This window comes from Stegodyphus dumicola, chromosome 7 (assembly GCF_044657685.1).
Source record: "Stegodyphus dumicola isolate Sdum_Otavi_A_Nest chromosome 7, ASM4465768v1".
Lineage (NCBI taxonomy): Eukaryota > Metazoa > Arthropoda > Arachnida > Araneae > Eresidae > Stegodyphus > Stegodyphus dumicola.
In genome coordinates, this window is record NC_140774.1 from 56,615,410 (window position 1) to 56,903,767 (window position 288,358).

At 33.3% G+C, this 288,358-nt stretch overlaps 2 protein-coding genes and 1 pseudogene across 6 annotated transcripts; 2 read left to right on the forward strand and 1 right to left on the reverse strand.

Annotated features, from left to right (window-relative positions):
- Positions 1-11,353: 11,353 nt before the first annotated feature.
- On the forward strand, positions 11,354-12,653 carry LOC146996186 (uncharacterized). Its single transcript, XM_085821385.1, has 3 exons — positions 11,354-11,885; positions 11,961-12,320; positions 12,443-12,653. The coding sequence occupies exons 1-3, from the start codon at positions 11,354-11,356 to the stop codon at positions 12,445-12,447; spliced, it is 897 nt and encodes a 298-aa protein (XP_085677511.1). The 3' UTR covers positions 12,448-12,653.
- Positions 12,654-16,965: 4,312 nt separating this feature from the next.
- On the forward strand, positions 16,966-18,531 carry LOC118202740 (bifunctional FAD diphosphatase/FAD synthase pseudogene; annotated as a pseudogene).
- Positions 18,532-40,713: 22,182 nt separating this feature from the next.
- LOC118202739 (tropomyosin-like) lies at positions 40,714-232,582 on the reverse strand. Of its 5 annotated transcripts, none has more exons than XM_085820244.1 (10): positions 232,145-232,582; positions 143,556-143,681; positions 76,140-76,273; positions 75,531-75,648; positions 69,549-69,619; positions 60,413-60,488; positions 55,028-55,090; positions 52,157-52,226; positions 42,289-42,416; positions 40,714-41,396 (listed from the first exon to the last, which is right to left on the reverse strand). In XM_085820244.1, exons 1-9 carry the CDS (start codon positions 232,256-232,258, stop codon positions 42,334-42,336), a joined length of 855 nt encoding a protein of 284 aa, XP_085676370.1. In that variant the 5' UTR covers positions 232,259-232,582; the 3' UTR covers positions 40,714-41,396; positions 42,289-42,333. The 5 variants fall into 5 exon arrangements, with proteins under 5 accessions (XP_085676370.1, XP_085676368.1, XP_085676367.1 ...); XM_085820242.1 differs by having other exon boundaries at positions 42,296-42,416; positions 232,145-232,581; XM_085820241.1 differs by having other exon boundaries at positions 42,338-42,416; positions 232,145-232,580.
- Positions 232,583-288,358: the final 55,776 nt, after the last annotated feature.

The following is a 288,358-nucleotide window of genomic DNA, read 5'->3' on the forward strand; positions in this document are numbered from 1 at the left end:
GCTTTTTTAAAAAAAATGTTATGCATATGTTATTTTTTACTGGAAAAAATCCCCTATTTTTTTATTTTCATTTATTGAACTGATTATTTACTAATAGTGTCTAATTACATTTGTTGCAAAACTACCAGTTTAATATCAGAATACCTAATGTGTGCTTGCTGTGGTATTTAAAAAATATCATTACCTATGTAAAACTAAAGTCTGTTTTCTCTTGCAGTAATTATTTACTTTTTTTATTCTCAATTTAACATCTCTTTTTCAAAGATTAAAGACTCGCAGTGAAAGAAACAAGTTCAATTAAATAACAAAAATTTAATAAAAGTGTAACAGTAATTATATAAATAATCCTGAAACAATCTTAACAGCATTGTTTCATATTGTTACACACTGAGATACAGGAGGCTAGAGTGATTCGTTAAATTTGTGTTCAATTTACAAGCACCTTGTTCTTTCCCACCAGCAGTTGAGCAGCAAAAGTCACCAAACACTGCCAGTTTCGTCCTGTATTCAAATCCCGGCAAGAAATTAGCTGTATGGGCATTTTCCTGGTTTTTCCAGGTAAAATATACATACAAGCCAGTTTCCCTTAGAAATGAAGGTATCCTTACCCTTAGGCAGATAGCCCGCAAGTTCTTTGGTGTAATTACATAGAGCAAACCAAACCTTTTCTTTTTGTTAGTGGCTTAGAAAATACTGCTGCTGAATGTGTACATGTCTATATAATTTTATAATAATTTTAATTCATATCGAAAACTATTTAAAAAACCCATTTAATTGCAATTTACTCTATATTGAACTGTTGGGAAGGAAATAATTTCAATTTTTCAAGATTCATATCAGCATGCTGAAAACAATAGACATTTAAATAATGTGTCTTTAAGATCTTTAATTAACATTTTATTGGAAGTAAAATGTGGAGTATTAGTCAGATGCCGTATTCACCAGTAAAATATTGTCACCAGATGATATCCCTTATCTGTTTTTAGAGGACTGTAATAATTCCAAGGACATAAATTTAATGGGACCTCATCATATATTCACCCCTTTTTGAGGGGAGGAGGAAAAATTAATTATGTGCATAATAAAAATTCTGGTATCATGGTGCTAGCCTCATATAAAATCAAGACAATTACTATGGAGCTAAGTCTGAAATACAAATTACATTTTAAATTGGAAAATTTATCATTTAGGTATCACCCAAACCATGCTATCTACACAAAAACAAAATTTCTAACATTAGAACATAAAACCACTTATTTAAATATTCCTTAATTCAATACAAAAATATATTTATATAAACTCAGTCTTCACATAAGCAACTTTTTATGCAAAGTACATGTAAGTGCATGATATAAATATGGTAGATAATATTTTCTAATATACCGTATTGCAAGTACACAGAACAGAATTGTAAATGAAGTATTTTTATGATAAAGCAAAATGCAATTTTTGTACAGCCCCAGTTACACTTAATTAGATAAATCACATACAGGATGAAGAAACAATACAAACCATTATAATCACATTATACCAGGAAATGTTGAAATCAAACATTATGCACTTGTATATGTTAGGCACAATGTTGTTGAATCTCGAAATGATATTTAAGGGTGATCAAGCCTTAAACTATTGATTATGCTCACACAATCGAGAAATCAACAAAAGACACATAACAATAAATTTCAAACAATATTAATTAAACATATTGCATAATTTGTAATAATGTTCTATGATAGTACAAAATATGAGTGAAAGAAAGAGGAATAAGTCTAATGTCTATTTTTACGATGATATTGATGTATAACTTGGGAAGTGGGAGAATCTTTTAGGAGCCAAACGAAGGCAATTGATGGTGTAAATACGCATATACATTCTTTGTCGCTAAAACTCAATTCAAATCAAATATAAACAAATCTCACTCATCACAAATTTGACGTGATCCTTTTGTTTTTTTCTCATCCAACTAAGATGCATGAGTGAGACTATTGTGTTCTTTCTCTCTTCACGAGCCAAGATGGGGCGTAGCGACCGTTTGTTTTTTTCCTCTGCTCTTAAACCTTGTTCACTTGAGCAGTAATTTTGTTTCCCAGCTCACTCAGATAGGTCATGTTGTATTTTTTCCTACACCTAGACAAATTTGACGTAAGCCATCCTTTATTTTAGTTTTTCCCCATCCAACTATGATGGATGAGTGAGACGATTCTGTTCTGTTTTTCTCTGCGCGAACCAAAACGGGGGTGTAGCGACCGTTTGTGGTTTTTATTTTTTTCCTCTGCACGCAAACCTCGATCCCTTGAACAGTCATTTTGTTTCCCAGCTCACTCCGATAGGTCGTATTGTATTTTTCCGACACCTAGCCGAATTTGACATGAACCATCCTTTTGTTTTTCCCATCCACCTGAGATAGACTCTTGAGATTCTTTTGCTTTTTCGTTTTACGCCAACCAAGTCGGGCCGCAGCCACCGTTTGCGTTTTTCCTCTGCTCGCAAACCTCGATCGCTTGAGCAGTTATGTTGTTTTCCCAGCTCACCCAGATAGCTCGTTGCTTTCTCTCTCTCTCTCTCTCTCGACACCTAGCCAGGATGGACGTCAACCATCCTTTGGTATTCTGATCGAACCAAGATTGACACGAGCCACCAGTTTGTTTCTCAACGGAAAAGTAAATTTTCTGAATGGGTACTGGTGTTCAAATTCTTTTGTGACCAACTGTACATTGAATTAGTTTCAATATTTTTTACTCTTTATATTTAATTATAAATAATATACAGTTCAGCATAACCAAGTGTTCAGAATACTTAACAGAATTCAAATCCGAATTCTATTTTAAAATCTTTTTAAATCAATTTGAAACATACTTCTCAAATAAGAAAGATATGGAAATTTTTAACAGAAAACGATAAAAATATCAAAATCAAAACTGACATCTGATTTATGAAAAAGAATAACTCATTATGATATGATAGTAAGGAAAATTTACTGACTGAAGCAAAAAATTCTATAAGCTTCATTAAAATTTAGCCACAGTTTATATCAAGCTGACACTCGGAAATAAAATACGATCTGCGTGTGTGTGTATCTAAGCATTTTACAAAATGAGAGACGCGAAGAACCTATTCTAATTTAATTTAACATACACACAGCAAGTACTATTACTTGTAATATGATTATTTTTCTAAGGGGAAGGGACTGAAAAATATCTTCAAATTAACCATTCTTACAAAGTACTACAATCCTTGCAGCATGAAAGCTCTAAATTAATTTTATAATTTGAGGAATAAAATACAATCATTAGTGAGCAGAATATTATAACGTTGATAATAACGCAATCCACCACATTAAAAACATAAAAATGTTTTCATCCGCTAGTAATCTTAGCCGTCTAGCTACTCCATAAATGTTTACATTTGGAACTACTAAGATGGAACAACAGCGCCATTTAGTGAACGCGACATTTTAGGACCGTTTTTCTACTAGGCAGTTTCACCTCCTTCATTATACTCCGTGGCTAGGGTTTCCAGCGCCCAGGGACAACTGAAGATTTCGCGCCCCCTACTGCTTGCCAAGGATGGAAAATATTTAATTCTAAAATTTCGTAACATCAGTTTGGCGCCCCTTGGATTCTGCGCCAGGGGACAGATGCCCCGCTCTAGCTACGCCCCTGATCGTATTGTAGGAAATTTTCTACTTCCTTTCCTTTCTATAAGACCCCCTTTTTTTTCCCTCTATTATATTTGCCATTTATTTTTATTTTATTTTGTCCCATCTTTTCGTCCTCGCCTTCCGAGCTCGTATAAAATGTACGAAGTTCTTTTCTTACTTTCCTCTGAAATACGAAATTGCGTTTTTTATATATACCTTTTCTTCCAACCTAAACTTGATTTTTCGGCCATCGGAGCAGAAAGACTTAGTGGGTGCAAGACCAGACATCTGTCTACTTTGTCTGTCTGTCAGTAAACAAACAGCAGATGTACTAAAAACAGTATGATGACATGTGATCTGTTCTCATAATCAACTGAAAATATTGCTTGGGAACTGTATGAAAATTTTCTCTTCTTGTGAAGGAATAAGAAAATGTGGCAGTTTTCGGATAACCGGCTCTTGGCGACCTCGCTACGGCGGCCGGTGGTGGCGATTTCCGCCAAACCCGGCTACCCACCCCGACAACTTTCTGCTGACGTTTAGGTTACTGTAGAATCCGGAGTATCGGGAGGGATTTAGGGAAAACTTCTGTGTGCTCATATTGAAGGTCACGTGACCATTTTTCTTCGCTTCTGCTGCGTGGTTAGAAGTTGAGAAGTTTGTCTCCTACTTGATCGGAGCGTAGGTAAATAAATAATAGTGTTAAATGCGAATTAAAACCGATAATTATAAATAAATAATAATGGTAAATGCGAATTAAAACCGATAATTATAAATAAATAATAATGGTAAATGCGAATTAAAACCGATAATTATAAATAAATAATAATGTTAAATGGGAATTAAAACCGATAATTATAAATAAATAATAATGTAATTAATTATTATTTTTATATGTTTTTTTCCCTTTTGCTTTTCATTTCTTACATATATACGGATAATTAAATATAATAAGAAGATTAATTATTATTTTTATGTTTTTCCCTTTTGCTTTTCATTTTTTACATATATTGTTCGTAATTGGAGTTTCAATCAAAAAAATTTTAATTCCCTTTTGCTTTTCATTTTTATTTTTAGAATTAAAACGGATAATTAAATAAATGATAAATTATTAATGTAAATAATAAATTAATGTATGTAAATTCGGTGTCTCCTACTTGATCGGAGCGTACGCAAATAAAAAGGCGACCCACCCTTTAAGGAAATGTTCCTCTTTTTGCAATCACAACTCGAAAATTATAAATCAGAGAAGTAACTAGGCAGGATTCTGATACTTAATTTGGAATGAACTTTGCAAGTCATTCCGTAGCGTTTAATTTTTTTCATATCTTGAATCTCTTACTATCATTAAATAAGGAAGAAATTGCAGGTTTAAATGTATAGTTCTCACAATGTAATAAACGACAGTACTTGCAACCTGTGCAGTCGCACGAAGAGGCATGGTTAGGGACAGAAAAAGTTTGGATTTAGAAGTACGATTGACATTACCAAATGGCAAAGTTAAAGGCAGATAGATTTTTTCTCTGTTATTTACACTAATAAGCGGGAGGGCAAGAACGCCTTTCTAATTGTTATTTGAAATTAAATTTTACAATTTACTTTACTTTTGCTTTTAATTTACTTTCTACAGCACTGTCAATACAGTACGTGAAACCGTCAATAATAATATAATAATGATAATAAAAATGGTATCACACAACTAAAAGTATATACTACTTCGTAAATTTCGATAAATTAATTACTGAAAATATTAAGCATATCAATGGCAGCGTTGGACCTAATAGTTTTATGTTGCATTTCAACATTTGAAAGAACGCGAATTACATTGCTATTTTCACCACACAAACGAATGGAATATTTCAGAAAAGAATTCTCTCCCGTTATTACAATATTTCAATAATTTTCGCAAATTAAAAAATTTATTTAATACGTTTTAATAATAAATGAAGCGATTTTCACTCATATAATCCCTTTGTACATTACTATCTTTCATTTCAGAACCACTGCATAACTTTTCTAAGACACAAATAGCTTCCGTTAATATATGTTCCCATACATTATATTTATTTTTTTATATTTTTGTCTTTAATAAATTAATGATAGATAGATAAAAAAAATTGATACTGCTTAATTTATAAGCAGCGTAAAAACTGGAAATCTGAGGTCATTAATTTCCGAGACATTAATAGTTTTCCAAGATGCAAATAAAGCAGATAACAATAATCATAAATATTAATGCTCCTAAAATATATCCGCATAACCTAATTGATTTTTGCTTTTTGATCCACCACAAACCTATTTTCATTAAATGAAGTTTTGCGCATTTCTCTGCAAAGTACGCAAAACTTGTTTCATACAACTTTATTTTAACTAAACGTTATACTTGTTTAGGGAAGTATAAAACAAGTATTTATGTGTACTACTTTTAAAATCCATGTGACAGAGTGTGAGTTCTCATCTTGAAATATACGTTGTGTCGATGAGCTTAACTACAAATTATTAAACATTTCTGGCAAAATGCCAAAAATTAAAAACAAAATTTTTTAAACACGTCCTGCGCTGTATCTGCAGGATCTATCAATCAATCAATCGACTCGACAATCGAAAATCAATCGACTTGAATGGAGCTCACCAACATGTAAAAAGCGTTTCTATTAATATGCAAGATATGAGAAAGAAGTTTGAAGACATTATGAAAGAAGCAGAGTTTTGAATATACAATTCTTGTATATTCACAAAAATACAAATATACAAATTTTATATACAAATTTTTGTATATAAAATAAATGGGACATAGAAACTAAATTTGAAAAATAGAAGAAAATAAAAACAAGAAAATATTGATGAGTTATGTGAGGATAACAGGCCTTGAAAATTCCGAAATGTCTTTTAAAGTAACAGTTTTTTATGCTGCTCTCGACATTTTAAATACTCAGTTAAAATACAGAATGACTGGAATAACAAAAATCGCAATGATGTTTTCATTTTTGGAACTTAAATTTCCGTATTTGTCATTGTTAACAAATACGGAAATTATTAATAACTAGCGGGCTGAAGCCCGCTTTTAATTGTTGACGTGTATAAGAGTTCCTATGTTAAATATCACCGTTATGCCATAGTTGGACCGAACTACCAGGGTTCAGCGGTTTTGCGCGGGTTCCCCCTGCTTTATTCCCGTGCGCATCCAGAAGATACTGCATACACGTCACACATGCGTAAAATCACGAAAACACCTAAGCAGGCAGCCCGCTCGCCGGGATTCGAACTTTGGACCGAACTACCTGTGTTCAGCGGATTTGCGCGGTCTGCGCCCGCTTTATTCACTTGTGCATCCAGAAGATACTGCATTCCCAATACACATGTGGAAAATCACTGAAACACATATAGAGTCAGCCTGTTGGCCGGGATTCAAAAGTTGGACCGAACTACCAGCGTTTAACGGTTTTGACCGGGTTACGCCTGCTTTATTCACGTATTCATCCAGAAGATACTCCGCACACAATACACATGCGTAAAATCACGAAAACACCCATGCAGCCAACCCGCTAGCCGGTATTCGTAAGTTGGACCGAATAACCAGCGTTCAACGGTTTTTCGCGGGATTCATCCGCTTTATTCACCTATGCATCCAGAAGATACTGCATACACGGTACACATACGTAAAATCACCCAAACACCCATGGACCCAGCCTGTTTTCCGGGATTCGAAAGTTGGACCGAACTACCAGCGTTAAACGGTTTTGCGCGAGCTGCACCCGCTTTATTCACGTATGCATCCAGAAGATACTGCAAACATCATACACATGCGGAAAATCAAGAAAACACGCATTCAGCCAGCCCGTTAGCCGGGATTTGAACGTTGGACCGAATTACCAGTGTTCAGCGGTCTAAGCGGGCTGCGCCCGCTTTATTCACATATGCATCCACAACATACTTCATAAACGTTACACATGCGGAAAATCACGAATATTTGTCATTGTTAACAAATACGGAAATTATTAATAATGTTTCAAAAATACAGAAAAAAATATAAAGAAGACTTTGCTAATGTACTGGAAGTACAACTTTTATTATTTATAAATACTTTCAGAACAGATATCCAAAATTTGAAATCCGTTAAGGATTTAGCTAAATTAGCAATGGTAAAATACTATGACATGACAAGCAGTTAATCGGGAGTGCAATTAACTTATATTGTATTTATCATTCATTATCTGTAACCAAAGCCACGAGCGAGAGGTCATTTTCAATAATAAAAACATATTTAAGAAACACTATGATACAAGATCGGTTGTTAAACCTATCACTATTGAGCGTTGAAGTTGACTTGGCTGTGAAAATGGACGTCCAGGTATTGATAAATAATTTTGCGGAAATGAAGGTTAGGAGACGCAAATTTTAATAAAAAAGATTTTTGTCTTTATGATGAATTTCGGTCACCAGTGTTATAATTACACTTATTGAGGGGGGGGATTAGAGAAGAACAGCAGTACGGGCTGAGGGAAAATTAAAAAGAAACAGGAAAAATCTTTAGCATTCATGTTTTTTTATAAAAATGATGTATTCAAGTAGTTTAGTGTACCAAAAGGATTTTTAAAAGGACAGCAAAAATATTACATATTTTCTACTAAAATTGTATATTCAAATAGTTTTCTTTATGAAGTTTATGATAAATATGTTTTATATTTAACAAATGTACTTGTATATTATTGCATAAATTATGTTCGTAAGTTGAGTAAAATCACAGAGTACTATCTATTGATGTAATATTTTTTCTGTACGTTTATCAATTATCTTGTCTGTCAATATCAATTATCTATCACTCACACGCACGCACACAAAAAGTCTTAAATTACAGAATTAAAATCATCTGACGTCAAATACCCAGACTAAAGCAAATTTGCATTTCACCAGTTAGCAAAGGGGAAATATTTTCCTTTTTATTCTTTCTTCATATTACATAACTTTCAAATGGTTCCCTGAGAACGTGCTTTTATTTTTTAACAATTAATCCAGATGTGATAAAAATCATGAAAACATTGGCTCCAGGAATCCTTGATTTTTTTTTTTTTTTTTTTTTTTTTACTTTTCACGTTTTTTTCTTTAGTTTAATTTTTATTTTTAAGCACATTAAATTTATTGGTTTAGGGACCCAGGAAATTATTTTGCATACGGGACCAAGAATTCTAGTTACACCACTGTCTATAATGTATATATGCGTAGCTAGTATATGTGTAATGAGATGAACTACCAGTGCTTACATACTTTACCGCCAGGCCGCTGCTGAACCCTTCATTAATTAATGACATAATCACACAAAGCCACGCATTTACACACAACTCCTGAACATAACAAGCAACCAGCGCATTAGCGGGATTCGAACTTCGGACAGAACTACCAGTGCTCACACACTTTACCGCCAGGCCGCTGCTGAAATCTTCATTAATTAATTACATAATCACACAAAGCCACGCATTTACACACAACTCGTGAACATAACAAGCAACCGGCGCATTAGCGGGATTCGAACTTCGGACAGAACTACCAGTGCTCACACACTTTACCGCCAGGCCGCTGCTGAAATCTTCATTAATTAATGACATAATCACACAAAGCCACGCATTTACACACAACTCCTGAACATAACAAGCAACCAGCGCATTAGCGGGATTCGAACTTCGGACAGAACTACCAGTGCTCACACACTTTACCGCCAGGCCGCTGCTGAAATCTTCATTAATTAATTACATAATCACACAAAGCCACGCATTTACACACAACTCGTGAACATAACAAGCAACCGGCGCATTAGCGGGATTCGAACTTCGGACAGAACTACCAGTGCTCACACACTTTACCGCCAGGCCGCTGCTGAAATCTTCATTAATTAATTACATAATCACACAAAGCCACGCATTTACACACAGCTCGTGAACATAACAACCAACCCAATTATTCTACACTTATATAATAATTCTATAATTATTCACATTATTTAAGTGATATGATTCATTAGTGTAATTGTACTGGCTCGTATACACACGAGGAAAACCACGAAATTTCCAATGCAGCCAGGGCAATATGAAAGACAAAAAAATGTAACAAATAACCAACAATTAAAGGTTACCAATAATAGTGTACAACAGAGATGTATACCTCTCGCCAACTGAAAACAATTGTTAAATTCAATGGAAATGAATTTTCAAAATCAACAGACATGCGGTCTTTAAATTTTGTACATCCGAACTGTCTTCTCTCTTAAGCAGCAATATGACAAAACATTTAAAAGAAGAGTATATCTTTAGAATTTCCGATAGACAGTCTTGCGCCGAACAGTGTTGCCATTGCTCGCTTAGAAATCGTCGAGTTTCTTAATCAAAAACACATAAATGCTTTACAAAATGTTAAATAGTTAATAAAACAAATTACAAATTTGAGCTTTCAGATGCCCATATTCGGGTGGTGACGTACATATTCAAAATTTCATAGCTGTAGGTACCGTTGTTTTATCACAGTATCTGCATAAATGTTATGTACGTTAAACATACGTATATTTATGCTGATTCTTTATTATTAAATATCTTTAAATATAACACACAGCGATAATATTCGGTAGAAACAGTTCAACGCAAAATGCGAAAACGAAATTAATAGCCCTTCTGGGCTAACGCGCTTTGGGATAAAAACGCAAAAATAGAACATAACAGCTTTCATTGTCAGTGCTTAAAAAAAAAAAAAAAAAAAAAAAAAAAAACGATAGGCCTTATTTAATTTAATAAAATCGAAAAGTTGAGCAAGTTGCATATTTTTGAGAGGATAAATATGCCACGAAACCTTCAAAATCATTTTTTAGTTCATCACGCACGCATATCTGCACACAAAAATAACAATACCTATTATTCTTCTGCATCTCTGTTTAAAAATGTTTTATAAAAACATATGTACCGAAAAACATTTATTTGTAAAGTAAAATATTTTTTTTTTTCGAAAATATTTTAAATAAATTTAAAAAAGAAGATTTTTCGCGATCATATTTTGCCGCGGTTAAGCCCGTGCAGCTGTCTGTCTGTCTGTCAGGTACTGAAAAAAATCAGTACCTCGGTACTTACGTGAAAACGTGGTTTGGACTTTGCCAAAGCTAAGTTTACTTTTAATCTATTTTCATCCATTACATTTTTTAATATTATTTTTCACTTAAAATTTGTTTTAATACTTTGTTTTCATAGATACATATCATTACTATTATTTTTATTTTCCTTTTTTTTTTTTTTGTAACAGTACTTTCTAGTTTGAACTTTTCACTTCTCTATCTTCCTATAATGAACTAATATTGTTTAATTAAATTTATAATTACTTTTCATCTTTATTAAACTTTTTTATTTCTGATAGTTTTGACTTTTGCATAATTACCAAGTTTCTGAAATTTCTAACAATAAATTTCATTAAACTATTTCTGTCACTGTACTGACTTTTTTGAATATGGCTTCTTTGCATGAAAAACTGAAATATTTCTGTTTAATTACTGACATGCATTTAATTAATACAGAGGCAGCTGCACTCGAGTTTGCCACCGATGCTGGACTTCTTCCCAGAGAGGATGAGGCACCACCTTGCCCCAAGTGCCAGGCACCGATGAGAAGCAACAAGAGAAAGGAATCAAAGCTCGGATGATGTTGGGTCTGCAGCCTGAGAAATCGCAACAACTGCTCTGGCATGATTAATCCCATTGAAAATACATTTTTTGAGGGTACAAAAATCCCAATAAGGGAAGCTTTAGTCATAACTGTGTACTTTGTTCTAGATCACAGTTTCAGTTACATAAATCAGCAGCTAAAGCTATGGAGGGAAAAGCAAAAATTACCAGTAATTGCAAATGAGACTATTGTTGACTTTTTATCATATTGTCGTGAGGTATGTGAAATTTTTGCCTCTCATCATAGCAGAATGTTAGGTGGTAAAGGAAAATCTATATTAATTGATGAAACATTTTTGACCCGCCGCAAGTACAACCGCGGCAGGGTAACCAAAAATATGACCATCGTAGTTTTAGGCATCTACTGTCGAGAAGACAAAGAAGTACTATTTTTCAAGGTTAAAGGAAAAAGCAAAAGGCATTTGTGGCCTTACATTAAACGTCATGTTCACCCAGAAACCACCTTCATATACACTGACTCTGCTCCACAATATAAAAGGATAGAAAATTTATTTCCGGCAGCAACACATAAAACTACCAATCACAAGAAAGGTAAATATGTGTCTTTTTTTTTAATGAGTGACATTTTTTTTCCATCCTTAACATTCATTAATCCTTTATTTACAGGCGTATTCGTAGATCCCGATGATAAACAGAACACTATAAATGATCTTGAGGGTGAAAACAAACTTTTTAAGAGGTCTATAAAGAGCAAGAGAACAGATGATATTTGCACGCAGTACATGGCTGTACATTATTACAGGCGGTTCCACTTGAAGCCCTTTACTTATGATGGAGAAAGACTTGCTCAGTTTCTACAGGACATTAAAGCTGTGTATCCAGGCCATGGAAAAGTCGGCCTTGAACTTAAAATGTTGGACGAACCAACATCAGAAAGCGAAGGAATTGAGGACCTGATGCCTCCAAAGAAATCAGCCCGACAAGATGATGATATACCATTCATTCAGGAAGATGATGATAAATGGGGTAAAAGCAACAAATATAACTTTATTTTTGACATAATTTATTTATTTACATATATATACATACAAAAATTGCATTTAAATATTAAATTACATACCATTATAATCTATGTGCTTATTTTTCAGAGTAAGGGAACACAGACCAAGTTTTAAAACTGGAATAAATGATAAGAAAAGCATACAAGTAAATTGTTTACTATAATTTGTGTAAATGTTCAGATGGTCCACAAATTTTGATTTAATACCTTTTTGTTTTTCACTACATGAAATTGTTATTTTTTATTTCCTTTTAGAATTCAACCAAAAAACAGAGCCCAGAAAACAAAAGGATGGAAATGTTGCGAAAATGTAGCATATCTTTTACAGAAAGAGGTAAATGTGTATTTCAGTTATTCTCAACTTTTATTTTGACGTGAGAGCTATTCTTTATATATTTTGTTATTCCTTCATTAAAATAAACTTCCTTTCACAGCTGCAGATCCAAAATGTCATGAAATACTATGACAGAGGTAAGACAAAATTTTAACCATTCACAGCTTATGTTTCAAATTAGTGCTTCACTTTATTTTAATACTACTCCTTCAGTAAAAGCAACTGTAAAATTTATTTAGTTATTATTAGTATAAGTTTACCTACTTATTTTTCAGTAAAAAAAACTTTATTGCAAATTAGGTAATCCAAAAAAATAAATAAAAGAAAGAAGAAAACTAATTTTGACAGATAAATTGACAAACATAGAGGTGAGTTGATTAATTTAAAGGTTTCCAGCCTACTTCTTACCAGAAAACATTTTATTGTTAAGGATAATTTATCACCCCTTTCAGGTAAAGAATATTGCAGAAATGAGAAATGAATCATGGAAAGAAATGAATCTTCAGTCAGAAAATATACAGGTGAATTCATTACTTTTAATGTTTCCAGCCTGTTTATTTTAATTATGTATTTTCATACTACGTTTAGTATTTTAATTTTACCGTTTATTTATTATTTTAAATATAAGGATTTAATCTTACATTATTAACTTCTTAAACTTGCCACCCTTTTGTGGTAATTGTGTATTTTTGTACTATGTTCAATTATTATTTTCTAGTTAAAAAGAGTATGTAGTTAACAAAAGATTAAAACTAAACAACAGAAAGAACACTTTTAGAAAAAATATTAAAACATTTAATAAAAGTGTTTATATATACGCTAACTTATGTTTTCATTATCGTAACCTTGTTTAGTTATCTTGTATTATGAATATGCATAATATGGATATTTTGTTTAGGGACTTCAAAAATAACATTTTGCTGCCACTCAGACGAGGGAAGAAGCAGATGGAGAAATCAACTCGGATGACAAACCCAGTACCTGGGGGTATAGCCAGGTTTTTCTTTCAAGAAACACATCCGAGTTGAAACGACTGATGCGGGCCACACCTGAAAGCGAAGGAACTGAGCAACTGCTGCCACCGCAGGAAATCTCGACGATCGTGAAATTTAAAATCTTGTTTACTTATCTTGTATTTTGAATATGCATAATATGGATATTTTGTTTAGGGACTTCAAAAATAACATTTTGCTGCCACTTAGACGAGGGAAGAAGCAGATGGAGAAATCAACTCGGATGACAAACCCAGTACCTGGGGGTATAGCCAGGTTTTTCTTTCAAGAAACACATCCGAGTTGAAACGACTGATGCGGGCCACACCTGAAAGCGAAGGAACTGAGCAACTGCTGCCACCGCAGGAAATCTCGACGATCATGAAATTTAAAATCTTGTTTACTTATCTTGTATTTTGAATATGCATAATATGGATATTTTGTTTAGGGACTTCAAAAATAACATTTTGCTGCCACTTAGACGAGGGAAGAAGCAGATGGAGAAATCAACTCGGATGACAAACCCAGTACCTGGGGGTATAGCCAGGTTTTTCTTTCAAGAAACACATCGGAGTTGAAACGACTGATGCGGGCCATACCTGAAAGCGAAGGAACTGAGCAACTGCTGCCACCGCAGGAAATCTCGACGATCATGAAATTTAAAATCTTGTTTACTTATCTTGTATTTTGAATATGCATAATATGGATATTTTGTTTAGGGACTTCAAAAATAACATTTTGCTGCCACTTAGACGAGGGAAGAAGCAGATGAAGAAATCAACTCGGATGACAAACCCAGTACCTGGGGGTATAGCCAGGTTTTTCTTTCAAGAAACACATCCGAGTTGAAACGACTGATGCGGGCCACACCTGAAAGCGAAGGAACTGAGCAACTGCTGCCACCACAGGAAATCTCGACGATCGTGAAATTTAAAATCTTGTTTACTTATCTTGTATTTTGAATATGCATAATATGGATATTTTGTTTAGGGACTTCAAAAATAACATTTTGCTGCCACTTAGACGAGGGAAGAAGCAGATGGAGAAATCAACTCTGATGACAAACCCAGTACCTGGGGGTATAGCCAGGTTTTTCTTTCAAGAAACACATCCGAGTTGAAACGACTGATGCGGGCCACACCTGAAAGCGAAGGAACTGAGCAACTGCTGCCACCACAGGAAATCTCGACGATCATGAAATTTAAAATCTTGTTTATTTATCTTGTATTCTGCATATATAACATGGATATTTTCTCTACAAAAAACTCCAAATAGTGAACTGCCAAGTAATACTGCTGAAAACTGCAAAATGTGGTGCTGAATGGTAAGTAATATAAAATATATGTGTACACATTAAAATTAGAGGATTATGGCTCCTGGCGAAACCTCGTAAAAAAAAACGCATCAGGATTCCTACCTCCTAGTCTTACACGTACTAGCTTAAAAATTGGGATTATTTGTAACTATTTTGTTTCACTAATATCATTAATCACATTTCTTACTGTTTCTATTTTTTTTATCAAATTTAGATTTAATTAAAAATCACTTTAACCTGCATGTAACGTCATGTAATGTGAAAATAGTGCCTATTTTTTAAATGAAATTATATGATAATACCCGCATAAATATTTTTTATAAATAATTGATTTAAATATAATTATAAAAACTAATTTACAAAATTTGGTAATGCTTCAATTAAAATGAATAGTCAAAAAGCAGAAGAAAAGATTTTTCTTTTTTTAAGTACGTGTAAGTCTTAAGGTGATGTGGAAATGGAATCATTTCTAATTTCAAAATGCAAAATGCTTGTAAAAATTGTTCTTTTTCAGATCTGATGAACAGGCCTCGATCTATAAGAGTGGAGTTCAGTGAAACGAAGTATTGGATTTTAACAAGGAAGGAATCTATAACAGTTTTTCTTGTGAAAAAATGAAATTTTATAAGTTATCAGCAGAGTCATAGTTACTGTTTTCAGCGCCCAGGGAAAACTGAAGATTTTGTGCCCCTCCCGACTACTGGTCAAAAATGGAAAACATTTAACTCTAAAAATTCGTAACATCATTTTGGCTTCCCTTGGATGATGTGCCCACGGACATATGCCCCCTTTCTAGCCCTGGTTATCATATACACAGTTTCTTGTGAACTTGTTGACTGTGAGAACCTGGATACATATTTTCTTGCAAAACTGTGAGAAACTAGATAAAAATTTTCTTGTGAAAAGATGAAACTGTGAGAACCTGGATAAAAATATTCTTGTGAAAAGGTGAAACTGTGAGAACCTGGATAAAAATTTTCTTGTGAAAAAGTGAAATTTTTATATAAATATAAATAACATAATTTAAGAAGACAAAGATTGTACAAGCAATGTCATCTAGGGGTAAGTACCTTCATTTTGCAATATATGTTTACATTGATAAATTAAAAAATATGAAATTCTAGCATATTGAAACATAAGTTAAGAAATATTTGTTTAAATTTATTAATTAAAAAAGGTGAAATTCTTACATATTGAAACAAAAGTTAAGAAATATATGTTTAAATTGATTAATTAAAAGAGTTGAAATTCTTGCATATTGAAAAATAAGTTAAGAAATGTATGTTTAAATTGATTAATTAAAAAAAAGTTGAAATTCTAACACAGGGAAAAATAGAAAATATATGTTCAAATTGATTAATTAATAAAAAAAAATGAGTGCTATATACTGAAAAATAAGTTTCTTAAAAAGAACTTACCATATATTACAAATACCTTAATAAATGTTCTAATTTTTCATTTCTCATCCATATATATCACGTTTAACTATCATACACTTACCTGCATAACATAATTAATTTAAATATAAATTCATTATTAATTTAAATGCCAAATAATATAATGCCGAAATTACATGCAAGTCAAATTTTTAGGTTGGAAGCTTTCTTTTAAATCGATTGTTTACAGTTTGAGCGTAAGTACTTCTTCGCCCTATAGCGTTTCATGCAAAACATTTCACTCGTTAAAGTACACGTTAATTAAAATTTCTTGTTCTATTACTTTAGACTGAATTACAATTAGTAAGTTATCATATCAGGCTTAGTAATATAACATTAACTATGTTGTACAACATTGAAGAAATAGGGAATGTCAGGCGTCATCATGTCAACATGAACAAGGGTAAGTTCAATTTTTCCTTTTGGCAGTTCACAATTGTTTTCCCTGTCCACTTCCCTCGGATAGGGAAAACAATATTTGGCCGCCATCTTGGATTTCGAAATGCGCTTTTTGGCGCATTTCTGAAATCCAAGATGGCGGCCAAAAACTCGCCAAATTCAGCCAAGAGCCGGGTATCCGAAATGAGCCGAAAATGTATTTATTTGAGAGACATTACACACAGTATTACATTAAATCGTTGCAGTAATGCTTTGACAAAGGTAACGGCTGGCGTTTTGATTATTGGTGATGAAATATTAAAAGGACAAATTGATGACCTGAATTCGTCTTTTCTTATTAAAAATCTTAATCTCTCAGGGATAAAGATTCAAAAATTGGCGATTGTACCTGATGACGTTCGTATTATTTCAAAAGAAGTATCCGACTTGTCGAAAAATTGTACTGTTGTTCTTACAAGTGGTGGAATTGGACCGACTCACGATGATGTGGCTTTTGAAGCTGTTTCCATAGCTTGTAATGAGGAACTACAAGTAAACAAATATTTGTCAAATTTGTTTATGAACTATTTTGGAGTTCAAGATAATGATAATCCTGCAGTGTTGAAATTTGCATCTATTCCGAAATCAGCCTCCTTAAATTTCGGCAGCAGTAATTTTGCTGGTAGGAAAATTATGTTTCCATTAATATCTGTTAAGAATATATATATGTTTCCTGGAGTTCCTATACTACTACAGAAAGGTTTTGAAATTTTCAAAAGTAGTTTTCTGCTGCAAAACTCACCTCATTTTGATAAGACAATTCATATAATACTGGATGAGTTTTCTGTCACTCCTCTTTTAAATGAAGCAGTGCAAGAATTCAAAGGTAAAGTTAAGTTTGGGTCATATCCTGTATTTAGTAATAATTATTACAAAGTAAAACTTACCCTTGAGAGTTTAAACGCAACCTCTATTCAAGAAGCATATAACTATTTTAAAAGTAAATTACCACCTGGAAGCATAGTGGATTTAAAAGATGATGTGTTAAAAGCAGCAAAAGATGATGTATATGCCCTGAGTGAACATTTTCCTGCAGTATCATCAGCACTGGCTGTGATTGAAGAAATGCTGAAGTCATATTCTTTATCAAATATATGTATATGTTTCAATGGTGGAAAAGACTGCACTGCATTATTGCATTTACTGTATTCTTCTGTACAGAAATTATGTCCAAATGAGTGGAATCATGTTCGGGGTTTATATGTTCGAAATGGTGAAACTTTCCGAGAACTTGAAAATTTTGTACAGGAAATAATCACAAAGTATCAGTTGAATTTAACTATAATAGAAGGTGATATGAAGGAGACTATTTCACAATATTTAAAATCACATCCTCACATAAAAGCTGTAATTATGGGTACAAGGAGATGTGATCCAGATGCAACAGAATTAAAATATTTTTCCCAAACTGATTCAAAATGGCCACCTGTGTTGAAAATTTTACCTCTTCTAGATTGGTCATACAATGATGTTTGGTCTTTTATTCGTAATTTACAGTTGCCATATTGTGTTCTATACGATCGTGGTTATACTTCTCTTGGAATCAAATCAACAAGTTGGCCAAATCCAGCCTTGCTAATAGATAAATGGGAAGGCTATGAAAAGTATAAACCTGCTTATACTTTAACAGATATAAAGGAAGGAAGAAGTGAAAAGTCTTAAGTATAATATAAAAAACTATTTCTTTGTTTTTTTCCACAACTAATCAGATAACTGGAAAAGATTTCATACAAGTTTGATTGGGTAAAGACCAGAATCGCCCACTTATTTGTTTGGTGCTTTTTACAAGAGTAAGAAGAATTGGATTTTTGTCAAGTTTCTTTGACTTTTTAAGTGAAAATAGGTCAATGTGTACATGGATAAAGTCAAGGGAGTGCGCAATGCCATTTTTGTGCAATTCTGGGATTTTTTTTTAAGTGAAAACAGGTTGATGTGTACATGAATACCGACTATGTGCAATTCTTAAAAACGTGCCAAGCAGTGGGTGATTCTACACTTTCCCTGTTTGATTTTTAATCTAAAATTAGAAGAAAAATTAGCTATGTTGTAATGAAAATTGAGAGAAATCTTCATATTCTTTTAAATATGCAGTAAAAAGATTACAAGTATATACTAAATTTCTCTACATAGTTTTAAATGGAGAGAACTCTTAAAATTCTCAAGTCTCATCATATGAATTTATCGAAATTCACAACTGATGAAAACTCTGTAATCTCCACAACTGAAATTCTTTTTCACTTTTGAATGCATATTTAGCACTTTTGTGTTGACATTAATACCAGTACATGCTTTAGTTTTATATATTGCAATTTTTACTGAAGAAAAGTCTTATGTGATCTTCCATCTCAATCAGTCATAACAACTGCAAGGAAGTCTTTGTCAGAATGATGAATAGTCGGGTCTCGGGAAGCGTAATGGCAGACCGCACATTGAGTTGAACAATGTTAAGCAAATTTCGCTTACTGCGCATGCTTGATGGTGTACCTTTGGCGCGGGGAGAAATATTGGTGACTAAGCAACCCTACGCTAGCTTATTCGTGATCATCATGGCTGAGTGTGTTCGAATGATGTTTACAATTGTAATGTTGTGGAACTTTGCTTATTAGTTATTTTAACCTCCATACCGATTGCACTTGCTTATTTTTCTAATATATATTTCATTGTAATTTGTCAATAACAGTGCATTTAATATTTGTTAACATATGTTCGTAATAATTCGTTATTTAAATGTAATTTGTTTACATGTTATATAATTCAGTAATTGTAAACTGGAGTAGCTCGCATAGTTTGTTAGCGTATATTTGGGCTTTTATTTTCTCATTTCAAAGAATTTAATAACTAGCATTAAGGAATTGCAAAATTTCTTCAGTGTTATTTGCAAGCACTTGTTATATTCCTCAGTGTTTCTTTATGTATGTACGAATGGAACGTATGGTAAATCCTGAATTGTTTTTATTGCTTATAAGTATAATGAATAAATTTTCAACTAATATATCCTAAATTTCAGTCTTTTTCTGAACGAAAATTTGTACAGTTCCAAAGGAATGTGCAGAATTTCATAGGTATTATATTTTACATTTTGAATGCAAACACTGCTTCACATTACTTTGCAATAATTTCAGCTTTCTAGTTGTTTGAGCAGTACAGCAAAAAATAGTATTTTAACACAGTAATTAATTTACATTTACATTATACTCTACGAAGATTTAAATGCCAGATTTGTTTACAATCAGATGGCGGTACATCTACCATAAATACGGTAGTATTTATGGTAGATGGTTCTTCTTTTCAAATCGCGCCAACATAGTAATTACGGCAAATTGTTTTCTGGGCATGCGCAGTATGCAACATTCGTTTAACACTGTTCAACTCAATGTGCAGTCTGCCATTACGCTCTCGGGAACAGCTTTAGTAGTGGTCCTTTTGGCGATTTTTTGATTTGGCAACAAATTTTGGTCGCCAAGGTAGACCCGGCTTTGAAGATCGGAAAAAAATGGCGGATTGTCAACAAAACCCAATCTAGACTAAATAACATTTCTAAAAGATAAACTCTTAATCAGAATAAACAGTTTTTCCCTAATTTTCAACATTTCTAGTACTGCTATGATAAATTCTTTAAACAATACCGTTAATGAATTTAAGGCAGTGATTATGTTATGAGAAATCAAATTTAAAAAAGATTAATATTTTAAATTACAAAATATAATATTAATGTATTAAACATTAATATTTTAAGTAGTTAGTTAATATTTATATTATATTAGTATTTAGCTAATATTTTAAATTTACAAAAGGTTAATTTTTATGTTATGAATAAAGAAATTTACAAAAGGTTAATAAATGCATTTCAAACTAGTATATACTAATTCAGAAGTCAAACAACAAAAATCAGCGTTAATTTACAAAATTTTCACAGGACTAGTTTCGATGGTTTTACCGAACCATCATCTTCAGCTGCAAAACCGCAAATGAACAAGACAGGAAACAATGTTCAGATAAGACAAGAAAGCCTGGACAAGAATAAGCAAGTGGCGCCATCTGTTGGCGAAACCAGAACTAAAACATAATTTCTCTAAAAGCCGAAGGCAAATTTGGATTGGAATTAGGATCGTTAACTAGAACAGAAAGATTTTTATGAATGTGAAATGCCTCTAGAAAATCCAGTTCTCCAATGGAAGATGTTTTTTGAATAATTTTGGCAGCAGAAAAATTGAAAGTGTGATTTTCGGACCAACAATGTTGAGCAACAGAAGACTTCTGTGTTTCCTTTTTTCTAACATATGCCTCATGTTCTTTTCCGCGAAATTTTAAGGCTCTCTTAGTTTGGCCAATGTAAATTAAACCGCACTGGCAAGGAATCCTATAAATACCCCAGGAATTCATATCCGGAATGGGGTCCTTGAGTATAGAAGTTGGAATTTTATTGATGGGAGAGTAAACCACCCGAAAGTTAAATTTCTGCAAAATATGTGCAACTTTATAGCTAATTGATGGAAAGAAGGGAATGACAACAGAATTTTTATAATCTCCTAAAATAAGAGTGTGGCTTTTAGTGTGTTGAGATGAGAATTTTTTAACTGCTTGATTAATAATGTTGGGTGAAAAGCCCCTGTCAATAGCTATTGCTTTTAAATAATTTAGTTCTTCATCAAGGGCTAGTTTGGAGGAGCAAACTTGAAGAGCACGGAAAACATAGGAATAAAATGAAGCTAACTTTTGTTTAGTCGGATGACATGATTTAAAGTGTGGTGGAAGGCAAACCGATGAAGGTTTACGGTAAACTGTAGTACTGAAGTTGGATATGTTACGTGTGACCAGAATGTCGAGAAACGGAAGAGAATTGCAAGTCTCAAGTTCAAAAGTGAACTGAATAGCAGGATCAATAGAATTCATTGTTGAAAGAACTCTATTTAAATCATCTTTATTACCTTCAAACAGGGTAAAAGTATCGTCTACGTAGCGGAACCATGCCGGGAAGTTTAAAGTTTCAAACAATTTTGATTCATAATAATGCATGTAGATATCAGCCAGGATGGGACTGAGGGGGCTTCCCATGGCTAATCCCTCAGTTTGCTTGTAATATTTATTTTGGAAAACAAAATGTGTTTGTTTCAAACAGAGTTGAGTGAGAGAAATTAGCTCATCAATTTCGATGCAAGAGAAATGAAATTCGCGAAGTCTGGTTTCTAGACATCTTAATGCACCCTCCACTGGGACATTGGTGAATAATGATTTTACATCAAAAGAAACCATGAGTAAATTACGAGGAGAAATGTTTTTAACCTTTTTTACAAACTCTATTGAATTTTTATGGTGTAAATGTTATTGTCTAATAGAGTGGAAAATCTAGAAACTAAATATTTAGCTAATGGATACGAGGCAGTACCTAAATTTGATACAATAGGGCGGAAAGGAATACCACTTTTATGAATTTTGGGAAGAGCATATAATCTGGCACAGTTCGCAACAGATGGGATAAGCGAATGTTTTAAGTTGCTTGAAATGATTTGCGAAGATTTGATCGCAGTTTTTATTTTGGATAAGTCCGAAGGTGAAGGATCTTTAGGGATCGGATTATATGGTCCTTCGTTTAAGAGTTTAGTGACACCATCGATGTAAGTGTTCTTATCCATGACGACTATCTGGCCACCTTTGTCGGCCTTTGAAATGGCAATATCCGGGTTAGAATGAATCTCGCGCATTGTAGCTTTTTCTCTCGCATGTAGATTTGGTTTCAAAGGTTTATTATTGAATTTCACATTATGAGCGATAAGATGCCTAATCATTTCTTTCTGTGAATCTGAAACTTTACTGAACTTGAAAGCTTTTTCGATAGGAGCCAAAATCTTTGGAATCGAGGGTTTACAGGTATGTGAGAAGTTAAAATTATATTTTAGAATTCTCTCTTGTTCTTCTGAAAGACTAACATTAGAAATATTAACTATTGGCTGGATGTTTACAATGGGAAGATTTTTTGAACTACTTGAACTGGAAGACTGTAAAAGAAGTTTTTCGAATTTAACTGCAAGGGTGTTTTTATGACGGTTAACTGCATTCTCCGTTCTAGACCAAGACTTTTGTTCAAGGGCAGTGCATTTCGGATATGTTTTAGCGAGTTCCAGATGAAGCCTATAGAGTTCATGTTCAATTTTGGACAATTGTTGACGTGTATCCCTTATCACGGACCAAAGTAAGGCAAGTTTGCAATTTAACAGAATTCTTGAAACGCGACTCGAAGGTTTTTGATTAGATTTGATTTGAATAAAATTGGGGATCAATTTTTTACATTTACATTTAAGTAAAAAGTCAAGATGATTCAGGAATTTTTGCCGTTTCAGGCGTAATTTAGTGAAACGATTAACGGATGAAGGCATGATAAACAATGCAGAAAATCAAACTAAATTAACTGAGCAATAATAAAGTACACACAAAATAGCAGAAAAATCCCTCACTGAAATGAATAGAAAACAAAACGTTTGTAAGCAAAATGCATGAAATCAGACAAGCAAAGCACAATATCCAAATGTACAAAACATAAACATAACTTGAAAATTGCAAAAATGTACTCACCGAAACTCCTACAATCACAAAATGGCGGCCACACCACGTGCAAAAAAGAAAGCAAAATGTAAGCCTGTTTGGGGCTTCTATAATTAAGACACAATAACACGCCGAACAAATACTAATTCAGAAGTCAAACAACAAAAATCAGCGTTAATTTACAAAATTTTCACAGGACTAGTTTCGATGGTTTTACCGAACCATCATCTTCAGCTGCAAAACCGCAAATGAACAAGACAGGAAACAATGTTCAGATAAGACAAGAAAGCCTGGACAAGAATAAGCAAGTGGCGCCATCTGTTGGCGAAACCAGAACTAAAACATAATTTCTCTAAAAGCCGAAGGCAAATTTGGATTGGAATTAGGATCGTTAACTAGAACAGAAAGATTTTTATGAATGTGAAATGCCTCTAGAAAATCCAGTTCTCCAATGGAAGATGTTTTTTGAATAATTTTGGCAGCAGAAAAATTGAAAGTGTGATTTTCGGACCAACAATGTTGAGCAACAGAAGACTTCTGTGTTTCCTTTTTTCTAACATATGCCTCATGTTCTTTGCCGCGAAATTTTAAGGCTCTCTTAGTTTGGCCAATGTAAATTAAACCGCACTGGCAAGGAATCCTATAAATACCCCAGGAATTCATATCCGGAATGGGGTCCTTGAGTATAGAAGTTGGAATTTTATTGATGGGAGAGTAAACCACCCGAAAGTTAAATTTCTGCAAAATATGTGCAACTTTATAGCTAATTGATGGAAAGAAGGGAATGACAACAGAATTTTTATAATCTCCTAAAATAAGAGTGTGGCTTTTAGTGTGTTGAGATGAGAATTTTTTAATCGCTTGATTAATAATGTTGGGTGAAAAGCCCCTGTCAATAGCTATTGCTTTTAAATAATTTAGTTCTTCATCAAGGGATACACGTCAACAATTGTCCAAAATTGAACATGAACTCTATAGGCTTCATCTGGAACTCGCTAAAACATATCCGAAATGCACTGCCCTTGAACAAAAGTCTTGGTCTAGAACGGAGAATGCAGTTAACCGTCATAAAAACACCCTTGCAGTTAAATTCGAAAAACTTCTTTTACAGTCTTCCAGTTCAAGTAGTTCAAAAAATCTTCCCATTGTAAACATCAAGCCAATAGTTAATATTTCTAATGTTAGTCTTTCAGAAGAACAAGAGAGAATTCTAAAATATAATTTTAACTTCTCACAAACCTGTAAATCCTCGATTCCAAAGATTTTGGCTCCTATCGAAAAAGCTTTCAAGTTCAGTAAAGTTTCAGATTCACAGAAAGAAATGATTAGGCATCTTATCGCTCATAATGTGAAATTCAATAATAAACCTTTGAAACCAAATCTAACTGCGAGAGAAAGAGCTACAATGCGCGAGATTCATTCTAACCCGGATATTGTCATTTCAAAGGCCGACAAAGGTGGCCAGATAGTCGTCATGGATAAGAACACTTACATCGATGGTGTCACTAAACTCTTAAACGAAGAACCATATAATCCGATCCCTAAAGATCCTTCACCTTCGGACTTATCCAAAATAAAAACTGCGATCAAATCTTCGCAAATCATTTCAAGCAACTTAAAACATTCGCTTATCCCATCTGTTGCGAATTGTGCCAGATTATATGCTCTTCCCAAAATTCATAAAAGTGGTATTCCTTTCCGCCCTATTGTATCAAATTTAGGTACTGCCTCGTATCCATTAGCTAAATATTTAGTTTCTAGATTTTCCACTCTATTAGACAATAACATTTACACCATAAAAATTCAATAGAGTTTGTAAAAAAGGTTAAAAACATTTCTCCTCGTAATTTACTCATGGTTTCTTTTGATGTAAAATCATTATTCACCAATGTCCCAGTGGAGGGTGCATTAAGATGTCTAGAAACCAGACTTCGCGAATTTCATTTCTCTTGCATCGAAATTGATGAGCTAATTTCTCTCACTCAACTCTGTTTGAAACAAACACATTTTGTTTTCCAAAATAAATATTACAAGCAAACTGAGGGATTAGCCATGGGAAGCCCCCTCAGTCCCATCCTGGCTGATATCTACATGCATTATTATGAATCAAAATTGTTTGAAACTTTAAACTTCCCGGCATGGTTCCGCTACGTAGACGATACTTTTACCCTGTTTGAAGGTAATAAAGATGATTTAAATAGAGTTCTTTCAACAATGAATTCTATTGATCCTGCTATTCAGTTCACTTTTGAACTTGAGACTTGCAATTCTCTTCCGTTTCTCGACATTCTGGTCACACGTAACATATCCAACTTCAGTACTACAGTTTACCGTAAACCTTCATCGGTTTGCCTTCCACCACACTTTAAATCATGTCATCCGACTAAACAAAAGTTAGCTTCATTTTATTCCTATGTTTTCCGTGCTCTTCAAGTTTGCTCCTCCAAACTAGCCCTTGATGAAGAACTAAATTATTTAAAAGCAATAGCTATTGACAGGGGCTTTTCACCCAACATTATTAATCAAGCAGTTAAAAAATTCTCATCTCAACACACTAAAAGCCACACTCTTATTTTAGGAGATTATAAAAATTCTGTTGTCATTCCCTTCTTTCCATCAATTAGCTATAAAGTTGCACATATTTTGCAGAAATTTAACTTTCGGGTGGTTTACTCTCCCATCAATAAAATTCCAACTTCTATACTCAAGGACCCCATTCCGGATATGAATTCCTGGGGTATTTATAGGATTCCTTGCCAGTGCGGTTTAATTTACATTGGCCAAACTAAGAGAGCCTTAAAATTTCGCGGAAAAGAACATGAGGCATATGTTAGAAAAAAGGAAACACAGAAGTCTTCTGTTGCTCAACATTGTTGGTCCGAAAATCACACTTTCAATTTTTCTGCTGCCAAAATTATTCAAAAAACATCTTCCATTGGAGAACTGGATTTTCTAGAGGCATTTCACATTCATAAAAATCTTTCTGTTCTAGTTAACGATCCTAATTCCAATCCAAATTTGCCTTCGGCTTTTAGAGAAATTATGTTTTAGTTCTGGTTTCGCCAACAGATGGCGCCACTTGCTTATTCTTGTCCAGGCTTTCTTGTCTTATCTGAACATTGTTTCCTGTCTTGTTCATTTGCGGTTTTGCAGCTGAAGATGATGGTTCGGTAAAACCATCGAAACTAGTCCTGTGAAAATTTTGTAAATTAACGCTGATTTTTGTTGTTTGACTTCTGAATTAGTATTTGTTCGGCGTGTTATTGTGTCTTAAAATTAGTATATGTTGCTTTAGCTTCTTAGATTCTGTTATTAAAAGAAAATTTAAAAAAATATTTCAAAATGAAGGAAATTAAATTATAACGAGCAAATTTTGTACCAGTGTTAAAAATACTTTTTATGATTAAATTTTGTAAATGGTAAAAATATGAAGAAGTGTGTATTTTTTAATCACTCAATTTATTACAAGTAATTTATGATTATAATTTAAAAGCTAAAATTATCATAATGAGTAAATTCTGTACCAATGGTAATAATGCACAACAACAATCATCATAACTGATGATTTCTGTGAAAGATTCGAACAGTCATTGGAATCCAGTAGTGGTGAAGTGAACAGTGGTGGTTCAGGTTGGCTATGTGGGAGTTTTTGTGGTTTCCCTTGCATGTAATATGAATCTGAGCCAGTTTCTCTTAAAAAGTCCTTTATGAAGGCATCTGTCTTCTGCTAGCCAGCGTATATATTTATTTTCTATTCATAAATACTGTTCTCTCTTCTTATTTCTTAATTCTAAATCTGATTTCTGAAGTGAAGAAGTGTTGCATCTATAGGTCGAAAAATATGGTCAATATGTTTGCAAAATCCTGTTCAGTTTTGGACAGCATTTAAATAAAATAAATAATTTGTATATGATGCAAACAAAAATGCATTACACTATTTCATGTAGTGAATAATTAATCAGGAAACAAAGTATAATGTAATGTTCCTTTATTTTGTAACCAGGGTTATTATTTTATGTTTGGGATCTTTACTGTCAATTTCCCCATCCGTTTTCCCACCAGAATCCAAATGAAGTTTTAACCTGCGGGAAGGCGCGTTGGGTGTATCATACCCCAACCCTACATAAAAGTGGAATATTCCTAACTTGTGAAACTGAAATTCTGTGCTGCTTTCAGTAGCTGAGTTTCTAGTTGTGGTTGACTTTCAGAACCGCTTTTTCTTTGCCTGTGTGTTTCAGAAAAATATTTATAGGTATTTTGTTGGAACTGGGCTATGACACACCCCACGCGGCTGTCCGTGTAAGTGTTTTTCTGACTGAATATTTAGTTCAGAAATTTATTTCTAGAATGTGACAGTAAATATTTCTACTCGCAAGTGATTTTAAAGTACATGACATTAAATTCTTAAAAATTTCTAACTGCATTATGGTAAAAAGAAGTAGTCCCTATGAACTGGAGATGCAACGCATGCGAGATTTATTAGAAATATTTGAAAGCGATGAAGATTGCATTTCGGAAACTGAAGATGAAACTAAGAATATTTTCTACAATGTTTTGGTTTCAAAAAAGATAAAACATTAATTCCTGATGTTCCTAAAAAAGGAAAAACTGTTCTTATGCTTTATATAACGATCATACTATAGATGATACTATTGGAGAAAATAAAACGTTAGGAATTATATGTTTTAATAATATGACTAAAGGAGCAGTGGATATGGGGAATGAAATGTCAGTCAATTATTCAATTGCCAGAATAACGAGAAGGTGGCCAATGGTAATTTTCTTTCCTGCACTGAATGTTGCTGTAATAAATGCTTGAATTATATTACATTGAACTGCTAATCCACCAACAAGAAACATAAGTTTGTTTTTGAAGGACTTAGCATTACAATTAATGAAAAAGAAGTATTGAACAAAAATCAGAGATTAATACTTTTTCAAGAAATTGACGTACTGCATGCAAAACAAATCAGAAGTTTCGATGAAGAATTAAAACGAATACATGAAATTAGAAACAACTAAGTATGAAAGATGTGTTAAATTTTTTGCCCTCGCGCCAAGGACAGAAGAACGTGAATGCAATGTTTAAAATGTGAAAACATTCTGTGCCAAGAACACATGAATGTATTTCTTTCAAAGTGGGAAGAAATAAAAAAAGCATGGTGTATTAGAGATGCAATGAAACTTAGAGGCATGATGTTTATTATTTTCATTTATCTTAATTTTAACTCTAAGATTATTTCGGAAATTAATTTTTTGAAACCCAATTATTATTCACTTATTTATAATACATAAGAACAAAAAAAAAAAAAAGTTTTAAAACTAAATAATACTATTTTTATTGTATTTTAAATATTGGGGTATGTGATACCCCACGCGCCCGTTCTAGTAACTTTTCTTGGTGCGCCTTCCGCCGGGTTAAGTTTGTAAAACAAACTGTGTTTTGCCTTTCGAGGCCACATTACTAGGTTGATAGATAAGATTAGTAGTCTTCAGTCTTGCATTATAATTGCTGATAGTTGAATTCCATGCCGGTTAAGTTTTGAACCAACTTTGCATTAAATTGATTTATGTAGCCTTTGGCTACAAATTTATTTGAATTAAAATTTTACATTTGAACTTAATTGTTATCATAAGTTATTCTGCCACAAGTGGTTGACTGAGTCGTAAGCACAAAGTGTGCCTTCTGTTCTGTACATTTAAACTTTATAATAGAATAAGAGTAGATCTTACCTTAATAAGAATGTATCTAAACTTTATAATAATTATATTTAAAGACATTGAAATCAGTATCTAAGTGTTTGCCATGTAGTCAAATTTTTATATATAAATTGTACTCTTACTTTTATTATAGAGTTTTTATTACAAAACATTCAGATTTCTGTTAGATTAAATGTTTAAGCAACATAGAAAATTTGCATAAAATTTAAAATAAAAAGTCAACTGTTATGTCAACATACTATTAATAAAAGTAATAATACTCAGTGACGGTTATTCATATACAGCTATTAGATTGTGAAATTTACAAAATTTGAGAATTGTAAATTGTAAGCAATATATTCCATAATCTAAGCAACATTATATTTTTTATAGTCGGACCAATTATAAAAATGTTATAAAAGCAATAATGAAACTTCATTTTGGTCTATGAATTCATGCAATAACACATCCATGTAGTTCTAATTTAAGAAATGAGGCAAAAAAAGTATTTTTAGGCCATGGTAATTTTGATCACTGCCCATTTTATGAAACATCTAAGAAGTCTAAATTTGTATGGAAAGGAAACACCAAGAGTTTATCTCATGCTACTAAAAATGTTTTTTTCCCCTTGGGGGGGAGTTTATAATATGCAGAGTTGACATATGAAAAAATGTCATTTATCCCTCCTGCCATCAAAGCTCTGATACCTACCAAATTCGTTAAAGTTACGTGGACAGAAATGGCGGCATGATTTTCAGCTCAGTATTTAGGGTTACCATAAATAACAAGGTTATCAGAATTTTTCATTTATCGTGCCAAAATGTCGCCAAACAAATTTCTCGCCAAAAAGAACTAATACTAAAGCTGTGCCCAGGTCTCGATCATTTCTGCAGGCTAAAATCAGAGATTCACATAAATATAATTTTTCTTCTGGTTGATTTAATAAACTGTTAGTTTCCACCTTTTTGAGTAATCAAATAATCAATTTCAATTTTTGAGTAATCAAATAATCAAATAATCAATTTGAGTAATCAATTTCCACCTTTTTGAGTAATTTGAGTAATCATATTATACATGTATTATTCAAAATTGTATATATACCTTTGATTTTCTGTTTTTTACTGTAAGCATTTTGAAGCAAAGTATTTAGTACTTTAATCAATCTTTAATTTTGAAAGGCAGATAAGCGTTCATGAATTTTTTAGTATATTTCTGAATGACAAAAATGCCTTGCTATACTTGTGTTTATTATGACCTTATTTATATGTGCCAACACAACCAATAGAACAAAGGCTGTATATCATTATATTCAGAATACTGAAAACTTATTGTGTTTTCAAAATTATTTCTGTAGCTTATAGAACAAATATAAAAAAAGTATTACACAAGAAAAAATTTTAAATGGTCATTTGTTTCAAAAATACAGTTAAGAAGTGTTTGTACTTTTGTAACAAAAAAAAAAAAAAAAAAAAAAGTTTAAAATTTTTGTAAGTATAAAAAGTTTTTACATCTAATAAACTAAACCTAATTACTGCACTGTACGTTAATGGGAATCAGAACTCAATCTCTTACTGAATCACGTACCTATTAAAAGCATACACAGGGTGTATCAGTACAGCGGTGACAAACTTTCAGTAGAGATAGAGTAGACCTAGACGTTGGGGAATCACATAGCAATGCATGCTTGGAAATGCTTTCCTGGTAGTGATGACACGAAAATCAAGAAAGAAAGGACACAAACTGGGTGAGAAAATGTGTTTTTTATTCAGTGTAAAGCAAAAACAAAGAAAAAGCAACATAAAGAGACAAAATTCATCATCAAAGAAGGTGTTCAAAATTACAACCTGGATAGTGATGCCGTGAGTCATGCATCTTCCATGCGCCGGAGAAGTGAAGCTTGCATCTCAGTCCAGGGACATAATTTCAAACACCTTCTTTAATGACGATCATTGTTTGTTCTTGTCGATTTCTGCTGTACTAAACATAATAAAACATGTTTTGTCCTTCCTTTTTTACGTTTTGTGTCATCACTACTGCGCCAGGAAAGCATTTCTGACAATGCATTGCTATGTGATTTCCCATCATCTAGGTGTACTCTACCTCTCCTGCAAGTTTGTCACCGCTGTACTGATATACCCTGTATAGTAGATTATAATACTGCGTCTCGCATTACAAAATGGAATAATGTAAATCTATTGAAGATAGTACCATCTGTAATATTTTGAAGTAAATTTGTAATATTTTGAAGATTTAGAATTAATTCACTTCAATAACTCACAAGAAGATGAAGAAAATAATGAAGAAACATCTCTTGGCGATGATTTTACAAAAGATTCAAAAAGTTCCGAAGAGTTAATTAAATGTGAAGAAAATGTAGAAAGAAGGGTTTCTAGCAGATCAACCAAAGGGGTCCCACCGGAAAGATTCTCTTATAAAGCAGAAGACGAAAAATCAATCTTACTTAAAATTAAAGATCCAGAAAGCTTTGAAGAAATTCTAAACTTACCAAAACGTGAACAAGAAGCTTGGATCAAGGCTATGCAAGAAGAATTACATTCTCTAAAAGAAAATGAAACCTATAAACTTACAGAATTACCACCAGGAAAACATGCAGTAGGCAGCAAATGGGTGTTTAAGACAAAATATGATGAAACCGGTAAAAATATAAAATACAAAGCACGCTTAATAGCCAAAGGATTTACTCAAAAATACGGCAGTGATTATGATGAAACTTTTTTACCAGTAGTGAAACACACTACGATAAGAGTTTTCTTAGCATGGGCAGCGTATAATAATGCCAAGGTACATCAACTAGATGTTAAAATAGCTTTTTTGTACGGCAACTTAAATGAAGAAATATATATGGAACAACCAGAAGGATTCGTGGTTCCGGAAGAAAGACATAAAGTTTGTAAATTACAGAAGTCGATTTATGGTCTCAAACAAGCAGCTAGGTGCTGGAATGCAGAAATTGAAAATACACTGAAGAATCTGGGGTTCAGTCAAAGCAAAGCAGATCCGTGTCTTTTCACAAAAGTGGTTCGTGATAAAAGAATTAATTTAATAGTGTATGTTGATGACATCCTAATAAGTTCTACGGAAGAAGGACTAATTCTTCAAACAATTAATGATTTAAAGAAACGTTACCAAATAACGCATCTTGGTGAAGCTAAATATTTCTTAGGCATGGAAATAAATCGCAAGGAAGATGGAAGTTATCTCTTATCACAGAAAAATAAAATAAATCAACTTGTCAAGCAATTTCAACTTGAAGAAGCGAAACACGCTAGCACACCAATGGAAACGAACTATTATACCCTAAACAAAGAAGAAAATCTCCTAACTTCAAATGATAAATTTCGCCAAGCTATTGGAAGTCTTTTGTATATATCGTCTATCACAAGACCAGATATCACAGCTTCAACTCACATACTCAGCAGAAGGTGTAATAATCCACGTCAAAAGGACTGGAATGCTGTTAAAAGAATCATTAGATACTTAAACACGACAAAGAACCTATCCTTACAAATTTCGTCGAGTGAAGAACCTAATATTACAGTTTATTCAGATGCTGATTGGGGACAAGATATTGAAGATAGAAAATCTACATCAGGAAGTGTTATTTTATTAGGAAGGAACTGTATTTCATGGTTTTCAAGAAAACAAACTTGTGTTTCTTTATCCTCAGCAGAAGCTGAATATGTTGCACTATCGCAAGCTACGCAAGAACTATTATGGCTATTAAAATTAACAGAAGATTTCAATCTACCCCAAACTCTACCGATAAAGGTATTTGAAGATAATCAGTCTACTATAAGACTCCTAGAATCTGAAAAATTCAGTTCACGCACTAAACATATTGATACAAAAGTTCATCATATACGCGACTTGAATAACAAAGGAATAGTAAAACTTGCTTATCTTTCAACAGAGGAAATGGTTGCTGATATTATGACTAAACCAATTCCTAAAGCTAAATTTCAGTTTTGCAGGAATGAACTACAATTGGTATGAGTTTCATTAGCAAAACAGGGGCAGTGTTAGCATAAATTTAGGTATTTTGCATAATGAAACTCGAAAGGCATACGAAACGAACGGTGCACCAAGGTATATATTGACGAGAGAAAGTAAAGCTCGTGTGCAATGCAGTATATTTGATTTTCACCCTAGCTACTTGTACCTGGCCAAAGGTCTAATCGAGTAGTACTTTCTTCTCTTTCAGTTACGATGGCAAAGTATATTCCTGTTTATTTTTCTTATTGCCTAATATAGGTAAGCCTGATGATATTTAGTACTGATGATGATTCTATGTAAGTTATTCCTTTGAATACTTCAATTTTAATGTCCTTGAACATTATTATTTTTTGTTATGCTTAAGTTAAGCAAAATTATCCTATTAAATAAAGATTTCGTAGTTAAAATTTTTGACTTATGATTCTTTAATTCTGTGCTTGAGGAAACGTACTCATTACGCCTTCAGTGCTAATGCACAACCAACAATACTCCTTAAAGTTATGATTCCATAAAACATTATATAAAATTTTATTACACTTTGTTGTACTGCATTTGGCTTTGTTGTTTATATTTGTTTTCATATTACAAAATGTTATCCGAGATCTTACACAAATTTGTACATTTCTTAGCTTTTCAATTCATGCATAAAATATAGTCGTGTGGATGTACATCAACATCTTACTTACTTTTAAAATGTGTTTTCATTATTAGATGTTTAATTTGCAACATATAGATTCAAATGACGACTACCGTAAGTACTTTTGTAAACTTGGTGTACAATGTTGAATTTAATAAGCAATTCTCTGATTTTTTTTTTTTTCAAGTGAAACTAGAACACTTTTTACATGGGGAGAATGAAACTGCTCATGTTCCCATACAGACAGTGATCTGTTTTAGTTTTAAAAGAACACAAATTGAGAATTATGCTTATTAATCATCATAATTTATATTATCATTGCACAGCTGTTCTTGATGCAATATAAACAAGCTATCTCATTTGCTGTACATTGGTGGCTGGCATCCTGTTAACAGAAAAGTATAAAAAGATCACATTGAATTTATTTCTGCTTTAGTGTTAATTGTATAGTTTTTCACAATTTTTAAAAATGTTCCATCAAATTATGAATAGCCTTGTATTTTATTCTTCATTATATGGTTTAACAGAATTATAAACTACTTTATAGTTATTGTGTACATGCATGTTTATAATTTCATACTGCCTTTGCATATAAGATATGTCTAACGGCATGAAATAAACCTGTATATTTATATACAGGTTTAATATATATACCTGAATAGAAATTTTGTTCCAACTGCAAAATTTCACCCAAGTTTGGCTTTGGTATGGAAATAAATTAAATTTCATAAAATCTAGACAACTTGAGCTATTTAAATTCTTAAACCATATTTTTAGATAAAAATGTAAAAGTACTACAGTACAAAGTCCGTAATCCGGACATCCATTATCCGGAATGATCTATAATCTGGACCTCAAAGCCACAAACTTTTTTTTTGTATGCTTTACGCACGAGCGTTTGGAGGATGTTAGATGACTCCAGATATGTTAAAAAATGCTTGGCATAATTTATGGCCAGCTACCATATTTCATGTTGAGGACGATGAAGATGATAGCCGCGAATTTGAAGGTTTTCGGACTGAAGCAACTAAAGGTGAAATTTTCCAGTTATTTGATTTTGCAAAAAAAAATCTGGAGAAACCGTAATAAATGAAGATGATATAACAAAAGTTTTTCATTACGAAGACAATGCCACAATCATCAATCAATTAATGGATGGCAAAATCTGTAGTATGGTTCTAAATCCAGAAAATACCGCTTCCGATAGGTGGAACTTTGTAACAAAACAAGAAATTATGATGTCTGTTTATAGAATTAAAGAGAAAGTATTAGCACAAAAAACGAAGCCTGGGCTACAGTTCAGAATAAGGAGTTAAATAAGCTGCAGATTATCCAAAATAAAGTACTTAGGATGATAACCAATGCTCATTATTATGTCTCGAATCACACCCTGCACCGTGACCTGAAAATGGAATCTGTCGAAACATATCTACACAAAGCAAATAACAAATTCTTCAACAAGGCACAAGAATGCCACCATATGACCGATCTCAATGTTTTAGATTACGTTATTCTTGAAGAAGATGCTTCGCTAAGACCTCTCGCGGCCCACCTCGCCAGGGACTTAAATTTCCCCACGTAAAAATACTCATGAAGGGGATGCACAGTGCTTGTATATATTGTATATAATTTTATTTCTCAATTTTAATTTGTATGTTCTTTTCACTTTGTATTTATGTAATAATGTATGCGTATGTTTAATTGTTATGATATATTTTAATTCAGATGTCATGATTGAAACTATTGGATTCTGTCTGTGTCTTCTTTGATGATACAACACAAACATATCATACAGATCCTCACGGCTCCTGCTTTACGAATTTCTTGATGCGCACGCCACTCTTTGGCCTTGCGACTCTTGGTCGCCCCCTGTAACTACCTTTGACCTCCTAAAAACTTGTCATGAAAAATTCAATGTCATGCACCCTTTGGGCTCAATTTTCAAGAGCCGGATAAGTTGCGCAGCTGCGTGACACTTCGGCAATATCCGTACAGACTAGACTAGACTAGACTAAAAAATGAAGCAACTTAAACAACTAACATTGAAAGAAATGTTTAATAAAGTAAACAAATAATTTTGATATCCTTTAGATCATAATTGCTCTTTATTTCATAAATTACGATTTCATATTTTTGATTGTATAATTTCTGCATGCCATCTAAACAGATTTAAATTGATCTATAATCCAGAAAAACTCCTAATCGCTGAAGTCCCGATGTTTCCGGATTACAAACTTTCTACTGTATATAATATAAGCAACTATTCTTTTTTCAGTTTATTTACATTTAACTGGATTACAGTACAATTCAGTTTTTCAAAATAAAACTCGTGTGCAACTCTTTCAGGTAAACTATAACAAATATTTTTACCATTTAACAATAGAAATAAATATGTAATACAACCATTATGCCAAAGTATATATTGTAGTGCATGCACATATCTTTATACATGATCTTTTTCATAATGCTTATGAGAAAATGCAATGTTCCTATATGATAGACACTATAAAACCTGATATATCTTTTTCATAATGCTTATGAGAGAATGAAATGTTCTCCATAAGTACTATATGTAATTGATTTTCAAAGTGTCAGACCAGATCCAATAAGTGTGTGGCCCGATTAGATTTTTCCAATAAGCCACTAAAGCACCAGAGCTGTTTTGTATTAATACAAGTCTCGCTAGATGCAAAAAATTAAGTTTCAGGTTAATTTTTACATTTTTGTGCTTATCTTGTGACCACAGTAAAGATTAATGAAAGGCATGTATTCACTTTAATATGCACAGATAACTTTTAAGGGCAAACAGTTACAAATAATTAAATTAGCTAGTTAGATATACCCTTATTCATTATAGATTTACATAGCCACTATTAAATTTATTTTTAAAAAATATTTGTTAAGAAAGCACTATTAAAATTACAATTGGTTAACATGTCAGAGTCAAAAATACATGCATACTTGCCAACCTTTGATTGACATTCAAAAATCAGGAGATTTTTCACAATGTTAAAAAGACTTTTTAAATGATAAAAATATAGTTTTTAATAATGAATTAACTTTAAATAGTAAATAATTCTTAAATGCAAGCAACACAAAAGTACTTTACACATAAAAAAAACATTTTTATTACTTGCATCGTTTAAGAAAACAAAACAACAACCACAAAAAAAAAAAAAAAAAAAAAAGACACTTTATTTAGTTTTTGTACAAATGTTATAAACAGTGGCAGATTTTCTTTCTTTAAGAAAGAAACTTCATAATTTTGTTCAAAGCAATTGCCATGTAGGCCTGCTTTCGCTAATAAAAGTTTTTCTAATGTGTCATCGCTAATATTAGATCTAAATTTAGTCCTCGTTTTCACAACAACACTGAAAATCCTCTCACACTCTCCATTACTATGGGGAACTGTCAAGATGGCCAACATAATTCTATACAGTTCAGTATGTTTTAAAATTCCATTAGCACCTTTCAGTTTTCCAATTAAACTCCGCTGGGTGTCAGTCCTAGCTGATTTTATAACTTCATCCAAGTTTTCTAATTGTAAACTGCTGTTATGCAGCTGTTGAAACTTTCAATTTCCCCTTCTTTTTAGAACTCCTTTCAAGATAATAATAAATATCAACAATGTGTTCATCCACATTTATTGGTCAAGAAGCTGTCCATTTTTCAGCTGCTAAATCTAAGAGGTGACAAGTGCACCTCATCTGCAAATCTGAATTTTCCTTTCTTAAGATGCCTGCAACACCAGTCTTCCCCAAGCCTACCAATACTGGTGCATTATCGGCACCAAGTGCTAAGCAATTATCCAGAGATACTGCATTTTCTTTTAAAGTTTTAATAATTAGCTGTGCTATATTAAGGCCTGTCAAATGTCCTTCTAAAGTGGGGACAGAAAATAAACTGCACTCAATTTCTGAAGACTCTGGATTAAAAAAAGAAACAACAATTGGATACAGTTTTAAATCGGTATTATTGCTTCCATCCGTAGAGAGGCAGAACTGAGCAGTTTCAATGCAATCAATAACTGAAGATTTATTTTTCAAACCCATTTCTTTAACCTTTTCCCGTGGGCTATAGGGTCCAATTTCGAATGTATTTTGGCTATTTAGTCACTTATTTTAACTGAAAGGAACAGGAAAACAAATCGACAGGGTATTGCACTTCCTAATCCATATTATAATGGAGTAAATTTTAAATTTCCATAGTTTACTGAAATTTCTTGAGACACATTTAAAGTAGTGAACGTGCGGGACATATATGTCTCAGCCCCCGAGAAAAGGTTAACAATTGCACCTGTTTTGGTTCTTGCACTTGAGTATTTCTTAGCGATTTCACTATCGGGAAACATTTTTCTAAATAAAGCTACAGCGTGATCTGATGCATTCAGTGGCAGGTTGTGCTCCAGTAAAAAGGCAGAGAACAGACATTCTGCATTAGCTTTTTGGTCCTCTGTTTCCAAAGAAAAATTTAATTTTCCATTTTTTTCAAAACAACTCATGTTGTCCTTGTGTTTTTGTGTACGCACATGGTTGAGAACATCCGCCCTTCTACCATGCGAAATCGAAAAATCGCAAAGACAGGCGGTACACATCGCAAATGTATTACATTTCCTTGAGGAAATAATGGAAGGAAAGTCAACTGTGTGCCATTTTTGAAATGTATACGAGTATTTCACCTTTCTTGCAGACATAACAAAAGATGATAATTTCTAAAACTATTTCCCGAAGGCACGTGTACTCGCACAAATCGGGGCAAAATGAACGAAATAACTAAAGAACATCCAAATAACAGCTTTCTTTGTCCTCATTGGCTAATATATGCCAGATGACACGCAGTGGACCTCAATACCCACTGGAAAACTGAAGAACGATGTTTCTGGATACGGATGCTCTCACTCACAAAGCAGAAGTTATCTGCTTCGCAAGGTTTTGTTTTCGATATAATCTAGAGAAAATTCAATTGCTTTCAGACTTCCAAAATCACTTTTTTTTTTTTTTTTCCATATAACAAAGTATTAAGCCAAGTTCCATAAAAATCATGAGAAATTTTAAAAATAAGAAAAAGTCCGGAGAAATATATTGTAAATCGAGTTGGCGGGACAGCGGTCGAAAATCGGGAGAGTTGGCAACTCTGTACATGTTACTAGTCTGAAGGAGCTTTGTTCCCTGAGGGACTATGGTTTATGTTTTAGGATTTTGCGTCGAATCACTGTGAATGTCCGTTTCACTTTTCAAACTGTTGCCACCAAATATTATCACCTTGTATTATATTTGAAGAAATTAAAATAATGGAGAATCTGCATAATGTATGTATGTTTCTTGCATTGTGATAAAAAAAGGGGTACCTAGAGCCATCAAATTTTGAATGATGTAATCCTACTGCAAATATGGGCTTCCTTTGAAATTTTATTATTGATTTCATATTTTATAAAAAATTTTTGATTAACAAACTTATCTTCAGCACATGAGACTGTGTATTGGAAATTCTAAAGATATGCTCAATATAAAATTATTTTGCGATATTGCTCTTGAAGACTCAGGTGCTAAGCACATGTTTTATCAGGTACCTGAGCAAAAATCCACATCCTGTATAGAACGATGTAAGAATATGCATAACATTTTTAACATAACGTATGATAGTTCATATGTGAGAAACTAATTCCCTTGCATTGCATGTCAAGTCTTTGTATTTCAGTTACTTGGTAAACGATGTCTTGGACTAATGGCAATTTGCTGCTGCAATTTTTATGCCATAACGATGATAAGCTGCTGGCCTCAGAATGGAGAAGTTTCTACTGATTAAGAAGGCATAGGAAAAGGTGGAGGTTGGTCGATGGGTGGAGCTACCTGGTTCAAAAACATCTTGTGGCTAATGGCGATATTACAGAATAAGCGAATCTACTTGCAATTCAGGCATTGATTGGTGGGAGGGGTCAAATTAAAAATTGTGAATTTAAGTTAGAAATAATAATTATTTTACAATTTATGGGAAGCAAAGGGATCAGGGAATGAAATAATGGTGGCTTAAACAACTATGGATATGAAATAATAAATTAAGTTACATAGTATATGTAAAGAAAGGCAGGGATAATGGCTAACAAGTGAACTGTAAAAAGTTTGATCTGTCGTGTTGCTGATTCCACTCATGATTTCAAAAAATCCGAGTTTTGGCATGTATGATTTGGAAATATTGTGCATGACTTTAATTTTACTTAACATTTCTCATGAAACTTAAAAATTCCAAACATTGTGTTTTTTCAATTGGGCCTATGGAAGAATTGCTGGTATTAGCTTTGTTTGGTTTTTTTCCCAATAGAATTTGTTTCTTCAATATTATTAGTACTGGAAATGCTATTAGGTTTATTGTGTGCAGCAGAAGCCCAGTTAGGGTCTTGTGCATTTGGTTTAGCTGAGGGGTTGAAATTCTGATTTTTGGCCATATCGGCGAAGGAAATTCCTTGTTTTATAGAAAAGTCTTTTTTTTTTGGTTGATTTGATCTATTTTTTGGGAACTTAATGCACCCACGATAGGACGAAACATGACCTCCGAGACAGTTACAGCACTTGCGTTTATCAGTTTTACCTTTATCAGGGCAATCCATCATCTTATGTTCTAATGAACATTTCACATGTCTGGGTGTGAAAAAGCAGTTTTCTAACGAATGGTGCCACTTTTGGCAATTATAGCACTGTGGCACCTGACTCTTTGACATTCAAATTGTTTAAATTTTTGAGAAAGCATTCCATTTTATACAGCTCTTGCTTATGCAAAATTTAGAATGAAAGAAATTTAAGCATAATCTGTAAAGTCAGATTTTACATCAGTTTTCCTTTCTAATTCTAAACTGTAAAATATTATGTTATTTTATTTGGAAAAGAAAACTGAATACAAAATTTTATTCATAAAAAACCATTATGAGACATATTAAAATAACTGCACAAGACAATAAATAATAATCTACATTGATTTTATTGGCAGCCAATTGAAATACATGATTTCAGCAACTTTTCTGATTTAGCATGTTTTGCTGAATAAAAAATAACATACAATGCACAACCTTCTGATTGTACCATCAAAATGCAGATACAAATTCTTTTAAGGTGATGTCAAAAGTTCAAACTTGAATGATGTGCACAAAGCTAACAGCTCTTCATTAAGTTTTGTTTTCCTTCTTCTCATATGAATTAATTCCAGCAAGCCTGAACCATACAATTAATAGAAAGAGAGAGAAAAATTCCTCCCAGCATGTGCTCCACCACCAACATTTATTACATGAAGTTCAGACCTCGTGGCATGAGTTTTAACAGTTATAATTTTTCTAGAGTCTTTTTAAAAAATCTTGGAAAACAGGCAGCTATAAAACAATGTCAAATCTTGTAAATATAAAAATTGTTAATAGCGCTTAAAAGTATTGATGTTAAAAAACATACAGAAAAATATCACAAAACTAAGCATGATTTTTTGGTAGGTTTTTTTTTTTTTTTTTTTTTCTTTTTCTTTTTCATTCTAACAGAAAGAAATAGGAAATTTTATATAAAGGCAAAAACATATGTTGGCAATAACATCCTGTAAGTGCCATACAATTTTCCACTGGAGGCAGCTTACTAGATTTTATATTTGATGAGTAGATCATCTGGAAATAAATAAGAAAGAGTCAGACAAAAAATTAAAACACACCATTAATATAATAATAATACATGTGAAAAAGTACAACTGAATCCCAATTTAAAGAATATTGTTTAATAGTTTCCTCCCATTTAATGAATTTCTTTGCATAAATTAAACTGCCTACAAATTCCCCCACTTCTTTATTTTTTAAATCATAAAGTAAAGACAGATATCAGATGAGTTTTTAAAAATATTTGCAGAGAAAAAATGCCATTAGACACTAACCAATAACCCTTTAAAAATATTTTTTCATCAGATTGTTTATCAAATACCGAAAAAATAATAACAGGATATTGTTTTAAACACATAAAAACTGCTTCTCATTGTCTAGAAAATAACATCTTTTTTTAAATCTCAGTGTGCTTTATCTTACATGATATGTCAACTCTATAATAGTTCCAACACATTCAATATATTTTCTAATCTCACACTGCAGTATTAATGAAAACTTATAAATGATTGTTCATAGAGATTCAATGGAATAAACATATTTCTTTTTCCTCCTTCTTGTACTAAAATAAGAGAACTTTGGTAACAGCAGACTGACAAAACAAATACATGCAGAAAATGCTAAAACAAAATCCACAAGCAAAAATACGATTCTTTGTAAAAATCACTGCAAATTAATTGCTTATTAAGCTTTTTAATATTAGTTGCTTTACACTAAACAACTTCAGAAATCTGGAATATGATATATAATTTCCCATCCTTAATAATAATGCTAGAAAAATATTAACTATAATATGAATACAGCAGTAATATATTGAAAATATTTAAAGAAGTTACATGACATTTTAACTAGACTCTGATGACTGCACAGAAACCCGACTTATAAATTCCATCACCAGAGTACATACATCTAACCTTCAAAATGAAAGAGAGTTGGCCAGGCAAAATGGATCTCACATAGATTGGATATCTTTCAATGTACTCTCGACTTCCTCCTGCAGCAGGTGGTTTTTTTCTCGCTCAGCAAGGATTTCATCTGCATTGAAGGAAAAATAATAATGTCAAGCTGTTATATTTCAGAAAATAAATCAACAATCTCAAGCAATTAATGTAAACCTAACACTTCTACATAATTTGTGTTTATTTATTTTTAATTACAAATTACAAATAATTCCCAAATCCCTAAAAAATACATTTAAAAAAAAAATCTTTCTTATACGACCTATTAAATATTTTTTAGAGCAACAATTAACTGTTATTAAATATTGTTAAACTAACTATGTATATAAGCTGTTATTATATATGTAGAGCGATTTCATTATTTGTTCAAAATGATTTTTTTTTTTTTTTTTTTTTTTTTTACATTATCAAAACATGAAAATTTTCACTACAACGCTTTTGGGAAGCGACTGCAACCAATGACTTTGAAAATAAAGGCTGGGTATGTATATATATTTACATTTTTTATTGGGGTATTTCCGCATAGCACTGGTTTTAAATTTCATTTCTTTTATGTCTTTTGTAGAGTTGGTTCAGAATTTATTACTACTTTTTTAGTCTTTATATATGCATGTGATAAAAATTTGGAGTAAGCTGCAATGGATTGACGATGGTTCTCAGCATTATAACTTGGACATTAGAAAGATTCGAAGGAGAGACTTGTAGACAGACACAGCTGAACTGAACATAATCTTTATTGCTGGACACAAACTAATTCTCGAAACTACGTTTTTCATTACACATGATCAATACATACCCTACAATTTTATATAGAGCATCACATTTTAATAGCATACTTAGCAGCACAACAATGCACAGCACCCAAGCGGCAACAGAGCTGTAAGCTGCGCATTTATCCAATATGTCTGTCTGATAAGAGAGAGGTTTTAGTTTACATTCTTAGAGTTTAGGTTCCAAAATAACTACACCATCAGTGTTATGCAAGATGGCTTGATCTAGAATCGACACAATCCAGAGGCATTATTACAATTTTTAGAACAGAGAAGGATAATTAAGGGGTTGCTGTTGGAGGGGTATGTAAAATATAAAACATCTATCTTTCAAATAATAAATTAATAAAAGCCCTTTATCTCCATCTTCATTCTAAAAATAACAAAGCAATTTTTCTACCTCCCTGCATTTCTGAAAAAGATCCATCATCTAACCTCTATTGTGCATTTATCAATGAAATTTTAACCCAACATCTGAATATTAATCCATCATGTGATCTGAAATGTAATCTGGTATAAAAGGTAATTGCTGTGCAATCTCTCTCTCTCTCTTCTGCTTTGGCCTTTTCTTTCCACTGCTTCATCTTGCCGCTAGGTATGCAGAGTTTATTTTTCCATTTTCGTCCATAGCTTAAGAAGATACAAGCTGTACAAAATTGTGGGGTGCACGTCCACCCGTAAATTATGCTTGGGAATCTGTTTATGAATATTAAGGCTTACACTGTTATGAAAATAAAAAAAATGTTTCCAAATCAGCAACCATGTCTGAAAGTTTATGGCTTTATGCATCCACCTATCACGCTCAGTATATTACAACAAGCATCTATCAAATCTTCTCAATATTATTACATACATATATTTGGCATTGATGAGAGCAATATGATAGAAATTGGAACCAGATATTGCAGTCTCATACATAAAATTTCAATGTTCTACGACTAATCTTTTTTGAGTTTATGCGAGAGTGCATACATATAAACGTCGCAAAAAAAAAAAAAAAAAAAAAAAAAAAAAAACTCTTTTGAATCCACTTCAGAATTCTTTATTCAGCTATAAATACGGATGCCATAACAAATTGTCCAAGCAGATTCCGGAAGGCAGAGCCAATTCTACATACAGGGTTCGTACACATTTCCTTACATGAAAATTAAGGACTTTTAAGGACCATCAAAGAAAAAATTAAGGACCTATCAGCAAACAAAAAAATGAATAGAATAAAGCAATTATCCATACAACCGACTTCATGCTTGTAATTTCACTTTAAGAAACTAACAGAAGTGTCTATTATGCACTATTATTAAATTCAATTTAATACTTACCATAAAACAATTCTGAAAATTAAACTAACTCCCTACAAGTTATGAAGTAGATAACATTAAATTAGGAACATAATTTCTTGAAAAACATGTATAAGTGTATTTTACACTAATAACAGTCACTATTTTAGAGTGGTTTTGCCTATGTGTAACGTGTATACGAGCCAGTTTCCCTTAGAAAGTCCTCCACGAAGGCATCCCTCCTCTTAGGCAGATAGCCCACGAGGCTTTGCCATAATCACACACATACACACACACACACCATATTTTAGAGATTTACATGATTATTATTTAACTTATTATTTAAACACATATTTATTTAAACACAGTCAACTACTATTATAATCACAATGTAAGAATATTTTGCAGATTAAAATAACTGATTTGTAAACATACAATTTATTTCCTTGGTTTTTTGAAAGATACTACAATAATAAACTGTACAATAAAACATACAAAACATTTGTGCTTTTTAAAATCTGAAATCTTTTCAGCTATTTTAACATCTAATTTATTTATGTCTTCTATTTCCTTTTCTTTAACTATTCTTCTAAGTTCATTTGGTTTGATAAACAAATCAATGTTCCTGCTGGTCTCAGCTTCATCTGCTAAAGCATCTTCTTCTTCATTAAATATCTTTAATGTCCCTTTGAAGAAATTTTTTCTCCTGCTTCATATAATCAATTTCTTCCTCAATAATATTTCTTTTCCTCTTTGAATTTTCAGATTTAGTTAAAGATTTTTGTTCTTCTAAATGCTGAACGTTCCTTTAAATACTGAACTTCTAAATAACGAACTCCACTTCTTGCAGAAGCTGCTGCTGATCTCATTTCGATATTAAGAACACCTCCAGAAAATTTTATGTAATCAAATACAGTGCGTTGAAAATATGTATGATGAGTCACTTAAATTTTCAATTTCAATTGCTTTATTTACAGAGAAGCCCCTTTCCACAGAGGCCTGTTCATGTGACAAGATAAGAATACTTGTCACAGTGAATACTTGAATAGTGAAAATATACATTTTTTACTATATATATATATATATATATATATATATATATATATATAATTTATTTCCTAAACAATATTGATTAATTGATTATATTATCTCCTAAGTTTAATTAAAGTAGAATTATTTTAAAAGAGTGAATCCATACTGGTAAGTTATATTTTGAAAGATGTATACATATATATACAGTACAAATTCCGAGATCCGAACATCCAATATCTGGAATGATCTAAAATCCGGACCTCAAAGCCACCACCAACCAATTTCTTAGGGCTTTTTTGAAGGGAAGGGGTATGCTTTACGCATGCACATTAGATTTTTTTCCTCATCATACAAAAACATGCTGGAAATCCCGATTCTTAATCTCAGTTTGGTGCTAAATAAAATATCTCATTATTGAAGAAATAATTATTTTAGCATAAATTTGTGTGATTAGTAACTTGACTCCATAGCTTGGCATAATCTCAAACCGAAACATTTGTTAATTTTACACCAACCAATATTTTATATCCTTGATGCCGAAATCGCGAATCATTATTTATTGCATTTTGCTTTCATCACCGCATATTTATCAACGGATGACAACTTGAGTGATGAATCATGCAGCGACGCCAATTAGAGTATTTTCCGATTACAGATTTAAGTTTAATGCGCTAAAATGTTGACAAGGGGAGATTTAGCATAAATTTCTTTCCTTATGCTAAAAATAGATTTTGTTAATGATACTCATAGGACAAACGATTATATTTAGTGCTATTTGAATTAAGAATAACTGATTTGTTATTCAGATAAAGCCAGAACCAGCGCCAGAGCTCGTATGGCCACACCAGGCGGCAGAATTTAGCGAAGTTAAACAGAAGTTTTTCATTGCGATGACAATGCCCAATCATCAATCAATTAACGGAGGGCGAAATCTGTAGTATGGTTCTAAATCCAGAAAATACAGCTACCGATAGTGAAGAAAGTAACAGAGAGGTTACTGAACGAAAAATTTTTGATTGACAAGTTATTCGGAATTCTCGACACAGCAATTACAGGACTTGAACAATGGAACTTAATAACTGAACAAGAAATTATATGTCTATAGTATTAGTCTAAAGTATTAGCAGAGAAAACAAATCAAACAACTCACACTAATGAAAGAAATGTTTAATAAAGTAAACATATAAATATTAAACTCTTTTCTTTTGTAAATTTTGATACCCTTTAAATCATAAATGCTTCATTATTTCATAAATCACGATTTCATATTTTCAATTTTATAATTTCTATGTGCCATCTTAGTAGATTTAAAATGATCTAATATTCGGAAAAATCTCAAATCTGGGATCGCCGAAGTCCCGACGAGTCCAGACCTCGGACTTTGTACTGTATAAATATATATATATATATAATACGGAATGTATATTTCAGTTAAACTTCTACCCAATAACTTTAGTAATTCATGAAAGTTAATTTTGTGTCTAGTTAATTCAGGAAAATTAGTTTCAATTAGTTGTTTTCAGCTTTAAAAATATTAAAAATTTTTTAATTAGTTAGCTATTTTCAACTAATAATTGTATCGCCATTAGCAAAAATTATGCATTACTATCAACAACATAAGTTTAAACCTAATACTTAATTGTCTATTGAAGCTTCAAAACGTATTTCTGAACTTCACTTTTTCTCGGCTAGAGTTACTGAATTTGCCCTTGGCGACCTAAAATCGAAATGGAGCCAACAGATTGCCCGCGAAATCGATAACAGACCCTCTGCAGAAATAAACTCATAATCCCGATATCTCATACATATAGTACGTGCAAAAGAGAATAAACTCCGTAGAAGGTGATAAAAAATTAATTTATGGCTTTATTGAAACAAACACAGAAATTAAGCTAAGCAAAACCGTGTAAAAACAAACTGAAATGATAAAACAAAACTTAATTTTCATGTGAATTTTCAGCACTGACTCTCCCATTCTAGAAATTTCAATTTGTTTCAGGCAAAGATCACATTTAAGGATTGCCATCCATCAATATCCAGTCTTTGTAGTCAGCTTGATGAAGCCACAGTTTATTGAAAATGCACTTTCCAGGCATCTCGTTCCTATTGGCGTCGGAAGGGTTGTGGCCTTCCAGGTTGAAATTGCTCTAATTTTGGCAAATATTTTCAGAATCCCCCCTTTTTTTTCTCGAGCACCTTCATCATCACGTTCGCCTCTTAAAGAACTTCCGGCTTCACGCTTTCGTAACAATCTGCCTAAATTTATGGATAACACCTGTTTCGAAAGATTGGGTGAATAGCGAATCAGACACCGATACTTTCGTTCGGGTAGTTTTTTTTTTTTTTTTTTAATCGTTTGCAACGCAAATCCGCCAACAGATTAGTTAAGAGCCGTGTAATTTTAATTCCATATTCATGAGAAATCGTAATTCCCACTTAGAATGGCAATCATTAGAAATGATAAGAAATGTCAAATGAGCAAAATTAAGGACCGTTTATTTATTTTGGCCAAAATTAAGGACTTTTAAGGACCAAAAATCATTTTTGAAAAAATTAAGGACTTTTAAGGATCGTACGAACCCTGTATACACAGTCAAAAGTCCTTAATCCGGACCTCAAAGCTACAAACTTTCTGCGCATGCGCATAATATGTTTATGCATGCACGTTTAATGTATAATAGACGGTATAAGCCAAGCTAAGATTATCTAATTATCTATTTCAGTTAATGTTGCAGATTGTGTTGTTCCTTAACCTTCGAAATGGATCCAGATTATTATTTTTTGCAGAGTGTTAGAGCAATTTTATAAAAGTAATCTTGAACTTTCGATTATGTCAAATAGAATTTCCAATGCTGGAGCTACCATAGGATCTACAAAGCGAAAGCATATTTCGATGCCAATCAAACAAAAAGTGGAATTGCTGCAAAAAAATGGATAAAGGCATATCCTTTGATTCTCTAACCATTCCAAAATATGTTTATCAATTTCATGCTGCTCTGCCGGGGAGGGGGATGTCACGTAAATTTCCTTACTAAATGTAGTATTTTATCTCGATGTACTCTATCTTTGATATGATTTAAATCAAATTCCTCATCATTATAATTCGCTTCCGATAGTGAAGAAATTGACACAGAGGTTATTGAAAACGAAAAAATTTCGATTGACAAATTAGTCGGTATTCTCGACAAACCAATTATAGGACTTGAACAGCGGAACTTTGTAACTGAACAAGAAATTATGTTTGTTTACAGAATTAAAGAGAAAGTATTATCACATAAAACGAAGCAACTTAAACAACTTACATTGAAAGAAATGTTTAATAAAGTAAACAATAAATATTAAGTTTTTTTTTTTTTTTTTTTTGGTAAATTTTGATACCCTTTAGATCATAATTGTTCTTTATTTCATAAATTACGGTTTCATATTTTTAATTTTATAATTTCTGCATGCCATTTTACCAGATTTAAATTGATGGTCCATAATCCGGAAAAAAAACTAATTCAGAATCGCTGAAGTCCTGATGAGTCCGGATTAAAGACTTTTGACTGTATAGCTTTCTATTTCACCAATCAATGAAATTCATTATGTTTTTCATGTTTTCAATGAATGGTTTTATGACATATATTAGATTTATATAACTTAGCTTCAGCTTACATATTCTCACACAAAATGGACTTTTCTGAAATGATATGCCATTTTTTTTTTTTTTTTTAATTAGCACTAAAATTTCTGCTTGGTAACATTAATTGAATATGGCATATATGATTATATACCACAGCTTATTTAATTAACTTCCTTGCTTGCTTTTTTTAAATAAGTTTGAAACTAGGTTTAATCCATAGAAAATTTATATTTCTTTTACTTTGCTGTAAAAATTTTTATTTATCAACTTTTCTTTTTTTAATTTTTCAAAAAAATTCTGGATTTTAACCTATAAAAATTTTCACACCGTCTTAAACGAAAATATTTTTTAGGCATAGATCAAAAAATTAAAAATTTTGATTAAACAATATCAGAGAAAAAAAACTGGTGTAGCATTAAAAGCAATAACAATGCCAAAAATCAGCATCATTCTGTTTTACACTGTTTAGATTTCTGTTTCATTTATTTTTAGTATTCCTTTATTTTACACAATATTTAACAAATTTATTTTTATGAGCATAATATATTAAATATTTATTGCAAATTTGTAACTGTATTACAATTTTTAAGAATATTACTTAAAAATTAATAATGGATTAAATCTAAAAGCCAAATGTTTGGTTACTTCCATTAATAAACAACTGTTGATGTTACATAAAATCGGTAATGATTTGCATCATGCAAGTTTTGCAAAATATTTACATTGAGTAAATAAAATTATAAATTATTTTTCCAAAATGCAGTCCTTTTATACACAAAAAAGATAAATAATTGTACTGATAATAACAATAAAATGTGGTGAATATCTTAATTGAACATAATGAATACATTGAGAAAATATGTTAATTTCCTCTCACATTATATAAAAGACTATGTTAAATGAGATGCTCAAATTCCCAGGACTTGCAGTTAAAGAATAAATACTCGCTAACTTTTGCTTCACACAAAACAAAAAGAAACTATGCAAAATTTTTAAGGCTTAAAATTATTCTTCTAATTAAAATTTTATACAGGATCTTCAGATAAAGAAGAACACAATGGAGTTCCATGCAGCTTCAATCTTCTAAGCATGCAATTAGAGAACTTGATTACATTAATATTCAATACAAATCTTAAATGCAACTACTTTAGAAATGGCCTGCACGATTAATTCAAAATTCATTATTTATAACATAATTTGATGCACAAAATAGAACTATTGAAAAAATTAGCATTTCGTTTCAGAAATTTTTGACTTTGTAACACATATACACAATTCTAATATATATCATCATAAGATATTCATTCAGTATATGAAAGAAGCAATTTAAAGTTATCTGATTGAAAAATAAAAACAGAAGATGTAAATCTATAATCCTTTTTTTAGGGGTAGGGGACCTAATTTACCAAAAATTCTTATTAATACCAAATTTAGCCCAAATTACAAATGTGATTTCTTTTCAGAGGGGACCGCAAAGGATCCTTGCATAATTTTCAAATTACATGGACCCAAATAATATATTCAATATTAATTCAGGCTACATTAATATGATTACTAGCCAGCAAGTATTAAAAAAAAATAGAGAAAGGGAAAAAAATTAAATACCAACAGTGTTTTGAGTAAATATTTTTCCTGGATCAGAGCTATTTTTATAAGATTCTGCCCCTTCAAAGAACTGGATATCAATTATAACCAGGTTTAGAATAAATTTCAAGATCAAACAAAATATGGCAATACTTAAGCTCATAAATTTTCAAAGAAACGTGATAATTTCAGCTTACAGCAGTAATTGCATCAAGGAAAAAAAGGTAAAATTTAAGGGTTAAGGGCAATTACTGCATAATTTGTGGCACAGGATTTACACTAATGACTTCTTGAATTTTTGTGGTCTGTAATTTATCTTAATACTTTCATGAAAAATTTGCAGCTTATTATTATACTACTAACATATTACACTAACTATCTTATTGAAATTTCAAACCTGAACCAGCATTTTCAAAAAAAGTATCCATTAAATACAAAGCAGTAACTTCTATAATTAAATAATGAAGAATTTGTAAGTACATACATTCCTCATTTTGTTGAAATATGGGGCACAGCAACTTAATTTTACATACACTTAGTCTTCCACCTGAACATGTGCACCTCCAAGCCCAAATTTCAAATTTATTTATTTATTTTTTTTATATTTTGAGGAAATTTAATGACATTTTGATACAAAAATCAACTATTTAAAGCAATGAGTTGTCACTTGGCAAAGGGTAAAATACTTATGTTTCAAACTAAATCAGAAAATTCAACAATTTAAAGGACACGCATTTCATATTTCTCTCTTAAATTTAAAACAAATGCATTGCTACTACACAAAATAAAATATTTTTACATTCCATACACCAATGTACTGCCATTCACCAAAGCATATGTGTAATATTTAATGTTTCTTTCTAATTTAATCAATCTGTTACTGATTAAGGGATTTAAAAGCAGTTAAATACAATTTTTCATTTTCTATTAATAATTTGCTGGACACATAAAAATCATTACATGAGTGTACATTGAATTCTGTGAATGTTGTTTACTGCCCAAGATTTCCATTTAAGTGAAACGTTTTTATATATGATGACATATACACATACATTTTTATTTTTATAACATACACATACATATTGTTTTCTTTATATGGTAATGTAATACACATATCTTCTTTAACTGAAATCTGTTCACTAATAACATTTACATCATGAAAGAGGACTTCAATAGTATTATTCAATCATGAAGAGTGACTGAACAGCTATAAAAGAAACTGAAAAACAGGAAAAATCTAAAATTTGTGATGTATTTGATGATTGTGAACTTGATGTTTATTAAGTCTCAGAAAAATCGCCTTAAATTTGCATTGTGAAAAAGTTTCTGCCTGATTCCAGACAATTTTGTAGATGGAAAGTACCATTTTTCTGTAGAAAATTAACACATTTTTACTGGCTTACAAAACTGAGTAAATAAAGCAGACAGAATTAACAAAGATAATTAAAAACAAAGATAAAAAACATTAAACTACTTCATATATTATTAATAATAAACCCCTTCTTTGAAGTTTGCTAATTTTAATAAATACCTTCCAATCGATCAACTTCTTTCTGAAGCTTTTGTACAGATCTTTCAGCAAACTCTGCCCGAGCTTCAGCCTACAAAAGAAAACTCAAACATTTAAAAGGGTGTGGGGAGAAAGAAAAAAATAGCTAAATTAGATTCTATCATCATATAATGTATCCTCTTATATACTAGGCTTATTACCTTCTTTTATTAAAAAGTCTTAATTATGCAATTCAGCATATATAACTGCTTACATATACTGTTAACCTTTCAAAGGTCATCACCAAACAGAGTTCATATTTCAGTTATGTACTGTATTGGGCACAACACAGCTCGTATCACAAATTTATGGCTGACAGATATATTATAAATTTGAGACGAATACTTTAATATTGCAATAGGATTAAGCAATAGAATAGCATATCCCAAAATAATCAATGTCCCTCTGCAAACCAGAAATAAAGTATTTAACAAAACACATTTTAATTACAAACAGTAATTAATGAAATCATATTTCCTACACATTTCTGCACAAAATTTTAAGGACCAATAATGAAAAAAAAAATTAAGCACCTGTCAGCTAAACAAATTTAATAAACAAAAGCCAGTATTGGCACTCAAACTTCACTTTTGTAATATCATTCTAAGAACAAAATAAATCTCTAAGAAGGATACATTATTATTAAACGCAGTCAAACATTTAATATAATTAAGCATGTTTTAATATTGATTGTAAAATATTATTAAGGTAATTATGCATAAAAAGCTACGAAACATATATATTTCTATACAACTGAAAACAAAATAGTTGTGTGTCTTTTCAATTTGAAAATTTTCTGAATATTTTATTTAATTTACATCATTCTTTTCTAAGTTTATTTGTTCAATACACAAATCAGTGCTCCAACGAGTTTCTGCTTCATCTCCTAATGTTGTTAATGCTTTAACAATATGAAGAACAGTATTTTTCTTTATGTAATCAAATCCTTTCTCAGTAAGTTTTCTCTTCACTTTAGGATTTCAGATTTAATTGAAGATTTCTGCTATTCTAAAGTGCATGTATTGAAAATACATCAAAGAAACTGCTGATTTTATTTCTTTAATAATATGAGCATTGATAATAAATATAAAATGATATAAGGTCTGTCATAATGGTGCAAGAGCCATTATGGCAGAATTTTAAAAGTTAGTGAACCACTGAGCAAAATTTTTAGAATTCAGGACTGACACTGGGCTAAATCAGGACCTATAGAGATTGCACCAGGTGGCAAAATGCTTACCCTTGTATACCATGCAGTGAGACATGAGTGAGGCATAAGAGGAATCTCTTAAATTGTCAGTTTTTTATTTCTTTAATTTATAGAAAAATTCCTCTCTACAGATGCCTGTCCATCTTACAAGATTAGAACCACTTTTGCAATCTTCCAACTTGTGTCTAGTGAAAAGATGAGAAAATAAAGTGAAGATAAACTTGTTAAGTGAAAGACTTTTTACGGATCAAAAGCAGAAAATTCAAATAACTTTGTTTTTACTATTTTTACAAAAATTCTTCCAAAATAAAACATTCATTACACATTTCTTATAAAACCCATTAATTACGTGTTAATGCCATGAAGACATTTTTCATTTTGTCACATTTTTCTACAAATCTTAAATTTCAAATCCTTCTAAACCTTCCAAGGCGCCAGCCAGGTCTACAAATTACACAATTCTGCAAGAGCAAAAAGCCAGAAGATTTTTAAATAAAAAAATTCAGAAATGTAAAGTAAATTTTTAAAAGAGAACTGACACACATTTTAATATTCTGAAACAACTACACAAGGAAAAAAAAAACTCTTATGAAAAACACAAAAGAAGACAGATGAATTTAATTTTTAAATAACTAAGTAGTTTTTGCTTTTGTTAAGACATACCTGGGAACTGTTTTATATAGCATTTGTTATCTTATTTATTTTTCAGAATCAAAATATTTTTAAGATGGCAAAATGGAGAGTAGTGTTATTTTAAAATCTGGCATGGAAAAATAAAAATGTTTTGCTTTAATGTTATTTCTTACTTAAAATTTTAATCAATTATCATTATTTTAATTATACTTACCAATTTTATTATATCTGTAAAAATAAAATAGTCACAAATTTCTGGATAAAAAATTTTGTATACAAATTAATTTTGAAATCGCCAAAATGATGATGAGTTGTTAAATTTAGCATAGTATAATAAAGTATCTCAAAAAGAAAGTTGTTTTCACGAAATATTTTATGAACTCTTCATTACCAAAAAAGAAATAACTTTCAAATGTTAATGTTCCAATAGAAGCAGGGTCTTGTGCCTAGAAATTAAGGAATTGCATCCATTCTTATTAAAAAATAGGAAAAAATTCAAATGATAGCCCATAAAATACATATTTCTCAACAAATAAAAAAACATGTCTAAAAATGTTAACACTCAAATGGCAGTCATATAAAAACAGAAGTGTCAGATAAATTAAGGAACTTTTGCAGATTTTGACCAAAACTAAGTACTTTCATAGACCAAAAATTGTTTAAAAAAAAAAAAAAAAAAAAAAAACTACAGACTTTACAAACTCTGGAAATGCAAAATCGGAAAACAAAACTCAAATTTTTAATTATTTCTTTAATTAAATAATGCTTATAAAAATGCAAATGTATTTCTAGATACTACAATTAAGTAAATGATTGTGTATTTGTTTTTATTTATTCATTTAAAGCATTATTTTACTGTATGTACAGATTCACTAAAATAATAACAACAATAAAGCCTTTTGAAGATAAGAGAACAGAAATTCTGTAGCAAAGGTTTTGCCCCTCATTACAGTACAAAAAATTAAAACATACTTATGTCTAATATCAATGATATTATGTAAAAAATTTACCTCCTGAAGCCTTTGTGACAACTGGCGAATTGTAATGTCATATGCCTCTTCTTTTTGCATTGCCTTTAAGAAATATAATGTAAAATATTTCAATAAATTTAACATATAAACATTCAATAAATGCATATAATATTTCAGATTTACAGGCAGCCCTCAACTTTTGCATGTAACTAGTTCCTGAAAAAGTGTGTGAATTGATCAAAAGTAAAGGGATATAAAAAACACTTGTTTAAAAGTATTTATTTATGAATATATATATATATATATATATATATATAATGAAGTTAACATGGGTGTTTAAGTGCTTTTGGGAATTTCTTTACAAACTTACCAAGAAAAAGTTGAATACCATTCTTTGTTTTCTTGATAAAGATTTCTATAACATGATGCATCTTTCTCAAGTGCCCTACATACTTGAAATACACATTCTCCTTTGGGATCAAATTCTTCCTTGATAGTAAAAAATTTGTCAAGATTCATGAAGGCTTTATTCATATTTTTTAATTGTCAAAGTCTGGAAGTTTTTATCAACTTCTTCTTTACTTTTATTGTGTATTTCATTGTTGCTCAATTAAGCATTCATTTGATACTGAGTGAAATTCAATCAACTCATTAACATCTTCATTGTTGACGTTTAAGTTTAGTTTATTCATTGGGTTAATCATTTTATCTGCTATAGCTTCTGGCGTTTCTTCAAAATTTATGAAGTCGCTCATCATTCGTAAGCGTAACTATTTCCAGGAACCTTTCAATATCGATCCATAGAACCTTTCATATAGAGACTCATAACCAGCCCATGAGTCTCCAATATTGTTTACTGTGTCCCATATATTGTAGTTCTTCCAAAAATCTGTTAATCTCATCTTACCTGTCAGTTGCCTTGATGGATTGATTCATTATTGTCCTCATAATAAATACCATTTAAAAGTAGTATTACTGTTTGGTCAACAGGCTGTATGAACCAGGTAGTATTGAGAAGAAACACAACATTGATTTCCAGGTATAAATTCTATGGAGATTTTCAGTGCTCTAAAGCATTGTCTAAGATAAAATTGCTTTAATCATAAATTATTATTTTTACAATGTTGTTTAACTGTCAGACCAAAATGAAAGCTGAACCAATCTTTAAATATTTAGTAACCCATGGATTTTTATTTGATTTGCAAATGACCGTAAGCAATTCTTTATCTTTCCCTTTCAATGTTCAGGGATTTTCCTAACTAAAAATATCTTCAATTTTAAATCACTAGCTAAGTTTTCACCAAGAAGCAATGTCAGTTAGTTTTTGGAAGTTTTATGTCTAGGGGCAACTCATTCTTACTTTGAGACAAATTGCATGATTAGGCATTTTTTTTCCCAAAATATATCCGTCTCATCTACACTGAATATTTGACTAGTAGAGAGTAGTTTCCATTTACAACAATTTTGGACAACAAGAAAATAAATTCTTTTGCAGCATCTTTATCTGCATCAGCCGATTCTCCACTTAATTTAATATTATGTAAAGAATATATCATTTTAAATTTGTTGAACCAGCCATTACTTGCTTGAAAGAAAATGCTTGAATCTGCATTTTATCTAGTCTTCAAACTAAGAACCTTAGCTTGAATAATTGAAAAACTTGAACATTATTTTGATGTTAATCTTCAATCCCTGGTGACAAAGATATTTCCATTTCACCCATCACTATACCGTGTCTTTTGAAAACAGTGTAAGGAAGATGTATTTCCATAGTTTTGAATGTATTCCGTAATTTTATTTTATTTAATTTTTTTTTTTCAAAACTGAACATGCTGTATATGTATTTACATCATACAAACGTCCAATTGAAGCAAAATATTCACGATGTTCAGAACATTTAATTATTTCCACCTTTGTCTCAATGTATGAAGTTAACAAGTCCTTAATTTCTTTTTGTTCGTGTCACCACTGAACTTTCTCTGTTTCTCACTTATGTTCATAACATACAGGAACAAAATATTTAAACATAAAACAAATGAAGTGGCAAAACACTCAACAGGTTGACACATGCCTTAATGCAAGATGGAAACTGTTCTGATATCTTGTTGCTCGGAACAAAACAGTACAAATTATGACTCCAGAAAGCTGCTATAGGAAGTATGTTTGTGACATATGATACCTACCCCTACTCTCACCACAGCTTTGAAAGCCTTCTGTTGACAAGAGTAAGGGGAAGTAAACTTTGTCATTAAAAAATCTTTAAAATATTGAAATTTTTTAAAATGCAAAAGAGCAAATTGTGTGAAGGTTGAGAGCCGCACATACTAACAAATTAGGATGAGAAAAATATACAATTAATTATAGAAAGAGTTTCATAATAAAATATTTTAAAAGCCTAATGTAAAAAGCTTAAAATCCAAGAATTTTATAAAAATTCTTAATACATAGAACTTGTTTATTCACAATATTTATGCATTAGTAATTACAGCTGTTAGGCAATACTTTCTACTTTTGCTGGAATATTTTGCTTACTTGGAATTAGGAATGTAATAACAACGGTGCCAATCCTAAGAATACTGATGGTGTATGCCTAACATTTCTATGTATTATACATGTAAATAAATTTTATGTGTGTGTTAACACCGAATGTAACATTTATGACTATATACATAAATAATAAAAATAATAATCAATAAAACAAATTAATAATATTAACTTTAATGCAATAGGTGCAATATTTGTTTCTCTTAGTTTTGTCATGTCAACAAGTGTATTTGCACATTGTAATTGATGTTACAGGTTTTCCTCAGTTAAAACCCTGCAGATGTAGGTTAATCTAAAAGCAGTCATAACTTTTTTTTTGTGTGCTTATTTCTCAAATTAATTCCTCCCCCCCTTTACTATATAAGTATTATAAAAATAAAAGTTTTTGATTATAATATTTAAAATTTCATTGCAAATCAGCTAGTTCCATCTGGAGATTTTTCTGGAGTTAATTCGATATCACCGTGGAAGGGCGCTGAATGTATTTCAAATATTTTATCACGTATTCTTAAATTGCTGAATTGATTTTTATATTCTATATCCATAATCTGTATCTCTTCATTATCTAACTACACAAAGAAAAATTCTCCTTTAAACTAATCAGGTTTGACATTTCTTTGGTTACTTAAAATGATTAATTTACTAAATGAATGAATAGTACAAGTGAATGAATACTCTGCCCAAATATCTGTACTTCTGCCAAATGCCAAAGAGAAATACTTGAGATCTTGAATTAAATCATGCAGATTTTGACAATTTCATTTGAAATGCTAGGTTAATTCGAGGCATACCGTTTGCCTCGCCAAAATAAACTTAATATTTAAAAATCATTTAATTTTATCAGGTACAAAATCTTTTGCAACGTTTTCTAAACATTCTTTTACAAACGCACATCCTAAAATAGCTTATTTTTTTAGCAGTTAGAAATGAAATGGAATAACTTGCCTTTACAACATTAAATGGTTGTTTTAAGGCTATACTAAACATTTTTTGTTGAATTTTTAATTGTGATTTAAATCCTGTCAGCTTTGATTATTTTACTTCTTTGTCCAATATTACATAATCACTATGTTTTGTCTTGTAATGTCTTTTCATTTTGTATTCTTCAAATCCAGTGACAGTCTTGAATAATAAATGTCTAACAATAAATAACAAACTGTCTGTTTATACCAATAATTTTTCTTTGTACTTGTAATGAAAATCTGATATACTAAAGACATCAAATAATCCATCTATACCCATGTGTATTAGGTTCAAATATGTTAAAACATGATTGCTCCAGCCTAGTAATTATTGCTTTTTTGATAAATAAGAAGTGTTGACACAACAGCTGCACAGTGCTTCTGTTGACAGTTATTATGACCACCCATGCTGTTTTTACTAATATTTTTTGCTATATTAACAGAAGATATCAAATTAGAAATTTCATGAATTCCACTACAGGTCACAAAATTTTACTGGGTGGGACATACGTGACCCGCAGGTTACCCACCCCTGACGTAGAAGATATAAGGTTCATCTTGCAATGTAAGATACAGATCTCCTTCCAGCAGATAGTGTTCAAAAATCTTCATTCGATGTGATTGGCAACAAATTTGCTGGGCCCTTGTTTATAAGATAGAACAAAGAACAGCACTATGTTTTAAATGCATATGTATGTATGTATGTTAAAAAAACATGTGAAGATCACTTACTTATGGATTAATAATTTATACAAATTGAAACAGTATTGTACTTAGAACAAGCAACTCTATTTTTACAATCAATTATACAGTACAAAGTCCGAAATCCGGACTCGTCGGGATTTCGACGATTCTGGATTAGGGTTTTTTCCGGATTATAGACCATCAATTTAAATATGGTAAGATGACATGCAGAAATTAAACAATTAAAAACATGAAACCATAATTTATGAAATAAAGAGCAATTATGATCTCAAGGGTATCAAAATTTACAAAAAAAAGTTTAATATTTTATTTGTTTACTTTATTAAACATTTCTTTCAATGCAAGTTGTTTAAGTTGCTTTGTTTTTTGTGCTAATACTTTCTCTTTAATTCTATAAACAGACATAATTTCTTGTTCAGTTACAAAGTTCCACTGTTCAAGTCCTGTAATTGCTGTGTCGAGAATACCGACTTACTTGTCGATCGAAATTTTTTCATTTTCAATAACCTCTCTGTCACTTCACTATCGGAAGCGGTATTTTCTGGATCTAGAACCCTACTACAGATTTTGCAGTCCGTTAATTGATCGATGATTGGGGCATTATCATCACAATCAAAAACTTCTGTTATATCATCTTCATTTATTACTACTTCTCTACATTTCTTTAAAAAATCCAATAACTGGAAAATTTCACCTTGAGTTTGCAATGTCCGAAAACCTTCAAATTCGCGGTTATCACCTTCATCGTCCTCACCATGAAATATGGTGGTAGCAGGCCATAAATTATGCCAAGCATTTTTTAACATATAACATCCTTCCAACGCGCATGCATAAAGCATACAAAAAATAAATAAATAAATAAATAAATAAATAAAAAAGAGAGAGAGAGAGAGAGAGAGTTTGTGGCTTTGAGGTCCAGATTATAAATCATTCTGGATAATGGACATCCGGATTATGGACTTTGTACTGTATCACTTTATTTTTAAATTCTGAATACTGATGAAAACATTCTCAATATCGGTACATTAAATTTCTTACTAAAGAAACACTTATACATAGTTTTACATAAATAAGTAATTTTCAACATTTAATCCAAAAAATTAGCAAACTTGTTCGAAATTTAGCGAAAATTGTTTATTTTTAATTCTGGAACTTTGGAATGTTTCTACAAACATAAAATTAAGAGTGATTCACAAATGGATATTAAACTTACTTTTTCTTCACTAACTTCAAGGGACTTCATATTATTGCCAACGACTCTTAATTCTTCTTCTAATTCAACAATTTTACTGCAGAATAAAATAAGACATTAATGCACAAATTATGTTAAATTTTTCATAAAGAATTCATAAAGTCACTCCCCAGTACAGCAGTCGAAAATCAGCTTCTGTTTATCTTAGGATAACAGATCTAATAAAATAAACACTCATTGATTTTCCTTCTACCAATAGGTTTTTAATAAGACTGACACTTATTTTAAATGAAATTAATTACTTATCTCTTTCCAGGAAGAATTCGATCTTTTTTATCACTTATTTTCATGTTAAAAGACGATATCAATCATTAAAATAGTAAGACAAATTTTATGTAATTTTTATTATATTCACAAACAGGAAGATTCTGATTAAACTTCCTATGCTTGAATTACAGTAAGAAATTTTGAAGACTGTTTTTGAACACAGATAAAAAATCATTAAATAATTATCAAAACTTTATAACTGATAAAGCAATTCATATATAGGCTACTTCCCAACTCATTACAGTCTAATCTTGTATTTACTCCATGCTGTGCATATGAACATTTAATTACTTTTATGAGGTAACGACTGCGACTCTTCGGTTTCAATAAATGGCAGTGAACTTTTTCCTTTCTTGCCGCAGTTCTTATAAAACGAATGAATGCTAAATTTCAAAAGAACTCCATATGAGTGAGCTGGTTAATTTTTCAGAGTTGCTGCATACGAAAGCTATCCAGTAACCACAGTAATGTTTAACACATTTTTAAGTAAATCCCCTACGCTATCATTACTTGTCGCAAAATAAAAGATGGCAGCAGCTCAATATTCTACCCTGTTGAGTAGAATATTAACTGTTAAGTAGAATACTGAGCTGCAAATCCTCCCATCACAGAACTATATTTATGAATGAAATTTGGTTACTATACATTCATGTTTTGTACTTTCCTTTTTGATGTGAATATTTGTTAATGGATTGGAAGTTGGTACCTGCTATAATTTGCAACAATTTGAAGAAATTGAGCATAGAATTAAAATTATCATTCCAGTAACACATGAATATGAATCCTTATATACTCTTACATTTATCTTTCTTCATGTATGTTAAGGGTTCGTGGATTTGGAGTGAATAATGACGACACTTGATGAAGTATCAAAACGAAATTTATTAGCCAGTATCATTCAAGACAGCTTCAATAACATGTTTACAGTCATTGAAGAACAACTATAAACACACTGTAACAATCTGCGACACAGCCTTCAGGCTATCACAGTGAAGACAGCTTCACAGCAAGGCACTAGAGTACAGTTCTCGACTCTGCTTGGTCATTCTCGAAACTCTACATACTCTCGAGATACTCCGAGCTACAACTTGCGATGCACTCGATGACACACAAGAGTATAGCTCCCGATTCGGTTCAGTCATTCCTGGAGCTCTACACACTCTAAAACGAAGCTCGACAATGCACTAACTGACGATACTCTTAAGAGAGTCTGTCGACGCACTCGACGACCAATTCGGCTCTAGACTTCGAGACATTCTCTGACTATCAATTCACTAGAAAAGACATTAACTTCACACGGACCAGCAGCATTTGCTTTTGGCTTGCGTTAAAGAACATTCTGGGCTAAACCAGTGAGAATTCGTTCCAGAACGTTCTCTACCGTTTATGGCATATCAACAATTTTGTCGCCAAATATGGCAACGTTGCCTTTCCTTGCCGTTTTGTAACACTGTCCACTCCCAAGAATGCATGTCCTGGGCAGTACAACCCTTGGTAGCACAAATTATAAAAATTTTGAATGCAAAGGGAACTAGTTTTCCATGAAAGAACATTTTAGAAGAATGGTTATGATACTATGGACTGATTCATCTATATTAAGTTCACTGTGAAATAATTCAAACCGAATGAGCTTTTCGCTTAAATCACAAAAACTGGTTGAATTTTACTCACTTTATCACTAGGTTACAATACAGATAAATAAAATTTTTAATGAATTAAACAAATAATAAAATCAAAGGCTAACTGTTCTTTTTCATTTTAAAAATTTAATTTAAAATTCTATTTAGAAAAGTAAATCTTTTTTAACTATGTTTACTGACTTTTAGAAATATTGGATTGTTTTCCAAATTTAAAAGAATTTTTGAGTTGCACACTATGAAAAATGTCCATCCATCCCCTCCCTCCAAAAATATTTTTATAAGTTTCTATACACTGAGCATTTCTTGTCTGAATGAGTGTGTAAAATGATCGTCCCAACTTTCATTTCTAAATGGCAATTTCTTCCTGTCAATATAAATAAAATTTTATTCTTAAATGAATTTACAATCTGATGTCCCCAAATGCAACAACAGTTTATAAAAAGAGTAACTAGAAATAATGATGAATTTCTATTTTATATATTATACACTCTAATGGCTACAACATTAACTCTCTGAGCACCATGACTGACTTTATCCGGTCATGAGACTGTTTGTCACTTGGCATATTATTAGCTCATAATTTTGTGATATTTTGCTTGCCTACTTTCTTCTGTAATATCAATGTCATCTTAATAAATGCAAGTTTGTGAAAATTATAGACTAAAATAAGTAAATATACAAATTTAGCTAATACAGGCTGTTTAAATACAGGTCTTCATGATGGATTCAAAAACCCCCCACTGCTCAAAGGATTAATATAACGGAACTTAATCAACATAACATTGACTACTTTCTTGTAAGAATGCAGTAATTATAATATAGTTAAGTATAGCTAAATTTAATTTTTAACTGATGATGAAAATATGAAAATTACTTGATATCAACACGCAAACCCAAGTCATGTTAAAGCACATGCACAGACATGAAAGCAAAATAAGCATTTAGAAATACAACTAGAAGTATAAAATTACATAGAAATGCATATGAAAAAGTATTTAAATTTATCTGCAACTGAAACATTTGGTATTTTGTTCATATTTAAATATATAAAATAATTTTCATGGAAGAGCTTCAACTTATTTTTCCCACCTTAAATAACAATGTCAATAAATCTCCTCAGCAGTTATTATTTAACTAATTCTTTCAGTTTAGTATTTTTCCATCATGGAACATGAGCAAAAATAATCATCAGCAGCTGTTATTTAACTAATTCTATAATTTAATGCTCTGAGCGGCACAGGTTTTTGGATTTTGTCATGAAGACCTGCATTTATGCAGCGTTTATTAGCTAAATTTACATAATTACTTATTTTAGCCTTTATTTTCATAAACTTATTCATTAAGATTACATTTACATTATTTAAGAAAGCAAAATATATTAAGTTATAAGCTATTATGTATCAAGTAACAAAAAAATCTCAAGACTGGATAAAGCCGCTCATGCTGCTCAGAGGGTTAAGGAAATCTGCTATAACATGAACTGATGCCAGAAAGATATCCTTTTACAGCAGATAAAAGTAATTACAATTACAGTACTTACCTATGTACTTACCGTTAAACTGTGCACAACCATGTTGGCACAGTTTAACGATTTTAAACAAGTTAACAAATTACAAATGTGAAGAATTATCTATTACATACCTACATTTTAAGATTCAATTAAGTACTTTACTTGAAAATCAATCAATAAACCTACTTGCAAGCAGATGTTTCTTTCTTTTGTTTTAGCAGATAATTATGTAGTATAGTTACAGAACATATTCAAAGCACCAATCTCTTTAAACATTTTCTTGCAAAATAACATATTCTGGGAAAGTTTTCCTCAATTTCTTCTACTGCAAACAAACTCCACAAGCCATAAGAGGGAAAAAAAAAAAAAAAATCACTATTTGCCTATAAAAACCATTGAAGCTTGTCATGACGTGATGACCACGCATGCGCAGTTTTAGCCCAATGGCCTGCAGACTTACTAGAGAAGAGCAGGCAGTTAGTAACGAAGTAACGAAGGTAACATGCTGTATGCCAGCATGAATGAAAATACACAGTTATACTTTTGTGTTAATCGTTTGTTCTTATTTTGTTCATGTGTTAATAAAGTCTTTGTGCCATTAAATGTTTGGTTTTATGCAATGCCCACATTACGATATGCCTATGGTAGAAATTAAATAAATAAATATATCCAGAACCTACACGCCCAAGAAGCAGGATATGACCGTGGTGTCAGAAAAGGAGGATATGTCATTCTTCAAAATTCATGGGTAAACGCGTAAAAGAATCTTCTGAAAGGTAGGAAGTACTTTGTTCAATTTATTTTGTGGTAAAGTAAAATTCAAGGTTACAAAAATGGCTGAAGAGCTAACGAAATCTAAGAAAGAACGGAAAGTTATTCGTTTAGCCATTACTAAAGAAACAAATTCTATTGAATCATTAATTGCAGCCTGTAACCTTGAAGACCTCGAAGAATCACTGGCATTGTTAAAGTAAAAGCTATTTCTTTGAGAGCGTTAAATGAAAAAATTAAAACTTTAACTGATGTTAATGACATTGAAACCAAAATCGGAGTGCCTTGGAAATACGAAGAAAAGATTGCGAAATAGAGCTTTAGAGGAACAAAATTATAGAGGGAAAAAAAAAAAAAAAAAAAGCAAAAATTCGCTAGTTTCAAATGGTTCTTCTAATGATAGTAACAATTTATCCATTTCTGGTGTCGGTAAAAGTTCTGATTATAATGTTAAACTGCCAAAGATTATGATTGATAAATTTTATGGAAACGAAGTGTGGCAAACATTTTACAATTCTTTTGACGCGGCAATAAATCAAAACGAAAAACTATCTAAAGTGGATAAGTTTAATTACTTGCTTAGCCTGTTAGGCGGTGCAGCTTTAAAATAAAAGGTTTTTCTTTATCTCCAGAAAACTACGACGAAGCTTTTAAAATTCTTAAAGACAGATTGGGTTGAAAAGATCTCCTTATTAATTCTTACATGCATAAACTCTTAAATTTTCGGCCTGTTCGAAGTTCTAATGACATTAATTCTTTGAGGGAATTATATCACACCTGCAACGTACAAGTAAGGTCACTAAATTCAATAGGGGTCAAAACCAAATCGTATGGAAATTTACTACACCCTTTGATAATGAAATGCATACCTCAGGATATAACGCTCGATTTTGCTCGTCAAAACGCAGATGAGGAAAATTTTAATGTTGGCGACCTCATGAAATTTCTAAAATGGGAAATTGAAAGTCGCGAACGAACTTCATTAAATTTATTTTATTCTAAGAGTTACGCTAATTCTCTTGAAAGGCATTCTCAACCCAATGAAAAGCAAAACAACTTCCACACTTGGAATTCATTCAATGCCAACAAATTTGGCACCAACTATTCCCCAAATGTAAGCAAAATTGCAGAAATTTTCCTTGCTTATTTTGTGAAAGCGGAAAAACATGTTTTGGAAAAATGCGTTATGTTTCTGGAAGAAAGGAAAAAGAATTTAAAGGCTTCTAATCGGTGCTTTCTTTGTTTCGAAAGGAACTGTAGAACAAAAAATTGTCTTTCTCAATTAAAATGTTCAAAATGTAATTCTAAGTATCATAATATATTGTTGCATAAAGTAAGGAAAGGGTTGCTTACTTTATGCTTTATATTATTAAAGAAAAGAAGAATAATTCTAACGGTGTAACAGCAGAGATTTCTTCTAAATACTTTTCTGTGAATCAAGAAGTTAAGGAATTAATAGATGACTTGCCAATTGTTAAACCTATATGCGATGGTAAATTAATGAATGCAGTAGCAGATACAGGCACACAATTAACCAAGTCTGACATCGTACCAGAAAAATACTGTATGCCACATGGAAGTGTTATCCTCACGTCAGCTTTCGGACAATCTTTCAAAGCTCCTCCCATTAACCTACCTTTGATAATGTATTCTGAAAATGATAAATTTATGTCACCTATTTTTTATAACATGTGCAATGGTGGATAAGTTATGTAATGATTTACTCTTGTCGTTACGTGCTTTTAATGAGTTAAGGGGGGATGATAAACGAAAGTTTAATTTTGAATGCAAAAATGCAACCATTACTAATGATAGGTTCGTTGAAATGCCTTTTCATGAAACTGAAAATTTTGTCGAAATACTTAACCATGATAGGGAAAACCTAATTAATGAAAAATGTAATGAAACTGTTAAAAAAATAATAGAATGTTGTGCTCTTGTATATGAAGATACAGGTAAGGATGATTCTAAAGGTAGCACGAGACACGATCAATTTGTTTTGGATTCAGAACTGTTTCGAGTGCAACAAATGAATGACCCATCTTTAAAAACATGCTGGCAAAATGCTAAGAACGGAAGTAATAACTTTATTGTTATTGACAACTTTTTGTATCATTAAGTTTTAGGAGAAAGAGTTCAGTTAGTCATTCCTAGAGAAAGAAGAAAACTAATTTTGGACTTGGCTCATTCTAGCTTATGGGAAAGTCACCTGCGAACCAAGAAGACAGCCGAACGTTTGAGATATTCCTTCTATTGGCCTGAAATCAAAAAAGATGTAAATGAATATTGCAATACTTGTACTTTTTGTCAACTTCAAGCAAAAAAAGCGTCCCTTAGATGAAGTTCCGATTACGCCAGTAACACGTCCTAAAGAACCATTCCAGGTAATTAATGTGGATATCCTCGGACCTGTAGAGCCAAGTTGTAGAGGTTATAAATATGTTCTGTGTGCTGTTGATCAATGTACAAGATGGCCCAAAGCGGTGCCATTGAAGAATTTGAATACCAAAGCAACATGCGATGTGTTGTTGCGAATCTTTTCACGCACAGGAATCCCTCAGATTGTTGCTTTGGATCAAGGAACTAATTTTACTGCTTCGTTGACTCGAGAGTTTTTGAAAAGGATCGGATCGTCCCCAAGGTTCTCGACTCCTTATCATCCAAATTCAAATGGCCTTGTAGAAAGATTTAATGCTGTTTTAAAGGGAATGATACATCATACCATTAGGGAACATTCCAAAGATTGGGAGAAATATCTACCATACTTACTTTAGGCTTATCGAGAAGTTCCTAATGCTACGACTAGTGTTAGTCCTTTCCAAATGCTTTATGGAAGATGTCCTAATGGCCCTTTGTCTATCTTGAAAACGTCATGGACTGATGAAACTCCTGTTCCTTATGAACAGCTAAATTCAGTTACCGATTATCTGAATGATTAGAAGATGAAATTGGAAAAAGCTGCTGAATATGCTGGACTTACAGATATTGGAAAGCAACAAGCTTATGCATTCTACCATAACCGAAAGACTCGTCATAAAGAATTAAAAGAAGGTGACAGGGTTTTAGTTTTAATCCCTGATAGTCAAAACAAAGTTTATGCCAGATGGACGGGACCTGCTACGATCATCAAAAAGCATACTGATTATAGTTACATAGTACAAATGTCTGACAATTCCTCGAAGCACATTCATGCAAACAAGACATGAAAGTTCAATACCGCTGTGAATAATGTCGGTGTGATACATGATACAGATATTGACTTAAGCGAAGTTGAAAATGTTCCAAGAATTGTTCCATGGAAAGCAAAAGAACACTATTCTAATGAAGAATGTGATTTTACGCACCTTGAACAGCATAAGAGAAAAGAATTTATGGAAATTTTAAGAAGGCATAAGAACCTAAGAGCTGGTATTCCAAAAATCGCCAATGTTAGAGAACACCGCATCAAACTGAAACCTGGAAGTATGCCAAAAAAGCAGAAACCATATCGAAAATCTGAAGTTCTAAAACACGAAGCTGATCGACAAATAGATAAGCTTTCACAGCTAAAGCTAACTGTTGAATCAGAAAGTAAATATGTGCAAACAGTAGTTTGTGTGTCAACAAAAGGGAACGGTAACATGTGTAGAGTAAAAGATTATGCTGAGTTTATTGATGACGTGACTTAATGACATGATTATATTTTTCAGTGAGTGAAGAAAGACTGACGTTATGAACTAATGACATTTTCACTATTTTTGTTTGAACATCTTTTTTACCTGAAATGCTAAGCTTTTGATTTTTTTTTCTAATGTTATGTAATATGTTTAAAGATTTAGTCAGGGTTTGCTAAAGTATTATGTTTAATTTTAAATGATTGATTTGTATTGTCTTTTTTATATGATTATGTGAAAGATTTAAATTTGAAAAGTTAATTGAATGTTACATCTTTTAAATAAGATTACTGAATTTATGTTGAAGTAACTTTAATTTAAAATGGTAAGAATTGGTTAATTAAGTTAAAAAATTTCATGAATGTAATTTTGTTTTGTTTCAAAAAATATTTATATGTGTGGATTTGACAGGTCATTGAAAGACGCAATCAAATCTTTTAGAGGGGAGGTGTCATGACGTGATGACCATGCATGCGCAGTTTTAGCCCCACGGCCTGCAGCACCTCTCTCTCTCTTTCACGTGACTTACTAAAGAAGAGTAGTTAGTTAGTAGTTAGTAGTTAGTAGTGAAGTAAACATGCTGTATGCCAGCGTGAATGAAAATACGTAGTTATACTTTTGTGTTAATCGTTTCTTCTTATTTTATTCATGTGTTAATAAAGTCTTTGTGCCGTTAAATGTTTGGTTTTATGCAATGCCCACATTATGATACACCTACGGTAGAAATTAAATATATATCCAGAACCTACACGCCCAAGAAGCAGGATATGACAGAGCTGTAACTTAAAAGAAAAAAAAACCCACGTTTCTTGTTGCTAAAAAAATTTTATATTAATGGTTGCCAGGATTTTGCAACTTCTACTAAGGTAGTTGTACTTAAAAAAAAAAAAAAAAAAAAAAAAAAACCTAGTAGCTCTCAGCAATAAATATCTCAAATTCCAACCTCACCCCCATCCTTTTTTTATGTTACAATAGTTGATACTTAGCATATAAAAATTCTACTTACTAAAAATTAAATATTCCATAAGGAATTTTTAATGCTGCTGTTAAGAGCTATATTAATGATTAACTGAACGAAACAAAATATTGATTCTATAACAATAAATAAAAATTTTCATTAAAAGCTTCATTTCAGTGCATTTTTAGAAAAATTCTTCTGAAGGAATTTTGAAACAGAGGGCCAGGGAGGGATACAGCCAGTAAATCAAGCTCTCTAAAAAGTTTTGTGAAAAAAACTAACAAAAGAGTTCACACACCTTTCACCTATTGATGCTCTTTCTTCTGCGCGTTCCAAATCTGCTTCCAACATAGCAATACGACGTGCCATCTAAATATGATAAATGTAATAAAAATATGAAGTTATATGTGGTCATATACATGTAAAAAATTGCAAAATATTTGAGACAAAAACTGCCATGGGAAGTGCTAACATACCAAATATATGCCTCTCTGAGGAAACTCAATCTTTTCATTAAAATCATATAAAAAGTTATTACAAGAAATGTTCTTAGACATTTAAATAAAATTATATAAAAAACAAAATAAATCTAAAATCACAGAAGACAAAATCAGATTAGTTAGGAAAAATAAACAGAATAAGAGGCATGCATTTTGTTTTTGGATATGTACTTTACCATTCAAATTCCAAGTTATTACATTACCAGTCATAAACATATGTTTGCATTCTTTGATTGCAAATAAAAATATTCTTGATAAATCACAATGTGGGGTCACCTAAATTAGATTCATTTTTTCATAAAAAATCTTATGATGATATTTACAGCATAAGCATTGGTTTTATTGTAAAAGATATGAAAGCACCTTCAAGTGCAAAAATTTGCCATAATTCTCTTCCAAAGAACTCTTCAGCAATTTTAAAACACATATTTTAAATTTTGAGATGCAAGTTATTCTTTATTTGTAAAGATACAGAAAATATGAAGAAATTATATTATGATGAAAACAACGCTGTGCAATAAATATGAGAAGTAAATGAGAAGAAAAAAATACGATTTTTTGCCCTTGTGTGTGTGTACAGGTGCAATATGATAATGTAAATGCACCTTCAAGATCATTTTAGATGGCTTCCTGAACCACTCATCAAGAAAAGTGTATAAGCATACACTTGTAACCATTCCTCTCAAACTGTATTTTATGTTTTCAACAATCACAGATGGTAACTTTTAGAAACAAATGGTAGGGAGAAAGGTGGCAAGCATTTTTGTTTTCCTAACAGCAGAGATTTTATTATGTAAAAGGCAAATCATCATCTGCTGCTTTATCAAATACCCAACTTTCACCATCTGCACGGATTGGTAAAATACTTCACTTTTTCTTTTTTTTTTTTTTTTTTCCAGTATAAATTTGCATCAGTTTATACATGACTCTCTCACAGCTTATCAATAAAGAGATGCAGCACCCATAAGGAATATCATTTAAACTATACATTAAACTATACAATCTACACTGACCTTCAGTCCAGTTTTCTTACATTTTCTGCTCTGACTGAAGTGGACTGATGCCCTCCATTTGAGTCATTTTGCAGGAAATTTTTTCATTATACACCTAAACATTAATGTGGCTGCTTAAGTAACTCTCTCTTAACCCATTAACCGCCAAAACTACAAGGAATGTTTCTTTTCTCATGAAAATAATAACAAAGATTAAATTAAGCATTTATAACATAAATTTACACTGAAAATTTAAAAAAATGCTCTTACCTGTGGAAAACACGAGTGTTGCGTTCGCGCAATGTCAGCGGAATAATACTACGGATAAGGATTGTACTCGTGTGATGTTTCTTTTGAGTGGAGCGCAGGATTACTTTTTAGCTGTATAACATTTTATAAATCTACAAATCACTTTACTTGTAATTAATTTAATATTAAAATATACATTGTATTTCTTTTACAAATACAGATTATTTCATCTGAAAAATTCAAGCATGACAAGCTTGATTACAATCATGATGTAAAGGTACATTACATACTTTGCATCTATAAACAGTCTGGCTATGGTACTCTTTATAACAAAGTCTTTTGTTATCAACGGACTTTACGATAAAATGTCTACCATCTCCATGCAATGGTTTTTGAATGCTGAATTTACTAGGTCTTCCTGTTGCTGATCTATTTCTGGCTAATTCTACACTCTCAATAGGAGTTTGCAAAAGTAATAATGCATTCTCGCGTCTGAAATCTAAAAGAGACTATATTTCCAGTAGTAAAAAGTGGTGATATTTAGTAAATTTAGATTCGGTCTCACCTCATATAATTTATCAGTATTGTCAATTTGACTACTGTCAAATGCAAATTCTGCTTCATACTCCTGTACTGCAAACATGATATAGATTCTCGTACAACAGGAACAGAAATGTCCTTATCAAAAGACCAATACATTTTTTCTTGATGTAAAGAATGATATCCTGTAAGCAATAATATTCCAATAAATCTTCTCATATAGGCTGCAGATGCAATAAATTATGGGTGGTTTTTTTTTTTTTTTTTTTTTTGCTGAGCGTATATATTTGTCTGTTCAACTAGAAGAGGGTAAATGTCTAAACCAAAAAGAAAATCGAAAATCTGTGCATTAGTTTTACCTTGTGTTTTGCCTTTTATAATTTTTCTTCTATCTCTTTCTTCATGTTCTTCCTGAGACATAACCGGCAGTTCCTTTTTTATCCACTTCAAGATTTCAGTCTTCTGCTTTTTAAACTTTTTAGTATGACTATAAGTGCTTTTAGAAGGCTGAAACTTACTTCTTACGTGAATTTCAACTTCCCCAGCAGTATCATTTGGTAAAATATCATTATCATTATTTAAAACATTATTCTTCGTCACTAGTCTCTGCAATTTCTGGGAGAACAACAATATCAGTTTCATTCTCGTCATTATTAACATTATCATCACCTGTTTCTTCATCAAAAAATCTTTGAAGGGCTTTTTCTAATGTAAGATACCTCGATCTAGGCATATTTAAACAACCAGAGCATGAACCAGAACATCGAAAGGAATGAGTGAAAAAGGAGATTGACTACCCGTTTCCTGCTGACGTTAAACATCTGACTGATGTAATGTTCTGATAAACAGTGATCTTGACTAAAAATAGATCATTCATAACGACCGCGATTTCTTAAATATTTTCAGCAAAAATACCCCTTCGAAAATTTTGCTTAAAGTACGAGATTAATTATTATAAACAATAATTATTATAAACAAAATGATTGTTGAAGGCAAATATTTTTTTACAGAAATAATCTTCATAATATTCCCTACACAAAATCATCTGCTGGTATAAAATATCTTAGGTAGTTATATTTATATACGCATTTATTTTGATCATTGCGTCAACAAGGCATTCCTCTAACTTCCTCTAACTTTAATCCTTTTTTAGAAGGCAAACTGCTAGAGAGTATAACGGCTAAATGCTCTTGATAACTTTAATGACTCTGAAAGCAAGACACATTTAATAGACTTAACTTACCACAAGTTAACAGAAAAAATATGGTGACATCAAATGATTAATCATCATGAATGATAAAGACTTTACAATTTTTAGAATGTCCAATTGTTCAGTACTTATATAAAATATTTCTCAGAAGTTAATTAACAAATTTCATTAATATTTTGGGGTATCAATGCTTGTAAGCATGAAATTAATGGAGGAAAGTATTAAAACAACTTTAATTCAAGGCAAATACTCAAAAGTATATGTTAGTAAGAAACACACAGGGTTTCCATGGATTCTTCACAATTCATATTCATATTCTCTTTACAATTCTGCTTATGTCAGAACATGCAAGGATACACCATTATTTACTTATTAAGTCTTAATTTCATGCAGAATTCTCCAACAGTTAGTAGTGCAAACAAGATATTATGAATCCTTCTAATATTCTCAAGAAAGTATTACTGGAAGAAATTTTCACTTTCAAAAGAGTAACATATTTCTAAATACCACACCCTTAAGAAATTAAATAGGGGGTAAATTACCAAACAAGCCCCTCCCCCCCAAAAAAAGGGAGCTCTGAGTTACTGAAATAAAAAAATTTATAAATTTTAAAAATGCTAGTCACTTTTTTTTTTTTTTTTTTAAATGCAGTTCTTGAGTAGATTTTTAAAGCACTTTATAAGTTGGGTAAAAAATAATTGTATTTCAAGAGTAGACTTTTAAAATATAAAGCAAAGAGCATGGTTTTCACAAAGTGAAATTTCCTAAAGAAAAACTGTCAGTGCATTGTGTTTCTATTGCATTTCTAAGAGAGGCTTTTCTATGGTGTCTTGCACAAAATAATTATGAATATAAGCAAATGAAATGCTAACAAAATACAGTAACTTCAACACTTCATCCATTATAGTTAAATGTGAAAGCCTTTAATATTAAAATGGAAACAACTTTTTAATGTCCTATTCGGGTACAATTTAGGGGTTTCATTGCACAGGCACTTCAAGTTCCAAACAGTTAGGGAAACACATAACCATGCTGTAAGTTTAATGCTAAATCTAGATGTTAGTTACTGATGCATGCTTACAAAAGCATGTACATCAACCTCACTTGTAGAAAGTAGCTAGAGTTCCACATGTTGAAATCAAATGAAAGGACCCAGTCCCATCAACTCTTAACCATACTTGAAGTATACTTGAAGACTTCAGAAAAACACCTCACTTAAATCAACCTATTGCATAAGGAATAAAGTTTACCAAAAGAACTTCTAGATATTTATAAATAAAATCATTAAATATGATACACTACTTAAATTTAGTCTTCCTTCCTAACATATAAGAAAATAACTAACACTATTTCAATCAGTTTACTGCTATGATACAAACTAATGATGCAAAAAACATAAGTTCTCTTGATTACTTAATTAAAAGGAAGAACTTTTTTTAAATTTCATAATGCATGCCACACAAATGTAAAATTTTGATACCTATTTCTTTAAATACTTTAAATAATTGTTTTAATACTTTAAATAATAGGAGAAATTTAAAATTTATTACAGTAAGTAATAATTAAGTCCTTAAAATTCTTGTAAGGTTAAAGCCTCAGAATCTGAAATAAGCAGATTATCACATTTCGAAATGGCACATTACACATATTACAGTATTATCTCCAAACAATACAACATACAGTACCATTTATATACATTAAAGCATTATCTCTTATAATGTATATCATCAAAACATTCTTTCATAATAGTTAAGTGTTTAAAATACAACATGACCAGAATCTTTTTATTTTATAACAACACATGACCACCATAATTTTTTATTAATTAAAATTCTTAACCATTTAATAAGTTCTTAACATAATCTTGTTATAATGTTATAAATACATGTAATAAAAACAGAGTCAGAAGTGAAGACTAGCAGGATTTTGATGGAGTAGAAGTGTTAATCCATAATGAATAGGAAACTGGAGGCAAAGGCAGATTAAATCTTCATTTTTTATTTCAGCAAACATGTTGTGGCCACAATCAAGTTGGCACATTAATCGTGCCTATACCAAGAATTTTTACATTTTAGATGATTTGCAGATGTGTATAAGATAAAAAATATGAAATCAAACTTCTAAATTTAATTCATTATAACCTCTTATTTTTATTTCATTAGGGAACTTCATCTCTTTGCCTTAGAAATAGCACTACAAGTCTAAACTGTGTCATTCAAATTAATCGTGTGATCTTACGCAATGCTTACTGCAGATATCTCTTGTCCAAGCAATTAATTGTAAACCAAAACTTATCTTTTGCCTCTCCCCTTCTTCCTCCATGTTACTACTGCGGCACTCGCTCTCTTTTCGCTTAGACTTCCATAATGTTAAAGACGTTTTGCTGCAATCATCTATGTATTGCTATGATAGCTTCTACCGGTACAGTATCAAAATTGTGAATATTTATGGAAGTGGGCACGATTGGAGTACCAAGTGAACTGTGGCCACCAAAATGTGAATTTAAATAAATATAGAATTTAATTCGGCTCGAATGTTTATTCTTCAAAATGGATGGACACTCTAAGCATCAAGTATTTATTCCATCAGCATTTCTGCGTATCTACATCGTAGTGTTCTTACATTCAATGCTTCCAAAATTGTATTAATATTACACACATATATTTTTATCATCTTATATTAGTTACAAAAACAGCTTAAAAATTACATTATCCTTATACAACTTTTAAAAGTAAGTTAGAAATGAAATATGAACAAATAATTAAAAGAAAAGAACCCATTTAAATTACCTCTTCATATTTTTTATCAGATTCTTCAGCAATCAATCTTGCCTGACCTAACTGAGTTTCAAGAAGAGATATTCTATCATCTTCCATATTTGTGCGATTTTCCAGTGCTTTACGAATGCTGCAATAATTCCAAATGGAAGAAAACATTAACAAAATTGTGATTCTAATATTTAATAAAATTTTTAATTTTATAAGCAAAAACATAGCAACATATTTTGTATTCAAATAAAATATAGGCATACATATTTTGTATTCAAATAAATACAGGTTATAAAACATAACAAACTACATCAAATAAATATGCAGAATAAATTTATCATAAACATACATTAAAAACAAACTTGCTCAGTTTTTTTAAATATTCTACTACTAAACTTCTTACAGAACATAATTTTCAGCTAGGCAGCTTAACTAAAAAACAGTGATGTATATAGTTAAGTTTCAAGATAAAATATACTGTGCATAAATTATACAAAGCATAAAACTTAATGCTTTTGTTTTTCAAGTGATATAAACAGGTTCTACAGCTGAATAGAAATGTTTCAGCATTTAAAAGCATTAATTTTTACATTAAAAATTTGAAGATAAATCACGTAATAAATGGCCTACCGTTCACTTTCATCTGCAGCCTGAGATGCTTCCTCTAATTTTTGTGTTGCAATTTTCAATCTTTCCTCAGAGCGTTCTAGGTCTTCCTCTAGCAACTGAATTCTCCTATTTAAAGCTGCTACTTCACTTTCAGCCTGAAAAAGAATTAAAAATAACAGTTAGGTAATATCGACATTTGACCACACTAATATAATTTGTTTATAAACATAACTTCAAATTAAATAAAAGATAACAATTTTTTTAAATTCGTTTTAGATCTTTTTTTTTAATACTGAAATTAGGGGGGGGGAACTCCCGGAATTCCAAGAGAATTGCTACTATTAATATAAGGAAAGATGATGTAAGTGCTTCAAAACTGCAACACGGGTTATTATGACTGAACTATTTCTGCCTACTTTGCAAATTCAGGAATGGTAAAAACATGTAAAATTCTTAAAATTATAATAACATCTGTCAAAAATTCCAGAAAAGTTGTGTTAACCTTTTCCTAGGGGCTGGGACATGTGTCCCGAACTAAGTATACAGCAACTGGGGATTGTTTGTTGTTGGTAGCAGGGGTAGGAATTCTAGCACTTGAGGCTTGATGACTATTTTATGACACCCCGTAGACTGCGTTCTTTTGTAGGATTCCGCTAATGGATTAGGGAAAATTGTCTGTGTTTTGAATTCACATGTCTTGTTGACAAATTTGGTATCTTCTAGGAAATATTTTGTTGAGAGGAGAAAATAAAAGAATAATTTGTTACCTCGATTCACACGTGTTTATGTTTTCAGGTTTTTTCCTCTGCAAATACGGCTTAGAAGTCAAATATCAAAGAAATTTTATTTTCGGAAGTTCAGCTGCTAAAATTATTCGGAAATTATTTTAAAAGCTTGAATGTATTTATAAAAATGCATAATTTTTTCAGTTATTTATGATCAAATTCTTTTTAATTTGGTTTCAATTCGAATTTGAAATTGCCTTTCTTTCATTCTTTTCATAAGTGTTTTTATCACTTTATTCCAATTTTTAATGAGCATGTTAATAAATATAAATGTTTCAGATGATGAAAATTAATTTTAATATTATTTCTAAATGACATACATTTAGGGTTTCCACTTCTCCCGGATTTGAGTAAAATCTCCCGACTCCCGGAAGGAATTTAAAATAAATATTACTCTCCCGGAATATCAAGTTTCTCGAAAATAAAGACACAATGTGCATGGACGAAATGGTTGAGAGCATCAAAAATCACACGACCACGCACAGCAGCTAAGGAATGTCTATATCAATACATATACTTTGCTGCAGCGATCTGCGGTGAGTAAGTGCCTTACTGGATGAGTCCTGGTTTCATGGCGCGTGTCGCACGGACGCGCCCTCATCTCCCCTAACCCTCTCATTTTCAATCCACGCTTTCATTTAGTCTGCACTTAGCTAGCTATCTACAAACAAGTGCATATTTTGAAATTATTTAAATGCTTTCATAATAATGTCTAGTGAAAAAGACTATTCTGCAAGTAAACAAATACCAACACACACACACAAAAAAAAAGACGAAATATTCGACATTGTTTCAAGACAAGTGGTTAACTCAATTTGATTAGCTTATGAAGAGAGACAACTTTAACGGAGAATTTAAAGTATGTCGGAAAACGGTTAATATTAAGTACGAGGATGTTAGAGCTTTAACTGTACATTCCCAAAGCAAAAAAGACCAGTCGTTAATAGGGATTCTTCGCAATCGGTTTCGAACTTTTTCATAAAGAAATCTTCAGAAGAACAAGACAATATATCAGCAATTGAAATTACTTCAGTCTATCATAGGATTAAGCACCATCACACTTTTAATAGCCAGGATTGCACAAATTGTATAACACTTTATTTCCAGATTCTTCTTTGCCAAAAACTATTTTTTGTGGTAGAACAAAATGTACAAGTATTTGCGAGAGTGTGCTTGCTCCTATAGCTCAAAAAATACTTTTACATGAGATTAAGAATGCAGAGATTTTTTTCAGTAATGGCTGAAAAAAACTTTTTTTTCTTCTCCCAGAAACTTTTTTCCTCTCCCGGATTTTGACAGCCAAGAGGTGGCAATGCTACATACATTCCACGACTACTGCTTACTTGAGTGAAATTTTGGTTTGTTATGTTCTAAATGATAACTAGCAGCCGAGCAGATACTATTTCTTTAACTCTGATAATTTACTCTGGATTCAAATTCCGATGAATGGATTGACTTCATGAACTTTTCTTATTATCTCACATATATAAAGAGTATATCAGCCAATTTCCTTTGAAGGCACTCCACGATAGCCCCTTTCACTTACGTAGATAACACTTTCTTTAATCCGAGAAATAAAAATAAAATTATATTCGAAATAAGAAAGCTAAACTTAAGAGCGTTTCATAACTGTTTAGAAACCCCTCCTTTTATGAATAATTTCGAAGACAAAATGAATTTTAATTGTGCGACAAATAAAATAAAAATTTTTACTAAAGCAATTACTATAGAACATTTTCTAATTCAAAATTTTAAAAAAGTTTCAAAACTTATTACTTTATCCATTGTTATACGTTTGCGTCTATAATGTCATATCTATATCAATTCGTTCAGAAATTAGACACATTTTAGGTTAATTGAATATGGGAAAGCACACGAAGGCTGCCTACCTAAAGAAAAAGATGTCTTCGAGGAGATCTTTAGAGGAAATAGGCTTTTACTCATGTTTCACATGGGGGAAACAACGAAACCCGACCGTGGGGCCAGCTCGATCGTCTGACGTTGAACTAACAGCATTCAGCAGCCTTAACCACTCAATTGCTAGTAGTGTTCAAAAGGTAATTAATTTTACATGAGAATTGCGTTTTGGAGGGAATCAAATAAGATATTGGAATACTAAGCATGTACACAGAAATTCAGATGTGTAACCACTTTTTAGTTCCCTGAATTTAATCCTCAGTGCAAATCTTCATTAATATTCATCAACTTAGTACGAATCTTCATTCCCAGCTTCATTACTCCCAAAGAAAGCAAGTGTAAATAGCTTGAGATCTGAAAATTTTGCATAACAGTTTAATACCTCAAAGGTGATTTTAGCAATCTTAAAATGTAAATCATAAAAAACTGAACAAATATTTCGCTATTCGACAAAGATGTTTACTATGTGAAATATCAATGTGTTCCTGTATATGCAATTTTATATTCAAAGAAAAAAATGGTGTAGCAATATAAATCATCGAACAACTATCATAAAAGTAATATTTATCAACAAAGTAATATCTTATATCGCTAAGTGATAAAACTAGTTTTTGTTACTGAATACATTAAAACTCAACAAGGATTTTATTTTCTAAACTCCAGGGTTTGCATCTGCATTTCTTTCTTGAACCAAAAGCTATGAAGCGGTTAAAAATTAAACCTCTTATATGCCTGATGTAAAGGCGGATCAACTCTGGGACCGCTATTTGAAACGCCACATGGAAGAAATATAAATAAAAAATTTCTTGTCTCATGCATTGTAAATTTTTAGTGCAGTACAAACGCAGTGACCAAATTCTATTTCTCCAGAAATGAATATTACCAGAGGTGTAAAAGTAATAACACTTATTTTGGAATCCAGAAATTCTTTTTAGTAAAGTTTTTAGTTTCTTTGTAGTAAATAAACTCTATTTAATTTGCTCTTCAACATCAGAATAATAACACTATTAAAAATGAAAATATACATACTGTTTTGCAGGAAATGTTTAAATATTTTAAATCGCTGAATTTTCGATACGATGACATGCGAATATATTTAACTCTGATTGCTTCGTTTATTTTTTAGTACATAATCTACGTGCAAGTTTAAAAAACTATTTTAATCATAAAATGGAACACTTTTTAGAACAAAATTTTCTAGTTGTAGCATACATTTCATCTGAAGATAAAACAATATTTTTTTTTTTCCTTGGGAAAACTGCATTCATCTACCTGAAGTGTAAAAGCGATTAGAGAGCATCCCGCATTCTAACGCTTAGAGCATTGGAACTGGATTGAAAGGAAATCCTGACCGTTTCCCTGCCTGCCCGACAAAAGAGCACTAATCACCTAGTCGTCAAGACTCGATTTGATAATTTTTCCCCCTTTCCATAACCGCTGAGACAAGAGCCCCAGTTTATACAACTGTTTTTCAAGCCCACGGGAAAAGGTTAACATTTTAGTTATTCATATTTTTTTTTTTTAAATGCACATGTAAATTTATTTGTGTGAAATATATAAGATGAATAAATAAAAAGTATATAAGGAAAAATAATTTCTCTTTCCACCTGAAATAAAGTGACAAGACAAAAAATGGCCATTATACCATCAAACTAAGCACTAATCCAGTAATACTAGCAATTTCTTTTTAGGAGTTCTTTTTATGAACTGCTCATTACTGTAGCAAGATTTCAAAGGCCAGAAGAACAGCATAAAAATTCCTGCATAATGTTTTGATAAACTTTATAAAATATTCATTATTTTTTTAAATTTTGATTAACATAGTTAAAATTTTTAAACTGATTTCCAGTTAATTAACAAACTATCCATTGGAAATACTTAAAAAAAAATCAAATTTAACACAGCTTAAAATATTTTATTAGTATCCATCTGTTTTATTTGATTACAGCAAACCATGCAAGAGCTATCTGCCTAAGGAAAAGGATGCCACCATGTAGAGAGTTCCTGGTTTGTACTCATAATAAACATATGCAAAACCAAAAAATGCCCATACAGACAACATTCAAAAGATTCAAACCCAGGTCAAATTATCAGGTGTTGCTGAATTCATATGCCTACTAGAGTTCACCAGGTAATTAGGCATATAGATTCAGCATCTACGTATATTCATCTTCTAGAATAGCAACTGCAATGAAAATCAAATGATTCACTCTGCCAAATTTTTATAACTCTGACATTAAAAACATCACTAAAACTTAAGCTCCATTCATATGCAACGCTCCTTCGCACAGCTGCCGTTAGCAAGAGGAGGAAAAAGAGACATGAAAGAGTTTCGTCTTTAGGACCCGTTCAGAAGACCACCCTCGTCCTTCCCTTTCCACCTAAGTCTCTGTGAACAATCACGTCTCCGAATTGGCCAATTTCTAATACTGTTTACACGTTTTTAATGTTGTTTACTGTTGTTAATTTTGTAATCTGTACTTTCGCAACTGGTACATGAACTTTTGTAATGGTTCCTGAAAAATATATGCTTTTTAATTTTTATTATTATTAATTTATAAGCTGTTATTTGGTTCACTCTTGGTGCTTGTCGCTATGGTTAAAAGATGGTCATGAATTTTTAAACTGCTTCCTGATAAGATATAGAACTCAAACTTTGTACATACACTGCTTGTGGATGTGGTGTCATGCTTTTGATTTTTAGAGGATTAGATTTTTTTCAAATTTAAAGTTGAAACGATTTTTTGCAAACATTAACAAATAGACTGAGAAACTCAGAATATTATAGTTTGCACCATAAAACACAGCGGAGGAAAAAAAATGTAATGAAATTTTTAGCGTAATTTTTTTTAAAAATATATTTTTGGAGAATTTTAAAAAATAGTTTAGATTTTTAGACTTTTTGATGCCTACTAATTTTAAAATTTCATATCTAAAAATATATCAGTTACAAACTTCTGACATTTTCACAGCTTATAAAACAAACTAATTCATTAATTGCAAAATCATTCCTTGAAGTTATTAAGAACACTCTAATAAATACAATAAAAAACTGCGGGGGAGACATTGAAAATTGTAGGAGAAGAAAGGCATTTTAATTGTAAAATTTTTCTTCAAAAATTTAAATAAAAAACAATTACTAGCAAAAACTTTTTTCAGCTTAATATTATTTTGTCTTACAAAACCATTTAATAATATTCATAAAAAGTAGATGAAAATGCTTAAATTAAAAAAAAATCATTCAAAAGTTACCGCGTCCCTTGTAGCGTTGAAGCCGATATGCACTTGTCTTAACTTTAGTTTTAATTTGAACGATATTTCTGGAATACCCAGAATCAGATAAGATTGTCTGTATTTGTCTATAATTTTCTTATCTCGTACAGTTCTATCTAATTTTTGTGGGGATACTATCACATCCCCAGACATCTATCAACGCGATTGTTTCGCTGATAGTTCAGCGAGCAGTAACTAAAATTAAGTGAACCACGCTATCACGAAGTATAGTACGGGAAATCTTCCCATTTGCCCTGCTCCCGAGAGGTAGGAGAATTCTAGCAAATTCTACCTCCAATCGGAGAAGCAGTTAATGCTTGTTTGCCATGTGAATGGGACACGGTGGAAGAACCGGTTTTCCCCGCCGGTCGAATCTGCTCTTGTGAACGGAGCTTTAAACTCCAATCATCAGAAATGCTTATTTTCCAGGCCACATAAAATTATTCTGCCTACTGTTCTACAGGGTTCACTCAAACTTCTGTATGTGGCAATTGAGTACTTTTAAGGACCATCAGTGAAAAAATTAAGGACCCATCAAGCAATAGACACTTAGTAAGCTAAAGTAATTATCTACACCCGATCCTCACTTTTGTAATTTGTAAGAACAAAATAAAACTGTAAGTAGGATACACTATTATTAACATAAACTAATATTTAACTTCATAAAATTAATATTTAACTTCATAAATTAACTTCATAAAATTTTTCAAGTAATTAGCATTAAATATAAATTTCTTGAAACATTTATATTTTACACTTACTATAGTCTCACATATTTTAAAGATCAGTGGTTTTTTATTTAAATCATACTGAGAGTAGCTTTATACTGATTCCTTCTTTTATGCCTAATTTATCACATATTCAATGTTCAAAGACTTATGCAAAGTTTATGTTAAGTGGCATAAGTTAAACTGTAAAGGAAAATAATAGTCAGCATGATTCATAACAGAAGCCTGTCTGTTGCCACTGCAGTTGCTCACTTGGAGACAAAAAAGCTGCTATCAGAATAGACATGAAAGCCAGACCTTTGTAAGTGTTGAAAGTTAGTTGCACTTTGACAGTTGCACAGTTAGCATCATAGCTTCATGCAGATCTGCTGAAGTTGTACCCAGTTAATATACAATATTTAATATATAGTTCCAATAAGCCACTGAAGTACCAGAGATATGATGTTGTTTTGTACTATTTTAAGTCTTATTAGCTCTATAAGAAATAAAATTTTTTATTTTTGTGCTGTATCTTGCATAGACAATAAGGATTAAGGAAAGGAGATAACTAACTCCCCTTAACAATGTAGAGATAACTTCTAAGGGTGAGCAATTAGTTACAAATAATTAAATTACGCAGTTATATACTCTTAGTCATAAGAGATTTACAGGGTTATAATTACAATTCTTTTTTTTTTTTTTTTATTATTTCTAAAAAGTGTCCATTAAAAAACACTAAGAACATTTTATAGCAGTTATAATTTATGATAATGCATCTAAAATGATATAGTATAACTATACATTAAAAGCTACACTACACAAAACATCGTTTCTAAGTTTATTTGTTTCAATAAACAAATCAATCTTTCCACTGGTCTCTGCTTCATCTCCTAATTCGTTAGTATTTTAACAATGTACCTTGAATAATTCTCTCTCTCTCTCTCTTTATAAAGCCAATTTCTTTTTCAATGAATTTTCTCTTCATTTTAGAATTTTCAGATTTAATTACAGATTTCTGTTAGTCTAAAGAACTGCTCGTACTTTAGAATTTAAAGAAGAAACTGTTAATCTTATTTCTTTAAAAGGGTTCATACGCATTTCTGCACACGGAAATGAAGTACTTTTACGGACCATTAATGAAAAAAAATTAAGGACCTATGAGCAAATTGGAAACTGAATAAATTCAATTAAAAATACTATCTATGCCTGAACTCTGGTAATAACATCCTAAAAATAAAATAGATCCGTAAGTAGGATGAATTATTTATTATTAAACACGAATTAACAAAATTATCAATATGTTTAAGAATAAAATCAACTTTATAAAATGTATCAAGGAGCATTAAATACTTTACACTTATACAGTCAAAAGTCTAATACGGACGTCCATAATCCGGAATGATCTATAATCCGGACTTCAAAGCTACAAATTTTTTGCGCATGCGTAAACGCAAATGCCTTTACGCATGCGCATAATACTTTTACGCATGCGCATAATACGTTTACGCATGCACGTTTAATGTATAACGGATGGTATAAGCTATGCTAAAACTATCTAATTATCTATTTCAGTTAATGTAGCAAATTGCGTTGTTCCTTAATCTTCTAATGGAATCCGGCTTATTATTTTTTGCAGACTGTTAGAGCAATTTTATAAAAGTAAGCTTGAACTTTCAATTATGTCAAAAAGAATTTCCGATTCTGGAGCTGCCAAAGGATCTACAAAGTGAAACCATGTTTCGATGTCCATCAAACAAAAAGTGGAATTGCAGCAAAAAATGGATAAAGGCATATCCTTTGTTTCTCTAACCATTCCGAAATCTGTTTACAAATTTCATGCTGCTTTGCGGGGAGAAGGGGGATGAACTGGGAGTTGTTCTGTCAGCACTATCCTTATCTTCAGGACAGATGTTTTTATTTTATTCGGCTTATAATTCCTTACTAAATGTATTATTTTCATCTTGATGTACTCCATCCTTGATATGATTTAAATCAAATTCCTCGTCATTATAAATATCACGAATACACATGAAATAGTTTTCTGGTTGTAATTTTCTAATTTCGACTATGTGTAGTGTATGCTTTACGCATGCGCATGTTGAAAGAAATGTTTAATAAAGTAAACAAATAAATATTAAGCTTTTTTTTGTAAATTTTGATACCCTATAGATCATAATTGCTCTTTATTTCATAAATTACGGTTTCATATTTTTAATTTTATAATTTCTACATGCCATCTTACCCGATTTCAACTGATGATCTATAATCCGGAAAAACTGATAATCCGGAATCGCCGAAGTCCTGCTGAGTCTGGATTAAAGACTTTTGACTGTTACTTATCTTCTTTCAAATAGTTAAACATATTTGAAAGAAGATAAGTGACATTTTATTTATGTTTTACTAACAGTTAGCTTTATGTCAATTATTTTATTTATTTTTTAATTTAATTTTTGTCACATACTTGCTCAGTCTAGAAGTTTAGTAAGTAGCAGGTAGATTTTATGTTCAAGTGACATAGATTAAAATGAGAAGAACAGCATGATTCATAACAAAACACTGGATGTTGTAACCGCTGCTGCTTGCCTAGAGAGAGACCTGCTGATTAGAACAAACCTGAAGGGCCTGATGTAGGCACGGTTGGCAAGTTTTGAAGAGTTCCAGGGATTGTAACTCAGTTAGTACTTTAAGGTTCCAATAAGCCACTAAAGCCCCACAGGTGATAAGTCGTTTTGTATTACTTTGATAAGTTGTTTGCATAAATTGTACTTTATAGAATTACAGTACCTTGTTTAAGTCTCACTAGATGTCGAAATAAGTTTTACATGAATTCTTCCATTTTTGTTTTTTATCTTGCGATCACAGTAAGAATTAATGAACGCTTTAATATGCAGAGATAATTTTTAAGTGTAAACAGTTAGTTATAAATAATTAAATTAGGTAGTCAGATATCCTTAGTCATTATGGATTTACATGGCCACTATAAAATTTTATTTTTTTCTAGCAAAAATTTGTTTAAAAAAGACCTAAAATCATAATCTAAAACAAATTCCCATTTTAAAATACATGCAATTTATGGCATTGATTCTTAAATTCTTGATTATTATGATAATTTTACATTAAAGCTACAAAACAATGTTTTGTAAGAGTAACACTCAATAAAATATCCATGCGTCTTTTTAATTTGAAGCCTTCCCAGACATTTAGGCCAATTTACATTGATTTCTTCCTCTTTAAGCATCTTTACTAACAATCAGAAATTTATCTCAATATGCAAACCAGTGTTCTCACTGGTTTCTGCATGCTTTACCTCTTAACTTGTCAACCTCTTTACAATGTAGCTATGAGGATTTACTTGATCTGGTAAAAGCTAAATAGTTTAAAAAAAAAAAAAAAAAGACAGATATGAAGCAAACCTAAAAGTATGTTCTGATGCTGACAAAATCAATTACAGCTCGTGGTGATGATGTAATTAAACAAGAACAGTGAAATTCAAACTAAAAATGTGGACTAATGGTCAAAAACTATACAATTTAATTTTAATTTAAGTTGCCTCAGTAACTCTATAATATGAGGAAATAGAAATGGGAAATTATAGTAAAGGCTGAAATCATAAACAACTAGGTAATTTACATAAAAATAACTGCACATATCTTTGAAGAATAATTTTCTTTTTGTATTCAGTTTCTCTTTTTAACATATTTCCTTTTCATTTTAGAATTTTTGGATTTAATTAAGGATTTCTGTTTTTCTAAGAAAACTAAATGCATTTAGATTGTATAGAAAAACCTGCTAATTTTATTTCTTTAGCAATATCAAAATGCAGAAAAAATATGAAATATATACAGGGTGTTCGGGATAAATTTGACATATTTATAATTGATTATATTTTTCTGTAGATTGAAGGTATTGACACACACTACTCGTCATTTAAAAGTTTGGACCCTTCTTCATTCATATACAAGATGTCAGAAAGGATGGATGACTGGAACCCACCTGAATCATGGAAGAGAATAACTTGCATCATGATGATTCGTGCCGGCCATCAAAATAAGGATATTATGACTGCTGCCCAATGCTCCCTGAACACAGTAAAAACAATCAGGCATGAACTAGAGACTTGCAATGGTGACTACGAGGATGTAGCCACCACCAAAAGTCAAAAATGGTTGTCTGAAATTTTCTAGGACTTCACCAGTCCAAATGTTTGGCCTCCAAACTCCCCAGACCTTAACCCTATGAATTATTTTGTATGGGGTGCGGTTGAAAAAGACACCAAACACACTTCCAGTAATACAAATGCCCAGTTAATGTATAAAATTAAAACAGTTTTTGAGGCCCTTTCCAGAGAGACTGCAGCATCAGCTTGTTCGAGGTTTCGAAGGAGGATTGAAGTGTGATCGATGCTAATGGTGGTTATTTCGAGTGAATCTTGTTGATAGTATTGTAATTTACTCTGCCTGTAATTTTTTTTGTCAATTCATTAAATTTAATAGATACAAAGTGGATTTTTCTTTTTCTTTAAGAAACTGTCAAATTTATCCCGAACACCCTGTATAGTAAGGCCTGGCTAGAGAGCTGGTGTGGCAGAATTATTAGAATTTAGTGACACACTGAGCAACAAAATCTAGAAATGTCATAACTTTTAGGATTTAGAGCAGGCATTGGAAGCAGAATTTAGAAAGGCACTAGGAAGCAGAACTTAGAATCCACAGGAGACTGCATCAGGTGGGAAAATACCTAGCGCCAGCTCTGTATGATGCATTAAGGCATATTAGATGAATTTTTTAAATTGTCAGTTTTCAATTTCTTTATTATTAAAAAAAATCCCTTTTTATAACTCCTGTCCATGTGATAAGATTAGAAGCAATTTTGATATTTTCCATGCTTGTTTCTAGTGGAAAGTAGAGAAAATAAAGGGAAGATAAACATGTTAAGAAAAGATTCTAGTATCAGAAGTAAAACATTCAAATATTATGTTTTTACTGTTCTTAAAGACGTTCTCCAAAAAGTAAGAAATTCATTGCAAACTTTCTGTAAAATACATCCATTATGTGTTAATACATGGAGACATTTTTCATTTTGTCACACATTTTTGAAATCTTCTAGAATCATGGGTGTATAAATGCTGCCTTTAATTCTTCTAAACTTTCCAAGCTGCATTGTGTAAAATCCTAAAGAAAAATTATCCCTACCAGTTCTGTAATAGCAAAAAGCTTGATATACTTTGGAAAAAAAAGGGGGGGGGAAGTGTAAAATTAATTTTATAGAGAAAACTGATCCATATTCTGAGAATTCTGAATATTCTGAGACAATTACATGGAAAAAACTCTTATTGTGAAAAAATTAAAAAGAGGACATTTTTAATTAATTACATAGCTAATTTTGCTTTTGCTAAGAACTGTTTCATAAATTGTACTTTATAGCATTATAGTACCTTGTTTATTTTTCAGATTCAAAATATTGTATAAGTTGCTAAAATGAAACTTTATAATATGACAGCCAAAAATAAAAATGTTTTATTTTAATGTTATTTTTTAAATAAATTTTCAATATGTTATTATTTTAATAAAATTTATCAATGTTACAATGTTTTAAAAAAATCAAAAAATTATCAGATCTCAGAAATAAAATTTTTCTATACAAAGTGATCTTAAAATCGTCAAATGTTGGCAAGTCGCCAAATTTGGAACAGTTTAAATAAAAGAATTCATAGCACCAAAAGCAAAAAGTTGTTTAAGAGCTCTTCATTAGAAAAAATGAATCTCAAAATACTTATGTTTCACTTCTTGCTTAGAAACTCAAGTATTCCACCATTTATATTAGAAATAGGAACAAATTATAACCCATGAACCCATTCAAAAGATAACCATATATGTCAGTGAATCTCCAAAAAATATTCCTCCAAAATGCTAACTCACACTCAAAATGGCAGTCATAAAAACAGACAGAAATTTCAGATGATTAAAATTAAGGACCTTCTGCCAAGTTTGGCCAAAAGGACTTTTAAGGAACAAAAATATATTCCAAGGACCTTTTAAGGACTCAGCAGAATATAGTGAAGCACCGAGCAACAAAATTTAGGGCAAAACATTTAGAATTTAGGGTAGGCACTCAGATATGTATGACGCACTGAGACGTATATGATGAATCTTTTAATTAACTGTGGGTTTTCAATTTCTTTGCTTCCTTTGATTGCATTGATGCTTGTGTCTAGTGGAAAGATAAGAAAATAAAGGGAAGATGATTAGAGAGATGAACTCATTAAAGATTTTTGGGATCAAAAGGAGAAAATTCAAATAATTTTCTTTTCACTGTTCTTCCAAAAATTATTCAAAAGGTAATTCATTAAAAATTACCTATAAAACACATCTATTACATATTAATAACCATGAAAACATTTTTCATTTCATCACATTTTTCTAGAAATTGTAGATCTATAAATATCTTTAGACCTTTTCAGGTGCAGGGTCTAAAATCCGAAAGAAAAATTGTCCCCAATGCAAAAAAGAAGATTTTTGAAAAAAATTCAGAAAAGAGAAGAGTAAAGTGAATTTTCAAGAGCAAACTAATACACATTTAAATATTCTGAACAAATTGCATAGGAAACAACTCTTAACATGAAATTATATATTTAAAGAAAACGACAAATGATATTAATTTTGAAATAATTACATTAACATCTCTCTTTTTTTTTTTTCAAAGACATGTTTCGGAAATTGTGCTTTATAATCATGTTTATTTTTCAGAATCAAATATTTCGAAGCCACAAAATTGGAAAGTAATGTTGCTTCAAAATATGGCAGGAGAAAATATAAAGATATTTTATTTTAATGTTATTTCCTAAATATAATTTTCATTTATTTCATTACCATTATTTTTAGCCCAAAGGGGTGCCCAGAAAGGCTAATGGCCTTTTGCATCTGTTCACTATAAAAGTTCATATCACTTTTCAAATTGTTGCCACCAAATATTATCGGCCTGTATTATATTTAAAGGAATTACATAATGAAGAATCTGCATGAATGTATGTATGCTTCTCGCATTTTGACAAACCAACGGTACCTAGAGCCATCGAAACAAGTTCTCAATAATGCAGTCCTCCATCAAGTACCTAGAAGCATTAATTTTGAATTTTTCTATTTCATATTCTGCAAACTTTAGCAAATTTTTTATTAACAAACTCAACGATTTCAAAGCGAGCAATGGCAACACTGTATGGGAAAAAAAAATTTTTTCCCCCCACCAGTGCGTGAGACTGTTTATTGGAAATTCAAAAGATATGCTGTTTTTAAATAATTTTAGCCCAAAGGGAAATGAGCCCAAATGTTCTCAAAACTGGGTATAATATAAAATCTGAAGTCTTTCAGATCTTTTTTATTGATATCTGTGTTATATTTGTAGAGAAAATCACAAAAATTTCTCAAATCTTCGAATAAAAATTTTGTATACAAGCTATTTTTGAAATCGCCAAAATGTTGATACATAGCAAAATTTAGTGCCACATAATAAAAGAACTCAAATCTCAAAAAGGAAGAGTTGGGTACTGATGGGGTTACCAATAAAATAGTTAGAAATCTCCCTGGTAATGCTATATCCATACTAGCAAGTATTCTGAACATTTGTCTTGTAAACCCACTTTCTTCCTGACTTCTAGAAAAAGGTGAAAATATTTTCATTTCTCAAGCCCGAAGAAGATGCTACAAGTCCATATGGGTACAGGCAGAGTCGTAGGGTTTTCAGCGCCCAGGGACAACTGAAGATTTCGCACCCCCTATTGCTTGCCAAGGATGGAAAACATTTAATTATAAATGTCGTAACATCAGTTTGGTGCCCCTTGGATTCTCCGCCCAGAGATAGATGCCCCCTTGCCCCCTCTAGCTACGCCCCTGGGTACAGGCATACCAATCTCGTATCATAACTTACAAAAATTTATGAAAAAAAGTTGGCTTGATGCTTACTTTCAGTTTCTTCCATATCAGCATGGATTTAGAAAAAACCTCAGTACAACAAAGCAGTTGGTCAGAATTATGGAATTTGTTCCACAACAAAGAGTGTTACACTCCCTTGTGCTTGATGTGGTGAAAGCTTTCAACAGCGTGTGGCATGAGGGCCTCATTTACAATTCAGCTTGGATGAAAATGTGAACTGATTTTTCTAATTTATTCTTTTATAAAACAGTGCACCTTCATTGTAGCTAATGGAAATGTCTCTCGAAATTGGGGCACATAAAATCTGGTATCCTTCAAAGTAGTATCACTGGCCCACTGCTCTACCTGTGCTATAATCTTGGATTTCCCCCAACCAGGACTTGAAAATCACTCGTTATTAGCATGCCATGCCAATGATATGGTTATTACTATTATGTTTATCCAAGCAAAGTAAGCCATTCTTAAACTCCAAAATTATGCAAACTCTATCAAACAATGGTATAAGATTTGGAGAGTGAAAATTAATGACAGCAAATCACAATTACTTGTTCTTTCAAAGACCAAAAAGAGACAGACCAATCATAGAATTTAATTTTATTAAATGAAATTGTACCTATTGCTGCCAAAGCAAAATACCCTGGGGATCATTATTAACCAGCATCATACATGGCATGATCACATAACAGTGTTTGGAGCACAGCAATTGGTATCGTACATAGATTTCTACCAGTTATTGGCAAATACTGAAAACTGAATTTTAAAACTAAGAAGCAAATTTATACTACCTGCATTAGGCCAATTCTTTGTTATGCTTCCCCTACATGGAATACTGCCATGGATCTACAAATACATCAATTACAAATCGTTTAGAATAAATTTTGTAAGATTTATCACTGATGCTCATTACTTAATCAAAGATGCTCTGCTCCATAAGGATCTCATAATAGAGGCCACTAAAACTTATCTTCGAAGAGCTACTGAACGCTATTTCAATACAGCTATCATTAGTGACTATATTAAATATTCGCAGGTTTTCAATTATGAAATCTTACATGATGTTGGATACACCAGAATTCTAATATTCTGAAAGCAGTCATGTCTTGCACTGTTGAAACATGTCAATCCACCCCCCAAAAAAGAATTAAATATTTTATGATGAAAAATATGTTAAGAATATTAAGAAACTCAGTAAATACATACTCATACATAGATACATAAAAAAAGAATATACCATTTTCTCTCCCCCCAAAAAACGTAAACAGATACAGTTACTCATGCATATGCCTGTATAAATAAATTGAGGAGAAACTGAGGTGGGGAGTACATATTTTACGATCCGAACTTTGCTGACCCCCCCCTAAAAAAACCCCGCTAACATATCATTTCACTGCCATTTATAAGGAATTGTAATAAGCTCACTCCAATTTATACTGACAGCCCATTGCAAAAGAAGCCCACAAAAGAATGGTTTTTCAGATCAGACAACCAGCTTCCCAATAAATCTTTCGTTCACCTTGAAAATCAAACACTGAAACAGCTGATTTGACAATTTTACGTGTGACTTATATTTAGTTTACTCTCTAATAAATTTAATGCGTTAAGAAAAATTAGAAGGAAACCATTCATTCATTAAAAAATTACCAACACCTTCAAATTTCTCAGCAGCAAAAAGAAGGCTGCTTTTATAAATATTTTTTATAACATAAAAAATTAACATAAATTTTGTTTAAAAATTTTTTGAAAAGTAGATAACTTCATTATATGAATTTTACATATTACGTATAAACACACACCAGATTCCGAGGATTGGTTACCAGATTGGGATAGAGTGGACAATTTTGTATAAGAAACTGGCTCATATGCAAATTACACAAAGGGAAACTACATAAATCTCCAGCGCTGCCTAGTCAAGTTATCAACGTTCAAATGATTTAAGCATTCAACTCGGAAGTTGCAGAACATTTTATGCACCTCTTTCCGGACAATGAAGTGAACCTTACCAACAACTGATGTAAAGCATTTCTTATAAGTGTAAGAACGAATAAATTTTTTAAATAAATTTGTTCTGATGTTAAAGTTGTAAGCATTTCTGCAGACCAATAGCACATAGTAGCTCGTGCTGCGGTATTTACACATACCAGACCAAAGGAAAAAGAAATGCAAGCAGTCATTTGTTTAACCCGTAACAGGGGACGTGCAGTCTGACGGACCACGCCACATGTTCCTCTTCATCACCCCTATTGCATGCTTTGTCCAATTGAATGAATTCTTCCCTTAGCTTCACGTTTCGTGACCTTCTTTCTGACCCACTTCTTATCAGAATTCTTTGGCAAGTGTATCTGTTGAAATTTTTCTAGAGCGGTCTGTGAGACCTCACCTCCCTCTCAGTGTCACAATTTTAGGCAGTAGTGAACACATGGCTCTGAAGTTAGGTCCGCGGAGATTCATTTATTCTTCTGATTTGCGTTATGCAGAAGAACCGGAAAAAAAAAAAAAATTCTAGACGAAAATGGAAGTGATTTTAGTGTAGAAGATGCCTGTGAACAAAATTTCTGCGAAAGTGCCCACTCAACAGACTCTGAATTTTCTGCAGACAGCAATGATTTCTCTGATCTAGAAACGACTAATTCCATAAAATACTACTATGGAAAAAATCAGTTCAAATGGTCATCCGTTGAACCAAATCGAAAAGTTAGAAGGCCAATATCGTAAGACTTCCTGGACTAAGGACGTTACGGAAAAATTGATAATTCAGATCCCAAAAATGTATGGCAACTACTTTTTACTGACGAACTTTTAAGCATAATTGTGAAATGGACAAATCTAAAAATTGAAAGAAAAATAAAAAATATATGTGGTCCGATTACAGGTGAAATTGACTACACCTGTGTTGATGAACTGAGAGCTCTTTTCCAATCAAATCCAATCATGAAGATATTGAATGTTTATTTGCCACGGATGGAACTAGCCGCGATATTTTTCATGCAGTTATGTCAATGAAATGTTTTAAATTTTTACTTTCAAATTTGCGATTTGATAACCCAGATGATAGGAAAAAACGAAAGAAATCTGATCCAGCAGCACTTATTTCTGAAGTGATGAATTTGTTCATTTATAACTCCCAGAAAGCGTACACATTAGGCACTTGCGTCTGCATTGATGAAATGCTTGTTGGATTCAGAGGAAACTGTCGCTTTAAAATATATATGCCCCAAAAGCCTGTGAAATATGGATTAAAAGTTATGTGTTTGACTGATGCCCAGAATAATTATGTTTCCAATGCATATCTTTATTGTGGAAAAGACTCTGATGGAATTAGCATAGAATAGAGTTGGAAAAAATTCAGCAAACGAAGTCAAGCTGTTCTGCGTTTGAAAAAACCAATTTTTAATACGAACAGGAATGTAACAGCAGACAATTGGTTTTCTTCCATAGAACTTACCACAGAATTGTTGAAAAATGGACTGACATACGTTGGAACTGTTAAAAAAATTAAAAAAGAAATTCCGAAAGATTTTCTTCCATTTAAGTCAAGAAAAGAGAATTCAACGTTGTATGGATTTACTAAGGACATATCCTTGATTTCATTTGTTCCAAAGAAAAGCCGAGCAGTGGTTTTGATGTCATCATTGCATCATTCGATAGAAACAGACTCAGAAACACAGAAACCTGAAATAATTGCTTTTTATAACAGAACCAAAGGTGGTGTTGATGCTTTAGATGAAATATGTTCTATCCATTCCTGTAGTAGGAGAACAACGCTTTGGCCTATGGCTCTTTTCTACCAGTTAGTAGATATGAGTATAGTAAATGCATACATTTTGCACCAAGGTTATAACCAAAACCCTGTTATGACCAGAATGGTGTTTTTGAAATAATTAGCGAGAGAATTAGTCCAACCACTTTTACACACGAGAGTGAAAAATCCAAGAATAAATCGAGAATTGCGCCTGACGATAAAGTGGATTTTAGGAAAAGAAGCTGAGTCTAAGGATATGGAGGAGTGCACAAAAGAAGCAAAATTAAAATCAAGGAGAACATGTCGTCTGTGCCCCCCCCCCCCCGCAAGCAAGAAAAGAAAGACAGCATATTTATGTTTATCTTGCCAAGACCCTGTTTGTTTGGAATGCACGCTAAGGTTATGCAATGAATGTGCTAAAGAAGACGAAAACTAAATTGTTTACTATCAGAAAATCAGTGAGATACTGATATTTCAGGTACTGTCAAAATTTTTCTGTATTGTGCTACATACAATTTTCTCCTGTTAAAATTTGCTTTAAATATTAAATAATATACATAAAATAATTAATTCAAAATAGATGCATTCATATTTTTAGTTTTATAGAATTTAGTGCAGCATATGATTTTCATCGAAAAAATTAAGGCTATGGGGAAATTTTCTGGGAAAAATTTAATTTCATTTTAAAGTGTAAAAACATATTTTCTTTTCAGAGTAAAATGTTCAAAGAACATTTAAGTGAAATATCATGATGATACTTTAATTAGACAATTTTTAAAAATTTATTATAATGCGCGGTCTCCGAGACCGCACGTCCCCTTTATGTTCAACTTTTTCACCTCCCCTGTTACGGGTTAAAGTAACTTCCGAACCCAAAATTCCAGAAACAAAGCTTAGGTTTGGGGAGAAGGAGTAAAAACGTACACAGAATGAAAATTCGATAATATCCAAACGCTTCAAATAATTATTTTCAAGACTTTTATCATGAACTCCTGAGTAAAGTGACATATATAATTCTAATCAAAAGACATTTTACATCTGAAGTATTTCCCTTCCTCTTGGCCTACTGTATTAATATCAAATACACACTTTATGACTTATGACTCAAATACACACTTTATGAGGCACATAAAAAAATAATCCCTATCTGTCCCATTACGAAAGCAACCTGAGGTAAATTTTTACTCACACACCCAACATCACTTAAAATTTTTAAGAGCCATAAATAAAAACATCGCGAAAAAGGGCAACGGGAAGTACTTCGCCCTCAAGAGGTCATTAAAAATAAATAATCTTCAAAGATATTTTCCAATTGGGAACAGGGCCGCAATGGCATAAAGATACGTTACTCATCATTTCAAAAGCAATACTTGATAAGTTATCGGAGTTAGTTGCGAAAAGATCGTATCATTCATTTAAAGGCGTGCCGTCATCATAAGAAAGTTGATAAAAATACATCCAGACTTCTTTTAAAAACTTCCTGTGAATCTTCTTTCTATTTATTGCTTTTATATCGCTTAATCTGTTAATCAATAACAGACATTAAATTTGAAAGAAAAAATTAAGTTCTTAAACTTTGTGAAAAGGCGATAAACTGGCGTGGAGAAAATATTTTGTCAAATATTTCTATTAAATCGCAGAATTCTGTGATCACATTTGAAACAAACATGTTACGCTTTGCTGAGTTACAACATATTTCCTTTAAATCATTTTTTGATTAAATTCGAAACAAATATGTTTCACCGAGTGGTAACACATTACTTTTAAATCATCAGATTTGTTCATCAAAATGCCATTAAATTCTCAATAAATATGAAATAAATAGAAAACATATTCTAAATGGAAAATTCGGACTTCGAGGTGCACATGTTCAGGATGCAGGACCTACATGTGTTCAAATTTTTAGTGGCTTTAGGTGCCTCCTGCTTTTCTATAATGCGAAGAACAAATTGTTAAGAATTTTGTATACAGATAGAAGACTTATACAGTTACATGAGAATTTGTTGTTTTCTTCTGGATGTACAATCATCATCTATCAGACGATGTTATACCGGAAAAGTAAGAATACAGGGGCAAGTCTATTTAACACTGAGTAAATGGATATCTTCAAGCTATCATCGTGTTTCGCGACCAATTTAATTGCCAAATTTGGCGAGAAATCGCCAAAAGTTGCCGGACTTGGCGACCATTTGTCGATGTTTTGGTCCAATCCCTGTTAACTAAAAGATATTGAAACTGAATAATTGTAATTGATGTTTTGTGTAATTGTATTCGACCCATATATGACTTCTAGAAGGAGAAAGTACTAGAAATACCTCGGCAGCTGGCTGAAAACTAATATATAAGACCGGAGACAGCATCTGCTCTCAGTTATTAGTTCAGCGTCAATACAGTACTGAGATATCTCCAGGGTAGCTTCCCTCTTTTTAAGATGGCTTAGGTGAACTCAAGTCACATAGTCAGGCACCTGTATAGAACCGCATTCCCTAGTGAATTGAGGCTAACATGATAGTGTGAAGGAGAGGGAAAAGGCAATAGCCATTTCCCAAGCCATGAAAGATATTCAAACGAAGATAAGACCTCCACAGTGAAGTTGGTAGAGCAATAAAAGTATAAAGTCAATTAGGATAAGTAAGTGAAAATCGATAACTAATTAATGGAAGAAGTAACAAGCAAGACAGAAAAACACATCAGAAAGTCCAGCATCATGTAAGACATCCAGGAAAAATCCTGAAAACCAAAAGTAAGTAACACATTAGCAATTGGACTAGGTCTACTAGTTTGGGCTTATTTAGTTACGACTGAGCACTCGAGGGCTACCTGCCTAAGGCAGATGCCTTCAAGGAGGACGTTTTGAGGAAAACTGTCCCGTATATGTGGGCGAGTTTTTTTAAATCATAAAAGGAAAATACCACTGCCACAATATATTCTTTGAAATTACGAAAATCACCCCTTCTAGTGGCAGGCTCTAGCCATTTGGCATTGGCCACTACAAGCCCGGAAGAGGTAGTCACTTTATTATGGAGGCACCACAGTTCTTCCTATAGGAACGGGCAATTTACATCCTTGCCTCCTCCAGGATTCTAATTCGGGCCCTTCGGTACAGTAGTCAGTCACTAACCGCTTTCTGTTTGGGCGCATCACAAAAAGGGTAATGTTCTTACTTCTTCTAAACATTCTAAGTAGAGTATTATTCTTTCTGGGATACTACGGGAAATATTTTTTAAAAATCCAAGATACTGTAACAAAACACACTTTGTTAATGCTAAAATGCAGAAATCTAAACTCACAGGTAAAAGTAATGTAAAAGTACAATTAAACCCTGCTTCACTGGAAAAGAGGAATTAAATCAGCCAATTAAAAAATCCAGGCATCGCCTGTTTCTTCAATGTTTTTCATTAGATTTTATAAAACAAAGTTGAAGGTATAGCATATTATATGGAAAATAGTGATCTTTTAACACATTCGTTCAAGAACTTGGATTTTTTTTTCAACTGTTAGATTTTTTTTATTTTTATTTATTTATTTTTTTTCTTTTGTATGCTTTACTAATGCACATTTGATTTTTTTCCCCACAATGAAAAATGTGGAGAGTTCAGATTCTTAATTTTACTTCGGCACTAAATAAAATACCTCGTTATTGAAAAAATAATAATTTAGCACTTGTGTGTGAGGCTGCGTATCTGCTTGGCATACATCTCAAACCGAAAGCTTCTATATAGAAACATCGTTGATTTAAATATTTTATATCACTGATGCCAACCTGGCGAATCGTTATTATATTTTGCTTTCATCACCGCATGTTTATCAACACATAACTTGAGTAACGGACTCGTGCAGCGATGCCTAAATAAATTTTTTTTTTATTAGTAATTGACTAGCAAAAAGTATGGTAACTTTTTATGTTGGCATTACGTTTGACGATGATTTCAGATTTAAGTTAAATGCGCTAAGAAATGTTGACGAGGAAAAATTTAACAAAAATGTATTTCCATACGCTAAAAACAGATTTTTGTTAATGATACTCATAGACCAAAAGATTACATTTAATGCTGTTTGAATTAAGAAAAACTGATCTGTTATTCACAGAACCGGCGCCAGAGCTCGTATGACCGCACCGGGCGGCAGAATTTAGGAAAGAGAAAATTTCTGGAATTTAGAGAAGCACCAAGCAGCAAAATTAAATGATGCAAAATTTTTAGAATTTATGGAAAGCACTGGGATTCAAAATCAGGGACGGCAAAAATTCAGAACTTAGGGAGGCGCTTGGTTAGTAGAATTTAGGACCCCCCAGGAGACTGCATCAGTCGGTCTCTTGGGGTCTATAAGTAAAGTGACCACACGTCCCTAATTTAGCGGGACAGTCCCGCTTTCTGGAGGACTGTCCCGCCGATTTCAAAAAATGTCCCGCTTTTTAGAAAACATCTGCATTTCTTATTTTAAATTTACTGTAAAAATTTACTACCTATTATTTATTAATTATTATAGTAAATATAAAGAAATAAAAATACATAATAAAAAAACATACATTGCATGCAGAGTAAACTAAATCAGGCGGTGTAATAAGTTAGATTTACTCGGTGGTGTTCGATCATTGTCGTTACGTCTCGTCAAGGAATATGTATTATTAACGGAGGAACAGCTAGCATTATCTGAAGGACTATTTGCTTTCCACACCATAAACCACAATCAAAGTTTCAGATCAATTGATTGTACGTCGCAAATGATCAAAACATTGTACGACAAAAAATTTGCATGTGCAAGGACAAAAACCGAAGCAATTATTTGTAATGTCCCCCCCCCCATATTTGTTTTCACAATTGCAGAAAGAATTAGATAAATGTACATTTATATCCATACATTATGACGCTTCCAACCACAAAGATTTAAAATTATTTCCCACAACTGTTAGACTTTTTGATCCAGAAACAGGAATTAGAATATTAGATTTTGTTTCATTGCCGGGTGAAACTTCATAAATAATTTTTGATTCAATAAGTAATATTTTTAAAAAGAATAATTTGAAAACACTAACGCAAATTTTGGTGGAAAAGCTAGAAGAGGCATCAATAACGTTTCAACGAACATTTGAACCAAAAATTTATTAGAGTAGGTTGTGCAGGGCACATTCTACACAGTACTATTCAAACAGCATCTGACTTATTTCCAGTGGATCTTGAAAATATTATTGCAAAAATTTATTCGTATTTATATATATATATATATATATATATATATACTGTGCGTGCTGAAAGTTTGACGGATTTTTGTGAAAGAGCAGAAATCGAATATAAAAAAAGGAAATTTTATGGGAATATGTGGAAAAACCTTAATATATTAGTAACCATTTTCCGAAGAATATTTGCGAAAATTACCTTTTTAATGAGATGCCACTGGTAAAAAATATGTTACTGAAGAAAAAATTAAATGCTGGTTGTCTGCAAATGTGGAAAGAGACAAAAAGTAGACGGAGTTATTCCTTCATTTTAAACAGAATAATATTCCTAATGAAAAAATTTTGAAAATTGTAGAACGCGCGCTCTGCCTTCCAAGAACAAATGCAGCAACAAAACGTGTTTTTTCTAGTATCAACATAATATGAACAACTGAAAAAACGCAGTTGAACATTAAAACTTTAAAATCTGTATTAAGGGTAAAATATAATTTGACCAATTCATGTGAGAAATTTCACGACATTTTAATAAATGATCCGAATCTATCGCAAAGTATTCACTTGGATAAAAAATATGACCGTGAAATAAAATCATAATTTTCTTAAGGTACTTTTCCGTTTTGCCGGCACAGGCGATAAAGCCGCCAATAGTGGTACAACTAGATGCCAAACGGAATATCCTCTAACCTTTTACGCCTCATTTTCAAAACAAGTCGCAGCCATTTCTAATCAAATTGTTTCTTTCAATACGGGCATAAATTACATACAGTTTTTACCAGATAGCTCAATTTTATGCCCTAAGGCCATTCGCGCCGGCTAAATGGAAGACTATCATTTTATCTAAAGAGCGTAAATAATAACATTAAACAAATATCTTAAATGCGTCATTTTTAGATTTTATGTGATAATAAGCGAGTTCCTTGATAAGGTCATCCATAAAATTAAAAATTATGCGCACACTGAAATGATCATTTTGATGTCTGAAGCAAATTAAGGATTTCTTAATTCTGGCAAAATTTGTATGTGAAAAACGAAAATAGAATTATAGGTACTTTTCTAACAGGTTCTACGTACGTAAAATTACATAGAATTTTTACCCAGATAGCTCAGTTTTATTCCCTAAGGCCATTCGCGGTAATTAAGTCAATTAGGATACAATAGCACCGCTCACCCGAAGGCGAAGAAAATCTGAATCTATCTCTGACCGGAACTACCTCTACCGGAACTGAGCCCTGAAAATTAAAATCTCCCGGCTCCCAGAAGGAATTTGAAATAAATATTACTCTCCCGGAATATCAAGTTTCTCGAAAATAATGACAAAATGCGCTCGGACGAAATGGTTGAGAACATCGAAAATCACACGACCGCGCACAGCAGCCAACGAACGTCTATGTCAATACATATTCCAATGCATATTGCGATATACTGTATTGTACCAGGTCTCTTTCTTTAGCCCTGGTATTGTACTGGGTTTCTCTTGCAGAGATCTGCGGTGAGTAAGCCCCTTATAAGTAATGGTTTCATGCCGGCGTGTCGCGCACACGCGCCCTCATCTCCCCTCACCCTCTCATTTTCAATCCATTCTTTCATTTAGACTGAAATCAGCTAGCTATCCACAAACAAGTGCGTGTTTTGAAAATATTTAAATGCTTTCATAATAATGTCTAGTGGGGGGGGGAGATTCTGATTCTGCAAGTGAACAAGTAGTCTGTAGTCGTCCAGAATGTTTCTTGTTGGCGTTCTGGACGGTTCCATCTGTTTCAAACTTGTCTCTGATGCGAATTCCCTTCTGTATCGTCTTTGCACTCCAATGACGTTTTCGGTCTTCATATAACATTTCAGGACAAACTTCGTCTTTCCCAAGCTAAGTTCATTTCCTGCCATGCTGTGATAAATTAATTACACTTGCAATCACAAAAGGCAGCATGTTAACGACAGTTAAAGTGCGAGTACATCTTTTTTTTTTTTTTTTTTTTTTTTTTTTTTGAGACAAACTGTGTTTGCGAGAGTGTGCTTGCTCCTACAGCTCAAAAAATACTTTTAAATGGGATTATAAGGAGGCAGAGTTCTTTTTCAGTTGCGACTTGGGGGGGGGACTTTTTTTTCTTCTCCCGGAAACTTTTTTTACTCTCCTTAAAGCCAAGAGTTGGCAACGCTAGTCATAGAGCGTCACTGCGAGGGTATGTCATTGACGGATGCAGTGCTAATGGCTCAAGCCAAAATATTTCATGAAGAAATGAACTTAACTGAGTGCACATATTCGACAGGTTGGTTAACTAAATTTAAGAATCGCCATGGCATAAGGCAATTAAAAATTTCAGATGAAAGCTGCTGAACTATTTGCAAATGAATTTATTGAACTCATTAATAGTGAAAAGTTATCTCAAAAACAAACTTACAATGCTGATGAAACTGGCATTTTCTGACAAATACCGCGAAATACCTTGGCAACAACCTCTTCAGAAAAGGCTTCAACTGGTGTCAAAGATTCCAAAGTGAAACTAACAATTTTAGAATGCGCAAATGCTGCACGAACGCACAAGGGTAAACTTCTAGTAATCGGAAAAAATACACGAGCTCAAACATTTAAAGGAGTAATGAATTTTCACGTTATATATCGTGAAAATAAAAGAGCATGGATGATAGAAGCGTTAATGAATGATCGGTTTGAAAATAATTTAATGCCCGAGGCTCGGCAATAGTTGAATTCGGTTCGTTACCTGATGACGCAAAAGCGTCCTGATTGTAGCAAACTGTTCGGCTCGTACTTCACTTATACAGTTTTAGTGACAGATCCTCCAAAATGTACGTCCATCATTCAGCCTATGGATATCGTAATAGTGCGCGCGCTACAATGCAAATATAAAGTAATGTTAAATTTCTTGAATAATGTTCACTGTTCAAGAATTTTTGAAATATTTCAGCATGCAATTTGCTGTGTGGAGCATCGTAAGATCGTGGGAAGATCTGTCTCCAGATACTTTACAAATGCTTGGCATAATTTATGGCCAACTACCATATTTCATGATGAGGATGAAGAATATGATAGCCGCAAATTTTAAAGTTTTCGGATATCGAAGACCAAAGGTGAAATTTCTTAATTAATGGAATTTGTAAAGTAATGTGGAATAAATGAAGATGACGTGACAGAAGTTTTTCATTGAGATGACAATGCCTCAAGTATCAATCAATTAGCGGATGGCGAAATCTGTAATATGGTTCTAGATCCAGAAAATTCTGCTACCGATAGTGACGAAAGTGAAACAGATTGTAAACGAAAAAATTTCGATTGATAAGTTGGTCAGAATTCTCCACACAGCAATTACAGGGCTTGAACAAAATCGAACTTTGTAACTGAACAAGAAATGATATCTGTCTATAGAATTAAAGAGAAAGTAATTAGCACAAAAATCGAAGGAACTTAAGTAAACAAATAAATACTGAGCCCCACCCCCCCTTTTTTGTGTGTGTGTGTGTGTGTAAATTCTGACACCCTTGAGATCATAAACGCTTCATTATTTCATAAATCACGATTTCATATTTTTAATTTTTGCATGCCATTTTACTAGATTTAAATTGATGATAAAATATCCGAAAAAATCCCAAATCCGAAATCGCCGAAGTCCCGACGAGTCCGGATTCCGAACTTCGTACATACAGGGATATTGAATATCAGGAATCGGAGCAATTACTTTCATAGAAGGCTATAATCGTCAGGAACCGTGGGTGGCAGTCAAGGAAACTGGAATACAGGTAATAATAATTTATAGGGGCACTGAAATTTTCTTCGCTCAAAGAGCGTCATGAACTCTTGTTACGATGACTTCAAGGGAAATTTAGATTTCAGAAGGAAGCTATGCTTTACTAACTGGTACGGTAATACTCAATGGGTTTTTTTTTTTTTTTTTTTTTTTTTTTTTTTAATAAAAAAAAAATTTACAGTCTGATAAACTAAATGTGCTTCCAGATTTTCGCTTTCCCAAAGAGATACATGAGAAATTTTTGATTAATATTACTTTACATATTTCATATACAAACGTCCTGGCACTTCTACTTCAACAATAGATGGATTATTCAAAGTTAATTTTAACAGACAGGCCGTTAAAACTAATAATTGATCATTCAGTTTAATGCTCAACCTCAGTAACTGCCATGGAAAAAACATCAGACGTTCGGATTTAATTGGTTTTAATAAATTAGGACGCCATTTCACCACAATTCGCTAAACCTCGTTGAAAATAATCTAGTTTAAGGATTCTAGAAACCTCTACACACACTGTGTTCCCCCCCCCGCAAACTTGTACGCGAATTATCAGTACGTCGTATCAGCCTCCCCCCAAAAATAAAACCTATATTGTCTCAAACAGTTTTACTTTCTCTTCCATTTCTTTAACTAGAAGTTTCAAAAAAAAAAAAAAAAAAAAAGGATGGCTTGCTGTTTTACGTTTAAGGAGGACAGGCGAAATATCTGCCATTTATTAAACAGTGTGACAGTTACCTCGATATGAAAACTATATGCGGATTTATCCAGAAATTCATGGCTATGCTATTTAGCTACGATTACCTGCATAAAGGTTAAAATCTACGAAAGTTTCATTATTTTTAAGTAAATTCAATTTTAAATACTATGCTACAAATAATTCATTTAAAATTTTATAAATCATTCACTTAAAATCAGAAATTGTGTTTAAACACAAAGAGCAATCTAAGTATTACCCACACCTTGCTGACCCATGATTCTGCCAAGTGGATAAGATCGCTGAACACTAGAAATTCGTCTCGGTTTTTTTTTTATAGTTAGGTTTTTTACAGCTGTTACCACGAAAAACGTATATATATGGTAATTTCCATTGTTTAGACAATTTCACGAAAGCATTATTTGTAAGGCAGACAAACTCAAATGTACTTCGTCACACGCAGTTTATCAACCATGCATTAATTAAAACGAACAATTTGGAATTCAGTATTATTTTAAAGCCTCGGGAAAGAAAGCCACATTTCTGGCTCACAATTTGAAATTTACAGTTGTAATGCGATCTTCTGTACAAGCGTGATCAGATGTCTCAAGTGTCTAATAACAATCAATGAATACAATCCTATCTTCATACACTGCACTGCAAGAACTTTAAATTAGCTAGTTAAATACTCAAACTGCCAGGCAAATGTGCTGGGAGATAAAGTATGTTGCTTATCCCATCTGGCTAAGTTCAATGTGATTTGGTATTCTGCCAAGATATACTTCCAACAAAGGGAATGTGGGTTGGCATTCAAAATTCTTAATAACTAGGTCGTAAATAAGGACAAAACGGAGCGCTGCTGATTCATTCTATTTGAACGTTTGTTTTACATGGCTCAAAAAAAAAAAAAAAAGTATTTTTTTATCATTCAGTTTTAAATTGACGTTAATTAACTCGAAAATTCTATGTATTTCAAAATCTTTCTTCAAATAGTTGGAATAAAATGAAATCACTTAGTCAAGACAAAATAAAAATTGGAAATATATAAATAAAGGTAAAAATAATCATCGCGACATCTAATGAATGACAGAGAAAGCATTAAAAAAATGTAAGATAAGGCTTTTATAATTTGGGATCAAAATTGTGAATGTAGAATAAATCTTTAAAAAAAATCTATCAATTCACCAAGTGAAAAAGATTAAGGATAATTTACGCAGAACTTATTAAAACGATAATTAAAAGATCACCGATGATTAGCAATGAAAGAATCGTATTGATTTCTCCTTCTATTAAATAAAATTCGCGTTCTTACAGCAAACGTTTGAAGCACTCTTAGAAAAAGTACAAGTAACTCACACTGCAAAAATATGAGAATTTTAAAGTATGATTTATGTCTTTTTTACATTTAGCAACAAACTAGATTTTCAAATGTAATTTATACACATCCATTAGCAGCTCATATCTTACAAAAAAAAAAAAAAAAAAAAAAAAAACACTCTACAGGAATAAATCATTTGATCTATCATTGAAGTCCGTAGCAGTGTTTATTCCAGGTGAGGTGTTCAAATAGAAACCATGTACTAATTGCAATTCGTATAGATAAATACTACAAAAACAAAACAAAAAATGGGGAAGGCACAGGGATGTTGAAGTGGCAAAGAAAAGGAAGAAAACCGCACACACTGGTAACACCAGCCGATCCAGTTAGAAAAGCATGCTTGACTTTTTAAAGTACACTAGAAGGTTCCTAAATTTGCTGCCGTATTCACAAAACCTGTTTCTGAACCGCGCGGACGAAATAAAATTCTTTTTTTGGTAGTGCATCGGCCCAAATTATCAATGGCAGAGTTCACGACAGTCCTTCATTCTGTAAAGAACAATTTTTGCTTTATCGGAAATGAAACTACCGGAAGAATAAATACAATTAACAACAGGTGAAGGGGTTATAATGCACCTTGCTTTAGTGAATCTATAGATTTCAAGCAATTTTTAGTGGTTACATGATTATTTGTTTTTGCCAGTCGGCAAATTTAACTAAGAACCGCTGATGTGGTTTAATTTATGCTCTAACTTTTAACTGGGATACATATACTCCAATATATGTGGCTAATGTTCTGAAGTAATAAAATTAATCTTTTTTTTTTTTTTTTTCCAAGCTTTACACATTTATTTTCCTAACGCTTAAACCCTTTCGTCGTTATCGGTAACGTACTATCAAGATTCAAAAACTTCTGACAGCCTGCTTTAATATTCTATAAAATCTACCAAGTGCCAGACTTCAGGCTTTACTTAGACAATACATAATAAGAATATTGCAATGCTGATGTTAAGAATTAATTGGTCAGTATGTAGATGCAAAAACCACTCTTGTATTTTCGATACAGTATGTATTATTAATGCAAATTATATTTCATTTAAAATGCACTATTATAACAAGTATTTCCTGCAAAAGACAACACTTCTTATTCAAATTTATTTAAACAAAGAAGTGCATTTCTTCTTTTTCTGTGTAAGTAATGCATTTGGGGGGGGGGGGCATGGGATAAAACCTAGAGCATTCTTACTGAGTTTACTACAGATTTTCGTTAAATTATTCATATGTCACCAACTTAATAAAATTAAATTGTTTATCAATTCAATAATCAAATAAAGGAATAAAATGGAGAAATAAAAAATTCAGTTTCTTTCAAAAATGACCTTAGCATTATGTATCATTCTGCACTATTTATGTCTTAACCATTTTAAAAATTAATTTTGGAATTCTTTAAAAAAATCTCGTATTTTTGCACATCGAAAATTACAATTTAACAATTTGCGATTTTAGATGAAATGACTGCAGTTTTTTATGCATTACGGCTCAGTAATTATATGATCCATTTTATATTTTTAAACTTAACAGTGAAACAAATACATACAATTTTATATATTTTAAATATTGTAGCAGGATTTAGAGGCCTCTTGAAAGATGAGTGCCCTGATGAAATCCGGTCCTGCTTGTAAGTAGTTGCATCTATAAAAAGCAATTAACAAGTTGTTTCACATTCAAGATGAAGGGATTTTTGGCATTTTAAATTACTGTAATGAAACTTCTTGCAGTCAACCATTTAAACTTCCAATTCAAAACATATCCAGAAAATCTGAACGGTTTCAGATTTTAAATTATGGGGAATTTATTATTTAAAGGGACATTTTTTAAACATTTTGTGTGTTACATTTATTTATTAAATATCATGTTCTTTGCGCTTAAACCATATAATTCAGTTCAAGGGCAATATCGCAAAAAAATTTTAAATTGAGCATATCTTTAGAATTTCCGATACACTGTCTCTTGCGCTGGAGATAAAAATGTTTTTTTGCACAACATTGCCATTGCTCGCTTTGTTATCCTTGAGTTTGTTAATCAAGAATTCGTTAAAATTTTACAAATTATGAAATCTATAATAAAACAAACTCCAAATTTGTGCTTCCAGATGCCCATATTCACAGTAGGATTACATCATTCAAAATTTGATGGCTCTAGGTACTGTTGTTTTACTACAATGCAAGAAATATACATACATTTATGCAAATTCTTCATTATTTAATTTCTTCAAATACAGTGCGATAATATTTGGTGGCAACAGTCTGAAAAATGAAACGGACATACAGAGTGATTTGATGGAAAACGAAAACAATAAGCCTCTTTAGACTAAAATGTACATAAAATTGATGTGAATACCAAACCCAAAAAAAAAAAAAAAAAAAAAAAAAAAAACTATATCCAATTTCAGAAATATATTGGTGATTACGAAACGTATATTTAAGATGTTTGTTTGAATTTTTATTTTACTTTTTGTACCTTTCATGCATATTTTCAAAAACAGAAGTCATACACTCAAGAAACTTTCATGACGCACTAGAAAGCTTTCTTGTCTCATTAACTTTATGTTGCAGACTTGGAAGAAATTCTACATTCAAAGAGTAAGGTGGAACTGATAAAGGCCCCTTTCCATTGCTGCGTATGTGTTTCTCCAATCAGCGAGCAAATTCACTTTTATTAACATCTGCAATCCGGTCGATGTGAGGTGACGGATGAAGTTCAACTATGTTCAACTTCTGCAGATGTGTTGGGGTTATGTGGTAAAAAAGGAGCAATCAGCTGTTGTCACCAAAAATTAATGGTGGCAGAAGTAGTAATGAACGCTGGCTTAGGGAAAGAATGTTTTGCTAAAAAATACTTATTTCTGAATTAACATTATAGCAAGCAATCCGTGTACTGAAAAAGACAACAATCAGCTCAATTTAGTTTAAAAAAAAAAAAAGATAACTGCAACTACAGTACTAGTTTGCAGAGAAAATCAGGCGAAAAAAAATGCAATTCAAAGTCCATGAAATAGCAAAATTTGTCCTGACAATTATTTCCTAGGTCTGCATACACATTTACCTTTAATGAAAATGAAAGTATGACTATATCAAACTGCTAATGCAAATCAGATATGGTATTAAAAGATTTTTTTTTTTTTTTTGGCCTTTTGAAACAGGTAAAAACAAAAAACGTTAATGATAAATTAAATTTGATAGCCTTTTAAATATTCACTGCATTAAAGAGTACGTTAAATTTGTATTTCTCTATTTATAAATATACCTTTTTTGGCTAAAATACATTTGTAAGCACATGGAATATGTTTTTAGCAGCACGTTTAGCTTCAATTGGAATGCCACTTTAAAAGATAATGTTGTTTTGGAAGAAATGTCCTAGAAGCTGAAGAACAAGCTCTGGTGAATTTTTTTAGACGATAGCACACTAAAATAGGACCAAAAAATTAGTTTTAAGAATTCATTTACTTGATGATGTATATAAGCCAAAATTGCATACACTGCCCATATGATGATAGCTTAGTGGTAAAGTTGATGGTAACATGGTTTAACTTTTGGGGTCGTGAGTTCGAATCCAATACGCGGTTTCCACCCTGTCTGCAACTTTCTTAGCTTCTTGTTCCAATTTGATCAATACTTGTATTTTATAATTTATTTCTATTATTATGTGCATTAAATATAATGTTTTATTTATGCTCTTATTTATTTAAATTTTCCCTACAAAAAATTTAAGCATGCTCCCTGTACATATATATATACATATTCGTTTCACTTTTCGTTTCACTTTTATGTGAAAGTACATACATTTGCTGAGACTTTGGGATGTTTCCGGCTCTAAACTTTCACTAAAAATTCACATGAGACAGTATTAATGCACTAAAAATTTAAAAAAAAACTTACTATAATAATTGCTTTTATACTCGGTCCTCTCCAGCAGACGCGCAGGAATTAATTAAATATTCCATTTTCTTTACCTAATGTGTGTGTGTATATATATATATAAAGAGAAAAAGCTTATTTTTATAACTAACTTCTATCAAAAGAGATATGAATTAAAAAATTTTAAATTAAAAATAATAGTTTATGGATTATGCATAAAATATAACTGCTAATAGTGCATTTTAAAACAAACGAGATTTCTAATAAATTATCCAGCTATGACCCTAAAGAAGTTAAAAATGAAGAAATCAATGCTAAAATTTTATATATTACCTGCTTCCTCCTCAAATTTGGGCATATTTTAAAAACATACAATCTCACTTTACTTCCACAGTTCATAAGCAGAAGTAAAAATTTCCAATAACATGGAATTTAAATGTCTTAAGAATCAAAATCCTATAAGTTAAATACAGAGACATCTGGTGACAATAAATGCAATCGACCACCAAACTTCCATACAACACAATGGTGTAAACGATCATCCGTCTGCGTATGCATTTCTCCCAATGACACAATGCATTTGCAACACACTAATGGAAACGGGCCTTAAGACCATTGAACATTTGCATTCATATCAAACTTGACTTTTGGTGAAAAAGATGCTAGAATGAGGCTTTATATATCTCTTACAGTATTAAATGTTAACGCAAATTTAACCGAAAAATAGTTCCACTTAGGAAATCTGTCAAGAAGCCATCATATTTATGGCCAACAGATCTTTCATGTGTTTGCCATAATCAAATAACCAATCAATCATATGTAAAATTGGCCTGTAAACTTGAAGCAAACCAATAACACATCAAATATACATATGCTCATAAAATGGCAATCAAGCGGTATAATTTTTAGTATTTTCATGACATTAACTTAACAGAGTTGCAGTTAATAAAGCTCTTAATGCAAAAAAGCTACAGTTTCAATTTAATTTTAAATGCTGTCATTCTTTAAAAGGTTATTTATAAGATGCTTCTGGTCTTGACAATACAGTTATGCAAACAATCGTGCACTACTAAAAATAATCAAGTAAGTTTTTATTTTAGAATTCAGTAACATATACCCTTTCATTTATTTTTCCGTTATACAACATGAGTCTTTAAAGACTTATGAAGATCTTACATGGCCTTGACATTTTTGATTTAACACTTCTAAGGTTACGGTAAAAAAAATCTAGTAATTACATTATGTAACTAATATTTAAAAAATCTGAAGTGGACATCCCATGACTTCCTTGTGCAGCCTATTAAATTACACATATTTTTTGCCGCACTTCATTTACAGTTATTTCTGAATTAATTTTAACTTAATTAACCGATTCCTCGAGGCAAGTTGAAAATGACATCAAAAACTGAGATATTTATTATTCTGGTAAATTTTTGTCATATGAACATTGTTTGTTGGGTGCTGAATTTTTATTATTTCATAAGAAGGATTAAAACTTTCCCAAATAGTCGTATAGAAACCAAAAGACAGCATTAAAAATTATGTTATTTGTCAAAAAAAAAATTAATTTTAACTTGACATGGCCAAAGCATGAATATTTAAGCCATTTAAAACACTTCTGTAATTAGAAGTATATGAGTATACCCAACAACTACAAAAATAAAGGCAGGTAAGGACTTTAAAGATCAGTAAGGGGAGTGGGTATATATTATATAGTTTTGGTTCTGTTGATTGAAATAAAAAAGGGAGGTACACAACTTAATGTTATAGCAGTCCCATATACAAAATTTCAACATACTATGGCTAATTATTTTTGAGTATGTGAGGTAAATATCTAGGTACAGACATCAGAAAAAATCCATTTCCAAAATCCATTTCATTTTCAATCCATTCTACAACTACTTTGGAATAACTTATTCTGTTCGTACATACAAACACCATGTAAAAAAATACTCAAAATAGATATTCTCGTTGAGATCAGAAAATTGAGATTTTTAGCAGTTACAATACTTAGTTTACAATTATATATATGCATATACTCGTAGTTTACAATTATACAATATCTGAAAAACAGGCAGGTTTCCAAAGACATAGATGCGCAGTTGAACAAATAGTACGCTTGTACCTAGAGTAAAAGATGGCTTCCAAAGAAGGCAAAGTTCCTTTGCAGTATTTGTGGAGTTTAAAAATGCATATGATAGGGTCTAAGGCAGCTGGACTGCTTAAGAAGCTGATTTCCTATGGCATTCCAGGCTATTTATTTAAATGGATTAAAAGTTTTCTTGATTGCTTTATATGTGTACAGTACGGTCATGTTGTGTCAAGTTATAGTCAAACCAAACAGGGTTTACCCTGAGGAGCTGTTCTGAGCCCGATTCTTTTTAATATAATGATCAATAATTTAATAGACACTATTTCCAGTTCTGTCCGAGGCATTAATATTTTACTATTTGCTGATGATGTGGACAGAATCTGACTACTACAGAATCTGACTTTGCTTGCCTGGATAGCATCCTACAACAGGCCTTAAATATTCTTAACACCTGGACTTGCAATAATAATATGATCATAAATACGAATAAAAATACTTTTCAGTTGTTTTCCCTCAGTACAAAACATCATGACATCCAACTTCAGTTTAACGACAAAGACCTGAAATAGAACTTTTGATCCTGTATACTTGGGTATTCACTCAGACCCAAAATTAACTTGAACAAAACATGGTGATTCAGCCATTGATAAAAAGGATATGCCAGATATCAAGACTATTGAAACGTTTAGCTGATATCACTTCGGGATCGATCCAAGATGTCTTGTATGCAGCCTATAAAAGTTATGTTCGCCCTGTTGTTGAATATAGAAACGAGGCTTTGACAACCACCTCAGACTCTGATACAAACAAGTTTAACCTATTCCAAAACAACATTCTGCGATTGATCAGTGGTGGTGCTGAATCAACCTCCATAATTGCTATGGTGCTATGGAACTTCAGACTGAACTAGAACTGTTAAGTGAAAGGTGCTGAAGGGGGCCATAAACCTCCTTGAAAAAATAACCTTTTAAATTATTACAGACCAGCAAACGAAAGATTAAAAACCCACAGTTCCCTCCTTTCTACTGTCCACGATCTTTATGGTGCCTAAGATATTCCTATACCCAATTGCCAGGTTTTTCTTCAGGAATGAAATCCTGTTCTAGATCAAACCATGTTGGAGTGCCCCCTGAATCTCGCTTGGAATGTCAATAAACAGCTCTCCTCACAAAGTGAATTAAAAAGTGCTCCTCTCGTAACTATATATAAAAGGTAGGATTCGAAAGTTCCCGGAGGGAGTCTATAATGTAAAAAATATTATGAATTAAATTGCAGAAACATATCATCCTTCAAAATAAGACCCTTGTGCAACAACACACTTTTGCTGGCGCCTGTAAAGTTCATCGAAGCACGTCCGGAATCAATTTTTTTTGCCATGTCCTTTAATTCGGCCTGCAATGCACATTTAACTTCATCTGATGATTGAAATCGACGACCCTGCAAGCGTCTTGCTAGTTCAAGAAATAGGAAGAAACTGCAAGGTGCGAGATCAGGCGAGTAAGGAGGATGAGGCAAAAAAGTTGTTTTCGTTCTGCAAGAAGATCATTGACGAGTCGGGATCAGTAAGCAGGAGCGATGCCATTCAACAGTACCCATGACTGTTCAGCTCACATTTTTGGTCTCTTCTTCTGGATCAACTCATGCGAGTGATGCAGGATTTGGACGTAGAGTTCTTTGTTCACAGTGTGTCCTTCAGGGATAAATTTCAGATGCACAAAGCCCTGGAATGGAAGCCTCTAGCATGACCTTTCCTTTAGAGTAATCTTAGCAGAATTTCTGCTTGTGTGGAGATTTCCATGTTGCAGATGCTCTCTTGGTTTGCGAGTCATACAAAAAACACTATTTCTCATCTCCAGTAACAATTCTGCCAAGTAGGGAAGGATCTTTGTCAATAGCCGAGATTAAGTCTCCCACGATTTCCATTTGAATTTCCTTTTGGTCTACGTTTAACATGCAAGGAACGATGTGTTGACACACACTATGCACGCTAAGATCCTCAGTTAGTATTCGCTGACATGTGGCCTCTGATATCCTAACTGATTCTGCTATTTGACCAATTGCTTACTGCCTGTTCGCACGTACCGCCACAAACACCTTTTAGACGTTTTCATCAATGCGCGAAGTCACGGGATGGCCACAGCGCTCGTCGTCTTCAGCACTATCCCTACCTTCTTTGAAATGATGATGCCACTCAAAATCTTGTGTTCTCGATACCATTTCACTTACATACACATACTTCAACATTTCAAATTTCTTCATGCTTCAACATTTCAAGTCTCTGTAGACTTTTCCAAGCAAACACATAATTTAATATTGATTCTCAGCTCAACTGACGCCATTTTTTTCTATTGCCGGTTACTAAATGCACCTGCCTACTAAAAACGCTTTCGACCACATGATTTGGTACAAACCACTTTCAGAAAAAGGGGGAGAACATAGTAACACAAAAAAGTTCTTGTGGTCATACTACTGCAAAAAATTTTTACGTTATAGACTCAGTCCAGGAACTTTTGAATCCTACAGCGGAGTAAGTGATTGGTCCTGATGATTGGTTCCATGTGTTGGTAGAAGGCGCTATAAAAAATGCTGGTGCTGGAGCATACTCCAGTACTTTCAGTATTAGCTATCCTGTTGCAAAATACTATGACAATTTTGATGGAGGATTGTGGAAATATCATTTGCAATTGATAACTTGAAAGACAGTCCTGATACCAATATTGTGTTTCTCATTGATTCACAGGATGCTATACTGTCACTTGTGATTTCAAAATACAATGGAAATGCACATATCCATACTAGTAGAACAAGGCTTTAGAAACCTTTGCCCTCCGATGGATTCCAAGCCATTGTAGCATTTTTGGTAATGAGCAGGATGATAAGACTTCCTACAGCTGGTTCTCTAATGACTCAGCCTGATTCTCGTCTGCCTTTGCTTAACATTAAAAAGATTATAAATAATACAATTAAGAATAATAGAATGTCCTTATACAGAGATGCAGTTGTGGATAAGAGATGGAATATCCTGCTTAACAAAAAGAAAAAAATTCCCAATTCTTTGCCTTGATCTGTTGAAGTTGCTTGTTTTTGAATGCTAACTGGACATGATTATTTAAAAAGGCATTTATGTCATACTGGAACCAAGGATTCAGCTTGATGACCTTTAAGTCACCAGGGTGACATGGATGGCGACCCTCTCCAGAACTGCCCCATTGTTTTTAAAGTTTTTTAATGACAACTCTTTTGATGCTAGTTTTAATTTCACTTTCATTTTACTCGGCTGCTTGTCGCTTAATGGCAGAAGTGCCACAGTTGGGCGTAAGAAAAAAAAAAAAAGTTTACAGCATCTAGTTTTTACTTCTTTCATACAAGGAAGTAAAACCTAAACAAGAAATATTATAATACTACCTGCAAATACAGGGTTAAACTATACATTTAATTTCATTGCATATGATGGGCACTAAGGCAACTCCATTTGCCACAAGAAAGAAATGACTTCTTCAACTTATGAAGCCTGTTAGCATGCTATCATGATCTGTGAATGGTCCCCAGTTCAGACCTCGACATTAGTACAACAGCAATAAATATCATCCTTTAATGGTGCCTTCATACAATTTTAGAGCATTGTTCTCTAAGGATATATAATTCTGTATTAATTTAATTAAGTCAAACAACAAAAATCAGCATTATATTTGCGAATTTTTGTTGTTTGACGTGTTATTTTAACCTAAAATATAGTTCTGCATTTGTATTCGGTAATAAACAAATACAGATAATGCCACAAAACTAAAACCAGTTATAAATGCAGCAACATCTGCAATGTGATCGAATACAGGGCCAGCACAACCAGTGCAGCTGCACCAGGCTGCAGAATTTAGGGGCAGTAAACATTTTAGAATTTGGAAAAACATCAAGCAACAAAATATAAGGGTAGGATTTTTTTTAAATTTAAGTCATGCATAGGGCAGCAGAATTCAGGGATGGCGATATTTAAGAGAAGCACAACAGCAACGGAATTTAGAACCTGCAAACAGTGCAAGTGGCAAAATGCCTAGTGCTGGCCTTGGTCATAATAAACGTGTGCATGAATTTTACACACACGCTCAAACAGCCCCAGAATCTGTCAGTGAAATAAATACCAATAGATTGGGAAGTCAATACAAGTTCAAGAGGTTTCCTTTTTCCCCCCAATTGTTACAATAGGAGTTATCTAGCAAATTTTATGCCCATCAAATGAAAATTGTTAGATGGCAGTAGAACAGCCAACTCCAACTGGGGTCAACAATAAGACAATGGTACAATTGAATTTGCCGCAATGTGAATTTGTTTGGATTGCCATCTATATTTCAGAATATCTATATTTCTATATATATCAGAAACATTTTTTTTTTTTTTTTTTTTTTTTCAAAATGCTGCTTGAAATTTGTTAATAGTTTGCTGACTCCAATGGGTATAAATATGCACTGTTGCTCTACTTGCATCGAGGATCTTTCAGATCATAGCATGATAGCCAAACAACCACTGCAAAGCTGTTAAAGAATGCCTTGTAACAAATGATGTCACCTCAGTACTATTACGAAAATAAGAAATAAGACAGTGCCCTGGACAGTAAGTTCTCTAAAGCGCTCGACAATACCAAGAAAATTCAAACTTTTCTTTTCCCGTGAACTATTAATGTATAATCACTTTTACAATCATTATCAATGCTGTTGCACATTATTCCTGAAAGTTTCCTTTTTTGGACATTTTCTGTTGTAAACAAGTTTTACTCACTTTTTCATAATCAACAGCAATAATACTACATTAGGATTACTTTTCACCAGTTTTACACCCTCGTGATCACTCTGATGTCACTCATCTGTAATGGAATTGTATTTAGCAGTATCAGCTGCATCATGTTACTTGATGACCTTAAGCTCAAATACAAAACTTATTTTAAATGAAGTTAATTATGTTCACCCTCCATTTTCCTTTGCAAAATATAGTAATATCTTACATTCATTTTAAACATGCAGCCATAGTTTTGATTGTATACTTTTTTGGATCATACTAGCTATAAGAGATTTTTTTCTACAGAGATTTTTACAATGCCCTCCCTCCATTCTGCCTGCGTTGTTCAAAGATTAAATTTCTTAAATTCCTATTCCAACTTTCATATTAGCTACAGCCAAATCTCCATAACCAGGTTCGATCCTTGCTGGGGGAAAGATGATGCACAGCATGTGGGTGACGTAATGTTTATAAAAACATATTATATTTCTGTAAAAAATGGTGGCCAATTTTAATTTGTGTGTGGGCAGCCGACGGTCTATGATCAGTACTGTTCGTAACAGACATTCCCTGGTAATTACTGCATCAGTAACAGCAATGTGTGCATATATATATATATGCATATCTTTTTTCCCTTATTTATTACTTTATACTTTCATTCCAAAAATTGATGACGTGTATACGAGCCAGTTTCACTTGGAAAGTCCTCCCTCCCTTCAGGCAGATAGTTCTCGTGTGCTTTGCCATAATCGAACAATCCAATCCAAAAATTGATGACTTCAGGTTTCATAAAAAATTACTTTGAAATTTAAGGAGTTGAAAATAGCACTGCAATGCCAAATTATTTTGTGAATTTTTTTCTTCTAAAGCAATTGAGCAGCTAATTATTCCTAGACACACAGAATATTACACCACAGAAATATTGAATATTCCAAGCAAAAGACTTTTCTTGCCATTCAGATATTTTTTTTTTTGATAGATTAATAATTATCCACATCTAAGTAAGGGTCGCTCACTTTTCATGAGAACTGAAGCATTAACTACTATGCTCACGAAGGTAGCAAATAGAACTTTAACAGTGAAATCAAGAAAAATTATACCCAATATTTAAAAAAAAAAAAAAAAAAACATGAAAATATAAAAGGGGGACCAAAAAGTATTTTTTTACATTAAAGTCAAATAAATAAGTTTTCAACACTTTTTTTTTTTATTTTTAATCAACGATGTCCCTCACTATAAATAACCTTTTGCCATCTAGTCTGCAATTTTTCAATACCGAGTTGATAAATATCAATTAATTTTTGAGAAAAATATCTCAAATCATCCAAATTTTTTGTTACATACAAAGCGTTGCAACGACTGGAATAAATGTAAGTCCGATGACCCAATGTCAGGCGAGTATGGTGGATGAAGCAGAACTTCCCACTCCAATTCATAAATTTTTTTCCAGGTTTCATCTAGTGCAGTGCAGTCTTGCATTATCATGTTGCAGAATGACACCTTTTCTGTTGACAATTGCTACACACTTTTGAATTAAAGACTTACTCGAGCCAACTGTTCACAGTAACATCTGGAATAACAGTTTGTCCAGGTTCAGCATTTCAAAATGAATGATTCAGCAAATATTCCACCAAACAAACAAAAGCACCTTTTGGGTATGTAAACTTGGCTCAGCAATACTTCTGTCGCAATTCATTCAGAGGCAGCCATAGACTTTTGCATTCTGGATTATCATAGAGAATGAATTATTCATCGCCAGTCATCAAGTAATCAAAAAACGGTTCTGTATTATGCCACTAAAGCAATAAACTGCATGCGGATAAGCCAGGAAATGACCAGTCAGTACCTGCTTTATATCAACATTATTTATAATATTCATTTTCTTGTTTCACTTTATATTTTTCATTAACTCTTTTCTTCTTATTAGACGACTCCCAGTAAAAATTCCATTCTGTATAAATCCAGTTTTCCATTTCAGCAATGGTCTTATTTCTTGAATCTTAGATATCAAAATTTATTGGTCCCATTCTCAAGTGCCGCCATTTTAGCAAGGAACTGTATTTATAATTGCATAACTGATAAGAAAAGCAACAACATAAATGACATTTATGATTTTTAAAATAAGTTATAAGTATGGTATGGTTTTGGCAACTGGCAATAAACTTAAACATAAAGCAGATATGTCTCGTGTCCAGGAAGGTTTATCTTCTTTCCCTTATGAAAAAATATTACTGCAACATTGCTTTTGTATACCAATTCAAACCTTGATATAACCCAGAATTCACCTGTTTAAAAACAAATCTAAAAAACAACTTGTTTTAATGACTTCCATCTCGAGAGTTCTGTCAAGGAAAGATATTCCTGCAGATAATTTTAAAAAGTGCTAAGCTTAACTTTTAGTCAGCTACCACATTTCACGATGATAATGATAGCCACTAATGGATTTTTTCAGATATTAAAAACAAAAGGTAAAATTCTCCCAACTGATGGAATGAAAAATTGTGGAGAACTGATAATTAATGAAGATGACATAACAGAAGTTTTCCACTGTGATAATACTAAAATCATCAATCAAAGAAGGATACGAAAATTTTTATCATTGCTTGAAATCTAGAAAATACCATTAGCAATAATGATGAAAGTGACAAAGTTGTTGAGAATAAAAAATTTTGATTGACAATTCAGCGGGAAATCTTGACATGGCTATTACAGACATGGACAACAGAATAAGAAATTATGTCTACCTAAAAATTAATGAGAAAGTATTAACACAAAAATTGAAACAACTTACAGTAAAGGAAATGTTTAATACAGCAAACGGTTAGAGTAGAGAGAAGGGTACACCTTGTATTACCGCGAATTTGTTCTTTCCCAAATTGTTTCATTTGTGGTAGCCTGAATACTTGAATGTTATGGAAACCCTATTATGACGTAATTGGTTGCATGATTGCAGTAAATTCGTAAGGGCGGTTAGGATGTATGTTGCTTGTTTTTTGGTTTAGATGGTAAAATGGCTTAATGTGGTAAGATTAATTTGAAGTTTCTGTACGATTTGGGAAAAGAGCATTACTTGACTGGTGTGTAAATGAAGGTTTATGGAAACGTGTATGGTCGAACGTCAGAATGGCGCTATGGAGGATATTTTTGACTCTTATTTTATGAATTTATGTGGCGATGTCAGTATACAGATTTATAGTTTAGATAATTTTAGGAAGGTTTTTCGATGCTGTTAAGGAATTTTGTTTGATTGAACACATGTTAATCCATAAATAAGGCAAGTGGATATTTCCTTTGTGTAGTGCAAAGATGAAATTCCTTTGTTATGTTATTTCATTGTTTGATTTAAAATGTAGTTTATTGAGATTATATATATATTTGTTGGCTGCTCCTTTGATTTTTTAAGTGAATATAGTTCAATGTGTACATGGACAAAGTCAAGGGAGTGTGCTATGCCTATTTTGTGCAATTCTCTGTTTTTTTTTTAAGTGAAAATAGGTCGACGTGTACAAGGATAAAGTCAAGGTAGTGTGCAATGGCAAGTTTATGCAATTTTCTGATGTTTTTTCAAGTGAAAATAGGTCAACATATACTAAGATACCCAAAAATCGGTGCTACACAAAGCCAAAATAACAAGACAAAGAATCGCACAAACTCAATATCCATGTACTCCCAAAAATCGCTAAGGGGTACCATATATTTTTACCAAGCAATTTTTTTTTTTTTTTTTTTTTTGTAAATTGATTCCCTTAAAACCATAGATGGTTCTCCATTTTAAAAGCAACTATTTGACATTTTTAATTTCATAATTTCTATTGAAGATCTAAAATCCGGAAATGCCCACCAATTTCGGATTTCGCATTTTCTACTGGATCATTAAATTTCTTAGAATAGATGTATTTAAATACATATTCAAATTCTAAATCTTCCTCTTTCCATGCATAAAAGATTAGAATAGCATAATGCTCATAATGTTGTTACATGATACTATGAAATATATTACAATGGATTTCCTTCATAACATCTTATAAAGATTTACACTTTCTAAAATCACATGCAGCTTTATAATTGTAATAAGACACATAATATTTATTTCCCAATTTGCTATTTTCAACCTTGTAATTTATATGTTTCATACTGTTTGTTCTCAATTATGAGTCAAGTTGAAATTTTGAAGTGTTAGAAGAAATTTACGATGAACAGACAATGAAAGCAGAGTCAACCAATTACAAAAGTATAATGAAGTACTGCACATACATAATATATATATATATATGTATAGTCTGATTGCAGTAAATTGGCATATGCTTTTCATTTTTAAGTAGAGTCTAACAGGTTAGGAATGCTTAAAGCAGATGATGCTCAGCAATCTTCATTTGATTACAATTTTTACATTTACTAATGATTATAACTTTACCATCAATTTCAAATTATCATTTCAAACAAAAAAACAACCTAACAATACCAAATCAGGATACCACTATGGTTCTATTACCACAAAAATATTCTCTCTCGTCATATTACAGTAAGATACATTAAAGAACTTTCCCTGGTTATACTGATAGTACATAATGTCAACATTTTTTACTTCCTTGTACGAAGTAAAAAGGAAGTATTGTAATCGCGAAAAGTTTCAGGCAGCATATTTCAACGAAAATATCCATTTTGACCCCTATCGAATGCAATTTAACGATGTTTTTGCATCATATCTGTACGTAAGGACAGAATAAAATACTCTTTTCCTTCAAAAAAATTATAAAACTGCTTTAAAATTAATTCTGAAGAGAATTTTTCGTGGGGTCTGTACGAACGTATGTATCTTGCATAACTCAAAAACGAGTAGCCTCAGAACGTTGAAATTTTGTATATAGGACTGCTATAACATGTAGATGTGCACCTCGTATTTTGGTTGCAATCGGCAGCACCAAACGTATATAAATATATTTATATATATATCCACTCTATTACCCGGCTCAGTGATCTCAGTTTCTTTACTCTTATATGTTTGTAAATTGTACATTTTTTGCTTTAAAAATGATTGAATTATGTTGTTTTTATCTTCTGGTTAAGGATTTTATGCCTTTAGTAAATCTGTGTGCAATATTTTTAGAATTATCAGCAATTTTAAAGTTGTTTAATTGCCACTAAGCATGTTTTTAATGGCGGCCATTGGTGTTTACATTTGAAACAGGAGACTGGTGGATTTGTTGCCAATCTAGAGAAACTTAGCTTCGTAACAAAAAAGATAACGCATTCATTTATTATTGCCAATTAAATCATGCTTAATTCTTTCTGGAATTTTTTCGCGGAAATAAGTGTTTGAGATTTAGGTCTTTACAATATGGTAACTGGTAGTTTGGCGACATTTTGGAGGCGATAAAGGTTACTACCTGGCACTTTGGTAATAATGTGAGCAGTACTCAGTTCCGATTACGCATTATTTTGTGTGAGGGAAATGAGAGATCATGGGATATGTCATGTGATATTAATGGACGAATTACGGTTCTTTAATCGGAAAAGGGGGGAAATCGGGAAAAAATCTGGAAATTTTGTATTTGGCTTTATTCTGTGTTGTGTGAAACAGTGTTCGTGAATATTAATTTAATGTATGTGCTCATTTATATTTTAAGTAGTGTTTTTGAATTTAATTATATTTTAATTAAATGATAGTTAGTTATTTTGTGAATTTTATGTTTGTAGGAATTTGGTATACGTTTTAGTTGAAGTAAACGTGCATGGAAATAATTTAAACATCTGACAATAAGTATTTGTAATGGTTGCGGTATGAATTCGTTGGTGACGTGGATAATGTAATAGATGATTTAGAGGTAAAAGTTTTTGGATATTTTATTTATTTTATATGTGGAAATGTTCATTACTTTTTCGCGATCAGGTAATTTCATATATGTTCTTTTTACCGGGTTTAAAGATTGAGAAAATTGTCATGTATTTCTAATTTATGAGAAAAAAGCAGTGTACATGGATATAGTGAAGGGTGTGCGCAATGCCATTTTTGTGCAATTCTGGGATGTTTTTTTAAGTAAAAATAAGTCGACATGTACATGGTTTAGTGATATTTTAATTAAATGATAGTTATTTTGTGAATTTTATGTTTGTAGGAATTTGGTACACGTTTAAGTTAAAGTAAACGTGCATGGAAATAATTTAAATATTTGATACTAAGTATTTGTAATGCTTGCGGTATGAATTCGTTGGTGACGTGTATAATGTAATAGATGATTTAGAGTTAAAAGTTTTTGGATATTTTATATGTGGAAATGTTCATATTTGGAAAGGGTAAATACTTTTTCGCGATCAGGTAATTTCATATATGTTCTTTTTACCGGGTTTAAAGATTGAGAAAATTGTCATGTATTTTCGTGAAATTTTTCTAATTTATGAGAAAAAAGCAGTGTAAAAAGTGGATATAGTGAAGAGTGTGCGCAATGCCATTTTTGTGCAATTCTGGGATGTTTTTATAAGTAAAAATAAGTCGGCGTGTACATGGTTTATGTGTATGTGTTATTTTGAAAAACGTGTAAGGAGTATGGTATTGTGCACTTTTTCCCAATTTTGCAGTGAATATTTGTCATGATTAAGCAGTTTTGTTAGATAAAATTTCTAGCATAAGTGTAATTCGGCTAGTAGATTGTTGGAAGAAGTGTTCAGTAGATAAAAAGAAAAGAAACATGTCTTTACTTCGTGAAGACAAAATGGCGGCGGGAAAAAAAAATAGAGGGTTGCTGTAGGAGAGTTGGTTGCCAAATTTTCGCCAAAAAAACGTTAAGTTACCATAATGTAAAGATCAACCGAGATTTACTTCATAATTTTTAATATAGATATTTTGAGTTTTTATATATTTTTGGCTTCTCGCGAAGTGAGAACTGAATTAATTAAATGAGAAATACTCAATCGTCAGTGAAAAACCGTTTCAGTTTTGTTTTGTTTGCTTAATTTCTTTTATACATAGTTCTAGTTTTATTATAGTATTTGAATAGAATATGTGGCAACGATTAGATAATTCTTTAAATGATATACATTTGTGCATTCTGAGTTATAATATGAATGAAATATAATACTGTTAAGTAAACCTAGCGCCAGAGTGTCGCTATGGTAAACAAAGTGAATTTTAAAGAATGCATTTATTCTATTATGGTTTATGCGCTGTCGGCGAAGTAGTTTTAATTCAATCTAATAAGTTTAAATAAAATGCAAGAAAAAATGCATATAATTTAATAGTCCATACAAGGAAGTCATGTGGTGTACACATCAGATTTTTTTTTCTTACTTTGATGGTGTCTGAATGCAGAGATTTTTCTTAAACACATTTGCTAAAAATACAGTCTTGTCTAGAGTCAACCAGTCTTCTTTTAAAATTTAAAATACCTGCTCGGCTCAGACACCACACAAGAGATTCGGACTTTTTTCAGAAAGTAATATTGTTGCATGCATATGCTTAGAATATAATACGAGAAAACATATACAGTACAAAGTCTGTAATCCGGACGTCCATTATGCAGAATAATCTATAAACCGGACCTCAACGCCACAAACTTTTTTTTTTTACTGTATAATATAATCATTTAGTAATTTTCTTACTTTGCAAAATAATACATAGTACAAAAATTCTCCATCATAAATATAGAAAATGTACAGAATTATGTTAAGTAGGCCATGTTGACCTATGTTAAGTAGGTCAGATTAGCATAAAAAACATGACATTTAAAAAAGCTTACAATCATACAACAAAGACGCAAAATTAATTACAAATATAAAGCTGCATTCCCACTGGTCCGTTAGGATGAACAACGGCACCAAGGGAAAAAACGCTTGCCGCGTAAGACAGTTCACACCAGCCCGGCAACTTTCATTTAAAAAGTTGTTATATGCTCACGCTGGATGGCGCTTCATATCGGAAACTTGGGGGAAAACATGAAATTTTTGTATAGTATTTTGACTTTTTACAATTACATTTTTTAATTAAATTGGATTTAATTTTTGCTCGATTAAAACTTATTTTATTTCTTGCATTGTATAAGAAGAGAAGCAGAATGCAATGGTTTATATTAATATGTGAGCGACAACTGCAGCAAGGAGATGCAAATAATATAATTGTAGAAATGCACTTGAAGAAAACAAAATTTCGGTTAATCTTCGGATTAGGATAACTTGGCGATTGTTTGGCGACCAACCCTGCTACAGCAACCTGCTAGGGCTGATCTTTAGAATATGGTAACTGGTAGTTTGGCGACATTTTGGAGGCGATAAAGGTACCTGGTACTTTAGTAATAATGTGAGCAGTACTCAGTTCCGATTACGCATTATTTTGTGTGAGGGAAATGAGAGATGATGGGATATGTCATGTGACATTAATGGACGAATTACGGTTCTTTAATCGGAAAAGGGGGGAAATCGGGAAAAAATCTGGAAATTTTGTATTTGGCTTTATTCTGTGTTGTGTGAAACAGTGTTCGTTAATTTTTGGATCCCATGGCCCTAACTAAAGTGAATTCGAAATGGGTATTTAGTGGGATTGAAAGGGGTAGTAATAAGTGTTTCTTTAAGGTTGTGCGAGATAGAAGTAAAGATGTTTTATTAAGTTATTTATTTTACCTGGTACCTTGCTGTGAACTATAAGTATGATTTTAAAGATCCTGAAACAGGCGCACATACGCCTGCTTTTTATTTGGCGGATAAATAAGAAAAGTTTATCGGACACGTAATCAAGATTCTGAAGAAGATTAGGTAAGTTAGTATTTTTAATTATTTGAGGATATTACTTTTATGCATTGTTCTAAATGTAAGGTGGAAGTAAAGTAATTTGGTATTATTGGGAAAATTGTTATTAGCAATGATTTAGTTTAAAGTAATTAGGATTGTAAGCTAATTTTTATTAATTTAATGTATGTGCTTATTTATATTTTAAGTAGTGTTTTTGAATTTAATTATATTTTAATTAAATGATAGTTATTTTGTGAATTTTATGTTTGTAAAAATTTGGTATACGTTTTAGTTGAAGTAAACGTGCATGGAAATAATTTAAATATTTGACACTAAGTATTTGTAATGTTTGCGGTATGAATTCGTTGGTGACGTTTATAATATAATAGATAATTTAGAGGTAAAAGTTTTTGGATATTTTATTTATATTATACGTGGAAATGTTCATATTTGGAAAGGGTATATACTTTTTCATTATTAGGTAATTTCATATATGTTCTTTTCAACGGGTTTAAAGATTCAGAAAATTGTCATGCATTTTCGTGAAATTTTTCTAATTTATGAGAAAAAAGGAGTGCACGCACATGGATATGGTGAAAAGTGTGCGCAATGCCATTTTTGTGCAATTCTGGGATTTTTTTTTAAGTAAAAATAAGTCGAAGTGTACATGGTTTAGTGATATTTTAATTAAATGATAGTTATTTTGTGAATTTTATGTTTGTAGGCATTTGTTATACGTTTTAGTTGAAGTAAACATGCATGGAAATAATTTAAATATTTGACACTAAGTATTTGTAATGCTTGCGGTATGAATTCGTTGGTGATGTTCATAATATAATAGATGATTTAGAGGTAAAAGTTTTTGGATATTTTATTTATTTTATATGTGGAAATGTTCATATTTGGAAAGGGTATATACTTTTTCGCGATCAGGTAATTTCATATATGTTCTTTTTACCGGGTTTAAAGATTCAGAAAATTGTCACATATTTTCGAGAAATTTTTCTAATTTATGAGAAAAAAGCAGTGTACATGGATATAATGAAGAGTGTGCGCAATGCCTTTTTTGTGTAATTCTGGGATGTTTTTTTAAGTAAAAATAAGTTGATGTGTACATGGTTTATGTGTATGTGTTATTTTGAAAAACGCGTAAGGAGTATGGTATTGTGCACTTTTTCCCAATTTTGCAGTGAATATTTGTCATGATTAAAAGCAGTTTTGTTAGATAAAATTTCTAGCATAAGTGTAATTTGGCTAGTAGATAGTTGGAAGAAGTGTTCAGTAGATAAAAAGAAAAGAAATATGTCTTTACTTCGTGAAGACAAAATGGCGGCGGGAAAAAAAAAATAGAAGGTTGTTGTAGGAGAGTTGGTCGCCAAATTTTCACCAAAAAATCGCCAAGTTACCATAATCTAAAGATCAACCCCTGCTAGTTTTTGTTTGGACGCCATTTTGTTTTCACGAAGTAAAGGCTTTTTTTTTTACTCAACATTTTTTTTCCAACAATCTGCTAGCCGAATTATGCTTATGCTAGAACTTTTATGGAACAAAAGTGCTTAATCATGATGAAGACTAGATGCGAAATTGGGAGAAAGTGCAGAATCGCAAACTGCTTGCCGCGTTTTTACGAATTGCACATACACGGTATCATCCATGTACACGTCGACCTATTTTCACTTAAAAAAAATCCCAGAATTGCACAAAAATGGCACTGCGCACACTCTTTACTTTATCCATGTACACTGCATATGTCCTAGCTAGTAACCTTTATCGCCTTACCAAAATGTCGCCAAACTACCTGTTAGCATATTCCAAAGAATAGCCAAAATTTCTTCTAATTACTCTAACATGACACCTCATCAATTCAATGAATTTCTAGACCTCATTGAACTATTTATTCAAAAACAGAACACTAATTTTTGTTAGAATATTGCAGAAAAGAGTCATTTGAAAAATAGGAATAAGATATCCCAGAAAAGGATCGTTATATATGTCAAACGCTGTATATATCTAATATATTTATGAATTTGTTGTATGATAATTAAAAAAATCCTAATTGCTAGATTTTATTTTGGAGAGTAAATTTTTTATGGGGTAATGCTTCCTTAAATAAACTTCCCTTAATTAGTTTAAATAATGCATTAAGAAGTATATTTTAAAATATATGTAGGATTTACAGCATTACTAAATTAAATATCACACTTAAAAAAAGCAGTTATTTTTAAGTTAATAAACAACAGCAATTTAAAAAAAAATACTTTAGTTTCTGCCTTACGTAAGTAAATATTATTTACCCTAAATGTAACAGTAATTAGTACTTCAATCAGTCATTCATATATTAATGAACAGCCACTATCTAAAGGTTTATTTTATAAGGTGACTTTTATCTAAAACTCATTGAAGTAACTGCATTTTAATACTTCTTTTTTGTGTTAAAAATTGAATTTCACAATTAGCAAATTTGCTAATGTTCATGCAAAAGTTCTTTAAATTAATGAAAAATTATCAAGATTAAACCTTTCAAAAAGTAGTCATCCATGTTAAGAAAAACAAATATGAAGTCATTAAAATGCGTAGCAGTATTCCATAAAAATCAGCTACATACTAGTGAGCTTCTTTTCTGAATAAATAACAGTTTTCTTAATTTTTTTAAACAAATGGTTTACTCGTCACCACTTGTTTAAAATTCAGAACTCGATAAATTTTTTAATTAGATGAAACAGTAACTTCATACTAATACCAGTATCGCTTTTGCTAGTCTCGTGTCAAATGAATTAGAACCAGATCATAGTAGTCAGATCTTCTTATGAATTATACCAAAGGCTTTTTCTCAAAAGAAGGATAATGCACACAATGTCGAATAAAAATTAGGTTTATATGAACGATGAACGACATGGAAAATAAATGCAAGCTTCTTGTGTCTCACCTCAAAAAAAAAAAAGCTGCGGTTGATTTACACTCATGTCCATTAATTAAGGATAATGCCAGTTCCTGGAAATAAAGCTTCAGAAATAAAACAAACGTGACTTACTCATAAAGCACATTTTTAAACAAAAGATAAAGAACAAAAAAGATGGTGTATATAGGATTCCATTCATAAAAACTATGATTTTTGCTTCCCAAAAACCAAAAATATCTCCCTCGCAAAAGTTTAACATGGCATGGTTGGTATGAAGGTTAATACATTGTACGTCTCCCAGACGATGAAATACAGTCTGTACAAAGTCTAGGCATGCTGATTATCAAATTATCGAGCTGCTCTTGGGAAAGATACTCCACTAATCAAACAATACTCTCCAGAGTTCCAGTACATATGTAATAGGTGCTTGATGGGCTGCAATTTGTTGGCCAAGTATGTTCCACACATACTCTATCGGATTCAATTCAGGTGAGAATGCTGGCCATTCTATACGGGTATATTATATACTATTCCATTCTATTCCTCATATTAAAGGAATTCCTTTACGATGTTTCTGCAGTGAGGACAGCGTTGTCATATATAAGCACAAATTCTGTGCCCATAGCACACCACCTAAACAAACGTACGTGTTCTAGAATGATATCTCAATACATATGGCTTGTCATGGTTCCGATCTGAACACACAGAGCTATTCTGGAGCCCAGTTTAATTCCACCTTAAACGAGCAGTCCTGCACCATTGTAACAGTGCCGTTCAATGATGCTGTCTTAGTGGTTGCGTGTACCTGGAGTTCTTCATATGAAATTCTGACGTTTGAATCAGACTGCAAGCTGAACCTGGGCTTGTCGAAAAACATCGCATAATTCCACTATGACGATGTCCACATTGCATGTTTCTTACTCCAAGCTAACCGCTGGAGACAAGCGAGTTGCCGTGAGCGAAACACATTTGACAGGCCTGCCTGTAGCCCAATCTGTCCCAAACGTCTGTACACGGTTTGTCTTGAAAGTGTCGTACTCGTGGCTAAAGATATCTAGCAAGACAGGTCTGCTGCTGTGCTCCGGCTGCTTCTTTTGGCAGTTACTGCCAAATACCAGTCGTCATTCGGTGTTGTAACTCATTGAATCTTTGCCAAAGCCTAGAGATGACACTTTAGGCTATTCCAAGTTCCTCAGATACTTCCAACTGAGAGCGCTCACATTTCAGAAGGCCGATATTTCTACCACATAAAAAATCATCCACACACGTCCTCTGTGTATAACTATTCGGCTGAGGCACTGAGCGGCTTACAAAAAGCCTTGTGAACAATTTTACTTCTCTGCTACCATTCCTTAAATGCACTTCTCTTACACTCTCGTTACTGTGACGTACTATTGACGTCATCTAATGGCTTCCTGTAAAATACATATTATTCTTGAAGATGTGTGCGATAATTCTACAGGTGAAAATTTTACTTTAGAATGCGATTTCCATGTGATTCTGAGTTATCCTTAATTTATGGGCATGAGTGTAAAAAAAACTCATGTATTCATACCATCATCAAAGGAAGGAAAAAGCAAAGCCCGAACCTGCAATACAAGTCCCTAGTAAAAGCTGAATTTTCTACTTGCGCATGTTACCTCCACGCTAAGGTATCTTGAAATTAAAAATCTGGGATTTCCAAATCCATCATTATTTTCTCACAACAATATTGCTTTAGATTATTCTGTAAAAATTATCAACCATATATCATTTATAGTTAACTATTAATGCTTATTATTGTTAATAAACTTGAGAATTTTCCTTTAAATAGTTTATAAAGCTATTTATTCTATTAATATATGCACTTTTTTTCATCAAGAAGAATTTTCGAAAGTGAAATCATTTAAAAAACCATGGAATAAACTGGATGTTTGAAACAAGATGACTGAAACTGATGTGTCAAGCATAGCTTTTATGTCAGAACCCATGCCCATATACACACGGATTTGTAATTTTGAAATCAGACAGTCATTTTCTTGATTAACATTTCTTCTTGCATTTAGTACATCTATTTTTGTCATAATGAATCATAATGGAACTGTGAGTTTACTCTTATTTGTATTATGTTTGAATGTACATTGAAATTCCAACTGTTCTTCGGCAAACTTGTTTCTAACTAAAGTTAATCAAATCCAGAGTAAATTACAAAAAGTCTGCTAGGATTTTAACATTTAAACACCTTCTTCTATAAGAAATTTAAATCAAATTAAATATTTCAATGTGCAAGAAACGCATTAATATGGAATTTAATGTAAAAAAGATACTAACATATAACAATTTATATTATCAACTATTACAACAAATGAATGTTTTGAAATACAGCGTACTATAAAGCGAAATAATAACGAAACTTATAGATATTTTTTAAACTAAAATTTGCAAATAATATACTAAAGTTCTTTAGGGTGAAAAAATATCCTCCGCTTTTACTTTCAAAAGAACCGGAAAGTTATCGCACAATCCATCTGTAAACAAATACACATATTTTGAAGAGAAATTCAGATTCTGTAAATACGGTTCATCGAACCGAAACTTCTGTTAAATACGATAATTTACAATATATTTTTTGCAGACCATTTAAATGTAAACACTTTACACATACACAAACATACTATACAAAATAACGGTATCGTGCAAAACGCATTAAAAGCCCATATTCTCATATTATAAATTCGGCAATTTCTTAATATATGAAGCAAATTAGTTTTAATTCGTTTAAATAAATTCTCAATGCTTAAGCAGTTACAGCAGTACATTTCTCACCTCTTCGCGACGGCGAATTTCCTCCTGAAGGCGTGCCTGAGCTTCGTCTGCGGCTTCTTTGGCCACTTCTAGTTCTTCTTTCATACTGCGCATTTTTTTCTTTAAAACTTCGAGAAGTGTTCCTTGCTGAATGCTAGTCATCTTTTCAAATTTTGTAGTTGGAAAATTTAGAAAATATACAAGAAACCAACGGCGGAAATACAAATATGACACAGAATCGCGGATGACACGATAAGCAAGCCAAAAAGGGCGTGTTTCGGTGTTGCCAATATGGGAAATGTAATTCTTGCAGATAAAAGTTTTCGCCGGGTCGCGATAGCGTAATCAAGAAATATGTCGCAACCACCGTCGCTGTTTTTCAGCACATTTTGTTTGCGCACGACGCTACGCTACAGCGCGAAATGAAATGGCTTGAAATTAAGAAACTTCATACACGCGTATACACATACACAGAAAAAAAATTTTCAGAGCAGCAAATGCATAATAAATACCTTACCTAAACACTTTCCGTCTACAAATATATTAATGACTGAAAATGTTTGTAGGTTCGCCTTTTTTTAAATTATGAATAAAGCCTACAGGTATTTATTCTTTTCTCCCTTCTCTGAAAAGAATGAGCTTGCTTTTAAACAGTAAGAACTCGAAGTAATGCTAATTGAAGAGTTATATTAGTTTATATTTGATAACTAATTAAATGTGACATGCACTGATTTCATAATATACTTTAAAATATAAAAAATCTTGAAAATGTGTTACAGTGGCTCCCGTTTTTTTTAAGACACTTGTATTTTTGAAATATATTTGCATCAATCTTGTACTAAATCTTAAAACATTGCAAGTGAAGAAGAAAACAATCTGATTTGCTTAAGCAGATAGAGTAAGCGTGAGTTTAGGCATAAAGTGGGAGAGAGATCGAGTGAGAAACAAGAAAATAACTAATTAAATGTGACATGCACTGATTTCATAGTATTCTTTAAAATATTAAAAAAAAACTTGAAAAATGTGTTACAGTGGCTCACGTTTTTTTAAGACACTTGTATTTTTGAAATATATTTGCATCAATCTTGTACTAAATCTTAAAACATTGCAAATGAAGAAGAAAACAATCTGATTTGCTTAAGCAGATAGATTAAGCGTGAGTTTAGGCATAAAGTGGGAGAAATCTATTAAAGTATGTTAATAATAATAATAATAATAATATAATATATAGTTTAGATAAGTTCTGGCAACAGTGAGTGTTGTCGTGATCAGGAGATCGTGCTTCGCGATACTGTCGTTCAAAAATTGCTATAGTTTGTAATTCCAATAAAAGCATCGTATTTTTGCTCTGCTATTTGTTTTTCTCTTTATTTTTAGAAATACCTTTTTAGGTTATGTATTTTTAAGAAATGCTTTTTTAGGTTATGGGTCAAGCAAACTCCCATATTGCGTCAAATGTTTTGAATTGATGTTTTCTCGAAGAAACGGAACTCGTTAAGCCTAATCAAGTAAGTGTTTTATTTTCGTTATAGCAATCGAAAGTTGTTTAGAAATCAAAGTATGGAATTATCTAAGGTCCAAGTAAAGCCTTTATCAGGTGAAAGCGATTGGCTTATATGGAAATACAGGATAAAATTTGTTTTAAATTATCATCCTGGTGCTTTAGAAATTGTAGAAGGAACTATAGTGAAACCAGAAATTCTTCCTGTAGATGCTCCGATTGCTCAACAAGAGAAATATAATGAAGCTGTTAAGAAGTTTCAAAATGCAAACACTAGTGCTATGATGGTATTAACGAATTCCATGACGGAAGAAACTCTGCAAAAAGTTATGAGATTTCAGACTGCTAGAGAAGTGTGGTTGGAATTACAAAAGTTATTTGAAGCATCATCAGAAAATCAATTGTATAATATATGCATGCAATTTTTTCAATTCAAGTGGAATGAAAATGATAATATGGCGGCTCATCTTTCCAAATTAAAAAACTTATGGAATGAGTTGAATTCAGGACTTGAAAAGAAAAATGAAAATAAGTTACCTGACATGCTACTCAATTGCAAGATTTTAGATGTCTTACCAGAACAATACCATTTGTTTAAGTCAAGTTGGTTACTCTTGGGTGAAGACAAAAGAACAGTTGATGAGTTAACAGCACAGCTTTGCTCTCATGAAAGAGAATTTAAAAGTCATGAGAATGGCAATACAAATGAACAAGTGGCATTAGTAATGTCAAAATCTGAAAAACAAAAGCAATATAAAAAAGATAAATTCAGAAGAAAACCAAGAAAAGAAGATATTTGCAATTATTGCAAAAAGAAAGGACACTGGGTAAAAGATTGTAAACAGTGGATTGCTGATGGAAGACCACCCAAGAATAGGTTAATGAAAACCAATGAAGGAAATACAGGCAGTGTAATACTGATGTCCATTGACGAAGAGGCTGAGACTGATCGAACATCTTTTTGGATTGATAGTGGAGCTACAAGACATATCATGAATTGTTTCACATACTTTATTGACTTTATGAAGTTTGATAGTCCCTGTAGCATCAAGGCTGCTGGAAAAGAAACTTTAGTTGCTCTTGGTAAAGGTACAGTATGTGTCAAAACAACTATTGGTAGTAAAATCCAAAGAATTTACCTTAAAGATGTTTGGTATGTCCCTGAGATAAACAGAAATTTATTTTCTTTACTTGCTGCTCAAGATAGAAATCCGAATAGTAAATTTATTTCAACAGTTACAGAATGCTGGTTAAAGGTTAATGGTCAAGTAGTGCTTTTTGGAACTCGCAAAGTATATGGTACTTTATACAAGGCAGCTATCGAACCTATTACGCCTGATAAAATTATAGAAGTTCATGCTGTTGAAGCAGACAATTCCTTGTTAGAGTTATATCATCAGAGATGGGGACATCAAGATAAACGTCACATTAAGAACATGCTTGAGAAAGAATTAGGAATTAAAATCCCATTTGAAAGAAAATTGTGTGAACCATGCATTTTTGGCAAAGCACACCGTTTACCATTTGGCATAAGAAAGCCAGCCAGCAAGCCTGGTGAATTAATTTCAGCTGATGTCTGTGGACCTTTTGATGAATCTTTCCAGAAGAAAAGATACTTAGTTGTGTTTGAAGATAGCTACACAAAGTTTCGTTATGGGTATTTTATCAAGGAAAAATCTGCTGTTGTAAATATGTTACAACACATGCTTGCACACGCTAAAATTTTAGGACATCCAGTCAAAGAATTTCTCAGCGATAATGGAGGCGAGTTTGACAATGACAAAGTGCGTGCTATTTTGCATTCTGAAGGTATAACTCAAAGACTAACAGCACCTTATTCTCCTGAACAAAATGGCTCTAGTGAAAGAGACATACGTACAATAATCGAAATGGCAAGAACATTTAAGTACTCAAATTCTGAAGCTCATTTTCCTGCAGCAATGTGGGCTGAACTAGTCAACACTGCCATATATGTACTAAACAGAACTGGCAAATCATCAGTAGAAGGCATGAGTCCTTATGAGCTATGGTTTAAAAAGAAACCTCGAATTAAGCATCTTCGTATAGTAGGATCTGTGTGTTGTACCCATCTTCCTAAACAAAGAAGAAGGAAAATGGATAATAAGGCTACAAAAGCTTATTTAATTGGTTATGATGGAGACGAAAGATACCGACTATGGATCAAAGAAACCAATAGTGTGATCTGTTCACGGGATGTTATATTTAACGAAAAGCTCACAGATTGTGAAGAAAGGGTGCAGTTACCTATTCAAGATCAAGATAGCCTAATTTCTGGCTCTGAACATCAACAAAATTCAGAAAAAGATAAGTCAGAAAAGTTTCTTTGTGAAGAAGATAATTCAGAAAAATAATACAACAAAGAAATATCTGGAAATATATCAGAAGAACATTCTGAAAGAGAAGAATGTGAAGATATTAATTTGCAAAATAATGCACTGTCAAGATTCTTAAGAGATAGAGCTGACTTGAGAAAGCCAAAGCGTTTTGAAGATTATATAATGATAAGTGAAGCTTTTATTATTGATTCTGAAGAACCTGAATCTTATGAAGAAGCGATCAACTGTAAGTGTTAATTGGAAAGAAGCTATGGATTCAGAGATGAAATCATTGATAGAGAATGAAACATGGAGTTTAGAAAAATTACCAAAAGATGCTAAAGTTATACCATGCAAGTGGGTTTATAAGATCAAAAGGAATCCTGATGGATCTATTGATAAATTCAAGGCTAGACTTGTTGCCAAAGGATGTACTCAACGTTTTGGAGTTGATTATTATCAAACGTTTAGTCCAGTAACAAAGTTAGGAACTATTCGTTCAGTTTTGAGCATCGCAGCCAATGAGAAAATGCAACTTTCTCAGTTTGATGTCGGTTCAGCATTCTTATATGGAAAACTTGAAGAATCTATATACATGCAGCAACCAGAAGGATATAGTGACGGTTCGAAGAAAGTCTGTAAGTTGAAACGCAGTTTGTATGGACTTAAACAATCATCACGCTACTGAAATAAATATTTTGGAGATTTTGTGTCACAGCTAGGCTTCAAGACAAGTGAAGCTGATCCATGCTTATATATAAGAAACAATAGCGGCAAGAAGCTAATCGTATGTTTATATGTAGATGATGGTTTAGTAGCATCAACAGATCTACAAGAATCTGAAAAATTTCTCAGAGAATTGAAGTCGAGATTCAGAATCACAACTTAACCAGCAGTATACTTTCTTGGACTTGAAATTAAACATCTTGAAGATGGAAGTATTAAAATTAGTCAGCAAGCTTATGCAAGAAAAATTCTTCAAAAATTTGGGATGGAAGATTACAAACCAGTGTCAACTCCTATCCTGAAGAAGGTCTAACTGAAAAGAAAAAGGAAGATAAATCAAACAGAGAAATTTTTCCTTATAGAGAAGCTGTAGGAGCTTTAATGTATCTTATGTTAGGCACAAGACCCGATTTAGCTTACTGTGTTGGAATTCTATCACGTTACCTAGAAAATCCTTCGAAAGTGAAATGTGTATTCAGATACATAGCAGGTTCTCTAACTAAAGGTGTTACATACAAGAATAAATACAAACCAGGAATTCTAGAATGCTATAGTGATGCAGATTTTGGAGGCTGTCAAGAAACAGGAAAATCAACGAGTGGAGTAGTGATATTATATAGTGGTGGAGCTATATCATGGATTAGCCAAAGGCAAACCGTTGTTGCAACTTCGACGACTGAAGCAGAAGTAATTGCAGCTAGTGAATGTTCTAGAGAAGTAATTTGGTTAAAGCGATTATTTAGTGATGTGACCAAGTTACGTGAAACTCTAGTAATTCAAGTAGACAACGCCGCTGCAGAGAGACTGTCACAAAACCCGGAGTTTCATCGACGCACAAAACACATTGATATCAAGCACTTCTTCATACGAGAGAAAGTTCTAGAAAAGGAAATCATTGTGCAGCAGGTACTACAGAGGCGCAAGTTGCTGACATAATGACTAAACCTTTATTTAAACCGAGACTGTTAATTCTTTGTGATAAGATGGGACTTAAGATGTGACTTTTTTTTTTAATTTATTATTATTATTTTTTTTTACAAGGGGAAGTAGGTACTTTTCCGTTTTGCCGGCGCAAGCGATAAAGTCGCCAATAATGGTACAACCGATGCCAAACGGAATATTCTCGCTGGTAACCTTTTACGCCTCATTTTCAAAACAAGTAGTAGCTTTTTCTTATCAGATTGATTGTTTCTTTCAATAGTGGCATATAATTACATAGAATTTTTATCAGATAGTTCAGTTTTATGTCTAAGGTCATTTTCGGTAATTAAGTCAATCAGGATGCAATGACAGCGCTTACCCGAAGCCGAAAATATAAAAAGGTAAAGTCAAGGGTTAAATTCATCAATTCTAATGAGAATACATTAGCGAAGTAAAGCACTGCAGTTTTACATAATTTCTGAGTAAGCTATTCGTACGAATTGAAATATTTCTTGCATTTAAACTTGTGTTCCAAATTAAGATTTAACTTGAAATTAATGTAGATAATTACTGAAAGCATTATATTTTTGTAGAGTAGTTTACGTGAGATGAGATCGCTTGGGGTCACGTGATATGAACCGGCAAATCAGGATGTTGAACCATGAAAGCATAGTAAATTCTTAAATTAATGTCTTTTTACAAATTTATTGTTTTTATTTATTGACTTTTTATAAAATTTTAAGCGATATTAAAATGTTTATGCCTTCAAAAAAAGAATTCTTAGAACTAGTATTTTTTTAATTTTTTTAATGTGATACTGTATGTTGTCGCCAATAAAGTCTGCTTGGCGAGATTTGCGCCGGCCAAATGGAAAAGTACCGGGAAGTATTAAAGTATGTTAATAATAATAATAATATAATATATAGTTTAGATAAGTTCTGGCAACAGTGAGTGTTGTCGTGATCAGGTGATCGTGCTTCGCGATACTGTCGTTCAAAAATTGCTATAGTTTGTAATTCCAATAAAAGCATCGTATTTTTGCTCTGCTATTTGTTTTTCTCTTTATTTTTAGAAATACCTTTTTAGGTTATGTATTTTTAAGAAATACTCGAGTGAGAAAGATTCTTTCAGTTATAATGGCTTTTAATTTACCAGAACAGGCGTTATCGAGTAGTCATTGACCAATGATCATGGCATCAGTAGTGCACATGCAGTGTCACGGCAACTGAACGTATCTCATAGAACAGTGTGGAATATACTGAGAGAAACAGAATATTTCATTTCGTACAAGATCATCTACAACCAGCAACTGCTTGTTACCGACAAGCAGTTGTTGGTTGTTAAAGTTGTTAAAGTTACCGTCTGGTATTTATCCTTAGATCATTCTTCTTCGAAGAAAATTGAGAATAATGGCGCTGTAACATGCTCCGTAACGACCCCTTAGATATCATGACATGTTCAACATTTCGTCTTACCTCAACTTGGGGAGCGATAATGCCTTGCATCTATATTACTTTTATAGCGTATGATGCTCATGTAATTGAGTCTGTGTGTAGATGTTTTATATTAACAGTTTACTGATGACAGAGCAATTAGGCGTTCATTTCCCACTCCTTGGCCAGCCTGTTCACCCGATCTCAAACCGTATAATTTTTGGCTATAGGACTATTTAACCAGTTCGCCGTTAGGAAAATCTTAAACATTTCGTGCCATTTTTCGCATCCAAAGGTAAACTTTTTGTGTCTAAAACTGGGTTCAGAATATTTCTTTCCCCCTTTCACCACGTGTGAAAGCCTATTTAGAAGTTCTGTTCAAATCAGATTGAACAGCGTACCTGTCACACTGAAGGATGGTGAATAACGACCCCCTAAGGAGCAACATATAACACAAAGACTGGTGTAATCCTTAGAGCAGATATTTTTCCGTTTGCACCCACCCCACTTCCATTTCCTGCACCTAACTCCAAATCTATTGCAATGTAAATGTAATTTTTAATTGTCAAGAAAAAGCTTTATATAACGTAAAAATAAGGGCATTAGCTAGTATTTGAAATATCCTTGAATTTTGTTTTATTATTTTCTTGATGGCCTGTAACAAAAGAGAAGAATTGAATCGTTGAGAATTGAAAGGATAGCATTCAAATCCCTTTGTCCGTTAATAGAAAAGGTGAAAGCTGTTGTGGATCTCATAAGATATGTTGAGGGGCTAGCTAGTCGATGAAAGTGTCCCCATCCTTTACTTTCCTGAAACAGCCCCGCTGTGATCCTAATGCTACACCGCTGAGAAGATAAGTAACCCATCAATCACCCCTTTTGATTTTCGACTCATTCTGTGGGGGTTGGAAAAACGTCGCTGCGTCGTATGTGTCTCGGGGGTTACGGTTCAGACCAAATTTCACCCCGACGAGAGTCTGCCGACGCTAACGGATGACGATGCCTTTTCTGTGAACGTATTTCTCTCGGGGCAAACGGTGAACTGGTTAAAGAGTGTGGTTTATCGGGGGAACTGTGCAACTTTGGCTGACCTAAGGGACCATATAACGTTAGAAGTGCAAAAGAACAAGTGATCAGCTGCGGTCAGCTGTTAATTACACTGCTCATCGCCTGCACATTTTACATCTTAATGAGGGGACCCACAGTGAACAATACGCTTTACATCACTAAACGGTCAGTAACAAATAAGCCATGCGTGTAACTCGAATTTCCAGTCCATTTGTATTTCGATGTAATGCGCCCCTTAACGGGAATTTTTTAACACTTTTCGGAACCTTTTAGTGCATCCTTTGAATTGTCTACCTGGAAATCTTCGAATCAAACTAAATTTTAGTTACAGACAAGGAGGTTAAAATGGTAACAGCTACACAATGCTCTGAATAGACCAAGCTGAATTATGGTGACTTTGTACGCTGAAATCTGGACCACATTCCAAGCTAACATGAAGGAATCAGAGATTTATTCTCTAAAAATGAAACAAAATCTAGAAATCCGTACTCAAAAATTTGCAGCGGATTTCGAAGATAAAACTTCAAACTGTTAGATGAGTAGTTTGCACACATGCATACAACGATCGATGAGTGAGAAGAAAATTTTTCGCCAAATAAAAATTAATGAAAATACATTTGGACTTAGGAAAAGACATGGTAAGCAAATATTTATCATATTAAAATAACATTATATTTGCTGACGCATCAAAATTTAACATTGTACGAATTTTGCATAATGTAACAGAAATGGCTTCAAGAAAATTATTTTATGGAACGAATGCATTATGGATAAAAAAGATTACAGGGTCAAGTCTATTTAAAACTGAGGCTATATCGCTAAATTGGCGAGATATCTATCGCCAAGCTAAAAGCTTTGCAGCCAAATTATATTCAACTCGCCAAAATTCACGACTTTTAGTTAAGTCCATGTATTGCTGTAATTGGACTAAATGCCTTTGTAACTGCCACCGTATACAGGCTTTATATGTAGCTGTAACTGTGTATGTCTTCCAATAATTTCCAGAAATTATAGGTACCGGAAATTTCTCGTGTGTCCAACACTAACTATGTAATACCGGGTAGAGCATCAGCTCTGAATTTTTTAGTTCAGAGCTGACTTCGGAGAACTGAGAAATATCCGTGCGACCTTTGCTCTTTGAATGTACTTTGCATTGCTTTGCCTTTAAAATTTTTAGTAGTTTGAAGTCATAACTACTGATTGTGCTACTGAGAGGAGCTGTGAGAGTACTTTTGGGAAAGTTCCAGAACTCGTCAAGTTTTCCTTTTATGAAAATACACTTTGTCCAGCTATCAACGGTTCTGTACGCATTTAATCTGTTATGAACTCGCACACACGTAACAATTTTTGGTATCATAAGTGGGACTGAATGACGGTGACATGAACGATGGAAGAGAAACTACGACAAATGGTGACGGCCTTTGCTGTGTATTCCAAGAAAAGCTGGAAGAAGCCGTCAATTCCGTAGAGAAGAGATGAAAGCAGTTCAAGAAATGATAGGAGAGGCCACCAAATAAATTCAAGAAAAGACTGAAGAATGTTAATCGAACCATAACGCCTCGCTAATGGTTTTCGGAAACCAACAGGAGTGGGAGCAAAAGTTACCTCTATTCTTGCTGCTCTTTCGCAGAGCTATGCACGAGCCTACTGGTATTATTCCATCCCACATGCTCTTCGGTCATGACGTTCGTCTGACTTGTGATCTGTTGTTTGGTCGTCCTCCGGATGCGCCTTCATCGCCTGAGGTCTACATTCAGGATCTCCAGGCATGGTTTGAAATGTTGAATAATTTTGCACGACAGCGAGTCAGCTTCTTTCACGGAGAAGATGAAGAACCGATGACATGAGAGTTACACGATATCGACACAACGAAGGAGCCAAGGTGTGGTTATGGAATCCGATTTGACGGAAAGGACTTTTTCCTAAACTGCAGTCTCCCTGGAATGGTTTCTACGCAGTCCTAAACAGGCTGAACGATGTCGTAGTTCGGATCCGTATCTTATCAAATTCTAAGCTTAAAATCGCTCATTACAACAGGATGGCCGTTTACTATGGTCATAGTACACAGTCCCCATAGTATATACAATGTAAATAGTATACTAATGCCATGGTCCGATGTATATATAAATTTGTAAAATCACGCATGTATTTTTTGATTTAGTATTTGATCTGTGTTATTTACTGAAATTATTATTTTAATATTGCGTTGATTATAGTTATAAGTTTGGCTTCCTGTCTAGATATTGTACTGCCCGGGATACGCAGTCCTTGGGAGAGGGGCAATGTTACGAATTTTGTATAATGTAACAGGAATGACTACAAGAAAACGAAGCTCTGCTGGAAAAATAACATACTGGGGACAAGTCTATTTATCATTGAGATAAATAGTAAGCTCTAAAACTCTCTCCAAAACATTGGGAAAGGGGCAATGTTATGAATTTTGTATAATGTAACAGGAATGACTACAAGAAAACGAAGCTCTGCTGGAAAAATAACATAGCAGGGACAAGTCTATTTAACATTGAGATAAATAGCTGTCCTGCTATATTCATGAGATATCGCCAAGTTGGCCATGGTTTTGGCGACTAAATTTTATCGGCAATTTGGCAAGAATTCTCAAAAAATCGCCAAATGGGCGACCATATGTTGGTTTGGTCAAGTCTCTATATTACTGTAACTGGCTTAAATGCCTGTGTAACTTTAACCGTCTTCGGCGTTATCTGTAACAGTAACTGTATATCCCTTCCAGTAATTTCGAGAAAAGAAGGCCGCTGGAAACTTCTCGTCTGTCGTGGGTAAACTAAGTAAGACCGGAAAGAGCATCTGCTCTTATTTCTTTTAGTTCAGAGCTGACTTCAAATTACTGAGAGATTTCCGTGTTTGGGACTGATTAGCATCACTTCACGGAGCTAATATTAAAAGTTAGGATATATCGGTCATTTATGAGCAACCATAATGATATATTTAAGTTACTATAGTTTTTCTTAACTATCTCACTATAATGGTGTTGCATATCAATAAAAAAAAGATGAGGGAGAAAAATGATGCATGATCATGTAAGCTTTAAGATTCCAAAGATTTTTTTTTACTTTTTTACCTAAAATTTATGTTTACATAAGAATTTTAAAAACCACCCAGTGGCAAAGTGGCTAGCGCGTCGCGCAGCAGCACCGTAGATCCGGGGATCTCCCCGGGTTTGAGCAAGGTTCACTCAGCCTTTCATCCTTTGAGTAGGTCGATAAAACGAGTCCAAGTTCGCTTGGGGACTTTCCCTACTCATCATTGACTACACCGGGGAATCCTGCGACAAGCTGACCACTTGCCCAGGGCATACACTGATGCACTCTGATGCCCAAGTATATCCCCAAGATATCATAAAGAATATATTTCGGAGCACTACAGGCTGTGGCCCATTAGAGCTGTTGCGGTACTGAGTTTAAATTATTTTAAGAATTTAAAACCCACAACGGACACTGCCAGGTAACAACTGACACAGGATAAAAAGAATAAAAATTTTATGTAAAATAAGCACTTAAATATGAGTCTGTATATCTACATACTATAAGACGCTTATTACTTCGGGAAGCAGCAATTCGTTGTCTTAGATCTGTCACTTATTTTCGACTAACTTTTGGTGCCGTAATCCAAAAATAGCCTCAGTTTCTGCCTATCACGTCAACCTTTTAAGCTACAGGATTCCATCTCTCTGTCTCAAAAGACATACAAAATATGCATATAAAGGAAAATAAAGGGAAAAATTACCGTATACACTGCTCATAATGAATATTTTTATTCATATAAAGACTATGTATAATTATTGGAACTTAAATTTTCTTCATACAAATAGTTTTTTTTTTATCACGCTTACTTGCCTTCTGATTAAACACTCCAGTGTTTAAACACTGGAGTGTTTAAACACTGGAGTGTTTAATCAGAAGGCATTCTTGCTTGATGCTCGAACAATTGTCAGCCGTCATATGTACATCGCATTTATCTTGGTACCGTGCCTCCACAACCTTCAACGACAAATCTTGGTGGAATCGCTCACGCTGCTCATCACTGACTGCAACAAAATTTTTCGGGATCGAGATCAAGATGGTTATGTAAAAATTGCAGTCTGATGCTCATGTTGCGATCAAGTGTTCTGAAGCTCTCACAAAGTTGCTCGACAAGTTTGTTGTAATTTTGTGCTCGCAGATGTCCAAGAAAGTCTTTGACAATGTTTTTGTTTGCCAACCATGAATTCTTTCGAACTGTCATTGTTCTGAACATAAAATTTTGGATTAGCTACTTGCACATGTTACAGAAATTTTAAATTGCTTTATAGTTTTATAAAAAAGCTAATATTACTATTCTCTACATTTTTAAATTAAGTTTTTAACAGTTTATTTTGAATGCTTTATTTTAAAAATAGAAAACCGTACTAGGTTTCGCTTCACAGTCAAGCAAACATAAGGCTGACTACAAATGCAGGATGTATGTAGATTTTAGGGGGAAAAACAGAAAACTACAGTAGTTTTATTTTTATAACTAGGAAAGTAGTCACATTATCACAACAAACCAATATCTTTCAAATGAAGAAACCATAAAAAATAATAGAATAAATTAAGGATTCTTTTATGTAATTTCTCCAGTTTTCAACGGCGAAACTAAATAATAAATGGAGTTTTAATCTCAGTAAAGAATAATTTCCAGCTAATCGTACGTGCATAATTCGTAATATTTACTTTCAGAATTACTTCCCCTTCTCTAATCAATGTATCGTTTTTCCCCCTTCAGTATAAAATTTAGTACTTATTTGAAATCAGAACGTAATCTTTAAAATTACAAGGCCATACTAATTAAATCAGTTCGTCTGCTCCTAGTTATGCTCCTAGCTATTCATTATCCGATAACACCACAACGGTTGAGTTTTACAGACAGTTCTGAAGTATCGAATATTGTATACTTACTTCTAAAAATTTTCTAAAAATCTTACCGTTTGGAGAATTTTATCTTTTTCTTCCAATCTCGTATTGGATTGCAGAAGTTCTTCTTGTACTCGATCCAACTCATTTTCCAAGCTCTTGATCATCTTCTGCAGAGCGCGAATTTCCTCTTCAGCCTTAAAAAAGAAAACTATTGATTTTTAATTGTAACAAAAGAACTAAATAACATATGCATAAAAGTATTTTGAGCTCATATATTGTTTTCATGAATATTTAAACTGAAAGTTTCACATACTGAATCGGTTAAAACGTTCACATGAAACATAACCCACTTCCAAAAACAGTTCTTAATTAATAGCAAATCTGTTGAATGTGCTCAGAGAGATTATGCATTGCAATAAGAGCAAAAGCAGCTGCAGTTCTTAATTAAAATTGAAAAGATAATTTGAAAAGATAACGAAAATTTTTATAAAAGGCATACGAAAAAAAATTAATAACTGCCAAAATAAGTCCAGAAAATCATTTACTTCAGAATAAATGAGTAAAATATGCAATATCTTAGTTTTATATCCTGAAAAATATCGAAACACATAATTCTTCTTAAATCACTATCAGAATAGACTGGATAAAAAACATTTACTTAAATTCAACTCGAATATCTGATAGACAGCTTTTCGGGACAATGGAGTATGAATATACAACATCGTCTATCACTATTCTTCTATGAGGAATTTCAGATCAACAACTTTCGGATTACATTTACAAGCGCATAGGATTAACACTGCGTAGAAGTGGTATGGCGTAGGACCGATACGATGCATTAGAATCGCAACATCTCTAAATAGCAATATCCTAAAATTCTTCAAGCTAATCTGCCAAACTATCTTTTATTTTATTGAGCATTTATCACTGGACAAAATAAACCATTACATATTTAACAGTGGTTCACATTTGTTTTCGGACACTTAGGTTTTTCAGTTTTAGTTGTAAATATCAGTTATAAGCTATTTCTCCTGCCTTCTTAGCGTGCCTTCGTGGTGTAGTGGTTCTGCACGCTGGGCCGGCATTCCAGAGGTCCGTGGTTCGATTTCCGGAGAAGGCGATTGCTCATTTTTCATCTTGCCTGCTTCCATAAAAAATATATATACCTCCAGTGGCTAAAGTCTCTACAGTGGGGTTCGAACTAAAAGGGTGTTGGTTGATGATTCTCTGCACCCAGGATTTGGCGATTGGGTCGATTGTTGTATACTAACCACAAGCGCACATTTAAGCCTTTTATGTTTAAGACTGCTTGTACTGAACTTCAGGGTATTTGGCATTCCAAGTTTACTTGCGGATACTCTCAAGTTTTACTAAAATATTTATATATTTATATATAGACCCACATTATTTTTCATAAAAATTAAATTTCCTTTTCCACAGGAGGCGAAAAACATTCCAAAATCATTATAACTGCACCACGGTGCTTAACAGTTGGCGATATAGGGTGTTCGGTTTCAATTCGAATTTCGCCACGCAGTAATTCGTCGAACGGACCAAGAATATTAAATTTTGAATCGTCGGCAAATATAATATTACTTCAAAGCAATAAACTTTTGTGAACCATTGATTTTGCGAACTTCCAGGGTTCTTGCTTCCTTGTCAACGAAAAATTTCCTTCCTGCTCATCGCGCAATGTATCCGTGTGTTCTAATGACTTTTCGAAAAGTTTCAGGGTTAAATTTTATTGCAAACCATCGTTCTAAATCCGTTGTTAGTTTTACAGCACTAGTTTTTGGGTCTTGTTTGATTTTCTAAAGACAAATCTCAGGTTTTTAGCTTTGGAATGTGATCTAAACATCAGTGCATTTTCAGCAGTCCACAGTTTTGCTCGTTTTCTAACATAAAAAAGATGGAAGTTTTACACCAAAAACCCTTTTTTTGGATATTTGGAATAATTTTGCTCTCAGAAATTTTAATATCGTGCATTTCACGACGTTTTGAATTATGGAACAGGAATATTTCTCTTCGGGAAACGCAAAAACTTAGCCTTTAAATCCACAGCTTTTTTACATGCGACATTTTGAAAGAAGAATTTTTTAAAAATAGCAGAACGATATTTCTCATTTAAAATAACAAGCTAGCGCAGAAACTGTTATTTAAAAACTTTTTTTTTAAATTCTTTATCGAAATTGTTCTAAAACCTGTAAACACTCTCTGTATTAAGAGAGTCTGGGTCTAGGCACCAGGGGCCCCTAATGCTTACTTTCCTTGTTTAAGTGAGAAAAAAGAGGGCTGTAAAATAAGGTTGAAGCCTTGGAGTCTTAGGCTCTGGAACTGTGCCCTAAGCGCACCTAGCAGGCTCTACCTTACATAAGAAAATGCGAAAAGAAAAAAAAGTGTAGCATGGGGGCTTTCAGCTGATCAGAGTTTATTAATGTTTAACAATATTTTTACCTAAAACTTTGCATCAAGCGAAGTTTTTGATTAAGTTCATGATTTATTTTGTTAAGATACAAATTATCTGCGCTCGTTATTGCGCAGAAGTTGAGCTTTGCTATAAAATAAAACAATAAAATAACTGATCCACCTTCGTTTAACATTTATTCAATACTATTCAACTTCGTTTAATTTTACCTATCTCCAAATCTGAAAATACGAGTATATACACATATTTAAAGTTGGATTTATTCCTTCTTTCTTTTGTTTTAAATTCTCTCATTCCCATTCCTATGTAATTCACCCCGCAGCAAGTTTCACGAGTTTGCTTATTCGATCAGTCAGAGAATGGGAGGCATATTGGTCTTTGCTATGTATTCTACTAATGCTATGTATTCTACTAACTTTCATAACTTTCTGTATCCGATTTTCCTAACCAAGCACAAAAAATCAGTGTCATATACGCTAATGCATTTTATGACTTTGCAAATGGGTGCTGAAAGTAGACTGAATTTTACCTGGCCGGGGATAACTACGAATCGCCCATGCAATCAGCCCATTCCCCAGACTCGAGCCGAGGACCGAGCTACCAATATTCAACGGCTTTACCGCTAAGCCGCTAGTGTGCAAATTTACCTTTGTTAACGGGATACTTTACGCGAATAGAGTAAAAATAAATAAGAATCGCTTTGGTCAATTAATCATCATTTTCTCCCTCTATCCCCCCAAATTCTTTCAATTCACCCCATATTTTAGCAACCTTCGTAATTTGAGCAAAAAAGTAGAAAAAATGCACACTTTCAGCCGTTCCTTCCGGAAAGCATTTTCGGGCCTGGAAACAAGCACCTCAAGTGGAATGAAAAAAAACCAAATTCATTTTTTATTAGGCAAAAGGGAAGCAAGAAATTTTTTAAAGTAAAATCGGTAGAAGCAAAAACTTTATTTCCCATAAATGACGCCCACCAGTGGCCGAGCGGTAAAGACGCTGAACACTAGTAGTTCGGTAAGAGGTTCGAATCCCGCGAACGGGCTGGCTACATGGCTGGGCGTTTTCGTGGTTTTTCCCATGTTGACGTGTATACGAGCCAGTTTCCCTTAGAAAGTCCTCAACGAAGGCATCCCTCCCCTTAGGCAGATAGCTCTAGTGTGTTTTGCCATAGTTAAATAATCCAAACCAATCCCATAAATGATATTAAGCTTCAGCCAACATTTTGTTTTTAGTGAAGTAGAGAAATTCTAAAATTCTTGGAACCACTACAGATTTATAATGGATCACTCTGAATAATGTGATTCTTCTTAATATTTTTGAAATATGAAAACTCATTATTTTTAAAGTTTTTCGCAACGTGCAGTGAATGTGCAGTGAACATTCGTGTTATTTATAAGGTTGTCATAAAAGTGATTTGAGCAAAAAATAAAAGTTTAATTTTGAAATTCTTCCTAAATCAAATGGCTGTTGAAAAATAAACACAATATATAACGTATTGGGCTATTATCCATAGGAACGCAACGCTAATTCACCGGCTAGATGACGTACCTTTCAAGTATCTAATACGAAATTAAAAAGTATAGCATCACAAATGTTAATACAATGCTACATAATCATGCGCTGTGACATGCAATCAAAACATTAGAAACATTAAAAAATTTTATTCACATAGTTAATATCATATACATGAATAAACGTTGTTAATTAGCGAATTACAGTGCATTAGTTGGTAGGTCAATTGTGACAAAGCATTACAGGATTTTTTGCATTAGTAAAGATGACCTTAATGTCATCTAACTTTCTAAACGAACTTTCTAAACGAAACTGCTTGTATTTACTTCACACTTGAAGGAATCTTGATGCTCCCATACAGCCAACCTATTCAGTTACCTCGAATACTTTATTTAATGTTGGAAATGTGGTATTGTTCATATTTTAGCAATGAAACTTTGTCTTACATACCTACGTTACACAAAAACTCCGTCAGGTGGAGTATTGTGTATTGTTGCACTTCAGTCAGTTCTGAACTCATAAGCAACAAATGCGATGGCATTATCGTACTTAGTTCTTGCTTTAAAGCTTAAACTAAAATTTTTGTAACTATTACATATTGAAAATAAGCAATGTTTTCACAGGAAAGCCCTTTAAATGCTCTATTAACTGATAAGAGCTTTCAATTACTTTCAGCACTATAAAATGTTTAAATATTTTTATAGTTTTTTATTTATAACATTTTACGGTTCAAAAAGAACAAAAAAAAAAAAAAAAAAAAAAAAAAAAAAATTCAAAACTTTAAAATTTTTTAAGAAGCTCCTTTTGAGTTTTATTCAGAGGTAAAGACTTAGTTTAACGAGTTAACAACAACACGCAATAATTTTATTTAAAAGGAACTGCTATATATTTTTTTTCTTTTGAATTCTCATGTTTTTTAATTTAAAAAAAATTTGGATGAGGGTAAACTCTTCTTCTGCAATTTAAAATTTTTAGTTTGGAGAATTTTATATTTTACTACATCAGAAAACGGAAAGAGTATGATGTCGTGACACACAAAACGACAATCAACGAAGACAAAATTTAAACCCTCCACAACAGTAACTCAAGACAATCAGGCTGACCGCTTCCGCATACCGCCCCAGCGACAAGCAGACTCAACGCAGACTAAATAAGGTCAAACGGAACGGCGGCACGTTCACAGAAGAGAAATACTTAGCGCAAATTTTGTCATCAAAACGGAAGATGGAACTATTCTTATCGCAGACAGCACACAACAAAGGAAACGGATTTTCCCCTTTTAGGCTCTTTCAACTTTTGACTACTTATTTATTTGTTTCATTTCACTAGGCACAATTATTTGGAACTCAATAAATAAAACGAGCGTCCTACGTTCGATGAAGAATTTTGGAAAAAAGGTAATCACGATGTTATTCTGACACGAACCGTAGCATTTTCACCGATCACTTGATACGGAACATTTAAAAAGATAGCAAATATGATGGTATTTTGTCCCGAATCCCAGCTCTTTACAACTATCCTTAAACACTTCTGGGGTTAGAAAATGTATGCTCAAAATTACAAATGTAAATTGCATAGATTATTTTGTTTTTCAGATTAAGAAACATGAAAAACCATGCACGCCCTCATCAGGAATTGCAACATGGATCTTCTAGTTGCTAACTGGATGTGCTAATCAGTATACCTTTCAGAAAAAGGAAGAATTCTTAGAATTCTCAGCACGATACATGCAGAAAGACGAACTTTCACAGGTAATTTTGCACACGCAACAAAATTTCTTTGAAAATGCGGTGCTTAAGGAAGATGAGCGCAATAAAAGAAATATTTCAGAAAGAAACAACCTTGAAATTTTTAAAGTCTGAAGCTGTCTAATTTTTGTTTTCAAAGTCCCAAATCAGGAATCTTAATCAGGAATATATGTATGTACCTTCTGAAGACACAATGGCCAAGCCTAGGAAACGTTTGAGCGATGATATTTCATTCAACCTTTGATTGCTAAAGGAACAGTTTAGTGATACGCATATCAGTCTTTCTACAGATCTTCTCATGCTGAAGAGAAGAGTTTAGGTGCAAAATATCCTGAGTATTTCCTGTGACCTCTCTCAGTGACGAACATAGGATTTTGGACAGGATACATAGGATTTTGGAACACAGGATACTGGACTATACTACTAATCATCGTTGCACCACAGAAGCACATTAAAGTAATGTCTTACTTTCTTACAAAAAACAGCCCACTACCCTCGGAATCTTACCTCAAAAGACACCCCTGAAGCAGAGAGACTTCGTATGATCTGCGTTTACGAACTAACATCCGAAGGACGAAATTAAAAGATCATTTCTCAACTATATATATGCAGTTTCATAATTTGTTCGTAGTTATCAGCCATTCTCTATGGTCACGAAAACGAAATGACTGCGTGAGCTTATTCTGGTAGTTTGGTATAAAAGAGATGATCTCGAAAGGTACCTCTTTTCACAATCCCTTCCGTGTCTTTTCATAACTAATCATCCAATCTAGCTACACTTCTTTTTGAATCTTAATTCCTATTTAAAAACGGCATATGTATTTAAAAAAAAAAAAAAAAAAAAAAAAAAAAAAAGACCTGACTGAAAGCTTTCAGATTTTGCATTACGTTCAAAGGGGCATTTTTTTAACGTTTTGTGGGTTACTTTTATTTATTAAATATCGTGTCCTTCGCACTTAAACCATAAAATTCAGTTCAACAGCAATATCGCAAAATAATTTTAAAATGAGCGTATCTTTTGAATTTCCGATACACAGTCTCGCGCGCTGGAGATAAAACATGTTTCTTTTTTCCGTAGAGTGTTGCCATGGCTCGCTTTAAGTCTTAGAGATTATTAATGAAAAATTCGTTAAAGTTTTACAAAATATGAAATCAATAATACAACAAATTCCAAATTTGGGCTTCCAAATAACCATATTCAGGTGGAAACATACTTCATACAGCTCGTGGTACACAAAAAATACGCTTCATGCGTGTTTCTTTTAATTATTAAAATCACATTTAAATTAAAATCATAAAACATAAGATATATTTATAAAATATACGAATCCCTCACAAATTTAGATGACCACCTCTAAGTATTTTTAAGGTACGATCAAAAATGTAAAAACGTAAACGAAACCATCGTTTATATAATAACAAATGCAAAACCAAGAAAACGTTTTAGCCTTAGATAATTACAAATATAAAGTTAGAAAGGAACCGCGCCAGGTTTTACATGTGATTTTCTTACGCCTTTTCCGTTGGTCAAAATATAGCAATTTAACTGGTTCGTAAAGATTGTAAATAGTGTTACGAAATGTAAAGGCGCGGTAAGATAGCTTCCTCGCTAAGCAGTTTTAGAGCTGCCATAAAATGGCAAGGGAAGGCAGGGTTGCCACATTTGGAGAGAAATCGCCCGTTTAGCTACATTTGGCGACAAAATTGACGGTATACCATGGACGGTTGGAGAACCTTCTGGAATGAATTCTTACAGGTTTAGCCCAGAATGTTCTCGAACACCGGTCAAAAGCTATATAAACCCTGCTGGTACGCGGAGAGTTAGTTACGAGTTAGTGTGTGCCTCGTCTAGCGAGCTGATAGTCAGTCATTGAGCGAGTGTCTCGAAGTCTAGCGCCGAGTTGGTCGTCGAGTGCATCGAGAGAGTCTTTTAGTGCACCGCGAATTAATGCATCGCCGAGTTTTGTCTTAGACTGTGCTGAGTCGAGAGCTATACTCTTGTGTATTGTCGAGTGCATCGCGAGTTGTAGCGTGGAAACTCTCGAGAGTACGTGGAGTTCCGAGAACGACCAAGCACAGTCGAGAGCTACTTTGTCGTGAAGCTGTCTCCATGGTGATAGCCTGATAACCTGAAGCCCGTGTCGCTGATCGTGTCAGCGTGTATATAGTAGTTCATCGACGACTGTAAAACGTGCTTTGGAGCTGTCCTGACAAATACTGGTAAATAAAGTGAGTTTCGATACTTCATCAAGTGTCGTCGTTATTCACTCCAAATCTACGAACCCCGTACGAACGTGAAGGAAGAAAATAACGTAACAACTGGTGTCAGGAAGAGCAAAACGCAACTATAGCAATGCTGCGTTGTCTCTGACAAAAATCTTTGGCCACTGTGTTAAAACAGATTCAGTATAATGTAGAATCCAAAGCAACAGCACCGCAAGTACTGAGTTCTAAATTCCACAGTTTCAAGGGGGGGATGCATACTACCAGAGGATCAAGAAGAGGGGATTCCAAAAAAAAAAGTGTTTTTCAACACAAGATCTGAATTTAATTGTTAAAAATATTAATTCCTACATTGAACATAAAGAATTCGCTAAAAATGCCATAAAACTTCTTCATACATTTAAGAATACTACCTTATGGAATCTAATCAAAATAATTGATCAACAATCTCAATGTTTCCAAATAGTTAAAGATCTGATAATTGACTTTTGCAATTTTAAACTAAAGAATAGTAATTTTTTTCACAAAAAACTTTTATGTACTATACAGTTCAAGCACCCTTCTTACGATCAGTTAAAAATTCCAAGCATTTCTACGAAATATCAACACTTGCTTCTTGACCAACAACTTCAAATTAAGCCCTGTTTTAAATTTGAAAAGACCTTAGGTAAACTAGTTATCAACCACCACGTTATTCAAGAAGATAGCCTATGTAATTGCCAACTTCCTATTTACAATAAATATGTAGATCCTGTCCACCAACATGTTATTACTGGAGATCTCAATATCATTGAAGACCTAGAATTGCGAGCCCTTATGCAACTTGGCACCAAATTTCGTCCTACTTTCAGTATTAATAAGCACTTTTGCCTCAAACAATTCAATAATGATCTTGATAAATTTATCATTTTAGCTAGTAATAGATCCAATTTACCTACTACTACTTTTCTTGAATGGAAAGCTGCACTAATTAAAGAATTTCAACTTTTGGTTTTCAAGTCACCTTATTTTAATTCTTTGCACAGTAAAAAGCAATTAGAAAATCTTATTCATAAACAAGATAACTTTATCATCACGAAGATTGACAAAGCTAGCAACAATATTAGTGTTATTTGAAAAAAGTTTTACTTCAACCTTCTGCATAATGAATTGAATAACACTTGCACCTATCAAAAGATTACTACCAGCACTAAGATTCTTCTCAATAAATTTAATGCACTACATAAAAGACTTAAAATACATCCCCGGAAATATAATAACAGGTTTGCACATTTCTATGCACTACCAAAATTTCACAAGTCTCCGATCAAATTCAGGTTCATTGCTAATAGTACCAAAAGTTATCTTAAAGAAATAGATTATCTATTTCCACAAAAACTTCGCCTAATACGTTACCTTATTAATAACTATGATTTTAAGGATTTGCATTGAAACTGGATGATTTCAAGTAACGAACAAGTACTAAAAACTGTGAATACACTAAAAATAGAACGTATCCAATGCTATGACTTTGAAAACCTCTCTACTACTTTACCACTTGAAGAAATTTATATAAGTTAACTTGCTCTTCCTGATTTATTTCCGCAAATTTCTACAATAATAAATACCGAAAAATGGCAACTTTTTCTCTCAAGCGTGCTTTTCAATAATTTTATTCAATTTAACAATAGCACCTTTAAACAAATACAGGGAATACCAATGGGAGGTAATTTTTCTAGTTCTGACTGTGAATTATTCCTTTTTACAAAAGAATTGACCTTTATCTGTTCACTCAGTAAAGAAGAACATAAATTTTACCAACACATCTATCGATATATTTATGATGTCATTGCCTTTAACAACTACAACAAAGTAGAAGTTGCTAATATCTACCCTACATGCTTAAAACTAAATAATACAAATACGGTGCAACATAATGTAGTCTACCTTGATTTACATATTATTGATTACAATTTATTAAAAGTTTACGACAAAAGAAGAGAATTCAATTTTTCAACACTAAAATTAACCAACTGGAATTCAAATATTTCCAAAAGAGTCATCCCGAACACAATCTATTCACAGCTACTTAGAATAAAAAGAATCTGCAATACAGAAAAACACCTCCAAGAAGAAATACTATACTTCGTGACAATCTTGAAAAATAACCCGATTCCTCAAAAAATAATTAAATACCTTAAAAAAGCTGGCATTAGCCTTACAAATTTTTTAGATTTTTTGAGTTAGATAATGATACTTTATATTTAAAGCCCAATGGGACGGTATAAAGTGGATGGCTGATTCTGAGAATCTAATGTATAAATGTACAGATAATTTTTGTCACTACGTTTTCTTTTCTCCAAAACATTTTGGCACAATACTTTTAATACTATTGTTTAAATAGTTTTAAATTACTTTGATGGCCAATTCTAATCCTGTTATTAACAAACGGGCCTTTTCGTTTCGTGAAGCTTGATCGCCCTCTAGCTTGAAGAATTACGACTTTTATTAACAAATGACTGTTTTTTTTCCATTTTTCTCTTACTTTTGTGGCCATGTTAAGTAATTTTAACTGAATTAGCCATTTTCACTTTTTGCAGCAGTTCTTCTTAAAACAACTTGACTAACGACATTTTGAACTTTTTCCACGTCTTTCGACCCCCCTTTAGTTTTGGGCGGGTTCCCGCCAACGGACAGTCTTTAGGCATTGGCTGTTGTCCAATGACTTTGTTTCTCCCTGCTTACGTCACACGACGAGTTGGAGAACGGTGAAAAGCACGGAAGGGAATTGCAACCTCTTTTGGATTTTACTCCACGATTGAGAAGACAGCATAGCCACAGGTCTGCTTTTTATGTTTCTTTTACAAAAACTTCTCTTGGTCTTAGCAAGACCCACGCTGTTAGTTTTCCTTTAAATTTAATTTCAGATTCTTTTATAAAGTTTTAATTCTTTAAGCTTGCATGTCCAGCTCGTGCGTTATTGTATTTTTTGACTAATAGCAGACCGTTATTAGTCCAAAGGGTCCGACGCAAAATGCCAAAACGAAACTAAAAGTCCAATCCCGAAGGACTATTAGTTTCGTTTTGGCATTTTGCGTCGGACGGATAAATGTCGGTTCACTTTTCAAACTGTTGCCATAAAATGTTAGAGTCCTGCATTATATTTGAAGAAATTAAATAATGAAAATCTGCGTAAATGTATGTATATTTCTCACATTGTCATAAAATAACGGTACATAGAGTCATCGAATTTTGAATAACGTAATCCTCCAACGAATATGAGCATGTGGAAGACCAAATTTGAAATTTGAAATTTGTTTTATGATCGATTTCCTATTTTTTAAAACTTTGACGAATTTTTGATTAACAAACTCAAGGATTTCAAAGCGAGCAATGGCAACGTTGTGCAGAAAAAACATTTTTATCTCCAGCGCGTGAGTCTCTGTATCGGAAATTCTAAAGATATGCTCGTTTTAAAACTATTTTGCGATATTGCTGTTGCACTGGATCTTATGGTTTAAGTGCGAGGAACATGATATTTAATAAAGAAAGGTAACACACAAAATGTTAAAAAACGCCCCTTTGGACGTAATTTAAAATCTGAAACATTTCAGATTTTTTTTTTTTTTTTTTTTAATTTTTATTTTTATTATAGCTGTACATCGGAGTTGCATTTACATTTTTTACACCTTAATGTGTCAATTTGTGCGGACGGAGAATCGGGAAATTGGAACAGAGAATTGAGACTAAAAAAATTTTTAGGACAGTTTATCTTTTATTAAAAAATTTCGTAACGCAAAGTTTCATTTGTCTGTTTCGGCGAAACGCGTAATGGAGTTAGCTTGGTTCGACGTTCAACCAGAAATTTCTCTTGAAAAGCCAGGGTGGACCTCGAATTGAGCTAATTTACCATTTTCCGCTTTTAATTTTTATATAATTTTATGTTTTAACTTTTTATATGTTTTAACTTGTTCCATCGACAGCATTTTTACTATGTTTTATTTTTTGCCTTTAACTTCTTTACAACGATTAGTATTTTACTGTGTTTTATACTTTACATTTTATTTCGCATGTAGCCTAATATTTCACTTTATTCAGTGTAATAGTTTTTTAAAAATTGTGTTGAACTTTTTCTTGGAGACACAGCTCTTGATAACTTTTTGGCGAGTTAACTACAATTTCTCTTCTTATTTCCTTAATTTTGCAGCATACTGCGCAAAAGATTTTGACCAAAATTGGTCTTTTTAGAATTGTACTTACAAGTGGTGTATTTAATTATGGCAAAGCACACTAGGGCTATCTGCCTAAGGGGAGGAATGCCTTCGTGGAGGACTTTCTAAGGGAAACTGGCTCGTATACACGTTACACATGGGGAAAACCACGAAAACACCCATGCAGCCAGCCCGTTCGCGGGATTCGAACCTCGGACCGAACTACCAGTGTTCAGCGACTTTACCGCTCGGCCGCTGGTGGGCCTTGTACTTACAACCTAGCTTATAATATATATATATATATATATATATATATATATATATGGTCATCTAAATCTAATATATATATATATATATATATATATATATATATATAATGTTGTATGATCTTAAATCCATTTAGTGTGAATACAAGTTATTATTACTTGCGCAATTGCTGCAAAGTTAGTTAATAATAATTTATTTCCTAAACAGTATTGATTAATTGATTATATTATCTCCTAAGTTTAATTAAAGTAGAATTATTTTAAAAGTGTGCATCCATACTGGTAAGTTATATTTTGAAAGATGTTTTGAAGTAATTTGAAAGCAAAATGTTAATAATGTTTGAACGGGGACCGGAGTTACGAAGAATTCACGAAGTCACGAAGAATAATATTTCAATTGTAAAAGGAAAAATTAAAACATGTAATCATTGTCATTGATCGGAAATTAGTTGACTTTTCAAGGGGAACAAATCAACTCCCGTTCAATGAACAATAATTGATAAATATACGTAAATACGAAAGTGTTTCGTCTTTACTCGAGTTATAAGTTAAAGCCAAACCGGCAATTCTAGTCAGGCCAAATATTTCCGCGAATAGTAGGAATTATGAACCAATGATGATACTCAAAGAACTTATTCTTATGAAGCATTTTAGTCAATTTAATTTGGAGTAAAAATCAATTACTGTAGAGAAATCCTGTAAAACTCGAGTAACCGTCCCCGACACTTTCATGTTTATGCATTTGAGTACTATATTATTTGGAGAAATTAAACATTATAAATTGTCATTATGAAATCGAATTCAAAGTAAAGTTGAAATAAACATAGAAGATTATTATTAAAAAAAAAAAAAAAGGATAAATAATGCAAACTTTGTAAAAACAAATCAAAGAAAATATAAAAATAATATAGAAAATAATATAAATAAGATCAGTGAATGTACATGAAGATATAAAGGCCAGAAAAGGTATTAAGTAACTTACATTCTTTCTAGTGGGGGAGTTGGCAAAGTGTTCTCTTCGTGTCTGACTCAGAAGTGTAGGGTGCCCGAAAATTCTTAGCGGCAGTAGGGGCTTTGAATAATATCAGTCGGTAAGACTTGGGTGAAGTAATTTATGGTAGTGGGTGGAACTTGGAATTCTTGAGGGATGTATTTTGTGGAATTCTTATCTGAGAGAGACCGTCTGTTAAGATTTTTTTGAAAATACTAGTGAATGGAAATTAATTAATTTCTGGCTAATTGTCGTGTCGCAATGATTAAGAATTTAAGAAAGGAAAAAGGCATTTTCACTGTCCAAGAGCTAATAGACAGTCTAAAGGCATGAAATAGGCCCATTTTTTTAGTAATAGTATATGTCTGAAGACAATTAGCTTTTTACAATATATACAATTGAGTAATTACACTATATACATATCTTCCAACTGACAGTCATCCAACTTATACCGCCTTCTCAGGTTTAGGAATAAATTATCATATCCCTATCAGTTAAATGATTTAGAGTGAGTATTTAACGCCTGCTCTTTTAAGGCAATGGTTGATAAATTGAAAGGGAATTAGATTATTTTTGAGAATTTTGATAAGGATCAAAATTTCGCGTTGTAAATCTATTGTATCTGTACATATAGTTCTAATTCGTTGTATTTGATTAATTATAGTATTGTTAATTACTTTTTTGGATATGTTGGAGTTCCAATTTATTAATTTGTTAGTATTGAAATTGAAGTTTCTTGTTTTGTCAAAAAGTAAAATTTTTTTGTAGTTAATGATTTGAAGATCTAGAAAGTCTATGCTATTTTGTGAATTATTAGTTTTATTAAGTGTAAGACAATTCGGATAAATCTCGGAGTGTTCAATTTTACCAAAATTATTAATTCTAATAAGGTCATCAATATATCTGTAGGTGTGTTTGTAGTAATTTAACTCTTGTGGTTGTAGATTTTCAACCAGAAATTTCTCTTGAAAAGCCAGGGTGGACCTCGAATTGAGCTAATTTACCATTTTCCGCTTTTAATTTTTATATAATTTTATGTTTTAACTTTTTATATGTTTTAACTTGTTCCATCGACAGCATTTTTACTATGTTTTATTTTTTGCCTTTAACTTCTTTACAACGATTAGTATTTTACTGTGTTTTATACTTTACATTTTATTATTTATTTACTGTGTTTTATACTTTACATTTTATATTTAAAGTTAAATTCTTTGACAAATAAAAAGATATTACAGATCGAGGTGCTGGAATGTAAGCCCATTGGCAATCCTCTGACTTGTTTAAAAAGTTGATTTTGAAACTTGATGTAGTTATGAAAAAGTGTGCATTTTAGATAGGTTTTCCATTTGTCAAGAGTCATGATATTGAGTATATTAGGGAAAAGTTTTGGTAGATCAAGTAGACTGGTATAGATTTCTTCTAGAGGAAGTGAGGTATATAAGTTTTCAAAATCATAGCAGTTAATGTTTTGGATGTTAATGGTATGAATGGTATTAATGACAGGAGTGTTATTATGAATGATCCAGCAATAGTTATGATTAGTGTTACAATCATTGAAAATAAATTTACAGATTTTATTAAGTTGAATTGAAAAATAATAGTCTACGTTTTTCTTGTAATTATTAGTTCCATTAGCTATAAATCTAAATTTTAATGGTGTTTTATGGAATTTGGGAATCGCATAAAGATTAGTAAATCTGTTGTAGTTTGCATTGAAAGTAATATTGAGTTTCTTATGAAAAGTTTTAATCCTGTTTATTATAGATGTTTCTGTAAGGTTGGCTAATTGATAAGTAGTTGCGTTGAGAAGTTCTTTATGAATAATTTCAGCGTAGAATTGTTTTCATATAATGCTAAAGTTATTAGTTGCTTTATCTATTTTTGTAATAGTAAAACGCTGTTTTAATTTATTAATATCTGATGTAAGTTGCGACCAATTCAGTGTACTTTTAAATTTGAGGTGACTGATTTCGGTGGATATGCGTTGAAGAATTTTAGCTTTCCATTTTAAGAAGGTATCTATGGGTAAATTCAGTTGATAGCTTGCTTTAACTATAAATTCGTTGATGTTGTTTTCGAAAGTCTTGTAACAGTAATTTGTAGTCATGTTTCTGACTGGTCTAAAATTTGGAGCATAACTCATTAGTGTTTTTAGTTGATGGTTTTGTATGATATTCAGGTTGCCAGTAATTATGTGCTGGTGATGAGAATCTACGTAATTGCTGTAAATTGGTGTCTTACAATGTCATTCTGCAGTTTCATCTATTTCATGGTGGTTAGTAAGCAAGTTGCTTAAGGTCCTTTGATATTTAAATGCAATCATTGGTATTGTGTCAACTGCGGGGAAGTAATCTTTACAATCTCTGATGATTCTTGAGAAATGAATACTGTCAAACTGCGGATGCAGAAAATTGACTTTAAAATAAATTTTGCGTTGACTGAGACTATTAGAGAGTCTGAAAAGACTAAAATCAAGAATCATGTCTTTAATGATTTGTATGTCGTCGTAGCTTTCTTGAATGAATTTTTTTTTAGTTTGATAAGGAATTTATTAGTACAGAAGTGTAACCAGTTGAGAAGTTTCTTGGGAAAACAGTCTGAGTCAAAAAAACATTTCAATTGTTTTTCAATGCATGTGTATCCAAAGCGGATAAAAATCTCGCATTATTTTTTATTTTGCTTCCTCTTTTTCCTCTCTGCGTTTTGATGCTGTAGAGCTTAAATTGGCTGAAAATAGACTTCTTAGAAGTATCTCTATGACTATGCATATAAGTGTTAAGTCCATATGGATAAGTGAACGTTGTTTTAGTATATAAAGAGATTCCTGAAAAATTCGTGTTTTGTGATTGGGTATTATATCTAGTATCTGAAGTTGAATAGAGTTGAAGTCATGGTGTTTAAAGTGTTCTAATTCTGCTGTATTAAGTTGTGATGGTGTACTTATTTTAATGCTATTTTTTTGTGCGTTGAATTTTTTGATTTGAGCTCTATGGTTATTGATTCGAAAGTTAAGATTGTTTTTAGTCTGTCTATATATATATGGTCATCTAAATCTAATTAATATATATGTACTCAAATTTTGGTATTTTTCAACATTTGTTTTGTCCTTTTCCTTGTTTAATTTATAAAACACATTAAAAATAATTCAAATTTAAATAAATGTACATGATTTTTCGATTTAAATAATGTACATGAGAAGAAAAGCTTGAGAACCATTGGCCTTTACACTTCATTCTTTCTCCCTCTCCCAAAATTTTATTCTAATCGTAAAGACAGTTTTATTCGATTGCAACAGCATTGTTATAAGAAACTTGGAAAGTGAAATATTTGTATGATTTTCTGCTAGTTTGTATTAAAGCATATTTGATACAATATTTTTAACTTCTGCATACCTCCGGTGACTTTGCTCAGTTCCGTACAATATAGAACGAGCCAGTGGAATCAAACCGTCTTATATCCCTTTTCACCCATAACCAACATATCATGAGCGCTTTTAGTCTCAACAGAATTTAAGGATCGCGAAACCGCAAAGATTATATATATTTACATTACCCCTTTTCAGAGATTTAACCCCGAACCAATGATATTGCTAACGATTTTACTAATCACGACACTGTCTAGGAAAACGGAATTTATCTACCTTTATACAGGGTATCTCAAAAGGTCGTTGCCAATTTTAACACACTGGTCTGTCATACGATAACAAACAAGATTTACATACGAACTTGCATGCGAACGGCGACAGCTAGAGGGCAATGTTCGCAGGCTTATTGGAAGAATGGGAAACGGTATTATTTCAGGCGGAGGGCGTTGCAGGAGAAGGATGAATCGGTCTACCAACTCAGTGGACGGTTATTCTACGCTACGAGAGTCGACAGCAAGTTGTGGGCCGCCAGATGTCGCTGCTAGTAAAAAACAGGTCTGCCCGACATCCTATATTCTCTGAGTACGGAAGTTGTCGAAAGCGCGTGAAAAAGTGTTGCCGCGTCGTTAATCAGAGTTGTGCAGTTGACGTACTAAGTAGACAATGGCTGTGTATGCGTTTTCGCCGCTGATTTTTTCATATTTTAAACGAAGAATACGGTCGTAGATCTCTGAATCGGTGGCGAATTTATAGAAAATATGTTGATGCTTTTGCTCTGCCAAAATTTATAGTTATTTTAATTTGCGATGAACTGAGAAAGTATTTGGAGCCACATTCAGAAAACAAGAACGCAATTTCTACTGAAAGAAAGGTTATACTAGTCCTGAAATTATAGATATAAATTGTAATTGCATGCTTTAAAAATGTAGAAGATAATAAGTTTATCAAGCACATAAACCTTCTTCATTTAATACAAATATAGACATCCGATAAGCTTCTACTCGATTTATGTATAGCAAGAATTACGTTTACTTTAAAATCTAACAGTTGAATACCTTACGAATAATACTGTGAACACAAAAAGGAATATCGTTCATTATTACGCGAAATTCACCCTACTGTAAAATAAAAATTAAAAAAATTTATAAAACTATAAAATAGCTTTATAATATTTTTTTCAGTAGCTGTACTACTACTAGTGTGATACTTTTAAAAATAAGTTTTAGCCCAGAGGGCATATTAATTTCGTTTTGCCATTTTGTGGCGTTTCACTTTTCAAATCGTTGCCACCAAGTACTATCGCACTCTATTATATTTAAAGAAATTAAATAATGAGGAATCTGCAGAATGTACGAATGTTTCTCGCACTGTGATAAAACAACGGTACCTAGAGCCATGAAATTCTGAATGACATGATCCTCCATCCTAATATAGGCATCTGGAGGCCCAAATTTGGAACTGGGAATTTTTTTTATTATCTGTTTCATATTTTGTAGAGCATTTATGAGTTTTTGATTAAGAAACCCAACGATTTCAAAGCGAGCAATGGCAACATTGTACGGGGGGGGGGAAAGAGGAAAAAAAACATTTTTATCTCTAGCGCGCGAGACTATGTATCGGAAATTCTAAAGATATGCTTTTTTTAAAGGATTTTATATTGCTGTTGAATTGAATTTTATGGTTTAAGTGCGAAAAACATGATATTTAATAAATAAAGGTAACACACAAAAAGTTAAAAAATGGCCCTTTGGGAGTAATATAAAATCTGAAGGCTTTCATTTTTTTTTTTTTTTTTTTTTTTTTTTTTTTTTGTGTGTGTGTGTGTGTGTGTGTGTGTGCGTGTGTAATTTTATTATGTTTTAAAACTCTACCGCTCGGCGGCTGGTGGGCTTGTTAGCAGAATTATACTGCATTATTATTGTATTATGCTATAAAGTAACAATGCTATAAGACTGAGGGGTTTTCTTCATGGAATAGTACTTTTGTAACCTATTATAGTATTAAAAAATCATTGTTTCTTTGCAAACTTTAAAAAAAAATTACTGTTTATAGCATTCTCATTTTTATACTGTAAAAGAGATATTGATTATTATTAGTTTTCTATTTAAAATGTGTCGAAACGCTGGTTTGACAAGGACTTCAACTGCCGGAGACCTACACTGATTATTTTTACTTTAGTACTTGCATTGTGAAAATATTACTATCATTCAATTATTTTCACAGAATAAAATCTTTTGAGATGGAAGAATATTTAAACTGAGCAAGCAGTTCTTATATAAATATAAAATGAAAATAACAGCAATGTAACATTAAAAAAAAGGTTTTAGTAATTGTGTGACAAAAACTGCAAAACGAATTAATCACACATACAGGATAGATTAGTTTAATTTTGGTTATATATTTTATATTGAAAAAATATTTTCTTTCATGTTAATTATAGAATAAATTATTTAAAATAAAGCATTTTGATGCGTGTGTGATAGTTGAATGCAGCAGCAATCGGCCACAGTGAATGAATTTTATTTTTTTTCCTGAAAGAAATAATTTTCATAGAAAAAAAATAAATAAATAAAAAAAGGGAAGAAATATTAAGAAAGAAATATTTTCTTTCTAATTTCTTATTTAAAGAAATATTTTCCCAATAATAACTGTAAAATAAATACAACTAGTTTTAATGTAAGCATGGGGGAAAAAAAAAACTTAGTTTGCTATTAGATTGTAATGCAAATTAATCATATTATAAATTTAAATGATTAAAATTGTTTATTTCTAAAAGGATTTGAAGTAACCTTAATTCATTTACTCTTATCTATTTACCATTGCTTTTGTGGTATCCCATATCACTCTTTATTTCTTAGCTCTAAATTCCTGCGTTAACTTTCCCCTTAAAAAACGGGATTTTCCTTCACATAACACAGCAGCATATTCTGTTGCGTGTTGGTCACAATACTGTTTTGTGCAATTTTTTTTCGAATTACAAATGCAGCGTGTGAGTTAGTGAAATAATGGGAGAATATTCCTAGAACTTTATGACTTATGACTTACTTTTTTCTGGTCATTAACTACTAAAGAGTTTTCGCCAGTAGATCGCATTAAAGTGCACTAGGCAAAGATATTTTCAAATAAATGGTACTAGGGAAGTACCAACACCCGTGGGCGAAGAAAATTCAGCTGCGTGAGCAGGCATATCTTAATACTTACGAAAGTAAGCGTTCATCATAAAAATTGTGCAGTGGTAAGCAATGGCATTAAATTGAAGCATGCAGGCAGGTTCAGTGAGTTGTATGGCAAATGCAGGTGGTGAGTGCAATATAGCTAGTAAGAGTGCAGGATAAGCAATAGTGAGACATCATGAAAATGGCGTGAAGACAGTTTGATGCTGTGAATGGCATAAGAGTTGAAAGTCCTTCAGGATAGGCCGTAAAAAGTTCAAAAGTTCGTAGAATCATACGATAAAGTAAAAATTCATACAAAATAATTTAAAAAATAAAATAGTAACATAAAAATCTTGCATAAAAAATTTTCTTGATTAACATAAGTATAAGATGCAACACAAATAATAGGATAGAGTCCAATTAGAGTTCAAATAAATTTTAACATTAAAATTTACAAGTTACCACCATAACGAATTGTGATGAATTGTCCTTGGGCGTTTGACAGTATATTCAATGGTTGGATCATAATCCAACATTTGTTTAATTGCGTTATACTGACTATGCATCATCTTCTCGAAGAAGTTGTGAGCTGTCATGAGTATAAAGTTATGCACAGATGGAATATCCAGGTCGTTATGAATTATAGAGTTTCTCACATACCAAGGTGCATTCATAATGCTATGTAGAATTTTATTTTGAAATATATCCAATTTTTTGCGCTTACTTTTATTGGCGATTGCCCAGGCCGGCACTGCATATAGTATGATCGGTCGAATTAGAGATATGTAAAGCATTTTCTTTATTTTTAGACTGAGCTTCGATTTTTTGCCGATAATAGGATAAATTGCCATGTTGGCTGCATTTGTTTTCTTTAAGATATAAGAAATATGATCTTTGAAGTTGAGAGACTTATCTATGTAAACACCTAAATATTTATAGGAATTAGCTACAGGGATTAGAGTTCTATCTAAGTAGATATCAGTATTAACTCTTAATCTTGTTTTGTATCTCCGATAGAGCACAATACAACATTTAGAGGCGCTGATCTTAATTTTCCAAGTCTTGCACCATAGTGATTGATCACATTGAGATGCATTTGTAAATTACTTAGAGCGAGCTGGGGACTTCTGGATTCAGTCAGTATTACAGTGTCGTCAGCGTATTTGAATATTTTCGTGTTGAATGGGTGCGGGAAATCATTGATATAAACATTATAGAGCCGGGGGGAAAGAACGGATCCTTGCGGGACCCCGCTATGAATTCTTTTTCTGACAGATAAGGCGTCACCGCAGCGAACTTGAAAAGTCCTGTTTTTCAGATAGGAACTAATGAGTTTTACGAAACTGTTTGGAAGCATAAAATTATTCAATTTATGCAGGAGGCATGCATGCCGCACTCTATCAAAGGCCTTTTCGAAGTCGAGATAGCATGCAGCCACCCCGTTTTTCTTAGTAAAGGCTTGGGAAACAAATTCCACCAAATTGAGAATTTGATGAGTCGTGCAGTGTCCACTGCGGAAGCCGAATTGCAGATCATCTATTAAATTGAGTCTTTCGAGATGGTTAGTGAGCCTTGAGCAGAGGATTTTCTCAAATACTTTTCCTAATGAAGGTAAAAGACTGATAGGTCTGTAGGAAGTGACGAGCTTAGAATCTTTCTTTGGTTTTAAGATATTGACTATTATTGAGTGTTTCCATTGCTGAGGGAAATAATTATTTCGGATGCAGGCATTAAAAATATTGACTATGTTAGTAATACAACGTCTAGGAAGAGCTTTAAGTGCTTCATTGCTAATTTGATCATAGCCTTTGGCTTTCCTTGGCTTGAGTTTGTGAATAATTTCTCTTACTTCTCTTGGTGAAGTACAGGGAATGAAATTTGTTATAGGATAATTGTTAATACTGTCAATGGTAAAATTAACTTCTTCTTCTTCTTGGGAGTTATTCTCAGGCGGGTGAGGTTGAAAGATTTTCTCTAATTCATTAGCCATTATATTAGCAATCTCGTCCTCAGATTGATAGGAGATTCCCATGTGATGAATTGCATGAGTTTGATTTGGTCTGCTATTTCTTAGAGATTTAGCAATTTTCCATACTGCTTGATCTTGAGGATCCAGGTTTGATAGGAGAAAGTCTCATTTTTTGTTTCTGAATTCCATAATTTCATGCTTGATTTTCCTGTTTAAAAAGTTTATGTGCCTTTTGGCACGAGGTTCTTCCTAGAACTTCAGCCAGCACGCGCTATAAATTTCGTCACTCGTCTGTACTGCGATTGGTCTAAAGCTCCTTGAAGCCTTGTCCCCTTTCAGTAAAGTCAAATGAACTCACCCGCCCACCAACTGAGGACCACAGAATGGCTTTCTCCGATAAGTTGTGATGGCTGTCCATACCAGTTTTTTTTTTTTTTTTTAGAATCAATATTGTTCGCTTAAGTTGTAGACAGATCCAGTGACCATAGAATAGGCGTCCTGAACTCGCCAATATGCATTACGTGGGTGGTTTTTCGGACCAGTCGCATGGCTACCGCAAATTTATATAATTTAAATGCATAATAAATTATGTCTATCAAATACATCATTAAAAACATAATAAAGATACTGAAGATCTTATGTTATATCGAACGATAAAACACCACAAATTAGTTACCCCAGTGTTCTGAAACTGGCTGCGACGAAGCGACTTTATACGCCAGCGAACACATTTCAGTTATGAATTTGTAGTTTATATTAAAGTAAATTATTTAAGGGTTAATCAAACACGTTAGAACTATTTTAAATAAACGTTTCTCTTAAAATCTAATATTTAGCTGTCAATATATTTTATTTACAAAGCAAAAAAAAATCTTACAGGTACCAAAATTTAGATTTCAATATTCTTAGTAAGTAAAATTTTATATCTATTCGAAATATTTTTTAATTTGTTAATTAAATTTTTAAAATTTTGTTAAAAAAATTATAGCTCTTCAGTTGTTTTCAGACCGTGCATTTATGTTGGCATTTGATCGTGCACTGGCATGCGAGCAATTTGTGTTTGAGACCACGTTCTGCTCCGCTTATGAAACACAAATTAAATATTCGGATAGATTCGGATAAATAGCTTTCGGAACAGCAAGATAACAGATATATCATACAAGTACTTGAGGTTGCGTACGTGATATACACCCAGGTAACGAACGATTAATTATTATCGGCTCTACAGTCATTTAAGTCCGTACTACCGGGTCTTCACCCCTTGATGCCTCCGTATTAGGCGGGAGGTGGTCATCAGACAAAAAGAGCCCACTCGAGAGCTTGTTAGTCACTACGCTCCACCGCCTCGTCCAACACTTGCGGGTGACAATTGTATTCTCATTCCTCACGGCTGAACGGGTCAACGGGGGTCACAATTTCCCGCGAACCGAGACCACCATGAGGTGTGGTCCTATAAAGCATGGACGTTCACTAGTCGTTATTGCGCCCCGCCAGTACAACACGGGCAGTCCACCGGCAGAAAGTTTGACATGGAATACCCGTTATACCCCCAGGTAGCGTAGCTTTGTATAATAGAAAGTTCCCTCGAGAATTAAGATGCTCTGACTTCAAAAAACTCATTTTGAGCTTTTAATAAATTCGCACGGATGACTTTCTTCAGATGTTCTGGTGGAATCTGAAAGGTCAGATTGCATGTTATTTTTAATCAGTCATACATCTCTCCTTTGAAACAAAGATTTTGAATAGATATTCTTTTCAAACCACCCCTCTATTAAGTTGCCATGAGATCAATTTTATTACATGAATCCAAAACTTTTATCAATCGCATATGTTGAGGATGAACAGTCAGAGCTTAGCTCTTAAGTATCTCAGATTCTCTTGCATTTCCGTTCACAGTCTTTGTTACGATTATACATTTATATTCAAGAAGAGAAAGTTTCTTCCGACTTCTAAAGCTTTCTTCCGACTATCTGGTGTTGAATAGCTAAGATTTCAATCAGTGCACGCATCCTCCAGTCCTTTGTTTGCTCATTGTTTGTTCATAGAAAAAAATGAAGAACAACAAGAAGAAAGAGAAAAGACAGAGCAGACAAGGGACCGCGCATGCGTTTTTACTCGAGCTGTAGCGAGTGATGACGATTCACCGAAGAATGCAAGCAAAAAGTGTTCATTAGCTTTGAAAGTTAAGAAGTATGAAGAACACCTTTTGTCAGAAATTTCTCGGTTAATAAACTTGGTTATTTCTTTTCTTTTTAATTATCTGCTTCATGTTGGCATTTTTCGTTTATCTGACTTTTTTTTGTTTATGTTCATTGTCAGCAATTTCGTTCTTTCTCGAATTGTTTAAACAATTCGACAAGGAAACATTGTTTTAAAAACGTTTTAACGTTGTTTTTAAACGCTATTTAAAAAAAAAAAAAAAAAAAAAAAAAGAGTAGAAATGATTGCAAGGTTTTATGATTCACTCTTTAGAAACGTTATATTTATGCATTTCTTTCCGCCAAGATGTCTGAAAGGTTGAAGGTTAACTTAGAATGAAAAATAAAATTCAGAGTGCCTTAAAGCTAACCGAAATTAATTATTGGCATAATAGTGTTAAAGATATTATTAACTACTATTTTCGCATAAGAAATAAGAAAATGAGAAACCTTTTAATCATGAAAATTTTAAAGATGACAGAAACTTAAAACCTTTCACATACAATTCCAGGAATAGTGCGCATTAAACAAAGGCAAAAGACTCTTTTCTATAAATTTTTCCTTTTTCTATCCTGCGAAAGCACTTCCAAACCTTCTATGATGTGCATGCCTTAGATAGTCGAATAAAAGCACTCAGTGCTGGTACAGAATAAAGAAGTTAGATTTACGATTCAGGTTAAGATGCAGTTGATTAACATACAATAATCAGTTATCAAGCTTTGTTCATACCTGTTGCTGAATATGCTGTACGGTAATCGTTTGCCGATACACTAAAAATAAGATCTACAAAATGAAAGATACAGATACACATCTATAGTTGGCTTGAACAATAAAGATGGCTAAATATCAGTCACCGAATGATCTACACTTTGTGGTATCAGTTTCCAAACAAGCTATTAGTATGATGCAGAGTTGTGGCGAGTCCCTCTACAGGTTTCGATATCTGTTCACTTAATAAGATCACATAAGCAGTTTCATTACGTTGAGACAGGTAGCAATTTATCAGCAGCAGACAGGAACAGATATCAATACAATTTACTGATACCCCAGATCTATTTTGCGATATTACAGTTTAACAAGTAATATAAAAAATTAAAGTCAATTCCTACTTAGGTCAACAAGGAATGTATGAACGCAAATGAATGAAAGAAAATGTATGAAGCTAGACATTGGCCTAATTGACTGAAATATGTGAAAAAAACTGTATTAACATCAAGTATCATCACTACAAGTTTAAAAAAAATGTATTTGAACTTGAGTGGATGAATAAAAAGTATTTTATTAACGATTGAAAATTTGAATAAGATATAGGAAGAGTGTGAGCTAATAGTACGAATTTAAAAAAAAAAGAGACTAAATTTAATTTAAAATCGTACTTCTGATTTAATCATGGTCTGGAGCTAATTAGGAAGAAAACAACGATGGATTTAAAATTCTTGAGAGAAACATGGAATGGTCAGTGTGTAATTAATTACCAGACCATCAGTTTCATATAATTATTCACAGAACTGTTTTCGTTGAAAGTGTGTAGTTTAACCTCGAACAAGACTTCAGACGTAGGCTTGCTTCCAACTAAGGAGTCTGATAACCCAACTGATAACTAATGCTAATAGGTCTGATAACTAATGCTAATAGACCTATTATATAATTATTAGACCTATTAGCATTAGTTACCTTAGTCTGATAACCTATTAGCATGAAAACAATCTGCATATTTTGTAGATGGAAGATGTCACGTTTCGTATCACAGTCATTATTGTAATTATCTTTCCAAACATATTATTTTTCACCTTTATCCCAAATATGCACCTTTACAAAAAGCAACACTATCGCTTTATCAGAGATATATGTAAGCAGAAGCAACGTGGAATGCAATAAATCATTGCGATGTTTAAAGCTGTGCCAAATTTCAAGATTTAGTTTCTTTTTTATTTATTGTCCTTTTTTTGGGGGGGAGAGGGCTGTGCGTGCGTGTCATATATTAAAAAAAAAAAAGGCCTCCTTGAAAAAACTACATTAAGGATAAATAGGGACGGTATAACAATTTTTCAAGAGCTAAATCAAACGATAGCTTTGCAGTAATGTGCGAAAATCTTCGAGAATAACATTAAAATCTAAATCTAACTAGAGGCTTGACTGTGGTGAAGTTTGTTTTAAAAAAAAATTTGATTTTGAGCTCCGAGAATGAAAAGGAGAATTTCACCTCACTCAACAGTAATATAGGACATAACGGAAAAGCCAGCACGTGAGGGTTTGAGCAAACATACGACGCAGTATTTGATATCTGTTCTCAAGAGCTTTGTCTGATATCACCAGGATCTACTTGTAATCTAGCTTAACTAATTTCCAGTTTTCATAGTATGTCAAAGGCTTTGATAAACCAATGAATGAGATACGTCCTGGCTTGTAAAATTTGGTCACTGTCCTTCATATTGAGATCTAATAACGCTTAATATTGTACGTTTTATAAATAACTACATAAATACCCAACGCATAGAATGGTTTCTTGATATGATAAATGCCAAACATTTGCTACATCTATATGCGAATATGAGTAATCCAATATAAAAACGATATTATTTTTTGATAAATACGATATTAAACTTCAAACTTTCAATTTTATTTGAAAATTCAAAATTTTAATGTTAAGATAAAAATACGGACACACACAAAAAAAAAAAAAAAATTCTACAAAATTACTTCCGAAGCACACATCCAAATGAGCTGCATATATAAATGATTTTCCTGCGCTAGACATAAAAAATACTAAAATAGTTTAGTACAGAAAGGCAATAAATTGATGATTAAGAAAAGTCAGATAATTTATTCGAAAATATATAAATGTGTTAGATTTGCATTTAAACGAACCAACTGGTTAGTCATAAATAAATTAATTTACAGACTGTCCAAATATTTTTTTTTTTTTTTCTTCATCAATGGCTTTAATCTAAAATATACTCAGAGTCCTCATCAGTGGTTTGCTGCAGTTACTTTGATAACTAGATGCTATTATGATTTTTCGAGCTAACGTGGAGGGAAAAAAAAGTGATTCAGTTCTTGACGTGATCTCCATTGAGGTACACGTCTCCGCAAGAAAACACTGAGTGAGCCTGTATTAAGATATAATTCTTCCCCACTCTGGTTATGGTGAATGCTAAAGAATATTCAATCATAAACAAAGCAACGTTTGGTTAAGTCATTTCTGTCATGTATTATGGACACTGTCATGAAGTTGGAGTATGTTAACGTGGTAAGGGTTATTAATGCTAGAATTTTCTAGCTGCGGCGCTAGAGGTTTTTATAATAATTTTTTTTAGTAACAGAAGCTAATAAAATTGCTTTCGCAGGGAATAATTTCAAGGTGGTTTGTTCCACAGTCCAATTTAATTTATAAAAGCAGTTGACCAAGAAACTTTGCTTTGAACAATAACTGCAACTACACAGGTTTCTCCGTAAATTTGGTAAATCAAATATTGTTTTTGCATGCTATCTTTGTATGTCCATTAAATACAGTCAACTAAATACAACCACTAATACAACCCGGTTGCGTTAATTGACTGAGCCTTATCTAGAAACGTTAAGTTTATTTAATGCGAATCAATTGAAAAATTATTATTTTAAACAATCAGCGTTAAACAAAAATGTCCACGAAAAATACAAAACGTTTTAAAAAAAATTGCAATAACAGCAGATAATGCCATTCCATTTAGAAGCTGTTTTTATCCACAGAAGTCTGTAAATCAGCTGTACATAATTTGGAATACATAAACATCCAAGACGTTATAATTAGCTTTTTTACGTGAGTTTGACTCAATAGCATTGTTCCACGTTTTCTTGTAAGTATTGCTATTGTTAAGTTGTGTCTTTTTACTTGATCTGGTACTGATAATGAGTCCTAAACCCCTAACAGACGTGAAGAGAGTTACTGCTATATCTGAAAGTAACTACAAAGTCTTGAAAAGGTTTAAACAACCCTTTTGTTTATTTAAACAAACTTAAAAACATAAACACACTTTCTTGTTCTAATAAATTCAATCATAACCACATAAACACACTTTCTTGTTCTAATAAATTCAATCATAACTCGTGGTGATGCGACTAAAGGAATAGTGCAACAGAGAGGGACATTCAGACCACAGAAATAGTGGTTCTAGTGCTGTGACGGCAGCTAACTAAAAAGAACAGTCATATTCAAGCTACCGTGAAACAGTAGTTACAGACTACACAGTTGAAATGTACTCTAAGCTGGGTCAGTAATTCTAACCCTAGTGTCAAAATCACGGTCTCATCAACGATATAACGCAAACCGAATAATTACAACTATCCGAGCTTGCAGGAAATAAACTTAGCGCATGCGCGCAGGCCAGAAACAAGCTCCGTCTTAGAATCCAAAAAATTTCATTTTAAATATAAGCTGAATCATTTACATTCCGGTGAGGAAAAAGGAAAGTAGAAGTTGTTATAAAGATTCAAATGATAAAAATTTGGTTAAATAATAATAACCGTACAAAGCAAATTATAGCTTTTTTTTTTTTTTTTTTTTTTTTTTCTAAAGGCATCTTTTTTGTATTTTGAATACTAATTTATTTACGTAACCAAATGAGCCTTTTTCAGTAGATGAAATTGCTTCAAACCCTATTACTTTCCAGTTAATTATAGTATGATTATTCATGTTGCCTGTGTTTAACTGTCTTAACCATACAACCGTGGTTCTTTCGTAATTAATGGAATAACCTCTCCCCAATCACGAAATTTGTAACTCTACAAAACTACGTATTAACGTACATGCTCTACAAAACCCAATAGTAAAATTACACAAAACTTTATACCACAAGAAATTAAACGCATAATTTATGTCTAATTTTGTAAAACCACTGTTTTATATGGAATGAATAAACAGATAATAAAAACACAATAACACTAAGCTAATAGTTAATAATATTTTGGCTACCCGCCAAAATTTCGAACCTTCCTTTTTTCAGTATCTTCTCATGTACTTCTGCCCTTCTGCTCAAAACTTTCTTTTATCTTTTTTACTGCGCAGATCAATCAAAAGCAGCGAGAGTAGCAAGTACTCTTAATCACATCTCTAAAAACTCAAGGTCGCATGAGTGGACACAATGCCCTGATACAAAGTAATATGGAAATAAATTCCTTTAGTATATCATTCTCAAAATTTGTTTAAATTAATTCCTGTATCTCGTTCTTGATTACCTAAAACTATACACAGAAAATATTTTCAAGTTGAGCTCTTCGTGTATTGTAGATGTAGGCGAATGATTACTGAAAATTATATCATGTTCAAATAAAAGCAAAATGCAATCTGATAAATAGTATATAAATAAGTAATGGTAACTCATGATGTTATTTCTAACTGCTCTTAGAAAACAAGGCATATTAAATAACAGTTTAATAATTAAAAGACACAGGATGCTTTTCTGATTAAGCGAAATTTTGAATTCAAGTTTAAACGCTGCTGTCAGGTAAACAACATGGATATTTAGATTCGAGTAGTAATTTATGCTGGTAAAAAGGATAATACGCAATTTATCATTTTGAGAATAGATAAAAAAATCCATTACTGTTGTGTTAAATATACATTTTTTGTATTCTAATAAATGTTTATGACGTTCGTAAAGTGATCTTTTTCATCTGAAATTCAAAACACAGTTTTCAAAATTTCTCTTTTTACATCTACAGACAGCCCTGTGAACCTTCGCATAACGAAGAGAACAAAATATTTAAAGAATGACTCCCTTAACAAGCAATGTTTCGCAGAACGATTGACGTGGAGACTCGTGACGTGGTGGATCCTGCCTACAGCTCGGCCATCAATCAACGCAAGCCGTGGGTAGCTTGAAAAGTTTAAGAGAAAAACGGGTATCGACAGTACTCTGAGGCACGGAGAAGCAGCAAACTCAGATAAAAGGCAATCGAGAGCTTCATCGACGTATTCAAGAAGCTTGTGAATTCTGAGGTTATTTTCCACAGGAGGTTTTTCAATTGTGATGAGTGGGTCTCTTCTTGAAAAAAATCGGAAGAAGGCATTGCCAAGACAAAAGGCAATGAAAGATAGACGAAAATTTGCTTAATGACTATTATAAATTCCTAAATAAGTTGAAATAAGAAAATTTTCCGTCTTACGTTGTTGTTTTGTAAAAATGCATGTGGCGATTTGAACATTAAACAGCTGGTTGTTTACCATTAGGACAATCTAAAAACACGCCACAGGACAATCTAAAAACACCTTCCAGAAAATTACTCATACAGCTCTCCTCAGTATGACAGAATATAAGTCTTCAAGAAATATAAAGTCCAGAAAAAGAGGCTAAATGTCATGAAGATGTCCAACAACAAGGCGACACATGACCTTTTTACAGATTATATCGATGAGGTGTTTAGTCCGTCTGTAAAAAAGCATATATTTGAAATGAATTTGCCACTATTGTGCCCTTCTTGTTATGAACAACGCCCCTGCACATCTTCCAGAACCAAAAGATAACATCCTTGAAGAATTTAAACTAATCAAGATCCAATTTCTGCCTTTCAACACTACTTCTCTACTGCAGCACTTAGACTAGCAAGTTATTTCAAAATTTAAAAAGCTCTACACTACAGCACTCTTCGAGCATCGTTTTAAGGTCTGTCTGAGAGTGAGATTGCTCACTCTCAGACAGTTTTGGAAAGACCACTTTCACTTCGTTCCCTTCCTCAAGATGATCGAGAAGGCATGAGAAGGAGTCACCAAGAGAACACTTATTTCTGCACGGAAAAAGCTTTCGGGCAGCGTTATCGAATGCGACTCCGAGGGGTTTGAGCCAATGGCTGTGAACGTATAATCAACAAGATTGTGTCTCTGGTCAAAATTATGGGAATAGAGGTGGAGGATATCGATGAGCTAGTGGAAAAGTACAGTTAGAAGCTGGCCACCGAAGAGCTTACTGAAGCCTCATTCTGTCTGTGAAGACGATTTGGTCATGGGAGGAGGAGATAACTGCTCAACAAAGCAACTGCCTTTCACTGAAATAAGGGAGATGCTGAAAGCATGGTAAACTGTTGCATCGTACATGGTAAATTGTTGCATTACCCTAGTCATATAGCACTTATACGAACTACAAGTTTATTTAGCGATAATGCTGTATGTATCTCATTTTTGCCGAATTTTGCGTAGGCAAAACCAAACGCCCTTAGAAAACTTTCTTGTAAAAAAGGATGCATTATAAATAATATATTACATTATTATACTACTATTATTATACTATACTTTTCTTTTTTCAGAATGAATCGCATTATCCTATTTTACACTGATTCCTATGGCAAAAAAAATGTTTCGCTTGACGACTGTTTCGCATTACAAGTAAGATTCGAGAACAAATTACGCTCGTTAAACGAGGTTCCTCTGTATTTTAATTAGTAGAAAGAATTTATATATTTTCCCCTTGCGTCACTTAGCGTTAGAATGTGTTGGAATCTAAATATGTATAAGGTGAGATACAGTGAAATTTCGTTCTCGAATTTAGTTCGTTTCTGAAGCCGTTAGTCAACCGAAATGTTCGAAAACTGAAACCATTTTCCCCATAAGAATTAATGAAAAATGGATTTATTCACTCCTCGACCACAGATGATTGCTTATTTAAATTTTACAGTAGTACCTTGTGCCTATGTTCGTCACCCAAAACCAATAGAATTCATTAAATAAAAAACAAAAACGAAGAATTTAATATTAAACAGATAAAATAGACGAAAATTTAAAGTTATTTTTACTACATCTGTAAAGAAGAATGAACGACATAGACGGAAACTGATACCGAAAGTGTTACAATTTGGAAGTGAGGAATTTCTTTTGTTTTTCCTCTTTATCTCTAAGTGCTACTCTGCTTTGGAGTTCACTGAGCCTCTATTTCACTCAAAATTTGCCTAGCATGATTTTCTGTTGCTTATATTTCAAAATGGTTTTAGTGGAAGTGGAATATGGCATTGTAATTGGAAATCCTAATGCAGTAGCTCAGCACTGATTCTTGACTTAGTACAAATTTCGAGGATCTGAAAACTACAGTCATTTTTCTTTTTTCCCCTTCTTCGGAAAACATTTCTTCGATTGCTGAAGTTGTTTTAGTTCTTTCATGATGGATTAAATTCTGTTAAAGTACTTCTACGAGTCGTCTTCATTTTTAATTTCTTAGAACATGGTTTGGCTTACATACACAACATACACAATATCGTAGATAACCCGTCCCCTTCAAAAAATGTGACCCAAGTGACCTTAGCTGCAACCCAATATGAGCATAATTTCTCTCCAAGCAGAAATCACTGTCTTGTACTTCGCTTACTGAAAGGCTTTGTTAATGAGAGTTAAGTAATGAAAAATATTTAAAATGATGTTTCTAGAAGTTTCTGAGTGTTGATTATGTGACATAGGTTACCTCAAAGACGCTTTGAAAAATCACTAGTTGTCGGCTTGAACGTTCTTAACTGGAGATAACGTTTGCCATCCCAGGCGTTTTTCTTTCAGATAATTTGTTTATGAATGAATTGTTCGTGATCAGAAGTTACACTGTACATCATATTGCTCAAAACGTATGCGATACCAGGTGGTAATGCGGGACAGATGCAATAAAAGCGTTCGAACTGAAGCCCATCGGAGTTCGACTCTAGTTCTCAATCTCTGACAACAAATCATAATTCTAGGCGTAGCGCACCGGAGCCTTAAGTTCCGGTCTTCTTTTATGCAAGGGCTCCACAGTTTCAAAAGATAAATTTTATTTTAATATGCTTTAAAAATCGATTTTGATTTCTTCATGTATGCCTGTCTTTCCTTGGGCAACAAATTGCGGAGGTTGAAACTTTTAAGGAAGGAAGAGCCCTTACTCACACGTAAAAGCATTATTATCGAAGACGTAAAATGGTAAAATTTTCGATCCTGAAAGTACTAAAAGGAACCAACCTTCTGGTGAACGTGCAACGCCAGTGACTTCTCACTGCAGAGCTCCCATAGACTTTCTGAACCATGTAATCAAATACGGCGGACGAAAATTGTCACTTATACTGAGCTTTACATCTGTCCTCGCGTTGTTATCGAATCGCATTCAGGGGAAATTTATTTCCCTATCACATTCTGCTTGACATCCATAATTATATTGGAGGGGCATCATGGTCAGAAAGTGTTGGACTCTTCTCTCCTTATTTTCAAGGTTACACATCTCCGTTAAAATGCTCTTCCATAATCTCATAGTGTTTCTAGCATTCTCTCTACTCCCATTAGTGACGCTCAATTAGGGTCGTTTTACCTTTTTTCATTGGTATGCTGAAAAAGAATATATTTTTTTTTATCATCTCTTGAAATAGAAAGTTCATTATGCCATATATCTGGGGCTTTTAATTCAACCGAAGTCCGGCTGAATTATTAGTTTTTGAGTGAAACTGTAATTCCAACTGGAGCCCAAATAAGATGACAATCGATATTGTATTTTTGTGTTTAACTATTTAATATTAATTTAATAATTTATTATTTTTTATTTATCACTTTACATTTTATTGAATTTTAATTTAATTATTATTTATTTATTTTCTCCCTCTTTACTGACGGTCTTCCATACGGTTCTAGTACTTCTAATTTTAGAAATTAAGCCCTGCAAATTAAGCAAATAAAAAAGAAGCGAAAGTCTTTAGAGAAAACGCAGTGTCTTATCCACCAGTGAGAAAGCAAAAATTATGGACAGTATATACTGCATTATTCTGCTAACAAAATATATGAAGTGATATAATGAAGAGTATACTTTATTTTTAGTCGAAAAGAGCAATTTGCCTCGAAGAACTATTAATTTCGTTTCGGCATTTTGCGTTGAAAACTTTAAAAGGCGACATATCACTTTTCAAATCTTTGCCACCATGTATTATTGCCCTGTCTTATATTTAAAGAAATTAAGTAATGAATAATCTGCATAAATCTATGTACGTTTCTCGCATTGTGATAAAACATCGGTACCTAGAGCCATCAAAATTTGAATAACATAATCTTAAATAGAATGTGGGCATGTGGAACCCCTAATTTGAATTTGAAATTTGTTTTTATTATCAACTTCAGATTTTGTAACACTTCAACAAATTACTGATTAAAAAACTAAACAATTTCAAAGCGAGCCATGGCAACACTGTATGAAAAAAAAATTATCTCCAGCGCGCGAGACTCTGTATAGGAAATTCTAAAGATATGCATGCTCATTTTAAAATTAATTTGCGATATAGCTGTTGAACTGAATTTTATAGTTTGAGTACGTAGAACATGATATTTGATAGATAAAGGTAACACACAAAACGTTAAAAAAACGCCCCTGTGGACCTAATTTAAAATTTGAAACCTTTCAGATTTTGTTTTTAAATTTATTTATTAATATTGATCTTAGTGAGCCAAATCTATCAATTAAAGTTCACCGAAATTATATATGCTACGTGAACATCCTGTTCTACATAACATTCCCTGTCACTCGCGATTTGTCCTGGAATGAACTGCCAACGGATACGCGCGTATTACTGTAGCCTTCGTTTAATATTTTGATTTAAGAAATATGAACAAATATAATATTTGATAACTAACTTTTCTTTATTAGATATATATGACACGCTTTGCAGAATCAAAAATAATAATTTTTCAAGAAATCAAAATCCACTCTTTCATTCTGAAGTACCCTCTGCATGAAAACTTATTCAGAAGTTTAGGAGAACAAATGCATCCCGATATCCGATAGTTTCCACACCCATTCAGAGTATTCTGAAGGATATTAACAGCAGGATGAAATCTAAAGCATATATTTCTTTTTAATTAGAAACTATTGGTAGGCAACTGTAAAGTAATGAAGAAACAAAGTTACATACGTATGTAACTTTATGAATTTTAACTTTATTCTATGAATATGTAATATTAATGTGTAGTGTTATTGTTATTACAGCTTTAATCGGCCATCTTTCATTTCTGCCTAAGACAGGAAATACGAAGAAAGTCGTAACTTCGTAAACATTTCCAACGAATTTCATTTAGCTCTTGCCAAGCAGAAATTGACCTCACGCGCATTTTGATAGAAATGCTTCAAGTGCCACATTGAGGTCAATTTCGTTATAAATCGGGAAACGTGATCCCTTAGCAGCAGCTGTAGACCCGGGCAGAGGAGGAGGCGGAGAGGGATGGGGAACGCATGTCTGCTGAAGCATTTGTTAGTCAACGAGATGGGTGGTTTCCTTTCCTTGCATCGGATGCGTTTATTTGTGCAGCGAAATAGCAATCCAAGGCCGCAAAGATTATGCTTGTTGCCAGGGTTGCAATTTTTTTATTTTTTCCTTTGAGTTTTATTTACGATGAAATTCTTAATAATTCATTTCGTTGCTTCACATCTTCTACAGCTATCTTCCTGGAAATGGAAACGATATCTCGCATCAGTTATGCGCATAGGCAACAGCATATATTGCTAACTAAAAGCTATGAAAAACTTCAATTCTTAGTCAAAGGAAGTTCTAAACATTTTATACGCTGTATCTAATTAAATTTCTAATTAAATTTTTAATTATCTAATTAAATTTTTGATTGTTTATTAATTTCATCAATTATGACAAAGCACGCGAAAATTACCCACTTAGAGATAGGGATGTATATTTTAAGGCAAAGTGGCTCGCATCCACATTCCATATCCCACAGTTTACAACACGGTTTGGTATGGTTTATTTGCCAAAGCACGCGAGGACTATCTGCCTATGGAAAGGGTTAGGTTAGGCTATGTTATTTAATTATGGCAAAGCCTCGAGGGCTATCTGCCTAAGGGGAGGCATGCCTTCGTGGAGGACTTTCTAAGGGAAACTCCCCATGGAAAGGGATACATTCGTGAAGGACTTTCTTACGGAAATTCACTCGTATTCACATGGGGGAAACCTCGAAAATACTCAGTTTCTTCGGCTGAGGTCGAATCCAGGCCAAACTGCCAGTATTCTGCGACATTACCGCTCGGCCGCTGGTCAACTTCAGTTTGTGATACGATTGAACTTTCAGAGTGAGATGAATAGAACAAAGCGAATAAACATAGTTCGACCGCCTCATCCGCGATTATGAGCGCAAACACGCATGCGCCATTTGGATCAAATTATTCTTAAAATAGGGTCGAAGGATGAGGACTTTCTTTCCCTCGAGCATATAAATTCTTTTTTTCCGAAGGTCTTCACACATGAACGTCACTCCAAAGATATGCCATTACTGAAGATTCTACACAAGTCAACTACTTCTTTTTCTTATGAGATCCGCACCCAGTGCTTTAAGGCTTTCCGCTTGTTCGGATTTTTTTTCCTCATCTTTATGAACTTTATGGAACTTAAGAAATATAGACTTGTAAAGGCCTCAACAGGCCTCATGCCTTTTACACGAATGATGATCTGTGATGATTTGTGTGAGTTCTTCACATGACCTTTCTCATCGCATCAGGTAATAACGCCCTTTTGGACGAATTTTGGCAGAATGCCAAACAAGGTTGCGTTTGAGAAGGTCGAACAAGTACAGTGGCTCAAATAACACTTGGATAAATATCTTTTCGCACTTTATAAAATGAATTATGAAAAAAGTATTAAGCAAAGTTATAAATTATTTTTATTCGATTTTTTTAAACTGCATATAAATTTAAAAAAAAAATATTTAAGCAAAAATCTTTTGCATTAAGTCCGATAAAAAAAAGTTTAACATACACTGAAAACTAATCTCAAACTCGGACATAATTATTAGTGTTATTAATATGAATTACTTAAATGGAATTCACTATCTGGTTGGTAAGCCCATATGGTATTTCACCCGTCTCCTTAACATGCCTTCGTGGTGTAGTTGTAAGCACATTCGGCATGTATTCGAGAGGTCCGTGGTTCGAGTCCCGGTGAGGGCATTGCTCATTTTTCATGTCTCCTGCTTCGGAATAACATAATGTCTCTACGGTGGCACCCGAAATAAGAAAGGTGATGGATTGGCGATTGGATCCCCTCATTCCCAATCGCCCTTTAAAAGGGAGAGTATATCTCCCGCCTTCTTAGCATGCCTTCGTGGTGAAGTGGTCAGCAAACTCGGTGCGTATTCGAAAGGTCCTGGTTCAAATTCCAGCGAGGGAATTTCTCATTTTTCATGTCTCCTTCTTAGAAACAACCTAATGTCTCTACGGTGGCGTCCTAACTAAAAAATGTGGATGATGCTTCTTCACGACCAGGATTTGGCGATTGGGTCCCCTAATCCTCAGTAGCCCTTTAAAAGGGGGAGTATACAAGACATTTCTACCGCCTTCTTAGCATGCATTCGTGGTGTAGTGGTCAGTACACTCGGCGTGTATTCGAGAGGTCAGTGATTCGAATCCCGGCAGGTATTTCACGACGTGTTTCGGCTGTCTTAAAATTGTTTCCACTTGAAATAGATAAATATAAGATCCGAGTCCGTGGTGAACAACACCAAGGTGTAGGAAACGTGAGTGATCATGGTTACGTGAGCAAGTAGAGACGTCACGTACGTTGGAACCGTTTCCATTAAAACACGAAATGCGTATAGTATAAATAATATAAATATTCTTGAGCAATAGTAATTGAATGATGATCATGTCCTAAGCAGAAAAGATGTGCAGAGTCCTAACAAATTACAAAAATGCACCAAGTTGTGCAGTCCCAAATCAGGTGGTGGGGTCACCCTCCCAAGTGGAGACCCGAGGAACGCTGCTTGACGTTGAAGGTACGGAATCCATAAGATGTGAAACAGACATTTGAATAAGGTAAATACAGAGAAGAATGCACTAGATAAAACTATATACATATTGTTACGAATTTGGTATTTAAAAAGCTAATGTTAGTTTAATCATAAATTAAATGGTTTTATTTCTCGCGCAGTGCAGCGCGTGACGAATATTAAAAGAAAGCTAAGCCGGAAAATTGAAAATACATGAACGCGTGCATTAAATAAATAAATATCTCTTTTGATTTCGAGAAAGTACTGGAAAATTCTAGCGCGTGATTTTAAAATCTTATAAAAGGAGGAAAACATCTCAGTTTGTAGTAGTTGCGTAGTTTGTTGTTGTTTAGAAAACTGCTGTTGTTGATTATAGCGAATTCGCGGATTAGCGTTCTTTAGCTGTTTTGAATTACGTTCTATTGTACATTTGAGTAGTTAAAAGATAACTACTGTGAGATATTGTGATACTGCATGATAATTTGAGAAAATTTAAGCATTTCTGTTGTGATAATAATAAATTTTTGTTCATTTTTCATCGGACTTGTGCATTCATTTCATGACGAACCCGTACGCACGCAACAATTTTTGGTGTCAGAAGTGGGATTTGAATGCCAATAACAAGAGGGATGGAAGAACAATTGAGACAGCTCATTACTGCTTTTGCTGCGTTCCAAGAAAAGATGGAAGCTGGCCAATCATCTTTTAAAGAAGAAATTAAGGAGAAAATGGATGCTGGTCAAAAATCCGTACAGGAAAAGATTGAAGCGGGACAGGAAGAAATGAAATTGGGCCAGGAATCCCTTAAGGAAGAAATGAAAACGGTACAGGAACAAATGAAATTGAGCCAAGAATCCGTTAAGGAAGAAATGAAGGCCATTCAAACTGGTCAATTAACTTTTAAAGACGAAATAAAAGTTGTTAAGGAATCTGTTAAAGAAGAAATAAAAGCTGTTCAAGTCAAGATTGAAGAAAGTCAATGCGAAATGAAAAGAGAAATTGCCTGCATAATAGAAACCAAATTCGATGCTATGGAAGGCAGAATAGATGTGGTTGAGAATAAAGTGGGACAAATTGAGGAAAATGTTTCTTCTGTTAAAGAAGAAATAGAAGAAAGAGTTTGTTCCGTTCAGAAACAAATCGAACAACAAATTGATGACCGGGTTTCTGCGGTTGCCAAAAAACTGGAAACTTTAAAGAAATTCGTAGCGACGGCTGGGAGTAAGAGTGATGATTTTAAATTCTTACCGATGCCTGCTCGTCCATCTCTGAAGCTACCCACATATGATGGGAAGACATCCTGGCAAGTGTATAAGACCCAGTTTTCTATCGTGGCGGATGCGAATGGATGGGATTCCCAAGCTAAGGCCTGTCATCTCGCCGCTTCTCTGAGAGCAGACGCAGCGGATATCCTGCAGACGCTTCCCGAAAACAAAAGGTTAGATTTCGAAGCTCTGTCCGGCGCCTTGGAGTTGCGCTTTGGGAAGAAGTGTTTAAAATACTACAGCAGGCTCCAATTAAAATCTCGTCAACAGAAGCCTACCGAAACACTCCAGGAGCTCGCCGCGGATGTTGAAAGGCTGTCCCATCTCGCCTTTTCGGAATGCCCGACAGAAACAAGGGAAATCCTGTCCTTGCAATACTTTATCGACGGCATCCGAGATCCTGAAATACAGAAAGCTCTTCGAATAGCAGATGTAAAGGACATAAAAAGCGCTCTGTTGTACGCCATGAAGTTCGAGGCAGCCCAGCAAGCAACTAGTAGAGATCGCTACCCAGTTAGAGCTGTGCGAGTCCATGAGCCAGTGGATCAAGTGATGGCTCGTTTAGATGATTTAGCCAGACAAGTCGACGATTTGATACGGAGTAGGAGCGAGAAGAAAGTGGCTCTAAAGTGTTGGAGATGTGGTAGTGAAGGTCACCTAAGACGGAATTGCAGAATGCCCCAGGGTACGGAATATAAAGCAGATGATTTTACCAGACAAGTCAGTGGCTTGAGACATAACAGAAGTGAAAAGAAACTAGTTCTAAAGTGCTGGAACTGCGGAGTTGAAGGCCACATTCGAAGAAACTGCAAAACACCCCGAGGTACGGAAAATAAGACCATTTCCCAGCAATGACGCAGTAAACAAATTAGTGACCATATCGAGGAACGGAGGTTGCCAGATAATGAAAAACCTTGTTTTAAAGCGCTTAAAATTTATACAGTGAGTGGCCACAGGAATATCGATGGAGTTCCTTGCAATATGATCATTGACACAGGAGCTAATGTTACCATCATTAGGAAAGATTTAGCTGAACAGTTTAAAGATAAACTTATTTGGACGCCATCCTGTGTTACCCTTCAGACTGCGTCTGGTGATAAGATCGATATAACTGGGAAGTTAAACGTAAGCATCACGTTTGGAAGTGCCGCCTACCATCACACGGCCTATGTGGCGGATATCACAGATCCATGCATACTCGGATTGGACTTTTTAAGGAAATACAATTTTTCCTTAGACTTGAAAAACAACAAACTGCTTTCAGCATCTGATGGCATGACTATCCATCCTCAAAAAGGATCCTCGCCTGGAAATGCCGACGCCTTGTCCGAAAGATCCAGCTCAGGAAGCTGCCGAAATCATACTAGGGTCGAAAAGAAGCGCAAGACTACCAGCTCTTCTCCAGCCCAGATGCTCTTTGGTCGAGACCTTCGTCTGCCTTGTGACCGCCAGTTTGATCGCCGTACGGATGCGCCTTCATCGCCTGAGGAACACATCCAAGATGTCCAGGCCCGTTTTGAAGTGATGCCCCGTTTCGCACGAAAGCGAGTGAACTTGGCGACGGAGAAAGTGAAGACCAGATACAACACGAGAGCTACTGGACATAGATCCAACGAAGGAGACAAGGTGAGGTTGTGGAACCCGATTCAACGAAAAGGTCTCAGTCCTAAACTACAGTCACCTTCGGATGGTCCATGTACAGTGCGGAACAGACTGAATGACGTCTCCGTAAGTCTTCGAACTCTAAACCTAAAGTCGGTCATTACTACAGGTTAGCTCATTACTATGGCCATAGTACGTAATGTAAATAATTGTAAATAGTATAAGACCATGGTCCTTTTTGTTTTTAAATGTGTATTTGATTTGATTTGTATTTAGTATTTGATTTGTATTTGATTACTATTTGTATTTGACTATTGATTTGTATTTGATAGCATTTGATTTGTTTAAGTTAGTTATTGCATTTATTGTTCATGTTGTTTGATATTGTAATGTAATGTTTATGCCACAGTTGTAAGTTTAGCTTCCTGTCCAGGGATTGTACTGCCCGGGACGTGCAGTCCTTGGGAGGGAGGCAGTGTTACGAATTTGGTATTTAAAAAGCTAATGTTAGTTTAATCATAAATTAAATGGTTTTATTTCTCGCGCAGTGCAGCGCGTGACGAATATTAAAAGAAAGCTAAGCCGGAAAATTGAAAATACATGAGCGCGTGCATTAAATAAATAAATATCTCTTTTTGATTTCGAGAAAGTACTGGAAAATTCTAGCGCGTGATTTTAAAATCTTATAAAAGGAGGAAAACATCTCAGTTTGTAGTAGTTGCGTAGTTTGTTGTTGTTTAGAAAACTGCTGTTGTTGATTATAGCGAATTCGCGGATTAGCGTTCTTTAGCTGTTTTGAATTACGTTCTATTGTACATTTGAGTAGTTAAAAGATAACTACTGTGAGATATTGTGATACTGCATGATAATTTGAGAAAATTTAAGCATTTCTGTTGTGATAATAATAAATTTTTGTTCATTTTTCATCGGACTTGTGCATTCATTTCATAACGAACCCGTACGCACGCAACAATATGTACTATTCGCTGATGGTATAAGAGTCACAGTAGTAATGCAAGATAAAACACAGCTATGGTCACGTGATTGCAGAAAGTCCGTGCAGACACGAATTCAGAATTTCTGTTTACAACACTATGAAAAAGGTGCATATATGACCCATTACACTGATCAGAAAATTAAGTCCAGTTGACTGATGGTGCACAATAGATATTAATAAATACTTTTAAATAAATTTAGTAGAAGCTTTCATGAGCAAATTAGTGAAAAATGCTCACAGAGCCCTGGTTGGCTGTGGACAGTCACGTGGGCAAGTGAGACTGTTTTCACACTCTCTCTATATAAGAGTTTTTAAAAACCAGTGTGGGCTAACTTTCCTTTATGTTTCCGATAAATCACTATACATTCGAACGTTAATTTGTTAAGGCTATTTTAAATTTTTTAAAATTATTTCTTATGTTGAAAATTACTTTATACAATATAAAAAAGTAAGTGTCCGATTTTTGCTTTGAGCCATTGTTTATGCAAGAGGAAGCCTAAGTCTCCGAATAACATGCCCCAAGTCGCTGGATGGCGAACCTCCGAGTTAAACGAGTTCTTTTTAATTACAAATATTTAACAATTTTCGTTTAAAAAGTGTTTACACAAAATTTCGCATTTAATCACTAATACTGGTAACTCCAAATTTATTTGCATCTATTTCGTAAATACGAAAATTACGTACCCTTAGCTATTTTATACAGACTTTTCAAAATTCTATTATTATTAAGTAGCATGCTTTTAAATTTAGAAAAAGAGAATCATTCCGCATCAAAAGAGTTTGTTCAGTACTGAAAGGCAGTAGGGGGCTACTTTTATGCAACTTTCGAAAAATACCTATTTATAGTATTTCAGAAGTCTCCACTAAGAAATAACAACTTGAGATTTAAAAATCTGATTTATATTTTAAAATAGGATTAATCTAAAGTTTTTCCTTAAAAAATCTGATTTATATTTTTAAATAGGATTAATCTAAAGTTTTTCCTTAAAAAATCTGATATAAATAACACCGCATAACTTCCCTGTACAGCCTATTAAATTATGCACGCTGTTTGCGGCACTTCATTTAAGGTTATTTACTCGAACTATTATAACTTAATTACTCGATCCATGGAGGTAAATTGAAAATGACACCAAATTTTGATATTAAATATCTCAGTCAATTTTTGTCGTACGGCAGTCAAATTACTTATAATTTTAATTTTTCCTAACGAATATGATTTCCCGAAATATAAGGACAGGAACACCGCATTATAAGTTCGACTTCCCTATTTGTCGAAAATTATTTTTTTTTTTTTAACTAGGCATTGCCAAAACATAAATATGTTCATCATTTAAAACACTTTTGTAATTGGAAACATATGACTACGACTAAGGACTGCGAAAATAAAACCCGGGTAAGTACTTTTAAACCGAGTAAAAACGTAAGTATATATAATATAATACATCTGGTATCGCCCATTGCAATAAAAAAGGAAGATGCAAACTATATGTTCTAGCAGACCCGTGTACAAAATTTCAACGTTCTACGCCTAATTGTTTTTCATTTATGCGAGATACATACATACATACGTAAGTACGTATACAGACATCACAAACAACAACAAAAACAACAAAATTCCGTTTTGAACACATTTCACAATCCGTTTTGGAAAAAGAGTCCTTTATTCTGTGCATGCGTACAGACGGCATGGATACTTCAATCAAAATGGATATTTGCGTTGAAATATAATATCCGAAATTTTTCGCGATTACAAAACTTCCTCTACGCCGTACAAAGTAGTAAAAAGAAATTTTAATCAAAGGATATGAAAGAATATTTGCATGATATGAAAAGATCTTCGCAGAAAGTACACTTAAATCATCACTGACGTAATTCCAAAATATAAAAGAATAATAGAAATAAGGAAATGGAATTTTAGAATAGTTTTTGCGCAGGATGGAGATTTAATGATTTAAAAATTTACTGAAAATTTTCGTTGCAATAGAGGCCTGAAAATCCTTGACATACTTTTTTCTAGCAAATAATTCCAAAACTTGAAGTTTGGAAATTCAAAAATGCGTATTTTTTCTCCCGGTCGCATCATTAACACTTTTAAAATGTGTGCATTTTTTCATACTCAGTTTCAGCTGATGTGCACATCAAAATTTATTGCGAAATAGTCTCAGCTGCTTGAGTTATTCGCGTTTTGAATTCATTTGCCATGGATTACATTTTGGTGCTAAAATAATAGGTAGAGTGGCGACTAAAATTCGATGACAAAATAAATAAATAAATAAAAAATTTAAAAAATTAAAAGGAAAATTAATTAAATAGTTACTATAGCAATCTCTGCAAACTCTCTGTTCCTATTGCTTATATGTTTTTCAGAATTAATCTATATATATGAAGAAGAAAGTCTGTTTGTTCGCTAATAACTCAATTACTACTACAGCTATCGTCACCAAATTTTCTACAGTTCTTCTCTGGGTTCTGGAAAAGGTCGCCGTCCACCCCCCCCAAAAAGCTAAAATCAGAGATATTAATTAAAACCGCTTAAAACGCTAATTTTTGCCCTCATTTTTCCGAGTGGCAACATCTCACACGCTGGAGATAAAAATCTGCTTTATTTCGAGAACTGTTGCCATTGTTGGCTTTCAAATCGTACAGTTTGTAATTAAACAAATTTCTAAGTTTTGCAATGAAATAAAAATAGCATTGCCAAACATTAAATACATTAGTCATGATTCCAAAAATTCGTGGGAAGCCATTTCGACTATTCTTATCTTCGTACGACTTTAATCAGCCGAGATATTAATTAAAAACTCTCAAAACACCAATTTTCGCACTCATTTTTCTGAGTGGCAACAGTCTCTCACGTTGGAGATAAAAATGCTTTATTTCGAAAAGTGCTGCTACTGCTCGCTATCAAATCGTAGAGTTTGTTTTCAAAAATTTGTAGGTTTTAAAAATCTCTATATATAAAGAAGAATGCCTATTTGTTTCTTTATTCGCGTAATTGATTTCTGATCAATCATGATCAACACATTGAATAGACTAAAATTGTATAGAGGTGAAACATTGGATGGAACTTGAGCTTTTAGGACCAATTGATTATAAAGACGAAAATCATTAAAAACTCCGTGTCGTTGTTCCTGATATAATGAGAGCGAATTAGTTTATTTTTCTATCGAAATTTTTTACGTGCGTTCCGTATCGCAGCAGACTGAAAAATGTATGACTATGAATCGTATTTTTTGCATCGTTATTAGAGAAGGATTATAGCGGTATGGTTCTCTCTGTTGTCAGATACATTACTCTCTATCTAATTTAACTGGCATCGGGTACTTCTGCTAGTATTTAAAATATATCACGGACGTTTGGAAGTTATGAATTCTATTCAAATCACTTAAACATTATGTGCACATTTTTAGCACGAACACATCAAGATATTTTTACTTAAATATACAGTTTTGTATGATTTAACATTCTGGATATGAAAAATAACATGCTAATAAATAATATTTTGTATTTCAGTTTTACGAAATTCATTTGGATATCACTTATTATTAACCTCTAAGTTATTTTTACAGAGGTAAACATTAAAATATGGATTAAAAACATCCTTGCAGAGTTACCCACTAAAATTGCAACAATTTGTAGTTGAAAGAATATTGATTTAAGACAATCTAGTATTACAAATTTCAATTTAACGCTTGGGAAATGAAAACGATATCCTTGGTATGTAAAACATATCAATCAATCAAAAAATCCAATTTCATTATAACAAGCCAAAACTACTGACGCGTACGTATGATATTATATGAACTGGACAGGAAAGGTAGAGATTTCGAATTTTATTGAACTACAAACTAGCAAAAAATTACGCACTCGACAACATTCATAATTCTTATAAGTTTCTTTTTTCTTTGCAAACGAGGGGTGTGGACAAGGGGGGGGGAAGTAAAAATACAAGGTGATGTTAAACCAAATGGGAATTTTTATAAATTTAAGAAACTACTTTTATTTAAATTTTTTGTATTTATGAACGTTTTCTACACTTCCTGTTGCTCAGTTTATAAGTCATGTTCAGGGCTGGATTAAGAATTTGGTGTCCCCTTTTCCGACTGTGGGAAGTGCCAACCGGTGTCCTAGCGGTAAAGTCGCTGAAGACTGGTAGTTCGGTCCGAAGTTCGAATCTCGCGTTTGCCATTATCACAACACACACACCCTTTCCCGAGTACCTAAAGACCTTGTTGTAGTGCCCCCTTTTCTTGGTGCCTTAACCGCGCACTTATATTGCTTAATGATTTATCCAGGCCTGACTGTGTTCGACTGACTCAAACGACTTCTAACATCTCTCTCTTTCAGATGTTAAAAAGTAATTCGAATCTTCGAATCCCAGGAATCTTGAAAAAAAGAAGAGATCCAAAAACCTTAATTTTTCGAATCCTAACCTAAAATACTATTAAAGGGTTCAGCTCAAAACTTCGGAAAGACTAGTTTTATTGAAATTCAAACAGGAACTTTAATTCAAAAAATAAATAAATCAATAAAAGAAAAGAACGCGATTATTGCAATTTAAATAGATCAGGAACGTCAACATTATTGCCTGACGGCCCAAACCGCTTTAATTATTTAGTGAAAATTTAGTCTTCTGTGTTTAGCGTTTATATATATGTTAACTTTTTGAAATAACTTTCTCCCCCCACAGGGCTCTCCACTTTTAATTTAAAAAGATTCTGTAAAAATATCTTAATTATAAATCAGATACATTTTTGGCAGTTATATTGAGAAAATGAATATCAAGATTTCATTTCAAAGTTTTGATTATACACTTCGTTTATTAAATTTCACTTTGTGTTTTCTTATAAATTTTTTCATTAGACGCATATCTCAAATTTTGTTTCAATAAAAAAATTTTAAGTAAATTCTTTTCTTCTTATAATTATTATTTTCATATAAAAGATTCGAGAACTTTATTCGGAATCGGATTTCAGAATATTTCTTCATCTCTGTATAAAATATTGTGTCACGTATCTTAACTACCTCTCTCAGTAACCTATTTCAGCCGTTCAATACTTCCCCAAGAAAGCATACGTTTTGCTACCATCATTGTTAAAAATATTGAATGATATGAATAAGCACTTTATTTCTAATGAAGTCACTTAAACAGCTGTATTCTTTGACTAGCCCATTTATTTATAAAGACGAATCAGATCCAAAAGGTTTCCAAGACAGATTACTTCGTCAATATTTGCCGTACAATAAATCTGTAAACTGATTTCATAATCGTATACTAAACTTCCCATTAAGTTGTTTGAACTAACGGCAAGTTAATTATTTCCATTAGAGTGCTTTTGTGAAGCATTCATCTTCACAAAAGCAGTCAGTTGTTTTTTCTTCGTTTAGGAAAAGTGTTGAAAGCTGACTCAAGCTGCCAATTATTTCTTCAAATTTGCAGTCAGTTATTTAATTCAAAGTATATCTGAGCTACATCCTGAGTACCACGCCAAAAACGCAAATTTGTCCCTGGCCCCGTCTTCACTTACATGCATTTTCAAGGCTGTTTTCGCTTTTTTACACCAGGCCAAAATATAGAGATACTTAATCTCTGAGATGATGTTTTTAAAAGAGTCTTTTTTTGTTCTGGAAGTCGTGACTCGATACTGCCTTATAGCCGTAAGTAAACAGAACTTTTATGTAACTCGATTATTAAAAATATATTATTTTAGTAGTTTATAAAGTTACATATAAATCTAACATTTATCACATTTAATAAATATAATATTTAATTAAATTACATTGCTCAGAATTTAAAAATACATTTCTGAAATTTTCGTTCAAATCGAAATGTTTCGAATGTTAAGCACGATTCTTACGCTTCCTGGAAAACAACAGTTTTGCGGATTCGCAGTTTGGGCACGATGCTGATGAAATTGTTATGTAATCATATCAGACCTGGATGGATTTTCAAGACTATTTCAAGTTACCTTAACTTAAGGATCTTCTGCTAATTTTGAATTTTACAACGGTTTGAAACAAAACAGCTGATTCTACACATTCAAAAAACACGATGTCATTTAAAATAAGCAGGGCTAAATACCTCGAAGTATCTCGAATACCAGAAAAAAATTCTTTTTGAAAACATTAGGCAGAATTTTAAAATTTCGAAATGTTTCCCAAACAGGCAAACATTCACATGTTTTCACCGTTAATTTAGCCTCAATTTTCAGGCATTTTTTTCCACACTTTTAAATGAGTCGAATCACTTGTAATTTTTTAATATTATTTCTTGTATATTGATCCAGCTTTCATATTTTTTTTATTGAAATCAATTCCCTTAAGTTTCCACCAGATTGGCGGTTTACACTTTGAAATGAAGCCATAAAATTCTTTCATGCTAGTGACTGCTTGTTAGTTACCGTATCTTGCATTTCTCCCTTGCTTTTCGGCTTTAATACGTCAACTCGTACTGCTTAAAAAAAGAAACTGCATCAGCTTTATCTCGAAGTAGGAAACATGAAATATGAGTAATGCTATCACCAGCATTCGAATTCCGGAACTCCCAAATGCCAGCCGAACGTGCTTCCAGTTACACCACGAAGGCATCCGGCAGAAAATTCTTTACCTTTAGTAAAAGCGTGTTTACACTGTACAGCAGTTCAAGTAAGACATTTCAAATTTCAACCATACACTCAGTTTTAGGAGAACTGCAGTGAGAACGTGAACAAAGACATAAAACAAATATTTTACTAACCGTAACTAAAAACTGAAATATCACTGTACTTGATGTAGTGCAGGTAAGGTCTGCACGTATCTTTTTATTTATTATACTTTCGTACCGCGAATCAATCATCTGGACATTTGATATTCTAGAATATCGCTTAACAGCATCGCATTGCCAAATGTTGGCAATTTTTGCTTATCTACAATGTTTTAGAAGTCAATTTTTTAAAATCACTTTGTATTTTGAAAGCTGATTCACTTTCGGAAATATTGAGAATTGAGCGTTGGCAGAGTACCTTGTCAAAAATTTAGTTTTAAATTTGTAGAAAAAATTTTTGCGTATTTCACATTTCACGAGAACATCTTCTTAAAAGGGCCCGATCATAATGAGGCAGACACTTTTATGAAAGTCAGCCACTATATGAAAAGACAAAAATCTTCATAAAAGTGCTCCGCTCTGGGATAAAAATACCGACAATGTTATATAGATCAGTTTCCAGCTTGATAAAAAAAAAAAAAAAAAAGATGGGGGGGGGAATAAAGGCACATTAAAAACAGGCTTTGTTAATTACAACTTTATTAATTACACATCAAAACATCCTTTATTCATTACAACAAAGTTGCAAATATTCCTAAACAATAACAGTAAACTAAATGTAGATCAGTTTACATCGTTAGATATATTATTAACAATAAATTCAAAATTTAAATTATTAAAGTGTGCTTATTGCTTTTAGACTGCTTGATAATTGATAACAGATTAATTAAATATAGGAACACAAAGTTTTTAGCTTTCCCGAACGTCAGTACTCTGAGCAATCGTGTTGCGCTGGTTTAAAGATTTGATGTTTCGTACAAAATCCATATTTGTCAGATGTTACTTATCCAGATCTGATATGATTACATACCAATTTCATCAGCATCATGCCCAAACTACGAATCCGCAAAACTTGTTTTCCAGGAAGCGTAAGAATCGTGCTTAACATTCGAAACATGTCGGTTTGAACGAAAATTAAGTTCTCCGTTCTTCACATCTGTTAGCTCTGCTACGATAGGATTTTATATGTAAAGAAATATATATATATATATATATATGATGGGGACACTACATGACTTCCTTGTACGGCCTATTAAATTAAACACACTTTTGTTTCGCACTTCATTTAAACTTATTTCCTAGAATTATTATAACTTAATTAATCGATTCGTCAAGCCAAGTTGAAAATGACATCAAAAATTGCAAATTCTGAAACTAAATATCCCTGTCAATTTTTGCTGTACGGCAGTCAACCTCCTTATATTTTTAGTTTTTCATTTTGAGTATAAAAGTTTCCCAAATATAAGTAGAGGAAACGGGAGACATATAAGTATAGGAAACGGGAGTTAGATTTCGTTATTTATCTAAAATTATTTCTTTTTTAAATATGAATATTTTCGTCATTTAAAAATAATTTCGTAATTGGAAATGTATGATTACGACCAAAGCATGAGAAAATAAAAGTCGGGTAAGGGGGTGGGTATACATAAAACTAAAAACTAAAATTAGCCAATCACGTATTAGCTTCACATATGCACTTAAGAGTCGCGAATAATGACACCTTCCTGGGCCTTTATTTTACATAATTTACGTTAACGATTTCCCCTGCTTACCAGACGACGTTAACATTCTCCCAGCCAGCTACGCCGATAACACGGCAATTGCTTCTAAATCACGTCGACCGGACCATGTTCTGGCCGGGCAGCAAGAGAAAATTCCAGCCATAGAAAGATGGTGTGGTTTTTTGAAAACCAGCATTCAGCCCCCAAAATATAAAATTCTTCTCATCAGGAAGTATCGTAGACCCGACCAAATAAAACTCAAGTCACCCTTTTTGGCTCCCCAATCCCAAGGGCCAACAAAGCAAACTACCTCGGAGTTATCTTCAATAGTAATTTCTCATGGAACGATCACGTGACCCAAATATGTGGAACTGCCAACAAAATTATGTTCAGACTGTTCCCACTGGGCTCACCAGCGGCCGAGCGGTATAGTCGCTGAACACTGGTAGTTCGGTGCGAGGTTCGAATCCCGCGAACGGGCTGGCTGCATGGGCGTTTTCGTGGTTTTCCCCATGTGTAACGTGTATACGAGCCAGTTTCCCTTAGAAAGTCCTCCACGAAGGCATCCCTCCCCTTAGGCAGATAGCCCTCGAGGCTTTGCCATAATCACACACACACACTGTTCCCACTGTTAAATATGAACAACTATCTCTACATCTGAAAAAGAGACTCAATATTACGGTCATTCGACTGATTCTCACATACGCTTTCCCTGCCTGGGCAAACGCAAAAGACAAGGACTACAAAAAACTTCAAGTCCTTCAAAACAAGTTCTTAAGAATAATCACCGGAGCTCCCCACTTCGTTAGAAATCGCAGTCTGCACTCGGATTTAAACTTAGAACAAATTCAAGAATTTATTAATCGCATCAATGAAAAATTCTTCAACAGAGCAATTAGCTATAACCCAGCTAATTTCGCCAATATCTTAAGTTACAAAATACTTGATGAAGATAAACTTCTTCGCCCACTTGCCGCTCACTTGTTACAGTCTACATAAACTGACTAATGAGAGCTCAGCTTAGACACTCAGTATAGTTTGCAAACTCACCACGTTTCGGAATCTACAAACCTCTTCATGTGCTCCGGCCAGTTTTCCCCACCTCCCTGACCTTCTGCAGCTGCCCCAGACATGGCTTGCTGATAACCGAAGCTCAGGCCTTCACTTCTCTATTACTTTTACAAGACAAGACTATCTCAACTGGAGAAGCTTCATTTTTAGACTTTTAGATATGTCAGGACCCTAAGGGGATTCAATCAGGAATCTGGCAAGAGCGGGAGTAGTGCATCTCCCGCTGCATGGCAGAATAAACAACCAAAGTATCAAAGTATCATGACTCCTTCGTTCGTTTTCTGACTTTTGCCATGCAAACAACTCTGCACCGCTTATGCTTTCCTCCCTGAAATGACGTCTTATCTTTTTACCTATGTATATAAAAATTATTGTATTCAACTATGATCAAAAAGTAATTTGTCTACCAAAGAATTAACTTTTGATGTTCCTAAAAATAAAAGTGATTCGCCGGAATTAATTTTGTCAACGTCTTCTTCTTGCATTTTTCATTCAGCCATGACGACTGCAAGCTACTCAAGGTACCGGATTCCTCCTACGCAGTCAAAATACTACATATATACTTTTGGTACTGCCTATTGTAATGTGCACAACTAAATGTTACGGCAATTCCATATACAATATTTCAAAGTTCTACGGTTAATTGTTGTTGAGACATGTCAATTATATAAGTACGTACAGACGTCACGAACAAATCCATTCAGATCCATTTTGAAATGGAAGGGTCCTTCATTCTGTTCGTACGTACAGACGTCACAGGAAAAAAACAGTCAAAATGGATTCGAGAATGGTCAAAATGGGTATTATCACTGAAATCTTATAATAACCGAAATGTTTTGCGATAATAATACTTTCTTCACTTCGTACAAAGTACATAACTACATACAAATATATACAAACATCTACATACTGGTACATACAAGTAACAGTACATAACTTTCGAGGTGGTGATGTCTTAAAAAAAAAAAAAGTAGAACTGTTTTCTAAAAAAGGTAGACTTAAAACGGGCAGGATAAACGGATCCTCACAAAGCCATTCAAATATTTCAGATAATTTGCAAAACTTGATTTTAATCTTAATGATTTTGATGAACGATTTCTTTGTAAAGATACATTTTCTTTCTTTAGAAACTGCAAATTAGTATAAAAGAAAGCTGAAGCGCATTTGTGTTTATTTAGAGTACAACGTTTCGACTGATCGATTATTCCTGCTTTTCGAACCATCTATCTATATATAGTTTACTCGGTTTTGTAGACATATGCTTCACTATTTAGTTACTGGTTAAATTCAGCCAGTCTGATTTTTAGCTTTACCACCAACTTAAGATTTCCTTAAAAGCTTCAGCTGTATAATTTAATAATCATCCTGAAACACCAAGAAAACGGTCTGTCCCCCAACGTATGAAACTCATCTCCCTATAAAACATGCAAACGGACATACGTACATAATATTTAATCACAGGTTCACCAGAAACACAATATATATATACAGCTTATTTTAAGTGCAATGTACAGTCTAAAAATGGATTTATTTAGTTCAATCATTATATCTTTCCGAAGTTACACACCGTATTACATCCTTCAAAAGTCATTATTGTCGACTAACTCATTGTGAAAGCATATCTCAATTTTTCTCTTACGCAAAATAAAATAGCACTACAAAAGGAACCAGAATAATTTCATTATCATATAAAGTCTTAGATGAACTATTTCAAAAGATCTTCCAATAGAATTCCGATCATTTACAAGTATGAATTATAAACAAACTGCTAAAACTTTCGAAATATGCCGGGTTCCAAGTTGAAAAATCAGCTTTCCGCAAAAGGACAGCACGGAAACACTCAAAACTCGGACACGAAAGTCAAAACCAGTGAAAAAAAGTGTGAACGCTGCCATAAAAGGCCGTCGACATTGACATGCACAGGACTGGAGGCAGGAAATAATCAAGGGTAAAAAGAATCGAACGAAATGTCGAAACTGTTTCTTATAAGTTTATGAATATACGCGAAATTTCCCGCCTCACCTTCACAAGCTCGGTTTGCTGCCAGAAAGTCGGTCAAATTGTGGCAATGGCCCTTTATTGAAAACAGCCTTTCCATCATCTCATGCCATGAAAGCATTGAATTTTTTTTTTTTTTTTTTTTTTTTTTTCGGAAAGGGGTGGGGGAGGAGAAGATAGATTGCACGTTCGCCACGTTCGCTCTCTTCTCCGTTCCGCATTTGGAAGTGGAATGTCCGCTGATAAAATACTCCTACCGCCCTCTATTATCAAAAAATGGAAACTAATAACGAAAGAAGTTTCCGCTAATTGCGATCCTTAGACTAGGAGTTATAAAGCTTTTTAAATTTTGTACTTTCTAAATAAGAATTAAAAATATATGTACCATCATGTGCAACTATATGTACCAAAATAAGTTCCATTTAACATTCATTTGGAACATAAATCTTTTGGGTAAAGATTGTATCACTAAAAGAAATATAACGAACCATTAGTGGTGCACGTTCCATAGTTTAAGAAACTGCAATTAGACAGTTTCGTTGTCCTCAACGTATTTCACAAAAGTCTGTTTACAATATATAACTGTTCTGATCTGTAATCAATAAAATTAACTTATTAATTAAATTAAGAATTAAATGAAAATATATTCACTTAATTTTTCATAACAGTGTTTTGACCACCATAACGTGCCCGTAATAAGCAGTGATGGAATTAAAATTTTTAATAACCGGTTTGCTGCCTGAATAAGCAAAAAAATTAGCCGCTCAGTGATAAATTTCTTTAAACAAACATTAAAATTCAATTTTAATAACTAGTTCACGGACTTAAAATATTTTAAGAATAGATGCCAGTCGGTTGAATCTCATAACTACTAGCTCTCATTTTGTAACAGTTATTGCTTACTTTTTTATAAATTCTCCATCTTAGAATTACACTCAAAGTAACTCACGCATAGTATCCGAAATGAGAATTCATTATTGCCAGTAACAGTGCATTACTATTTTGTGCTGAAATCGGCAGTTCAAAAGTATCAAAGTCTCAATATATAAACTGACAAGTTGTAGTGATTTTAAAGATTGAGTTTTAATTTCAAATATACATATAGTTTGCACTACATTTTATTTCCCTCCAAATAGGATGGATATTTGCACATTTTACTGAATTGTCTAGATTTGAAGAATTTCTTTTACTTCCAGATTTTTATCTTATGTCTGCACAACCTGCTTTTATTCCATTCGTCTTCCTATTACTGATAGGCCCACCAGCGGCCGAGCGGTAAAGACGCTGAACACTGGTAGTTCGGTCCGAGGTTCGAATCCCGCGAACGGGCTGGCTGCATGGGCGTTTTCGTGGTTTTCCCCATGTGTAACGTGTATACGAGCCAGTTTCCCTTAGAAAGTCCTCCACGAAAGGCATTCCTCCCCTTAGGCAGATAGCCCTAGTGTGCTTTGCCATAATTAAATACACCACCAAATCCTATTACTGATAGAAAAAATTACATTTACGTGAGAGATTCGGAATACTGAAGTTTATATGAATGTTGAATAAAGAGAACAAATCCGGCAGTCTGTCATAATTGACAAATACTCTAAATAATAAAATTAAGTGGAAAATAAACCAAAAATGTATCGAGAATTCATTGGCATATGTTCAGAAAGATAAAACAGCAAAAGATAAAATATTTTCCAATAGTAAAGAGAAAGCAGTTTCGAAATGTCTAAACGACTACCTAGAGCACACTCTCAAAAGTTTGCGAAAAGACAATGACATTATACATATATAAATTTTATGAAACATGACATTATTTAAAAATTTTCGTTCGAAATTTTAGTTCTGATATAGGAAAATACACATTAAGTAATTAAACGTGGGTATTCGTGTACATGTTTTTAAAAAACAAATATATAAATTTTTAGGAAAATTTTGCATGTTCTCTATTTTGGTAATAATACTTTTAAGTTAGGAAAATTTTCTATAGGGAACATATGTGTCTACGAAATTCTTTGGAAAAAGCGGAAAGTAAACAATCATTTCGATACTTTACTAGAAATCAAGTGTTAAAGTTGAACAATAATTTAAAAATTAACCAAGAGCGCAACGAAGTACATATATAAATTATTTTACTAATCGGTTATGAACTTTTAAGTCGGATAGCTCCAGAATCTTCAAAATTAGTAATGAAACGTTCAATTTAACCCTTGAGATTTTACTAAAGAAGTCTCTGTAATAGTAAAATGCTGGTTAAAATTGTGCTAACAGAAGAAAAAAATATGCCTTTTTTAAAACTATTCGCATGATATGTAATAAAAATGAAAGCAAGGCCCCGGTTCAGCAATGCAATACAACGTGTTAAGTAAAAGCGTTTCTAAACTGAGTTTTTTTTGTCACGTACGAAATGTATTGAAAGAGCCAAAATTAGTAATACAGTCAAAAGTCGTTAATTCGGACACCCATAATCCGGAATGATCTATAATCCGAACCTCAAAGCTAAAATCTTTCTGCGCATGCGCAGCGTTGGCACATGCGCACAGGCGCTTTACGCGTGCGTGTAAGACCTTGACGACTGCGCATATGCGTGTGCGCAAGTGCAGAATACTTTTTCGCCTGCGCGTTTAATGTATAACGGACGGTGTAAGCTAAAATTATCTAATTATCTATTTCAGTTAATGCTAATGATTGCGTTGTTCCTTAATCTTCGGTATTTTCTTATTTAGGTATTTTCTTAGACATGTTTCTAGTGAAATTAGTATATAAACTTTTAAGAAAGAAATAGACCTCAGAGAAAATCTATGACCAAGTCAGTGATCGTGGTGACTTAGAGAAAATATTCCAAGTCTGTATGAGCTGGGTTAAAAGTCTCTATTATTTAGATACGAATACGTCATTGTCAGAGAAAATTAATCTATCCTCATAGAATACTAAAATAAAAATTCCATTTCTTTTCTTAACTTTTCTAGCGTGGTAGTGTTGCTGAAGTTAAATCTTCCAAGCATGAAACAAAATTATTAAATCAAATAATATACCTATTTAGTAAAAATTTGTTCCCAAGACTTTACGAGCCATTGTAAACGATAAACAGGAAAATATTTGAAAATTCAATGATTTGCAGTGGCAGTAATGTAAAAATTGTAATATTCAAAGTGTTCTAAAGGTTACCAATAAGGTACTTCACAAAAACGGTTTATGAAAACACGAACACATCACAGCCACCCACAAATAACTTCCGTCAAAACTGAAAATTCTACACTCAAAATTTACTTTGAATGCAGGAAAAGAAACGTTAGAGGTTTCAAAATGAAGATACTCATGTGAACTTTCCGGAATGATATGTACAGTGTTTCAGGAAATATTCATTTAACTTCTAACTAGTTTGTAATTTTGTTAAATCATATGTAATGAGCATTCGGATGAGGGAAAAATTTTAAAAAAATATTTCAGTATCTGGCAATGAATCATATTTCATTGGGAATGTAATGACATGAAAATTAGATAAATATATGGAAAATCTTGATGATAATTTCTGAGTGTGTTTGTTTTTAATAGAAATAGTTAAAGGCTCTTAAGTTAGTAATGAACTACTAAATTCGGTCAATTTTCATCAAAAACGCAGTAAGAAGTTCTCCGTACTGATAAAATATTACTTAAATTCTCTAACTTCGTGACTTCTCTCAGACATTGGCAGGACCAACGGCTATCTGATCAATACAAGATAGCTATATGTTTAAGAGGTTACTTCAAAGCTATGAAAGAAAGAACGTTTGGGGAAAAAATATGGACATTTTCAAGAAAAATGTTCTATTATGTTCTTTAGATATTATAACTGTAAACAAAATGCAAAAATTAAGTAAATACGTAGATAAATCTCAGGAAAAAGTGTAAATTAACACGAAATGTTTTCTTAAAGTCTATGTAAATTGAAAACAGTGATTCTAATAAATTTGAAAAAAAAAATCATAGTTCATGTACAGTGCATTAAAATTTTGCACCTGATCTATGAATTCGTGAAAATCAACGCAAAAAAGTCATTTATCACGTTTCTTTGCTTACAGTATATTCTCTTGTCGTTTTAATCTTTTTGCTTTTGAGTTGTATTATTTCTGAAGTTGTAACATTTCTGAATCTGAAGCTTTTAAAACACAAAATCAATCTGATTTATCAACTTGTGCCTAAATGAGTACAGTGAATCAAATGGAAGATTTTAGTATAAGTAAATGTATTACAGACAAAATAAAATTTAAAAAATCATCCTTATTTTTCATGCTCTGTTCATGAAACTAGTCAAGGTTCTTATTCCTGACTTATGACATCCGGACACATTTTCAGAAAAAATATTCATTTCTTGTTCATGTTTTGCATACTCAGATGCTAATTTTGTTAGAAATATGGCATTTTCTTATTCCATTTTATATTTCACTGTTACAGTCTGGCTTGGGAAAATGTTTTTTCCATGGATATGGCATACTTCTCTTATATGTCTGCTACTGTTCTAATAAATTACATTACTAACAAGTGTGAATAAAATCCCTAGTTATACAGTAATTATCTTGAATGTTTGTTTAATCTAAAACGAAAAAATGCAACCAACCCATGTGCAAAAATAGAGAAAGTTTATCTTAAAATGTTCTCCACGAATACATTTTTGTTTCTTGGTCCTTACATGCTTTTTTGTATTTATCACTTAAGTTCATTTCGTACCTATCTTTTATCTAATTTGTGAAGTATTTCTGTTTGAATACTTGAATTTGTTTAACTAATTTTAAAGTACATATATATTTTGATTAATGTGTGGGAAAATGAGGAACTGTGGCACCGAGTGGTTCTAAGCATTCCATACTGCATCTTTTCTTAAGAATACAGCCGGTTAAAAGAGAAGTGTGTTTCATACTTCGTGAAATGTATTTTATTTACTTATTATGTGTCATGTTATGATAAATAAAAATGTTATACATGTGAGCAAGATTGTGTGGATCCAATGTTTAATTAAAATAATGCTTTTTGAAAGTGTGGTCTTTCTTACGATAAGTCATGCTAAAATGCGTTAAAATTTTTAAAGTTGCTGACTATAGTAGATCATTATATGGAGTTTCCGTCATTATTACCTATTATGTATGATTATTTATGTGTAATTTTATTTACTATCTATGAGAAGTTAAATGTCAAAAAAGCTGTAAAAGTTCATTATTAAGCAATGTCAGTTTGAAATTTCTATCTTAAAATGGCTGTGCTAGATCTTTTAAGTTAATTACTATGTTGGATCATTATTTGGAACTCTACTCAGTATTTCGTGTAATGTATCATAAGTATGTAGGAATTATTTGTCAGGTATGATAAATTAAATTTCGTTCTCAAAAGTCGGTAAGAGTTAGGTGCAAAATAAATTATTGTCAATGTGAGATATGGGTATCTTACAGCCAAGTTACAATGAATACATTAAAAAAGCTATGAGACTCAGCAAAAATTAATAACCACACTTAGTAGTTGAAAAAAATATTCCAAGGTAACAAATTTTTATATTCGAAGTTGGGAAAAAGGCGACAAAGTTTCATTTCGATGGCTGAATATTAATTCCATGTGTATTGTAGACTTTGAGTTCTCCTTCATAAATGTGACTATAATTCAAATTTAAAATAATACTTTACAATGTGGATATTCGTCTCTGTAGTTAAAAATAATTCGATCTTCTGTACCTTGTTAAGAGAGTAAGGCTGTGATAAGTTCAAATATAGTAGTGCTTATAAAGTTCTGCGGTAAATGGTGGAATTATATAAGAATTCGAGTTAGGTTTTCACATGAAGGAAAAATCAAGGTTCAGTGTATGTTTGGTGATTTAAGTAGGATGTACGCAATACAAGATATTTTTGCAAAATATTTAGTTAATTTAGTTTATTTTGTAAAATATATCAAAGATTTAGCAAAATTTGTGTTAGTAATATAAATGAATCTTACTGAATAAAAGGGAGTGTTCTGAATATATACGTATAAATGTCTGTAGAGTAAAATAATAAGAAATGAAAGTACTATTGGTACGTATCTAAACTTAACTGGATAGAAATGCCCCATGCATTACGCACTGGTTCGAGCGGACTTAACCATGAAAATTTATTACACTTTATAAGATTTCTTTAAAGTCAGTAGGTCTTGCAATAACGAAATTTGTCTAAGTCTGCATTTAATTTTGGGAGAAAAGAAATCAGAAATAAAGCATAAATATGTTTTATAAGTTAAATATAAGGGTAAATGTGTAAATGGAAAGTGTAAAAATTACATTTGTCAGACATAGTTTGGTGAATCCTTTGAATAAAGGTAAGATGTGTAAAAGAGAATCCGCGAAGTTTTGTATAGTTGGCCCAAAAGTTAATACAGTCATTAATAGTTAGTACAATACATTAGAAGAGAAAGTTCTGAGTATCTCCAACTTAGTAGTATAAAAAGTAAAAAATGTAGCATCCCAGTTAAACTATATAGAAAGAACATTGTGCGTATTGATTTAAAGTTACAGAAAATACTTTCTGTTGCGAGTTCGAATCCAAGCTGTGCGGCTACTTTTAAAACTCTTGCAATTTTATTCATTAAAATCATTGCATAAAATTGGAAATAATTAGAAATAATGACGTACTAAATAATCAAAATGAATCATGTATAAAAATAATTAAAAAGAGTAAATAATTAAAATAATGACATATTAATAATAATAATAATAATAATTAAGAGACAATAATTGTATATTAAATAAACGAAAATAATAAATAAAAAGTTATGTCATTCCAAACACTTGGTTCAAGAGCACAAAAGCTAAAAAAATTGTTGTTGATACAGAAAAATAAAATATTGAAAACATTCTCGTTGCCACCAAAAAATAAAAACTTGGCCCTTTGCGGAGACCACGCCCCTTTTCTGTGACGTCACTTCCGCCGGCTGAGGACCTGCGGTTACTACTTACGTCGAGGCGGAAACTTTTAAGTTAGTGTTCATGATTTTCAGAAACAATTCGCAATGAAAGATGGAATATTTAGTTTACTTTAGCTCTTGCTTTAAAAGATGTAAAGAACATTATTTTATATCGCTGTTGGTAAGGTCAATAATCGTGTTCATATATGACGGTTCGAGTGATCAAGATTTTCTTGGTTTTAAAATTCGTCCGGCGCCCGGATCTAACATCTTGGATTTAGTTATATGTTCAGAGATGACTGGCGTTTATGAAGAGGAGGTGCAGGCTAGGTTGGATACAGACGAGTCTGCTCCCGTCACACTCTCACAAGATGACGACGAAATAATCGGACATATACTAGGAAAGGACAATGATGATGAGGAAGAGGGAGAGGATAAAGATGAAGAAGATACGAGGAATACGTAGGGGAGAGTAGCCTAATTTGGACCAATTTTGTATTTTTCCCTATATAGAAGGACGGAAGAAGTGCCAATAAAAATTAAGTAGTAGGAAATAAACTCACTAAGTGTACCTTCAAAATAGAACTATTTATTAAATTTTAAAAATGATTTATAACGGTGAAAAATGAATTCAAAAAAATCGTGTCATCGGTTCAATTTAGGAATCCAGTTTTCTTATTTGGACCGCTAGTTTCCTAAATTGAACCATGAGCTTTCTTAACGGCAATAACAACAAAAGAACCTTTTAATTGCAGCACTAACTCCAGCACACCGAGTATGTATCCAAGCGTAACATTTCACGCATTGTATCATTTCTTCTTCCCTTGGTTTCTTCACATAATATACAAAACCATGAATCACCAGTTTCTTTTTTATGTTTCTGCATTTTTTTTTTTTTTTTTTTTTTTTTTTTAAAGTTTTGGTCTAACCGCTATTTGTAAGGGCTGCTTGTTATTCCCACTGCTTTCTATTTTCGTTATCACTTCTATCTTCCTCATCATCACTACTAGAAGGTGAAACAGGGGTTCTGCAATTAGCTTTTAAAATAAGTTTTAAGCACGCTTACGCATACTTCGTCTCGGAGACGAATGGTTGCCATTCCCGTAAGTTTTTCGAAGGGTAGCATTCTAGGGTTAATTATAATTTATCCATGAAAAAAATGTCGTTGCCGAAATTGGGCCGGTTCAATTTCGGCAACTGTTTTCGGTCCAACTTGGGAAACTTGAATATTTAATGCTTGATATTGTACAGAAACGTCAAACTAACATAATCTCGCAAAATTATAATTGCAAATTGTAGCTAAATAAGCAAGTTTTGTGATGGTATAATAGGACATGTAATTACTTACGTTTAGACGAATTAACTGCTTTCACACTTATGTCTAAATAACAGATTTTCTTCTTAGCCAAACGAATAACACTTCTCTCAATGTAACCACGAGGCGTTTCTTTGCAAACACAATTGCATTAACCTCTTCTACATCTATGTATAACAAAATGCCTATCTCAAATCTCGCAGATATCATCAGTCTTTCTATATCATAGCGGTCCAAATTAGGCTACCTTCCCCTAAGTTACGTGGAAGGAAGCTGACGAAGGATTACAGACTTCCTTAAGATTTGCCATATTATGTTCAGCTATGTCAGCTTGTTTTAGATATATAGATGATCTTATTACAGTACATGATGTTATGAAGCTTCATTACATAAAAAAACGAAATTTTAAAACTCCGTCCTAATTAAGCAGACTTCAAAATTAGACTTTCAGTCCTATTTATTAAAGAGTGTCCGATAGATAAAAATATATATCTTTGCATGTTACAATTTCTAGAAATAGCATCCAAAACCACGAACTAGATATATATTTAATTACCGGAAAAAATCTCTTATCCGAAATCGGTGTGGTCCTGTTGTTGCCGGTTACGAAAATTTCAACTGTATTTGAAACCTGAACCTCCCAACAAACCAAAGGCAGATATGCAGGAAGTTCAACGGCAGGTGAGTTCTTTTATTTCCAGAGAAGCACAAGAAAGACTCTCCTTAAAACTGAACACCTACGATATTGGGTACATACACAAGCAATATGTAAATATATTTTACAACTAACAAATTTACAAATTTCAGCCACTAACAGTACTAGTGGTGTTTAATACTGCGTGAAATTTTTTAATGATGTTCAACGATTCTAAACTGGGCTCAGGAATCGGTTTAAATTATTTCCGTACGTCACCTAGTATTCTTTAGAAAATCATGTTCCGCATGGTAAACGATTAGCATAATTAATGCTATCCTGGAATATGTTGCTTTCGTTATGTGAAACATCGATGTACTTTTATTACTTCGCAGTTTTTTTTTTTTTTTTTAACAAAATCCATTTCTTTTTAAACGTTTATGATATTATCCATTATTGACATACAGTGTTTCATATAAATTTTATGTTAAACAGGAGAAGAAAAATTCTAGATAATTAAAAAGGACACGACAGCAGTTTTACTATGGCCATTAAAACGTTCTATAACTAATTATTAGTCCACTTACTATCTAGGTAATTTAATATATGCACTAAGGGTTAGCGGCATGGAATTACACTTTCTTCCTATATATGCAAACCATGAATACGAAAAAAATCCCTCCACGAAGGTACTCCTCTTTTCAACACTCGAAGGTTTTGCTTAAAAAAAAAAACCTATCAATTAATTATCTAATAAATTTATTCTTAGTTTACAAAAAGCGCACTCTCACTCCAAAATTTTCGATTACAGGTCCTTCTTGATGGCAAATATTATACTTTACGAGGTATTTCTCCCACCTTCTTAGCATGCCTTCGTGATATAGTGGTCAGCACGCTCGACGCGTATTCGAGATGTCCGTAGTTCGAGTCGCGGCGAGGGCACTGCTCATTTTTCACATCTCCTGCTTTAAAAATAACCTAATGACTCTACAGTGGCGCCCGAACTAAAAAAGGTGGTGGATGATGATTCTCCATCACCAGGATTTGGCGATTGGGTCCCTTATCTCCAGTCGTTTTTTAAAAGGGGGAGTATATAAGGTATTTCTCCCACCTTCTTAGCATGCCTTCGTGTTGTACTGGTCATCACGCTCTACGCGTATTCGAGAGGTCAGGTTCGAGTCCCGGTGAGGGCATTGCTCATTTTTCACATCTCCTGCCTTTAAAAAAAAAAAAAAAAAAAAAAAAAAGTAATGTCTTTACAACTTGCACTACGCAAATATGGAATTATAGTAATTCCTCTCTAAGACGACTATTTACGATATCCCACGAGGTTCTGGTCTTCAGTGGACCTAGACGTCAGAAAGCAACGAGACAACTCTGTTTATTTATATTCTCCGACACGCTGGTCACTTTCAGAGGTGGCCGTCTCAGGTAGATGATCTCCATTACAGAGTTCACTGTATTTGCATTCATGATCAATGGCGTATCCAACAGTAAGACTACGTTTTGCATTTTCACACAGAAAATTTCTCACAGAACTTGTTTTAGTTAATTCCTTGTCTCTACTTTGAGAATAAGATCTTTTTACAATTCTTATCCCCATTTCGTGGGAAAACACTGGAATGCCTGTCTGTCGCCATTCGATGAGACCGGCAGTTAACATCCGCAACCGCGAGAATCCGATTCGACACGAACCCACCGCATTTGCACGAGTTTTTCGTTCCTCAGCTTATAAATCATCGGTTTAACGGCTCCTGGGGAGGAGAAATATTTACTCTGACGCATCGGCTGGCTGCATGGCGCTGCTACGGCAACGAAAATACACTTAATAAAAAAAAATGAAAAGACTGAAATACACATATGTTGCGAACTTCTGGATATTTCCAGACTGCGTTGAAATACACATCCACTGTAGATTAACAAAGCCAACCTAAAATACATCAAAGTTCTTACTCATGCCAGAAGCGCGTTATTGTTCTCACATTTTCATATACATACATCTTGTCCAAAAATAACTCTCAAAGAAAGCTTAAGCAAGTCGGAGGTACCCTAGTGGGCGCACATTCAAGTACTTCCGTCTGTAATCTCTTTTTATTCATCAAAGAATTTACCTTTGACAAAAATTTACAAGAGCAAGATTTAAATTACAACACGCACACTTACAGATATATAGATGATCTTATTACATTTAATAATTTGAATAAGATTGAAAACTCTGAGATTTATCCAAAATGCCTTACTCTTAATAAAACTAATCATTCGCAAAATATTATCGATTATCTTGATTTTCCAATAATTAACTACAAAAAAAATTCTACTGTTTGACAAAACAAAAGACTTCAATTTCATTACTAACAAATAAATAAATTGGACTTCCAACATCTCCAAGAAAGTTATTAGTAATACTATCTTAAATCAAATACAACGTATCAAAAATATTTGCACAGATACGATAGATCTAACAACTCGAAATTATGCTACTTATTAAAATTCTCAAAAATAATCTAGTACCTAATTGCTTTATTAATCATTGTCTTAAAAGAGCAAGCGTTAAATAATCTCTCTAAATAATTTAATTGATAGGGATATGAAAATTTGACCTTAAACCTGAAAAGGCGGTATAAGTTGAATGACTATCAGTTGGAGGATTTGTACATAATGTAATTACAGTAAGAATTGTATATAATGTAAAAAAAATTGTCGTTTTCTGGCTTTTTCTTATCCCTTTTGCTGTTACTAAAAAGATGAGCCTATTTCATATTCTTAGTCTGCTAAATTGTTCGTTAGCAGTAAAAATTCCTTTTTCTTCTTTTCTTCCTCGCTACGCCAAGACAATTAGCCAGAAATTAATTGATTTCCATTCACTAGTCAGTATAATATCAAAATCAAAATTTTAACACACGCCTTTACACTCGCAAAAGAGCTATGCGACCACTTCCCTCCCACATACCCAACATAGCTTCTCAAAGGTTCACCGACGATAATAATTCAAAGGATCCCCACTGACGGTCCCTGCATATCCGAAAGCATAGCCTACCACACTTATTCTGAGTAAGAAAACAGACGCGCACACATCACAGTCATCCCGATAGAAAGAACGTAAGTTAATTCATATTCTGGCCTTAATAATTAATTCTGGCCTTATGTACATTTTGTACATTTCCTTGTAATTTTTAATATATATTTCAATTTTTCTACTTATATTTCATTAATTTTGCAAAGACTTCATTGTTTATTATGTTTATCGTGTTTATTACGATTACTTTGAGTTCTTTTTCATAAATATAGCAAAGATTAACCACTATTTATTGTATTTATGAAAATAATTTTGAATTAACATGCTTGAAAGCGAGGGTGTCGGGGAGCACTTAACTCAAGTATATAATAAAATATTTTTACTACTTAATTTGGCTATATTAACTCGAAATTTCTAAAAAATCCATTAAGTTAACGGAAATGCTACATTCAAATTGAATTCTTTACAGTAATCTACTTAATTTGGCTAATATTTCTCAAGATTTCTAAAATTCCATTAACTTAACGGACCTACTTCATCTTAATTCATCTCTTTAATCTCACTATTTGAATTAAAACTCAACTACAAGTTTGGCCTTCACTAAATTGCCAGTTTGGTATCTTTATTGTTGAGTAAAAGACGAAACACTTTCGCATTTATTAATTATTGTTAATTGAATGGGGGTTGGTTTGCTCCCCTAGAAAAGTCAACCAATTTTCGATCAATGACGATAATTACTTGGTTTATAAATTTTCATATTAAAAGTTTGAATTTCCATTTTTCATGACTTAAATTCAAGTTCCTTTAAAAATATTTTCGAGATTAAATTTTCATACATCTCGGTTACTTCATAAATGAATTCGAGAACGGTCAAAATGGATACCTCCTTTGAAATACGATACCCGAAATTTTTCCTGATTACAGTACTTCCTTTACTTTATAAAAATCAAATTCTCTCCCTAGCCAATAAATATTTGTACTGTGAGAGAAAGAAAATATAAACAAGTTAGTTATCCAGGTGAATTGTGGTACCACTTAGTCCAGATATTTCGCATTATAGTGCATAATAAACGCGTAATGGATACAGTACTTTCTCAAAGGCTAGAACCGTAGATGTCTTCCGCAAGATGATTACAAGTCAACCATGACTATGCAATGATTACAAATCAGCGATGAGTCGAAGCGCCTCTCGACAATGATCATATAAGAATAAAAGAACCGTGTGCTATCCTCAGAAAATGCGGCATACATTTCACGAAAGTTTTTCCTCGTAAGGTCATTTTCCTAGAAGCCGCAAACTTGAAATGCACCTTTTGTTGGTTTTTCCCTTTGTATTCCAAAGGAATATTTATGAAAAAAGCCACACAAATAAACTGTTTGACCTCCTTTCTCTTATAATTCAATGCCATAAATAGCGCAAGAATGCTATAATAAGAGGTAATTTCATGAAACTCAGCGGTCTTTTCTAACAAGTTAATATACTTGTGTAATCTAGTAATTTTCAATCGTTTCTTAAAAACGAGTTATGTTTTTATGAATGTATACTACAATGTTATAAAGAAGATTAAAGTGTTAGTGCCATCTGATACTTCAGTTTGCATACAAGTGTTAATTTGATTATTACTTGACCTCGGTCTTTGAGAGACTCACTGCCCTCACCAGCCTTTTTTTAATAACGTTTTGAATATTTTTAATAAATAATCATGAAATAAAATATCGGTATTCTTTTAAAGCGTATCAGTCAACATTTTAACTTTACTTTTAAAAATGCACAGTTGTCATTCGCTTCTAGACCATGCATCTGGAAAACAGTTCCGGCAAAAACCGTAACATCCTACGCCCTCGCGGGAGGTTTCATTAAATAAAATTATTTCTTCTTACTCGTTATTCATTTCTTCAACAAAAAATAATATCTTTCAAAATACAGAGCAAGATATTTGTGTGCATATCTGTGATGCTGTTTTGAATTCTTCTGACAACTATTCAAAGAATTTTTGTATATTCTATAATACAAATCTATTGCAAGATCAGTCTTTTAGTGATTAATTATGCATCTGCAAAAAAGCGCACATTAGATTTCAATCAACTTTGGGTAATACAAGTTAAATTTTCTCGTCTTTCATAATTGTTAATTAAGAATCTTCCTTAAAGTTATTTAATTAAATTAACTGAAAGCCTTAAAAATCTAAAATTAATCTTTTTAGTTATGTTTCTTTAATTATCTTGCGACTATAGTTCAGCAATATTTATTGCTTTATATACGATTCACGTATTGCATTCTGATGCCCTTTATCTCTTCTTGTAATTTAAAAAGAGAAGAAAAGAAACAAAGGATGAAAAACGTGAACTAGGATAAATTTACCTATAGTGGAACACGTACCAGCAGTGGGCCATCTGTTTTCAGAACTGAAAAATAAGCATCCAGAGCATACTTGAAAGATAATAAATTAACAATTGATTGACTGACACATTTATTTGATATATTATAAGGTATTTCTCCGGCCTTCCTAGCATTCCTTCGTGGTGTAATGGCCAGCACACTCGGCGCGTATTCGAGAGGTTCGAGATTCGAGTCCCGACGAGGGCATTGCTCATTTTTCACTGCTCCAGCACAAAAAAAAAAAAAAAAAAAAAAAACACTTAATGACTCTACAATATTACCAGAGCACAATCTCAGCAGTCTGCTATTTGATGAGTTGAAGGAGGGTTCTGTGCATCCGACGGTTAGACAAAGGGGATTTTTTTGGCTTATTCTTACTACTTTCCTTAAAAAGTAAAACGTCTGTGGTGTAGTGGCCGAAACCGCTACGCAAACCCTGTGTGGTGACACCAGGTTGAAATGAACTTCTAACTCAAGTTTTAACAATAACATGAATTTTAATAAGATGAAATCCTTAATAGTTGCATATCTTGACAATATGGGACTTGGCTATATTTAGTCCCGTAATTTCAAAATTTTGTTACAGGAAAAATGCTCTAACGCATTATACACGAGGAATGATCGTTCTTAGCAGGTCAGCATGCCCATAGCTCTAAACAGGAAAAATTTCCTTCTCTTCTCAGGAAACCACCTTATATATCTCTTTGTGTTTACCTGCGCTGAACTCTGGGGGGGGGGAATTCTTTAACTCATACATAAGTGTCCAGCTCGTGACCCTGATGAAAAGACTTCCTTTACCTCTTTGTCCACTAAAGTGACTCACGAGGCTGCAACCGTAACTATTAACAAAGGCACAGAATTTCACCACTGATATGAAAACTATTGCAGTTTGAAATGACTCATTCTAGACAAAGAACCTTTATGCCACCTTATCACACTTCGTTCAATATTCTTTTCATCGAAACGCATACACCATTTCATAATAAAATTTAATATTTCAATCATGCTTAAAATTATAAAATAAATATTTTATTACTTTTGAAAAAGGACCACTTTCAGGCAATTTTTTTTTTTCAAACTCTTACAACAGTGGACAAGTACAGCGATTTAAAATGCCCTTTAAATTTAAATGAAAAAGAACCACTTTCAGGCAATTTTTTTTTTTCAAACTCTTACAACAGTGGACAAGTACAGCGATTTAAAATGCCCTTTAAATTTAAACGGAAGTTTAAAATTGAAAATTTTTTAGATTTAATAATAAATTTATGTTTTAATAAGTTTTTCAATATAATTTATTCAGCTTTAAGTGAATCAAAACCAGAATTTGATGGATTCTACCAGTTCCTTCGTAATCCTAGCAGTGGGCCACTAGTTTAATGCCCGCTACCGGTAGACTTAATGGCCCAAAAGTAGAGCAACAATGATTTAGTCTTGCTCTTACGTTAATTTGATGGATTCTACCAGTTCCTTCGTAATCCTAGCAGTGGGCCACTAGTTTAATACCCGCTACCGGTAGACTTAATGGCCCAAAAGTAGACCAACAATGATTTAGTCTTGCTCTTATGTTAATTATATTTTACTGTCGAACAATGGATGAAAGAAACGGTTAAATTACACCTAGGAAGAATTTTAAAAATAGCCATAATCGAAGTTGAGAAAGCTAAGATTGTCCGTTCCGTAAATCAGCAAAGTAATAATATTACAATAACTTTGGAAATGAAGCTTTTGAGAAATTTTATATGGCTATTTTTGATGTTAGAATGCGGACAAGGCAAAATTTAATCAGTTAAGAAGTGGCACAGAAAGATAAGGAATCGTTTTCAGAGGCTGGTACTTACTTAAAATGCAAATTCGAAGATGCTCCACAGAATTCATAGAAAATTTTCAATTGTGATGAGAATGCTTTATTATTAAATCTCAAGTCAAAGAAAAGATGCAATAAAAAGAGAACGAAAAAAGTACTTATTCCAGTTTCAATGATACTTTTAATTTGACCATTCTTTTAATAACCCTTCCCTTTGGCAAACTTGAACCAAATAATAACGGTTTACAGTTACCCAGGCTTAAAACTGTAGATATGGACTTCAGCGAATTTAGATTATTACTGAATGTGTTCTATATTTCTGCAGTGAAGAGACCGTTGACATGAAGCGCACTGAATCTGTTGAGGTGGATGAGCAATTCCAAAAAGATCATTTCAGGCTGATGGGAAATGCAATGCAAAAATGCCACTAGATGCTGACACTGTCGAACAATCCAAAAAAGCTGGTACTTGCTTAAAATTGTACAGATACCAATTACTTAATTCGCCTTTCAAAAGATTTTTCTTTCTTCTGATCAGATGTAGAAACTGACAAAATAAAGAAAGAGGGGGAAAAAAAAGCTTATAGCAGCTGCGTTTCTCCTCCTGGAACAGTGAAGCGCACAAGAGCAATTTGCACTTGTTTCATGCAAAATGCCCTTTTGTGCCTTTTATAAAACGCACAAAAATATAATGCATGAAATGAAAATAAACAAATAAATAGCAATACGTGTTCAAGGACTAAAGCCAACAAAAATAATGATTTTTGCTATGGAAAATTATGTTTATTTTACAGCTATTCCAGAAATTGTTACAGCGGTATTGAAATCACCATTCGGAATAAAAGATCGCTTACTAATCTATCCTTATAAAAATTGGGCTGTAAATGTAAAATTACGAATGTACGATTGAAACTCATTCAATTCTAAAAATCTGCATAAAGTATTTTGCTTTACAACCGATTAAACTTCTTTATTTTTTATATGTTTTAGCATTTTAGTAATGTCAATATATGTAGTAAAATATATAACGTTTATCTTTTCAAATCTCATAAATTCGAATGGCTTACATCAAATGAGCCCACTATAATGGCAGGTGTCAGAAATTTACTATAGGCACTACTAGAAATAAAGAATTAAAATTTTTTCACCATCGATTTAATGTGAAGGTTAAGAAGATAGCGACAAAAAGTATATGTATGTTAGAATTAACTTTTGATGGTGTAACGTTTGCTTACTAGTAGGTTAAGGATTGGATTGGATTATTCAGTTATAACAAAAGCACACGAGGGCTATCTGCCTAAAAGGAGGGATGCCTTCGTGGAGGACTTTCTAAGGGAAATTGGCTCGTACACACGTTACACATGGGGGAAAACCACGAAAACGCCCAAGCAGCCAGCCCGTTCGCGGGATTTGAACCTCGGACCGAACTACCAGTGTTCAGCGTCTTTACCGCTCGGCCGCTGGTGGGCTAGTAGGTTAAGAGATCTTACTTTTACAAGCATGTAGTTCCGATTATCAAGAAATTCAGTTTGCAAATACCTGGAAAATTACAAATTTACAAAAAAAAAAAAAAAAAAAAAAAAAAATTATTCTTCAGCTTATAATACTTTTCTTTGCAGGGTGTTAGCTAAGTGGACAAAGTGAGTTTCTTTCTTTCTTCTTCTTCTTCTTCTTCTTCTTTTTTTTTTTTTTTTTTTTTTTTTTTTTTTTTTGAAAGCAATTATCTAAAAAATAATTTATTTGGAATTTCTCAATCACAAGCAAGCTACACTTTGGTTTTAACAAGCATATGCTTTTATTCTTGAAAATTCAGTCATAGATAAAACTAAGTAACCATTTACGGCAAAAGCAATGCAAGGCTATTTTCTTAATCAAATCCACCAGTGTTGAAAAGTAAAATGAGGGTATTTGTACAATTTGATTTGATTAGAAAAAGAGAACTAGTTGCAATGTTTTAGTTAAAAAATTATTTTGAACAAAACATTGATGACAATGCGGAGGAATTAAAACGCTAGAATTATCCAAAACCGGGCCAAAACATCACACTAGTATCTTAATATGAAATGGCAATTACATTCGAAAAATAGAAGAATACAATGTTACTGGGTAACATAGTTTTACGTAGCTAACGTAGTTTAACGTAGCGTAACACACAGATTTTAAATATTTCAAAATACTTCCACGTAATATTTGAAGTAAAAATTAAAAAAAAAAAAAAAAAAAAAAAAAAGAGGGGAGAAGGAATTGCAAGACTTTTAAAATAAATGGGTTAACTTCAAGAAAACTAAATCATAATGATTAAGGGACGGTTATCCCGCCCCATTCAGGCTTTAATTACGATTCATTAATAACAGTACATCTAGATAACAAAACAGTAACAGGACTATATGCTCTGTCCTTTGATCTTCGATGCATGTTATCCAAACTTTGGAATGCAGATAATTGACTCACAAGCGATAACACTTACCGCTAAGTCAATAAAATTTCGCAGAAAACATTTTATCAACCACAGATCAGTAAAGCTAAAATGATTACTAGAGGGTGTCAGATCTATGAAATCGAAATGTTTGCATTCTTTGTAGGCCGAAAATTTCGAAAGAGAAGGTGTGGAGTTAACGATAAGACACGGATGTGTGCAGAGAACCAGTCGCGATAAATCGAGTAATCACGGCGTAGTGATTTTAATGATGGATGAATATCAAAGTCCGCAGATTTGAATAGCATGCAAAAATAAAGTTTTTCAGAATAAATAAAGTCATCTAAATCACTTAAAGATTCTCAAGCTTAGATATCTATTCTTCTTTTCCTAAACTGTTAAAATTGTTAGCATTAATACATAAAAATTGCAATACGTCTTTCAACGACTAAAAATATGCAAAGATGACAGCTCCTTTGAAACAAATTTCTTTGCCAAATGTAGGATAACCTTGAGTGTTGAAGGTATTTTCGAAGCAAAAAGCAAAATGTACGCATACACAAAGTTTTGTGACTAATTTTTGTTAATAAATTCTCAACCAAATGATCAATCACACCATTTATTGCTAAGTAGTCTCAACTTGCTTTCCTGAAATTCTCAACACTGATACATAAAAACTGAAATAGGTCTTTCAACCGCTATCATGATATCCAAAGATAGCAACTTTGAAAAAAATTTCTTTGCCATCAAATGTACGATGACCTTCAGCTTTTTAAGGTATTTTCGAAGCAAAAAGCAGAATACACACATACAAAGCGCGTCTACAGAGTTTTACGACTAGTTAGTAAATTCTATTAAACTTACCAAATGATAAACCATAGCACTTGTTACTATGATATCTCAACTTGCTTTTTCTTTTTGTTTTTAAAGTATCATTTCAGGATATAATTTTTAATGCTGTGGATCGTTTGATTTGATGCAGCGAATATCTACTGTAATGGATTTAGAACTTGAGAAGAGAACATTAGTGAAGTTTTCCTCCTAAGAGCAGCAGCAACGGAGACATTTGAAATACTGTATGAAACAGAAGATGCGGATGATGAATCCAGGAGTGATCGCCCTTCGCAGCCTCGAACGGTTGAGAATATCGAAAATGTTTGACATCTATTGATGAATAAACGTCGCTTTTCCTTTCGAATGACATCAGTAAGCTTGCTATCAGTAAAGGCACTGCTCGCAGAATTGTCGTAGAAGATTTCGAGAAAGGAAATTTTTTTCCTCCCTTTCTCTTTATGCGTTAACAGTAGAACAGAAAGAAGACCGAACTATCTGCATGGCACAATCTGATCCAAAGGGCAGACTTTAATCCTGACTTTTCTAAACGAATTGTGCCTATACGAATTGCCTCATTAGTAGATAATTGGCATTTTGCCTCAGAATCGTAAGCAAAGCAGCTTTGCTTCAAACTTGCTGTTTTGCTTACGATTCTGAGGCAAAATGCCAATTATCTACTAATGAGGTTTATCACAGTCACAGACACTTTGAGTTCAGAAATCTCGAGTGAAAACCAATAAAGATGTAACAGCTAAATTTCTGAAAACCATTCAGTGCATTAGCCCTGAAACAGTTAAATCGAATAACTGCTTTCTGCTGCCCCGCAATTCGCCATAATATAAATCCATTCTCGTCAAGCACTTTTTAGGAAAGGAAAGTGTTGCAATCTTCCAACTCCATCTTATTTACTAGTTTTGGACCTGCAGACTACATTCTCTGGCCTAAAATGAAGTCTCACATCAAAGTTTATTATTTTAATAGCACAAGAGATATTCAGAAAACCGGAACCAGAGATTTAAATAACATCCTAAAATAAGTTTGTCGCATGCAGACTACATACTCATTCCTGAGGTCAAGTCTCACTTCACAGTTCATTATTTTAATAGCACTGAGGATACTCAGAAAACCATAACGAGTATTCTAAATGATGAATTTAATGACCTAATCAACTGTACGAACGTGCCAAATATTATACAGACAAGGTGTGTACTGTGACTCATTGACTAAGAAGTAGATTTTTTTTTACACTAATGTTTGTGAAATCGTGGGAAATTAATGAAATTTACTCGACATATTACTGATAGTGGTATAACAAATAAACGATCAAATTTAAGAGAGAAAAAAAAAACGAACGTCGGAAATGAGTACTTTGTGTGTTCGCCACTCTCAGCGATGAGAGCCTGTACACGACGTGGTACTGAATCATACAGATTCTGAATGTAATTTTGGTGAATAGCATTCCGTATGGCTTCGACTTGACGCCAAAGATGTATTAATGTGTGCCCTAGCAGCTGTACGAGCAAGTTGACGACAGATGAAATCCTAGACATGCTCAATGGACGACGTATTCCGAAAATAAGCAAGACCACGGGAGAAGCGAAACCTGTTGTGCCCTAAAGAAGGCTTGCGCAGTCTGAGAAACATGTGCACGGGCATTTTCCTCCTTAAATACAGCACCCGAAATGCGACGAAGAATAGGGAGGACCTCTGGCTCCACAACTTTCCTTTTGCAGAGATCATTGTTGAGGTTGCCCGCAGTCATGCGCTAGATGGGATCTACAGTTATACCCAATAGCTCCCCGCATCATGATGCCAGGTTTTTGTGGGGTATGACGCTGGATAACACACTGTGGGAGCAGACGTTCCCTAGTGTAACGTCTGGTGAGCACTCCTCCAGATTGTAGCAAGATTCATCCGAGAAAACAACTTCTTGTCACAAGGCATGCCACGCACTGTTTTGCCGTGCCCATTAATGTCGGATGCGTCTGTAATCCAACGACAGGGGAATCCTGAGTAGAGCAATAATTGCATACACATCATGCTGCAGCAGACGGCGACGAACTATGAAGCTAGACAACATAACACCTGTAGTAGTGCTCCAACGTTGTGCTAACAAACGAGAGGACGTTGTACGATCCGTCACAGTTATTCGGATGAGGTGTCTGCCGTCCCGTGCCGTTCTGCTGTTGCGTGCCCCACTGCCAGGGTTTCGCCTTATTTGGTTCTCCTGTGTCCAATTTCTTCCAAGCATCACTGTTGTGGCATTGCCTTGCGTGCAGGCTGCGATTGTTCGATACGAAATTCCGCCCTCTCTTATACAGACGATGCGGCCTCGTTCGAACTCTGTTAGTTATTGGTATGCACCCTACGCTGTTGAAAAGGCATACTTACCACTAATTAAACGCTTATCGAAGACAGAGGACGATATACAGGTTTCAACGCAACGTTACAGTCCTTTATATATATGGAACAAGCGGCCGGTTCTCATTCCACGCATGCACAATCGCTTTGTAATTATCATCATTTTTATGCCTTATCTCACTTTACAATTGCTGTAAGTTTGGTTTAATTTGCATAAGTCCTTCAAGTTGTTGCAATTTTCACAGACATTAGTGTAACTTTCCACTTTGTTCAAACTCAATAGCCATTAAACTCTGCAAACGCACTGAGCACTGACTTCATACGTTATAAGTCTTAAAGATTGTAGGTGTTTTTTTTTTTTTTTTTTTTTAAACAGGTGATCTTAATAACCCGCAGTGCCCTCGTTGTGACTCGAACCCTGGACCTCTCGAATACGTGCCGAGTATGCTTCCAATTACACATGCGGAATGGGGGAGAAAATATTTTATAAGACGAATAATCTAAATACCATACTTTGAAGTAAAGCCAAGTAAATATGTTTTCTTTTTAATATAAGACTATACAATAAGCAAAAAACATTTTAATATTACTTAAAACATTAATTTTTATAACAACAATATTTTTTTCAGAAAGGAACTTCATTGAGAAAAACTGTGTCGAAACATTAAGGCTAAAATAATATGCACAAGGAAAAAAAATCGAAACCTTCATATACATAAAAACAAAGTTTACTGTTTTTGAGTTTTTATGATAAAACGGTCGATTTACTTAGAGATAATCTAACATTAAAAAAAAAAAAAAAAAAAAAAAAAAAAAAAAACTCTACAGAAATAACATTCTTAAAATAAACACAAAACCGATCAAAATGTCAAAAGTATGAAATATAATATTTTAATTAATTTTATATTGTAATATATATGACTAATAGCATTGAAGAAAGGTTTTGCTAGCAAAATGAACACAGTTATTGAATATTTGAAGGCAAAAAATATTTTTTACGTTTACAAATTTCTTTAACTAGCTTAAAATGAGTTTTTATTAAAACAGCTGGCAGCTCTATAAGAAGAAAACTAAAATGATAAATCTGCTCAGATTAATTTTTTATGATTTCAGAGTTTAAAGGTCTAATTTCTTAAAACATTTCTTTCGGTATCTGTAAACATCATTCAAATCTTTTAAAGAAATTTCGAAATACTATGAGAAACGAATGCATCATTTAAGTATTGCTAGACATATACTAGTAACAAATTCACGTCTACGCAGTTTGGAGCAAATGGGAAGATCCATCAACTGAAGCGCAGAAAAGTACTTGAGAAGAAAGCGTGAAGTTACATGTGTCAGGTGGCAGCGAAGTGTTGCAGTATCATCCGGTGCAAAGATTCCACCTGTCAAACATTGACTAACACCAGATTGCAAAATTTCGCAACCTTCACTCGAGGATCGAGAGCAACGGGAAGTTTCAAACAGGCAGATTAGAAGCGTAACAATGACTTTACACTTATGCACAAATACGATGCATAAATGTTTCTATGCTATTAGCATTTTCTTCGTACGCATTATGACACGATTTAACTCTAGCCTCTAATTTAAATTGTGCACGGGCCGAATGCACGATGTAAAAGCAGCTGACAGGCTTTTTTAAGCAAAAGGAAATTTTTTTATCAGCAAAATAAAAAACATTTTATCTTAATTTTAAACTTCGTTTACTATACAATCATCGACATATATAATCAACAGTAATAATAATGCAAAAGAAAAAATTTCGAATTTTTAATTATTTTCTACCTGAAATGAAAGAAAGTGTAACACCTGAAATATTGTTGATAGTTACAATTTGTAATTGAAACAAATTGAGAGCTAATTATATTAATATTTCAGACTAACATTTATTTGAAATAATTCTTATATGTTTAATTAATCATTATATAACTTGCATTATTATTAAAATTATTAGATTATTTAAACTAAAAATAAACAAATTATAAAAAATATTTCGAAGTTTTCGGAGAAAACTTTCCAAAAAGGACAAAAGTTGAGAATAAATGACAATCTAGCTTTTTTCGGTTATTTATCAAACTTTTCTTCGGCACATAGATTAAAATACATTTGTTTATGTGTAAATGATTACTTTTTGTATGTAAATACAAAACTTGTTTTTATAATCCGTGCACTGGAGAAAAATTGCTGGAAATTTTCTTCATCCCGGATTGCAGATGCCCATCGGTCAATCGAATTCTTTTTTGATTAATTTTTCAACTGTGAAAATAAGCTGTTCGCATACAAATGTACTCCCAAACAAAGCGATTATTCTTAACACACGCAACTGAGCAACTTATTTTCTGTCAATTATGAATAAAGTTAATCAAATCTGAATCTTCAGATCTTCGAATAAGATTTATATCACACTGTAAATTAATTAGCTCCCTTTATAGATTTTCTCTTGCGTTACTTATGTTCGTTTTTAATGATAATGGAAATAATGCAAGTCGAGCTTCAAATAATTAAAATTCTTGAACTCTCTGCAACACCGTACTTGCAACAAATATATAGTTGAAATATATTTGCGGGCCGCATAAAATTGTTTCGGAAGTTGCATGCGGCTGCCAGTTTCAGACCACTGATTTAACTAATCCTCTTTTTGTTGCAATGTTTTCGGGTGTGGATCGTTAAGAAGCACGGATGCATTTTCAGCTGACAGCCGATTCGGGCATAGGTTTTTAAACAATTAATTTCCAATTGTTTAATTTTTACAGAAATATTTCATAATTAATTAAGGATGTACAGTATTGCCTAACTATTGTTGGCAGGCTTACACCACGGTTTCGGGCATTACACTGCTTTCCTTATAAAACTACGTGAAATTCATCGGATTCATGATTTATACTGCTAACAATGAAACAAGTCAAATAATCGTCAAAGAGATTTTACACTCTAAATCAGAAATGATGATGAAGAAGAATATTAAGACGAACTAGGGAGACAGCTAAATGCACTAGATCTGGTTCTGGAAATACGAATACGCTGGAGGACGGTGTTTTGATGTTCCAAATATGAAAAATACTCGTACTTAAGCCATACAACTATCCCAAATCAAACGTTTCATTTAATTGGTAAATATATACATCCAAAAGACAGCTTAAATTTACGAAATGCTTCTTTAAAATTAATTATTAAAACACACTAAATACACTCAGTTAATTCCTAATTATATATGGGCGGATTATACATTTTAAAAACTAATCACGCTTCGTTTTATAAACGTATTTCTAACAGGATCAAACATTTAAGAGTATTCTTACCCACAGTTTCTGACAGTAAATTTCACTGCCGAGGAATGAAAATAACTTTAAATTGTAAATACACTAATTTTCAAAGAATGCGTTGGGAGGATGACCCTCGATATTGCTAAAGGGAGAAGGTTCCCTTAAATAAACATCGGATTTTATTGAAACTATTTACAATGCTCAGATTTTTAAAGCTGGATAAATGAAGATAGAACAAAGAAAGTTGTTGTATTTTACCAAACCAATTCATTCTGAACGCATCGATCCAGCAGCAGTCTTACATAGTGGGGAATAGAAAGTGAAAGGTGTAGGGTTTATATTTATTTTAACTAACATTTATTTTAAGTTTAAACTATCTTTCCTGTCAAGCCTTACTTTCCCCTGGAACTGCCAATGCCAGAATATGTAAATTTTAGTAGAACGCGCAAGGATTCAAATTATCAGCGGAAGTATTCTGATTTAAAATAGAAGGAAACAAGTTCGGTGTGAGAGATTCTCTTACTTATCGAGCGCGGAGGTAGTTAGCGAGAATTGAAGAACCCCGCGTTGCGGCCTAGGTGCTTGGCGGGAAGTAGTGGTCATCGTTCCAGTGAGCTTCAAGTCTGCTGAATTAGCAGCGGTATTGTAAAACGCGGGGAGTTAGTTATTTTAGAGAGCCTCGTAGTTAGAATCTTGTCTTTATTTTCTTTTCAGGTTATTATTTTTATTTGACTGCCAAGTTGGCACCGTCTGTAAGCGTCAAGAGAACGCAATTGTAATTTATTACGTTGAATAAAAAGGGACTTAAACCCTTCACAAGCTTCTATCTTTTATACAAGTTTTCACAGTCACCTCTTGGTTGCGTGCAAGTTGGAGGCGCGCAACGTTATAAAGGTATCAGAGTAAAGACGAACCACGCTAGAGCACAAGCATATGCAGAGAAGTTGTTTGATTACAAAAATTGCCAAAAACAGCCAGATTACATATTGATGACATAAAATGATGTTACAACTTTGCTTCACACGATATTCGCCATACAGCACGAACAATTTCAAGCATGGTTTATATAAAAATAAGGGATGTAAGGAATTTTCGGCACTGAAAACTGAAACTCTACACAAATTTCTGTATTATTTTAATTAAATTGTTATTTTTTTAGATCGCACTCTATATACCTTAAAATCACTGAATACTTCAGTTTTTATGGTATGTACTGCCTTTTTTGACTCATCAGTGTTTTCTATATTGTGCTATTCTAATTTATTATTTGCATCTTATTTACGTAATCTACTGAATACATAAAAAGTAGTTTCTCTCATTTAATATTACAAAAACAAGCAATAATTCTTGTCGTAAAGTGATGCCCAGCACGCTTTAGAAAGCTACAGTTGGCCATTTTTTTATTGGGACTCATTATTTCGTTTAATTGTAAGGCAGCAGCAATTGAAATGAAAGATTTGTTACCTTTTCTGACAATCAACGTATTATTTCCTTTTCAGTATGTTTACCCTAGAATGCCATAAATAGTTTATTATAAACAATACTGTACTTATGAAATTGGTTGTTCGCTATACGAAAAGCATCGCTGCAAAGCGGTTTAGATTTTATATAAAAATATAATTATGTATATAGTTCATTTCCATTGCAAAATCTTACTGATGGCTACAACTCTTTCAACCCAATCCTTACTTAAGAGGCATCAATGTATTCATCTCATGTCTCATCTCTTTATGCTTCATGACTTTTTAATCTCTGTTACTAAAGCTGTTCAAAATCGACATGATGCTTCAAGTATGCTCATGCTTTTAAATAACTGGAAAAATTCATCTTATCTTTGGTGTTTTAAGTTCAACCCGAAACTCCATCGGGTTGAGATGCGATGCACAGCTCAACAGAATTATTTAAGAATGAAACAGCATAGCCAGTCCAGTCAGGCATACAACTGAAAAATGTGAGAATGTCAAAGCTACATATTAATTTGCTGAGAGAAAAAATAAATATGATTAAAACAGGTGCTTGACACCAAACATCACACGCAAGTTTGCTACGACTGAGTGATCGGTTGGAGGACACATTTCCTGTCATACTAATTTCTTTATACCTTCATCTCCTATTTAAAAAATTACATACCTTAAATAATTACATGATATTACCATAACACTAAACTGCTAAAATAATATCAAATCTTATTTCATAAATGAAATAAATTGCATAAATGTCTTTAGGAAAGTCCTTTATGAAGGTGTTCTTTTTCTAGGGAAATACGCTTGCTTTGCGTAACGTAATGTAATCTGATGTTCCCAGTTGTAATGTAAAATCACATGTACTAAATTGTTTAATATCGATCGAATACATACGTAAGTGTATATAAGTTTGCAAACGGATAACATCATGTTTTCTAGTAACTAATACAAAGGGCCAGCGAATTTAAGGTCAGCAAAAGATTTGGAATTTAAAAACGCATAGACCAGGGAAAATGCAGTAGCCATATTGTGCATGAAAAAAGCCTACTGCTAACTCCTCTGATGCAATTAATGTGAAGTACAGAAGAAGGGGAAAATATTTCTGAATTTACAGCTGTACTTGTGAAATTACTTTTCTATTTATTGATCTGAAGAATCAATTTGTAGAATATCAATTGTTAGAGTATTGATTAAGCACCTTAAGCATTAAGAACCTTACTTAAGTTTTTTTCATCTAAATATTTTATTAAAATTTAACTTACGTAATTACTATTTCATTTATTTTTAATTACAAAGTTGCTTAAAACAGTGTCTCAAACTCAAATTGCCCACGAGCCGAATACACGATCTGAAAAGAGCTGACGGGTCAAAAGTTTTTTTTTTAACAAATTTTTAAATAACAAAATTATAAAATGTTTACTTACAAAATAAAAAAAAAAAATTAGAGAAATTTTAAATTTCGCTTCCTAAGTATTTTTCAAAACATACATAAATATACGTATATATAACAATAATGAAAGGGAAAATATTCAAACTTGTATACAAGTTCTATCATAGTTTCTATCATAAATCTGAAGTTTGGTACTTGATTGTTGGTTATCCATTGTATTTCAAATATATTGAGAATTGATATTAAACTATGAGACTGAAGTTTATTTAAAATTGTTCTAACACGTTTAATTAATCATAAAATAACTTACTTTAATTTAAACTGAAAGAAATTATGAAAACTTTCCTCACTTTTCAGAAAAAAGTTTTTTAAGTAAGACAAAACTTGAGAATAATTAATGACAACTTAGTCTTATGCCATTTATTTATTTAATTTTTCTTCTACGTTTGGTTTAATAAGAAATACATATGTTTGTATGTAAATAATTACAAACTTCTTTTTTCTTACTACATTACAGCTTGACACTCAATGGCGTTTCGATTTAGATAAAAGTTTGTAGCCGGGGAGAAAAATTTCTAGACTTTATTCTTCATCACGGATTGTAATATGCTCATCAGTCAATCTGAATTTTTCGTGTTAATCTTCAACAGTGAAAAATTGTTGTTCATGCATTATTCCCGAAAAAAAAAAAAAAAAAAAAAAAAAAAAAAGATCATTCTTAAAGCAAAACTTCGTAACTTAGAATACTTATTTTTTAACAATTATGAATTAAGTTAATCAAATCCGCATCCCCAAATCTTCGAATAAGATTTTTATAACACTGTAAAGTAGTTGGCTCATTTATAGATTTTCTGATATGTTATTTACGTTAGCACTTAATGGTAATGACAATAATGTAAACTCGGACTTCAAACAATTAAAATCTTGAAATCTTTGTAACACTGTATTTGCAACAAATTTATAATAGAAATGTCTTTGCGGGCCGCATAAAATTGCTTCGTGGGCCGCCAGTTTGAGACCACTGCCTTAAAACAAGCTGGAGTATTTCACGAAAACAATTTCAACATTATGGGAGGAAAGATTGCGTAAAAATAAAAGCTTGTGGTGTTGCGTGGCCCCAACTTGCCCGCAACAATAGTAGTGACTGCTATGAACTGGAAAGTACACAAACTCTTAAGAAGGGTTTAACTCCCTTTTTATTCCACTTTAGAAGTTACAGATGCGTTCACTTGACGCTCACAAACTACGCCGACCCGGCGTTTAACTAAAAATCGAAAAGTACAACTAAAAATAAATAACAGCATGAATAAATAACAAGTCACTACCTACGAGGCTCTAAAAACGTGACTATCTTAACCGCGTTCTAAGATACAGCTGAGATTTCAGCAAACTTTCTGAATAAGAAGTTGAAAGATTCAACTAACTGCCGAAGTAGGCACACAGGCCGAAACGCGCGGTTCTTAAATTTCTACCTAGCAACCTTCACGCTCGTGAATCAAGAAAGCACACCTACAAACTCGTTTCCCTTTTATTTAACTTAAATTACTTCTGCTGAAAATTTGAATACCTTGCGCGTTCTACTAAAATTTACATACTCTGGCATTGGCAATTCCAGGGGAAAATAAAGGCTTAACAGGAAAGATAGCTTAAAATAAATGTTAGTTAAAATAAATATAAACCCTACAAGCTACCCTAAAATTTACAGTTTCTGACTTTGAACCAATTAAAATAAAAATATATCGTAGATTTAGATTCAGAATTTTCAGAGATGTACTGAATAAACACATTCAACCATCTGCTTCATTCATAACAGTTGTTTCAAAGAGAATATCATTAATCGCCGAGAGTAACTTTCTGTTGTTCTACCTACGCCCTAAATTTTATTTTAAGGTGTCCTTAAGACAAACTGGCAAAACAGCATACATGGAATTCAAGCCAAAACTGGTAGAAGTAACGAGCCTTAAATTTAAATCGAAGTTCAACAAACAGCCTTTTGTTAGTTAACTCTTTAGTGAATAGCTACACTACAAGAAAATATGAATTTAACTGAAAATACACATCCATGATCAATATTTAAAGAAGCTACAATATGTAGTTACTTTTCTTCAGTACTTTTAAGTATAACAGCATATGTCATTAAAAAAACTGTTTCAGAAGCTCTATATTTATTATATAAAACTACTGGAACACCTTTTTTTGAACTTCACGTGTGAAATTTCTTTAAATACCTGTTCTATTACTTGCAAAACGTCCGATATAGTCCTTCTAAAAGAAAATGATCTTCCTCTGTAAGTATAATATTTTGTTAATTTCTGTTAAATGTGAAATCAAAGTATTCTTCCCCAAAGAGTAATTTTGGATATCAAAGCATAACGATATTTTTAAAAGAAATGCAGAAAATTGTAGAATAGATTTATCGAAGAAGGAGCCGTTAAAAACATGCAACACTCTTCTCGAGACCTCAGACTCAGGACCTTTCGATTGGTAGCCGGACGTACTTCCAGCTACACCACAAAGCAAGGACAGACAAAATGCCTTACAAAAAAAAAAAAAAAAAAAAAAAAAAAAAAAAAAAAAACTATGTTCAAAATTAAAAGATTTTTAGCTTCTGGTCGTTTATTTCTAAAAGTGATGGACATATATAAAGGATATTTTGTATGAACATAGATTAATATAATACAACAACAACCAAAGAAAAAAAAGCGTGATCATGTTTAAAGCTTTATCAGCGCTAATTCTGAAACAAAGGCTGCAAGATCGAATAAAAAAAGGAAGCTAATATGAAGTATAGTTCTTTCTTGCGATCTTATAGCTTTTACAACATCACTTCATACTGAAAATAAGGCAGTTTACGAGTTCTTGAAGCAGTCGGCCTTACTCTTCTAGCAACGCTATTTCCTGGTATTGATGTGTTCTGGAAGGGGGGAAAAGACGACTTACAATTGCCCTTCCAATAGCATTACAGACATATTGTAAAAGGTTTTAGGTTGGAGATCCGTCAGGCCAATTCATCGATTAATATCCTAACTTTCCAGATAATCATCTATGAGATTAGCCCTATGTGAACAAGCATTCGCGTCTATAAAAATGAACCCTTGACAAGGGAAGGCATAGGATAGACATTTTCTCCGTACCTCGTAGCAGTTACAGAGCTTCTGTTAAAGATATTAATGCCAGAATGCTTCATCAAAATGATCAATATGACAGCGAAAGTTTGATGGCCTACCTACACCATCAAAGTTCCCTTTATGGATGCTAGAAAACAGCGAGTTTTCCTAATTCTCTTCATCTAAAGCTACGTCAAGAATCCGTGGTTGGGTTAAACTGGAACTCATCTGTGAAGACAACGGTATCATCCCCCCGCCCTGAATGGTTAATTCAAATTTAATGTTCTCTGCATCATGAGCGGAATGCAAGGTTTCCTTGCAAACAGCTGATATCTTAAGAGTCTTACGTTCGCCTTTCTGAGCTGCAGTTCTACCTCAATTCATCTTCACGCACGTCCATATAAGGTTAATCCGGTGAATGATTTTCTAGAAAGTGAAGGGGATGAACTGGCCAGTCAGATCTCCGATCTAAAACCCTCCAGAACATGCTTTGGATAGCCACCCAGACGGTATATGGGTTAGGAAAATCTACTGTGGTATCGAAGGGCCCGGGTTCGAATCCTGGAGAAGGATGTTTGTAAATGTATAGTGCCCCTGCGGCATGAGGGCACTCTAAACATGCGTCGAGCCGAAAGTCCTCTCGATATATTGATAGTAGGGGAAGACGGATGGGAGACCAACGGACCCGTACCCCCCGGAGCATCAAAATTGGGGGCGGAAGAGCAAAATCGTAATATCACCTGTACAGTTACTGATGTTACTGTCAGGAGTAACATCATTTTTCTGATGTTACTGAATGAAGTGAGGTAAGTCACAACAACACATGCTTCGGATGTCTTCGAAGAGTAACTGGAACTCGCCATCCCCTTCCACAATTCTCTAGAATTTTAAAATCAACGCTGAAACAAAAATGAGACCAAATGCTATAGGAAGTTGAAGTTGTCTCGGCAATATTCTGTTCACTTACATTTTTATTCGATCTTATAATCTGTTTTTTAGACCTTCCTGCGTCAATAAGATTTAGACATTATCATGCCTATGTCACATGACCTGTTTGTTATACTGTATGTTTTTTGTTTTAACTTAACCAATATTTATACCGAATTTCAACAAAATTTGGATACGATATATGCGTCTAGATATGATCGATTAAATATGGAAACTCTCTTAATTTTGAAAGCTAATATATTTCAGTGTGTGTAGTCAGTCTAGTACTTCGTATCCAAGTAGCCAAAAGTACGTATGTTTAAAAAAACCTAGAGTAATAGTTACAATTTTTGGAAGGGGCTGACTGTTGAAAATGTTGTTAAGTTCTAGAAGTTTTAGTTAGAGTTAATTCTTGAGATTTTAAAATTTTAACAAACCGATTTAGTATTTGCTTAATAATTTTTGTTCAAGACTCTAGAAATCTAATAATTTGCTAGCTATTTAGAAGTTCTTCTAAACGTACTCATATAGATTATAAGGTATTTCTCCTGCCTTCCTAGCGTGCTTTCGTGGTGTAGTGGTTCTGCAAACTGGGTCGGTATTCCAGAGGTCCGTGGTTCGATTCTCGGCGAAGGCGTTGCTAATTTCTCATCTCTCCTGCTTCCCAAAAAGGAAAAAAAAAAAAAAAAAAATTACTTAATGTCTCTACAGTGACGCCCGAACTAAAAGGGTGATGGATGATGATTCTCCGCACCCAGCATTTGCCGACTGGGTCCCCTAAAAACCCAGTCCATCTGTAAAATGAGGCGTATATAAGGTATTTCGCCAGCCTTCCTAGCGTGCCTTCATGGTGTAGTGGCCGATATTTCAGAAGTCCATGGTTCGATTCCCGACGAAAGCGGTTGCTAATTTTTCATCTTGCCTGCTTCAAAAAAATACCTCATGTCTCTACAAGATTAGTAAGTAAAGAAAAATATTAGTTTGCAGCAAGTATTAGTAGACCTACTTGGGAAAATTTTTCAGTTGCTTTACATAGGTAATTAAAATAATCATTTGTCGGTAAAATGAATTTAAAATTACCTTTGGCAACTATCCAGTTTTATTCCTTCTCCCATTTTGCATTAAAAAAAAAAAAAAAAAGGTAACCTAATTTTACAGCATACCCGTTTTAATAATCAAAACTAAACTGGGATTAATGAAAGATGAGGAAATCTAAATGATAACATGTAAATTAAGCACATGAAGTTATTCAAAAATAGAACGCCTTCTTACAGAAATTTTTTCAACGAGAAAGTATGCTACTACTCGATAAAATGAAACTGAAAACACTATCTTGCGCAGCTGGTAAAAATTCCTTCCCTCCCGACATACTTTACATGAAAGCAAATGTATTAAATCTCACTGCATAATAAACTGTAGAGATTCGGAAAATCCCAAAGTTTCTCCATATCCTAAAAGATTCTTTAATCTTTCGTACCATGAATCTCTCAGTCCTTTAAATAAGCATAAGAAGAAAACGAGAAAATAGAAAGCTTTTAGATTTTACATTACGCCCAAACGGGCTTTTTTTTAACGTTTTATGGGTTACCTTTATTTATAATGTTCTTCGCACTTAAACCATAAAATTCAGTTCAACAGCAGTATCGCAAAATAATTTTTAAATGAGCATATCTTTAGAATTTCCAATACACAGTTTTTTTTTTTTTTTTTTTTTTTTTGTGTGTGTGTGTGTGTTGCTATTACTGGCTTTGAAATTCTTGAGTTTGTTAATTAAAAATTCGTTAAAGTTTTATAAAATATGAAATAAGTAATAAAACTACTTTTAAACTCCAAACTTGGACTTCCAGATGCCCATATTCGGGTGGAAACGTACGTTATTCAAAATTTGATGGCTCTAGTTACCGTCGTTTTATCACAATGCGAGAAACATACATAAATTTATGCAGATTCTTCATTATTTAATTTTATTTAAATATGATACAGGACTGTAATATTTGGTGAACCTAGAAGTTCACGTTGAAGTGTTACAAAATCTGAAATCGATAATAAAACAAATTTCAGATTCAAATTAGGGCTTCCACATGGCCATATTCTATGAAAAGTGAACCGACATTTCAACGCAAAATGCCAAAACGAAATTAATAGCCCTTCCGTACTAACGCCCTTTGGGGTAATAAGAAATATTAAAACGTGCTAATCAAAGCAAAATCCACAAGCTCCGTTTAATAAAAAACAAATTTAAAATATAATTTTGGAAAACAGAGTTATATTTATTTAAAAGATACAAAGGAAGTGCAATGAATGAGGCAAATTAAAACTCCTGAATTTCGAGATTTATTTCCTTAATGTAAATTAACAAAAATATTAGAGTTCATGCAACAATTCAAAATTCAATAACGTGCACGTACTCAAATATTAAACAACTGTGAGTCACGGATGCAATGGAGTGTTTAAATATCACGTCATAAGTTACAAGAAACATAGGCGTTCTATTAGTGGTACTACATTCAGGCCGATATCGAGATAATTCGAGAATTTGTTTTCATATTTTCGTGAAAGCGCGGTGCATTCACTCCTTAAAAATTCCGGCACTTGTCGCTAGATGGCACACGGACGCAATATGACACTTATTTGCTTATGGTCACCCCACAGTGATAATGGGAACAAGGTCGAATTCCCTCCCCCTCCGAATAGTTAGAATAACAAAAAAAGGGCGAGAAGTTCGAGTTTCTGAATCTCTAGTCTTTCTTCGAGGATTCGAATCTCAATAAACTGAGTACAGACTTTGCTTAACTAAGTAATGAAATATTTACAGGTAACTGTGAAGATAGCTGCTATTATTACTTGCTTCAAGTCATTCATTCATCAAGCGTGATGCATCTTTGATAGAAATGTCAAGAAATATGCTACCTTATACTTCCAACGATGGGCAATAACAACTCAAAACTATTAATTTAGTATAATAAGACAAATTACAAACGTAAAAAAATAAATAAGTAATAAATTAATAAATGCTCTCTTTTTTAAAAATCTCTTATGAAAAGTATCATTCTCAATGTAAAAGAATTTCACTAATCTTGGGATACCATTATAATAATCTAAATTTGATTAAGGTATTATTTCTGAGACTATTATTTTTGTTTCATTTAGAATAGCGTTATATACATATAACAATTGTTATAACTGTTATAATGAATTGTTCTAACAAAGAAACCTGAGATTGCGAATATACTTGCGAAGTAGTTTAATTATGCGTAAAACGATTGTGGACCTTTTGTACAGCAACATTCTGTGTTAATAAATCAATTTATAGCCTGAACGTATTACCTCACGTAAATTTATCAGATTTGTAATATTAATACTTTTAATGGAATCTAGATAGATGATATAAGCTTAGCAAAATAGATCAAACATTCTTCTTCAATTTAGTCTTACACAGATTATTCACATATTTTGTTTTTCAAAATTCTATGGCACATGATAAGTTTATAATGTTTAAACATAATTTCAGAATTTTAAACAAATGTCAAAAATACACACACACACACAAAATAAAAATAAATAAATAAATAAATAAAAAATAAAAATAAAAATAAAAAAACAGAAGTTCTTCCCTTAAAATAGATCCTAGCGGCTTTGATGGGAATTACTGCCGCTAGAAATATCAGAACTTAAAATAATACTTCATATTTCAAATTAATGCACTTAACATAAGAATAAATATTCGAGAGAAAAAAAAAAGAAGGTGTTATATGCATTTATACATTTAACGCTTACATTATATAGCCTTTATATTACGTTCTCCCTGAATGGCAACATTTCAAATAATTGATAAACATGACTGACAACTTACCTTCTCGGCTCGTATATTAGCATCCCTGGCTGTTTGTTCCGCCGCTTCCGCTCTATCCACGGCATTTTCTTTCTCCAGTTTCATAGCTTGCATTTTTTTCTTGATTGCCTCCATTGCAAATGATGAGCTGTAGCTGTAAGCACTACAAAGAACAATTAGATGATCGAATGCACTAAACGATGCCGACAAGTATATTAGCCTAAGAAGAAAGTTTGTACTATTCTGCGGCTACCGCGATTCACTCACTACTTGGTTATGTATGTCAGAGATGGACAGCTGAGAAACAGGCAGAACATTTAAACCACTCTGACGCTCGCTATTGGTCGACGGGAAAACGAGCCGCACATATACACACAAGCTGAAATAAAAACACTTTCAACGAAGTCAGGGTCGAATTTCACTCCATGAAAATCCTTATAAAAACACGCTGGACGCGACTCTTGACTGTCTCGTTGGAAGTGGGTTATGCTATGCGAGTCAGAAGCTGAGGTTTTTCATCTGAAGAGACTTTTCTAATTTTTGTTTTGTTCTTTCTCGGCTCAGCAGAGAGCATCGTTTAAAAGCACTGACAGAAAAGCGGAAAATGTTCCGTCATGCGCGAAAAAAAATTATGTGCGAGTGTTTTATGGAGACTTGAGCATCCGATTTATCGGGCGTTATTAATTTTAAGCAGTTATTATTTCCGTTCTGCCAAACATCAGCAAATTTTATTTATCACAGAAAGCTAAAATTTTAATTTTGTTTTTGCATATGAGAAAAGCCAAATGATTCTGTTCCCGAGGTATACCTATTATGGCTTTAGAAACAAACAATTTGTTTTGCTTTGTTTTTTAAATTACAGCAGTGCTGTAAATGTTCTAAAAATCTAGCAGTTTGAAGTGCTACAAATTAAATACATTTAGCTAAACAGCTAAATATGTTACTAAAATGAAATGAAGATTTAAATTGTTAAGTAAGTTTATTGCTTTCAGTTTGCTCCTTTTGTTAAGCACTACAATTATAATTCTAAAGATAAATTCAAGATCTTAACTTCACATCGAAAGGCTACGTTCTGGATATTACTTTCTAGGTGCGTGGATAATAAAGTGAAATTTCTATATCTACTGCAACCGCAAAACCTTGGGTCGCGTTTGTAGTAAATGATATAATAGAGTAACATAACTTAAGGTTTTTAGATAATGTGGAAAGACTGCAAATTACTGTGAACATAGCTATCGTTAAAACTCGCCCTTCAACTGTTGATTTTATTTGCTTTTCTTTTAACATGTATGATATGCAAATTTCATTTGCAAAGAACGACAGTCTTCTATTTCAGTTTTTATTTTATTTTATTTTTTTTTATTCAGTATAAGTGAAAAATTATGTCGTGAGCTAAATCCTAACAGTTGCTATATGAATAAAGCCGACTGATTCAAAATAGAAAATTTGAAATTTAAATTAAACTAAATTTTTAAAAAAGGAACAGTTTTATATTTCCTGATGAATTCGGTCGATCGACGAAATCCAACTTCAGTTTTTCATGTCTCGAAAGCACGACATTAGATTTATACACAGAACTAGTCTAAAATATGTATTTTGACTCAAAAATCTCACTTTTTTCCCAAACTACATGCCAGTATTTTAAAAATTGTTTTCAAACAAATTTATTTTACGTGTCAAGTCGTGCCCAATGAGATACATATAGTTAATAATATCAATTTTTAATTAAATTTATTTGTTCTTTCAGAATAGAAATTTGAGTTCAATCCAGATAAAATATAGACATTTTTATCTTTTATTTCACAAATTTATATTTTTAAATAACACATTAATATACTAACAATTTTGTAAATTAAAAAAAAATTTCATTTATAACGTATAAAACTCATTATCTTAAAGTACAAATTGATTTAAGCATATTTCCAAAAGGTTAGAATTTTTGTTTACAAATTTCGAAAATATATGTTCATTTAAATATTAAAAATGTTTGTCGATGATTTGAAACTTGTCGCGTAAGCTTAAAAGCGATAGCAATGCGAAATCTGAGCAGATTTCCGGTTTGCTATGTTTAGATTCCTTTCCTACTTACTTTCAACGAAATTTAACGATCTGAACCAATCCAAATCAATCTAATGTTTTAAATACTTTAACTTAAAAAAAATGTCAGGTAACCATTTTTTGCAAAATCGTAACCGCATTAAAATTTTTAAGAATATTATTTAAGGAAAATAGCATTTTTAGGAAATTTACGGCTGCAAAGACAATTTACGGCTTGAAGAAAGCTAACAAAGAATCAAATGACCAGCAAATTAAGTAAAAAGCTGAACGCTCGGCGCGTATTCGAGAGAAAAAAATTAAACTGTTTTAACTGTATTTGGTGTGGTGTATTGAGAATACGGCAAAGCAAACTAGGGCTATCTGCCTAAGGGGAGGGATACCTTCGTGGAGGACTTTCTAAGGGAAACTGCCTCGTATACAAGTTACACATGGGAAAAACGCCCATGCAGCCGGGATACGAACCTCGGACCGAACTACCAGTGTTCAGCGATTTTACCGCTCGGCCGCTGGTGGGCCCTTAGCCGTACTTGGTGTTTTAGGTTTTTGCCTATTTGACAATTTTTAATAAAGATGTTTTGAGATTTTACATATTTTTGCCTTGCCGCGAAGTGAGAACTGGATTGACTGAATAGAAAGTATATCTCTACTGAATTTCGAGGAAATATATTAAATGAAGGGGGAAAAAAAATGTGTATAATTTAATAGGTCGTACAAGGAGGTCGTGTGGTGCCTACATCAGATTTTTTTATTTTAATCCTACTATATGCATAATATCCACTATATTTCGTATCATATAAAATAAGATTTTGTGAGACAGATGCTTCGTCTTGAAATAGACAAAATACAAATGATATTGCAGAATTCGGTACAGTGCTGAAGATGTATTTTCTCTTATGATTTTATAGATAAAAAATTTTATTTTCTCTAAACTGCATTACCATAAAGCATGTACGAGGGTCACTCTGAGATTTTTGAGATACAGCTAGACGGTACAAGATGTTAGACAATGTTTAAAGTAGTTCGTTCCAACATGAATTCGCCCACCAGCGGCCGAGCGGTAAAGTCGCTGAACACCGGTAGTTCGGTTCGAGGTTCGAATCCCGCGAACGGGCTGGCTGCATGGGTGTTTTCGTGGTTTTCCCCATGTGTAACGTGTATACGAGCCAGTTTCCCTTAGAAAGTCCTGCACGAAGGCATCCCTCCCCTTAGGCAGATAGCCCTAGTGTGCTTTGCCATAGTTAAATACACCACACACCAACATGAATTCCTTACCAAATCTTAGAAAGTGTTTAAAGTAGTTCGTTCCAACATGAATGCTCTTTTATAGGCGAACTTTCTAAAGATTAAATGTTTCAAGCCATCCATTTCTTGGAATCTATGAAAAATCTGCGTTTATTACCTCATCAATTTGATTTTCGGAATGAAAACTGCGGCCACCTAAATTTTGTTTTAGATTACAAAATAGCCAAAGGTCACACTTTGCAAGATAAAGGGAAATAGTGTTATATGTCGTGTCCATGCGGCCTTTATTTTCGCAACCATTGATCATAGACATATGATTTCAATTACAAAAATGTTTTAAATATTCATTTTTCAGATTTCTAATTAAAAAAAAAAAAAAGTAAAAAAAATCTGAAAGGTTTCAGATTTTAAAATAGGTCCAAAGGGGCGTCTTTTTAACATTTTGTGTGTTACCTTTATTTATTAAATATCATGTTCTACGTTCTCAAACTATAAAATTCAATCCAACAGCAATATCGCAAATTAATTTTAAAATGTGCATATCTTTAGAATTTCCGATACAAAGTCTCGCGCGCTGGAGATAAAAACGTATTTTTTTCCTACAGTGTTGCCATTGTTCGTTCTGAAATCGTTTAGTTTTTTAATACAAAATTCGTTGAAGGGTTATAGAATCTGAAATCGATAATAAAACAAATTTCAAATTCAAATTAGGGTTTCCACATGACCATATTCTATGGAAGATTACGTTATTCAAATTTTGATGGCTCTATTTACCGTTGTTTTATCACAATACATTTATGCAGATTCTTCATTATTTAATTTCTTTAAATATAAGACAGGGTGATAATATATGGTGGCAACGATTGAAAAGTGATGCAGACTTTTAAAGTTTTCTACCCAAAATGCCAAAACGAAAGTAATTTTAGGACGAATTGCCCCTTTGGACTAATAAGGACTTGAACCTTTTAAAAGGTCCCTGTAATTATAGTTAGTAAACGTTTATCCTAGTTCTGAAAGACAAAACAAAAAAATTTATTTATATGCGATAGAAATTAACACAGATATTTAATAAATGTTCGCATGAATATTCGATAGCTATCTAGACAATTTAGGCCCCATTTTAAAGTGTTTAATTGTAACACGCATTCAATAATTTTTGGGAAATTTCTCCAGAACTCGGAAACAAAATAATTCTTTTTTCCAACAGAAATAGAGCGTTACATAGAAGAGTTATGACAATGCAAAATTCCTACATAACTAATGCTGAGGATAAAAAAAATCATAATGAATACATATAAATAAAGGTATTCCGCGTCTTGATGACAAAGATATCCATAGGATATTATGATATCTGAATTATTCTGAATCATCATATAACGTAATACATCTGCGTAAAATGCATAATTAAGAAAATACTGCATTTATTCTCTCATTTTGTTTTCTGCTTTTAGTAGCACCTATTCCTACGTACTGATCCACTTGAAAGGCGTCATAAACTGCTATCGTTTAGTGTAAAATTTTCGAACAAATCAAAAATTATTTTTAAATAGCGAGAAGTTTCAAGCCATGCGAGAAGTTTGTAATATGTATAAAATAAATAAGTCAAAAAATTATGAGACTATTACTCTCAGATATGGTGTGGTATATAAACTAAACCGAAGAAATTTGGCTTCCAGTTTTACGAACTGGGTTTAGTTAGAAGACATACAACAGAGAAGCCGCATGAATATTTGGCTTTTCTTTTGATGTTAATATGGTTACAGCAAGGATATTTAAAGAGCGCGAAGACGCTTTCTGGAATATGCAATTTGGCATATCCCACGAAGCCACGACCGTAACCACGTACTTCAGCGACACTTTCTGTTATATATTTTTAATCAAGTTTAACAATAAATACAAATTTAGTTCGGAAAATTATTTTCGGCCTCCAACTTAAGAATCACTTATCTTTAATATAGTTTAACCGTTTTCGCGCATTATCAGCGAATTCATCAAATACGCAATCTGTCCCTTTCTTACAGCTGTTATCAGTTTCTGCGAAATAGAATCTTTAATTTACATCAAAGACTGTAGAGGTATATAACTCATTAATGTAACAATTTTAAAGCAACATTACATTTTAAACAATAGTTTTATTAGTGTTTCAATTTTATAATAACATTTTTAATAGCTTTTATCTTTATTTTTATGGTAATATAGCTAGCTGATTTAATTTATAATACATCCAAACGATATAATTTTTATAATATTCGGTTATTCTGATAAAATGGCTGAATTTCAAAACTTTCTTATACGTGCGTGAAAGAAAGGGTGCTTTTCAAAGTATCAATACAATATTTGCATTGCTTTGTTGAGTATGCAACGCAGTATAGTAGGGGTATTGCCAAAAAATCATGATGATAAGGAACCGCATGATAGAGTTCATGAAAGTTTGAAAACCGCAGCTGGATTTTTGAAGAGCCGTAAATCCATATTTATATCGTTTCAAAAATATTTTTATGGCAGATTTTGAGTAGAAAGAAATTTTAGAAGTAATTTTCAGGCTTTTTATGTAATTAGTATGGTTACATTTAGCAACAAACATAATATGGTTATAATCTTATATAATGATAAATCTTATATATCCTACTCTATGTTTAGAAAAATATATCTGAACAAAATATAAATTTGAAACTGTTGCATAATGCAAGTAAGTTCTTTTCTTTCAGGTTCTGTCCAGACATTCTGCAGTTCTGTCCAGACATAGCGATAACTCCCGATAAGTCTATTCGGAGTTTGATGCTAGTTTATGCTGTCAAAACAAGTTAAACTTTGTAAATTATTAAAAATTTTAATCTAAAACTTTGGAAAGACTGACTTAATTGTTATACAGCATAAAATACTATATTAAAAAAAGAGCGTGATTACAGTGTTAGTGGTATTTGAATCATCAGTGTTACTCATGACGGCACTGAATCCTACACTATTTCAGTAGGGCATCCAATATAATCTGCCATTATTTTTAAGCAATCAATACTATGCGAGGCATTAGAATTTCTCTAAATTATCTCTCAAATCAACCTCGACAATTCTGTACATAGATAATCTATTACTAATTAAATGTAGGAACTCATACTGTAGTACTTAAACTCCGCGCCGCGGACTTTACTGGTCGAACTTTCCAGCCATGGCTGCTGAATTGTTAATTGTTTCTCAAATACAGTTTAACTCAGAAATAATGGTACAGACAGAATACATACCCGTGACTATTGTAATGAATTTATTTCGCAGATACAAATATAAAGTAAAATTTTTACTGTGGACTTGCAAAGATGTTAAATGTGGACGCCCGACGACACGACAGACATCTACACGATTCTTACGAGTTCTTGCCACATAAGTGAACGTGTGCACCCCATTATTCCAACAGAGTTTCAAAATACACTGCCTGAAATTTATAGTGATCTGGCAGTGGAGCATAGTAAAACCTTTTGTAAAGAGCGTGTCAGGCGTTACAAGACGATAGAAGATTAGAGAAACCTAAAACATCAACAGATTAAAGAGATCTGTTGTTGGCCGTAGAGGCGGGGACACTGATGTAGCTGTACTGAGGAAGATATAAGGGGTATAAAATTTAGAGGTGGCCTGAAATAGAATACCCAGCACCGGTCCCAACAGTACGATATTTGTGGCAATCTAAAAGAAAGATATTTGTGAAACATGAGAGGAAATATCACAAGCTAAAGCGATTTCACCAGCATAAATATACCGTAATTCGACCAAAGCTTTGTATAAGAGAGAAATTTGTTGTCCTTGCTTGATAGTTCTTTGATAGTTCCTTGCTTGATGTAATGCATCGAAATGAAGATATGATGTTGAAGGTGAAAAATTTTTATCACGAATAACGGCAGCTGGCAAAACATGAATTAAGAATATTTAACCAGAATCGAAATCATTATCAATTCAAGAGATTTGGAATTAATATCGAAGGGCACCCGCATAGGAGAAAATTGCAACAGGTCTTCTAACCAACACAAGTAGGAGCGGGAAAGTTTATCGCACCAACCATAAAATCTCAAATTTTAACTCTTCCCAAAATTGAAATAGCTCCTGTGTAGACAACGATTTTCTTCCTGAAAGAGATTTCTTGAGTAGTTACCCAAGCCATTCGCGAATTGAATAAAACCAAAATTAGGTCTCTAAAAGGAATAACAGATTCCCCGAGACATTGGATCGCAGCTCCAATGTCTGTTGTTGTGAAGCAAGAGGATTATACTAAAGGAATGTAAGCAGAAACTATCTGAAATAAAATTAATAACAGAGAATAAAACTTAGAAAGCTTTTTTTTTTTTTTTTTTTGGTACTTTTCCGTTTCGCCGGCGCAAATCTCGCCAAGCAGACTTTATTGGCGACAACATACAGTATACACATAAAAAATATTTTTAAAAAAATGTTAGTTTTAAGAATTCTTTTTTTAAAGGCATAAACATTTTAATATCGCTTAAAATTGTATAAAAAACCGATAAATAAAGACAATAAATTTGTAAAAAGACATTAATTTAAAAATTTACTATGCTTTCATGGTTCAGCATCCTGATTCGCCGGTTCATATCACGTGACCCCAAGCGATCTCATCTCATGTAAACTACTCTCTACAAAAATCTAATGCTCTCAGTAATTATCTACATTAATTTCAAGTTAAATCTTAATTTGGAACACAAGTTTAAATGCAAGAAATATTTCAATTCGTACGAATAGCTTACTCAGAAATTATGTAAAACTGCAGTGCTTTACTTCGCTAATGCATTCTCATTAAAATTGATGAATTTAACTCTTGACTTTACCTTTTCTATATTTTCGGCTTCGGGTAAGCGCTGTGATTGCATCCTAATTGACTTAATTACCGAAAATGGCCTTGGACATAAAACTGAACTATCTGATAAAAATTCTATGTAATTATATGTCAGTATTGAAAGAAACAATCAATCTGATAAGAAAAAGCTGCGACTTGTTTCGAAAATGAGGCGTAAAAGGTTACCAGCGAGAATATTCCTTTTGGCATCGGTTGCACCATTATTAGCGACTTTATCGCTTGCGCCGGCAAAACGGAAAAGTACCTTTTTTTTTTTTTTAATGGTTTTTTTTTTTTTTTTTTTTTTTTTTTTTTTTTGTATTTATATGTTTTGTGTTGTTCCAATGCCTTTATTTGCTCTGAAATAAATGTGCTCGTGATAATAATTGGCAGGTGAATACGAACCACTTTCCGACAGAAAGTCCTTCACGAACGCATTCTTGGGCAGAGAACCGTCTTCTGCTTTGCCATCTTAAAATAACCTAATATAAAAATTTATATAAATAGAATTATTTGTAATATTGTTTGTTATTCTGTTGATAAGAGTGCGACGGACGGTTTAAAATTGATACTACATACCTAATAAAGTTACTACATACCTAATAAAAGTTAAGAAATTAAATCAGTGATAATTAAAGAAACGTGCATTGCATGATTCCTGCTGCAAAATGAAATTATATTTCAATAATTAAATTAGTGCTTGTTGCAAGCACGTTGCATTTAAGAGGGAAAGGCTCAAAAGAGGCTCGAAGGCCACAGTTAAGGTACTGAAGAGCCACAGTTTGGTCATGCGTGCAATATAATATAATGTGCGCTGCGCTCATTCGTGGTCGAGTGAATACGACCGCCGACTCATTCACATGAATTCATATCATGTGAATGAGCTGGCTGCGTCGGTGGTTTCGTTTTTTTTCTTTTTTAGTTTCATGTAACATTAACATGAGCCAGTTTTCCTCAAAAAATCCTCCACTAAGGCATCTCTTCCCTTAGGCAGAAAGCCCATACTGTTGTTTACAACCAACCAGTCAGTCAGCAGTAATTATGTTACAACGTTTTTTTTTTCCCTATTGGTAATTCTTTACTTTTCATGATTTAAAAAGTAGACTGTTTTTATATGCATCATGCAAATGTTATTTTTGAAACAGCTCTCACTATTAGCAGCGCAATCATTCCATTAAACAATAATCCTCTTTTGGTCGTACGAAACGTGAGAAGTGATTGATTCACGATTTGATCGTTTCCACCTTGCTTTCCCCCTCTCCTGCAGTAGGGGTCAAGTACAACTAGATTTCTAAGTGAGCTTCTTGTAAAGCGGTTGAATTGCAAACGTCAAGCGATGTTTGGAAATGACTGCAGTAGTACGTAGTAGTACGGAGAGTTAACTTTTGAAATCAGCATGAGATTAATATGAGATGAGAAATGTTACAGAAAGTGAAATATGAACGGATTTCGAAAACGTTTGGGTGTGGACGGCAACGCAAATCGTCTAGCCATAATTTATACAAAAAAAAAAAAAAAAAAAAAAGGCGTTAAAAGTTTTAAAGTTGCTTAAAATTGTTTTTGAAATTCATCTCAGCCTTGGCTTTAGCTTTTTCGCCACTTCATACGTAAAGTAAACATATTAATATTTAATTAATTTAATTAAATAAAAATACAATATTTTTAATATTCGCAATCTATAACAAATCTGCGTTTCTTCCCAGAACTTAGCCGTAGATGATGTCATTGGATTGTAATGCTTAATATCATTTTCTACTGAGATAAATGCAAGATAATTTAAATTTTTTCTTCAGTTAACACTTCTTCAAATAAGTGTATGTCGATTATTTTTTCCCCGAGAAACACCTCTGCGCTGCAGCTATTGGTACTGGAATTGTCAAAAAAATCTATAACTTTCTATAAATATCTTGTAAAAAATGCAATCTTTTAATATACATAAGAAAGTAACATCTTTTAATGCTTTTATCACTCCAAAAATGAGATCTTGTAAATTGCACAGTTCCCTATTCAGCATCAATGTCAGATAGATGGCTGCTTACTACAACCTTTTTGCATTGAAGAAATATGCAAAATTCTGAAATTGTGCACTCGTAAGCTCCTATCCAATTTTTCAAGATCATAAAAACCGCGTCATAAAGTTTATAAAGATAATCAATGTGCGTTCAACATGCTGAACTTAAAATCACTGCTTTAGTGAAGAAACGTTTTCAATTATAACAGTGCTAATGAAACTCTAATGCAATTTCTCTGGAATATTCACAATAGAAAATTCGTTTCTTTCGTCGAATTTTAATGATTCTGAATACCGATTCAACATCTTACGTTTCAGCCAAATCTCGAGCCTCAATTATAGCGCTTTTAAGTCCACTATTACTGTAACGAGTTAAAACTTCGGAATGACTCTTAAGTTTCATGTGTGGCTATTCAAAAATCATCTTCTCAGTTCCACGTTTAAACAACAGAGGACAGCATTTTAAATTTTTTGAGTGTGTTTAGGATTTTTTCCGCAGCTAATACGTTGGTAATACACTGACTACCAATAAGTATTTGGACACCTGTTATAGAAAAGAAAAACTAACTTTATTCAAAATCAATAGTTGGTAGAGCCTCTAAGAGAGGTAATTACAGCGTGGACCCTCCGGGGCATACTTTCCACAAGTCTTTGTATGACAGCTAGTGGTATTTTCTTCCACTCGGCTTGGAGAAGACATAGAAGTTCCTTCACCGATTTTGCACGTGTAGTGCACCCCTGAATTCGGCGATGCAACTCCTCCCAGAGGTTCTCGATAGGATTTAGGTCTGGACTCTGAACAGGCCAGTCCATTCGATGAACTCCATTGGCACCATACCAAGCCTTGGTTAACGTCGAAACATGACAATTGGCATTGTCGTCCTGAAAGTAACAGGGGTCCATCCCGTAAAACTGCCACAACGTAGGAAGCACATTGTCATCCAAAATAGTGCAGTAGGCATCGGAGTTGAGCTTACCATGAATGTGGACCAAGGGTCCCAGCCCATACCAGGAGAAACACCCCAGACCGTAATTCCTCCTCCGCCGAACTTGACTGTTGGCACAATGCATTCTGGCAGGAGACGTTCTCCAGGTAGACGCCAGACCCAGACCCCGCCATCCGAACGGTAAAGGGTGAACCTTGATTCGTCACTCCAAAGAACTCGTTTCCACTGATTTACGGTCCAATTTCGATGTGCTTTGCACCATATTAACCGAGCAGCGCGGTTGAACTTTGTGATCAAAGGCTTATGGGCAGCAGCACGACCATGAAAACCAAGCAGATGTGCTTCCTTACGGAATTTATTCATTGAAACAATACTCCCGGATGCCTGTTGAAACTCCTCGCGGATGAGGGCCATCGGTTGGGTGCGGTTGTTCCGAATTTCTCTGGACAGCACTCGTCGGTCTCTATCTCCCAGTTTCGTTGGTCTGCCGACTCAGGGCACATTCCGACAATCACCGCTCACCTTCTACTTCTTAATCACATAGGCCACTGTCGATTTTGGGTAGTTCAGATCGCTAGATATGTCCCTTAAGGATCGGCCACATTTGTGATACCCGATAATTATACCTTTCTCGAAATCAGAGAGCTCCGAACTGCGAGGCATCTTGTATGCGACTAAAGCCGATGCTGTTTCCTACACGATATATACCGGCGGAGTCCGTGATGTACCTTAGGACCGCAGATATCGTCATTTGCATAGGTGTCCAAATACTTATTGGTAGTCAGTGTAGTATCTTACAAAAAATTTTCTACGTTTTTTCACCATCAACGAGTTTCATTAATTTTATTTGCGGAAAAAGAAATTAAGCTTCTGAAACGTACTTTTAGCCAAAATGGCAAGCAATGTTACTTTAGAATGTAAGGCTATTCGAAAAAAGTCTTTAAGGTGTTTTTTTTTTTTTTTTTTTTTTTTTTTTTTTCTGTTGTATTTTTAATTGTAAAATTCCCGTGACATTTGTATTTAGATTTTTTTATTGTATTTTTATGCAGTAATGTTCCCTTTTTTAATTTTTTAAAATTTCTTTCGGGGGTCTGAATTCGCGTTGTTGTATATTCTTGACGCTTTGAGAATGGGGAGGAAAAAGGTTCTGTAAAAACTTTTTTATCTATATATAAATTTAATTTTATTCCTTAGTTTTTTTTAAATTTAAGTAGTCAAGAAGAACGAAATGTGTGTGCAGAACTCTTAATTGTTCTTGTTTAATGGGTTTAAATAATTACCCCATCATGAGCCTGAAGCATTAAGCTATAAGTAATTAATTTGCAGTTGTCAGTAGTTGTTTTAAGAAATTTTACTGCTTATTTTTGACTTTTTCACCACATATACAAGAGACGATTAAGAAATTATGAAATACAATTATTGTGCGGCGCAGCCTAACTTACTGTTTCCAAAAATGATAGAAATAAGACTTATATTTCTTTGCATTAAAACACGCTTTTATTTCCAAGTGCTTGTAGCATCCCTGTCTTATATTTTGCAGTCTTAATTATGGTTATTTAGAATAGTAGAGATGGGATAACATGTTGCTAATGAGAATATGATGATGAATACTGAGTGCAAGAATGAAAACAAATTTTTAAAAAGAGTGTATGAGTGCGGCAACGAAGATAAATCAACCGGATTCATGACCACATACAGCCAAAATTCCGTCTAATATATTTATGACAATGGAACTGTAGTATGAAATCAGAGTTTCAGTGGTTTCGTGTCAGCTAAATATGCGCATCAAATTCAGTAATGACCATTTCCATTTCTCCATAATCAGATGCATCGGCTCGAAACTTGAGCGCATTCGGGTGAGAAAATAATACTAAGCGTGCCTGAAATGCTATATATCGATAAGGTTGTCATTATTCACCTTTTATGTCTTTCTGCCGTTCTAAACCGTGGATACTGAGTCAATGAATACGGAGGCTGGAGATACATGCATTAATAATATAACCGATTTTATCCTGCTTCGTACCACATTTGACTGAAGCTAATATCGAATTCAAATAAAAAATTTCAGATTACCAAGGTAGTCGCAACATTTTAGAATACCCTTTAGTAAGTTAAGTTAGCGTCTACAAATGGTAGCTTGAATCGGAGATAATAAGTCTTTTTATTGTTTGCTGATTAAAGAAGGTCCTCTACTTGCATCTAACTGGCCAAACTACTTGCAATACTATGCTAGCAGCAAATAATTTAGCCAGAAATCTAATTTTCACACTGATTCGGAGAGAAAGCATCTCTGGGAAGATTTGCTGCTCTCGGTGATATTCTCCGATCTGACAGAGTTTTTAGGATCTCTTTGAGATCTCTCTTCAATTCTGTGGGTCTCCGAAATGTGAATACGAAAACCACACAGCACCGTACTTGGTTTCTATTATCAGTAATGTAAAAAGCATTAGAATGCCTAGCCTTCCTCAGGGAAATATTCCGAGAAGGGGAGATTAGTTTGGTCTAACAGTCTTTGGAATGCCCGTTAGCACTAAGGCCGAAGTTACTATCTTCCACTTTTGTTATGAAATCTTTGGCTATTACAGGTCTGTTCTCTCTGTAACAAAGCATATTGAGTTAAAGAAGAAATAATAACAAAGTTAACTTAGTATAGTACTTTTATGGAAACATATTCCAGAATTAGCGTAACACTGTCTAACGCCGTGAATCCCTTGGAGTTTCCTTTGAATTATCTATTACTTCAACGCGGTAGGTTTGTAATGCAGACTACTCTTTCAAAAAATAGGCGTGGATGGAAAAGAGAAAGTGGAGACACGGTTCGATCGGATCGCACATGTGAAGAAAGACGCACAAGACACGTCCGACTGCTTCCTGGACTTCTAGAGCGGAACGAACTCAATCATTTGTGGTAAAGAACTCTCAGCTTCTCACTCTCGCGCGCGCACCCTCTTTCTCGAACAAGTTGGATCCGTGAAACAGATTCGTCTTGGCACGCAGTAATTAGGTGGAAAAAAATTAGAAAGCTGGACTCATTTTCTAAAGGAAAATAATGCATCCCAGATTTGGGTGCCATAATTTAAAGCCCTGCGATACATTCTCTTTCTTCTTTCTTTTTTTTTTTTTTTTTTAATTTTATTCTCTCCACTTCTGATAGCATACAGATAATAAATTTCATGTTTTCTATGTGAATCCCTTTCAATAATTACTTAGTTTACTTAAGCTAAGCTAAAATTCCTTATTTCTCCAAAAACTAACCTAGTCCAAATAATAAACTGGGACAATTAATTCTCGTTTCCATTAGTGAGATTCGTATGCTTTGGTTATGTGGTTCTGAACTAAGTAAGCGAATTGATAAATTAAATTGACATCTATTAAGCAGTGAAAGGAAACGGAACGTATGCAGTTGAACCATGTTCAACTTCTATCCGTATGTCTGCGGAAGATCTGGAGTAACGTGGTGAAAGAGGAGTAAACAGATAGTGTCAATCGAAAATAATAATAATAGAAGCAGCAATGGGCTTCAAGAAAAGAATAAATTCCATAAAAGTACTTCTTTCTGAATTTCAGAAATATCAAGGTTATAGCCAAAAAGCTACGCATGTTGAAGCCTGCCATCAAATGAGTTTAGCTTAAAAAGACATCTGCATCTATAGTATATTCACATAGAGCAGCAATTAGTGTTACAAAATTTAGGTGTAAAAACATAATTTTAGTCCATGAATGAGCAAATCTTAGCTTAGCAAGTATTTCTCATTACGAAATCTGTAACGCTTATTTTTAAAGTGGTGGATTTTAACTATCTCAGATTGCTGTACCAAATCAAATACAGCATTAGCAGAATTCTCTTGTACAGGTTAAAAGTTAATTATATGTTTTATAAATTAAATTTGATAACTTTTGAAATGTTCTGTTTCATTAAATAATAGGCTATATTTGTATTTTTCTATTTATGAATGTATCTTTTATTTTGAATATGTCACTTTGGAGATGTTATTCCAACTTCAATCGAAACGGTTTTTAAAATTTCCTTTTTGGAATCTCTAACTGGAGTCGCAAAAGAGACTTGAAATGAATTTTAACGTTGATGGTATGTTTAAACGTGACAAAAAATTTAGTTTTAAAACTTGTCATCTATGCAAACCAAATCCGAATAATCTGTATAGGTTTGTAATAATGCTGGGTTAAAACTGGTAGTGTGGGTGGGATTTTGGGTCGTCTGGGGAAATTTACTCTGGTCGTGGTTCTAACTGGTGTATGCTACTATCTAATATTAGTATAAACAGATCAGGAATCTGACCAGTCACAGAAATTTCACTGAATCATAACTTTGAAAGAAGCTTAGATCATAAATTATACCATACTGATAAAGAATAAAAATGATGCTAAGAAATTGTTAGTTATTGTTTTTATAAATATATTTTTTGTTATAATAAAACTATGAAATGTAATTTTCCTTTAATTGGTTCAGATCGAAACATTCAGTGTGATATCGAAATAATTGGTTGCCGCATTAACAAATATTTGATGGACTCGGAAGAATTAGGGAGAAGTGACCTTTGGGAATAATAAGAGTGTAATTACCACTGCTGTTCTTTTATGTTTTCAAAAATGACAATCAGTTTCAGAGGTTATAGAAGGTTTATAAAAGGCGTTGACGTGACAGAGTTCTCTATATATTGCTTTAAATTTTATGTAAATACACTCTTTTGCAAAAAAAAAAAATCGAAGCACCAAGAACTTCTGCGATCGTGACGAAATTCGGTATGCAAAAATATCTTGATCGAACATGCAAAGGATCAAAGTTTCAAAGCAAATGAACAGGAATTGCGATCATAGCGGCGCGCATTTCTAGTGCGCAATTCGCAAAGTATAAAACCAGTAACAGAGGCGGAAAATTTATCTTTTTTTGTTGCTGCCATTGTAATTCCGTAAAGAAATAACTAAAGATGCCATTACGATGATATCGAAGACCTTACAGACAACTAAACGACTTCAAACGCGGTCGCAGTGTAAGGTTGCGTGAAGCTGCGTGGCCATAGCGAGTAACAGGCCACCACTTGCAGCGTACAGACACTGATGTGTAAAGACGTTGGCAGCAATGGTTGCTACAAGGAAATTGCCGACAAAATGAAGGCTCTGGAAGGCCAAGGAGCACAAATGCAAGGCAAAATAGGATGATTGTTCGTCAGCCCTGAACCGCCCCAACGGTATCATTGTCGACTATTCAACGCACTACAGCCACGTCTATACCTCGCGTGGTACCGTCCACCATCTCACGGCGCTTGTCTGAGGCGGAGTTACGCTCACAGAGACCTTTAAGACATTTGCCTTTGACCCCACAACATCGGTGGAGTCGTCTGGAGTGGTGTCGCAGCCAATCATACTGGCTACCATTAGACTGGCATCAAATCGTATTCACCGATGAATCCTGCTTCACTCTTGAAGCAGATGACCACCGTGTTCGTGTCTGGAAGGACGGAGCTAGTGGTCCAATCAGCCTTTGTTTTACAGCCATAAGGCATACAGCCATAACCCCTGGTGTGATGGTGTGGGGCGCTATTTCTTTTGACAGTAGGTCATCGTTAGTCTTCCTCCGTATATATTTAACAGCTCCACGATATGTTGATACCATCCTGCGGCCGGTTGCATTACCCTTCATGGTACGTCATCCTGGGGCCATTTTCAACAAGATAATGCCAGGCCACATACAGCTCGCATATCTCTGGACTGTCTCCGCGCGGTTGATACTCTTCCTTGGCCAGCAAGGTGACCAGACCTTTCACCAATCGAGCATGTCTGGGGCATGGTAGGCCGCCAGATTCGGGCACCACAAAATATTGCAGATCTGGAGCGACAACTGATGAATGCCTGGCAGAATGTGTTGCAGGATGACATTAGAAAGCTCTACCACTCCTTCCCTCGACGAATTCAAGCATCCATTGCCGCCAGGGGCTGTTCGATTAACTACTAATTTGAACACTCAATGGGTAATTGTGAGCCGTGAACAGGTACTATGACCTTGATTTTTTAATCATTTTATTATCTGTTTATGAGCTATACACATATTCAATTTCATCAAAAACAACCGCTTCCTTCATGGTGCTTCGATTTTTTTGCTAACGAGTGCATATATCGGGTTTTAATGAAAGTTTCCCGCCACCGCGAATATAGTCTGCTCAAAAAGTTTGCGTTGGCACGTTTAATCAAATTATTTTTGGCATTTGAAAGAGAGAGACTTGCTTTAGAACACTGTGTTGTGAAATTTGTAAAACAATTTTGTTATTGTTAAGTACACAGACTCTGAAATGGAACTATAACGTTACCAGATTAGAACCGTCATTTACTTAAAGTTCAATTGCAAACAAATCAGCTACAAAATGTCCCCAAATCATGTGTATAGCTTTAGGTACTAATACTGTATCATATGACACTGTGAAGGTTTGGTACCGGAAGTTCGAAAACAAGGACTACGACATTCAAGAAACAGAGCGCTCTGGTCAGCCTACTGATGTTGATGAGGCCCGCCTGCGAGAACTTGCAAAAGAAGATTAGTATGCAACCACTCGAGAGCTTGCTAAGGAGTTAGATGTTAGTGCCATGTCCATTAGCTGCTCTATGCATCGCATAAACTTGACGTACAAGTTCAATCAATGGATGCCTCTTGAGCTGATTCAAGCAGATAAGCATAGACATGTTCGAGCCTCAACTAATCTGCTCGAATATCAACGCAAGGACGAAATTCTGGACCGGACCGTAACTTGTGATGAAAAGTGGATTTACTTCAACGACACAGAGCGAAAGGTATGTTGATCTGCTCCTGATGAGCCCGTCAACAGCGTCGCAAAGCGCAATTTGACTAACAAAAAGATCATGCTTTGTATCTGGTGGGATTGCCGTGGTATTATCCGCAAAGAGTATCTGGCAAAAGGTAAAACACTCGACAGTAAGGTGCACAGCGAGATGCTGGTCCGTGTTGGCGCTGCTATCAAGAAAAAACGAAGTGAGTTCGGCACACAAGGTAATGTTCCATCAAGATAATGTCTGCACACATGTCTGCATTCACTGGCCGGACTCTGTAAGGACTCGAACAGGATCTTTTGCCACACCCACCATATAGCCCGACATCGCTCTTTCGGACTGGTATTTTTTTTCATACCTATAGCTACATCTACCTTCCATCCTGTACAGGACGTCCAAATTGAGATTGATTTGTTTTTGGATTCGCGGCTACCAAGTTTTTGGGCCGAAGGTTTTGAAGAACTATCAAAACGTTGGCAAAAAATTACAGATTTGGATGCTGATTACTGCCCGCACTAAAGGTACTGCCTTCATTATTTCCCCCCTAACTTTATTAAGAACGTTTTTTGGCAGAAAACTTCCATTTAAAGCAGATATATGTTGTGTTACTTTTATATGAATGTGTAATTACTTTACGATTTTTTATTTATACAGTAGAGAAGAAATTTCTAAATCCCATTAAAAACCCATTAATGGATTTTTTTATGTTGTTTCTTTCTTTTTTTCTCTGCATAGATGCGTTTTTTTTTTTTCTTTTTCCCTCTCTTTCTTTTTTTTAATATTTATTCTTATAAATTTTTCCGTAAAAGGGGTATGAATTAAAAATTTAACTTAAAAATAATACACTAGTTATCATAAATTAAGGAAAAATCACAAAAATAACTCCCTCAAAAATAAGCCAAACCTTGTAAAATTTGAATATGTTGCCAAGTAAGAAGAGCTGAGTAAAACTCCAATATGCAGATTAGTGGCGCTGCACTCGAAATACGTCATCTACGAGGAGCATAAAAAGTCCATGTTTGAGAGCAAGCCCGCATATTTCAATGTGATAGTGACATCAGAAATCTGAGATAGCCAATTCGTAACAATGACCTACAGGCATCATTTGCCTGCAGAACGACGATAGAGAGCCAATGGGAGACTAGAGGCAGGACAAAGTCAAACAGAAGTGGTAGATGACTAAATATGAGTCCTTCTGGGGTTCATAGACTTTGGAGGCTATTTCAAATCACAGATTCGGCACCTAGGAGGTTCAGCCAAGGACGGCCAACTGCTATGACGAGCGCCGATGACCGATGACCGATATTTGATATTATGTGCACTCAGGAATAGAATCGCTACTCCGACTCTTCTTAGATCCTCCTTTGCTGCAGCCACCGGGAGATATTTGTCAGTGTCAAATGTGCGTAGAAGGTTTCACGAAGGTGGTATGTATGCGAGGCGACCAGCCATTTGTGTGCCACTCACGTCACGCCATAGGAGGGACCGTTTTCAGTGGGCACGACAACATGTCCACTGGACGCCTGTATTGCTTCTAGAGGCCCTTATATTCCATATTGAAGGTACTTTTACTATAGCAAACTGACATCTTCGATTTGTTCATTTTATACATGTGCTAATTTCTATACTACCATAATCGTCTGGTAATTTCTTTTTATGTTATTTGATACGTTATTATGTGTTGTATATTGTGGGTAAGTTTCATAAAATTCTACATGTAACTTTTTCAGTAATTGTGATTTTTGTGATTTTTCCTTAATTTATAATAACCAGTGTATTTTAAAACATAAACGAAATTTTTAATAAAAAAATCTTCTGTAACGCAGAAGAAATTTATGTTAAAATTTTATATTATATATTCTCTCTTTTATCTCAAAATTAAGATATAATTTTGATGTTTAAGAAATTAAAACTAAAATTTTTTCCTACATATTTTTTTAATCTGAAAATGAAGGCACATTTTTACAATGTAGAGTCAATCGCATATATTGAAAAAATACATATATTGTAGTACTAATTTTAGTCTTTCCTTGCAATCGCTCTGAACTTTTAAATTAGCAGTTATTTTTAACCTATTGATGTGATCAACTTTTCTGTTTGTTTCAAATAAATAACACACTTTAGTTTTATTTATGTAATTTTTACAGTATTTGAGACTATTTGAAACGCAGATCAAATTTTGAAAATTACTTTATGAATAAGCTCCTAAAAGAACACATAGCTTCGTAACTTGCATTTATAAGGTATTTTCTCCCTTTTTTTCTGCATGCGAAACGGTAGCACACTCGGCTCGCATTTGAGAGGTCTAGGTTCGAGTCCCGGCGAGGGTACTGAGCGCCGCCTGAGATAACCACTGACCTGACTTTGTTGTAAAAGTCTTACAGTGTTAATAGTCATCCTGGCAGAAGGGAATATTTCCTCCGTGTAAAAATAGAAATACAAATATTACATAGGCATACAAGGCCTGTGTATAAGCATAGATATGTTAATTACAAACATTGTCTTGACAAGTTACATGTCATAGTTACATAAAATCATGACAGTTATGTATACATTTAAATATTATCTGAATTCATATTTACAATATTTTTACTGAGATAATCAAAGTAAACCTGTAATTCATTTATACGTTGACTGGATTTTCAATATCATTTAAACTGCTTTACAATATTATTTTTATCGAGTACATACAAACTGGATAGTAATATGCTTACATTACAATAGTTTTGCTCTTACAGTCCTGTTACTATTCTACGGGGGAGCTATTTTTCTAGTGTTGATTTTCAGTTGTAATCATAATAAGTTGTTTCAGTTGTTGTAGTTGTTGTTCAGTTTTCAGTTGCTATTAAAATTATACTGCGAAGATACAAGGAGGGGGAGAATTTCTTAGTACCTTGCTGAGCATAGCCTGATCACCTCCTCTATTTTAGTTTTCGTCTGCCTGTTGCCGCGGGTATTCTCCGCCCATTGCGGCCAGTATTCACTGCTTGGCATTTTTAAATGCAGTTTATCGGTTTGTGGGCAGTTGAAGAGGAAGTGATCTGCATCACCTACCTCACTACATTCACACAATTCTGATGCTCGTTTTCCGAATCTCTTAAGATAATGTGGGAAGGGACCGTGGCCAGTGTAGAATTGAGTTTGTGCTCCGCTGTATATATTAATTGAGCATGTAACTTTCGGAAAGAACTTGTAGGTTCTCCTCCCTGTGCTTTCCCTTTCCCATCTTTTCTGCCATTCTTGTAAAAGGCTATTGAGCGTGATTTTTTTTAAATAGGACTGCGGAACACTTGCTGCGTTTTCCAGTCTACTGGACTTATTGGCTGCAGATTTCGCAAGCACGTCCGCCACTTCGTTGCCTTTAATTCCCACATGAGCTGGATCAGGATAGGTCTGTCATCTGGTAGGATACTTAGAAGAATTTTCTGAATATCTTGCACCAAAGGACTCCTTGTCTTTTGCCCTCGGATGGACTTCAAACTTGAGGCAGAGTCGCTATATATGTTGACCTTTATTCCTAATTGATATAAATTATTCCTTCCTTCCTTCATTCCTCGGCGAGGGTACTGCTTGTTTTTCATGTCTCCTGCTTCAAAATAACTTAAGGACTCTACACATTATAAACTTACTAGTCTAAAACTAATTAACATTCTTTTCCATAACTTTCATAATTAGAATAAAAGTTTATATAAATTGAATTTAAATAACTCAAGAATATCCCATCGGTCAATACAAGGACATCCAGTAGCAGTAAATGTGAAGGATTTTCGGATATTGATGTAAAAGTTCAATTGTCTACGTACGCATTTCTCCCAACGATGCGTTCGTAATTTCAATGCGTATGTAAGCCACTAATGGTAACGGAGGCTCCATTCCAGAGCTTTATTTGATTGCTTATTCGCATCCAAAGAGTTTCACTTAATTTTCCCACACTGGATCGTTATTGGCAATGTTTCATTTTAGAGTTCCTCCAGTTACTGATACATAGTAATATTCGAATGCGTTCAAAAAGTGAATAGCTCCACTGGCAATAAACATACGAGCAAATTACCGAATCGAGAGGGAGAAGACAAAGCCAACCATATTTTAGTTAAATTTTGAATTAAATTTATTATCTGCGTATATGCACTGATGCCAGCGTTTGCATTTTAAGTAGCATTTCTCTAGAAGAGGATAAGGATAGGATATTATTGAATAGACTTCAGATAGGCTAGGATAGGACGGGTCAGGATAGACTAGGATAGATAGGATTAGATTAGGGCAAGACAGAAGACGACACGAGAGCACAAGGGCAAGGAGAAGAACAAGGGTAGGAGAGGAGAGGACGAGGACAGAACAAGATAGGATAGGATAGGAAAAGGTCTTTTAAATAAACTGCATTTAGTACCTTCAGAGATTCATCTTCAGTATATTCGAAGGGGTTTAAAAGGCTATTTTTTATTTTGAATTTCAGTTTTGATAAATAAAAAGTCACTCTGGGTATCAAATTTAGAGACTAGAGATGAAGATTCATCGCAAATTTCATTTCTGCCTCAAGGGTAATATCGATCAAAGCGATTCGCGGTGAATAAATTATATCTCACTTTTAATAAAGATTTTTTTTGTTGTTAAATACCCTTTTCCACCACAATAAAACGTATCCTTGGTTGTCTAAGCTGAGGATCGAATCCTCACAGCATAATGTCTTTTATGTTCCCCTCCCACCAAAAAATGTTCAGCTTTGTCTTCACTGCCCAGCTGCCTTTTTATCACCTTTTTACCTTAAACGTATCATTTTGAAACATAATGCTTTGTTTCAGATCTATTGATATACATCAGATTCATAGCTTCTTGAGAAATTGACTCCAGGCCAAAAATTCAAGCCGAAACGCACAAGGTGTTGGACACCTTTCAGTTAAAAACATCTTCCAGCTAACATTCCATTTATGGTGCAAGTTTATACAAGTACAGAAATAGATAAATTTAAACAGCGCAGAGCTCATATTTAATCTTAAAAAGTTTTCAAAATTTAACCTATGATATCTGGTTTCCTTTTAATGAGTTTAGTCTATATAAACACGAAGCAATCAGACGGAATTCAAATGAATGCTACTGATTTAATTTAATTTTTTTCAAATCCTGAAAGTCGATGCGCAAACTAAATTAGGTTTTCTTCACGTTACCGGAAGAAAGCAACAAACGGGATCTATTTAATCATGTTCTTCCGATAGTAATGCTAGTCTTCCAGCAATAATTCAAGTACGGTTGTTGCGTCAAATGTAAGCCATGGACTTTCAGCTCTGAAATTGTTTTTCTCTCGAGAAATAAAAAGTTGCTAAAATTTCCCGTAAAAATACCTATTTAGATCGAATTGATCGTTAAGTCCAGACTTTACGTTGGTGGCCAACCAAAAGCTTAACAGTTGAGAGATATAATGAGCCTCTTTAAGGACACTGCATATGGCCGAGACACATCCCACTCTAAACAAAAGACGGGAATGTGAAAAGTACGTATGGTCATATTACACCCGCTCATTGTTAAATAATAATGAGCAGACATAATCTGACCCATGCAGTAATAATTATTGTTAATGCTTATATAGTAGTTTTTCGGATATTATTATTAAACCAATAGCAGTAATCTGAAGATAGGTAATGGAATAGCTAAATCAACAGCAAAGACTCTGTCTTCAAGAAGAGTTTCTGCTTTCAAATCCCAAATTTTGCAAAGTAATAGATTCAGGAGTTAAATGGATAATAAAATAAAATATATATTTATTACCTTTAAACAATAAAAATAATCACATGAAAATTGTATTCTACGCTACAAAGTGCTCAGCAGGCTTTTAGAAAATTTTGGTATTAATTATTACTATACACTGCGTGTTCTATTTCATATGACAGTTCGAAAACCATAGAGTGTATTATATATGTATAACAAGAAGTTTGATATCTAAAAAGATGGAACTTCACTATGTAAGGATCTTAAGTTTTACTAACGTTTATTTCATTTTAAATCTTTACTATCACTTCTTATTTTCTACTTCCGGCCAGAATTATAAGCGTGAAGGTTTTTATGCAAAGTTTGTCTGGCGAACGCCAAGTATTTAAGTGTGGCCTTTTGCCAAGCGAGAGAGAGGAAGCAGTGAGTCAAAGCAGGCCGCTTACCTTAGAAGTTACGCAGTTGCTGTTTGCCTTCCAGGCCAGAGGTTTTAATCCTCTTGATAAATTAAACGTATTGTAGTGTTCACAGTCTCTGTGCTACATACGCTTCCTGTTATTATAAGGCCAATCTTCCACGTGTATTATTCTAAAGTTAAATTAGAGTTTAGTTTTATTTTTATACTTTTACGTTAGACCCCAAGTGGCGGGTCAGTGTATTCCGAAGTACGGAAGTTATTGTATATAGAGAAAAATAAAGGGTTTTGTATACCCTTCGTCTGTATCCTGTCTACTTACCACAATTAGTGAACATAGCTTTAGTAAGCTCTCTGTTCCGAGTCAGGTCCTTGTATGTTCCCGAAGAAGGTTAGAAGGAACATTGACCCTGATAGTGGCGCCCAACGAAGAAGAATAACCATGGCCGAGTTTCAAGAAGTACCTGTGCTGCCTGCAGAAACGGCTCAGAATCCAGAAATGCCAGCTGCCGCCCTGGAAGGATTCGGTTACATCGTCCAGACCATGCGCGCTTCGATGAAACCAGAAGCAACGTTTAATGGAAACTCACCGGTAACCAGTTTTTTGGAAAAATTAGATGACCACTTCATGCTCTACCCCGTGCACGAGTTTCAAAAAGTTACCTTAGCTACCAGCGCTTTGAGGGGCCAAGCGCTTAACTGGTTCAAATGTATAGGCAGAAGTCTCTTGGGTCAAGCAGGAAGTCCCACCTATACTTACGAAAATTTCAAGACTGCCCTACTAAAAGCCTTCCCTGTTGTAAGGGATCGTGCGAAATTAGAAACGGAACTTTTCAGTATATATCAACAAAGAATCGAAAACCTCTCGAGCTTTATTTTAAGAAAAATTCACGTTTTCAAACTCTTGTATCGAAACCGTCCGGATCCTGAAATAATTCAAGTGATTTTGCCGAGGTTACTGCCCCAAGTGCAAGACTTTATTGAATTAAGAAATCCGACTACACTGAAAAAGTTATTTGAGCTAGCAATCCAGTTTGAAAGTAGAAGAACGGCGGACGTCGAAAGAAGACGCCAATATCAACAGCGAAACCAATTTGGTACGCCAAGACTACAGCAAACTCAAGCATACGGCTACGGAGAAAAAGCGAATCAGTGGGCAAGGAAACCCGAGCATTCAAAAACAGCCGGCGAACGTCGACAGTTCAATAGCAACCCAGGAAAAAAGTCTCAAGGCCAGGGGAAAAAGAAGGAAAGCACGGAAAGGAAAAATAATTTAAACTAAAACGGATTTCTGCTGACGAGAGGGTGCGGAAATCCGAAGGCCACGAAAACCCCTCTTCCTACAAGTTAAATACAGTAATGGTGAAAAATTTGACTCTTCCGAAGATTGAAGTCTTGGTGAATAATATCCCAGCCACCGCACTCCTGGATACCGGCGCGCAGTGTTCCTGTGTGGCAGAAGAGTTTTTTAGGAAGTATTTTCGCAAATACCGCATATATAATGCGGATAATACGACAGTGTTAGCGGCGCAAGGAGAAAAATGTAAGTGTATAGGTAAAGTACCTTTGTATATCCGTATCAAGGACGAACAAATAAAGGTGATGTTTTTTATAGTAAAGAATCTGCAAGCACATTTAATTTTAGGAATAGATTTTCTTTCAGAAGCCCAAGCTACGCTGGATTTTAATGAAGCGTCCCTTAAGCTGACAATGAAACCAGTTTGTACTGAAAACGCTGAACCGCCGATGCTAAAACTTGACCACCTGCCTAATGACGAGCAAGATAGAATCCGACAAGTGGTAAGTGAATTTGCTTCGTTATTTAGTGATATTCCAGGATTTACTCAGGTTACTAACCATAGTATTGACACCGGAGATGCAATGCCAGTTCGCCAAAAACCATACCGGTATGATAAGAATAAGGAAAAAATTATAGAATGGCATATGACCGATATGCTACGTAAAAAGATCATAACGCCCATCTCAAGTAGTTATGCTAGCCCGGTGGTTTTATGTAAGAAAAATAATGACTATCCTTTGGAGCATCCAAAAAGGTGGAGATTCGCTATTGATTACCGTAAATTAAATTCCATAATGAAATATCCGGTATATCCGTTACCTATTATTGAAAAAATTCTAAGGAACATAACGTCTACCAAATATATGACGATTTTAGACTTAACGACTGGTTATTTTCAAATAGAGGTTAGACCGGAGGACGTGCCTAAGACTGCTTTTATAACCAAGTCTGGCACTTATGCATTTTTGCGTATGCCGTTTGGCCTTTCAGGGGCCCCTGCAACATTTCAGCGATGAAAGGACATTGTGTTAAGACCTGTTCTTGGAAAGTCCACATTTATCTATTTAGACGATATCATTATTACTAGTGATAATCTCGACCAACATGTACAGGATTTAAGACAGGTGTTTTCTTTATTAAATGAGGCCGGTCTAAAAGTTAATGTCGAAAAGTGCAAATTTGCAGCCCCTGAATTAAAATATTTAGGTTACAAAATATCTGAAAAAGGGATCGAGACAGATGAATCAAAAATAATCGCTGTACAAAAGTATCCGACTCCAAACACGGCAAAAAGCTCTCTTCTTTTCTAAGACTTTGTTCATATTACAGGTCCTTTATAAAAGATTTTGCGGCTATCGCTGAGCCATTGTTAAAATTAAAAATTAAAAAGGCAAGATTCTCGTGGACGGCCGAAGCCAATAGTGCTTTCGAAAAATTAAAACAAGCATTAACGCAAGCCCCTGTGTTGAAATTTCCTGAAAAGGATGAGAATTTAGAAATTTCAGCGGATGCTTCGGATTATGCGGTAGGAGCGGTACTTTCGCAAAATCAGCAGCCCGTGGCATTTTTTAGCCGAACTTTAAATCAAACACAAAGAAATTATTCCGCGACCGAGAGAGAGGCACTTGCAGTTCTGTTAGCAGTGCAAAAGTTCCGAGTCTATTTTGGACAGGCGCCAATAACAGTGTACTGTGATAATGCGGCGGTAACTAGATTGTACTCAGGGAAAAATTTATCCCCAAGGTTAATAAGATGGGCACTCAAGCTGCAAGAATATAATCTGGTAATCAAGCATACTCCCGGAAAGGAAAATATCGTAGCATATGCCCTATCAAGAATTAAAATTGACGAACAAGGTAATGCCGTAAAGGTGGCAATGCTCACAGCATGTACAATAAATTCCCGAGAAAGTGTAATAACCGAATTGGGTAAGGATCCTGAGTTTGGAAGTATTTATGACTATTTGAAGGATCCTGAAAATTTTAGCCACCAAGATATTGTGGCGATAAGAAATAGGGCGGCCCATTACGAACTAATAGATGGTCTATTATTCTATACAGAAACTACGAATTCCAACAACGAATTTCGACCTGTTATCCCAGCTAGTCTTAGATTAAATATCCTGCAGGAGCTCCATGACAGCCCTTTAGCTTCTCATGCTGGTATTCGAAAAACTATTTAACGCGTACGCGAGGCAGTCTACTTTCCTGAACTGCAAAAGTTAACAAGGGCGTATGTCCAGTCCTGCCCAACATGTCAAGCAGTTAATTATATTAATTTCCGCCCGGCCGGGTTTCTAAATAGTAGTAAATCTGAATTTCCAAATGAAATAATTGGCATCGATTTATTGGGCCCTTTCCCAAAAAGTCAGTTAAATAAAAGTCGCTATCTCCTTGTTATGGTTGATCATTTTAGTAAATGGACCGAAATTGTTCCCTTAAAACGAGCCTCCGCGAAATTAGTTACTGATTCTATTTTAAATAAATATATTTTAAAATACGGGGCGCCCCTAAAAGTTATATCGGATAATGGTCCTCAATTTGTAAGTAATATATTTGAAGACATGTGCCAAAAACTGGGCATACGTCATTTAAAAATGGTCCCGTATCGGCCGCAATCAAATATAGCGGAACGGGTCAATAGAAATATAGTGAAAATTATCCGTATGTTTTCAAATCTGTAAAATTAACGGCATGTTGATATGTTCTTATATACATGTGAACTGTTATTTTTAAATGCTAAGAAATACCGTGATATGGTAAAAGTGAAAGTAATGTTAAAAATTTGTTATTCGTGTGACTGTAAAGACTAAATCATGGCGAATATGTGTTAAAGGTTGAATGATGTAGTTAGGCTCTCTGACGCTACACTTTAGAGTTAGCCACTTTTAGAATAGTACCTCAGGGTTTAGAGTTGAAATTAGGGTGTGTTAAGAGGTCTCGTTATGTTGAATTTTAACACGTTAGTGTTTTGATTGTAGGAGGAAGTAGGAAGTGTGGCACACGTAGACAGAAACACATTCGTGTTTGGTGTTTTCTTTTACAACACATGTCAGAGAGCACGCGGAGAGGTAATTAAAATAAAGTCATGAATGAAATAAGAATGTTAAGAGAAATATAATTATACATGTTACTTGCCATTTCATTGTGTAACATTTCATTAAACTAGTTTTCCTTCCAGATCTCTGGAAGGAACCAGAATCGAATAAAAGCTCCTGTTTAGATGCAGTACAGATGAAAAAAGATTGTTGTATATCCTGGGAGCTGCTATTGTAACAAATTTCTTTCTTTTAAATTTCTAGTTTCTAGCGAAGTGTGTTTGTAAAAGATTGGTTTCGCGTTAGATTCTAGAGGTAAAAGTTTTCAACAAGGTCGTTTTAGACCTCAGTTTCAAACTAATTAACTCTGGCGGGAAGTATGTAAGGATCTTAAGTTTTACTAACGTTTATTTTATTTTAAATCTTTACTATCACTTCTTATTTTCTACTTCCGGCCAGAATTATAAGCGTGAAGGATTTTATGCAAAGTTTGTCTGGCGAACGCCAAGTATTTAAGTGTGGCCTTTTGCCAAGCGAGAGAGAGGAAGCAGTGAGTCAAAGCAGGCCGCTTACCTTAGAAGTTACGCAGTTGCTGTTTGCCTTCCAGGCCAGAGGTTTTAATCCTCTTGATAAATTAAACGTATTGTAGTGTTCACAGTCTCTGTGCTACATACGCTTCCTGTTATTATAAGGCCAATCTTCCACGTGTATTATTCTAAAGTTAAATTAGAGTTTAGTTTTATTTTTATACTTTTACGTTAGACCCCAAGTGGCGGGTCAGTGTATTCCGAAGTACGGAAGTTATTGTATATAGAGAAAAATAAAGGGTTTTGTATACCCTTCGTCTGTATCCTGTCTACTTACCACAATTAGTGAACATAGCTTTAGTAAGCTCTCTGTTCCGAGTCAGGTCCTTGTATGTTCCCGAAGAAGGTTAGAAGGAACATTGAACCTGATAACTAGTTAGGAAAATTAAATTGCAAACTCTTTTTTGGTTAAAGAGAAGATTTCAGTAAATCTCTGTAGAAATGAGGATGCATATATAATATAATTACTGAATTGCTTGATAAAGTTGAACTGAAATTCAATGAAACGGCAATTAACTACGCATTGTACTAGTTCTTGTTCGAAATTCTCCACTTGTTTACTATACCTACATATGAAATTACAATGTATTCTAATCGGCATGGAATTACAATATATTCTAATCGGCATGGAATTACAATATATTCTAATTCACCATAATGTTATAATGAATTATTCACAATGGAAAATATATTTGTTTATATTAATCAAACGGAAAAATAAAATTATGTTTCTGGTGTAAATAACACTTACTCTTAATTCTGAAAATTTTACAGCTTCTAAGAAAAATATATATTGGTTGAAATTATTTATTAAACTCAATGCGAGAAAAAGGGAGATAAATAACTCTTCTCTTCTTTTAGAATACAATTGTTGCTGTTTTAAATTCAATGCTTAATGGAATTTTATAGATAGTTCTGTTGTTCAGTGTTGTTTGTCACTTTAATATATATATATATATATATATATATATATATATATATATATATATATATATATATAAGCATTTCAGATTTTATACGGCAATAGAATAGTTAACAAAAGCTGCATATCTTTTCTTCAGGAATGCAGTTTATGCATATATTACTTCTAGCAATCGTTTTCTGCACTCGATAGCTAACATTGGCTACCAGAGGCTGACATAAGTTATCCATTGCGAGAAGTAAAATCGAATACGTACGTATAACGGTCTGTTCTGTCTGGTTCAGTGTGCCAGTGAGTTCTCGACACATTCTCCTGCGGATTGTTCTTTTTGGGACGCGAATCATTGAGCTTCGGCTTATGGGTCATCGCAATTCATGCGAGTTTAATAGTCGCGTCCTCTTCTCCACCCTCGAATGCGCTGGAATTTCGGCTCGTGCAAGAGAAGGCCGGCACCCGATTAGGCACCCAGCTCTTAATCGTTTATGTAAACGGATCCGTCGGGTTACTTGACCTGCCCCCGATTGCTTGACCCGGCTTGGATTACTCGAGAACTTGAACCTTCTCTAGTAGTGTTCCCTATTCGACGAAGAGAAGAAAGAGAATGCTTTCTCATCAATGAACAAGAAAAGCATCTTTTCCGCGGAAAGAAAAATGAATGGTCATGGATTGAGCACCGAGCTGTGACATGCACAACGCGTGGCGGAAGAACATGAAGAACCACGTTCATACAACTGAAGTTTTGACATTTAATTTAATTTTCCGAGCTCTCTAGATTCACTGTAAATTAGTTTCAAAAGATACAGTGGCCAACCGAGGATATGCAGGCCGCATGCGGCCGGTAAGGTCCATTCCCTTTGCCCAAGATTAGGGAAATTACTATTATTATTGTTCGTGAATTTTCTAAAGTACGCATATTTTGATACTTATGCATTTAATATGCTTATATGCAAATTTCATGCCCAATATATTATAAAACTAATGTCATTTTAGAATTTGGTTTTAATTTTTTAATATGCACTAAATTTTAAAATTGCATTCTTTAAAAGAAATGGAATGGTGTTTTTCAGTTAAAACATATTTGATTAGTAATGAAATTGCGTGCAAGAATTAGAAAAGAAAATCCATTCATTGTCTTTGTATCTGAACACTTGTGTTTTTCAGTTTTATTTATGAATAATTATGTTACTAAATATTAGCAAATTAACTCTGTGTTTGTTTCGCGTATACTTTTGATAATCTTTTTTAAAAACCTACTTGTTTTCGAAAAATATATTCGAAACGTTTTTGATTAAAAAAACTATTCAAAACGTTTTGAAAATGAACTCATACAAGTGTTCGGACACTTTGAATAAGCAATTTATATTCAATAAAAACATGAAAACGAAAAGACATCCAATACATCGTTAGACATCCTTTAGCTAAAATTCCACATTCATGCTCTTTGGCATTGATTTAACTAATCTTTTTGAGTAAGTCTATTCCATTTTGTTTCATTTTTCAATTAGAATTGCTTTTAACAGACTTTTCAGAGAAATGCCATGTTTATTTGTTCTTTTCTCCAACTCACATATGTTCGACAGAATTAAATTCCAAAGAATGTGGAGGAGTTCTGAAAATTTTAGGACAAGAGTATAAATATTGCAAATATTTAAATGTTTAGCGTTGTTACCATGAATAGAACCTGAATATATTTTGCATTCCGCTTTCTTGCAGATGCTTTCAGATTTTCATTAACAATATTTATGCATTTTTACTCATCCATATTATTTTCTATATATGGATGAGTAAAAATAAATTCCAGCGAAACGTACCCAAACCATTGTGCTTTCATCTTCAATCTTAACAGTAGGCAATAGGTTTTTCGGATTCAGTTGTTCATTTGACTTTCGATAAGCCAAAAATGAAAATTTAGTTCCTCGTAAAACTTCGAGCATGAAAAGCTGGAATGTCTGAGCAGCATTTTTGAGTCCAAAATTTAAGTAAGAAAATTCAAAAAGACCGAAAGTGGTAATTAGTGCCGTTTTAGATGTGTTCTTTTCGTAGACAGGTGTATGATGATAAGCCAATGCAATATCTACTGCTTTTAACCAGAGCTTTCGAAGAAGTGCCATGCTTATTATTTTCTCTAACTCGCTCCGTATATGTTCTGTGTAGGATTTTAGTCCGAAGTACATACTAGAGAAGTTTTTATATATTCAGAGCAGTTGTATAATAACCACAAGCAAAGATTTAAAACTGTATGGTTAGGATCATTATCCTGATAGAAACTGAATGCATTTTGATTTCAACTTTTCGTGCAGATGCTTTTAGGTTTCCATGAAGAATATTTATACATTTTTTCTATTTAATTTTCTATAAATACTAAATTTCCCATCCCAGAGCCAGCGAAATATACGCAAACCATTATGCCTCCAACTTCATACTTAACAGTAGGCAATGTTATTTCTGGCTTCCACCTCACAGCCATTCGTCCATCTAACTAAATATATTAAATTTTGTCCGGTCTGCAAATATAATATTATTTCAGTATGATAAATCATTGCTTACCATAGATTTTGCAAACGGCAGGCGTATTTTCATTATTTGCTTTTTGCTGAAGTATTTTTTTCTTTCTGATCACCCATTGTATCCATGTGCCCTAATGACTCTTCTAACAATTTCAGAATTAACATTCATTACAAATCGTTCTTCTAAATCCGCTGCGAGTCTTACGATCCCTGTGTTAAGGTTCTGCTCGATTTTTTAGAACATCAAGAATTTTTCGAACATTTTGAATACTTTTATCACGTTTAAAATCCTGAACAGTTAAATTTCGAACAGAATTGTCCGAATTGTTATGTGAGTTATTCATTATCGCTTCTGGAATAAATTATTTTATCGCACTCAATATTTTGATTACATTTATTTTGTAACAAGCAAGTCTTAAAACGGAGGAAAAATAATACATTAGGTCAAGATTTGGAGACTGGCGGGAGGGGTGAATTCAATATATAGCACTATGAAAATAAATTTATTAAAATTATTACACAGACTCCAAATACCTTACTAATACAGTATTTTTCTGTGTTTAAAACCTCGCTTGTGACAAAATAAATGTCATCAACATATTGTTTACAATAAAATAACGCATTCGAAACATGCTGATTAGCAATTCACATAATAACGCGGACATTCGAAAGTTTTGTTGAGATATTTTGGTCCTAGTCACAATTTTTTTTAATAAGAATACACTACCAAATTATCGTCTGTATTCGAGAATTACTACTTGTTTAACAAAATATCGTAACAGTTTCATAGGTGAAGTGAACACAGCAAGAAGCTACAAATTAACGACCAGTTCTGTTAGAAACTTCGAACTTCATCTTTTTACAAGATGGCAAAAGCATTCGGAATATTGAAAAGAATCTTTGATGAAAAGCGTTCAACTATTTTTTACGTAGTGAAAAGATGGAAACTGCGTAGAACTGATTAAAATATGCTGTAGTCCTCACGACATTCCAAGCTAACACGAAAGAATCGGAGATTTATCTTAATAAAAAATCAAACAAACCTAAAAATCAACGTTGCAAAACATGCAGCGAATAACGGCTTGCAATAAAATTAACTCTGAAACGGTTAGAAAAGCTGTAAAGTATTCATTTATTTTCTCTAACCAGTTATTTTATTAATTCAGAACTCACACAACAAAAATCAGCGTTATATTATCAATTTTTCACAGGACTAGTTTCGATGGTTTTACCGAACCATCATCATCATCAGCTGCAAAAGAGCAAATGAACGAGATAAGAAATAGTGATAAGATAAGAATGACTGGGCAGGAGTTAACTACTGGCGCCATCTATTGATGAAACAAGAATATTAAAACATAATTTCCATAAAGTGCTGAAGGCAAAGATGGATTGGATTTAACTAGAACAGATAGATTTTTTTGAATGTGAAACCCCTCTGGAAAATCTAAGGAAGCACTTCCGCAGAGAACCCGGTAAATGTAAACATCGCCAACTTTGGCGATAATAGTTCAAACCTGGTAACCCAGCGGATTTATCCTATTCTCTTATTCGAAGTTTGCAACCATTCCTCTTGGGTTCATTTTGTTGAATTATCACTGTCGTTGTTCGCATTTGCAGCTTTATATTCTTCTTCTCTTATTAATTATTATTTTTTCTGAATTTGTTAACAACGAATGGATAGAAATATTTTGGTAGATAGATGGCGGTTCTCGGTTCGGGATGAAAGGAAGAAAGTACGGCGGGAGGGGTGAATGCTAATTTGTAACACGGCTGTTCACGTTGTGTTCTTAATTATTAACAGCTCTAAGAACCAGCAATTTAAATAACTAAGTAATGCTTTTATTTTTATTATTCGTTATTGTCATCTAAAATGAGAATAAATCAATTTTCTGGCTTAAATTTTAACAATATATTGTTAATGCTTTTCTAACAATAACCTTTCAGAGGATGACTGGTGTGACATAGATAGATGATTAAATTGAAATAAAAAATATTATTGATTATCTAAGATGACGGAATAGTTTGATGCATCACTATGGTCATCAAAATTAGCAAACTACTGCTGGTGTAAGGAATATATTGTTTTCTGTATTAACTGGAATTTAAGACAAATTTTTTTTCGTTTATCACGTTTAACCGGTTAATTTCAGTACATTAATACTAATTTATATTTTTCAAATGAATTTTTATTTCCGTTATAAATGCTTATATATTGTCTTATACTTAATATATTCTTTTCTGTGCTAACTTGAATTTAATACAAATTTATTTAGTATATCACGTTTAACCAGTTAGTTTTACATATACATGCTTATTATCTGTGAATTTTTACTACCATATGCTAAATATATTGTTTTGTCTGCTAACATGAATTTACATGCACTAAAAATCACGTTTACAAAATATCACGTTTACGCTCGGCTCATCGTTGATGAAACGCGAGCTTGGCGAGTAAAAATGCAACGGCGCCAACGGGTTCTTTCCCGAAGCGCCAACGGGTTCTCTGCGGATGAAAACCCAAATCTAATTCTAAGCATTTTTTTATTCCAAAATTTTATTATTGTTCTATGTAGAAAGGATTTTTTTATGGAATCTTAAAAGTACAGTTGAAAAAAATCGGTCCAGGGAGTGAGTGGTTTGGTTGAGTTGATTCCAGCGATCCCACTCCTTCTTCAATTCTTTTTGCTTTCCCGCCATCTTTGCAAACCGCTCTTGATCCATGTTTGTTCAGAACGCACTCATCAACGTCATTGTTAGTTAGAGGCGAATCGTTAAAATGAACTGATTCACTTCAGTGAGCGAAAAGTTCCGATCTGATCCCTTAAAGGAGTGGTTTTGCCGATTTCTAATCGTGACCGGAATTTAGCCCAGTCGACACAGCCAATCTTGAATATTTAGTTACAATGGTACATCTTACTCTTTTGTAATATATTTGAAAACAGAAAAAGCAAAACAGCAGAAGAGAGAAGAGGCTAAGAAATGTGAAGTGTCCAATATGAAGGTTTGATTAAAAATAATCAGTTTTGTTTCGACTTCTCACAAACTAGTTGCTGAAAGTTTCAGTTCGCATATTTTAACATTGTTATAGACTGAAATGTTATGTAAGTACCTGCGTCTTTAAAGAAAAATCATATGACATGGATTAGTTTTCAAATAACTCAGTTAGAGAAATATACCCCTAGAGGCGATCCTGAGATTGCCTCTAGGGGTTGAGGCGTTTACTGTGTTAAGGCGGCCTCGAGCTTGCCAGGTCTGAGTACCCCTTTTTCCTAGCACACTGTTTTATTTGACCGAAAGTTAGAACCAGGGCAGGAGTTCGTCTCTGGTGTTCTCTTCTGTCTTATTTGAACGTGAAAATACGTGATGCCGATGAGTATGTAAGACGCATTCGACAAGTTGATTAATCCTTATTTTGTGTCTATTGTTGCAATAGTAGTAATTTGTATAACATTTATTTATTTATTTATTTTGATTGCTTATTGTTATTGTTTTTCTACATAAAAAATGTTAGTGCAGTTGCATATTATGTTAAACTTAGGTTAATTTTTTAATTCGGAAAAGCAACGGTTTGGGCATAATTACTCGAAAACTATTTACCTCTGATGTCTGAACCATTGTCGTATTCTTGGCCGCTTAAATTACTAATATCTAAACAATTTTCCTTTAAAGTCTTTAATAAGAATGTTGTTCGTTATTCACCGGTCATTATTTGTTGAAACACATAATACTAAAAACCTTTCTGCGGTACTCATATCTGTACTTTCTAAATTAAGATACCTCATACAAATTAATAACTATTCTTGATGGCTGGCATCAGGGGGTACAATCAAGTAAAATAGAAAAAATACTTTGCCCGTTTGACCTTACTTAAAATAATTTGCTTTATATTATTCCCTAATAATCTAATTGTTTCATTTTGAATTTTATCTTCAAGGTAATGAAGCATTTTTTTTTTTTTAGTTTGAAATATATGCAGACTTATTATTTCTTTCGAATAACTTGTTACTGGAACCACGGGAAAGGAGCAGAAGATACGCCTGTCGTTGGCAACAGGTGCGTTTTAGCTCAGTTCCCCCCCCTCCCCCAATTTTGATGAAGAGCATTCTGGGGGCACGGGTCTGAGCGTCTCCTTCCCCTCTTCCCCTACCAACAACCATTCGAGAGGACTTTCGCTTCGCATATTTAAAGCGCCCCCATGCCGGAGGGACATTATGCATTTACAAACATCCATGCCTTTTCCGAGATTTGAACCCGGGTCCTTTCGCACCGCAGTCACAACGCTAACTACTATACAGGTTGGGCGGCTTTTTATAACATAAATGTATGTATATTAATTCTTCAGTAAGTATGTTAGAGTGGGGATTTTAACAAAACACAAAATGTTTGCACACAAAGATAAAAATGTTCTTTGTTTTCTTTTCTTTTTTTTTTTTTTTTCATATAATTATGTTCATACTGCTTTATTTTAAATATTAACCTTAAGCAAAAGGTGTCACTATATAAAGGCGCTCGCTGGACATTTGCACGACGGCGACGATTAGGCTTAGCGCGGGCCTACGTATAAATACTGCTTATTAGCCCAAAGGGGCGTTAGCCCAGAAGGACTATTAGTCTCGATGCGGTATTTTGCATCGAAAAATCAAAACCGTTGAATGACTTTTTCAAATTGTTACCACGAAATATTATCGCCCTTTTATATTATATTTAAAGAAATTAAATAATAAAGAATCTGTTTGAATATATGTATGTGCCCCGCATTGTGAAAAAAGAGCAGTACCTAGAGCCATGAAATTTTGAATAACGTTGCGAGAAGGGCCCTGAGAAGCCCAAATTTTTAATTTCGAATGTATTTTATTATCTGTTTCACATTTTGTAAAATTTCAACGAATTTGTGATTAAAACATTCTTTAAAGATTTAAATTAATTATTTAATTAGTAAAAGATTTCTAAGTAAGCAGTGGCAACAATGTACGGAATAAAACATTTTTATCTCTTCAGCACCAGACTGTCTATTTTAAATTCTAAAGGTATGCTGTTTTCAAATATTTTTAGCTCAAAGGGACGATAGCTTAAATGCTCTCGAAAATCTATGTGTGTGTAAATGAAAAAAAAAAAAAAAAAACTTTTGGGAGTTTTTTTATTTTATTTTATTTTTTATTTACAACAAACGCTCGTCCCATTATTTAAAAAAGAAGGTGGGTACAAAAGTGTTCGCGTGCTCAGTGTGAAAGCGCAAGTGTGCTAGTTTATGATGTATTTCAGGTTTGTTTCCCAGGGAAAAAACGAAATACCTAAATATAATACTGCAGTTAATACTGTTTTAAAGATCTGAATTTATGTAACTACTGTTTTTTCACTTGGAGTTTTGGATTGATATTAAATGAACAATTTTAGTTATTTATTATTATGTCAATTTAATATGAAGCTTCCTTTATAATTCACTTTATATAAAATACTGAATTTACAAGAGTATTACGAAAAACAAAATTATTTCGATATGTTATATAACTTACATTTATGCATTAAAATAATTTAATTTATACTTTTAAGAAACAACGCTTCCTTAATGTCTCCGTGTGTGGGATGCTGGAGTCATAAATATCGTACCAAAGTTCGCATTTCAAACTCAAGTCAAAAGAAAACTTCTTATCTCACGAAAAGAAACAACATTATCGCTCTCAGTAGACGAGAACAGAATACACTCAAGAAGAAAAAGTCCGATCCACTTGTCACTATCCCGACATGCTCTTATGATGACGTCACACAACAGTCACCTTCTTTGTCCACTCGACCTCAGCCACATCCGGGCATCAGAGTGACGTCGCTGGATTTGAAAAGAATGTTGTCTTTCATTCGTTCAAATATACGTTTTGTGGTTGTTCGCTTAGTACAAGTGGATCGGCATTTTTGGAAAAAGTTCTGAACCGTGTAAAGTGGCTGTGAAAGATGTAGTGTTGGTCAGTAAGTGGGGATTTTGAGAGGTTTAATGTTAATTCCAGCATTTTCGGAAATCATTTTTGTTTTAAATTTATATATAAATTACGTGACTTATCCTTTTAATTTAAGAATAAAAGCTGATTTTTTGAATTCTCTTAATAAGCTATGCAAATGACTGTCTGCGCAAAAGCCATTTTTTTTATTGAGGTAATGTTACAATAATGCCTGTAGGCAGGGCTTAATTTTAAAAAATAGAAGTGTTATGGAAGGCTGTCAGGAAATAGGAGCAAAAGTAAATAAATAGCCAATAAAATAATATTAATAATTAATATAATTAATTAAAATTCAATAAAATATAAAGAGGTAAATGAAAAATTAATGGACATTAAATAAATGGTAAATAGTTTCACAATACGGTACGCAAGATTTGTAATCCTGCACGAAGAGAGTGATATTCAAAAATCAGTCTTGAAATAACATTATGTTCATATAGTAGTAAATCGAAGTACTAAATTCTCCCTTTCAGTGGCGTAGCTAGGATTCCAGCGCCCGGGGACAACTGAAGAATTTGCGCCCCCTTTCTGTGTGCCAAGAATGGAAAACATTTCATTAAAAAATTTCGTAGCATCAATATGGCACCGCCTGGATGCTGCGCTCGGAGACAGATGTCGTCCCTTGCCCCACCCTAGCTACGCCACTGCTCCCTTTCATCTCTTGGTAGAAGCTTCGTTCGAATTCTCAACTATCCATTTTCATTTATAAATACTCACATATTTGGAAAGGTTTTATCTTATCCAAAATTTTTAGACTGTACTATTTTAAACAAAATTATTTCAACTTTTCGGATTTCATTATAAATTTTCCCTTTGACATATGTGGGATTCAACCAATAATTAATTATCTAATTATCTTTTCTTAATTATTGTATCTAATTGTCCTGTTGCATCTTGAGAAATATAGCATTAAATTCTTGATAATGATGAACCACATCTAGCGTTAAATCCTTTATTAGAAATTCTTAGTTCCATCTAGCATTAAATTCTTTATTATGGTAAACCACATTTGTACTTATAACTAATGTCTTTGCTTTCTGTAAGCTGAATTCGTAGTCGTCATGCAGCCGCTATGTCGGACATTTCTTGCTACACTGAGGAACATTCCACCATTTACTAAAGAAACGAGTGTTGGACTTGCATCGACAAATCAATTTGATTTGAAGTTTCCGGTGCATAATGCCAATCATCAGAGTTAACATACTGATGTATTTCTTGGCATCTACACTGTATAACCAAAAAAAAAAAAAAAAAAAAAAATCGACGCACCAAGAAGAAGTTGTCCGATGGAGACACAAATTGGCGGATAGCAAGATTATGTACTGAATACAAAACGATTAAAATTCCAGAACAATTTATTTCAAAAATGATTTATTTCAAAGTTAGAAAGTAACGAGCTCAATATAGCCTGGATGCAAGCTGCCACACGGCGTGGCATAGACTGATAAAGCTCCCTGATGGTCTCTTTCTATTTCTTGCCAATTTTGCTCTAATTCTAGGGCTCAAATTTGCCTGGTAGATGCAGTCGCCTTTCCATCATATCCCAGACATACTCGATGGGAGAGAGATCTGGCCATCTGGTTGGCCAAGGAAGTGTTTGATACGCTGTAAGATAGTTCATAGCAACACGTACTGCATGTGGTTTGGCATTATCTTGCTGAAAAATAAGCCCATGGTACTGCAAAAGGAACGGTAGCAAAACAAGTCTCAGAATGGCGTCGACGTTCTGCTGTGATGTAAGTGGGCCTCTACTGAAAACCAAAAGGATACAGCTATCAAGGGAAATGGCACCCAAGATCATAACTCCTGGTTGAGGGCTTGTGTGGCGTGCAATAGTAAAAGCAGGATCGGCACGCTGCTCTGGGCCTCTCCAGACACGTCTTCGATGATCTTCATGACAAAATTATAAGCGGGATTCGTGGCTAAAGACTATACGTTCCCAATCAGCATCATTCCACACTGATCGAGCCAAGCACCACTGTAATCTCGCTCGACAGTGGGCAGACATGAGTGGCAGGTGGCGTAACTGTCGATACGAACGTAGATTTCGCTCTATCAGTCGTCTGTGAATGGTCATGGTGGACACTCGTGTGTGGGTCACACGTCTGATGGTTGATAGCAATGAATCAGGTGTTGTGACAGCTGATTTGACAATCACTCTCTCCTCCCGATCTGTTGTGGCCCTAGATCGACCGTTACCATTATGGCGCTGAAATCTGTTATTGTCCACCTATTCTTGCCAGCATCTTCTAATCGCCGCATCGCTTCGACTCACATGACGAGCGATTCTCCGATTTACCCAACCTGCCTTTTTCAATCCAATACGACCTCTTTCAAACTCTGACAGTGACTCATAATGAGCTCGAATCCTTAGGCGAGGCATTTTTTCAGTCGTTGAAAGGTATCCTAAATCGCAATGCAACAGAAATTTTTAACAATAATTCAAGAACATCTCCTTATATACATCTGCTGTATGCACAGTTTCGATGCGCTGGAGATCGCACTATTCATTCAGTGGACACCAAATTGTAATCATTTACATGCACTGACATGCACTGTAATCATTTGCATATTTGGTCAAAACATTTACGCATACGAAATTTTAAAGCAATCGGCTGATTCTTTCTTGGTGCGTCGATTTTTTTATTATAGAGTGTATGTATTTCTTGGCATATACTGATGTATTTTTTGGCATTGGCATACTGATGTAATTCTCGGCATCTATTATAAAAAAAAATATATTTCATTCAATTTTGGATTTAATCTTAGCCAATACAACAACTGAATTACTCCAAAAATGTGTTCTGCATTCTCCATACTCCATAGCGCATTGTACGTAATAGTACGTCCGTGTTTCTATGGTATAGGTAATTCTAAACTTGGAGTAGTTTCTAAGCTTGATTGAAGCTTTTCTAGCTTCGACCTTCAGTAGCGGAACATAAATCTCGGTGTCCTTTGTTCACAGGAAGACAAAAATACATGCTTTCTTGCTTACGAAGCAGAAAACTTGAAGCCTCATGTCATCTTCTTTTGGTTTTTCAGTATTAAGTCGTTTCAGGGTCCTGCGTCTACCCATCCAATAAATCTATTTCATCCAATATTTGAATTTATTTGGGATGAAAATAAGAATTTATTTGGGATAATCTTTATCCCATCTATACTGTTTCTTCCAGATTTCTTGAAGTAATTACTTTTATCAGTAATGTCAGTGCATGTAAATCCAGTAGGATCGAATATTTTTGTGATACTGAAAATATCTGTTTTTTTGATTATTGGTATAGAAAACACTAAAATGGGGTTCATGTCACAGAAAATTTCGTTTAATATATATAGCAAGCCAATTCTGTTAGGCTTGTTACGTTATTACATTTCAGAAGATTTCGTTTAATATATATAGAACATTTCGTTTAATATATATAGCTAGCCAATTCTGTTAGGCAGTTCTCATAAGGATTCATATAGCTGAAATATTATCACTAGAGCATCGGCAGTTAAACATACATAGTTTAGCGGACATGTTGCTCTCAAAGACGATATCAAGTTTTGACTGCATTATTTGTTTCATTTTTTTTCATTAATTATTTATATTATAAAGCAGGAGGCAGGAGAATTCTGTATCTAACAACCAACGTCCTTATTTATATGTCTTGCACGTACCATATCTCATTATACATAGGATAATTAGGTTCCTAAATACATAGGATAATTAGGTTCCTAGAAAACGCGCAGCACTTATTAACCATGTAAATACACTATGTACTATATATATGAAACGTCATAATGGAAACACCTGTATTGAATATTCAAGTCTTCCCCCTCCCCCCCAAAAAATAATGAAAGAATTTGAAGTTGTTGAAGATTTAGAACTCCTTTCTAGCAAGCATGAAAATCCTTAATATTTAGAAAGTCAGTCTTTGGGAAGTAAGTTTATTTAATAAAAACGCTTTCCTTATCTTCCTTATTTTTCTGTGAAATATTCTACAAGGAATTAATTACGTAGCAGAATAAAATTGTTATTCTCGAAATATTGAGGTCTCAGATGTCACAGACAGCCGAATTACATTTTGCACAGCGCAAATTTTGTTAATTTCTAATTAGACCTTTATACTAGTAGGCATTCTACTGGCAGTATTATGGATCAAGACTTTCTGTTCATATTTTATTAATTTAATATTTTTTGTTCTTGTAACTTAGTCTGAATGTACAACTTAAGCTTATGGCAAAAATATTTCCTTGGTCCCAAACCCCTGTTCTCTGAACCCAGGAAAGCTGGACAAATAATATTCCATCTTGGTATGCAGTGTGCATGTTTCCTGCGGAGTCGTCGCAACAAACGGCAGTGAATGGAATAATGAAGGCAGGTGCGCAAGCAATGCATGTAAGCGATGATCCGTAGGGAGAGTTATAATAACAATTATTTTGATATCATATTCTTTAATACGCATATACAATGCTGCAAATTACTGCAATTTACTCAAACTAAAATGCATTTTCTTTCATAATTTATTAAATGTTCTAATAATGTTCTGGTCTATTCCCTTTAATTTCATGGAATTAAATTTAATAAATAGCTTAACAAAAGTTTTAGTCTGAGCTGTATTCATAGCATATATCTGGTACTTAAACGTCATTTAAGATTTTTTTAATTCAGCATAAAGTTTCTTTTAAATATATTCATTATGTAAGGTGTTTCAGAAAAATAAAGGACTGTAAGTAGGAAAAAATATAACTATAGCCAATGCAGGAATTAAAAGTTTCGAAAAATAATTTTTAAATCCATCTTTAAAAATCGTGAAAGCAGAATATTTTGATTGGATTCGACTAGTCAAGTAAAACACACCTGCCTGCCAGAGTTCCATTCAAGTTTTAATCGAAAGCTCCCTCCAAAATGCTGTTCGAAGGTCTCGTATTTCATCCCTATCTCCAAACTTTCGAAAGTACTTTTGAATCGATGGACTGAATACCTCTATTATGTAATGTGGTAATCTCAAAATTCAGCATTAGAAACTGAGCACATTAGAGTGAGAGCCAGCATCATTGCCATAGCGATCAAGATGACTACAAGTTACTTCGACATTTATCATTTATGATTTGATTATTTGTTCTCAGTATGAGTATCTACAGTTTTAAAGAGTAAAAACATAAATTAATAATTCAATAAATTACTTACTGAACAAAATTGCAAGTGTTGTCGTTACATATTGACTATGACCTCATGGATTATACTGCTGAACGAATCCCAGATAATTGGCTGGCTCCATGGACGTTTCTGTGGCTTTGTTAATTAGTTTTCCTTACAAAGTCCGCAAGAAGGCATTCGTAGTCTTAGGTAGATAACCATCGTGTGCTTTGCCATAGTTAACTGAACAAACAAATTATAATATAAAGTGGTTTGTGTTGATACGTGTAAAGAATCATTATGAGTAATTTGGAAATGTAATAATTTGTTTAAGCGGATTAATGACCATTTCAGTGCCGCTAAAATAGTTAATGAAAATGATAAAGAGATAAGAATAAAAATTACATTCATTCATAAAAATGAAATTGACATGGAACAACAGAAAAACTGTTCTAGTTTCCATCAACAGAACAAAATAATATGAGTAATCAAAATCGATGAATTCGAAAAATAACATTGCATTACCATCTATAACGAGAACAGAAAAAACAACTTACAACATCTACTCAGATGGAAAGAAAAACAGTAAATATATATATATATATATTGTCTGAATGCTAGAGGGGTAGTAAAGATTATAGTCCCAATCTTTTGTTAAAATTCGATTGTAATGATATTAAATTATAAAATTCATTAGTGAATGGTGTCGCTTTTTGTAATCAAAATATAACTATTTCAAAAAATGCTTGAATTCTATTTTTAGGAAAGGGTGGAGGGAATTGTGCAAACTTAAATGCTTTTTCTCTTGCGGGAAATTAAAAAAAGAAAACTAAATAACTCAATCGCAGTAATAAATGCAATTAATCTGAAAACATTTAAAAAGAACATTAGGGATAATAACCTTAAGTATAATATAACCTTAATAAAGAATTGAATATAACGGGAAATAAAATCCAATTATTTACATACCACATCCCATTCTGCATGGTAGTGATATTGTAACGAATTTTGTACATAGATAGATAATTTTAATGAAATTATATTTAAATCGTTGTACTTAGTGTAATGTAACATGAAAAACCTAGAGAGACGAAGCTTGCCGAATAAATAAGAATACAAGGAAAATAAGAATATTTAACATTGAGTAAATGGCTATCTCGCTAATTTGGCGAGATATCGCCAAGCTGGCAACTAATTTTTGGTTGCTTTTTTTTTTTTTTTTTTTTTTTTTCGTCACCAAATTTAGCATGAGATCGCCAGAAGTCGTCAGCAAACATTTAGCGATATTTTGGTCTTCTCCATGTTAATGGATATTGTGATTGATGTTCTGTAACCGTAATCGGTCCTCATATGCCTTCCAGTAATTTCGAGAAGCAGAAAGTATTAGAAATATCTCGGCGGCCAGGTAAGAACAATGCAAGATCGGAGACAGCATCAGTTTCTCAGTTGTTACTTAAGCGTGAGTTCGGAGTCAGTTGTTGCGAGTTGTTAGTTAAGTGTGAGTTCGGGAACCTGAGATACCTTCGGGTTAGCTTTCTCTTTAGATGTACATTGCATTGCATTGTGTTTAACATTCTTAGTAATTTGAAGTATAACTACTGATTGCATTCCATAGTACTGTGAACACTTGTTCGAGTATTTCAGTGGAAAATTCCAGAATTCTGAAATGTTTCTTTTGATAAAATAAATTTTATCAATCTATCATCCACAGTCTGTGCATTCAATCTATTACGTACGCACGCAACAATTTTTTTATGTCAGAAGTGGAACTGAATGCCAGTGACAAGAGCGAATTTCAGCAATTAAGACAGCTGGTGGCAGTCTTTGCTGCATTCAAAGAAGAGATGAGAGTGTCTCAATAAGAGATGAAAGCAAAACGAAAAGTGAAAGCTAACCAAGAGGAGTTGAAAGGAGAGGTCAACTCCGTTTTAGAAGAGAGGAAAGCTGGCCAAGAATCCGTTAAAAAAGAGAAAAAGGTCAAGTAGAAATGAAAAGAGAAATTACTGCCATAATAGAAAACAAATTCGACACTATGGAAGGCAGAATGGACACGGTTGAAGATAAAAATGGATAAATTCAAGAACGAGTTTCTGCCGTTGAATAACAAATCGATTTTTCTGCAGTCACCGAAGACATTTCTTCTGTGTAGACCCTTAATGGTTGTTCATCTCTCCTTTAGCCATTGCTTTTTCTTATCCAACTCATTTTCCTTATCGAAGTTGTGGAGGTAATTGCATTAAGTTGCAAAGGTACTCCGGAAGTCAAACGCCTTGGGCCTTGGGCCGAAGACGTTGATAGCTTATAGACATTCATAGCGAAGAAGCAATTCTGATGGTTTTAAATTTTTATCCGTGCCTTCTGTTCCCTCTCTAAAGCTATCCACATATGATTGTAAGACCTCCTGGCAAGTGTATAAGACAATTTTCTATAGCATTGGAATTTTCTATAGTTTCGATATTGAATGGATGAGATTATCAAGCTAAGACCTGCCATCTCGCCGCTTCTATGAGAGCACAGGCAGTATATATTCTTTAAACTCTCTCAGAAACCCAGAGAAGGTCTATCTGGCCTTCGAAGATCTCTTCGGCGCGTTGGAGCTACGTTTTGGCGAAAATGTTTAAAAGACTAAAGTAAGCTTCAGTTAAAATCTTGCCAATAGAAGCCCACGGAAACATTCCAGGAGCTCTCAACAGATGCTGAAAGACTGTCTCATCTCGCCTTTTCGAACTGCTCATCAGAAGCAGGGAAAATACTGTCTTTGCAGTACTTCATCGATAGCATCCGGGATCCTGAGATACAGAAAGCCCTGTGTATGGTGGTCGTCAAGGATTTAAAAAGTGCTTTAATGTACACCATGAAATTGGAGGCAGTGCATCAAGCTACTCGTAGAGATCACCACCCAATGACAGCAGCTTACGTCGAAGAGCCAGTGGATCAAGTGATTGCTCTTCTAGGCGGTTTAACAGGAAAAGTCAATGCCTTGATAAGAAATAGGAGTGACAAGAAACCAATCCTAAAATGCAATCCTAAAAGGCCACGTACGAAGGAACTGAAGAATACCCCAGGGAAATATGACCCGAGAAATATGACCGTTCCCCAGCAAGGACGCAAGAAACAAATTAGTCCCCATCTCGTGAAGCTGAAGTTGAAAGGCCAGTATTATTATCATTCAAAAATATGTGGCTCAACAGCTGGGAGGTAAATCCATCTGAACGGATGGTCTTCGTTACCCTCCAGACTGTGTTCGGCGATAATACCAGCATTGATGAAAAATTAAACGTTAACATCACTTTTGGAAGTGCCACCTATCATCACACGGCATATGTGGCAGATATTACAGATCCCTGTATACTCGAATTAGACTTTCTACGGAAATTTAATTTTTCCTTGTACTTTAACGAACTGCATTCTACCCCCGAGGGCATAAAGCTATTCGGAATTAATGATGAAGGCGTTAAATTTGTCCATGAAATCAAAGCTCAAAACGATTTTACAATACCAGCAAGAATATAATTTTTACTTCCTGGGTCCATAGCCGGAAACAGAAATTTCCGATACAGTATACTGGAATATCACAAGAACTCTAACACCGCGCGTAGAGTACTAGTTGTCTCAGCACTCGTCGACGTATGGAAGATAGTTATCCCGGTGAGGGTTGCCAATACCACTGATAAAGCGAAAGTGGTTAGAAAAGGTGAAGTGGGTGTAGCATGTACTCCAGTCACTTGCATTAAACGAAACAGAAACCCTCCAGAATTCGTGCCTTCAGAGAGTCAAACATCGGAGATATTGGAGAATGCAAAACTAAGCAATGAAAAGAGAAATGCTGCAGAATGTGTCAATCAAGAATTTCAAGATGCTTTCTGCTGCTCATCTTTTGACATAGGCCGAACCAGCCTGACACAGCATAGAATTGATACTGGGGATCATTCACCAATAAACAATATCCAAGACCTCTAACGATTGCTAAACAGGAACAGGTAGGGAAACTTCTAAAGCACATGTGAGAAAGCGACGTTATCGAGCCTTCAAGCAAGTCTTTGGTTCTCTTCCATCGTCTTAGTCAGAAAAAAAGCTAGTTTAACTAGATTTTGTATGGACTATCGTCATTTGAACCAAGTTACGAAAAACGGCAGCTACCCTCATCCTAGAATCGATGACAATCTTTCTGACGTCTGAGTAAAGAGTGGCTATTGGTAGGTAGAAATATATCCTCATGACGAGAAAAGATGGCTTTTACTACCGGACAAGGACCTTTAGCAATTCAAGGTGATGCCGTTTGGATTATGTAATGCGCCGGCAACATTCGAACGCGCCATTGAGACCATGGAGAGTGCTAAGAGGTCCTTCCTACGAAGCCTGTCTGATATACCTGGACAACACCATGATCGTCGGGAAAAGTTTTGAAGAACATTTAAAAAATATTAAGAAGGCACGAAGGTACTTCAGAAACTGAAGAAAATCACTGAAACTGAAGAAAATCAATCTGAAATTAAGTCCCGCCAAATGTAAATTGTTTAGACAGGAAGTGACTTACATCGAACATATCATCTCTCCCAAAAACGTGAATACGAATCCAGAAAACGTGACAACAGTTAAAGTTGGAAACGTTCCTAAAATGTTCATCACCTGACAAATTTTTGGGGCCTTTGCATCTACTATAGAAGATTTGAAAAAGACTTTTCTTCCATCGCAAGACATAAGCCGACAGGGAGCAAGCAAAATTTCTTGTGGAAAAAGAAATGTGAGGATGCATTTAACAAACTGAAGGACGCTTAAACATTTGCTCCAATCCTGACGTAATCTTGACAAACATTTATTCTCAACACAGATGCTAGAAATAATAGTGTCGCAAGTGTGTTTTGTCTCAAGATATAAACGGTCAAAAACACGTCGTGACATTGTGGAGAAAGTGTCTATCTAAACCGGAGAGGAATTACTGTGTCAGCAAGAAAGCGTCGCTCGCCATAATTAAATGTAAATTATTACCATCATTATCTCTACGGCAGAAAATTCCTGCATCGCACAAATCATACATCGTTGATCTGGCTCTTAGTGGATCTACTGCTGTCCAAATGAAACATTTAGGTGTTGGCGGACGTCACTGCAGTAATGTGGGACAGCCCCACTATGCTAGAACTACATTGAGCAACGCAACAACTGAGTAACATGTACTTTTTCAATATGTTCGGGCAGGACTTCATGTAGAACGATGAAGTATGCTATCATACCTGGACTTCTGGGGTCAAATGAAGGCATTGGTGTACGAAATCCCCCTTGATTCAATTGAAGGCCTCATCGCTCGTATCTCTGTAGCTGCCGCGGAGGTACGTTAGACACCAAGACTTTTACATAACATTAGGAATTCCTTGCGATAATCGCATAAAAGATAAAAAGGTAAGTTTTTTTCAATCGAACTTGATTTTGTTATTCTAAAAGCATTTTCAGCTTCAATTATTTTCTTCTTCTGGTTTTCCACTTTTTTCCTATACATTTTTTTAAATGTTCAAAGTACAGAAATTGATTTATTCTTTTCTGTATTTTCGACATAATATAGAAAGATTAATAATTCTTCTTATAAAAACTTTTTAATAACAATCAGGCTGGCATTCATTTTAGCAAATGATGGAAATACTACGTGGGTGTTAAGTTCATACTTGTACTTCATTACCTCATTTTGAGTTCATGTAAATAGACTGAGAAAGAAAACTAGTTGACTATATTTAAGTTCAGAAGAAAAAAACATTTAAGGGTGTGTATGTAAAAATTATTTGTAGTAAATAATGACATTAGCTTATAAGATTCTAGTTAATTTTAAGTTACTTTAAAACTAGAACTGTGAAGTGATTATTTGCTAAGTACTAATGTGTTAGAAACAACACCAGAAGAAGAGTGAAAAATTCTTTTATTCACTCAAGAACAGTTTCACAGACAGCACTTCTCGTGCGTAAAGTATCACGCCAACACTTTTGGCGGTAACTCAAAAGTAGAACTTAAAACTTATCCTAAGTTGAATAATATCAAAGATGCACAGAGAGAGATAATTTAATGAGTAATTGGCTTTTGGCTAATACCGCCGGCGTAGATTAACTGGCAATTAATATGAACGGCTGTAAAACAGCAGGCTTTAACTAGTAGGGAAACAACGTGGCCGGAAGACACAACACGCTCTCTCTGAAGTAACTCAGATTTTCACCTTAAATAGTAGTTTTCTACTCTAATTTGCAAGAAGCGCGAGACTAAAATCCATTCTGACAAGAAAGCGCAGATTGAGAATAAGCGTCTAAAGGAAAGGCTGTTTGCAAAATAAATTTAACTGTTCGGAAAGTAAAATTATTACTTATGTAAAACCCCACAACATTATTATTTAACCTTTGACGTGAAAATAATTACATCACGCGCAATGGTTTACGAAAACTGCCTAATGGATTCAAAAAGAAAACATAAACGTAAACTAAAGCGAACTCTTGCCTTTGCCTTACCTTTTAGAAGACGCAATACAAGTCTCAATGGTCTCAATTGCCCATTATAAATAAATAGCGTGGATGCGAACTCAATTTGTCTTCAGATAACTTAGACCTTGTCATTTTAACCGTTTTTCGGTATACTTAACTGGTACTAATTTAATCCCAGTTGTAATTAAATATTCCTTATGGTTCACCCATATAATTCTCATGTTTTCCTTATAATTTACCCATGCTATTCCCATGTTTGCCTTATGGATTCTGTACTTTGGGTCTTTTATCAAGATACATAACTTTTCAGCACTAATATTTATTTATATTCAAAGGAATACTCGTTACTTCTTCTGGTGGTCATCTAAAGAGAAACGTCGTTATGAGGGGTTTCCCTGTAGTTTAACATCTTCAGCTACTTACGTTTTTTTATCCAATTATTTTCATAATTTATTTATTTATTTTTCCATACGGATAATCTTTATTTATCACTACCTTAAGTCTCAGGTCTTAGTTTCTGAAACTTTCTTAGGCTCAAGGTGGTCTGTAAACTTCCATCACAACGGTATTTGTACTCATGCTTGAATTCCAGCGAGGACGTTGGCTGCATGGGCCTTTTCGCTCTGTGAATCGAGAATACGAGCCAATTTTCCTTTAAAATCTTCTACAATGGCATCGCTTGCCATAGACAATAGCCTTCGTATGCTTTGCCGTAAATCAAATAATCTAATTCACGAACTCTAGTACCAAAGAACACAGATTTCTAATGTCAGACCTTCCCATACGTTTTCTGTAACCATACCAAACTAGTCATACAGCCCGTGTACGCTATCGACAAGCTTGCATTCTCTTGTGCTTATTGCTAAAAATGAGAGAACTGTTTCCCTACTGAAATGTATCTAGCATCCTTTATTTATGTTACACTTTTTCTTCCGTAGTTGTATCTGTTAAGTACAGATTTAGTTTAGATATTTAAAAGTTCTAGAAATATCTATAAGAAAATTTCACGAGTTTCTTGGTAAACAATTGGAAAGGAATTTATGCTGGAAATTCCCCGGAAAAACAGAAATGGCCACCTCTGGAATAAAAGACTCATCTTTTTTAGAATAATAATGCTTTTAAAACAAATTAATCTGAAATTTGTGATGCATGTTGGAAAAAGAAAAGGGTGACAGTAAAAGATACCTTTAAAACTTCTCTAGTTCTTTAACATTAGAACTACTAATGAAGATTTCTAGCAAAAATGAAAATATTTTTTTCTTTTAGTTGTTCTTGTTGTTAATCAATCTAATTTTTAAAAAGCTTCTCAATTTTGCCTTTTACGCATTAAATATTTGAGAGGATGCCGTCGCAAAATGTGCTAAGTGTTTTTTTTTTTTTTTTTTTTTCCCTTTGGGGTCTAAAAATGGCATTCAGATTAAATCGAATTACGGAACAGAAGAGAGATGCGATGCGGGAATTCACATTTAATAAGGGAGAACAGCATTTAGATAATATCCGAAGAAATTTAAAGGAAGATTTACTAGTTTTGATACACTGAACGCGAATATGATGGTTAAAATTATTTAGTATCTCAAGATCTGAAACTCCGCAAGTGTGTAGTTATAAAAGATGGACACAGTGGGTCACGGAATACTCATCGTTCATTCTTACTATAAATTCTACATTTTTTTTACACTTCTTATTGTAAATAATATAAATGTATTGCATATTCTTCTTTTTATTTATTTATTTTTGTTTTCTAATATTGCCCAATTTCATGAGAAATAATTTTTGTATGATGTTAAAATGTTAATTAAATGAGGAATAAATCTGGCGTTTTGGCGGTCTAATTTGAGTTTTAAATTAATTTCCCCAAAATCAGTTATATTGAACTTAATTATATCTAATTTAATTGCCTCGTAACTAATTGTAATTTTGGTGGCGATTATGATTAAGTTTTGAGAGATCAATTAATTAAACTCAGTTTAAATGGTTTCAAGCTTAATGACATAATTACTTAATTTAATATTGTTGGTCCCAATTTTAAAGGGCCTAATTTATTGTTAACTCCAATTGTTTAAGAGAGCTTTCAATTTCATTCATACTCTTTTGCCACAAATAGCAAAAATTCGTACGGAAGTGGCTTTAGTGTCAAGGATACAGGAAATAAGTTAAAATTTTGGTATTTAGAGTAATTAATTTAAGTTAAATTGATTTCAAATTGCATTCCCGAGGTTTAAGTAATCCTTCAGTTTTTTTTTCCATTGCAAGAGTCGTTTTGAATTCCATTTTTAAAGGCGGTTTCCTGTTCCAATAAAACTAAAAACAATGTCTTTTGAGCATTCTTTATGTTAGATGTCTTTCGATTGCATTGTTCGCCATTTCAGAATCACTTCGCAAAGAACTTACATTCTTTCAGATAATAATATTATACAGACTCAAAACAACGATTAATGCCATTATCTATCCTTTAAACCTATATCCAACCCGGAAGACTGAGATAATCTCCGTAGAACAAAATAAAATTGTTGGCTGAATTCTTTACAGTTCATGTGATTTCGTATACAATAATGGTTTAAAAAAAAAACGCATCTGATCTTTTAAAATACAGGATATTTTCCTTAATTTCAAGTGGATAACCATACGGTAAAAGTTAAATACTTCTGTGTGCTTCTTAATACTTGCTTTAAATGGAAGAAGAAAACTTTTAATAACAAAGAATCACAAATTACCACAAGGATTAGGGCAAATAAGGAAAGGATGTGTTTTTAAATTCCACTTTGTACTTAGGAAAGATGAAAACTGCCCTCTTATCCACATATCCTGATTACGTAAAAATCGCAGGAACTACTGTATGCTATACAGACCCATGTTCATGAAACGGAAATAAATTCGATAACGTTTGCAAATTGCATTCATTAAAACATTATCAACATTAAATAAAGCGTCTTAGTTGCAACCTACAGTTTCAAATATGAATTGTACTTTCTATTTTACATATGAAAATAAGCAATTCTCTCGTTTCTGTGGTCTGTATGAAAAAGCAGTTCTATCCTTATAAGTGTGAAGTAAGCGATTCTCTCCTTTAATATAAAAGAGATAATATAACGGTAGAAACATATAGTACTTGTACTATATGTTGCATATGATAATATATAGTACTGTACTATATATTATCATATGCACTTTCAGGAGCAGAACAGTAAAAATCATCTTATTAACATCTCATCTGCGTTTGAACCTGCCAAGGCAGAAAACACAAAGGTCACAAAAGTTTGGCAATTTATTTTATGTCTGTCTGTCCCCTCGTTCGAAATCAAATTTCATCAACTGCTCTGGCTAAGTGGAAAGTTAAAAATGCGACAAGTTTCCAGCTTATATTTATGCATGTTTATTCGACACAGCACCTTGCAAACACTTAAAACTGTTCTAAACGACAATGAGTTTTGAAAAATAGTCTTATTTTTTTTTAAACCATTTGAAAAAAAAAAAAAAAGTTAAAAATGCGACAAGTTTCCAGCTTATATTTATGCATGTTTATTCGACACAGCACCTTGCAAACACTTAAAACTGTTCTAAACGACAATGAGTTTTGAAAAATAGTCTTATTTTTTTTTTTAAACCATTTGGAAAAAAAAAAAAAAAAAACATAGAACGCTGAGTTTTATAAAAGTGAAAACTGTATTCGGAATTCTTTCAATCAGACTCTCAGCGGCCGAGTAGTGAAATTGCTAAACACAGGTAGTTCGGACCCGAATTACAAATTTCGACCGAATGGGCTACTTGCAAGGAGTTTTCGTGGTATTCCATAAGTATAACATAAATAAGAATCAGTATCTCTCGGAATATTCTTCGCGAAGAAAATCCTGCCCTTAAGAAGATAGCCCTCGAATTCTTTGCCGTAATAGTAATAATAGTAATAATAATAGTAGTAGTAGTAGTAATCTTTCGGTAAGGGGCAAAAGGGTATTAATATAGGTCTTTCATGAACGCTTAAAGGATATTTACTGAGTACGCTGGTGGGAAAAAACTTCATAAAACAGATTACTAATTCTCCTTAACTTATCTATGCGAGCATATGAGCTTTGCTAAGTAAGAAGGCAGATGTTCTCCAGCGAGTGAATACGAAGTTCTTATTCTAATATTTTGTCGGTGTTGTTTTAATTACATTTCCATTGCTGCGTATTTGTGCAAATATATATATATACATGTAATGTTTTCAGTTATTCCAACACATCGTGGGCGAATGGTGAGGCTATTCCATTTCACGTTTTGGCAGATGGTTGACGAAGCTGGAGTGATTGCACCACGGAGAAAAATGACGACTCAGGACTTTTCACTTTTAACAGTATATCTTTTATTTTATTTTAGAGCAGTATTCAGTAATTGAATTATTAGATACGACTGTCTTTAATACGTTATAACATTCTAACAAAGAAAGAGGAGCATAGCGGAGGAGTTAGCAGAACGAAGGCATTTATGTAGGAGAACTTATGACGCAGCATTTATATGAAAGGTTATGTAACAGAGTAGCTTCTAGAAAAATGTAGAAAAACTTATGACGCAGCATTTATATGAGGAGGTTATGTAATAGGTGCGAATGTTCTAGAAGGTACTGGTTTAGGGGAAGATCCTGAATTGCAGAAAATTAATTAAAGGTTGCTGGTTCGCAAAGAGCAAAGCCATCGTATTTTTTTATATTTTACATCTTCCCCCCCCCCGTCAAAAAGAGAGGCCGGGGTGAGAAAAGCATTAGTACAGGAGTGAAGCAAAAGTATGAGAAAAGACATGAAAACATCCAGAACATAGCGTACAAGAACTATGGCCTATCATAGTTCATGACTTTCTCATATAAAATTTTGACTTTATAGCATATGAAATTTTGAACATTAAAACTATGAGTTATAAATAAATATACAATATATGACTAATTTTAAAACTATAACATAATAAATATGGAATACTGATAAATAAATAAGTTATAATTACAAAAGTCCTCAATTTTGTTAAAAATGTCCATTTTGATTTTTGAATGTCCTTTTCATAAAAGAGTTCGAATAGAATGAAAATATCTGGTAAAATCTCTAAATGCCAGATAGTCCACAAATATGATGCATGTTGATAGTTCATAAATATGATGCATTTTTTTTCGCTGAATATGTTTTCATAATAGTAAGCTTTGATTAGAAAATATTTAAAATTTTTCTTCCTTCAGATAAAACTTAGAAAAGAAATAAATTATACAATTTATGACTAATATATTATGTGCATTTTTTCCTCTCATCGTAGGCAATTAAAGATTGACATATTTTACACTTCAATACAAAATATTATAATTATTCAAAAAAAAACAATTCGATATAAATATTATACATTAGAACATGAACACTTTGACTTTAAAAGTATGGCATGTCCTCGCCAACAGATCAGCGTGATTACTTGCTGATGGTTGGGGGGTGCTAGGTACAAATATCGGAAAACCTCCATTGCCTAATACAACGTAACTGGTTTTTGGCATTGTACATTACCTCAAAGTGGTTTGAGAAAAATAAAAGATCATATAAAATCAAAATTATAAGACAGATAACTTGTATAATCAAGTTAAAGTCTTTTTTATAATTTTGTAAATTAGAAACAAATATTATCCCACAATAAGAAGAAAATTTTTGCTACATAATAATTCAAATTATGTGAAAAATATAAAAGGTCAAGATCGGGAGAATAATTTGTCATAGTCGGGAAAATATCTTGTCATAATTAGGGTTTAAGTCTAAATCAGGTATTAAAAGTCATAATCAGGAAAATGTTTAAAAGAGAATTTTGAAAAAATTAATTTTAATTTTGAACAGAGATAGGAATTCTACTATTTCTGATAGTTAACTTCAACTCACTCGCTGGATTAAAAGGTTTTAATCTAGTTGAATGAACAATTTCTGATTTCTTTTTAGTTAAAGGATTAGGTTTATCTATTTCATAAATAACTTCAGAATATTGTTTTAAAATTTTATAAGGTCCTGAGATTGGAGGAGATAATTTACGTGTATTAGGGTATTGAAATTCTTCATACATTACTAAATCACCAATTTTAAAATTACTAGGTTTAAAATGAATATCATATCTTTCTTTATTTACATTATGATAATCATCAGATCTCTTTTGAGCTATTTTTCTAGCTTCTTCTATTGACGGATACAATTTTTGATTTTGAATTAAGGAATCATAAGGTAATTTTCCATACATTAAATATGATGGAGGGAATTTTGTTACAGAATGGGGGGTATTATTATACTCTTCAGTTACTTGGGGTAATAATTTTGTCCATGCTATATTA

What these genes read in the sequence shown, in the direction of transcription:
- LOC146996186 (XM_085821385.1), top strand. Translation starts at nt 11,354, where the DNA reads ATGATTAATCCCATTGAAAATACATTTTTTGAGGGTACAAAAATCCCA. An exon ending in AACTACCAATCACAAGAAAG is followed by an intron (nt 11,886 to 11,960) that starts GTAAATATGTGT and finishes CTTTATTTACAG; the next exon opens with GCGTATTCGTAGATCCCGAT.
- LOC118202739 (XM_085820244.1), bottom strand. Translation starts at nt 232,258, where the DNA reads ATGGAGGCAATCAAGAAAAAAATGCAAGCTATGAAACTGGAGAAAGAA. An exon ending in CTGATAAAAAATATGAAGAG is followed by an intron (nt 69,620 to 75,530) that starts GTAATTTAAATG and finishes TATCATATTTAG; the next exon opens with ATGGCACGTCGTATTGCTAT. An exon ending in AGAGCATCAATAGGTGAAAG is followed by an intron (nt 60,489 to 69,548) that starts GTGTGTGAACTC and finishes TTTATTCTGCAG; the next exon opens with TAAAATTGTTGAATTAGAAG.